General features: G+C 44.4%; 11 protein-coding genes, 2 long non-coding RNA genes and 1 pseudogene across 24 annotated transcripts in view; 3 read left to right on the forward strand and 11 right to left on the reverse strand.

Annotated features, from left to right (window-relative positions):
• Nucleotides 1-26,815: 26,815 nt before the first annotated feature.
• LOC146667242 (uncharacterized) lies at nucleotides 26,816-35,931 on the reverse strand (annotated as a pseudogene). The gene is made up of 2 exons (XR_014912031.1): nucleotides 35,033-35,931; nucleotides 26,816-29,191 (listed from the first exon to the last, which is right to left on the reverse strand). The product of XR_014912031.1 is annotated as an uncharacterized LOC146667242 (transcript).
• Nucleotides 35,932-48,353: 12,422 nt separating this feature from the next.
• LOC146667243 (uncharacterized) lies at nucleotides 48,354-48,924 on the reverse strand. The gene is made up of 3 exons (XR_014911941.1): nucleotides 48,788-48,924; nucleotides 48,544-48,714; nucleotides 48,354-48,464 (listed from the first exon to the last, which is right to left on the reverse strand). It is a non-coding gene; the product is annotated as an uncharacterized LOC146667243 (long non-coding RNA).
• A 4,296-nt stretch (nucleotides 48,925-53,220) lies between these two features.
• Nucleotides 53,221-87,892, forward strand: LOC146667244 (fibrocystin-L-like). The gene is made up of 4 exons (XM_085408429.1): nucleotides 53,221-53,275; nucleotides 53,376-53,453; nucleotides 53,732-53,876; nucleotides 87,519-87,892. The coding sequence occupies exons 1-4, from the start codon at nucleotides 53,221-53,223 to the stop codon at nucleotides 87,685-87,687; spliced, it is 447 nt and encodes a 148-aa protein (XP_085264555.1). The 3' UTR covers nucleotides 87,688-87,892.
• Nucleotides 71,069-72,555, reverse strand: LOC146667245 (uncharacterized). The gene is made up of 2 exons (XR_014912032.1): nucleotides 72,198-72,555; nucleotides 71,069-72,051 (listed from the first exon to the last, which is right to left on the reverse strand). It is a non-coding gene; the product is annotated as an uncharacterized LOC146667245 (long non-coding RNA).
• Nucleotides 85,411-114,171, reverse strand: LOC146667246 (CD48 antigen-like). The gene is made up of 4 exons (XM_085408430.1): nucleotides 113,993-114,171; nucleotides 92,544-92,873; nucleotides 85,803-86,096; nucleotides 85,411-85,686 (listed from the first exon to the last, which is right to left on the reverse strand). The coding sequence occupies exons 1-4, from the start codon at nucleotides 114,051-114,053 to the stop codon at nucleotides 85,577-85,579; spliced, it is 795 nt and encodes a 264-aa protein (XP_085264556.1). The 5' UTR covers nucleotides 114,054-114,171; the 3' UTR covers nucleotides 85,411-85,576.
• Nucleotides 114,172-115,052: 881 nt separating this feature from the next.
• On the forward strand, nucleotides 115,053-122,535 carry LOC146667247 (uncharacterized). 2 transcript variants are annotated; one of them, XM_085408899.1, is made up of 2 exons: nucleotides 115,053-115,266; nucleotides 119,985-122,535. In XM_085408899.1, exon 2 carries the CDS (start codon nucleotides 120,002-120,004, stop codon nucleotides 120,857-120,859), a length of 858 nt encoding a protein of 285 aa, XP_085265025.1. In that variant the 5' UTR covers nucleotides 115,053-115,266; nucleotides 119,985-120,001; the 3' UTR covers nucleotides 120,860-122,535. The 2 variants fall into 2 exon arrangements, with proteins under 2 accessions (XP_085265025.1, XP_085265024.1); XM_085408898.1 differs by lacking the exon at nucleotides 115,053-115,266 and adding an exon at nucleotides 117,334-117,450 and having other exon boundaries at nucleotides 119,985-122,533.
• A 1,323-nt stretch (nucleotides 122,536-123,858) lies between these two features.
• On the reverse strand, nucleotides 123,859-145,251 carry pex6 (peroxisomal biogenesis factor 6). 3 transcript variants are annotated; one of them, XM_085408901.1, is made up of 18 exons: nucleotides 144,689-145,250; nucleotides 143,542-144,147; nucleotides 142,288-142,457; nucleotides 142,116-142,199; nucleotides 140,306-140,411; nucleotides 138,495-138,616; nucleotides 138,235-138,337; nucleotides 137,890-138,092; nucleotides 137,424-137,610; nucleotides 137,068-137,144; nucleotides 136,257-136,374; nucleotides 135,603-135,808; nucleotides 135,441-135,502; nucleotides 134,947-135,055; nucleotides 133,610-133,726; nucleotides 127,538-127,615; nucleotides 127,112-127,251; nucleotides 123,859-124,159 (listed from the first exon to the last, which is right to left on the reverse strand). In XM_085408901.1, the coding sequence occupies exons 1-18, from the start codon at nucleotides 145,208-145,210 to the stop codon at nucleotides 124,023-124,025; spliced, it is 3,147 nt and encodes a 1,048-aa protein (XP_085265027.1). In that variant the 5' UTR covers nucleotides 145,211-145,250; the 3' UTR covers nucleotides 123,859-124,022. The 3 variants fall into 3 exon arrangements, 2 of the variants coding, with proteins under 2 accessions (XP_085265027.1, XP_085265026.1); XM_085408900.1 differs by having other exon boundaries at nucleotides 138,235-138,340; XR_014912033.1 differs by lacking the exons at nucleotides 123,859-124,159; nucleotides 127,112-127,251; nucleotides 127,538-127,615 and having other exon boundaries at nucleotides 134,947-135,135; nucleotides 138,235-138,340; nucleotides 144,689-145,251.
• A 2,362-nt stretch (nucleotides 145,252-147,613) lies between these two features.
• Nucleotides 147,614-164,182, reverse strand: galnt7 (UDP-N-acetyl-alpha-D-galactosamine: polypeptide N-acetylgalactosaminyltransferase 7). 2 transcript variants are annotated; one of them, XM_085408903.1, is made up of 15 exons: nucleotides 163,716-164,182; nucleotides 159,815-159,926; nucleotides 159,024-159,342; nucleotides 157,755-157,921; nucleotides 156,358-156,488; nucleotides 155,194-155,273; nucleotides 153,632-153,814; nucleotides 152,897-153,014; nucleotides 152,690-152,812; nucleotides 152,305-152,420; nucleotides 151,765-151,867; nucleotides 151,158-151,256; nucleotides 150,789-150,917; nucleotides 150,585-150,615; nucleotides 147,614-148,839 (listed from the first exon to the last, which is right to left on the reverse strand). In XM_085408903.1, exons 1-15 carry the CDS (start codon nucleotides 163,836-163,838, stop codon nucleotides 148,733-148,735), a joined length of 1,941 nt encoding a protein of 646 aa, XP_085265029.1. In that variant the 5' UTR covers nucleotides 163,839-164,182; the 3' UTR covers nucleotides 147,614-148,732. The 2 variants fall into 2 exon arrangements, with proteins under 2 accessions (XP_085265029.1, XP_085265028.1); XM_085408902.1 differs by lacking the exon at nucleotides 153,632-153,814 and adding an exon at nucleotides 153,991-154,173.
• A 448-nt stretch (nucleotides 164,183-164,630) lies between these two features.
• Nucleotides 164,631-172,897, reverse strand: LOC146667250 (ankyrin repeat and SOCS box protein 5-like). Of its 2 annotated transcripts, XM_085408905.1 has the most exons (8): nucleotides 172,621-172,759; nucleotides 169,960-170,054; nucleotides 167,900-167,979; nucleotides 167,703-167,810; nucleotides 167,472-167,625; nucleotides 167,265-167,399; nucleotides 165,658-165,849; nucleotides 164,631-165,557 (listed from the first exon to the last, which is right to left on the reverse strand). In XM_085408905.1, the coding sequence occupies exons 2-8, from the start codon at nucleotides 170,009-170,011 to the stop codon at nucleotides 165,418-165,420; spliced, it is 861 nt and encodes a 286-aa protein (XP_085265031.1). In that variant the 5' UTR covers nucleotides 170,012-170,054; nucleotides 172,621-172,759; the 3' UTR covers nucleotides 164,631-165,417. The 2 variants fall into 2 exon arrangements, with proteins under 2 accessions (XP_085265031.1, XP_085265030.1); XM_085408904.1 differs by lacking the exon at nucleotides 169,960-170,054 and having other exon boundaries at nucleotides 172,621-172,897.
• Nucleotides 172,898-209,174: 36,277 nt separating this feature from the next.
• Nucleotides 209,175-218,437, forward strand: spcs3 (signal peptidase complex subunit 3). The gene is made up of 5 exons (XM_085408914.1): nucleotides 209,175-209,403; nucleotides 209,803-209,876; nucleotides 210,336-210,412; nucleotides 213,026-213,141; nucleotides 218,212-218,437. Exons 1-5 carry the CDS (start codon nucleotides 209,261-209,263, stop codon nucleotides 218,342-218,344), a joined length of 543 nt encoding a protein of 180 aa, XP_085265040.1. The 5' UTR covers nucleotides 209,175-209,260; the 3' UTR covers nucleotides 218,345-218,437.
• A 4,048-nt stretch (nucleotides 218,438-222,485) lies between these two features.
• On the reverse strand, nucleotides 222,486-241,863 carry kdm2aa (lysine (K)-specific demethylase 2Aa). 3 transcript variants are annotated; one of them, XM_085408909.1, is made up of 26 exons: nucleotides 240,892-241,601; nucleotides 236,355-236,493; nucleotides 235,255-235,333; nucleotides 235,124-235,170; nucleotides 234,474-234,652; nucleotides 234,247-234,353; nucleotides 234,085-234,178; nucleotides 233,764-233,917; nucleotides 233,579-233,694; nucleotides 233,382-233,508; nucleotides 233,051-233,280; nucleotides 232,888-232,965; nucleotides 228,547-228,674; nucleotides 228,213-228,336; nucleotides 227,990-228,118; nucleotides 227,553-227,636; nucleotides 227,123-227,371; nucleotides 226,300-226,332; nucleotides 226,114-226,219; nucleotides 225,396-226,025; nucleotides 225,159-225,312; nucleotides 224,373-224,624; nucleotides 224,124-224,287; nucleotides 223,903-224,049; nucleotides 223,338-223,556; nucleotides 222,486-223,117 (listed from the first exon to the last, which is right to left on the reverse strand). In XM_085408909.1, exons 1-26 carry the CDS (start codon nucleotides 240,931-240,933, stop codon nucleotides 222,936-222,938), a joined length of 3,993 nt encoding a protein of 1,330 aa, XP_085265035.1. In that variant the 5' UTR covers nucleotides 240,934-241,601; the 3' UTR covers nucleotides 222,486-222,935. The 3 variants fall into 3 exon arrangements, with proteins under 3 accessions (XP_085265035.1, XP_085265034.1, XP_085265033.1); XM_085408908.1 differs by lacking the exons at nucleotides 227,123-227,371; nucleotides 240,892-241,601 and adding an exon at nucleotides 241,705-241,863 and having other exon boundaries at nucleotides 226,300-226,335; XM_085408907.1 differs by lacking the exon at nucleotides 227,123-227,371 and having other exon boundaries at nucleotides 226,300-226,335; nucleotides 240,892-241,590.
• A 165-nt stretch (nucleotides 241,864-242,028) lies between these two features.
• stx3a (syntaxin 3a) lies at nucleotides 242,029-249,890 on the reverse strand. 4 transcript variants are annotated; one of them, XM_085408910.1, is made up of 11 exons: nucleotides 249,620-249,890; nucleotides 248,065-248,204; nucleotides 247,485-247,559; nucleotides 247,260-247,359; nucleotides 247,105-247,179; nucleotides 246,880-246,950; nucleotides 246,479-246,587; nucleotides 245,730-245,803; nucleotides 244,760-244,894; nucleotides 244,186-244,296; nucleotides 242,029-243,638 (listed from the first exon to the last, which is right to left on the reverse strand). In XM_085408910.1, exons 1-11 carry the CDS (start codon nucleotides 249,888-249,890, stop codon nucleotides 243,561-243,563), a joined length of 1,239 nt encoding a protein of 412 aa, XP_085265036.1. In that variant the 3' UTR covers nucleotides 242,029-243,560. The 4 variants fall into 4 exon arrangements, with proteins under 4 accessions (XP_085265036.1, XP_085265038.1, XP_085265037.1 ...); XM_085408912.1 differs by having other exon boundaries at nucleotides 248,351-249,759; XM_085408911.1 differs by having other exon boundaries at nucleotides 248,065-248,242; nucleotides 248,351-249,759.
• A 4-nt stretch (nucleotides 249,891-249,894) lies between these two features.
• Nucleotides 249,895-252,010, reverse strand: tmem109 (transmembrane protein 109). The gene is made up of 3 exons (XM_085408915.1): nucleotides 251,747-252,010; nucleotides 251,413-251,515; nucleotides 249,895-250,457 (listed from the first exon to the last, which is right to left on the reverse strand). The coding sequence occupies exons 1-3, from the start codon at nucleotides 251,819-251,821 to the stop codon at nucleotides 250,084-250,086; spliced, it is 552 nt and encodes a 183-aa protein (XP_085265041.1). The 5' UTR covers nucleotides 251,822-252,010; the 3' UTR covers nucleotides 249,895-250,083.
• Nucleotides 252,011-256,188: 4,178 nt separating this feature from the next.
• Nucleotides 256,189-262,500, reverse strand: part of tmem176 (transmembrane protein 176) — a 19,554-nt gene continuing 13,242 nt past the window's right edge. Inside the window, exons 6-7 of the mRNA XM_085408916.1 lie at nucleotides 259,380-259,496; nucleotides 256,189-258,839 (exon numbers count right to left, since the gene is read on the reverse strand). Of these exons, the coding sequence (XP_085265042.1) occupies nucleotides 258,780-258,839; nucleotides 259,380-259,496 (177 nt within the window). The 3' untranslated portion in view covers nucleotides 256,189-258,779. The remainder of the gene's footprint in view (nucleotides 258,840-259,379; nucleotides 259,497-262,500) is intronic.

Below are 262,500 nucleotides of genomic sequence, written 5' to 3' on the forward strand. Positions count from 1 at the left end.
TCCATGCTGGATATGCGGTGGAGGGTAACTGCAGGAGAAGGAAAGCTAGTGGGGGATTAGAGCAGGGGAGGATGTGCGTCCCCGGGGCCTGCTGGAGGTCAAGGTCCATGCTGGATATGCGCTGGAGCGTAACTACAAGAAAGGTAAGCTAGTGGGGGACTAGAGCAGGGGAGGATGTGCGTCCCCGGGGCATGCTGGAGGTCAAGGGCCATGCTGGATATGCGGTGGAGGGTAACTGCAGGAGAAGGAAAGCTCATGGGGGATTAGAGCGGAGGAGTATGTGGGTCCTCGGGGCCTGCTGGAGGGCAAGGGCCATGCTGGATTTGTGGTGGAGGGTAACTGCGGGAGAAGGAAAGCTAGTGGGGGAGTAGAGCAGAGGAGTATGTTGGTCCCCGGGGCCTGCTGGAGGTCCAGGTCCATGCCCGATGTGAGTAGCAGCAGGGCCAGCGCGCCCAGGAGCACATCTTTTTCGACCGTAAAGGGAGACAGGAGGCCGACTCACTGCCTCGGCTAAATGGAGAGGGAATTTCAGAAGGGCCAGGGCAAAAGCATGGACCTTTTCAGCTGTAAGGGAGGCAAGAGCAAGGTGTGATGTAGGTCCCCGGGGCCTGCTGGAGGTCCAGGTCCATGCCCGATGTGAGTAGCAGCAGGGCCAGCGCGCCCAGGAGCACATCTTTTTCGACCGTAAAGGAGACAGGAGGCCGACTCACTGCCTCGGCTAAATGGAGAGGGAATTTCAGAAGGGCCAGGGCAAAAGCATGGACCTTTTTCAGCTGTAAGGGACGCAAGAGCAAGGTGTGATGTAGGTCCCCGGGGCCTGCTGGAGGTCCAGGTCCATGCCCGATGTGAGTAGCAGCAGGGCCAGCGCGCCCAGGAGCACATCTTTTTCGACCGTAAAGGGAGACAGGAGGCCGACTCACTGCCTCGGCTAAATGGAGAGGGAATTTCAGCAGGGCCAGGGCACAGGCATGGACCTTTTTCAGCTGCAAGGGAGGGAAGAGCAAGGTGTGATGTAGGTCCCCGGGGCCTGCTGGAGGTCCAGGTCCATGCCCGATGTGAGTAGCAGCAGGGCCAGCGCGCCCAGGAGCACATCTTTTTCGACCGTAAAGGAGACAGGAGGCCGACTCACTGCCTCGGCTAAATGGAGAGGGAATTTCAGAAGGGCCAGGGCAAAAGCATGGACCTTTTTCAGCTGTAAGGGAGGCAAGAGCAAGGTGTGATGTAGGTCCCCGGGGCCTGCTGGAGGTCCAGGTCCATGCCCGATGTGAGTAGCAGCAGGGCCAGCGCGCCCAGGAGCACATCTTTTTCGACCGTAAAGGGAGACAGGAGGCCGACTCACTGCCTCGGCTAAATGGAGAGGGAATTTCAGCAGGGCCAGGGCACAGGCATGGACCTTTTTCAGCTGCAAGGGAGGGAAGAGCAAGGTGTGATGTAGGTCCCCGGGGCCTGCTGGAGGTCCAGGTCCATGCCCGATGTGAGTAGCAGCAGGGCCAGCGCGCCCAGGAGCACATCTTTTTCGACCGTAAAGGAGACAGGAGGCCGACTCACTGCCTCGGCTAAATGGAGAGGGAATTTCAGAAGGGCCAGGGCAAAAGCATGGACCTTTTCAGCTGTAAGGGAGGCAAGAGCAAGGTGTGATGTAGGTCCCCGGGGCCTGCTGGAGGTCCAGGTCCATGCCCGATGTGAGTAGCAGCAGGGCCAGCGCGCCCAGGAGCACATCTTTTTCGACCGTAAAGGAGACAGGAGGCCGACTCACTGCCTCGGCTAAATGGAGAGGGAATTTCAGAAGGGCCAGGGCAAAAGCATGGACCTTTTCAGCTGTAAGGGAGGCAAGAGCAAGGTGTGATGTAGGTCCCCGGGGCCTGCTGGAGGTCCAGGTCCATGCCCGATGTGAGTAGCAGCAGGGCCAGCGCGCCCAGGAGCACATCTTTTTCGACCGTAAAGGGAGACAGGAGGCCGACTCACTGCCTCGGCTAAATGGAGAGGGAATTTCAGCAGGGCCAGGGCACAGGCATGGACCTTTTTCAGCTGCAAGGGAGGGAAGAGCAAGGTGTGATGTAGGTCCCCGGGGCCTGCTGGAGGTCCAGGTCCATGCCCGATGTGAGTAGCAGCAGGGCCAGCGCGCCCAGGAGCACATCTTTTTCGACCGTAAAGGGAGACAGGAGGCCGACTCTCTGCCTCGGCTAAATGGAGAGGGAATTTCAGCAGGGCCAGGGCACAAGCATGGACCTTTTTCAGCTGTAAGGGAGGGAAGAGCAAGGTGTGATGTAGGTCCCCGGGGCCTGCTGGAGGTCCAGGTCCATGCCCGATGTGAGTAGCAGCAGGGCCAGCGCGCCCAGGAGCACATCTTTTTCGACCGTAAAGGGAGACAGGAGGCCGACTCACTGCCTCGGCTAAATGGAGAGGGAATTTCAGAAGGGCCAGGGCAAAAGCATGGACCTTTTCAGCTGTAAGGGAGGCAAGAGCAAGGTGTGATGTAGGTCCCCGGGGCCTGCTGGAGGTCCAGGTCCATGCCCGATGTGAGTAGCAGCAGGGCCAGCGCGCCCAGGAGCACATCTTTTTCGACCGTAAAGGAGACAGGAGGCCGACTCACTGCCTCGGCTAAATGGAGAGGGAATTTCAGAAGGGCCAGGGCAAAAGCATGGACCTTTTCAGCTGTAAGGGAGGCAAGAGCAAGGTGTGATGTAGGTCCCCGGGGCCTGCTGGAGGTCCAGGTCCATGCCCGATGTGAGTAGCAGCAGGGCCAGCGCGCCCAGGAGCACATCTTTTTCGACCGTAAAGGGAGACAGGAGGCCGACTCACTGCCTCGGCTAAATGGAGAGGGAATTTCAGCAGGGCCAGGGCACAGGCATGGACCTTTTTCAGCTGCAAGGGAGGGAAGAGCAAGGTGTGATGTAGGTCCCCGGGGCCTGCTGGAGGTCCAGGTCCATGCCCGATGTGAGTAGCAGCAGGGCCAGCGCGCCCAGGAGCACATCTTTTTCGACCGTAAAGGAGACAGGAGGCCGAACGGGTCTCTGACCCTTCATCGGAGACAGGTGGCTGAATGGGCCCCTTGGGCCCTCCAGCGGAGACAGACACCTCAAACGGGTTCCTCTGACCCTTCAGCGGAGACAGACACCGAACCAGCATGTGTGGAGACCTCTGGCAGTGTGGACACTGGCTGGAGCTTAGCCGCACATTGGCTTGGCTCAGGCAGTGGGATGCAGTCCTCAGAGGGCTGAAAGTGTTCTCCAACACATCCAGCAGAGGACAGAGGACTCTACTAAGGAATCCGACTCTACTAACCTATCAGAAGCTGCTTAAGATCAGAATGGAATCATCTGCAGATTTCTTCTTAATTAACAATAAACTTAGTGTATATGTACTCCTAAATTTGATGAAAGTGATAAATAATAGAAAGCTCTCTCTCTCTCTTTATTCTGACATTTAACTAATTCAAAAGATATTTCAATATTTATTTATCTAAAACAAGACAAGTTCACTCTAAATTGATGTTTAACAAAAAAAAAATGTTTTTATGTTTTTTCCCTAAAGTGTATGTAAATATCTGGTTTCAGCTGTGAATATACTGCTGTGTATTGAAATTCCTCTTGTTTTGCATAGAAATATACTGAACAACATACAAAGCATAATATATAAAATAAAATCTACCTGAGTTTTTTCTTTGAAAGAAGCCACTTATGTCCATTGTTGTGTTCATCAGTACATAACTGAAACCGATTACAGTGCTTTGTTTAGCCGTGGAGGGAAACAACTGAAAATATGAAATAAACACACATGTAAGCTACGACTCTCTAAAAAATCATCATTGTTGTTGTTCGGCTTTTCATTTCCCCATTTGTTGATTCACTCCAAGAGCAAGTAACGTAATATGGGTCAAGTGATCAGTTTGATATCAATCTTTTGTGATACACCGTCATATTTACATTATTTGTACAGTATGAATGATTTGCTTTGGTACCTGCTCAAACTTAAGCTCTCCTTTGTCTGCCTGTCTATGCTTCTCCTGCAGTAGCTTCTCCCCCCTCGCTCACATGCGTAAGTGCTATGCTCAGTCACCCAGTGCCTGAGCTCAGATCTTACCAAAATTAGGGTGAATTTACGACTGTGCGCTATGTGCTTCGAATATTGTGTGTAGTTTTTTGTTTTATACAGTTGGCAGTCAGGCATCAGTAACAAAATCACCAGGCTCACAGCAGACAGATTCACAAGAAATTAATTTGGGCTTAGAAGGAATAAAACAAATAGAATCCTTAATTAAGCTTGTGTTAGATTGCAAAATGGTCCCAGATGAAACAGTCTTAACAACACGAAATGCACAGTTCTTTGAACCCAGAGGAAACAATTATTCTCAAAACAAACACTCCTTTGATTCTCATGGACAGGAGCTCTGGGGTTCATAATACTAGCTTTAGCAGTCTTGGTGAAAACATTCTGTGTATTCCCTGACACGAAAGGCGGAGGAACGAAGTCTTTCTCACTCATCCCAGCTGGGCGTCCACAAGGGAAGTTGGACTCCTGTTGGAGCCGGGGGCGCCGATCGCACTTACGTCGCGTCTCAGTGGAGGAGGGAGCGGAGGTGCTGGACCGCGACGGGGAAAAACTCTGACGTGGCTGCTCCAGCTGTGGTGTGGATACTCTGGGAGAGCCGGGTGGTAAGATGATAATCCCCAACATCCTGTAGAACGCCTGTGCAGGTGTGAGCTGGCTGCCCGTGGGCTCATAGTAATCATAGTAATGGGGCCGGCCGACTGCAGTCCCAGGAAAACCAGTCTCATTTACAGCAGTCATTCCCTCACTTGCTGCACAGAAAACAGAACCAGAAAAAATAGTCCTTGTGTCAGAGTCAGTGTTCTTTTCACTCACCACAGCCAGCAGTTCTAAAGTCCCAATATCCGGCTGTGGGGTGATGCACCGGCGGCACAAACGTCGCTTCCTTCTCGGAGACGGCTCTGACAGGCCGGGTAATTCCACATCTGGCAGTTCTCTAGAACACGTCCTCCGTTGAGGCGAGCAGGCAAGCGGTAGTGGCGAGGGGGTGAAGTTGGAGTATGAAATCTCGTACGAGCAGGTGCAGTGAGTCCAATAGCCAGGGGTGACCGGAAATAAGCTGCTGTAGCCTGCCTTCCAGAGTGCAGAGAAATCCCTCTCCCTCATGCTCCAGCCATAGGTTGACTAACCTGGAAGCAGAGTCAATTATAACCTCCTGAAGCTCCTTGGGAGGGGCGAATGCCACTGGATCCATAATCTGGCTGGTCCGTACTGTCACGGAGAGTGAGAAGAGCTGTGAGGAAAAATAAAGGAGGATCCAAGTGCAGGCACTCACTGAGATGATTGAAGATAAAGCACACAGTGAAAAATGGCAAAACCGAATAAAAGCTAAACTAAACTGGGACAAAACTAAAACTACAAAGCAGCAAACCAGAACATGAAGGTATGTAGACAAAAGGTACATGATAGTGTGACGGCCAGTGGGCTGGCCTTGTGTTTTTCTTTTTCTTTTACCTGTTTCTTGCAGGTGGGTGGAGCTGACCCAATTATTGATGCAGCACACCTGAGAGGCCAGTCCCAGTGTATATAAAGACACCTTGACTGAACCAGCAGGGCGCTGGCTTTGGGCTCTGGCTCTCTCTGTCTGGCACACATGTTCATTTGGAAGTTTCAGTTATGGCTGTTATGTCCTTTAAATTGTCTTTAAGTTGCTTTACTTTATTTTTATTAAATATGACTTACAGCCTTTAAAAGCCTGTGTGTGGTCTCCCACTTGATTGTCACTTCCTATGAGCCGGGTTGTGACAATAGTGACAGCAGGGAAAACACACAGTAGATTCACAGATGGACCAGCGACTACAACAAAAGAAGACACGACTTAAATACACACAGAAGAACACAGGGAGATAACACACAGGTGGGGAACACAGCTGGAAGTATTAAGGGCTAACAAGACGGGGGAGAAGTAAAACTGAACACGCTGACATCACACATGAACATGAACCTTCAAAGTAAAACAGGAAACAGGACACACTTTACTAAGACACGGACTAGACAGAGAGACAGACTAGACACTGAACTAAACCTACACTAAACATGAGAAACAACCCTAAGAACTAATCCCTCACCAGAATAACTAAAACATAGATTTATCATAATAATCAAAGCACCAGAGAAACCAAGAACAATTCATAATGCCAATATAAACCAAAACATAAGAACTCAAAATACTGGGTCAAAACTGACCCAGAACCGTGACAGCAAGTAGGGGTGGAGCTGGGAGCCGCTTCCTCTGCTTTGGCCTGCCTCGTATTCCAAGCCAGCTGCCTCCTCTGACTACTTGGCCAGGTGAATCCTCTGCCAATATCTCTTTATATCTCTGTTCATTGTGGCACTGTCATTATGACTGTGTGAACTTTAGCTCTGCATCTCCCTTCTCCAAGTCCCCCAGCAAATTTGTATCTCATGGAGATTTGTACTTTTTGTGATTTCCTTGTTCATTTCGGTTTTTGTTGCTGTGTATTTTGAACTTTCAGACATAAATGCTAAATGAGGTTGACTCCTGCCCCCCATAGTCCCAGACTTTCTTTAAAACTTCTCCACAACAAACATCAGAGCAAAGCCAACATTGCATCTGTAGAGCTCTTTCTCAGCATGAAGCCATACTATTGCTCACTGTTCATCACCATCCATCCATCCATCTTCATCCACTTTATCCGGGGCCGGGTCGTGGGGGCAGCAGCCTAAGCAAAGAGGCCCAGACCTCCCTCTCCCCAGCCACCTCCTCCAGCTTATCTGGGGGAACAACAAGGCATTCCCAGGCCAGCCGAGAGATATAATCTCTCCAGCGTGTCCTGGGTCTGCCCCGGGGCCTCCTCCCGGTTGGACATGCCTGGAACACCTCACCCAGGAGGCGCCCAGGGGGCATCCTTGTCAGATGCCCGAACCACCTCAGCTGGCTCCTTTCGATGTGGAGCAGCAGCTGCTCTACTCTGAGCCCCTCCCGGATGGCCGAACTTCTCACCCTATCTCTAAGGGAGAGGCCAGCCACCCTTCGGAGGAAGCTCATTTCTGCCGCTTGTATCCGTGATCTCGTTCTTTCGGTCACTACCCACAGCTCGTGGGCATAGGTGAGGGTAGGGACGTAGATCGACCGGTAAATTGAGAGCTTCACTTTTACACTCAGCTCCCTCTTCACCACGACGGACCGGTGCAGCGTCCGCATCACTGCAGCCGCTGCACCAATCCGTCTGTCGATCTCCGGCTCCCTTCTCCCATCACTCGCGAACAAGACCCCGAGATACTTGAACTCCTCCACTTGGGGCAGGAACTCATCCCCGACCCGGCACTCCACCCTTTTCCAGCTGAGAACCATGGCCTCAGATTTGGAGGTACTGATCCTCATTCCCGCTGCTTCACCACCTTTTGTCTTAACCTAGCTTCAACAACTTTCCCACATCTTCACTTATTAGTCCTTTATTTATCCAGGTAAAAATCTCATTTACATTAAAATCTCATTACCAAGAGAGACCTGGCATCAAGGCAGCAAAAGTCAAAAACACATGCATCACAATAACAATTAAAAAAATACAACATTCTGTACAAACATGAAACATATACAATAACAGATCAGGAAGGCTGGCTCTGTGGTCAGCATAAATCTAGACACTGATGACAATGGAAGAGAAGAGTGTCACGGTTTGCCGGGGCAAGCCGTGTGGAATTGTAGAAAGGACCAAAAAGGCGGCAGCTCTGGTGCAGGTGAGTGTTTATTTACAGGGGTGGGTAAGTACAAACAGCAATGGTGGCAAAACATGAAACTGGAAACCTAAACTGGGTAAACTAACAAGACAAACCAGAAAGGAGGATGCAGGGAGGTCCGGGGAAATACATACGGAGAGACGCAGGGAGACCGAGGGGAAACAACACAGACGAACCAGCAACTACCATGACAGAAGACACAACTTAAATACACTCAGAGAACACAGGGAGATTACACACAGGTGGGGAACACAGCTGGGAGTGATTACGTGACGAGACTAGGGAGGCAAACTGAAAACACTCACATAAGACGCAGACCTTCACAATAAAACAGGAAACACATACACGCAATGACATAACCCACCAACGTAACACAGACTGGGGGACACAGAACATAGGAACATGAACCATGAAACAGAGGAGTACAAACACTCAAGGCAACCAAAACCACAGAACACTAATAAACTAAACATAAACACGGAGTCGCAGACTCCAGACCATGACAAAGAGGACACTACAAAAACGGCTAGACATTATGGACAATGTTGGGTATCCTCTGCATATAGTCATAAACAACCAGAGGAGTCTCCTCAGCGAACGATTGCATCTCCCATAATCTTAGACCAACTGTCATGGTCCCGAGTCCGTGGACTCAGTGATTTTGTGTTTGGTGTATTTATTGTTGTTATTATTATTATCATTATTATTTTTATTATTATTATTTATTATTATTATTATTTGTGGGCTTTTTTGGGATGGTTTGTGTTTTGGGGTTTTGGATACTGGGTTTCTGAGTTTGTGCTCCCTCTATTGGTCCCTGGTGTTAGTGTTCCCCTGTCTCGTCAGGTTAATCAGGTCCAGCTGTGTCTCCCACCTGTGTGTGATTTCCCAGTGTCCCTCTGTGTATTTAAAGTGTGTGTCTGACTCTGTTCCTCGTTGCGTCGTCTGTATTCATCCTCTGTGTTCATTCCCTGTGTTTCTCTGCATTACTCCGTCATCTCCGTGAATCCACTGCGTGTTCTCCCTGCTGTCCTCCCTTTGTGTTCAGGTTTGTTGTTCTATGGTTTAGTTTCTCACAGTTTAGTTTATCCTTAGTTCTGTTTTGCCATCCCCACTGTATTCTGTTTTCATAATAAACTACGCTCACATCTCAGTAAGTGCTGCCTTCAAGTCCTCTTTTCCACACAACACACGGCTGCTGCCCCAGTCGTGACACCAACAGACTCCTTTGTCCCACTCTGCACTTATGTGTAATTGTCCTCAGCTGTGCTCATCGTGTGTTCCCACGTCCCTCATTGCCTTCTGTGTATTTATGTCATCCCTCATGCTGTTCCCTAGTGTACCTCTCTGTGAAGTTTATATTTTCCCAGTCTAGTTTAGTATCTCTCCTTTGAGTTAATAAATAAATCAATCCTTACGTTGGGTGAGTGCTGAGTGTTTGTATATGTGTGCATGAGGGTGGGAATGCATGTTTGTGTCTGTGTGTGCCTGTTTGTCTGTGTCTATATGTCAGGTCGGGTCTTAGACTCCACCTCTCTGGGAACTCCCAGGCCCTCCAAGGCCTATCTCCCCTCACCACACTCCCTGCCAGTGACTGATGCCCTCAGGGGTCGGTGCATTGGCGGTTCTTGGTGTCCGGGGCTGGGCGCTCAGGTATGTACCAGCTCACTCCTGGTGGCTACTTGGCGGGGCCTGGCGCCTGTTGCTCGGTCAGGCCTCCTCCGGGGTGCGGGGGGCCCTCAGGCTCGGTTCACTCTGGCACAGCTGGCTGCCAGCAGAGCCGCACCCCCCTCTAGCTTCTGCTCGGCGGCTACTGGGTGACGCCTCGTCTGGGTATCCTCAGCCCTTCCCATGAGGGTGGCACGGATGCCCCTCCGGTAGTCCTCCTTGGGCTCTCGCACTCTGAGTCCTCTGGAATGTCTGGGGCCTGGATCTCTTCCATGCCTGCTTCATGCCCTGGGGGACGGGGCTATGGCTCGCTACATCCTCTTGCAGACCATTACATGTGGAAACCATTTGAATACAAGCGCGCTGATCCACACAGGTATGCACACGGGTGTTCACTGTTCGTAGACTTAAATTACACCTTTCTTGGCTGCTACTTCAAAGCACATTGTGCGCTGTCTGTCCTGCGTGCTGCACAACAACATTGAATATTTAGTATTTACTGCTGTTTACACTTAGCTAGATTAATGCGATGGTGTTGTGTTTAGTACGTTGCTTTGGGTTTTTTTGCTTGTTTTCTATTCTTTCTCCCTCAACAGGTGATCCAGGAGATTTTATTGTATTTTATTTTATTTTATTTTTTAAATTTTATTTTTTATTTTTTTCCCCTTTCTCACTGTCCCTCTCCCCTTCTGTTTTTCTTTTCCTTCCTCTTTCTCTCTCCCTTTCCTATCCCTCACTCATGTCTGTCCCGTCTTTAACAACTGAAAATAAAATAAAATAAATAATAAAAACTGGTAATGTCAGGTAATGAGTTGGAATAAAGTTGAATAAAACCTTGAAACACAGAGATGGATGATATTTTATACTTATTGCTGTTAAGTCTAATTGTTGAATGTCGCCATTGTGTTTCTTAAATTTGTATAGTCTTAGTTTAAGCAGTAGGATCAAAGCCATTCCTTTGATCCTGACCACCTCTCCAGCCACTCTGTGCTGGGGGAGGTTTTATTGTAGATACATCCTAACTTGAAGATCTGTTTGATGTTTGGTAGAGCTTCCTACCCTTTGTATGGTTTCACTGTGTTATCTTTGGTAAACCATACATTGGGTGTGGGGGAAGACTACCCTCTTTATGACCAAGGATGTTGTTCCTGCTTTTAGGTTTTATGACCCTTTGACCAACACACACACACACACATTCTCACATAACACACACACATTCTCACACACACACACACACTCAGTGTATACATTTACATACAGTGCCTTGTCTTTGTAACCAAAGGGGGGTTGCAAGGGGAGGTGTTTTGTAAACTATTGTTTGAAGTTTGTCAATAAAAGGCGGCGAGAGGAGGCCACCAGTGTGGTCATTTCAACGTGCTGGTCACAGACGAGAGGCCTCCCTTGCGCAAGAAATCGATCGAACACTGTTGCCTTGCTTTTCTTTCATGGGAATAAGTCTTGGATACAGCGGGGTCTGAGTTTAGACCCAACATTTATTTGGTCCTTCGGAGCCGGAGCCTAACACATTGCATCCACCGAGGAGAGGGAGAGGACGCCACCGCAACGTCTGGGATGATTGACGTAAAGCCCTGGTGTTTTTGGCTTGCCACCAGGCCGGGAAGTTTGCGCCTGACCTCCCCTCGGGATGGATGACGATTGACGGGATCCAGAGACTCTTCCCATGAACGTAAACAAACAGTGAGTACAGAAGGCCTTAGAGAGCGTCTCTATAACCGCGTGAATGAATGTGGGATCCTAGAAACGCGTCACCGTGATTCTGCGTGAAACGTTTGAGTCCCGGGGAGCGCTGGTCACGAGAGCGCACGTGGACCCAAAACAATAGAGAGCGGCTACGGGCTGTGCGTTAAACGTGAGTCCGGGAGCGCGCTAGCCGCGTGAGAGAGACGCAGGCTTCTCCGCCGTTTGGGGCGTAGAGAGTTCTCCGCCATTTGGGGCGTGGAGAGAACCTAGGTTCAGAGTCCGGAATCTCCGCCATTTGGGGCGTTGGAGAGTGTCCGAAGGTTGAATTCTCCGCCATATGGGGCGTTTGAGAGTTTTCAACAGAGAGCGCAGGCTGTGCGTGCAGACGCAAGCGATAGGCCTATGTTGTGTGTGTGCGGGCCAGACGTGGTCTGCGTGAGTGTGGCTGATTGTTGTCTTGTAATGGAGAATAAAATGTGTAAGTCTGCCTTAGAAGGAGATGTAAAATTTATGCAGAAAGTTTTACCAGGCAGCACGCAGTATGTAGGTTGTTGGTATAAGAAATGTGGATTTGAAGGGACATTAGTGGAAGTTAAGTGTAAAATGCTGGTAGAAAGAATATCTGTAAGTGTAGCAGGTAAAACAGGTAAAGCGAAGCAGAGGAAGGAATTGCAGTTAGCAGTTGCTAAGTTGTGGCTGGAGCAGGCTCAGAGGAGGAGAGAAGCACAGAATGTTAAAAGAGCAATATTGCAAGCAGTAGTTGTGAAACCTGAGGATGAAACTACAGCTCAATCCACTGCAACTACTCTAGAACAACACCGTAGAAAAGCATTAGGAAGAGCAAGAATGTTAGCAGAAAGTAGAGTCAGAGAAGAGCGTGAGAGAGCAGAGGTAGAAGTGGAGGAGAGATTAGAGGCATATTAGGAGCAGCATTGAGTCCAAGACAGACTAGGCAAGAGAGGAGACAGAAAAGATGAAGAAAGTTTTTCTCCTGATCAATTCCGCGAGTGTGAGAGTGTCTGACGTCATGGTGTGTGTGAAAGGTATCCAGCTGGGGCAGACGTGATTCTGCAGGTCACCTGCCCAGTGGACAAAAAGAAATAAAATAGTTGTGTGGATGAATGATGGCACGAAGAGTGTTTGGTGTTTCTCAGTCTGAAACAGCTGTAATGCTATTTTCTGTTTTGGAGAAAAGTACAGTTAAAGAAAAAAAACAGAGAGAGATGTGTGTTGTTTTAAGCAGTGATGAGAATAATGGAAGTGTGGTGAGAGATGAACACAAAAACATACTGAAAATGCATTAACTATACTAACCCCACATGCATATACACATACAATGATACTCATGAGACCAGACAGCATCTTAAGCATGAGATTCTGTTTGTCATCTTGTCCAAGTCACTAGTAAGATGAAAGTGATACATAGACTAGTGGACTGAATATTATAGGAGGACAGATGGTTGCATCATAGAGGAGGAAACAGAATGCTGATGAGAGGTCTTAAATGAGTGAGTTGAGTGAGCTGATTGTGAGTTTCTGGTGTGTGAAGAAGTTTTACCATGGCACACATTTAGTTACATGAGAACTAAAACTTATTATGTGCTAAGACAACAGGGTTATGCTGTATGTTGTGTGTATGGCTGATTGGATGAATGTTTGAGATTAAACTGGCTGTTTGATTTGTCTTTATTACTAAAGTTGAACCTGCCAATTGGGTTGTTACGATTTATCCCCCTGGCATGAAGAACACGTGTCATGACTTAAACAAGGCCTTTCTTTCCATTATTTTCTTTGATTTCTTTTATTTTCTTTCTTTTATTTTGTTACTTTCATGGTGCACTGAAAGTTTTGTTTGATGATCTCTGTTGAGCAGATCTGCACGATTAGAATCGAAGCGTCGTCGAGAAAACTGTTGCAAAGTGAGCTTCTCCAAAATTAAAATGGGCTCTTATTTGGGACAATCAGGAAACAAGTTCCTGTCCAAAAGGATTCAACGAGGAAATCCAGTCTAAATTATTTTTCTTTTTGAAATGACGTTGTTTTGCTGAGCGTGGAAACGGATGCGACGATAATTTCCACAATTAGCTAAAGAAGGAATCACTGAGTGAATGAGTAAGAATTTTAAAATAAATGGGGAACTGACTGACTGACTTAACACCATTGTGTGAAGTCAACCCCCGCTTGACAAAGGTGTGGATGTATCTCTGTGTGTGTCTCTGTTACAGGAGCAGAAAGATGATAGCAACATCTGAGGTTGTGTGATGGTTTAACCTTTTAAATGCCATTTTTATGTTTGTGAATCTATCAGAGGTGTGTTATTCATGGGCTTGTGGTACTCACAGAAGTTACTGTGAGAAAGTGTGTACACACCTGCGCAGCGCTAACATTTGCATTTTTTCTTACAGCATTGCAGTTTTTCATGTGATTTGATGATGTGGTTTTTAGCAGAACAACTGGTGGATGTTTGTTTCTTTATTTCAGGTTTTGTTTTCTTTAAGAGTGCATGTAGCATTCAGCAGAAGTGGACAAGTGACATGAGTAAAACAAATAAGAGATTACGATATTTATGGAATAGTTTATTATGGGCTCATTTGCTGGCCACTTTTGGACCCATAATAATATATGAGTGGAGTGACTTTGCTTAAGGGAAGTCACCGATTACATTAATGTTAACTGAGCACATGGGATGATCCATGTTTGAGGCGAATTATGGTAACAATAGTGATTTAATGATTTGAGAAAACCTGCACATGACACTTGTCTTGCTGATGCTGAATGCTTGTTACCCTTGTGATATACTTGTTTATAAGTGTGAAGTTTGATTTTACTTCCAGATCTTGTTTTCCAGGCCATGATGGTGAGTATGCAGGCTCCTGGTGGAGCCAGTTTTTAAGGCAGGGATCCAGGTTTGGTGAGTTGACGCATGAGAGTGTCCATGCGTCAAGAGGTGGGGTCCAGAAGTAACATTAAACAATGTTTACTATTATTGTTGCAGTGATTTGTGTGATTAGCTGTTTATTTACAAGTATTAAACCTATGCAAGTGGTGCATCCATGTTCAGATGAGGCTTTGATGGCCTATAAGTGAAGTTCACTGATTACAATGTGGAATAACATTGAGATGTTAAATAATTTGGAATAAATTATGGGAAAACGTAGGAGTTTAATGAGTTTAGAATAAACCTGCAATGATACTTGTCTCTGTGATGCTGAATACTTTATTACTCTTATGATCTACAGTTGGTTGCGAATGTGAAGTTGTTTTAAATTTAAGACTTTGTCTTCTGTGATACAGGAGCTGGGAGCTAAACAAGCTGAACATTTAAGTGCTGATTAATGTTTTTACACAGGGTTACAGCTTGGAGTGAAGCTGCTCCAAGGGACAAACCCTGGAGATTGTTTTAGGGAGACTGTGCAACACTCTTGTACATGTCTCATTGGGGAGTTGACACATAGCGAAAGCCGTGTGGCGAGAGGAGTGTCATTTTTTCAATTTGTAGATGTCGTGAGATGCCATGATGAGAAGGAGTGACTGAGAGGATCGCCCACAAAATGGAACCTGAGGGAGCGTGCCAAGCTCCAAAAAGTGACAGCGCAGAGGAGGTCCAGCGATGGACTTGTGGTTCTGTGAACAGCACAAATGCAAGGTGACTGTAAAATAACTAACAGCACTTTTTCCACAAGTGAAGCCAGTAACTTACTATCCTAAAAGATTAGCTCTAGTTGCTCGTGCTTTACCTCCATGCGTGAGATCAGTATGTGCAGCAGCTTAAGCTGTACAATGTTTCAATAGTTTATTTCACCTTTTGCAATTGTTAGTTCCACACGAGGTAGATGTCTACTACTGCAGACTAAACTTACATTTCTGTCACCTACAAGACACTTGTCTTTAATGTTACTGTTACTCTCACAACCACACATATTACCATAAAGTGGTGCAGAATTCTGAATCTGTCCAACCCTTTTTGCCAACGGAGGAGGGCACTTCTCATGAGTGTAGAGAGCGCGAGGAGAAGACGTGTAAGCTGAGGAATGACTTAATAGATGTGCCACTCGTTGAGGGAAAGGTTTGGTTTGTTGATGATTTGAGTTTTACAACAGCAGAGGGACAGACTAGAACACGTTTTACTGTAGCAGACAGTGAGAGAGAGTTATCTATGTAGGACAACTAGCATGTTTCATATTTGCTTGAGCAGCAGAGATGCTAGCTTTAACGGAAGCGTGTAAAGCTGTAGAGAGACAATATACACTGATAGGCAGTATACATTTGCTACTGTACATTTCTTTGTAGTGCAGTGAGTGAGACGAGGTATGACAACCTCAACAGGGAAACCTGCAGAACACACCAAACTCTTGCAAAATCTGCTGGAGGCAGCGTTATTAACCAGTGGAATTGCCGTTTGTAAATGTGCAGCACACATGTGAGGGAAAGATCCGGTTGCATTAGGGAAAGTTTTTGCAGATAAGATCGCAAAAGAGGCAGCTTTAGTTAAACATGGTGTTAACCTTTTATCAGTACAGCATTAGCAGACATGCAGGCCCACTCACCTACTGCAGGACAATAGTTGTGACTTACAGAGGGAGCAAGCTTGCAGGATGATTTTTTATCTGTGTGATAAACCAGTACTGCCTAATAATTTGTATAAGACTGCTGCTATTTTGAGCCATTGGCTATACCATGTCTCAAACAGGAGGGAGATGAGCAGTCGTTATACTCACTCTAGGATTATTAAATACTTTTAAAAAAAAACTTTTTTGCAGAGAGAACTAATGGAACAGTAAAGTTAGGATTTAGGAAGACAGGCAGGACATGGTTAGACTGTATAGAATAAGTACACGAGGATTACTCCAACAGAGAATGGTCTGACTCTTTGAGATTACACATGTTAGAGGATTTAGAGTTAGAGTTAGAGTTCCAGTCTTCTGTAGTGATGATAGAAAAGCAGAAGAGAGAGCATATTAGCAGATTAGATGCTTGAAAATGTTTAAAAGTAAAGTAGTCATGAGAACAAATGATCTGCCAGATGATTTTGTTTCTTCGCAGGAGCAGAGCCTGAAGTCTGGAGATTGGATGATGATAAGGCCATGGAGAGGAAGTGCTGGTCCAGTCCATGGTGGGAAGGTCCATATCGGATGCTGCTGACGACGACCACAGCAGTGAAGATTGCCGGAAGGAACACTTGGATATATCAAGCGCACTGCAAGAAGGTGACACACATCCAGGCCAGCTCGGAGTAAGTGGCAGGAAGACCGGGAACAAAGGGGGGGGAAAGCCTCCAGGGCCCCTCGTCTCAATCCGGTGAAGAAACCAACTGAGCCACAGGTACTCATCAGAATGGCTGGGAATGTGCTGTGCATCTTCTTGTGCCTGTGGACCCTGAGTGGGATGACAGGAGCGCATTGGGACAGAGCAAATCACACCCAGTACCCGCATGGGTTTTCAACCAACTACTGGTGGCAGTTTAAGAACACAACCGGATAGCATCACTTGGAGCGAGACAGTTTGTTTGGTTGCTTTAGCAACACATCCAGGAACACTGCCAACTTTTCAACTGCTCTGAACCTGAATGGAAGGTTGATTCACCAGTAGCTGGGAAGGTGAACTGCTCTGGTGAGACAGACCTGCTCGTCTGACTCAAAGAATATGACTTGTTGCAGGACATTATACAGTTAAACGAACTGGAAACAGGCCAATTGCCTATGTGTACGAAGGACAATGGATTAGCCCAAGTTGGAGATTAACCATGGAACATGGCAACATCACTTATTCTTTTGTCTTTTGCAAGAAGGATGTAAACAGAGAAGCCTTTTGTCTACATTTACATCATGAACACTTGAGGTTTTGAGCCAAGAAGATCAAAACAGCTTGATCCAATTTCCTTTACAAAGCTTTTTCTGTGGTGACAACAGGACAGGAGAAGAGTTGTAAATGCAGATAATTCACCAGTTGACTCTAACCCCCACAGGATGCCTACAGTGAAAAGATTTGGGGGGTTGATAGGAGTCATAAAGAAGGGTGTTGACCAGGCTGCAGCTTTGAAGTTAGCTGAGAGCCATATGGACAAACAATAAAGTCAACTGATGCGTTTAAATACCTATGTCTGTATACAGTTGGATTGTAGAGACATATGATTTTTGAGAATGATGATTCTTCTTGTTTGACCTTTGACATTCAGTTGTGTACTTGAAGAAATACATAATGAATTGCACGACAGGAGTAGATCCGCCACAAGACTGGATAGCTTGGTTACCGTCTGGTCCTTGGTGGCATCTTCTTTTGAAAATATTAATTCCTGTTTTTGAACTGTTGATACTGATTTGCTTATGTATAGGATGTAGTTTACTGTGCATGAATGAAATCTACACTGACACTGTCAAACAAAGGGTGCATAAGTTGAAATTTAAGTATACAATGACAAAAAGGAGGGAAATGTTAAGTCTAATTGTTGAATGTCGCCATTGTGTTTCTTAAATTTGTATAGTCTTAGTTTAAGCAGTAGGATCAAAGCCATTCCTTTGATCCTGACCACCTCTCCAGCCACTCTGTGCTGGGGGAGGTTTTATTGTAGATACATCCTAACTTGAAGATCTGTTTGATGTTTGGTAGAGCTTCCTACCCTTTGTATGGTTTCACTGTGTTATCTTTGGTAAACCATACATTGGGTGTGGGGGAAGACTACCCTCTTTATGACCAAGGATGTTGTTCCTGCTTTTAGGTTTTATGACCCTTTGACCAACACACACACACACACATTCTCACATAACACACACACATTCTCACACACACACACACACTCAGTGTATACATTTACATACAGTGCCTTGTCTTTGTAACCAAAGGGGGGTTGCAAGGGGAGGTGTTTTGTAAACTATTGTTTGAAGTTTGTCAATAAAAGGCGGCGAGAGGAGGCCACCAGTGTGGTCATTTCAACGTGCTGGTCACAGACGAGAGGCCTCCCTTGCGCAAGAAATCGATCGAACACTGTTGCCTTGCTTTTCTTTCATGGGAATAAGTCTTGGATACAGCGGGGTCTGAGTTTAGACCCAACAATTGCTTTATAAACAGTCAAAGCAAACGGGGTCATTTTTGAGCCCAGAGGACAACAGATGTGATTATTTGCTGCCAGTAAAAAACTTGAAGTAGTTTAAAAACAGCTTTCTAAATTAACGTTGACATAAACCCGTCCGTGATCATCTGTTAAAGCAACCGACTCTGGTTGTGAAACAATAATCACAATAACTGATGATTTAATTTATTTTTTACCCAAAAACAAAGAAAAAAAATCATTTTTATGAGGTTTTTATCAGACTTAAGATTAAAAAAATGGTTTGATGTAAATAAATTATCTTTGAATCTGACAAAAACGAAATTCATGATATTTGGCAATCGTGTAAAGGAGGAAGAAGTCATTATGTCCATTAATGGAGAATTGATTGAAAGAGTTATTGAATCTCGCTTTTTTGGGTGTAATAGTAGATGAAAATTTGACGTGGAAATCACATATTGAGTATATTAGAAAGAAGATGGTTAAAAACATTTATATTTTGGGAAATGTAAGAGATTTATTAGACTACAAAGCAATGCGCATTTTATATTTTTCATTGTTTTTCTCATACTTAGTTACTGTGTCGAAGTTTGGGGGAATACATATGAGAATACTATAAAACCTCTAAACTTATTACAGAAGAAAGTGATACGAATGATTCTGTCATGGTCCTGGGTCGAGTGACCCAGTGTTTGAGTTTTATGTATCTTTTGTATTTATTTGTGCTTTAGCTTAGTAGGGGGAGACAACAAGACTAAACAGCAATCTAGAAATTAACTAGGTGAACTAAGCTAAGGCACAAATAAATACAAAAGATACATAAAACTCAAACACTGGGCCTTTTGTTGTGGGCAGTCTGAGGTACACCTGTGCACTACTCATGATGTCAGATCAGCATCCTGATGTGGCACACCTGTGAGGTGGGATGGATTATCTCAATATAGCAGATGTGCCCACTACCACACATTTGGACTGATTTGTGACCACTGTTTGGGAGGGATGGTTATATTGTGTATCTGGAATGAATTTTAGGTCTCTACGTCCATCCCATGGGGAATGGGAGCAAAAACAAAAGTGTTGCGTTTATATTTTTGTTCAGTGTAAATAAAAGTTGGAAATATTTGCAAACAATAGACACAATACACACATTCAAATACTGTACTTTAGTTTTAAATTTTAATGAAGTATTACTATTTTCTACTCCAAGGCATTACTTTTGAGATTATTATATATTTTTGAAAATATAGCATAATGATAATACTAGTTATTGTAAACTTTACAAACCACCCAGCAGTATGTAAAGTCAAATTATAAAATACAAGTAAATAACAATTGCAGAACAGAATGTCAGTGTAATGAACACACACTTCGTTTTGACAAAGCACACTGCTTAGGTAAATGATCTGAGTAGTTGTTCATCACTGAGCAATTTGTTAATATGTGTTTCGAGCCAAATAAATGACAGGGAGAGAGAGAGTGATGTCAGAACACATCATACTATAACCTCCCGGGAGCGGATGGAGGGGGTCAGTCGTTGAGATGCGCATGCGCAGACAGAGTGTGCGAGCGGCAGGCCTTGACCTTTTGGGGGAAAAAAACCTCACGGACGGTGACAGCGAAACGGATAACAGTCTTCAGTACCTGCTGGCAGGGCCGTGCAGAGAGGTTTAAAGGGGCGGGTGCTCAAAGTTAAAAAGGGGCACATTGAACCAGGCTGAATAACAACAACACACATTCATCAAGAATCTAATATGGGCAACAAGGCAAAGCAAACGTAGCCAATGTTTTACCTGATGGGTGCAATGTTGCTATTGAGGGTTTGCTGTGGATAGTGCTGGAGGGCAGGGCTGTGTTGATCTGAGACTGTAAACATTAAAAAGCCCATAGGAGAGATGGTAGCTGATTAAACAAGTATCATGAGATAATAACAAAATGCAAAGATTGGTGACAGCACTTGGAACCATAAGGCAACAAAAAACTGTGAGAAATAATTTAGGCTCCGCCTGTGAATCACTCTTTGCTTCTCTTCTTTCTTCCATCCCATCACTCTATATCACTCTCCACTTGCTGTCTATCTGAGAACAAGGCACAACTTGCTATTGCAATAAACTATAATTTAATTATCCACACCTAACAACTCTTGCACTTAATCTATAATAAAATGATGACAGAAAAATGATATAGCACTGCCTTTAGTAGCCTCACACAGCTTCTACTGTTTCCTCCTCATGTCCTTACCAGGCATGTCTGGACAATGTTATATCATGAGTAGGGATGGGCACCGGTTCTGACATAAACGGTAGTAACCAGACCGAAAAGCAGCGCACATTTCGGTGCTTTATTTCGGTGCTTTTTTTTCCTGAGCTGTGATACACTTCTAGCCAATCATTTTACGTTTCCGAGGATAGTAGGCAGGTCCAGGTACGTACGTTCTTTTAGAGCAGAGCTACAGATTAAAAATGCCCAAGCCGAAGCGGTCAAAAGTCTGGCTGTACTTCACAGCAAAATATGCAAACTCAGCAGCAACAAGTGCTTTAAGCTGATACTGTGATACTGTCAAAGGAGGTAACACCTCAAATCTGATGAAACACCTGGCGACGCATAGCGTTTTTTTAAAAGCCGAGAAATGCTCCGTATTTGATAGCTTGCTGCGAGACCTCACACCGAGCACATCTACTGTGGGTGTGGTGCCTGTTATCGGAGCAACATGTTAGCAACATCCCCCAAAAACCCGAAGAGGAGAGTCCTGGCCCCTAGCCCTGCCAGTGTAGCAGAAATGATGAGGATGATGATGCAGCAGTAGCCATTCTTCTCTGCGTGAGTAGCTTAATGTTGTTCGTGTGTAATTTACGTTGAGTAGGCTAACCACGTTATTACATTAATGCATGTAAGGTGAACTAGCAAACATCATCATAGCTACATGCGGCTGTCTTCTTGTTTGATGGCAGGTACTCCCTTCACCCTGGCCAAAAAGGCTAAAATGACCAAAGAAAAAGAGGGAAACAGCTAAACATGAGAGGTTTTTGGACAAAGTTTGTGTTTTTTCCATTGTTTAAGCACTGCTTCCAGCCAAGAGTGATACCATATATGCCCCATAGCTGCAGAAAAGGCTAACATTGTTATGTTTTTACAAAAACCAGCTGAACATGAGAGGTTTTTGGACCAATTTTGTGTTCTCCATTCTTTAAGCACCGGTTTGAGCACCGTTTGAGCACCGGCACCGTTTCAAAAGTACCGATTTGGCACCGGTATCGGATAAAACCTAAACGATACCCATCCCTAATCATGAGTAATATATATTTTTTTTAAATCCATCTAAATAAAACACACACATGCACGCACACACAGTGAGATTTTAGACCTTCTTCAGAATACTGTATATACTATGGGCATCACGGTGCTGATCCAGAATCCTTACATTATTATTTATTACTAGAGCTACAATAAAATAAAATACTATATACAATGTATATAGTATTTTATTTTAATTTTATTCTATTCTATTGTGTACAGTATCTCATAGATATATTATTCCAGTTCCAATTTCTCTAATTTCTCTATGCAACTTTGCACTGTCCACTGCTGTAATAAAACAAATTTCCCACACGTGGGACTAATAAAGGTTATCTTATCTTATTTTATCTTGTCTTATCTTATCACAAGAAGAAAGCTTAAAAAAAATCACTATTATTTGATTATTAAAATGTTACTGTGTGTCTTGCTTTGTTTTTTTTAAAAAAAAAAACAACAAAAACGTAATTTTCTATTTTTCTCCCTTTTAATCATTGTCTCTTATTTGTTTAGTTATACATACTCTTCCACTTTATTATAATTTTGCACTACAATTGTACAACGTCTCCTCCATGTATAATATTTGCTGTTATTGTTCCAGTTGAAATAAAGCTAGAGGGGGGAAAAAATAAACAAAAAACAAACAATCAGCCAATCACGAGTTTTGGAGCTCGGCGATTGGCTGATTTAATGCGTGATTGGAGCATGCATCTTATTGCTCCGAACTAACAGACGTTTCCAGCCACTCCGTTTCGCTGTTTTTCTCAAAGGCTTTGCATTTGAAGAGGAACAAACAGCAGCTAGGGTGGAACATTTTCACCTGACACATACCTGACAGCAACTTTTCTTACTGGCAGAGCTGTTAGCGGACACGCCTGTGCATCAAAGCTCCCGACCGGACAGAGAAGGGCGCTGGAGAAGCACGCGGGACTGCGGTCCACTAAACCCGGCGAGAAAGGGAAAGAAGTAGGAACCTTGTTATTTATAAATTTCTTATTGTCTGTGGGGGTTCTGGTAGTGTTAGCATAACCGCTCTCGCTGATATTTTTCACCTGTTAGGTAAGCTAACTTTTTTCTTTTTCGTCAGTCTGTGAGCAGAAACCAGATTTAACCAGTTTGAAGACACAAATTTCACCTCTTAATTTTATTGTCCGTTGTTCTTTCGACACATGGTGCTTGTTTAGATTTTCTCCTAATTAAACCGCTGGTAACATGGATAGGTTTATGCACGTAACAAAGTAATGTCATTGTAATATTACAGTCCTTAACTGTTAATGACGGAAAGCAGCGGTGAAAGCCCAGAGGCCTCTAGCTGAATTTGATCTCACATTTTGCTGCTAAATAAGATTATTAGGCCTTAATACTCTGAACAGCTCCCAAACCTGAGTTGGCCTGTATCTCACTGCTGTTAATGAAGACCAAAGGTCTTTCGCTCGCTAAATGTTGACTTCAAATTAGAGTCTGAGTTGTTGTTAATGTTTATCCTTCTGTTTTTAAACTGACATTTTAGTTTTAGTGTTATCAACAAAAAATGCATGTCCTGCTTCAGCAACAGTGAGTTAGAAGCTCTTCTCCTACTGGGTACTCCCGCTATTCTGTTTTCAGTTGTCAATGTTTTTTGTCCCTCCAGATTTTCCACTTATTTCTGTGTTCAAGGGTGTAGATTTGGTTTTGGCATTGGTGGGGACAGATGATTCAACCACCGAACCCTGCCCTGTTTCTTTGTTTTTCCTTTTTGTCTCAGCTTCTTGATAAATAAAAAAAAGGGAGAAATATACTTGCCTACATATGCTATTCTACATGCTTTTAAACCATTTAATTCATAGTTTAATATGTGAATTATAAAATGTTAAATTACTATTAAACAAATGTAGCCGCAGCGTCACGTCGCGTGACTTGTTACGTACAGCACAAGTGCCAAGCCGCACGTGTGTTTGTTTGGGAAGCGGCCAGCGGGTAATGGAGCCAGTGCGTAATGGAGGAAATGAGTGTGCTGACTAGAAAAATCAACCGAGCGTGACCGAAGAGAAAACAGATGATGGTTCCAATGCCGGAGAGATTGTCGAACGGAAGAGCCATAGAAGTTCCGTAGTGTGAAGGTATTTCGGCTATTTCAAGTCTGACAAAAAACAGAGTAGCGTGCACTGTAAATTGTGCCGAAAGCAAGTCTGGAAATACAATAAACTGGTGCATGCGTCACACTGTGCGCCACGTTATTGTTTCGGTGAAATGAATTTCTACAATACAGTTACTGTTAATTCTACTCTCTGCAGTGTTTAAATGCTTACATATACACACAGTTACTGTCCGTCCACACAGACGACTCGGTTCTGCTTCTATGCCCCAGCTTTGTTTACTTTTTCCCACCGAGGCTTCTAGACTTCTGATTGGCCAACATTTCTGCACGGTTAGGAATCTAGCGCCACCTGCTGCTTTGGCATGTTCATAGCAGCGTTTTCCTTCATTTCTGCCTTTATGTGTGGACGGGATTATTTTTTAAAACGAAAACGGAAAATCTCTGTTTTCAAAAATACCTGTGTACGTGTGGACGTAGCCTCAGTCTCTGACTGGAAGCGCTAATTCGTCATTCGGCTTTTGTCAGACTAAAGTAACTGTTAAAACTGTTTAAAAAGCTCAGCTATACAACAAGGAGAGATTGAGAATTTCCTTTTAGTTCTCAGTTTATTTGATATTGACAAAAGTTAGTCAGTTTTGTCTGTTCTTCTGTAAAACAAACTAAGATTTATTTTTAGAATTTATATTTTGTTTCTAAGTGGAATTGACAAATTAGGCTGTTTCGTTTGTTCTATTTTGAAACTTAAACGCTTTAGCGGCTGCCTTTTGTGTAGTTTGCAATATTTGCCTTTATTTATCTGAAAAAGTCTCATGTTCCTTAAGTACATCTACCCTGTTGAACTTATTATGGGAAATAAATATTTAAATAAAAACAAGCTGCTGATTATTTCACATTTTACTTGTGAGCAACGGCACATTTAAATCTTACAAATATAGTTATTTGGCTTATATCGTGATATATATCGTTATCGCCTGAAATGAAAAAAACATATCGTGATATGAAAAAATCTCATATCGCCCAGCTCTACTTCAGCCATATTCCATATAAATCAGGTATCATACAAAAATAAAAATAGCTTCAAATACAGTCACGACAATAAAAGAATATGACTTTAAGGACTTAACAACATTACTTCAGTTATAGTACACCAACATCTCTTATATACATTAGCACTAAGGGAACACTGAATGACCTGGTGGGTTTTGTCCATAAAACTACTCATAGCTATGTAAACTTTAAATATCTGCTCGTTTTTTTTAAGACATCACACAGTTGCAAAAGTGCTCTGACGTTTTCGGAGACCCACCAGCTCGATAGCTAGAGGTCTTTCGCTACTCAGGTTAAACATGATATATAAGTCACTCAGATCATTTAAAAATGTTATTGTTTGGCTTTTTTCAGTGTGTTAGTTGTTCCTCAGTAAATTGGTTTGGCTGAGATTAAAGTTAGAGTTTTTACACAGATGAATAAATGTCAAACAGAGAACTGATTAAACAGAAGTGTGAGATGGTAGAGAATTTACACCAGTATCCTGTTATATTTTACATAGAAAGAACAGATGGCAGAATTTATTAAACTCCACCGAGTCCACCAATCTGCAAATTTCATTGAAAGTTTAACAAATTCAAATTCAAATTTTATTTGTCACGTACACAGTCATACACAGTACGATATGTAGTGAAATGCTTGGACAACTGCTCGTGACCTAAAGAAAACAAAAAAGGAAAAGGCTATGAATAAGATAGGAAATAAATATGAAAAATTAAAAAGGGTAAATTTAACTAGGAAGGAATAAAATATAAATTAAGGTTAAAAATGAAATAACTGTACAACACAAATTAGAATGAAGGGTAAATTTAACTGGGAAGAATAAGATAAAGATAAATATATAAATTAAAGTTGAAAATAAAATAACTGTACAACAAAATACACAATACACAATATAGAACTATATAAGAATGTATGAAGAAATCTAAATATAAATAAATATATACACAATAACAGCAGCTGTACAAGTATTAACCGGAAATGAAGAATATAGTGACCAGTGTTGTGCAAAACCAAAGTCCAGAAAGTCCAGTGTGTGTGTAAGAACCATATGTGTGGGTCAGTACTGTGTGGTGGTGTGATTGAGAGACCGTATCGCCTGCGGGAAGAAGCTCCTCCTCAGTCTCTCTGTGTTGGTCTTCAGGGAGCGGAATCGCTTTCCTGACCTCAACAGAGAGAACAGTCTGTTGTTGGGATGGCTGAGGTCCTTCACGATCTTCCTGGCCTTGGTCCAGCACCGCCTGCTGTAGATTGAGTGCAGGTCAGGGAGCTCGGAGCGGATGGTGCACTCAGCTGACCGCACAACCCTCTGTAGAGCTCGTCTGTCCTGCATGGTGCTGTTCCCGAACCAGGTTAAGATGTTTCCCGCCAGGATGCTCTCTATGGTGCACGAGTAAAAGTTCCTGAGCACCTTGGAGGGCAGTTGGAAGTCTCTCAAGCGTCTGAGGTGGTAGAGACGCTGTCGGGCCTTTTTCACCACGGTGTTGATGTGACAGGACCATGACAGGTCCTGCGTGATGTGAACTCCGAGGTATTTGAAGCTGTCCACTCTCTCCACTGGGCACTCGTTGATGACGGGGGTCTGGTAGTTCCTCTCCTGCTTAGTGCTGAAGTCCACTATCAGCTCCTTTGTCTTACTGACGTTTAGAAGGAGGTTGTTCCTCTGGCACCAGTACTCCAGATTCCTAATCTCCTTCAGGTAGGCCGTCTCGTTGTTATCAGAGATCAGGCCCACCACGACGGTGTCGTCAGCAAACTTGATGATGGTGGTGGAGCTGGTAGTGGCCACACAGTCATATGTGTACAAAGAGTACAGCAGGGGGCTCAGAACACACCCCTGGGGGGCTCCAGTGCTGAGAGTGGTGGAGGCTGAGACATGTCCGCCCATCCTTACTGCCTGTGGTCTGCCAGTTAGGAAGTTGGAGATCCACTGACACATAGATGAGCTGAGTCCCAGATGCTCCAGCTTGGTGGTGAGTGTGGAGGGAATTATGGTGTTAAATGCAGAGCTGTAGTCTATGAAGAGCATTGATAGGTTTGTAACATAAACCTATTCGCTGGAACGTTAAGGACAATCTGCTACGCAGCAAAAGCAAGACTCAAGGCACCAAAGTTCTCTGGTTACTCATGCATGAGGGAGACCTGGCTGGAGCCAAGCGTCGTTCCACCACTTGACCACTGTCAGACTCTCAGCCAGGTTTCCCCACAGCACTCCTTTTATTGTGGTTACATGAATATGCATAGGGTCATTAACATATAACATCTTACATAGGTATACATGTGAACAAAGAATACTGTGTGTGTGTGTGTGTGTGTGTGTGTGTGTGTGTGTGTGTGTGTGTGTGTGTGTGTGTGTGTGTCAAAGGTCATATAACAACATGAAAGCACGAAGGCAATCATCCTTGGTCAGGAAGAGGGTAGACTAGACCCCCCCGGTAAGGAAGTCCAGCAGTTCATCTAAACAGAAAAGCACTTAGACTAAAACAAATGTAGCTACGTTAATCCTACCATAAAACAATAAAACAAGATGCGACCTCTTCCCATGCCCCCAAGATGCAGGTGTGCATTCCAGTGTGGAATACACACCAAGCCTCTGTAGCCTGTTAAAGATCACACAACTTATCACTACACAATTGATTATACACCTCTAAGCATATATGATTAAATGTTTCCTAATACAAATGACAATAATAAACTCTAAACCCAACATCACCACCCTGTATTGTCATTTTTTAAGGCTATACAGCGTATATATATCTTCAGCTCTACACCACTTGTCAACATTTTCAGTGCAGGCTTCATTTCATACACACATATTAGCCGTAGCATCCATGTCACTCTGCTGCAACAGTATGTAATTGGTAAAGGTGTTAGCAATCATTCTATTCACCATCGATCTTACACATGGCAAAATGCAACCTGTAAACAAGCAAAGCAATGCCAATAATGTAAGAATGGGAGTCAAAAACCGTAAGAACATATTCCACCATGGTCCAGATGTCAACCAGGCTATCCAGCCTTGTGACGCGTCTCCTCCTGATGTGTGGTCTGCCACATATTTCTGCAGAGCAGTTAAGTTCTGCAGTGCCTCATAGATGTCTCCTCCAGTCGTATATCCATCCGGAATAAACGTACAACACGTCTCTCCAATCAGCTTACACACTCCTCCTTGTGATGCTGTTATCAAGTCTAGGGTCAGCCTGTTTTGCAGTACCATCGTTCTGATGGCCTGTTGCTCCTCCGCTAAGGCTGTTCCCAGAGTCTTAGTGAGATTAATGTGTCGCAGTAGGGCATATCGGTTGATCTCCACATGATCCCGCACCTCTGCAACTCCGATGTTTGGGATCAAACTTTGGAAGAACTTAGCCCCTCCACTCCAAATGCGGAATTCTCACGGCACTCCAGTGTCTACTGTCACTCCAAACGAGTCAGGTGAGGCTAAATTCACCTCACGCTTCTGTCGGTTGCTAGGGTGATGTTCAACTCTGTCCATGAAGAAGACATGATCGGATAATTTCACCACGGCACACAATCCTCCCCATCCCTCAGGGAGTGATAGATAGGCTTTATGTCCACACAGGAAATACCAATCAGCCAAAACTCTTGTTCCTTTACTGCTCGGCACCGTCCTTGAACATCCTGTCCACTTCTGACTCTTTGCCTTTACTGGTATCCTGTAAGCCCGGTTGGACTTGCATTCAGTCCTCCTTAATGTCAAGTTCTCAGCGCACTTTGCATCGGTCAAGCATTTCATACACCTGCTCTCATCCTCTGGAGGGCAGTAGGTGTATATGTATCCACATAAGTGAAGCGGCAACTCCCCCACTGACAATGATCCATTGTTCATCACACACAACGGCAATTGGGCTGTATTCAGCTTGTTCAGCAATATTATGTCCGGCAGTGGGTCTGACACTTGAGGCCAGGCCAATAAGTCAGTTTGCTCAGAACAATTCATGTTTAGAAGTGGTGACTTACTCCAGGTGATGTTCAGAGGTGTACTGTAATTGGCCTGGGACCAGAGGACTCTGTTGCCAGGATGAGTTGCTAAGCCCAACAGACACCAACTCCTGTCCTTTGATATGCTGTACGGCCACAGTCCAGATGTATATGCGGATAACGGCATATGAGCACACACATAGCAGTCTGTCCTATTGTTCAAGTGAGCAGTTGTATTCATAAACTGCCACCAAAAGTTTGTAGAATAGCCATGAGGGTATTGGGTGTGGTTTCCTTGAACATACAGGGTCTCCACAGCTGACCATGATGACATCAAAGCCATTACACCCAGCAGGGTAGACAACACTTTACCAGCCATTCTGATGAGTACCTGTGGCTCAGTTGGTTTCTTCACCGGATTGAGACGAGGGGCCCTGGAGGCTTTCCCCCCCCTTTGTACCCGGTCTTCCTGCCACTTACTCCGAGCTGGCCTGGATGTGTGTCACCTTCTTGCAGTGGCTTTGGTGTACCCAGGTGGGTCGTTCTGCAATTTTCACAGCTGTCGGTGTTGTCAGCAGAGCCTGGTATGGTCCGTCCCACCGTGGCTTTGACCAGCACTTCCTCTTTATGACCTTTATCAGCACCCAGTCCCCTGGCTTCAGACGTTCTTCCTGTACAGAAACAGAATCATCTGGCAGATTATTTGCACTCATGACTTCTTTGCTTTTCAGCATTTTAATCATCCAGTCTGCTAGTGTGTTTTCTTCTTCTGCTTTATCATTATCATTACAGAACACTGGAACTCTAAATGGCCTGCCATATATTATTTCAAAAGGCGTTAGGCCATTATCAGTTGGCGTGATTCTCATATACATTTTCACTAGCTCAATGCAGTCTACCCATGTTCTGCCTGTTTCCTCCATTGTTTTCCTGAGTCTCAGCTTTACTGTGCCATTAGTCCTTTCAACCAGCCCTGCACTCTGGGGGTGATATGAGCAGTGCGTTTTCAGTGTTATCCCCAGATGTTGTGACATTTTCTCAATTACTTCATTCACAAAATGAGGACCATTGTCACTGTAAATAGTCTGGGGGATCCCATGCTCTGGGATCACATTTTTGCATATTACTTTAGCCACTGAAATAGCATCTGCTTTCTTAGTGGGGACAACTTCTACCCACTTTGAGAACGGGCACACAATCACCAGGCAGTACCTGTAGGTGTTACAGTTAGACAACTCAATGAAATCCATATGGATTACTTCAAATGGGTAGCTGGGTCTGGGAAACCTTCCTCGTTTTGGTCTAAGGTTCCCCTGAGCATTATGTTTACAACATATCAAACATGCTTTACAAAAATGTTTTGAATAAGCATTGAATCCCAGTGTGAAAAACTGCCGTTCAACTGCTGCTACCATTTGAGTTGTCGAGACGTGGCAGAGTCCATGACTCAAAATTGCAGCAGTCCTATATAGGTTCTTAGGCAATATAGGTTTATCACAAAGATAGTAGACATCACCTCTCAGGCTTGCTCCTTTAGTGAGCCACAGCTGTTTCTCAGCTGGAGGTGAGTGTGACTGCATGTCTGCCAGCACATCATGTGTGATGGGCATAGTTTGCTCCTGTGCCGCCAGAATATGAACCCCATGTGTTCCAAGGGCTGCTTCCTTTGCAATTTTGTCTGCAAAGGCGTTGCCCAGTACAATGGGGTCAGTGCCACGTGTGTGTGCTGCACATTTGCAAACTGCAACTTTACTAGGCAGTAAGACTGCTTTCAACAGGGCCTGCAACAATGTCGCATGCTCCACAGGTTTCCCTGTTGAAGTTGTCATGCCTCGTCTTGACCACTGAGCGGCAAAGAAATGAAGTGTAGCATATGCATACTGACTGTCTGTATATATAGTCACTGCCTGCCCTTCAGCTGCTTTACAGGCTTCCGTCAGAGCCACTATCTCAGCTGCTTGGGCAGACATGGAATGTGATAACTGCCCAGCACGGATGACCTGCACATCATCCACAACAGCAAAGCCTGTTTTAGTCTTTCCCTCCGCTGTTTTAAAACTGGAACCATCAACAAACCAAATCTTGCCCTCAGTGAGTGGTATGTCCGTTAAATCACTTCTAGGTTTACACTGTGTTTCCACATGCTCACTACACACATGTGGTGTACCCTCCTCCTCTGTGGGCAACAATGTAGAGGGATTCAAAGTAGTACACCGCTTAATAGTTATGTGTGGCTGGGAGAGCAACAGTGACATTAAAGACAAGTGTCTGGCAGGTGACAAGAATGTCATTTTAGTCTGCAGCAATAAAACATCAACCTCATGTGGGACCAGCAGGGTCAAAGGGTGAAACAAAACAATTTCACCAGAACACTTTACGGCTTCAGCGGCTGCACACACAGATCGCACACAGTGAGGTAAGGCACAAGCCACAGGATCCAGCCTCTTAGAATAATAAGCTACTGGCTTCATGCCACCTCCACATTTTTGTGCTAACATGGATGTCATAAAATGTCCTTTACAGTCAACAGTTTGAACAAAAGGCTTGTTATAATCTGGAAGCCCTAGAACCGATGCTCCTGTCAGCATCTGTTTCAGCGTGCACAAAGCTTGCTCCCCCTCAGGGGTCCAACTTAAACTTTCTGACATAGCCAAAGGCTTACTGTACATCATATCTAATAATGGCTGCGCAATTTCAGAGTAATGGGGCATCCACGATCGACAGAAATTTAGCAACCCTAGGAATTGCATCATGTGTTTCTTTGTCACTGGCCTAGGTGCTGCCAAGATAGCTGTTTTCCTCTCTGGGTGTATGCTTTTCCCTGCTGCACTAAGCAGATGTCCTAAAAATTTCACTTCTGTCTTTACCCACTGTAGCTTTGAAAGTGAGGCCTTATTACCTGTCTCAGCTAAGTGAGTCAGCAATGCCAATGATATGTCTTTGCAGTTCTTCTCTGAATTGGATGCAATTAAAATGTCATCGACATATACCAACATCTGTGAATGTGATGGAATCACAAAATCAGACAGACAATTTGTAATATTCTGTGTGAAAATTGTAGGACTATCACAAAAACCTTGCGGCAGTCTGGTGTATGTGTATTTTTTGCCTTGATACGTGAAACCAAACCAGCCTTGCGAATTCTCATGTACTGGTATGGAAAAGAAAGCATTACTTAAATCTACCACGGTGAAGTGTGTCATGTCTGGTTTAAGCTGATTTAATAAGGTGTGGGGGTCGGGGACGCATGGAGCTATACTCTCCACTGCTTGATTTACAGCTCTTAAATCTTGAATCATGCGCCACGACTGTGAATCAGCCTTTCTAACTGGGAAGATGGGTGTGTTACATGCTGCTTGTGGAGCTTCAACTAGTATCCCTGCCTTAATCATATCCTCTATTACTGGTTTAATGCCTTCTACTGCATCAGGCTTTAAGGGATATTGTTTCACTCTTGGCCTAAAAGACGTTTTGGGTTTTATAACTACTGGACTCGCTGTTGTTATTAACCCCACATCAGTCTTCCCAGTAGACCAGAGCTTCTCTGGGACCTGTTTAAGCTCCGGGTGATCTTTGACATCTACAACATATCATTCTGCTGTGTCATTCTCACTCCCCTTTAAATGTGTTTGTGGTGTAGTGTGTGTCACCCATCCCAGCTTTTTACGAAAGATGCTGTGCTGGATGTCTGTCTCCCAACCCCCTCCAGCTTGCTGCCACATTCTAACACTCTCCCCCTGTCTCACCAAAGATGCTAAGTCTGTCCACTCGGCTGTGACACTCTTTGTCAGTGAAATGTGTGGTGTTTGCCCTGTAAAGAGTTGTTGTGCAGCTTCAGAAAGGATCACACTACATCCAGCCATGGTTTCACCATCAGTATATATCGCTTTTATGGTGATTCTCTGTGGCCCTAATTTCAGCACTTTATCTGTGTAGGCCTCATCAGGCCCAGGCATGGTCTTAAATCTCAGTGTGACATGCAAATCATCTGGTGGCTGTATGTCATGGCTAGTTGTCAACATTTCCTCAGCTGCAGCTAACAGTTTACAGTTTATTTGATCAGGTCTGGAGGCCGACAGGTCAAGTGTCCAGTAATAATGCAAATCCCCACTGCCCTGATGAACCATTGTCTCAGCAGTTTCACCTTTTCCTGCAGCTATCATCCCAATGGATGTTGGAATTATTGAAATTCCAAGTTTCATCATCATATCTCTTCCCAAGAGGTTCACCGGACAAGTTGGGCACATTACAACTGAACTCTGAACTGCCTCTCCTGTGGTAGGATCTCTAATCCAGACTGGTTTAGAGATTCTATGCTGATTTAACTGACCATTTGCAGACTTCACATAAATTGTGCCATTTGAAGGGTCAACTCCTGACACATGATCTTTTAAAACAGTTTTATCTGCACCTGAATCACACAGAAATTGAACAGTTTTGCCTTGCACAGTTAACGTGCGAACTGGTTTTACTTCTTTCCCTGACAGATTTAACAATACTTCAGTCAAATCTAGAGTCTGAAACACAGGCTGTTGTAAATTCTGGCAAAGTAAGGGATCATTTGTACATGTATGTGTGTTAGCAGTGTCAACAGGTGCTAGTCATTTATTATAATAAGGGTTTCTTGGATCAGGGCGTTTATACTCTTCAGGCATGCGATCAGGACACTCCCTTGCGTGATGGCCCATTTCCCCACATGCATAGCACTTATCATCTCTTTTACCACGGTTATCCTGGGGTCGCCATGGGCCTCTACCTCTCCTATTCCTGCCTCTGTTTTGCCCTCTTCCAGCCTGTCCCTGAAACAAAATTTCATCTACTAAAAAGGCAGCGGCCTCAGTGTTTTGTGACTTCTTTTTTTTATTTTTAATAACTTCCTGTGCATGGCGGGCCCAGTTCATGCATTCAACGGACCCATCAGTGTTCTGATTGACATTTTGTTTCCTGATGAGAGCAGCAATGCGTGGATGGAAACCATTCATCAAAGCATGTTTTAACTGCTGCTGATATGGGCTGGCCTTCTCTGCACTCTCTTCAAGGCCACTATGTTCTTTGAAAACTTCCTCTATTCTTGCCCTGAACTCATGAACATCCTCTCCTTCCTTCTGAATGCATTGGGCAATTTTGTTGTAATCTACAGAAGCTTTAAAGGTATTTCTAAGACGCTCATAAACCCCGTCAACTTGGCCTCTTAAATTTGCATGGCCATAGGGTAGGACGGTATTACCATCCCTCCCTGTGTAGGTGCCTCGCACCCGAGCCCAGTTATATGTGAGACACTTCTTAAAGGTGGCTTCTGTTTCCTGACCGTTTAAACGATACGAGGAGCAGAGTTGCTTGTGTCGGGCGATAAATTCATCAACATTAGTCAACGGGTTTCCTAAATCTTTACATGCCTCTGCACATTCAGATTCAGTCCATGGCCTGTAAACACAAATAACACGGCTTCGGTCATCCTCAACACCAAAATGGGGATTCGCGACCTCCACCATGGGAAAGGTATCATGGAAAGGGGAGGCAGGCATAGCAGATGCACTCGCCTCATGGCTTTTAGATTTGGATCTAGTGTTATAAGGACTTAAATATTTTGCTGCGGCATCCCCAAACTCCAGCCGTACTCTGTCCTCCTCCTCTCTCTCTCTCTTCTCCTGCTCCTGCTTTTCTTCCTCCTCTCTGACCTCTCTCTCTCTCTCTAATGCTGCTCTACGCTGTTGGTCCTTTAACGTCAGCACCACTGAAGTAGACCACACCGTTTCATCTTCAGGTTTCACAGCTAATGCCTGCAAAGCTGCTCTCTTTGCATTCACTGCCTCCTGTCTTTTCTGCGCCTGCTCTAACCACAATTTAGCGGACGCCAGTTGTAACTCTCGCTCCTGTTTCAATTTCCCTGTCGCACAGGCTGCTTTCACTGTCAACTGGTCTACTAACATTTGACATTGTCCTACAACCAATTTACCTTCAAAATCATATTTCTTGCGCCAATGTCCTAAATACTTTGCGCTACCGGGAGCGAATTTCATCATAAACTTCTCGTCACCCTCTGGCACACTCTTGGTAGCTTGGGAACCCATAATAACAACAACAACAACAACAACAACAACAACAACAACAACAACAACTGCTGACATCACAGACCACGTGCTCTGCTCTGCACGCACTCATACAAACACACTCACACAACAACAAAAAATTAACACGAAATAGGCCTATCGTCCAGCACAAATGGACTCCGCGGAACTTCTCAACACCCCACTGAGCGGTGGAGGACTCACTACAGTACCCCACACAGCGGTCTGTATTTCGCCCCACTAAGACGGCGAACCAAAAAAAGTTCGAACTGCGCAACTCTGCGACTTAATGCTTCTGTACAAAAAAACCCCACTGAGCGGCTTTGTACATCGCCCCACTTAGACGGCGAATTTTAGCCCCACTAAGCGGCCACGGACAACACCCCACTGAGCGGTGAAGACGTAATTATAGCTATAAACTCTTTTTTTTTTTTTTTTTCTTACTTGGAGTTGCTTATTGCGTGTAGCGTCAGTCCCGAATCCCATCAATCGCCATCCATCGAGGAGAAAAAAACAGACGGCTAATCCACCGGCCCGATGACGAATTCTCACGCCTCAGGACTTTGTTGCAGGACCTCTATAAGTCCTGGCTGACGTCAGTCTTTCGGTGTGTCTCTTTTCCCCTCGGTGAACGTCGACTCCAGGGATCCGGCTCTCGAAGGACCAATTAATGATAGGTTTGTAACATAAACCTATTCGCTGGAACGTTAAGGACAATCTGCTACGCAGCAAAAGCAAGACTCAAGGCACCAAAGTTCTCTGGTTACTCATGCATGAGGGAGACCTGGCTGGAGCCAAGCGTCGTTCCACCACTTGACCACTGTCAGACTCTCAGCCAGGTTTCCCCACAGCACTCCTTTTATTGTGGTTACATGAATATGCATAGGGTCATTAACATATAACATCTTACATAGGTATACATGTGAACAAAGAATACTGTGTGTGTGTGTGTGTGTGTGTGTGTGTGTGTGTGTGTGTGTGTGTGTGTGTGTGTGTGTGTCAAAGGTCATATAACAACATGAAAGCACGAAGGCAATCATCCTTGGTCAGGAAGAGGGTAGACTAGACCCCCCCGGTAAGGAAGTCCAGCAGTTCATCTAAACAGAAAAGCACTTAGACTAAAACAAATGTAGCTACGTTAATCCTACCATAAAACAATAAAACAAGATGCGACCTCTTCCCATGCCCCCAAGATGCAGGTGTGCATTCCAGTGTGGAATACACACCAAGCCTCTGTAGCCTGTTAAAGATCACACAACTTATCACTACACAATTGATTATACACCTCTAAGCATATATGATTAAATGTTTCCTAATACAAATGACAATAATAAACTCTAAACCCAACAAGCATTTTAACATAATTCCCCCTTCTAGTGTCCAAGTGAGTGAGTGATGTGTGGAGGAGATGAGAGATGGCATCGTCTGTGGAACGATTTGGACGGTAAGCGAACTGTAGTGGGTCCAGTGTGTCTGGTAGTGAAGAAATGATGAAGTCTCTGACCAGGCGTTCAAAGCACTTCATCACTACTGAGGTGAGGGCTACAGGGCGATAGTCATTGAGAGAAGCAGGGTGGGGTTTCTTCGGGACAGGAACAATGATGGACTCTTTGAAGCATGTGGGGATCACCGACTGAGATAAAGAGATGTTGAATATCTCAGTGAACACAGGAGCTAGCTGGTATGCGCAGTCTCTTAGGATACGACCTGGGATGCCGTCTGGTCCTGCTGCTTTCCTGGTGTTCACTCTCTTGAAGGCTCTCCTTACTTCATGCTCGGAGATGACGAGCACGTTTCCAGTGCTGGCAGTATCTTCCTGTCTGCAGCCGTTAGCGCCGCTAACACTAGCATTGTTGGAGACCTTAGCTGCAGCCTCGAAGCGAGCATAGAAAGTGTTCAGCTCGTCTGCCAGAGTCACGGCCGCGTTCGTCATACCGGTTGTTGGTGCTTTATAGTCCGTTATTGTCCTTAGTCCCCGCCACAGGCTCCTAGAGTCACTCTGTTGGAGTTGTGACTCTAGTTTCCTCCCGTAGCGCTGCTTCGCCTCTTTCACCGCCCTCCGCACGTTATATGACGCGGCTTTGTACGGGTCCATGTCCCCCGTCATGAGTCCCGTGTTGTAGGCAGCGGTGCGGGATCTCAGAGCGTCGCGGATGGTTTTATCCACCCACGGCTTCTGGTTGGGAAACGTTGTGATAGTCTTTGTCTCCACGGTATCATCCGCTAGTTTCCCGATGAATCCCACAACCGCTTCCGTAAACACGTTGACGTCATAGTCGGAGCTGTTTCTGAACATGCCCCAGTCTGCGTCATCGAGTGCGTCCTGTAACGCGGCCACCGATTGATCCGTCCAGCGTGCGACCTTCCTCTGAACCGGAACTTCCTGTTTCAGCCTTTGTTTGTATTTTGGGATGAGGAAGATGGCGGCGTGATCAGATTTGCCAAACGGGGGGCGGGATTGTGCCTTGTAGCCGTCCTTGACCGTAGTGTAGCAGTGGTCCAGTGTCCTTTCACCCCTGGTGGGGCAGGTGATGTGTTGATAAAAGTTCGGCGCTGCGCGTTTGAGGTTGGCGCTATTAAAGTCCCCCGTCACAATAAGCGCAGCGTCCCGGTGTTGTGTCTGGTGCTGTGTGAGTGCCTCATGCAGCTCGCATAAGGCGGTGACCGTGTCCGCTTGTGGTGGAATATAAACGGCACTTACAATGACCGATGTAAATTCCCGAGGTAGATAAAAAGGACGACACATGATGGGCAGTAGTTCCAGATTTGGTGTGCAGGAGCGTGTGAGAGGAACAACGTTCGCACTGTTGCACCAGTTGTTGTTCACCATTAAACACACGCCGCCTCCCCTTGACTTCCCCGAGTCCCGTGTCCTGTCCATGCGGTGAACCGAGAAGAACTCGGCCGGCTGGATGGCGTGGTCCGGCACCGCTGGGTTCAGCCATGTCTCGGTGAAGCAGAGGAGATTGCAGTCCCGAATGTCTCTCTGGAACTTTATCCTGGCCCTGAGGTCGTCAAGCTTGTTCTCCAGTGACTGGACGTTGGCGAGCAGGATGCTAGGCAGAGGTGTGCGGTGTGCACGAGCTCTCAGCCTGTTCCTGACGCCGGCTCGCTTCCCTCTAGGCCGCCGCCGCTTCCCTTTGTTCTCCCTCGAGATCTCACTCGGCCAGCTCGGATCCGGAGTTAAAAACTTCGAATTGTGAGTACATTGTAAACCAATAGAAACAAGAGTGTCACTGTCATACCTAATGTACCCAATGGTGATGATTTTGCCGATTTAGAAACGCTGAAAACTAACTTAAAAAACAAAGACAAAGAAAAAGTGGTCGGAGCAGTCGTGACGGCAGCCGACCTCACCGGCGCCATCTTAAATTATCATCTCGTCTTTATTTTTAGTTAGCACATGCCTTAAACACTTCAAGCTGTAAGCTAATGATAGTTATTTAAGAGCAGATGCATGCTGGTGCAATAAGCTGTACGTTTTACGTCCAGCGGATGAATGATCTGATTAGTCAACTAATTGCAAAAATCATCAGTGACTAGTTGACTATCAAAATAATCTTTTTGTGGCAGCCCTAGTAGTCATGTTCTTAAACTTCTGGTCGATGTCTTCTTTGAATTTATTCAGTTCGTGTTTCATTTGACCGGTAATTTCTTCTTTGAATGTTATGAAGTCCGATTTCAGGTTGTTTTGGAGTAGGGCTGCTCGATTATGGCAAAAATGATAATCACGATTATTTTCACTGAAATTGAGATCACGATTATTTGACGATATTTATTTAACCCTTTAAGACCTACTATAGAACCAAGTCCACCAGAGCTTATATTATTTTTTTACATGCTGTAGTGCCATTTGTGGGAGCATTTCAAGTTGCTATACATCAATACAACTGTTATAGCCCATATTTTAACAATATGTATGCATTAAGTCCATAGTAATTACATAAATTGCAAAAAAGTGCAATAAACTACAAAAAAAATTGAAAATCGCTTTTGTTTTGTTTACATATATTTCTACTTGGAGAAATTTAAGAGGTTTATCCCTCGAAACTTTAAATACAATAAAGTTGCAAAAAATAGTTTCCCACCACAGGAAATTTATTTTGAGTGTCTTCATAGTTTTATTTTGGAGATACAGCAATTTTTATATACTGCAGGAAAAACAAAAAACAATCCTATGATGCAAATTTGCAAAGAAAACAGCATGTGCATCATTTCACTGTGGGAAGTGTTACGAACAGCTGATAGGATCGGCAAAGCGTGTTTCTGGAATATTATGTTTTTGTTCCTGCAAGCGCTTTTTATGCAATTTTTGCAAAGCTATATGTGGAACGAAACCGTGACCGAGGACAAGCTGATGGCATAAGATGTAAGTACAACTCCTCCGGTTTCATATGCAAAACAAATTATTGCGCTAGCTTACACGGTTCAGGTTCTACAGGGATTTAACAATAGTTACGCAAAACGGAGCATGCAGCTCTGACCGGCTTTAAAGGGTTAACAATGACTTTAAAAAAATAATATAAAATAGTGTGCAACACCACTGAAGTTTTTTTTTTTTAAACTCTCTTTTCAACCAACGGCAGTCACTCTCCAAATAACTTCTGCTTAGCTTTCCGAGCTTCCCTCGGGTCCTCTTAATCAGCGGTCTCCAACCTTTTTTGCGCCACGGACTGGTTTATGCCCGACAATATTTTCATGGACCGGCCTTTAAGGTGTCGCGGATAAATGAGGGAGGGGCTAATAATCGGCTCAGTCATTTTTAATGATCGTTGAAAGCCCAGATCGTAATTGTGATTAAAATTCGATTAATTGAGCAGCCCTATTTTGGAGGGATTGAATTTGTTTGCTAATACAGTCTAGCCCGTTTTGAAAGGTAGCCATATTAGCTTCGGGTGCTAGCTTGTCCTCGTTGTTCAGGTGTTTTATGTCTTTACCTTGGGTTTCTGGGGATTTTTTATTCTTTGCTTTTGTTGTCCCTCCCCTCATCTTCCAAAGTTGTTTTGCCTCAAGCTTTAATTCGTGTTTTAGCTGAGTTTATCTGGTTGGCTTTCGGGAGGTCTGTACTTATGTGACCATACTGCTCTACCGTCACACCGGTGTTCTGACAAACCATCCTACTTTGGCGAAATGTCCTACCTTAAGTAGTTTATGCACATTTCTGCTGTCACAGAATACTTCCAGGACAAATTTAAGTAGATATGACGGTTTACCACTTAACTTTGCCCATCAGAGTGTGTTTGTAGCTCTTATTTATAAAGCCAGGATGGTTTGCCACTTCATTTTACCCGTTCAAGTTTCTACCTCTCATTAACAAAGGTAGGACAATTTGCAACTTACTTTTAGCTGTTAAAGTATGCTTGTAGGTCACATTCACAAAGGTAGGAAGGTTCACAACTGAATTTTAGCTGTTAAAGTATGTTCTAGCTAGTGGTGCAACGGATCAAAAAACTCACGGATCAGATCAATTTTCAGATCAGCAAAAAAAGACAAGACAAATTTAACTGTCCGTTTATTTATTTAAGTATGTTTTTCCCTATAAAAAACATTCAACTGTAGAATCATTCCACACAATTATATAAAAACAAATTAAGGTGCATTATAGGGCATTATAATTATTTCCTTTAATGTGTATACAATCAAAAACAACTTAAAATGCAATTTAAGGTATCATTGCTTCTTACTTTGAACATTTGGAGAATGAAATAAAAACTAGTTTATGTCCACATCATCAAAAAAGAAGAAAGAAAGCAAAGCAGATGTGAGGTTATAACTTCAATTTTTTTTAAAAAAAAGATGAGGATGTCTACATTTTCTGGGGAGCGTGTAGACCTCTTTGCTGTAACGATGTCCCCTGCTGTTGAGAACACCCTCTCGCTAGGCACTGAAGTGGCAGGCACAGCCAGATAGCGTCTTGCCATTATGGCAAGGTGAGGGTGTTTACAGTCATTACTTTTCCACCACGTCAGTGGATCACCATCCACTGGAATGCCACTTGCTGCCTCATAGGATGCCACCTCCTCTTTGATGGTGTCAAAAGCCTTGCTGCCCATGTCCTTCTGTACAAAGGCGTCACCAAAAAGCTCTGCCATTGCCGGCTTCTTTTGAGGAGGACATGTGTCTGCTCCTGTTGGTGCTGCTTGACCCTACAGGGAAAGTTACTTTATTGATTAAAACAATTATTTTTAAATATTTCATTGACATTCAAATGTGGAAATAACTTTGAAGAAAAACATTATCATTAAAAATAAAAAATATATAATTTCTAAATATTTATTTTCTTTGCCTCTTCACAGTCTGCAGTTCCAAGACTGCTCACAGTCTCAGTAGTGAGATCACTGTATGTCCTCAGGCGTAGGGCCATGTCTAGGTGAGACAGGGACTTGAACCTTGGATCAAGTGCAGTAGCTCTGTGAAGGTCCTCCTGTAGGGCTGGTGGTGAAGTGTATCTGTGCTTCAGGTCCTCTCTAATGGCAGTCTTGACATCTCTTGTGATGGTGCTGTCTTCCTCACTTGGGACCATGGCTTGTAGGATCCTTGTTTTCAGAAGCAGGATCATGGACACAGATGGTGCAGCTTCACTGCTCAACAGAGTTGTGGTTTGAGTGGTTTGAGCAGCTGGAGGACCTTCTCTGCCACTCTAACATCATCATCAGACAAGGTGACGATGTCTCTGACATTTTTCTTCAGGGTTTTGTCTGTTAATGCAGAGTATATAGTAGGGCTGCTCGATTATGGCAAAAATGATAATCACGATTATCTTCACTGAAATTGAGATCACGATTATTTGACAATATTTATTTAACCCTTTAAGACCTACCATAGAACCAAGTCCGCCAGAGCTTATATTATTTTTTTACATGCTGTAGTGCCATTTGTGGGAGTATTTCAAGTTGCTATACATCAATATAACTGTTATAGCCCATATTTTAATAATATGTATGCATTAAGTCCATAGTAACTACATTAATTGCAAACAAAAGGAAAATGGCCTGCATTTGTATAGTGCTTTTCTAGTACATTCAGTCATTCACACACTGGCGATAGCAAGCTACATTGGAGCCACAGCTGCCCTGGGGCACACTGACAGAGGCGAGGCTGCCGGACACTGGCGCCACCGGGCCCTCTGACCACCACCAGTAGGCAAACATGGGGTTAGTATCTTGCCCAAGGATATTTGGCATGCAGCCAGGAGGCAGCCTGGGCTCGAACCACCGACCTTCTGATTAGTGGCTGACCTGCTCTGCCACCTGAGCCACAGCCACCCAGCACAGCAAACAAGTGCAATAAACTACAAAAAAAATTGAAAATCGTTTTTGTTTTGTTTTTTTACATATATTTCTACTTGGAGAAATTTAAGAGGTTTATCCCTCAAAACTTTAAATACAAAAAAGTTGTAAAAATAGTTTACAACAACAGGAAATTTATTTTGAGTGTCTTCATAGTTTTATTTTGGAGATACAGCAATTTTTATATACTGCAGGAAAAACAAAAAAACAATCCTATGATGCAAATTTGCAAAGAAAACAACATGTGCATCAAAATAAACTATTTCCAGCTGTGGAATTCGAGTTCTAAGCATCCCAGCAACTATTCAGAAAAGTCAAACATGACTTATAAAAACACTAGTATAGGCTTTTAAGGCCTACAAGTAAAAAACTACATTTTCTGCGAAAATGACGTCACTTCCGGTTTCGGGCAGGAAATGCGATAGTTCGCGTTGACGTCTTTTTCAAAGTGGGAAGTGTTAAGAACAGCTGATGGATCAGCAAAGCGTGTTTCTGGAATATTATGTTTTTGTTCCTGCAAGCGCTTTTTATGCAATTTTTGCAAAGCTTTATGTGGAAGGAAACCGTGACCGAGGACAAGCTGATGGCATAAGATGTACGTACAACTCCTCCGGTTTCATATGCAAAACATTATTGCGCTAGCTTACGCGGTTCAGGTTCTACAGGGATTTAACCCTTAGATGCACACGTGGGGTCAAAAATGACCCCATGGGTTGTTTTTCTTCAAAATCTTTAAAATAAAAAGTTGTAATATATTCATATTCCAGGTATTCCTCATAAAATATGTTTGTAACATGAGGCCATTTGCATTTTTATTAATTTTTTTCATTAATTAAAAAAAATGCCGTTATTGTATCACTACTCCACTCTTCCACAAGTGGGGTCAAAAATGACCCCAAGCAGTTCCTATGGAATCTTCTATGAAACTTTCATTCTTAGCAACTCTGACTGTCCCACTTACACATCTTATGGATCAAGAATTAATTTTTACACAGTAACATACATGATTTATAGTCAGGGCTGCACATAAGTGGTTCGCTGTCAAAATAAAAGTATTCCCGGAAATTAATAGAATACGCGCTTCTTTAGCGGTGGAGGAACGCCAAAGTAATTGCTTACGGAGCTTGCTTCTTCGACATCTTTAGAGTTCTGAACAAATGTCTGTCCTCCTCCAGAACGTCTAATGTACGCAAACGAGCGTTCCAACTTCTTATCTGGTGCACGTCTTTTATTTTGACAGCAAATGCGCACCTGAGGACCATTTTTGTACAGCCCTATTTATAGTTTCCTGTGCATTTCAAACATTGTCCTTTCTGATTTTTTTTTAAATATTTAAAGTAACATGGCTGCTATGAGAACAGCTAGGATCCCTGTGGACCTTGCCCTATAAATGATCCCGGACGGATGGGATGAAGAGCCCATCGGAGGCACTGACTCAGAATCTGACATCTCAGATATAGAGGACCCAGACTACTGTCCCCCCCACCCCACCCCACCCCCGCTGGACAAGGCCAGTCAGATACAGAGGAGTCCTCTGATGAGTCCTCTGAAGAGGAAATGAATATTGAGTCTAACAGAATGAGCCCCTCTTACTGCTCTAGCCACAATATTCTGAATTAGTTGGCCAGGGCTTGCACCTGGGTTTAGTACTGTCTCCCCAATAGATGCATGGAAGATGTTCATGTCTGATAATTTAATAGAAGAGGTGCTGACATGCACAAACATGGAGGCACAAAGAGTAGCCACAGACAGGGGAAAAGAGTGGAAAAATATAATCAAACATAAGCTCCTGGCCTTCATTTGATTGACCATTCTCGCAGGAAGTGAGAAGAACTGGGATGTACCAGTCAGTGTGTTTTTTGGGAGTCCTCTGCATAACCCATTGTACAAGGCCACTATGTCAATTCAAAGATTTAAAGATATTTGCCGTTTCTTGCACTTTGATGACAAGAGGACCAGAGCCTACCGACTGAAAACAAACCACATGGCAGCTTTCTGCTACATATGGGGCCTGTTCCTGGTCAACTGCAGGCAGAAATTCATCCTCAGTGATTGTGTTACAGTGGATGAACAACTTGTGCCTTTCAGAAGGAAGACCCAGCTTCTGCAGTATATGCAGAGCAAGCATACAAAAGTGATACAAGTGATACAAAAACTGCAATTTCTTAAAATTAATGAAAAAACTAATAAAAATGCAAAGGGCCTCATGTCACAAACATGTTTTATGAGGAATATCTCAAATATGAAAATATAACAACTCTTTGTTTTAAAGATTTTGAAGAATAACAACCGAGTTTATAGCAAAATGCATTGTTTCTATTTGGGGTCATTTTTGACCCCACTCGTGGAAGAGTGTAGGTATTGGTAGGTTGTGCATCCAAGGGTTAAAAATAGTTACACAAAACGGAGTGTGCTGCTCTGACCGGCTTTAAAGGGTTAACAATAACAATGTATCGAATAATGACACACTATAATATAAAATAGTGTGCAAATACTGATAACAGTGCAAATGTTTGCAATATAAGAAATAAATGAAAAATGTAAACATCTATGTTTAGTGAACTTTGCAGTGTTGCTCTGTGGTGCAGCTACTACATCGTAGCAAAGTTTACACATTGTCTACTTCATCCACGTCTAACTCCGCCAACCCATAATGTTTCCACACAACTGAAGTTTTTTTTTACCTCTCTTTTCAACCAACGGCAGTCACTCTCCTCTCCAAATAACTTCTGCTTAGCTTTCCGAGCTTCCCTCGGGTCCTCTTAATTGTCGTGATGCGTGTTCGAAATGGAGAGCGATGCGCTTGATTTACCACACGGAGCAGCGCGAGAGTAAAGTATGAGGGAGGGGCTAATAATCGGCTCAGTCATTTTTAATGATCGTTGAAAGCCCAGATCGTAATCGTGATTAAAATTCGATTAATTGAGCAGCCCTAGTATATAGCTGTCTGCTGCTCAAGATAACGCTCCAACATAACATAAGTGGAGTTCCACCTTGTTGGGACATCATGTATGAGCTTATGAGTAGGTAGCTGTAGCATATCTCGCTTGGTCTTAAGCACATGAGCAGCTGTTGAACTTCGGCGGAAGTAGGAAACCACCTTTCTTATCCTCCCAAGGAGGCGGTCCATCTTACTCACTTTAATTCCCTTTTGGGATGCTAAATTAACTGCATGTGCAAAGCACCCTATCTGTGGGCCCAGTCCTGCCTCGTTCACTGCATTTATTTGGTTTTTAGCATTGTGTGTTGTGACTGGGATATTGGTATTGGACCCAAATGCTGGACTCTTTAATGAAGGCAGTGCGTTTATTTACAGTGAAGTAAATAACAAGTACACAATAAATTCCCGTAGCTCCCTAGACTCCCGTGTCGTGTCTCACTCCAACGTCCGTGCTCGTGCTCGCCACTCCCGTGTTTCTGCACACCCCGTGCGTGTCCTTTTCTGCTCCACGCTCCTCCTTCACGGACACAACAAAGGCAGCCATCAAACACCAACTCACGTGGGCAAACACGACCGGCAATATGCAGACACACACTAACTTGGAGTGTAACTTAATGATCCCGCGTTGAGGAGCTCTCAGCTACACTCCTATGTAGCTCCCCGGATGAACCAGATCAGCTGCAGGTTTGTGAGGTCCTTAGGCGTGGCCAGCCACCTGGCAGGACACACCCAGCAGGCCTGAAGACTCCTGTAGACCAGTGCTCAGCACACATACACCCACACACACACACACACACACACACACAAACCCACAAACCAGGTAGCAGCACCAAAAATACACATGTCCAGAACTGCCCAGAGACCCTGGGTCGCTCACACCCAGGACCCTGACAGTTTGAATCCTTTGCTTGCACTATACGTCTGCACAAGTGGCACACCGCTTTGGTTACGTCCTTGGGTTTACTTCTTTCATCTGGTTTAAAGCCAAAGAAAATCCAAATTGTCGACTTTATATTTTTTGGGGGCAATTAATTTGTCCGTGTTTAGACTTCTTAAATCAGTCCGTGATTACATGATTACATTGCTCCACCCACCAAAAAGCATGCGTGAATATATCGCCCAATAATCCTAAATTGATTATTGGACTTAGGTTTGTCGAGCTGGTGCTGCTGTGGAACCAAAGAAAACCTGCAGCTGTTCAACGTCAGACAGTTGTTTATCACAGGTATGTTGTCATTAGCGTCGGTAGGCTCTGTTTGAGCCTCTGAGGAGGTCTTTGTTTTCTCATGATGAAATTTGGGGGATCTGATTCTCCATTAAGATCATAAAGAGTCCTGGCAGAAAACACTCAGTTCTTGTGCCTCTGTGGCTGCAGACTTTTGCTCCGTGTCAGCTGACATGTGTTTTGGTGCTGTCGTTGTGAACAGGGGCAGGAGTGGAACCAGACTCCTGAGGCCTGGCCATGACGCTGACTCAGTGTGATGTTAAAGATGAGTGAATACACTAGAGATGGACCGATCCGATATTACGTATCGGTATCGGTCCGATACTGACCTAAATTACTGGATCGGATATCGGAGAAAAATAAAAAATGTAATCCGATCCATTAAATATCACGAAAGCACCTCATAAAACTTGCAACACGCGTAACTCACCTCAGAACGTTAGCACGTCGGAGCAGTATGCATCACGTGATAGAGCGGCTGTGGCATTTGTGACCTGTCGGTGGTCTGGATAGCATGTGGAGCTTCGCTAGCAACCCGGCATTTCATCTCCGACAAAGTTATCCCCGAGAGAAGTAAAGCAAGTGTGTAAGTCCATCTCTGAATGTTTGTAAAACATTCCTGCGTAAAGCTTAACAAGCGACTGCCTCTTCTTGCTGCTACTTCAATCATGAAACTGCTTAATGATCAGCTGATCGGCTTTTCTGTCGCGACTCCGTCTCTCTGGTTTGTTTTTGGCCCACTTTGCACCAGAAAGAGGAAACCAGCGGCTGAACAACAGCAGCGCTTGATAAGCTGTTGTTAGAATTTATTTAATATTACTTTCTACTCGAGGATCTTTTGTAGCTGACGGCTGGTAACTGTGCAGGGGCGGATCTAGCAAAGTTTAGCCAGGGGGGCCGATAGGGCATTAACAGGGAAAAGAGGGCACAAAGACATACTTTTCTTTCTTATTCTCATTTAAAATGTCTAGCTTTTAATAAATAATTATCTGACACCCAAAGTTTTAATTTGATGTAAAATGAATAGAAGTCAATTACTGTATATAGTAACTATTAAGTCTAATATAGTACTTTTTCCTTTGGGAAGGTACCATCTGTGCAGTCTGCAATTTTGTTGAAGAAAGATGTTGAATCTATTTAATATTTCTTGAAAAATAATTGATTTCTGTGCATTTTTTTTTTCACACTGCATCAAATTAAGGTTGATTACGTCGATTAAGCATCATGAGGTGGAGCGTGAGGGGTGGTTCCCTATTTTTTATTTATTTATTTTTGTTGTTCCTGGGAGTTGGAACCCTATTAGTTAGGTTGCTTAATATTTACGCTAAGTACTCTTTAAAATACCAGAATAGGGAGGATGGTGTAGGTTTAAGTTTATTAGATTGATCAGTATTGCTGAACTATGAATTTTTTTTTTTTTTTTTGCATACAGGTATAACAGAATAGCTTTAGTGTAGTTGTTGTTTTAAACTTGAGTATGAACTTATACAAAATGCAGCAAGATATTTAAAAAAAAAAAACAGTTTTGTTGATTAAAAAACACTATATCGGATTCATATCGGTATCGGCAGATATCCAAATTTATGATATCGGAATCGGTATCGGACATAAAAAAGTGGTATCGTGCCATCTCTAGAATACACCCCAACCCAGCACCAGAGCCTGAACTGGTAACAAAGGCAGTGATGAACAGTTCATTCATAAATCTGTGATATAGTTTGTTTAATTTGCATCTGTATTTCACTTCCTTTGAATAACGTAATTTATCTAGTTTCACACTGAGGTTTGAATTTTAGCTCATTGGTTTCTTTCTTTATCCATAGGGTCTAATATGATGTCATCCTACCCTGTGCAGCTACAGGTTTGAGCTGGTAAGGTCAGACACCAGTGTTGGATGAGAAGCCCTGGCTTATAGTCTCTGCTCTAATTAATTTCAGAGGTGTTCTTTCAGGTGCAGGCCGTGTTATTACTGGTCCATTTTGACCAATAACAATTCCTGGTCTCTTCTACTCAGGGCAGGCCACTTGCTTGTAATACACCTCGTCTTGAGCTGCATACTTCACATCTGTGTGACGAGTCTGTGTCCGCAGTGCTCTCCATATTCTCTGCGAACTTTTTGCTTCTGTAAAAACTTTCTTGATGCATCTAAAGCACAAGTGTGACTTGCTGTCACGGCTCAACGGCACGAGGGAACAGGGATGGACACAGGCGCAGAAACCAACCCGGAAGCGAGGTGACAGAAAACAAATGATTTATTTCCGCCCACAGGTAAACAAAGGTGAAACACAAAGCGACGCCACCACACTAGTGGCGCGTAGGATTCGTCGGTGATAATGAGGGCGACCTAGACACCTCTAGGAGACGGCTGAACAGCGGGGACAGCGGGGAGGTAGAAACAGGACTAGGTAGGGGCCGGGGGCACTGGAACAAGAGGAAATCACGATCAGAGGGATCCAGCAGACAACCAATAATCCTCCGCAGTTGAATTGAATTGCCTTACTTGGTTTCAGATGGAGGGGACAGGTGGAGCGGAAAACCCGGAAGCGGTCGAGGCGTGGGGAGGCAGGCAGGTGAGCGGTGGGCCGGCAGGCCACGTTGTGTAAGCAGCTGGCGGCCCAGGTCCAGGAGGACGGGAGCGAGGGGAACAAGATCTCCACTCCGGGTGCTATCGCTGAGGACAAGAAAAGACAGGTCAGTCATCACACGGCGTTAAGACAAGGTTTAGGATGCTCCACTGAACTAACATGGGAATAGCAGATACTCAGGCGATGAGTGGTTGAGAGCGCAGGTCTGATATACCGCTGGCACGATTGCTCACAGGTGGTCAGCCAGGGAGGGGCAACCGGACTCCGCCTAAAGGAGGAGGAGCCGCTGTCTGAGACCTGCAGGTGCCCAACCAGACCATGACACTTGCTGCCTAGAAGGCACAGCAAGGAGTGTTGTATTGTAGCCAAAAATGTGTTCTTTGCCATAAGAGCCCAGTCCATTGCAGTGTTCCACTGGCAGCAGTTACTTGCCTTGACATTTTTATTTCTGGGAGTTCTTGATTGCGTTCCTCAAGCAGTCCATTACTCCATGGGCCGTATGCAGCTGTTGTCTTTACCTAATTTTCTGCCATGTCTCTCACGTCATTGTCATTAAACTCTCCCCCATTGTCACTAAGTTGTTTGAGAGGAGCCACGTGCACGCATCGCGTCATGAACAAAGTGTTTGACAATTTCAAAACATTTCTGTGAGTTTAGGATTCTGCCTGCACTAAACTGGTCAATAATGTGGGGATACCACTCATGGTTAAAGTTCACACAGTTCCACAGACACAGTCTCATTGTATTCAGATGTTGGTGTTGCTAGTGCGAGTTTTCTTGTGTCTTTGACATATCAATATTCACAAACAGTTTTCTGCAGGATTGTGTGGCATTCTGCATCGTTGTCCTAAGCTTTTTAAAGTCACATGTAATCGTGATTCCCGTTTAAATCTTACAGGAAAAAGTAGAATAAAGTTACTCTGTGATGTTTTTTCAACTTGTTTCAATTTTAACGATTCCGTTTTTTGAGCAGAAGGTGTCCTGCTTGCCGTGGTGCTGGGGACAGGAGCTCGGTGAGGGGGCGCTCCTGGCACAACCCCCCTTTGTGTGAAGATGCACCAGCACTGCTGCCCGGTCAAAGTCTTCAATATCATGAGCAACCTCAAACTGTCACCGTGTAAAAGTGGCTCGACACCAAGACACTCACCACTAAGCATGCGCAGCAGGTGCTGCGGTGGAGGGACTAGATTCAGGTGAAACGCTCAGCCGGCTTTTAAACCCGCAGCTCTGTCTTTACCTGATCATTTTTTCCAAATTTAGATTTCTTTGACTGCCAACATTAAGACCGCCAACACTACACGAAGGTGGTGGGAGGGGCACACAGCCTAACAGGACGCTGCTCAGGAGGACGCAGAGACAGCGTGATGGAGGCTGGACTGGGTTCTGCTGCGTACCCGAGGTCATCACAGGTATGTCATCATCGGTGCTGCCGGACTGCGTTTGAACCTCTGAGGAGGTCTTTCTTTTTCTCATGATGAGATGGTGACCATCTGATTATCCCATATGATCATGAAGCATCCTGAAAGAAAACATTCAGCTTTTCGAGCAGCTGTGGCTGCAGATGTTTGCTCTGTGTCAGCTGACCTGTGTTGTGGTGGTTTCTGTGTGAACAGGGGCGGAGGGCTTCTACCAGTAACGAGTCAGGCAGGAGCTGAAGTGGTGCGTCGATGTGGAGAGTAGGTCAGCAGAAGGAGAGCACATGTGGTACAGACATACACATAATCCTTAACATCCTGAACTAAAATGAACCACCAAAACAAACTGAAGGAGGGTATGTTGCGATTGTTCCCAGGATGGCTGGTGTGTGCAGAGTAGATACCTTGTGAAGGGACACTAGAGGGAACATACTGGCGATTGGGGGTTACGGCATCTCTCTTTGTGGGTTACAGGACGCATGTCTGGAAGCGATAGTGAAGTTAAATTGTGTGAAAAAAAGGAGACCATCTGGCTTGTCCAGCGTTGAGTTGGTTTGCCGTCTGTCGTTTGGGTTCGTTGACTATTTTACCCACCTGCACATCAAAGTAAATCATAAAGTCACGTGGCCGCTGAAAGACTACACCGTAAAAAAAAATCCTAAAAAAACAGTTATATTCCAGCAGCTGGGGCGCCAAAATAATACCGGAAAATAACGTTCTCATGAAAATACGGTTATTTTCAGTAATGACAATACAGTTTGTTGCCCTACTTTTACATGGGCTTTTGCCTTTTTCAATTGCTTTTAAACATTAAATTAGGAACATTTTAACGTGATTAAACAATGAAATTACCTATAATCAAGGTCATTGAATGCAGCAATATGAATAATAATACTTAAATGTACAGAAACATACAGTTAACTAATAATGGATTGCATTCATATAGCGCTTTATAATTCCCCTCTGGCCGTCACCAGTAGGGGAAGTGTCTTGCCCAAGGACACAACGACCCAAAGTGTCCGAGCCGGGGCTCGAACCGGCAACCTTCTGATTACAAGGCGAACTGCCAACTCTTGAGCCACGATCGCCCTAAATAGCAATAATAGTAATTATTATGTGATTTTAAAAAAGTTTATACGAATCATTTTATATATTTTTCCATAGCATTACATTTGTCATGGTGTCCGTGCCTGCCCGGACGGCCCCACAAGGCTACATTTGCTGTTTCGGTTCTCTCCCTCTCTGCCTGGGCGGAGCTCACTGTGGGCTCCCGCCCTTGGCCCACACACCTGACAACAATCACCTGTCATCACCGAGAGCACTATTTGAGGCTGGAACACAGAGCCTCTCGTCGCTGGATGATTGTACTACTGACGTTAGTGTTCTCACAGCGCCTGTGGATTTGTGCTTCGTGATTTGTGATTAGTTTGTGACTTCCCTTCTCTTCTGCTTCAGACCTTCCCCCCCGGACCTGCGACCTCCCTGCCGTGTGAACGTGTGTGAGTGTGGGCAAGAGGACGTGAGCGAGTGTGAGAGAGCTACCCTGTGATTCCCTGGAGTTTTGGATTCCCTTCACTGTATACAGTATATATTGTGCACTGGAACTGTAAATAACTGCATTTTGGAGACATCTAACCGCTCTGCGTTTGAGTCCCTATAACCAGATCGTGACAACATTTGAATTTAAATGTTCAATCTTTCAAATAACGGACAGATATTTGTGAAATCATGACACATTTCTGAATTATTGTCGGAGTGTTAAAGAACAGCTTTGAAATTCTCATGAGTTGTTCGCATAAAAGAAAAATCAACATCATAATGCGGCTATCCCTTCGGCGCCAGCTGTGGGCTGAAGGCTGGAGCCGAACAAAAACACCCTGATAACGACTGTGTTTAGACTCTTCTTCCCACTCCATGCAAGGCCACCTTGTTGGCTGGTAGACTTTACTTAGCCTGGTAGGGCAAAGGACACTGTCTCCGCTGAACTATGGACCAAGGTTTTAATAGTTTTGCAATTTTCATTAGTTTTTATTTTTATTTAGTTTTGACTTCAGATTTTCAATTCTATATCAGTTTTAATTAGTTTTTACCATTTGTTTGGTAGTTTAGTTGAGTTTTTATTTTTTGAAAATCCTTCGTTTCAGTTTAGTTTTTATTAGTTATAGTTATAGTTTTAGTCTTGTTTGCAAAATGAGCCACATACCAGGGGCAAGACTGGTTTTTTTTTCTTTCTTCATTATTATTATTATTATTATTATTATTATTATTATTATTATTATTATTTACTGTTTGCCAGTTTTAGAGCTGTTTTCTTTTTATGGTTCAAGGCACAAATTAGTTGAATAGGAAATCTACAATTAATATAAGGTTGCAAGCATCATAAGGAGTTTTATTTATCATTGTTATGATCACAGACAGTTTTGCAAACACTCAAAGACTGAAATGCGAAGCACTACTGTACGATATGTTTTATAAATGAAACGTGGAATAACATGACAATAACAGAATAACATGAAGACCACTTCAAGAGCACATTGTGCAAGTGGAGAATGATTGCACTTTAATGCAAATTTAATCCAACGGTCATGAAACGGTGTGAAAAAGTCAAAGGCTACACAAAGACCATATTTACTGAAGGACTGAACAAATGCAAAACGTGTATAACTTTGCATACTTTAGCTTTTTATAGCTCCACTTCTTCCTCCACATGTTCATCGCTAATTACGTCCCGTGTTCATGGAGCCATTATTTATCACGGTTTTTGACTCACTTTCGCTTTTGTTTTTAAATGCAGACATCTTGAAAATCTGATAAATGCAGCAAAAACTTCTTCCAGTCTCCTCCCAGTTTCAGGTGAGGGGCGGGACCCTGAGCACGTTATAAAAAGGTAGTGCGCGTCCCTGAACTGACAGTTTCCCAATCAACAGGTAAACAAAATTTTCTCACAGCAGGTGAGTTTTGTTCACTTAAATGTCACACTGGAAAATGGAAAATACAATTTTTTAAAATAATATTTGTTTTAATAATTGTACATTTTACCACATATATTTATTCTATGGCTGTCAATAAATTTCAATTATATTTTTGTTATAAATAGTACTTTTGTGTCACGTGATTCACAATCGGTCGAGAGAGGGGCGCAGGTGAGGCAGCAAAGTAACCTGGGAGCTCTTCAGGATGGAGGTCAAGTGGAAGGCCGCAGCTCTCCTCTTCGCTCTTTGGTGTTGCTGCGGTAAGTTAAGTCAACTTCTATTCTAAACTCAGTTGTTTTAGCTCGCTGTTCACACTCGAGGAAAAAAGATTTCTCATGCGGTTTTAATTCAATTTTGCAGATGCTCAGCGCATAACCTCCGTGTCCCCACGCATAGGAAGCGTCAATGGAGCCACACGACTCACCATTCAAGGAGATGGTAGGAGATCCGTAATGAGGTTTAGAAGTAAATTTAAAAAGTAGTGTGGGCATTATTTTACTTTGTAAAACAAGTTATGATGGATTCTTAGATATAAGTCAATTTTAAGCTATTCTGTAGCTAAAAGATGCAGCTGAAGAAGATTTGTTAATGCAGTTGTAACTGTCCTGAGAGTCCTTGTGCCTGCTGGCCTGGTGGGATGATGCTGAAAGATGTGACTCTAAGCCTCAAAAACAATTACCTTCTGAGATTTTGTTGCCCCCTTTTTTCCCTTCCAGGTTTTGCACAGGAGCGGCAGTTCCAGCTGAATCCAGTAGACGACATGTTTGGAAACCGTGTGACCCTGGTGTCAAACACCCTGTCAGTCCCCTGTGATGTGGAGAGAGACTCCACACATCGCAACCAGATTATGTGCTACACCAGGTACAGTCCAGGCATACTTTAGCAGCACGTCTGTATTTACTTATTTCACAAGTTACTTATTTATTTCACAGGCACTTTATATTGTCACTTAAAGACCCTACAATAATACAGAAAAAAACCCAACAATCGGACGAAAAGCTATGAGCAAATACTTGGCAACAGCAGGATAAAAAACTCCATTTTAACAGGAAGAAACCTACGGCAAAGCCAGGCTCAGGGGAGGCGCAGTCATCTGCTGCAAGTGGTTGGGGGTGAGGGAAGGGAGACAGGAAATAAAACACTTTGCCTAAAATAAATTCCCCTCTGAGCGCCCCTAGTCGTCCTTGTGAATAAAAGATTAATTAACTTTCTAGATAACTTAGCTATAATAGCTGTTGTTTAATACTGGTTAATTGATTAGTCCTTGCATATTGGCTCTTTTTTTTTTTTTTTTTTTTTTTTTTGTTAAAAAAAGACTGTTAAAAAAAATGGAAATAATTAAGTGTAACAAAATCCCAGTTTCATCATATCCATCCATCTTCTTCCACTTATCCTTGGATAGGTTGCTATTCCAGCTACCATACCCTGGTGCACCCTGGACAGGTCACCAGTCTGTCGCAGGGCTAACACATAGAGACAGACAACCCACATTCCCACCAGGCAACTATAAATGATATATGGCTTTAATATTTAGTAGACACATTTACAACAGCATCTGAAAAGCAGGTAGTGTAGATAAACAGAGCTTAGCCAACTCTAAAGTAACTTGGATGAAATTTAATTTAAACATTAGGAAGCCCAACATTCAATGCTGGCATTACAGCTGTGATAAAACACTGCAACTGACTAGCAATACAATAACACAACACAAAAGCCAAGCCATCATGAGTAAATTTTAAGTGTTTAGTTATACATTAGTAAAACATAAAAAAAGCAACAAAAAAAAAAAAGCACTGAACTGAACTGCAAGTGTTGATCTAAAGGAAAACTCGCTGCTCCAGAGATGTGGTTGTTCAGTTTCTCAGCCCAAATGACAGGAGTCCACACAGAAAAGATGCGTTCCACAAATGCTTGTGAAGCAGGGGCACTAACAAGATCTAAAGCTACTGGGGCAAGTTTTGGATAGACATCCTGTCTTGCTTTCCAGAAATGCAGCGATGCTGTATCTGGTGACTGAAGAATCAGTGAAACATTTGGATCCAGCAGGCAGGCTCCTGCTGGTGTAGCATCAAACTGTGTGGAATCAGGATTAAGAATACCAGCAAACCGTTCCCTTAATTAAAGACTTCAGAAGCACTTGAGCTAAAGGATTCCTAAAAGGACTCGTCAGCAGATGTGCCTCAAGGTTGAGCAGACATGGCACTACTTGTGAGAGTGACTGGCTGTCACTCTGAAGCTGGTCTGTATGAATGGCAAAGGGTTCAAACAGCTTGACAAGGTTCTCCAGCTTGGCCCAATCACTTGTGAGAAGTATCCATCTCCAGCTGCTCAAGCAGTTGGTTTAGTTCAGCTCTGGTTTCTAGCAGTTGTCTCAACATGTCAAAAGTACTGTTCCAACGAGTGGTACAATCCCGGATCAGAGTTTTGCCACACCTTTTGATCATTTCTTCATTTGCCACTGATGATTTTCTTACAGCATGTACCAGTTTTCTTGCTTTAGTTATGACTGAATCAGCAGTCGGGTGTTTCATGGCATCTTTGATTGTGAGCTGGAGAGTGTGTGCTAGGCACGGCATTCTGTGGAACTTGCTGCTCTCCCCATATTCTTGCAGCTCAAGGTCTTAAAAAAACAAAACAGACAATTATAAAACATGTAAACATTATAAACATAGAAGCAATAGTCTAAAAATGTTGTTATATTTCCACTTGAGGTATGTATTTGATTTAATAAAAACTATTTCGTAAACTATGGACATTAGCTCTGTGCTGCAGGTCTCTTAGGTAAGCAGACCTGTTTCAATACGTTTTACTTCTTAATAGTGTTATCCCCATAGCCATGAGTAGGATCACAGCAGATGCACCGATTAAAGCTTTTACTGGGGATTGTGGGCAGCCTTTTATGTGAATTGACTATGTGCACGTTAGCATATGCTACTTCCGGTGCGGAAACTCCTGTGGGGAGCTTTGTTTCCGGTGTCCTATTCGCGCCTGGTTTACGGTCCAAAACAAGTTAAGCAAATGAATGAATCAAGCCGCGATTTACATTTCTATAGATGTCTTGGGCATTTACCCAATATATCTGTAAATGATGTTCATCGACTTTTCATCGATATTTTTCCCCTGCGCCTCAGAGCAAAAGAGAAAATATTCAAATGTTATATTTCTCAGTATCTGTATACAGCGGTCCCTCGTTTATCGCGGGTGTTATGTTCTAAAAATAACCAGCGATAGGTGAAATCAAGTAGCCAATGTTATTTTTTGACGGTACAACACGTTTCGTGGACATCGTGGACATACAGCACTGCACTTCAGAGTCACACTGCTAGCATCGATGCAGCAATTCTGTACTGTACAGGAGAGACGTCACGGAGGAGATCGTCTGCAGCGATCAGGACGCAGGACACAATGTGATGTAAAAAATAAGCATGCAAACTTGCACTAAAAAATCTGTGAAACAGCGAGGTGAAAGGTGAACCGCGTTATAGCGAGGGACCGCTGTAATTTTGAAGGTAAGTTACAACATACCCTTCGTAAATACTAATGTATAGAAACCGTTACCAGCAATCATTCATTTTTGTGTGGCTTTTTTCACAGTTTGTTAACATGCTGTGTAGGTGTGTACTTGACTAGCTGATCTCGACATAACGGGGAAACATCTGGTTTGACTATTCTTCACCTGTAGTTTGAATGCTGAACATTTGCCTGTTTAAATCATGAGACCAGTCACTATACAGAGATGTGCTTCTGAATGTGGACGATGTGTCTTCTGCTGCAGTGATGCAGTTCTGCTTGTGTTGAGTGATGTAAACAACTGATCGATCTAAACTCTTTAAACGTCAAAATTGATCATTAGATTTTTTGTGACACAACAGTGGTGAGTGTTCCCACCTTCTGCTCTTTGTAACTTAACACCATCTTTCCGTTTTCGAGTTTTGGACATGATTGTGGAGGATATCTTCACAGTAGTGATTGACCACAAAGTAAAGCTACCGGAAATGTACAACCCCACATCCGGTCTCAAACCAGGAAGTTAGCATTTTCTCGTGCACAGGGTCAATAAAGCATAAACAGCATTGCAATTATTTAGTTTAAATAAAAAAAGTTGGGGAACTTTCGTTTACAAAAACAGTGATGTCACGATCCTGGGTCTTAGGACCCAGTGTTTTGAGTTCTAGTTCATTTTGATGTTTATAGTATGTTTAGCTCATTGGGCCTCCTATGTTCATTTGCTTATTAGTTCCCCCTTGTGTTTCAACCCATGTTAAGTCTCCCCTGCCCTTCATGTCTCTCTGTGCCCCCTCTGTTCTGTTTATTGTGTGTCTTTGCATGTTTGAGTTTCTTGTTTTCTGTCACCCTGCATTGTGCATTATGTTCTCATGGTTGGTCTTTTGTTACTCCCTCTAGTCTAGTCTCTTGTGTTCAAAGCTGAGTATTTCCCTCTGTGTATTTTGGTTCTTAGACCTCTGCCTTATGGTTTGTCTCTGTTTCTTAGTTGCTGTCTCCACTGTGTCTAGTTCGCGTCTCTGTGTGATACTTCCTGTTTTACTTTGAAGGTCCATGCCTCATGTGAGTGTTTCTAGTTTTGCGTCTCTGTCTCGTCCAGTCCTGATTTCTCCCAGCTGTGCCCTCCTTCTGTGTCTCATTCCCTCGTTATCCCTCTGTGTATTTAAGCCCTGTGTTTCTCTTTGTCAGTGTCGTAGTCTCCATCATAGCTGTGTGATTTTTCCCTGTGGCTCCTTGTGCTTTAGTTTTCCCAGTTTAGTTTATTTTGTATTGTTTTTCGTGTCCCACTCCACGCCAGCAATAAAGCTGTGTTTTTTGAGTTTACCTTTTGTCTCTGTGAGTTTGCGTTTGGGTCCTCTCCTGCCTGCCACACAGCCGAATCATGACAAGTGAACCTTTACCAGCTACAGCTAGTTTCCATTTCCAGCCTTTCTGCAACATATATGCTGTCTGCAATATAGCTACAGTAAAAGAGAGGAAGTATTCACATGCATCAGAAAATTTACTAGGAAACTAACATTATAGCTGCAAATGCTGTAACCCCGGAGAGCAGCCATTTGGCTTTTCTACCTTTAAAACCCGGAGAGTTGCCAAATGGCTTTTAGCTAGGCTTTAGCTTCAGCCAAGTGGAAGCTAAATTGGCTAGTCATTCATATGTAAATTGGGTTGTTACCTGGGAATTCTGGAGGGAGGGGAGTGGGGGTGTGTGATTGAGGGCGTGGGGGAGCTGCTAAAAGCTGTGAACTTCCTTTTGTGTTTCATCTTGATGCATTCTCAATCATCCAGGGAAATAAATCTCCAAAAGTCACCAACTTGGAGTGTTTCAGTTTGCCATCTTAGGGAGAAATCAACACACATGGGTGTATTTCCTTTGTTGCTGAGATTTATTGATAAAAACAGTACAAAAAACCAACCATTTGTACACATATTTACAAATAATAATAAAAAGTGAGTGAGTACATTTCAACATTATACCAGTGGTCTGATTGATGCCACAATGGAGCAAATCGAGCAAAGACTGATAAGTTCGCTGCAATTTCCAGTGTGTGGGGATCATTTGTCACCAACTGCATCACGTGCTACAACCCTGGTCTACATATCACCGTTGATGAACAGCTTTTCCCATCAAAGACTCGGTGTTGTTTCCTGCAGAATATTGCAAGTAAACCTGACAAGTTTGGGATCAAGTTGGATGGTTGGATGGTTCGGGAGTACACTGTCCGCAAAGGAACACGGCGCTGGCCAGTCGCCGTGTTTTATAACATGATTGACATGGCAGCACTGAATGCACATGTGCTGTATCAAGCATGCACCGGGACGAAGGAAAGACGGGTGGACTTCCTGGTGGCGCTTGCAACAGAGTTGGCTCACTCTCATGTAGCTGCGAAGAAGGCAAGAAGAGAACAGTTGCTTCGGACACAACCCTCCACACATAGCCCTGGAAAAAGAGCCACGTGTCAGGTCAAACACAACTGCAAGAACAATCATGCCACTGTGCGATGTGTTCACTGCAAAAGATACACATGTGGTAAATGCAGACTACAGAAACCATGGCAGTGCCAGGATTGTGAGTGATTGCTGAAAATGTTGAATTGTACTCACTCACTTTTTATTATTATTTGTAAATATTTGTACAAATGGTTGGTTTTTTGTACTGTTTTTATCAATAAATCTCAGCAACAAAGGACATACACCCATGTGTGTTGATTTCTCCCTAAGATGGCAAACTGAAACACTCCAAGTTGGTGACTTTTGGAGATTTATTTCCCTGGATGATTGAGAATGCATCAAGATGAAACACAAAAGGAAGTGCACAGCTTTTAGCAGCTCCCCCACGCCCTCAATCACACACCCCCACTCCCCTCCCTCCAGAATTCCCAGATAACGACCTAATATACATATGAATGACTAGCCAATTTAGCTTCCACTTGGCTGAAGCTAAAGCTTAGCTAAAAGCCTACCAGCCATTTGGCTGCTCTCGGGTTTTATAGGTAGAAAGGTAGAAGCCTGGGGATGCTAGTTAATGCAACGGTTTACATGAGTAAAAAGGAAAAAAAATTGACAATGTGTTTGCTCCTATAAAAACACTCACCAAAATCTCCACGTTCCTCACACTCTGTGTCTGACTCCTCCGACTCAGACTCCATCCACATTTCATCTTGGCCCTCTCCAGCAGCTCTTTGCTCATCCTGAGAACCATTGGTATCATCAGTTCGCCTGCGATTCTGAAGAAGCCGTACGGCCTTGACGATGTTGACCCCGTTATCGGTTACAACGAGCAGCACCTTCTCGTTCCCTACAGCCCACTCTTCTAATGTATGATCAATGCAGCGGGCGATGGCCTCCCCGGTATGTGGGTGCTCCAGTCGGTGCAGGTTAAGCAAAGCATGGTGGACCTGGCCTCCAGGTGGGTGGTAAAAACAAGCTGACACACCCATGAAAGATGCTGTTAATCCCCTTTTGCTCCAGCCATCTACACACAGTGTTAGCTTCCTCGCTTCTTTTTTTAGTTCTTTCAGTTTCTGCTTTGCTATATCCATCTTGGCCCCAATGAGACAATTAACTCTTGCAGCGCCTGATGTTCGGAATTTTGGTTCAAGTGAATTGCTAAACTTTTTGAAGGCAATTGACTCACACAGTTGTGTAGATATCCCAGTCTCAATAAACATATTCACCAACGCTTCCTCTCGCTTGTGATGTTCCTGCGAATTGACCAACCAGCAGCCATCCGGTCGCCGTTGGAAGTACTGCATTAATGTTTTTTGTGGGGTTTTCTCAGCGTGCATCACGCTGCCTTGCCTGGGGTTAGCTTCTGTTTCTGGGGATGAGGCTTGGGCGTGCTCCCTTACCTTCTCAAGGTAAGCTAGGTTAGCCTTCTTGTGCGAACTTTTCAAGTGCACTTTAAGGTTTGTGGGATTTTTCCCCTTTAAAAATGTCCCACATATTTTATCTCTTTCCACTACAAGACACTTGCTTTTATCTAAAACACAGTCATATTCGAAGTAATCCCAAATTGGACTCTGGCGCTTTCTCCCGACTTTTGCTGACATGAAGCTACGCGTGGACGGAGCGGCAACACAGATGACTCGACTGAGGTACTTGCCACCTGCTGGCATAATGAGGCACAGCAAGAACGTAACCTGGAAACTACACTTCATTCTCAGCCTAGACTAACGTATGGCACACACACATCAACAAAAACTAAACATGTTTTCTCTATAAATTCAGTTAATTTGACTGAAACTCTTCAAATAAACCATTCCTCTGCAGATGATCTGTTAGCTGTTTGACAACTACTCTTTCAAGGATGTTCGATATGAAAGGAAGGTTGGAGATTGGCCTATAATTAGCTAAGACTGCTGGGTCTAGAGATGCTTTTTGAGTAAAGGTTTAACTACAGCCAGCTTGAAGGCCTGTGGTACATAGCTGATTATTAGAGATAGGTTGATCATATTTAAGATCGAAGAATTAATTAATGGCAGGACTTCTTTGAGCAGTTTTGTAGGAACGGGGTCTAAAAGACACGTTGATGGTTTGGAGGAAGTAATTATTGAAGTTAACTCAGAAAGATCAATTAGAGAAAAAGAGTCTAACTTAACATCAATGGTACTAAGAGTAACTGTAGATAATATTACATCTGTGGGATGATTATTGGTAATTTTTTCTCTAATGATAAAAATGTTATTTGTGAAGAAGTTCATGAAGTCATTACTAGTTAATGTTAAAGGGATGGTTGGCTCAACAGAGCTCTGACTGTTTGTCAGCCTGGCTACAGAGCTGAAGAGAAACCTGGGGTTGTTCTTATTTTCTTCAATCAGTGATGAATAGTAAGATGTTCTGGAGGGCTTTCCTATAAAGCAACAAACTATTTCTCCAGCCTAACTGATCATCTTCTAAATTTGTAACATGCCATTTCCTCTCCAGCGTACGAGTCATCTGCTTTAGGCTACGTGATGGAGAATTATACCACGGAGTCAGGTACTTCTGATTTGAGGACTTAGTTTTCACCGGAGCTACAGTATCCAGAGTCGTACGTAGTGAGGAGGTAAAATTATTAACAAGATGATCGACCTCTGTTGGAGGGCGATCGTGGCTCAAGAGTTGGCAGTTCGTCTTGCAATCTGAAGGTTGCTGGTTCGAGCCCCGGCTTGGACAGTCTTGGTCGTTGTGTCCTTGGGCAAGACACTTCACCTACCGCCTGCTGGTAATGGCCAGAGGGGCTGATGGCGTGATATGGCAGCCTCGCTTCTGTCAGTCTGCCCCTGGGCAGCTGTGGCTACAACTGTAGCTGCCTCCACCAGTGTGTGAATGTGAGAGTGAATAAATAGAGGAATTGTAAAGCGCTTTGAGGGTCTTCAAAAGTGCTATATAAATGCAATCCAATATTGTTCAGATAGCTGCTCTGCTCTATGTTGGTACAGGGCATTGAAGATGATAACAGTGGGTGGATTATATTCTTAGCGCTTTCAGAAAGACATCTACTGTGATGAAGTCTACTCCCCACTGCAGTGTAATCAATTATTGTAAATGTAAATGTTATCAGGAAATGATTTCAAATTCAAATTCAAATTTTATTTGTCACACACACACACAACCATACACAGTATGACATGGGGGTGAAATGCTTGTAGCTGTACAATGCCCGACCATTAAATGACAGAAGAAAAGTTTTACAATATTTACAGTTTACTACAAAAATTTACAAATTAACTTAGGAAATTACAGTAAAGAATGTGCAAATAGCAGAAGAGATTATAAAGATAAGGATTATAAATTATAGGAATTATAGGATTATAGGAAATGTGTGGTGGTGCGTGTGGTGACGTGTGTGAGAGTCCAGTCTTATAGTGACGTGTTTGGGAGAGTCCAGTCCTACACCTGGTTCAGGCCCCGAATAGCCTGGGGGAAGAAGCTCCTCTTCATTCTCTCTGTTTTGGCCTTAAGGGAGCGGAAGCGCTTCCCAGACCTCAACAGTGAGAAGAGTCCATTGTTGGGATGGGAGAGGTCCATCATAATCTTCCTAGCTTTGGACTTGCACCGCTTGGTGTAGATGGACAGCAGGTCAGGGAGCTCTGATTGAATGATGCGTTCTGCCGAGCGCACCACCCTTTGCAGATCTCGTCTGTCCTGCTTGGTGCTGTTCCCAAACCAGGTGCAGATGTTTGCCATCAGGACGCTCTCGATGGTGCAGGAGTAGAAGTTCTTGAGCACCTTCAGTGGCAGATGGAAGTCTCTAAGTCTTCTGAGGAAGAAGATATGCTGACGGGCTTTCTTAACCAGGGTGTTGATGTGACAGGACCATGACAGGTCCTGAGTGATGTGGACACCCAGGTATTGGAAACTGTCCACTCTCTCCACTGGTGTGTTACTGATGACCAGGGGCTCATAATTCCTCGCCTGCTTTGTAGTGAAGTCCACGATCAGCTCCTTAGTCTTGCTGATGTTTAGGAGGAGGTTATTCTCCTGGCACCAGGTCTCCAGGTTCCTAATCTCCTCCAGGTAGGCCGTCTCGATGTTGTCGGAGATCAGGCCCACAACAGCAGTGTCGTCAGCAAACTTGACAATGGAGGTGGTGTCGGATGTGGCTACACAGTCATAAGTGTACAGTGAGTACAGCAGGGGGCTTAAAACACAGCCCTGAGGCACTCCAGTGCTGAGTGAGATGGAGGGGGAGACTTGTTTTCCTACCCTCACTGATTGGGGTCTGTCTGTGAGGAAGTTGAGGATCCACTGACACAGTGATGAGCTGAGTCCTAGATCCGTCAACTTGGTGAAAAGCTTAGAGGGAATTATTGTGTTGAATGCTGAACTGTAGTCCACGAACAGCATCCTAACATAATTCCCTCTGCCAGTGTCCAGGTGACTCAGGGATGTGTGGAGCAGGTGAGATATGGCATCGTCTGTGGAACGATTAGTCCGGTAAGCAAACTGAAGTGAATCGATGGTGGGAGGAAGTGAAGAAGTGATGTGATCTCTCATCAGTCTTTCAAAACACTTCATCACAATTGAAGTCAGTGCTACTGGACGGTAGTCATTGTGGCAAGCGGGCTGTTGTTTCTTTGGAACAGGGACAATAATGGACCGTTTGAAGCACGTGGGAACCACAGCTTGGGCCAGGGAGAGGTTGAAGATCTCCGTGAACACTGGTGCTAGTTGATCAGCGCAGGCTCTAAGGACCCGGCCAGGGATTGCATCTGGTCCTGCTGCCTTCCTGGTGTTCACCCTCCTGAAGGTGTTCCTCACGGCATGCTCTGTGATGACGAATGCATTTTCTTCACTGGTGCACTCTGAGCACGCGCAGCCGTTTGTTGTTTTAATTGCTGCGGCGTCGAAGCGAGCATAAAACGTGTTCAGCTCATCAGCCAGTGAAGCATCTGCATTCATCATTGAAGAAGCTGGTCGTTTATAGTCAGATCAGACAGGAGAGGGTTTTCAGGAAACACTGTTAAATGTTCAGTTTCTATGCCATATGTTAAAACAAGATCTAGAGTGTGATTAAAGTGGTGGGTGGGTCTGTCTTAGTCTTTGGTTGATTGATAGGCTGATGTGAAAAATCACTGCCACACCACCTCCTCGGCCTGTGCTTCAAGGTTTCTGATGGCTAGAATTAGAAATGGCACAATACCACTTTTTTATGTCCGATATCAAGATCATACATTGGGATATCTGCCGATACCAATATGAATCCGGTATAGTCTATTTTTTTAACTGTTTTTGTATAAGTTCATTTTTAAACACACGACATCCTTGTAATAACACATTTGTAACATTTTTTTCACGTTAACATTAGAGGTGGGTTCTTCAGAAATATCAACATTTCAACCTTCTCAGCTGTCAGCCTGCTTCTCCTTTCATTAATAATAATGGAGGCTGTATCAAAGAGTCTCTCGCGCTCCACAATTGTTGTAGGTGCACAGAGAAATTTAGCTGCAGAGTGGGAAAGCTAAGTTTGTTGACTTGCCAGTACAGCAGTGGATTGTCTGAGCGTTGAATGGCAAGTTTGCACTTCAATGCGTGCACTTGTCGTGGCTAACTGAGGAACAGGATCTAGAGTGTTTTCCTTCAGGATTTCATCAAAAACACTTTCAAGTCTGCTATGCCTGGAAGATTCCACCTGTGGAGTCTTCTTTGCTGGCTCCAAGACTACTGAACATGATGTCCCTTGTGCTGGCTCTGAGGTATCTAATATAGTTCTCCTCAAAAACAACTCCTTCTTTCCCACCTCTGCAATCAAAGCATCTTTTGCTAGTTTTCAGGTTTCTACACTTTTGAAGTACCTGAGCCTGGTTCTGCCGGAGGTTTCTTCCTGTTAAAAGGGAGTTTTTCCTTCCCACTGTTGCCAAAGTGCTTGCTCATAGAGGGTCATATGATATTTGGGTTTTTCCCTGTATCTATTATTATAGGATATACTGTACAATATAAAGCGCCTTAAGGCGACTTATGTTGTGATTTGGCGCTATATAAATAAAATTGAATTGAATTGAATATATATATATATATATATATATATATATATATACACACAGTGGGGCAAAAAAGTATTTAGTCAGCCACCGATTGTGCAAGTTCCCCCACCTAAAATGATGACAGAGGTCAGTAATTTGCACCAGAGGTACACTTCAACTGTGAGAGACAGAATGTGAAAAAAAAATCCATGAATCCACATGGTAGGATTTGTAAAGAATTTATTCATAAATCAGGGTGGAAAATAAGTGTTAGGGAAAATATTCTAAAACACTTCTTCAGTAAAGACTCAGAGAAGAGAAACACACAGAACTTCTTGCTAGCAAGGGCAGCCTCCAGACTGAGACTCGCACTAAGAAACTGCCCCAATCTTTATTTATACTTCAGTAGGTGTGTGTGTGTGTGTGTGTGTGTGTGTGTGTGTGTGTGTGTGTGTGTGTGTGTGTCCTGCTGATCAAAGGGTCATGAGAGCACAAAAGGTACATCCTTGGTCAGGAAAGGGGGTAGTCTCCCCCACCCTAGATAACATGGTGAGGAAGTCCAGCAGTTCATCTATATGTAAAGAAGCACTTAAACGTTAACGTTAATCCTGCCGTAAAACAATAAAACAAGGTATGAGCTCTCATGCTCCCAGACGTGGGGGTGCATTCCTGGGATGCACCCCAAGCCTGCAGCCTGTTAGAGATCACACACAATTAATTATATGCCTCTAAGTATACATGGTTGAATATTTCCTAATACAAATAACTACATGCAGTATTCTACCATATGCAAACTTATATCACTAAAAGATTATACTGACTACTAAATACAATTTTCCATTGACATTCCCTCCTGTTGTCAGAAAAACTTTAAGTGAGATACCAGTTTGTCATTAATCACACAAAGTCTTCATGTTCCAACAGGTCGGGGTCATTATCATCATCATCATCACTTGTCATGGCTATTTATGCAGCAACAGTAGAAAATATTACGCGGTTAATCATGAGTTTTATACATGGCAATATACACGTTACAAAGACACAAAATAAAAGTAAAAATATCCTAACTCCGATGAGTAGTCTTTTTAGCACCTGTAACCAGGAGCCAGTGTATAGCCAAGAAAACCAGTCACTTGTATCACTTACATAGTCCTGATTTTGGGCCTGCTGGATCTGTCTCCAAACATTCAGGGCGTCAGTCATATTTGATGAATGTGCGTCTTCTTTATGTAAATGCAGAATGTGTTGTTGAAGAGGACACAAAGTCCCCTTTCTCTGCTAGTATCATAGAGTAGTTCTTCCCTGGGAGTTGGTCCAGGAACACATATAGTGTGGGGTATGTTGCCGTGCTGGGTAGATGGGAACAGACATAATAGTCTGTATTTGCCGATTCTGCTTTTGTTCTGTCGTGGATATAACGGTACCAGGCATTATTCATCCACGGAGGGATGTGGTCTTGCGTCATATCCCTTAGGTGAGAGTTGTCGTGTGTCCATCTTCTCTGCCTTCCTCCTGGTTCAGCTGTTTCCGGCACCAGCTGGGGTCCTGTAAAAGTGAGCGTCGTAGTCAAGGTAACCAAGAGGGTCCACCTTCCCATGGTTGCACACAGGTCCGTCACGCCTCGCACTTGGTTGCCCTAGAGTTGATCAGAGGCTGGAGGTTGAAGTGCGAGCTTACCCTACGGGGGCTCAATCAGCACTCCCCCCTCACCACTGAAACAACCAAGTGTGAGATTTCTCTATTGTGCTGTCTTGAGGGTGCCGGGGTTTCCTGGGACCTCGACCTCTTTGCAGTGGCTCTGATAAATCCAGGAGGGTCTCTCCGCTATTTTGCAGGCAGTTGAAATGGTCAGAAACACTTGAATTGGCCTCTATCAACCCCCATCACCTCACTTCAGGCCTTCATCCTGCGGTAGGAATACTTATGACTCTTCTACTGTCCATCCTCTGCAGAAAAACCTCTTTGTAGAAAGGGTGCTGGGTCCAGTTATCTTACTGGCGTTATGATCCCAGCAGTCTTCAATGTGCCAGCGTATGCACAGTATAGTGACACAGCATTAGGTGATGTTCATAGGAAACTGCTGTCATCACCACCATGGCTTCTGGTTCCTGTGCTTTCACAGAATCATGATATCATCCTTAGATTCCTTCTGCGTTGTCGATGGAGCTTGGCACGCTCCCCTCATCCTTCAGGTGCCCATCTGCTGTCCACAATCTCCTCTGTTGGCCTCTGGAAAGCCCTTTTGGCACAGCTCTCATTCCAACGCAGTTTCATGGTCCTTGCTGTGGCTCCAAAATCTGATCTCATGATGGGCCCCAACCAGCTCGACCTTTGACCTCAACCACTGCCTGGGCTGTCAGTTATGCCTGGAATGGTTCTCGCTTCTCACTGGGCCTCTGAAGATTTCTCAGGAGATTACTGCTGCACCTGTATTTCCTTGCTAAGAGGAAAAACTTCTATTTGGAGAGCATGTCAACAATCATCAAACCACATTCTTTAGTTCAGTGAACTTCACTTATAGGCCATCAAAGCCTCATCTGAACATGGATGCATCACTTGCATAGGTTTAATACCTGTAAATAAACTGTTAATCACACAAATCGCTGCAAAAATTATATAAAAAAAAATTTAATGTTAATTCTAAAATTTAATGTTAATTCATTGTTTCATATTAATCCTGGATCCCCCATCTTGACACATGGACACTCCCATGAGTCAACTCATCAAAATCAGATTCCTGTCTTAAAGAAAAAGATTAGCTAGATCATATCCCAGGCAACATCAGGGCATCTCCTCCCCTGGAGCAGCACCACCCTGGACCTATAATCCTGCAATAAGAATGTTAGTGTGTTTTGCATAACAACTGGCTCTGCCAGGAGCCTGCATACACACCATCATGGCCTGGAAAACAAAATCTGGAAGTGAAATCAAACTTCACACCTATAAACAATTATATCATAAAAGTAATAAGCATTCAGCACCAGCAAGACAAGTGTCATGTGCAGGTTTTCTCAAATCAGTAAACTACAATTAATACCATAATTTGCCTCAGACATGGATCATCCCATGTACTCAGTCAACAGTAATGTAATCAGTGACTTCTCGTAAGCAAAGTCACTCCACTCATATATTATTTATGGGCTCAAGAGTGGCCAGCAAATGAGCCCATATTAACTATTCCATAACACCGCATCTCTTATTTGTTTGTCTCATGTCACTTGTCCGCTTCTGCTGAATCTTGTACATGCAGTCTCAAAAAACAAACATTAGCAACACACATTGATTATCCTGGTGGGCAGGCGTCGGCCATCCACATTCCAGAGGTGCCATAAAAACACCATAAAGTTAGCCAACCCTAGCTGTGGAAAGAATGTCATTCACATATAAACCCAGAAATCCTGTAGTAGGAAAACATTAACTAATCCTCTTATAAATCACATGATCAAACACATGAAAAACTGCAATGCTGTAGAAAAGAAATGCAAATGTTAGCGCTGCGCAGGCGTATACACTTTCTCACAGTAATGTCTGTGAGCAACACAAGTTAGTGAATGACACACACATAGTAAATTCACAGACAGAGAAAATGGCATTTAAAAGATTAAATCGTCATGCAACCTCGAATGTTGCTGTCATCTTTCTGCTCCTGTAACAAAAACAGATAAAATCATCCACCCTTTTGTCCTGTCTAGGTGGAGGTTAACCTTGAGTCGTGGTCAAGTCCTGTCAGCTTTTACCAGTCAGTCAGTTTGTTTTTTATTTCCATTCATTCATTCATTCATTCATTCTTTCTTTGCTGATAGTGGAACCTGTCGTCGCATTTAGTTTCCACTTCCAGCAAAATGACGTCATTTCAAAAAAAAAAAAAAGAACTTTAGATCGGATTACATCGCTGAATCCCTTTTAGGCCGGGACTTTCATTTAATATTGTCCCAAATAAGTAGCTTTCTCCAGAGCCCATTTTAATGTGGAGAAAACTCACTTGTAACGGCTTTCCCAACAGGTCGTATAGCACTTTCAATTCCCAACGTGCAGATCTGCTTAAAGAAAAGAAATAGACAAACAAAATCAGTGCCTGTTCAAAAGATAAAAACGAAAAATAACAGAGATTATCAAACCAAACTTTCAGTGCACTGTAAAAGTATCAAAATAAAAAGGCCTTGTTAAGTCATGACACAAACTCCTCATCAACTTCACAACAGGAGAAGAATCATCAGCTAAATTCACTCCAAACCAACCATCAGCTGCACAACACACAACATAACCCTAATGTCTTCTTTAACTTATGAGTTTAATCACCAGGTCTGTGCTCTTCACTCATTTAGGCCACAGATCTATTTTATTCAATTTTCCTTTTTTCCCTTCATCATAAAACATGTGACATGCTGTCATGCACTTCACAAAAGAAGTTTGTTCTGACGTATTCAGAGTTGTGTATCTAAATACAGGATTCACTCGCACATCAAAGCAGGAAACTCAGTGTTTTAGAGTCTCCACTCAACACACAACAAACATCCCATTCACTCGTGCTAGAATTCAGTCACCTTTCATTAATCTAAAACCGATCAACTAATTTGCATATCAGCTATTAACCCACTAAGTTGACAGGACGACAGAAAAGCATGTTCAAAATGTTATCACAAAAGACAATTTCCCTCATACAGTAAATTACATGTGCTGCCTCAATCAAGCAGGAAGCTTCTCCCAATTTACTATATTAACAACTAAATTTATTGTCTGATCACTGCTTGGTCAAACCAGGATCTTTTTTCCCACAAAAGTTAAACTGTTGTCCTGCAACCTGGAGAGTCAATTTGTTGCATTGGATAAATTCAGTATTTGATAACAAGTGTCTGCTAAATTGACACTATTTTAACACTGATGAAAGATAACAAGCTAATTTTCATTACATGTGTTTGTGTTATTAGGCAGGTCTAATGCATGTCTGTGGAGCTGCATATCCAGCAGAGCATGTTCTTAAAAGCTGCCTTTCTTACACACTTCTCTACTATTATTTGATCATTTCTTAACTAATGTGCTATGAGTCCACTGGTCTTTGCATCACACTAGGTGACTTGGACAAGATGATAAACAGACTGACATGCTTAAAATGTTGTCTAATCTTCATGAGCTCTCTTGTGTTTGGAAGTGTTAGTAGGGTTAATGCATGTTCTTCTTGTGTGTGTGATTTTGTATATGATGTATATGTTTTTTATATTTGCATATATCCAGACTCCTTCTCAATTTTCCAACTTAAGCAGTCAGTTTTCTTTTCCCCAGGTTTGCTAACCCAAATTTTGATTTCCCACATTAAATAACAGCATTCCTCTGTGTTCTCACCACTCCTCTCTGTCGTCTGTTGTCCTCTCACTCTTTTGTCCTCTCCCACTTCAACAGTCCCGGCAGTTCTCCTTCAGCTTTGTCCTGTGTCCCACTGTCCCTTCTTGCCATTTTACTCCACAGGTGGCAAATGTCAAACTCCAACTGTTCAGTTCTCCTCAAACGTTTTCTTCACATGCACAGTGAAGTTTCAGCTTGTTGTAGACACAGTGCCATTCATCCGATCAGTCAGGATGATGGGTTTGCTCTTCTTCTCTGATGCTGTTTGTCCACACTGCTGCTGCTTGCTGGGACTCTTTCCTCAGGACTTGCTGCTGTCTCTTTATCATGTTATTGCTTTGGAGCTGCATTCCTTGTCTTCAGGGAGAGATTAGTTTCCTTGGAGCTTGCTTGTGAGGTTGAGAGACACACGGTGTTGTAAATAAGTCAGCCAGAAACTTGGCCTGCATGTTTCCAATGATGTTAAACTATAACTTTCTTCCGACTGCTGCATGTGGAAAATTGATTCAGGTCTGCTTTTCACCTGAAAGTGACAAACTAAGACATGTTCATTATTATCATCACTGCTTAATCAACACACATCTCTCTCTCTCTCTCTCTCTGTTTTTGTGAACAGTCCTTTCTTAAAAGCAGAAAATGAAATTGTAGTTGTTTTTTTGGCTGATCAACACAAAACCTTCTCCCTATGATTATTTTTCATCTACAATATAAATTCTCTCTCTTTTTCACTCTTTTTTTTAATATATATATATATATATATATATATTTTAAAATAGCTGGTGACCTGCAGAATCACCGCTCTCACAATCAAAGGCAATCACTCTTACACAGCGCACAAAAACACTGTGACGTCAGACACATTCACACTCACTTTTTCATCTGCGTAAATAAATCACATGGCTGATGATATGTGCCATGGTGATCCATAAATATGATCACCAGTTTATTTAACTATTTTTCAACCCAACAAAACAAATAAACAAAAACATAATGCTGATGTTATGAACACTCTACACACAAGTCAAGATGCAGGAAAACTGCTCACGGAAACGCTGCACACTCCAGTTATCACAGTTATCATAGTTCTGTTTGTGTGAATTATCTGCTTTCATTATTAATACCAGTTTATAGGTTGTTATCCTTTTTATTATTAGTTTGAATGCATTAAAATTAAGTTGTAATTTAGCTTTTTGTTTATTTTACTTTAGATATAAATGCAAGAGGAATATTCAGTCGGGTCTGTTTCCAACCCTTTTTTAAACTACTTCAAACTACTGTGATCTCTAATTTTCACTGGGTGAGGGATTATTATGTTCTTCCTAGTCTGAACTGCTCTCTTCACCTGAGCTGCTATCCTATTTTGAGTTACTGTCTACTTTGTTTCTTCTACCTCTTGCTCTTCCACGATGCATTCCTCTCTCTTTCTTTTGGATTAATCGTGCTCCGGCTTGCTGTTTTTCTAGACATTTCTCATCAGGTGTTAATTTTACTTGTTTAATCACCCATTTTCAAAGATTTTGCTGGGCCGTCGCTGGCACGCTTGACTTCAGAGAGGTTTACTGATACGGCCTTCGACTTCACCCTAACGGAGAAGCGGTATCCGTTTTATGAGATGAAACTCAACCGTTCTCCTGTCACCAGCACGTGAGCCTCAGCAAAGAAAACAAAAATGGAAGTAGTTCAGCAGCGTATTGTGCTGTAAAATCAACTTACTTCCAGACACATACACACACATAAACATTTGCGCGCTAATTTGTCACGAGATAATTTCAGCTACCTCTAAAACTGGTCGAAACATAGTTCCTTTTGCCAAACTTAAACCTAATTTGTCACGAGATAATTTCGGCTACCTCTAAAACTGGTCAAAACACAGTTCCTTTTGGCGAACTTAAACCTAATTTGTCACGAGATAATTTCAGCTACCTCTAAAACTGGTCAAAACACAGGTCTTTTGGCGAACTTAAACCCCTTTTTTATTTTTTATCACATTTCTTTAAACTTTTGCGGCCGTCTTTATATACCAAATAGTGTTTCTCACCCCTGACGTCCCACTGGTGATTCAGATCATTGGACTGAATCCCACCGCCGTGGACCAGATTATAACACCGGCCCAGACCCGAATTTAACGTCCTGGGGCTCTCTCCTCGTCCAAGAGGGCTGTGCACAGGCTTCGGTGCTGGCTCCCCACGGCGTCAGGAATCAGTGCTGGATCTTGGAACAGAGTCACAGATAACAATTCTGATATTTTCTGATCCGGCTCAAAGGACCAAATAATGTTAGGGAAAATATTCTAAAACACTTCTTCAGTAAAGACTCAGAGAAGAGAAACACACAGAACTTCTTGCTAGCAAGGGCAGCCTCCAGACTGAGACTCGCACTAAGAAACTGCCCCAATCTTTATTTATACTTCAGTAGGTAGGGGTGTGTGTGTGTGTGTGTGTGTGTGTGTGTGTGTGTGTGTGTGTGTGTGTGTGTGTGTGTGTCCTGCTGATCAAAGGGTCATGAGAGCACAAAAGGTACATCCTTGGTCAGGAAAGGGGGTAAGGGGGTAGTCTCCCCCACCCTAGATAACATGGTGAGGAAGTCCAGCAGTTCATCTATATGTAAAGAAGCACTTAAACTAAAACAGACATAGCTACGTTAATCCTGCCGTAAAACAATAAAACAAGGTATGAGCTCTCATGCTCCCAGACGTGGGGGTGCATTCCTGGGATGCACCCCAAGCCTGCAGCCTGTTAGAGATCACACACAATTAATTATATGCCTCTAAGTATACATGGTTGAATATTTCCTAATACAAATAACTACATGCAGTATTCTACCATATGCAAACTTATATCACTAAAAGATTATACTGACTACTAAATACAATTTTCCATTGACAATAAGTATTTGGTCAATAACAAAAATACAACTCAATACTTTGTAACATAACCTTTGTTGGCAATAACAGAGGTCAAACGTTTACTATAGGTCTTTACCAGGTTTGCACACACAGTAGCTGGTATTTTGGCCCATTCCTCCATGCAGATCTTCTCGAGAGCAGTGATGTTTTGGGGCTGTCGCCGAGCAACACGGACTTTCAACTCCCGCCACAGATTTTCTATGGGGTTGAGGTCTGGAGACTGGCTAGGCCACTCCAGGACTTTCAAATGCTTCTTACGGAGCCACTCCTTTGTTGCCCGGGCGGTGTGTTTTGGATCATTGTCATGTTGGAAGACCCAGCCTCGTTTCATCTTCAAAGTTCTCACTGATGGAAGGAGGTTTTGGCTCAAAATCTCACGATACATGGCCCCATTCATTCTGTCCTTAACACGGATCAGTCGTCCTGTCCCCTTGGCAGAAAAACAGCCCCATAGCATGATGTTTCCACCCCCATGCTTCACAGTAGGTATGGTGTTCTTGGGATGCAACTCAGTATTCTTATTCCTCCAAACACGACGAGTTGAGTTTATACCAAAAAGTTCTACTTTGGTTTCATCTGACCACATGACATTCTCCCAATCCTCTGCTGTATCATCCATGTGCTCTCTGGCAAACTTCAGACGGGCCTGGACATGCACTGGCTTCAGCAGCGGAACACGTCTGGCACTGCGGGATTTGATTCCCTGCCGTTGTAGTGTGTTACTGATGGTGACCTTTGTTACTTTGGTCCCAGCTCTCTGCAGGTCATTCACCAGGTCCCCCCGTGTGGTTCTGGGATCTTTGCTCACCGTTCTCATGATCATTTTGACCCCACGGGATGAGATCTTGCGTGGAGCCCCAGATCGAGGGAGATTATCAGTGGTCTTGTATGTCTTCCATTTTCTGATGATTGCTCCCACAGTTGATTTTTTCACACCAAGCTGCTTGTCTATTGTAGATTCACTCTTCCCAGTCTGGTGCAGGTCTACAATACTTTTCCTGGTGTCCTTCGAAAGCTCTTTGGTCTTGGCCATGGCGGAGTTTGGAGTCTGACTGTTTGAGGCTGTGGACAGGTGTTTTTTATACAGATGATGAGTTCAAACAGGTGCCATTCATACAGGTAACGAGTGGGGGACAGAAAAGCTTCTTACAGAGGATGTCACAGGTCTGTGAGAGCCAGAGATTTTCCTTGTTTGAGGTGACCAAATACTTATTTTCCACCCTAATTTACAAATAAATTCTTTACAAATCCTACCATGTGGATTCATGGATTTTTTTTTTCACATTCTGTCTCTCACAGTTGAAGTGTACCTCTGGTGCAAATTACTGACCTCTGTCATCATTTTAAGTGGGGGAACTTGCACAATCGGTGGCTGACTAAATACTTTTTTGCCCCACTGTGTGTGTGTGTGTGTGTATATATATATATATATATATATATATATATATATATATATATATATATTAGGGGTGCAACGATATTCGTATCGATATTGAACCGTTCGATACAGTGCTTTCGGTTCGGTACGCATATGTATCGAACAATACAAAATTTTTAATTTATTTTATCAACTTTTCTTCTGACGATGCTGTCTGTGTTGAGCGCTCAGTGGATATGCGCTCAACAGTGCAGCCTAGGCGGAGTAGTCGAACGCAGATTCACTGAGCGCAGGGCAAGCTAGCGAGACAGAAGTTAAGCTCTCCTTGCAACATGGCAAATTGAACCTCCCCCACCCTCATTCAGATCTGGCGTTTGGAACTATTTTGGTTTTCATGTGACGTATGACCCTGAAGGTAAGCGCGTCATGAACTAAAGTAAAACAGTATGTTGGATGTGCCACGCAATGCTCAATTACATGGGTGGGAGCTAGTGTGTTAGCGTAGTTAGCTCGTTAACGTGTTGGCCATCCAGCCCCATGCACGGGGCGATCCGCGGTAGCTCGTTAACGGAGATTTGCCGTGTTGTGGCATTAAGGTCATTTCAACGAGATTAACGCTGACAGCACTAGTGGGAACACAACGAATATGACTGCACATTTACGCCGACATCATCCTAGTGCAAAGACAAGTGGAAGCAGACAAAAACAAGCACGCATGCTACAAACTTTACCCGAGTCATTTAGACAGCCGTTAGCACAGGATTCTCCTTATGGGGACCTGATATGTTTAATATGCTGCTGAGAATATAGCCCAGAAGAAGCGTATAGTATTGCTTTTATTTTGGAAAGAGCCATTTCTCTGTAATAAACTCTCTTTTCCAAAGATGAGTGATTTCTCAATCAGATACAGGGCTCGCAAAATCGCTAGCCCGACGTCCTGGGGCTAACGAATTTTCCAGTCGGGCTACCAAAATCTATCTCTGCCCTGCCCGTCGGGCTATCGTAGGAAGGAAAAATATATGTCAATGCTTTTGCATTCTTTCGGAAATGTAGCTGGGTAATTATGTCATTGGCATCGGTGAGCCACTGTCAATATGTGACATATTGAAATCGCGTTTGAATTTGCGCTTGTTTTTTGCTTTCACTTTGCAATCGCGCAAACTGTGTATAGAGAGCGACAGCACTGATTGGTGAGTGACGATAATTTGCGCACCAATTCCTCTGACATCGTCTTATCAATCGTTAGCTTACTATGCAAACATGACAAGTGAAATCTCCCGCAGCTTAAACATGTGAGAGGTTGATCATGCAGAGGATCGCTGAGCATTATGTGAGTGCGTGCGTAAAAGCAGCAGGATATATATTTCAGTTCTGTCAAATAAGACAGGTCAGGGTGAAGAAGTGACAGCCAAAGAAAAGCTTACCACAAAACGGAAAAGTTATGACAAATCAGACTATAAGGCAAAAAGAAAGTGCAGCTTTATGGTTTCATGGACAAAAGAATTTCTGTGGCTGCAAAATGACGAGCTAAATAACCAGGGCTGCACGTAAGTGGTCCGCGGGTGCGCATTCGCTGTCAAAATAAAAAAGATAAACAAGATAAGAAGTTGCAACGCGTGTTTGCGTACATAGGATTTTCAGGAGGACAGACATTTGTTAGAACTCTTAAAGATGTCGAAGAAGCTCCTTTAAGCAATTACGTTGGTGTTCCTCCACCTCCAAAGAAATGTCAGAAGGAGTCCGAACCACAAAAGAAGCACGTATTCTCGGAAAAGTATTTGCAGGAGGTGAGCTGGCTTCAAACAAATGATGAACGCACAGAGATGTGATGCAGAATGTGCCGTGAAAATTTAATAAATGACAAATTAAAAAGGCATGAACAGTTTTTTCTTATCGAAAAAATATCGAACCGTGACACCAAAGTATCGAACCGATACGAACCGTGAATTTTGTGTATTGTTGCACCCATTATATATATCTATATACACTATATAGATTACACGCTTTTGGAGCAGAGGATTGCAAGTTCTGCAAGCCTTCCGCAGACATGAGCGAGACAGATAAATATGAAGGCATGCCGGCTTGGACGTTGCCCGGAGCAACAAGGTCACGTCAGGTGTTGAGGAACCAGGGCACCCTGACAAGAAGTGGGCTACTGGAACAAGAAGGCATCGGTGGGCAAGAGACGAAAACAGGGCGTTTTTGGAATGCTACTACGCAAGTAACCCTGGCGGAAGGGGCTACATGAATAGGATGAGGGACCTATGGATTCTTCGATACCCAACATCCACAATGACGGCGAAACAACTAGTAGCTCAGTGTTCCAACATTCGAAAGAAGGGACTGCTCTCACAGCTAGAGATTGACGAGGTACAACACAAATGCTATGGCAAGGAGGAGTCAGGACGCCAGGTCAGGGGGGCGATATCATCACCCCCACCCGAGATTGGGTACATAGCCCCAAGTGCGATAGGAGAAGGATCGTTGAGTGCAAGAGGAACTGACCTGAAAACTAGGATCGTGGCCAAGCTTGAAACCTGGATCCCCCGTAGCCGGTTACCAAGATTACGTGAAGTACCCTCAGAAGGTCTGCTAGATGATGTTAATGCAGCACTACGGGCAATACCTACAACCACGATTACCGACACTAACAAGCTGATCTACAATACGGCAGCAGTGATCAGTGAGATGCTTGGCTACAAGTTGAACAGCGACAAGGGGCAGTACCCTCCATGGAGAAGGAGGCTAGAGGGCAAGATCAAAGTAGCACGGAGGGAGGTTAGCCAACTAACGGAGTTGCAGAAAGGTGCGACAAATAAGGTGCCTAAGAAATACAGCAAGCTGTCCATACCTGAGGCCTTGGAAACTGCCAAGCAAAGACTCACAGCCTTGGCCAGCCGCTTGAGGAGGTACACCAGAGAGATAGAAGGCAGGAGAATAAACCAGCTGTTCTCCACAGAACCAGCAAAGGTGTACTCTCAGTGGCAAGGGAACAATAAGAGAACAGCACCACCAAGGCTGGAGACGGAGCAATACTGGAAGAGCATATGGGAGAAGGATGCAACCCATAACGGCAATGCTCAGTGGCTAGAGGATCTGAGGGCAGACCACAGCGACCTCCCTGAACAGGGTCCAGTAACCATCACAGTGGCAGATATCCAAGAAAGGGTCTCCAGTATGAAGAGTTGGACAGCACCAGGGCCCGACATGGTTCACGCCTACTGGCTGAAGAAGCTGACTGCACTCCACGAGCGTCTGGCAGCACAAATGAACCAGCTGCTAGTTAACGAGAGACACCCGGAATGGCTAACTGAAGGCCGGACGGTCCTGATCCCCAAGGACCTCAAGAAGGGACCGGTCCCCTCCAACTACCGACCAATAACCTGCCTCAGTACTACATGGAAGCTCCTGTCAGGCATCATATCGGCTAAGATGAACAGGCACATGGGTCAATACATGAGCGGGACACAGAAAGGAATTGGCAAGAATACCAGAGGCGCAAAACACCAGCTACTGGTAGACAGAACAATCAGCCGAGACTGCAAGACCAGACTGACCAACCTGTGCACTGCCTGGATTGATTACAAGAAGGCCTATGACTCAATGCCCCACAGCTGGATACTGGAATGCCTAGATTTGTACAAGATCAATGGGACCCTAAGAGCCTTCATCAGGAACTCAATGGGGATGTGGCGTACAACACTAGAGGCCAACTCCAAGCCCATAGCACAAGTCACCATCAAGTGCGGGATCTACCAAGGAGATGCTCTGTCCCCACTGCTGTTCTGCATAGGCCTGAACCCCCTCAGTGAGATCATTAACAAGACTGGCTACGGATACCGACTACGGAACGGAGCAGTTGTCAGCCACCTCCTGTACATGGATGACATCAAGCTGTATGCCAAGAGTGAACGAGACATCGATTCACTGATCCACACTACCAGGCTATGCAGCAATGACATTGGAATGTCGTTCGGACTGGAGAAGTGTAGTCGGATGGTAACAAAGAGAGGGAAGGTAGTCAGAACTGAGGGGATTGAACTACCAGAAGGCAACATTGCAGACATAGAGGACAGTTACAAGTACTTGGGGATCCCGCAGGCGAATGGGAACCATGAAGAGGCCGCTAGAAAAGCTGCAACCACCAAGTACCTGCAGAGGGTCAGGCAAGTCCTGAGGAGTCAGCTGAATGGTAAGAACAAGATCCGGGCCATCAACACGTACGCCCTGCCCGTGATCAGGTACCCTGCTGGAGTAATAGGCTGGCCAAAGGAGGAGATAGAAGCCACTGACATAAAGACAAGAAAGCTCCTTACCATGCATGGAGGGTTTCACCCCAAGTCCAGCACCCTGAGGCTGTACGCTAAGCGGAAGGAAGGGGGCCGGGGACTGGTGAGTGTCAGCACCACAGTCCAGGATGAGACAACGAACATCCAAGAATACATTGGGAAGATGGCCCCAACTGACCGAGTGCTCAGTGAATACCTCAGGCAGCAGAAACCCAAGAAAGAGGAGGGAGACGAGGAACCATCATGGAAGGACAGGCCCCTGCACGGTATGTACCACCGGCAGATAGAGGAGGTGGCTGATATCCAGAAATCCTACCAGTGGCTGGACAAAGCTGGACTGAAAGACAGCACAGAGGCACTAATCATGGCAGCACAAGAACAAGCTCTGAGTACAAGATCCATAGAGGCTGGGGTCTATCACACCAGGCAAGACCCCAGGTGCAGGCTGTGTAAAGATGCCCCAGAGACAATCCAGCACATAACAGCAGGGTGCAAGATGCTAGCAGGCAAGGGATACATGGAACGCCATAACCAAGTGGCAGGAAGTGGCATAGTGTACAGGAACATCTGTGCCGAGTATAACCTGGAAGTCCCGCGGTCAAAATGGGAGATGCCCCCAAGGGTGGTGGAGAATGACCGAGCTAAGATCCTGTGGGACTTCCAGATACAGACGGACAAAATGGTGGTGGCTAACCAACCGGACATAGTGGTGGTAGACAAACAGAAGAAGACGGCCGTAGTGATCGATGTAGCGGTTCCGAATGACAGCAATATCAGGAAGAAGGAACACGAGAAGCTGGAGAAATACCAAGGGCTCAGAGAAGAGCTCGAGAGGATGTGGAGGGTGAAGGTAACGGTGGTCCCCGTGGTAATCGGAGCACTAGGTGCGGTGACTCCCAAGCTAGGCGAGTGGCTCCAGCAGATCCCGGGAACAACATCGGAGATCTCTGTCCAGAAGAGCGCAGTCCTGGGAACAGCTAAGATACTGCGCAGGACCCTCAAGCTCCCAGGCCTCTGGTAGAGGACCCGAGCTTGAAGGATAAACCGCCCGCAGGGGCGTGCTGGGTGTTTTTATATTTATATATGAATCCCAGGTAAATTACAGCAAGGAGTCTGCCCAGTATTTAAATGAGTGAGTGTGAAATGAGAGAGCTCTACTTGTGAAAGAACAAAATGTTTCTGAGGTGAACTAAATGTTAAGATAAGATAAGATAAGATAACCTTTATTAGTCCCACACGTGGGAAATTTGTTTTGTCACAGCAGGAAGTGGACAGTGCAAAAGTTATGAGGCAAAAATTAGAATACAATAAGAATAAATACAGTACACAACTGTACAGAATAGAATAAAATAAAATACTATATACAGTAGAATAAAATAAAATAAATATACAATAAGATAAAAATAGAATACAAATACAAATACTATATACAACTGAGTAAAAATACAACGATGACAGAAAGGATCATTACAGATCATAACTGGCAGATAGACATCTGTAGGCTGCCCATTTTACCATCAGAGAGGAGGAGGTAAACAGGTACACTGCTGTCATTAGGCTAGATGACATTTATGATAGACAAGATGTTTTATAAATATCACAATTGATTCTCCTAGTTATCTCCAAACTGTGGTAATTAACACCCTTGACAAACTGAAGAAAATAAGAAAAAAGGTCACTAACGTGATTCCAGACATATGAATCCCCCTCTGGAGTTGTGTCAAGAAGGACATCTGTTGTAAAACTCAAATGAAACAGGTACCTCTGAAGACTGAGCTACCTACTGTGGTTACCCCCTATGATAATGGAGTTTAAAAAAATGGAGCTTATAGGGGATTCTCTTGGGTTTATTATGGTTACTCAAAGTGCAATGAGTTAATGAGTATGAGTGATTACAGAAAACACTTATGAGATATACTTCAGCAGTAAAATGAGACTTCCTTCTGGAAAATATTAAGTCATTGGGTATGTAAGTGAAAGAGAAACTACTTTGAACAAACAACAGTAAAAATGGCCACATACTTTCCAGGCAATCATGGATGTTTCAACATATGTTTGTTGACACTGGAATAAATATTCAAGAACTTTCTAAATCATGTTTAATCTGCATCAGGAAGTCTACAGATTTTATGACTGAAAAGAATGTGGCTGTTAGACACATATGAGATATATGGATGATGTATGTTAAACATGACATGTGAAACAAATGCAAAGAGAATTTAACATTGCATTCACAGGAGAATAATGAATACAAAAAGCAAAAGAACTGGGATGTACTATGGATCTCTTAAAAAAACATATAGATGTTAATAACTGCGTGAACATGTGTGAAGATGCTCATGCAAAGTTTTGCTCAAACTGGCTATCCATTCAGGAGTGTGTGTGTGTGTGTGTGTGTGTGTGTGTGTGTGTGTGTGTGTGTGTGTGTGTGTGTGTGTGTGTGTGTGTAAGGGGCGGAGTCTATATAACGTCACCCCCTGGCAGGTGTTTTAGTTCCTTACCACCAGACTGAAAACAAAGACGCTGTAAGTTAACACCTATATATGATTACCGGCTAATGTAAATAGATATCTCCTCATCAATTGTAAAAAGTAATTGCGTTACTTTACTGATTCGTTTTTCGAAAGTAATTAGTTACCTATTTACTTTTTAAAAGCATGAAACATAACCTGAATACGTAATAAAGCAATAGATCTTTCAGCCCAATTCTACTTTTTCTGCAAAATCCATCATATCAGATATAATCAAATCAAAAAGTCTCTTTTTAAAACTTATTTTATTAGTTTTAATCTTTTAACTTTATGCACATTGCATCAAGCAAAAATTTTATTATATGCAAGAAGAAATGTGTTTAAGATTTAAACCAATGTTCTGCATATTCCAGCATATAAAATAAAATAATGTTCTTGTGTTTACACTCTTGTGTTTAAGGGTTTTTTTCACTGTAGAAAGAAGTTTTCTTCACACAAAGTGAACAGCAGACGCTAATATTTTTGTCACTTTTTAATGAATCAAACTCAAAATAATGTGAGTACTTCCAAAGTTTAAACACTACATGGTCGTACTCCCTCCTGCACTCCATGTTATCCATTGTTGATGTGCACACGTCTGTTGCTGCCACGGGCATCACACGCTCGTACGTTATTGTCGTGAGACACTCTCACAAACACCCAAGTAGCTACCACAACTAAAACAAGCTAGCTGCAGTAGGCTAACATTAGCTTTTAATAAAGAAATTACTTCCAGATGTTTCTTTAGGTTGGAGTTTTAGACGCTGAGAGCAACTTGGTTGCTGACAAACTTTCACTGAGCACTGAGCACACAGCACGAGACTGGCAAAGTAAAATAGGAAAGACGAGACAGGCACAGAGACACGGACTTGACACTAAGACCAGGAGAAGCATAGATGTGAAACATGAGTAGATCAGACATGAAACAAAGAACACGGAGGAAGCATAGAGACAGACATCCAGAGACTAGAAACTAACAATGCAATCAAAGACTATTAATAAAAACAAAACACCAGGACCATGACATTTGTATTATATGCACTTTGAGAAAAAATAAGAATGAACTACTCTTAATGTTCTTTTGTAAAGCATCCTTGGGTTTCTTTTAATGTGTTTGCAGCAGAATGGCCGCCCCTCCCCGAGCCCTGTTCTTCTGGAAGTTTCTTCCTGTTAAAAGGGAGATTTTCCATCCCAGTGTTGCAAAGTGATTGCTCACAGGGGGCCATTTGATTATTGGGGTTTCTGTGTATTATTCACCTTACCTTATGATATTTCTGGTTGAGATCCAAAATCAAATTTTAAAGGACTTTTGAAAAGAATTATGTCCCATGTCCTGTGTAGCTCTAAAGCTGACACCAGAGATGGGCGTTACTGTAATCCGATTACTTTTTCCAAGTAACGAGTAAAGTAAGGGATTACTATTGCAAAAACGGTAATTAGATTACCTTTACTTTCCCGTAGGAACGCTGCGTTACTGCGTTACTAAAACCGTGATTTTTTGCGAGAATGTCTCATGACAGTGACGTAAGCAAGTGCGACGTTCGTGACAACAGCTGTGTGCAGATCAACAGTGGATCATATATCGAGTGCAGGAGAGAGTATGAGCGTGCAGCGTTTAAAGCGTGGAAGTACTGACCTTACTTTGAGTTTGATTCCATAAAAAGTGACAAAAACATTAGCGTCCGTTGTGCGTGGGAAGAAAACTTCTTTTTACAGCGGAAAAAAAACCCCTAAACTTCAAAGCAAGCACCGAGTGCGACGTAATGGGAAACTCGCAGAGAAACTCGCGGATTCTTCCACTGACCGCAGCGGCACACCTGCACCAGGGTAAACCTCCGCCTACCCGACTCCTGCTTTACAGGTGAAAATAGAGCAAAAGGACCACTACACTGTTCCAAAAAATAGTAATGTCAAATTACTTTACTGTGTATTTTACGGTTGTGTACTGTTTTTATAGAATATCATTACATTTACATAAGTAGACTGTGATCTGACACGTCAAATGTAAAATAACAAAACATCACTGTAAATGTAATAAAACACAATTTACTTGTTTGTTAAATATATTTTGTTGTACATATGCATATTTAGATTGTAAAAATACATCCAGAAATGTCTCCCATCATGCCTTGGGACATGTGCTGCTGTTTGGATGTTCTTGTTTTATTGTTTATGGTTACGTTACTTTTAACTGTTATCTTGATTGTTGTGTTTACGCCGTGGTGCAGCGTCACTGACAGTTGTTATTTTGTAGAGAGAGTGCTGTACCATGAGTGACTTCTGTTGTGCTGTTGTTGAAGCTTGAGGCACATTGTAACACCAGCAAGTGTTTTAATAAAGAGCTCCCCCTATCAGCTTGGGGTTAAATAACAAGCTCAATCTCTCTCTGTGAGCTTCGTTGTTAAGATTTCTCTGCATGCCACAATGTAAAACATTGCACGGACACGCTGTGCTAATTATACATTTTGAAAAATAAATGTAGAGGTAGGAATTGCAATTAATATAAATAACATGACGCTAAGCATCGGCCAATGAATGTGAACTAACAACAAGGGCGCGGGTATGGCTGCGACCGTAGGAAAAAAACCCTAATATGAAGGTATTTTACTGCATTTCACAGTAATCTTCTGTTCTTCTAGAATATCATTAAAGTTATGTAAGTAGACTTTGACTTCACATTTTGAATGTAAATCAACGTTAAATCTGTAATGTAATAAAACATAATTGTCATGATTGTTAAATGTCTGTACATATGCATATTTAGATACAGATTCACAAAGGTATCATGATTTCACAAATATCTGTCCGTTATTTGAAAGATTGAACTGTTGAATTCAAATGTAATGCTATGGAAAAGTATATAACATGATCCCTATAAGCTTGTGTTACATCACATAAGTATTATTATCATTGCTAGCTAGGCCGTTCGTGGCTCAAGAGTTGGCAGTTCGCCTTGTGATCAGAAAATTGCTGGTTCGAGCCCCGGCTCGGACACTCTCCGTCGTTGTGTCCGTGGTCAAGACTCTTCACCTACCGCCTACTAGTGATGGCCAAAGGGGCCGATGGTGCGATATGGCAGCCTCGCCTCTGTCCCAGGGCATGCAATCAATTATTATTGAAACCAACTGTTAACTGTATATTTCTGTACATTTACGTAGTATGATTCATATTGCCACATTCAGTGACCTTGTTTATAGGTAATTTCATTGTTTGATCACGTAAAAATGTTCCTAATTTAATGGCCTGCATTTGTATAGTGCTTTTCTAGTCCCTAAGGACCCCAAAGCGCTTCACACTACATCCAGTCATCCACCCATTCACACACTGGTGATGGCAGCTACATTGTAGCCACAGCTGCCCTGGGGCGCAGTGACAGAGGCGAGGCTGCCGGACACTGGCGCCACCGGGCCCTCTGACCACCACCAGTAGGCCAACATGGGGTTAGTATCTTGCCCAAGGATATTTGGCATGCAGGCAGGGGGCAGCCTGGGATTGAACCACCGACCTTCTGATTAGTGGCTGACCTGCTCTGCCACCTGAGCTACAGCCAGCCTTAATGTCTAAAAGCACTTGGAAAAGGCAGAATCCCATGTGAACTTAGGGCAACAAACTCTATTTTCATCACTGAAAATAACCGTATTTTTATGGGACAGTTATTTTCTGTTATTTTACGGTCGTATTTTGGCACCCCAGCTGCCAGAATATCACCGTTTTTTTTAAGATGTTTTTTTTAACAGTGTAGTCTTTGACTTTATTTATTTTCTGCTGTGTTTTACTTGCATCTATTTGAAAGAGTGAGTGTAAACACACACAAAAAAATTATTTTATGTGCTGGAATGTGCAGAAAATAGGTTTAAATATTAAACTAATTTCTTCCAGTCAGAGAATGTTGCATATAATTACATTTTTGCTTGATGCATAAAGTTAAAAGATTAAAACTAATAAAACAAGTTTTAAAAAGGGACTTTTCCATTTGATTACATTTTGTATGATGGATTATGTAGAAAAAGTAGAATTGGGCTGAAAGATCTATCACTTTAGAAAATAAGTAATCAGTAAAGTAATGGGATTACTTTTTTGGGGAAGTAATCAGTAATTAGTTACTGATTACTTTTTTCAAGTAACTTGACCAACACTGGTTGACACACTGCATTTTGTGAAGCTTGAGAAAAACTTCGGTGCACATGTGGTTCATCTTCGGAGTCTGATGTGGTCCACAACAAGAATAATCAAGGCCATGCCAAAGACAGTAGAGATAACCAGTCTTACTGTAGATTCAGTCTGACACCAGCTCCTGGACTCTTGGGGGGGAGAGAAGAGCTTGGGGCTTAGATATTCTTTAATCATAAGACTGTGATAAACAAAAAAATAATAGTTCTAGTTTAATAAAGGTGAAAATGATTTATCACCATCTTACCTCCAGACCCCATCTTAATAGTTGTGTCTTCTCCTGATAGTTTGGTCACCTTTTTTTCAACAGGGTTTTCAGCTACACAGCTGTAACTGCTGCTGTCATGGGATTCTATTTCCAGAGTGAGATACAGATTGGAGGACAGATCAGGACTGCTAACATTTGTCAATCTTCCCTCCTGTCTGTACCAGGACAGGACCAGGTCTTGGCTGTTGTGCACTGAGCACTCCACTGTGACTGCGGAACAGCTTTTGTTAATGAAAGACGATCTGACTGTAATGGAGGGAGTACCAAGAGAACCTGATGAAGGAAAGAGAGTGAAAATATGATTGATGTGATTTGATAAGTGCTGACAGAGTTATCATACTGATGAAGTCTATGACTTTACTAACTGTAGCTGTGGGCTCATAGATACTCTGCAAACAGAGCAAAGGGATATAAACAAAACTGTTTAAATATAGAGTAGCTCTCCCAACTCTTTCTTGACACAAAATGTAATTGTGATTACTATGATTAATTGAAAATAGCTGTTTAATCGAGTAAACTAAAGCTCAAATGTATTTACAAAGCACATTTTAAAAAAAACATTTAAAAAACTCAGGTTGATCAAAGCGTCTAATAAAAGTCAGGAAATAAAAAAGGAGGGAACAGGGAAATAAGTAAATAGATCTAACCATGACTGAAAAAGACACAGGAAACACAATGAGCAATCAGACCCAAATGCCAGTGTGTAAAAATAAGTTTCAAGTTTTTAAAGACTGAATGGAGGGAGCAGATTTGACTGTGGGCAATCACAGAGAAGTCTCCTCTGAGTTTAAATCTGGAGCACATGACAGTTAGAAGCATATGATCAGCTGACTGGAGGGACCTGGAAGCTGAAGTCGGAAATGTAGGAATGAGCCAAACCATGAAGGACTTTGTAGAGAAACACGAGGACCTTGAAAATGATTCTGAACCTCGCTGGCTACTTCATGGAGCACATGAAGTAGCTATGCTCATGAAGAGCTATGCACATGAAGTAGCTATGCGCATGAAGTAGCTATGCTCATGAAGTAGCTATGCTCATGAAGAGCTATGCTCATGAAGAGCTATGCACATGAAGTAGCTATGCGCATGAAGTAGCTATGCTCATGAAGTAGCTATGCACATGAAGTAGCTATGCTCATGAAGTAGCTATGCTCATGAAGAGCTATGCACATGAAGTAGCTATGCGCATGAAGTAGCTATGCTCATGAAGTAGCTATGCACATGAAGTAGCTATGCACATGAAGGAGCTATGCTCACGAAGTAGCTATGCACATGAAGTAGCTATGCGCATGAAGTAGCTATGCTCACGAAGTAGCTATGCTCATGAAGAGCTATGCACATGAAGTAGCTATGCTCATGAAGTAGCTATGCTCATGAAGAGCTATGCACATGAAGGAGCTATGCTCATGTAACCCAGTGTTAATTTGGTTATCTGATATTGTGTGATATTCAGTATATATGTATATATCTATATTGGGTGTTATAAAATGTTCTTCAATGATTTTGAGTTTTTTTTTACTTGCTATTGGTTTGCGGCTGCTTTACGACAGTCGACTGTGGTAGTACATCCTAGCGGGAGGGGCTATGAGCTCACGTGGCTTGTAGCTGTGCCAGAGAGCAAGCTTGGGTGAGCTAGCGGGGAATATCTCCTTCTGCAGTAGCCTTAAAAAAGACTATTGTTCGTTCTCCTGCCAGACGCCTCGCTGCTGTGCTGCCTTACTGCTGTGCTGTCTCGCTGGTGCCATTAAAGGACAAGCGGCTGCCATCCATTCATCCATCCGGACTTCGATTATTTGGACCGAAGTACTCACACACACGCCCGCACTCAGTGCCATACACTCTCTTTATTTTGCTGGCCAGCTAACATCATTGTTTTTTTTTCTTTTTGCATTCACAAAGACTATCCAAAGACATTTTGGTTATTGTCAAATAGACACTCTCTGATTACGGACTGAGGAGGTTGTGGTGTTACAACCCCAGGACTGAGAAAAAGGACTCTTTACATAATATATTCACTTGTCTCCTGGTTAGGAGAAGTGACTATTGATGGAAATATTTTTCTTCTTCTTGTCTTTATTTACATTGTATCCCAAAGAAGTTTTAAGTTGTTCAGGTTGAAACATTTGCACTTAAAGTCTGTTAAGTTTCCTTTGATGTATCAGTGTCAAGCTGATGTTTAAGAGGGTATGTTAAGGACAGATGTGCTCCAGTCCATCCAATCCTTTAAAGTGCTGGACACCGATGGTAAATTGCCATCAGACCCTAAATAAATTGTCCTCTGCTGTTATCCATATTGCTTCACTCATTCTTTGGTGAGTAGACGTATTGGTTACAACTAAAAGTAGTAGGAAAAATTGGCGCCCGAACAGGGACTTGAGCGCATCACTAACTTTATCCTGAAGCACATGCACAGACATCTGTGAATTCATCGACTGCTTTGCAGAGAGAGACAATGGAGTTTTGTGACAGGTATGGTTTTGATCCAGAGTACACTGTTTTGTTAAAAGGGGCTAAAGCCAAGATTAAACTACAAGAGGTGCAAAGAGCATTTGCTTTGCTGGATCTCGTTGTCAAAATTCAACAAATAGATAGTCTCCCTGACACGATTTTGTGTCAGTTCATGGAGTGCATTACCCCAATGCTCTTAGATGGAGAACATTCAGCAGATGGGGAGTGTTGGGAGGTTATTCAGATAGATGAGTACTGTCCTCAGGGACCTGACAGTTTTCACCTGGTGCATGATGTGGTCCCCCTTGCTCGAGCAATTGATGATGTGACTGCTAGTTTCAGAGAACAAGTGAACGAACTGGCATTAGCATATAATGTGAGCCCCATGACTTTAAATCAGGCTGCAGTGAGCCACATGTGTGGGAAAAATGATACATATAAGGGGTTAGCTACCTCAACTCCTACCTTGGGAGTTAAAACTCAGTCCACACCCGGTCCCAGGTCAACTGCCGCCTGTGATGATGGCCATGTGCCCAAGGCTAAACAGGCACTTGATGCGGACTCCCTGCTTGTTGATCCTGTGCCAGCGGAGGTTCAGAGAGTTATCGTGGAGCACATTGTAAAACATGACTCGCCCATGCATACTCCCTCTGCTTTTGAGCTCCGCTCATTTTCAGGAAATTCTCCAAAACCCCCTAATGAGGTAGAGTACAGGGTATGGCGACTTAGAGCTAAACAGGTACTAAATGACTCTACCCTTTCCGAAGGGCAGCAGCGCCGTGTTTTCCTCGATAGCTTGGCTAGCCCTGCTTTGAATGTAGCCCTTTCTATTGGGTCTCAAGCACCACCAAAAGACTACCTCGATGAGCTCGACAAGGCTTATGGCAATGTCACTGGAGGTGAAGAGCTGTATATCCAGTACCTAGAGACTCATCAGAATAGTGGAGAAAAGGCATCTGATTACTTGCGCAGACTCCAGACGTTGCTGCAGGAGGTAGTTGACGGTAACAGCAGGCCTTCTGGCACCCTCCCACAGCACTGGATGCTTGTACCAGAGAGCAACTGGAGGAAAAGGGAAAAAAAAGAAGAGGAGTGGAGGAAGTATGTTCGCCCCCTTGTACATGCTTATAACTGTACAAAACATGACGCAACTGGAGAAGCGCCCTTCCTTCTGATGTTTGGTAGAGAGCCACGGCTGCCGATGACACTTGCATTGCTCAATAACTTTTTCCTGTCATTACAACAACAGATTGCTGGGTTAGTGCAATCTCTGTCGGGTGATAGTGACGGGGACGTCACACTTTAAGCAGGGGTGGATGTAACCCAGTGTTAATTTGGTTATCTGATATTGTGTGATATTCAGTATATATGTATATATCTATATTGGGTGTTATAAAATGTTCTTCAATGATTTTGAGTTTTTTTTTACTTGCTATTGGTTTGCGGCTGCTTTACGACAGTTGACTGTGGTAGTACATCCTAGCGGGAGGGGCTATGAGCTCACGTGGCTTGTAGCTGTGCCAGAGAGCAAGCTTGGGTGAGCTAGCGGGGAATATCTCCTTCTGCAGTAGCCTTAAAAAAGACTATTGTTCGTTCTCCTGCCAGACGCCTCGCTGCTGTGCTGCCTTACTGCTGTGCTGTCTCGCTGGTGCCATTAAAGGACAAGCGGCTGCCATCCATTCATCCATCCGGACTTCGATTATTTGGACCGAAGTACTCACACACACGCCCGCACTCAGTGCCATACACTCTCTTTATTTTGCTGGCCAGTTAACATCATTGTTTTTTTTTCTTTTTGCATTCACAAAGACTATCCAAAGACATTTTGGTTATTGTCAAATAGACACTCTCTGATTACGGACTGAGGAGGTTGTGGTGTTACAACCCCAGGACTGAGAAAAAGGACTCTTTACATAATATATTCACTTGTCTCCTGGTTAGGAGAAGTGACTATTGATGGAAATATTTTTCTTCTTCTTGTCTTTATTTACATTGTATCCCAAAGAAGTTTTAAGTTGTTCAGGTTGAAACATTTGCACTTAAAGTCTGTTAAGTTTCCTTTGATGTATCAGTGTCAAGCTGATGTTTAAGAGGGTATGTTAAGGACAGATGTGCTCCAGTCCTTCCAATCCTTTAAAGTGCTGGACACCGATGGTAAATTGCCATCAGACCCTAAATAAATTGTCCTCTGTTGTTATCCATATTGCTTCACTCATTCTTTGGTGAGTAGACGTATTGGTTACACTCACGAAGTAGCTATGCTCACGAAGAGCTATGCACATGAAGTAGCTATGCTCATGAAGTAGCTATGCTCATGAAGAGCTATGCACATGAAGTAGCTATGCACATGAAGTAGCTATGCTCATGAAGTAGCTATGCTCATGAAGTAGCTATGCTCATGAAGAGCTATGCACATGAAGTAGCTATGCTCATGAAGAGCTATGCTCATGAAGTAGCTATGCACATGAAGTAGCTATGCACATGAAGGAGCTATGCTCATGAAGAGCTATGCTCATGAAGTAGCTATGCACATGAAGTAGCTATGCACATGAAGGAGCTATGCTCATGAAGGAGCTATGCTCATGAAGAGCTATGCTCATGAAGTAGCTATGCACATGAAGGAGCTATGCTCATGAAGAGCTATGCACATGAAGTAGCTATGCACACGAAGTAGCTATGCACACGAGGTAGCTATGCTCACGAAGTAGCTATGCTCACGAAGTAGCTATGCTCACGAAGGAGCTATGCACACGAAGGAGCTATGCTCACGAAGGAGCTATGCTCATGAAGAGCTATGCTCACGAAGGAGCTATGCTCACGAAGGAGCTATGCTCCGGAGAGAGGAGGGGAAAGGGAAAAAAATTCAGTGGAAGCATGTGTGTGAATGAGAAGGACACAGTTGGAAAAGTGAAAGTTCGAGGAGTAGAGATAGCAAAGGTAGATGAGTTTAAGTAACAGGAATGTAAAGGAACTGTGAATGCACAAGAGAGGTGAAGAAGAGAGTGCAGGCATGGTGGAATGGGTGGAGGCAAGTCTCCGACTGATTTGTGAAAGAATGGTAACAGCAAGAGTGAAAGGGGAATGAGACCTGCTATGATGCATGGTTCGGAGACAGGCACTGTTAGATTTGTATTGTTGATTGTCATTTATGCTTAGAAACATTTACCCACATATGCTTAGAAGTGTATAACCATTTGTAGATTGAAAGAATGTCTCATCCTAGGAGGTCTGTAACAGCTCTGTGTAGCATGAAGGGGGAGTGCGTTCACTCCCTCTACAGAGTGTTCCGGCGTAGATCACACCTCCTAGGAGAGGTCGTATCTTTTCTTATTGATTTATGGTATAGCAAGCACACGTATATCTGTTTAAGTATAAGAGCCTTTTGTTCAGATGGACCGCTAGACTCCTGGCACCAGCTTTGGGGAGTCTTCACAGGGTCACATCTGGACACCACCCACACACACACACACACACACACACACACACACACACACAGTATTCTTTGTTCACATGTATACCTATGTAAGATGTCATATGTTAATGACCCTATGCATATTCATGTAACCACAATAAAAGGAGTGCTATGGGGAGCCTGGCTGAGAGTCTGACGGAGGTCAAGTGGTGGAACGACACTCGGCTCCAGCCAGCTTTCCCTCATGCATGAGTAAAACCAGCCTGCTTGTGTCTTGCTTTGCAGTGTAACTATATTGTCTTCAACGTTCCAGCGGATAGGTACAAGCTACAAACCTATCAGGCACTAACAAAAAGAGGATTTGAAGCTGTGTGGTATGAGGAAAAGAGGACGAGCACATGGCTGTGGCTCAGGTGGTAGAGCAGGTCAGCTACTAATTAGAAGGTTGGTGGTTCGATCCCTGGTTTCCCCAGTCTGCATATCCCTGGCAAGATACTAACCCCAAGTTGCCCTCCGATGTGTTCATTGGAGTATGAATGTGTGTGAAGGTAGTTTAGTTTGCACTTGTGTTTGGAAGTGCATGGGTGAATGAGGCATGTTGTATACAGGGAGAGTAGAAAAGCGCTGTATAAGAATCAGTCCATTTACCAGAAGGTTCATGAATGTAGTGAAGGAGGACATGCAGAGGGCCTTTGTAACAGAGGAGAATGCTAGAAGTGAGATGGAGGCTAATGTATCTAAACAGAGCAGCAGTAAGGAGTTGTTGTGCATCTTTTCATGAATCAGTGTGGGAAAAAAATGTTGCCTTTTTATTAAATTGTTTTCAAGGTCTAGTGACGCGAGTGAGCGGATGTACTTACAATAAACAGTCAGGTTAAACTGCTTCCATAAGATGGTGTCGCTGATGGCCTGCCACTTGTAGATGCCTGAGTCCTGGACGCTGAGCTGTGTGATGGTCAAAGCTCCAGTCTGACTGTCCAGCTGCAGTCTGTCTTTAAAACGCGCATCATAGTCACTCTTCACCACTCTCTTCTTTATGGTGGCAAGTCGCATGTTTGGATTTTCGGCTCCAAAAGTCCATATTATCTTGGCATTACTTGGACTTTCTCCTGTCTGTAGGGTGACATCTGCTCTCTCTTTTGCTTTCACAGCAGTCTTTCCTTCATTTCCACCAAAACAACACAGTATTCCTGAGAGAGAGAAGATGTGGCTCCATGAGAATTCCTTGTGAAAATGCTAAAATTACTTTTGCGTAAATGTCTTGAAGCATGTTTAATCATCCAGGTAAGCCAATCTGTTCATCTGGTTGTAACGTTTTCAGTTGAGAAATGTTTCTCCCACTGAAAATGCTATGTAAATGTTTTCTTATATGTTTCCAATATGACAGACAGAATTTCTCCTCTCACTAAGAGCTACTTTCTTTGTTCAATGATGCTGAAGAGGTCATACAGGTAAATCACCTTTCCTGTTGTTTTTACCACAGTAAAAAATCATCACTGATTAATAATAACAATAAATAAGTCAAAACACCATTAAATTTGTTTTAAAATGGGATGCAAGATTGTTTGTAATAACACTGACTGACTCTGGACTAAGAAGCAATTACTGCAGCTTCAGGCTTCAAAATCTCTCCTGTGTCATTCGACAACTGTGCACAAAGCTTGACCTTCAGTGGGTACTGCACTATTTTGAATTTGCAAGTAACTTACAGTTTTTCTCGATTGCTAAAACACTAAACCCTATTGCCTGAACCCACTTATTGAATCAGTCACTCTTTTGGCAAAACCATAAGCACTTTTCATCTGTTTAGACACATCTTGTCAACACATTGTCATTGTGATGCACCTGTGTTGCATAATGGTGAGCACAGGTGGAAAAAGTCAAACACTGTAGCTCAGGTGGCAGAGCAGGTCAGACACTAACCAGAAGGTTGGTGGTTCGATCCCAGTCTGCATGCCAAATATCCCTAGGCAAGATGCTAACACCATGTTGCTCTCCTTTGCCACATGGTGTTAGCATCTTGCCTAGGGATGCTAACTCCGATGCATCCATCGGAGTGTGAATGGTAGACTACTTAGCTCAGAAAAAAGTGCTTGTGTGTTTGGGTGAATGAATTAGTAGTATAAAGCGCTTTGAGTGCTCAGACAGAGTAGAAAAGCGCTATATAAGAACCAGTCCATTTACCAGTTGAACACAACAACTCAAAATTTATCACACTTGTGGCTAATGATGTGATATCAGATTACAGTTTTTTCTGATTGCTTAAGCACATTTTTTGTAACTATTGGCTAATTTTGCAAAACTCTTCACACAAATAAGAAAACCTGTCACCCAATAATTAAAACATTGTAGTTCTCTTGCAAAAGCAAACACAGCTAGATTAACTCTTCACACCTTCGTAAAAATGGTGTTTCCGTATCAAACAGTACACACAAGCCATCATCTACTAAGCACACAATGCGCCAACTGCACACTGATGGTATGAATACAAAACACATCTGGCTTTTGCTTTCTCTGTGCACAAGGTAGGCTATGTCAGTTTGAGCTCATACTTCTGTCATAGATCCGTAAGCATAGAGGGATCCAAACTTCAAGTACTGGTGTTTATTCAAACACATCAAAACAAACACAAGTGTTTATTTCCAAGTATAGGATTATTTGCAATCGCCATAATGACTCTATGGGTTACTTGGTCTGCAGTGAACATGCTTCCTCTGCCCCAGCATCTGGTCATCTAGCAATTCTGTAAAGTAACAATTTCAGTATTTTTACATCAATGGTATTGGTGTGTTTCTCATTGGCATATGGCAGTGCTACAAATCTTTGTGCGAAGTGACTGTACTAACCGATTCTCATTTCAAGATGTCCTTATGGTGCTTGCTACAGTGTAGCGGCTCGAGTTAGGCTGGACCCGTTGGCCAGCTTCCCTCAGGGTCATTCCACGGTTGATTACATGGTCCACTATTGTAGCTCTGATGTCATCAGCAATTCTATTTCTTACTCTTCCTACCCTTCCTCTCCCCCCTCCTCATCTTCCTCTCCCCCCTCCTCGTCTTCCTCTTGCTCCTCCTTGTCCTTGTCGTCCTCTTCATCCTACTTCTTCACCTCCACGTCCTCTTCCTCGGCCTCCTCTACTTCTCACTCTTCCTGCTCCCTCCATTGTACTCCGCACACACAGCTTACCTGTATTATAGTGCTTAGGCTGATTGCAAAGTGAACTAATCATCTAAAGAAGTTTTCACATGTGAAAGTGTGCCAGACAGTTGGCAAATTAGTGTTAATGATAGCCATACATGTGTATACTTTTGCTAGGAGTGTGTTGGAAATTTGGTAATTGAGTGTTGTGCAGTGAATTGTGCCTACAGTTTTGCAAAGTGTGTGTTACAAAATTGCAAACTGAGTGCAAAGCAGTTTTTGTGCTTTTAGTTTTGCAAACTCAGTGAGTGGTTTTGCTATAAGTCTGAATAGTTTTAGAGATTGTGCTACAGGAATCACAGTTAGGGTTTAAGCATTCAGAAAAAACTGTAAATCAGAGCTACTGTGATTGACCATGTTCTTGTCCATGGTATGACAATGAAGGAGGCCGGACTAAGGGTACAACCAAACATCAGTAGATTCACCGTGTCCACCATAATCCAAACATTTCACATCATAGTATGTAAATGTTGACAACAGTTACAAGATGGCGCCAGTGTGTGTGGCTCGCCATCTGCCTCTTCCCCTGTTGTGTTTGTTTGTGTTGTTTTTTTATTGCTAGAGTCAACTCTCTTTTAATGTACAATCGCCAAACTCTGCTGGACCTCCGACTAGTTGCCAGTGATCTTACCAATGCAACTTATACTGGACATAAGACGTTACCTCCATTCCTATCTGGGTTACCAGCTAACCTTTTTCGGATCCTGGCCTCACGGCGAAAGCGTTTCAGATGCCAGGGCAAATGCAGCGGTCTGCTCGTGAAACTTAAGGCGTACTTGGTGCGCTCTTCCCCGGCTTCTTGGAACGAACATGGATCTGTGCCTCACAATGTCTTTTCTCCGCGCTCTCTGGAGCCCATCGATGCCTGGCTGGTGCCCGTTGTTGGCTCGGATCAGATGTCCCAGCCGCGAAGGATTTTCCCTCATCTTTGTCGGCGTAGTGCGAACCTATAGAACCTGCGGTTGCTGTGTCGGGTCTCGCAGTCAGCCACGAACACGCTGACCTCCACCAGGTTTGGATTGGTGAACACTAGATCGCTGAGTAATAAAACTTTTATTGCAAGGGATTTATTTATGACCCAAGGACTGGATTTCCTCTGTATAACTGAGACATGGTTGAGGGCCGGTGAGTCCAGTGCTTTCACAGATCTTTTACCAGATGACTGCTGCTTTTTAAACTCTCCTCGAATATCAGGCAGAGGAGGAGGACTAGCGGTTGTTTTTAAGAAGCAGTATAAATGTAAACCACTGCCCTTATCAACATCACCTAGTAGCTTTGACCTGAGTATGTTTGAGCTAGGTCGCTCTCACACAGTGCTCTGTGCTGTGGTTTACAGACTCCACAAATACAATAAGGACGTCTTAAATGACTTTTCTGATCTGTTGGCTGAAATTATGCCAAAATACAATCATGTCCTTATTATTGGGGACTTCAATATTCATGTGTGCTGCCCTGACAAGCCAATGGCAAAGGACTTTTTAAATCTTATTGACTCTTTTGATCTTGTGCAACCTGTGTCTGTGCCTACACAAAAATATGGGCACACGTTGGATCTTGTTTTAACTCACAATTTACCTGTCTCTAACTTAGAGGTTTGTGACATTGTAGGGTCGGATCATAAGCCTGTCTTGTTTGAGGTTTCCCTTTCTTGTACCAAAGTTAATCCTCCTCCTGTTGTTGCTCGGTGCTGTCGTATTTTTAATCCTTCCTCTGCTGGTCAGTTCTCTATTGTTTTTAATCAGAACTGCAACCTTCCTGATTCCAGAAGAGCTGAGTACTCAGTCTGCCAAACTGTTTTAGATTCGGTGGCCCCCTTTAAGCTTAGGCAAGTAAAAGCCAAATCTGAACCCTGGCTGAATGAAGACACCCGGGCTGCCAGAAGAAAGTGTAGGAGAGCTGAACGTAAATGGAAGAAGGATCAACTGCAGGTGTCATACCAAATATTACAAAACTACTGGAATTCCTACCAGAAGACTGTAAAAGATGCTAAGAGGAAACATTTTGCTGCTATTATTCAAGACTATTGACATGGTCCTTCATGCTCCACAGACTGCTGGTGTCGAGTCTTCTCAGGAAACTTGAGAAAACTTCCTGCACTTCTTTATTGATAAAGTGCTATCTGTCAAAGCGCAGACTTCCCAGTCCGTTCTCGACCCTTCTACCCCTGTCCCTAGTTCTGCTGTCTTTGACAGGTTTGAGCCAGTTTCCTTGCTCTGCGTGCAGGAGTTGGTTGCTCACATGAAGCCCTCAGGTTCCCCTTATGATGCTCTCCCTCCTCGATTTTTCAAAGAGGTTTTTCTCACTATAGCATCAGCTGTACAATCCATTGTAAATAGTAGTCTGTCCTCTGGTGTTGTACCTGTCAATCTTAAACATGCAGTGAATCAGCCTCTACTCAAGAAACCTGCTCTTGATCCTGATATTATTGCAAATTACAGACCTATTTCCAAACTGCCTTTTATCTCAAAAATTATTGAAAAGATAGTTAAGTGTCTAAATCCAATCGAGAATCTGTGGCAAGAGCTGAAAACTGCTGTTCACAAATGCTGTCCATCTAATCTGACTGAGCTGGAGCTGTTTTGCAAAGAAGAATGGGCAAAGATTTCAGTCTCTAGATGTGCAAAGCTGGTAGAGACATACGTTAAAGGATTGGCAGCTGTAATTGCAGCAAAAGGTGGTTCTACAAAGTATTGACTCAGGGGGCTGATTAATTACGCACACCCCACTTTGCAGTTATTTATTTGTAAAAAATGTTTGGAATCATGTAGGGCTGCCACGATTAGTCGACTAGTCACGATTACGTCGGCTATCAAAATCGTCAACGACTAATTTAACAGTCGATGCGTCGTTTGAAGCTTTGTAAGATCACAAAAGACGCAGGAATAAGTAGCAGGATTTAAGAGTGTAATAACGGACTGAAACAGAAGATGGCAGCACTGCATGTACAAGGATGCCAGCTGCCGTTAAACCCCGAAGAAGAAGAAGCTGTGTCCCAGAATTCATAGCGCGGCCCTGCTCAGTTTCCAACAATGGCGGCAGCTGTTTTTTTTTTTCCATATATTTTTATTGAAATTTTTTATAGTACAATACAAACAAATGTTGAACACCCTCACATTCACACATCCATCCATACATCAAACCTGCCTACATCACATTCAAATGTAGAAATGAGCATAGTTCTCACAGCAATACAAAAATACAATGGGTTAGGATAGACAAGATTCTCCCCTCCTTTCCTTCTTCTTTTCCTTTTTGTTCATAAATGTCCTTCACCTCCACTCCCTAAAATAGTCATATATGGCTTCCACATATTCACAAAGTCCCATTGTTTGCCCTTGGCAATATATGTCAGTCTTTCCAGGCCTAGAGAGATTGCAATTTCCTTCTTCCAGAGTCCCATGGAGGGAGCATCCATACTCTTCCAACATAGCGCAATGGCTCTTCTGGCTTGAAGTAGTCCGTAGTCCAGTAATTTAGTTTTTTTCCCCGATTGCTTAAATTCCCTTGGATATATTCCAAGTACACAGAGTTTTCCTATTAAAGGGATTTTTACCTTAAACACTTCAGACAGATATTTGATAACATCTTTCCAAAAGTCCTGGATTTTAGGACACTCCCATAGACAATGAAGAAGAGTTCCTTTTTCAACTAGACATTTAGTACAGATGTCCGGAATATCATTGGACATATGATGAAGCTTGACAGGTGTTATATAGGTTCTCATGAGCCATTTATATTGCAGTAGTTTAAAGCGTGTGTTTATTGTTTGTTTTTGTGCTTTTAAGCAGGCCTGGTTCCAGTCATTTTCATCTATGTCCTCTTGGATCTCCCTTCTCCAAGCATCCAGTTTATCTGCTGCTGAGTCTTTGGAGGAAAGCACCAGTAAATTATAATATATAGAGAGAAAACCTTTCCCTTTTGTATTCTTAACACATACCTCCTCTATTTTTGTCAATGGTGGAAGTTCAGCAATCCTTTGCAGTTTTGATGACAAATAGTTTTTCAATTGTAAATATTTAAAAAAATGCTTTGGGGGTATTAAATATTTTTTACACAACTGATCAAATGTGAGCAGCATGCCATCTGCATATAGGTCTTTAATTTTTTGAATGCCTTTATTTTTCCATATTTTAAATCCCCCATCACTTTTACCAGGCGTGAACTTTTCATTTCCCCAAATAGGGGTAAATCGCGAAAGCGATGGAGGATCGCCCACATATTTATGAGCTGCATGCCAAATTATAATTGTATTTTTCAAGAAAGGGTTCCTTGTAGTTTTTTTTATATCTTAGTGTCTGAAGAATATAGAAAAGTGTGTAAGGGAAGATCTGGAACAGATTTTTGCTCGATGTCAACCCAGGCTGGAGGTGTTGTTGGGCAGAAATAATGGGTGGCTGATGTTAGTTGGGCAGCCATATAATACCATCTGAGGTTGGGGACTTGGAGACCTCCTCTTTCATAGGGCAAGTAAAGTAGTTGTAAGCGGAGCCTTGCCTTCTTATTATTCCAAATAAATTGGTTAAATAGTTTGTTTAAACTGTCAAAAAATGAAGTTGGTAGAGGCAACGGAAGTGTTTGGAAGTAATATAAAAATTTGGGTAAAATTGTCATTTTTAGGATATTTATCCGGCCTATCATAGATACAGGCAGGTTTGTCCAACGGTTTAGCATTTCCGTGACCTCTCCTACAAGGGGATCATAATTTATTGAGGTTATGTCCTTGAGGCTTGGAGTGATCCTAATGCCTAAATATTTAAAGCCTGTTGTAGTTGTCTTAAATGGGGTGGCCACCACAGGGCTTCTTCTTTCTTCCTCATTAAGAAACATTAATTCTGATTTAGAATTGTTAATTTTGTATCCTGAAAATTCTCCAAATGTTTTTATTAATGTTACTAAATTAGGGATACTATCTTTCAGATTAGTCAAAAAAAATATAATATAATCTGCAAATAAAGAAATTAGATGGTCTCTTCCTCCAATTCTTGTCCCTGATATTCCTGCATTTGCTCTCACAGCTATGGCCAGAGGTTCTATTGCTAACACAAAGAGAATTGGTGACAGAGGGCAGCCCTGCCTGGTTGATCGCTGTAAATTAAAGGGTTTTGATACGTTATTATTAGTTAAAACTTGTGCTGTTGGATGTGTATACAATAATCGGATCCATTTCAGGAATGTTTCACCTAGTCCATATCTGGGGAGCACTTGTAAGAGATAATTCCATTCTATTCTATCGAAGGCTTTGCACGCATCTAGTGATAGCAGCGCAGTGTCCTCCCTATTGTTTTTCTCATAAAGTACATTGAGGACACGTCTTATATTATGATAGCCTTGTCTCGTTTTAACAAAACCTTGTTGATCGTCTGTTACCAAATTAGGCACACATTTATCTAGTCTTCTAGAGAGTGCTTTACACAAAATCTTCGTATCACATCCCATAAGACTAATTCCCCTATAAGAGGAGCATTCAGTCGGAGGCTTATTTGGCTTCAATAAAAGGGTTATTGTAGCTAATCTCAGTGAGTCTGGGAGTATTCCGGACTTATATGACTCCTCATACATGTTAAGAAGTGGCAGTATTAATTTATTTTTAAATGTTTTATAGAATTCCATTGGAAGTCCATCAGGACCAGGCGTTTTACCGCTATTCAGGTCGTCTATGGCTTCTGACAGGTCTTTTATTGTTAAATGACTATCAAGGGCTGTTTTATCCTCTTCTGAGAGGGTTTGAAATTTTAACTGATCAAGAAATGCATCTTGTGTTTCTCTGTTTCCCATATATTCAGATTGGTATAAAGATTGATAAAACTCTCTGAAATTTTCATTTATTTTTAAAGGGTCTGTTGTTATAATACCCGATTTGGACTTTATGTGGGTGATGGCCTTTTCTGCTTGCATCTTTTTTATCCTCCAGGCCAATAATTTTCCTGCCTTCTCTCCTTGGTCATAAAATAATTGTTTGGTCCACATTAAACTTTTTGCCACTTTCTCTGCTGTTAATTTATCATACCTGGCTCTTAGAATAGTCAGATTGTTTAGTTTAGTGGGATCATTGCTCTGGTAAAATTCTGTTTCATTAGATTTAATTTGCCTTTCTAATGATTTTAATTCTTGGTTATATTGCTTACTCTTGTTGCTACTGTAGCTTATAATTTCCCCTCTTATGTAAGCTTTAAATGCTTCCCACCTAATACTAGCTGTGGTTTCATCTTTATTTATTTGAAAATATTGATCAATGCAAGTTTCTATAAATTTGACAAATGATGGGTCCTTTAACAAAAATGTTTGCATCCTCCATCGCTTTACACCTTGATCAACTTCGCCCAATCTAACTGATAGACATACTGCTGCGTGATCACTAATCACAATACTGTTATACCAACAGTTCTCAACACAAGGTAATAACTCTGTAGAGATAAGAAAGTAGTCTATCCGCGAATGACTTTGATACGAACTAGAATAACATGAAAATTCCCTGTTATTTGGATTCCTTGTTCTCCAGACCTCATTTAATCTCAAATCTTTCATATAGTTAAAAAGTATTTTTCTAGTCTGGGTATGAGTAGTGTCAGTTTGAGACGACCTATCCAGGTTAGGGTCCAGGGCGCAATTGAAGTCCCCTCCTATGATATAAAGGCCCTCCAAGGTTGATATTGTGAGAAATAGATTTTCATAGAAGGATGGGTTATCCTCGTTGGGGCCATAGATATTTATCAGGTTTATTTCTAACATGGAGATACGGCCCTGCACAATTACATATCTCCCGTTTGGATCTGTAATCACCCTCGTAGTTTGAAATGGGATTGACTTATGTATAAGAGTAATGACTCCTCTGGCATGTCTAGTAAAAGAAGAGAAATATACCTGACCCTGCCATCTTTTGGTTAATAAATGTATCTCTGATGCAGTAAAATGAGATTCCTGTAGGAAAATAATCCTAGAGTTAAAATGTTTTAGTCAGTTTAATACTTGTTTCAGTTTAGCTAACTTCCGTATCCCCCTAACGTTCCAGGTCGTAATGTTAACCTTCAAAATGTTCTCTTTAGTTGTCCTCTCCATAAAATATTGTCAGACTGTTCACTTAAATAAACAAAGTAAAGGAAAAATTGAAGAAGCAGGTTTGCACATACATTCACACACTCACACATACCAGATAAAGAACTTGTAAACAATTTCTGATTGAACATTTGCATTTCCTTGTTGGAAATGTCTCCCCCCTCCCTTGAACAAATTATTTGGAGGGCGTTAATCCACATCACTGAGGAGTAACTAGTCAACGCGACCTCTCCAAAACCCCATAAATCAGACAGTGTACACTAACCATATAATGATACTGATTCTTCCCCCACAATAAAGCAAAGTTTACCCTTGGTAGGACAAAACAAAACAAAAAAAAGACTTAGGTGAGGTTCAGCTGTTAATATACAACCCAAAAACGATTGCAATCAAACTTAGAACGAATATGCGCTTAAAAACGCCCAGTTATGGTAACATAAGTCCCACATAAATTCGAGCTCAAAATTTTATCTGTCTCTTATCAGTGACTCAATTACTGGTCGGTTATGTTGAAGCAGAGGCAGTCTTATGGAGTGTCTTAATGGTTAACCTGTTGTTTAACCAACTCACTGGTGATGAGCATCCTCTGCTGTTTCCTTCGGCAGATTCTTGTAGAATTTTTCGGCTTCTTGAGGTGTTGAGAAGAGGTGGATCTTCCCACCGTACAGGATTCTGAGTCTGCATGGGTTGTGCTGGAATCCACGGAAGGCATTGATATCAATAAACAGTTTGACAACCGGGTGAAATCCCCGTCGGATCCGAACCGTCTCCGCAGACAGATCCTGTGCAAATGTGATCTTGGCCCCATCATGTGTAATTTGTTGTTTTCTTGCTTCCCGATATACCAGTTCCTTCTCTCGGAATTTTAAGAAACGAATAAGCACCGCTCTGCTCTGGTTTGGTTTCCCGGAGGCAAGCGTGCGATGCACTCGCTCCAGTGTGAATGACTTGTCGGGCGCTAGCCCCAGCCACTTAGGTAGCATGATGTTAATAAAGTCGAAGAGTGATTGTTGCCCTTCTGCTCCCTCTTTTATGCCGAAGATGCGCAGGTTCTTTCGTCGTCCGCGGTTTTCCAAATCATCTGTTTTGGCTTCAAGAAGTGCGATTCGTTTGATAGCCGAGTTCAGTGACGTTTCTGTTTTCTCAAGTGTGCTTTCAACTTCGGCAATGCGGGCTTCGGCCTCTTCGATATGAGCCCCCTGGTTCAATATGTCTTGCTTTACCTCCGAGACTTTACCCTCCAGTGCAGTCACTGCGCTCGCCATCCCAGTCAGTCTTATATCGATGCTGTCCAACTTGGCTCCAAAATCTGACCGGAGTGATTTGAGTTCATCCAAAACCTCGGCTATGCTAGCCATGTTAGCATCTGTGTCGGACGTTGATGGTATAGCGCCTGTCTTGCGTCTTCGGGTAAAGATGTCACACTGTTTCACAGATGAAGCTTTTGACATGTCAGTGCCGTATATTCCAGACCACACTAACAGCATATGCAAGGGTTTTTTATAGAAAGTTTGTACACTGTCCTGAGAGCGACCCCGCTAAGCTGCCATCTTAATGCTTGGCCACGTGACCCCCCCCCCCCCCCATGGCGGCAGCTGTTAGTTTTAATATTACTCTTATTATTCTTTCTGGGTCACAAAATAAACATTTAACATATTTTCAGGCGAGAATGTAGCTGTGTAAACCTCAAATATCTGCTCAGTTTGTCAGGACACCACATATTTTCAAAAGCGCTCCGACGTTTTTGGAGACGTCTGTTACCCACTAGCTCGATAGTTAGCCGGGGGCGAGGCTCACTAGAGCCGTGAGAGCACCGGACTCCCGGCAAATCGTTTTCAAACCCACCGCCGTCTTTCGCTACTCAGGTTAAACATGATATATAAGTCACTTAGATAACTTTTTTCAGTATTTTATTTGTTCCTGAGTAAATCGGTTTGGCTGAGATTAAAGTTATAGTTTTTACACAGCTGAATAAATGTCAAGCAGACAGCTGATTATCAGAAGTGTCAGATGCTCGAGAATATACTCCGGTGTCCTGTTATATTTGAGATAGCAAGGAGCAGACGGCTGAGTTTATTAAATCAATCAATCAATCTTTATTTATAAAGCACTTTTCATACAAAAAAAAATGTAGCACAAAGTGCTTTACATAGTTAAAAGCAGCCCACCCCACCCTCCAACTCACTCCCCGCACTCTCATTAACATAACATAAACTACTTTCTATGTAGTGTTTAGTGACTACTCAGTAGAGAATATAATTTAGATTGACTTGAGGCATGATTTGACGGCATAGTTCAGTTTTGAGCACAAATTCAACTGTTTTAGGGTGAAAGTTTGGTTTTGCAAGAAGAGTCAGAGGTTTTGTGAATGTAGCTTGAAAATTGGGTTTTGTGTTCACAGTTTGGGGAAAAGGAGAGCAGCTTTCCAGGAATGTGTCTTAGTAATCGTGAAAAACTGTAACAAACAGTTACCCAAATCATTCAAAGAATAATAATTACAAACTTTAAGTATCTTTTGGTTTCTCTTGTATATTCTTCCACATTTCTATAATATGTGCATCAGCATCAATGTAATCAAAGAGAAATGCAGAAAAAATACTTGCAAAGACCTAGTACAGCTAAAAACTCAGGACTAGTCCTGTTTGTGTGTCTAATGGCCAATGTTGGTCTTGTTTTTTAAATGCAGAAGAAGACCCTCTGATGTCTTCTTCTCTGTTGCAGTTTGTATGCAGTCTTGAAGGACAGATAATTTGGCTATGTTCTAGTGTTTGAAACACAAACACAGCTGAACATCATCTGTGTAAAAAAGATATGAGACTTCTTAGTTATTCAGGGTGTGTCAAACTCGGAGGATGTACAGAGCAAACACGATAGCAGTGCAGAACCTAGCAGCTCAACACAAGATGGAGTCGCAGAGGAGGACACAAAATTAGCAACAGGAACTGAAAAGCTTTAGTGAGAGTGACAGAGGAAGAAGCCAGCCAGAGCTGCGACCCTGAGATATAAGTCTCTCAGTCAGGTACTTTGAAAGGCAGCTGAGACTTCCAAGGGTACACAGCAAATTCAAAAGTGTTAAATGTTTTGGTGTTAATAGTCTTCTTGCAAAAGTAGAGTTAATTTTACTCTAAGCAGAGTCACATTCTTTTAATGTGTAAAATGAGGTGTAAAATGATAGTAGTTAAAATCGAGTATTAAAAATGAGTGTTTCTCTGTCAAATCTGGAGGTGTTACAATGGAAACATTAACTCTTGACCTCTTAACTCTGAACTCCTAGAGGGGCTATGACACCAACAGAGTAAATTCACAGACTCCGCCCCCAGCACGGCTCCAATCGAAGCTGAAGTGAAGCCGTTTCAGAACATTTTGCTCTACATATTTGAGTTGTTTGCCATGCTTGGTAAGTCATTTTTTCAAAGATTGTTTCAATTATTATTATGAGCTTTTACTTCTGTGGCTCTTTGGAGTTGAGACAAAGCTGTGTGAAAGGCATTAGCCATGTTGCTCGCTGATAGCATAATATTCTGTTTTAGCTAGCTGAAAGGTATTGTTTGCGGGCAAATACCACAGCCTTGAAAAAAGCTTGCATGTGAATTTTCAGTCAAACGTTTGGTCAAATACACCTAAAACAATGTGTAGAATGTGAAATGTTGGTATAATGGTGCTACTTGAAGCCTGAAAACGATCGCCCATAAAAAAAAAACAAAAAAACGAGCAAACAGCAGTAGCTGACGTCCTGACTGGGTTCTACGTTAGCATAGATCCCTCCAGAGTTTTGTGCACACGGTTTAGGTAAAAATGAAAAAGGTTGAGGTTTTACATTTAGTTCAGTATTACCTGTTGCCTGTGTCTTTGTCTTTTGGGAAAATACTTTACACAAGTAATGGCTCAAAGAGGATTCCTTTTTTTTTTTTTTTCTATGCTGCAATTGTTTACTGGATTATTTGTGCCATTAATTAGTGTCAACTAATTTTTATTCAATCTCCACACAGGATATGCTTGTGAAGATGGAATATGGGGGAGAGCAGAAGTGCGTTGAAGTTCCACAAAGTGATGAATGAAGGACATGCATATTGTATTGAAGAAATAAGTGATGAGATGCTGTTATTTGCATTTACCATGTCAGACCTTTTGATAAACAAAATTCTAATGAAAGTGAGAACATGTATACTGTTACATCTTTCAGAAAATGTTTTGAAATTGTGGTGCACAGTTCAGAATAAATGTTTTTCAAAAACCATTGCATCTTTTTAGTAAATGTTTATTTCCAAAAGAAATTTCTAGAAGTTCAGAACAGTAAAATTCCCGCTTTTTAGAATGAATTAGAAGATAACTCTTACGTAGTTAAACTAAAATACTCTTTGAGAGTTAATATATAAACTCTTAACACCAAGTGTTAAATTATCAACTCCAGACAGATTTGGTGTTTAACACTAAATCAGAGTTAACGTACCAACTCTCCAAAAAAGGTTAAATTAACACTCTCTGGTGTGGACCCATATAGACACTTTAATAGTGTTGAAATCAAATCCGACAGTGTTAATTTGGACATGCTGGATTTGCTGTGTACAAGGGTTGAATATTCACCTGTATCTCTATGCATTAAAATATAATGTGAAATATCATGTTGAAATTTAGACTGAAATGTATCTCAAATGTTGTGAGCAGTTTAAACCTCTGAAAGCTGGCTGGCCACCACTTTTTCTAATATTTTGGAGATAAATTCTGAAGGTGGGAGGGGTCAGTGCTAAATAACAGCTTGTTTAGGTAAACAACCAGAAATTAAAGGCCTGATGTTGTTGAGTGTTCAGAGATATTGATACAAAGATCTTTGAGATTGTCAGCCAGTTAAGGCATGTGGTCAGAGAGCAAGGAGGAGGGCTAATAACGTCTCTGATATCATGAATGCTATTAACAAAAAATACTCTTCATTTCAGTAAACAGTTAGAGAAGAGCTTAAAGGTGTAATGATGTCTCTGATTGTGTTGAAGTTTAAAGATAAATTCAATTTTAAAAATATGTAGCCCTCACATCTTTGACCATATTAAAAGAATATAAGATGACAAAGATGAACCTGGAGTTTGGAAATCCACAAATGTTCCACATTCTGACAACTACGCTTGAAACAGCACGTGCTGTATTTCACACAGGGTAAAGATGTTTCTGTTTGCTGTCTAAAACGGGTGAACAGTGGTCATTGAAAGGATGCACCTGTCATGGTTCTGGGCCATTTGAGCCAGTGTTTTGTGTTCTTGTACTTCATGTCATTTTGTATCACGTTAAGTCTACTTTTGTTATTATTTAGTGCCTGGGTTGTTCTGTTAGTTCAGTTATTAGATTTCTCCCTGTGTTGTTGCCCTCTGTGTGTCTGTGTTTGTATCGTGGTGTGAGTTCTTGTGCCTCGTTGCCCCTCATTTCGTCATGTTTATCTACGTCCCCCAGTTCCTCCATGTCCTCTCTCTCCTTCCAGTGTACTTCCTGTTTAACTTTGATAGTCTCCCATCAGTGTGCATCGTGTTGTGTTTGCTCTTCTCCTGTTTTGTTATCTTTATTTGTGTCAGGTGTGCTCCACGTCTGATCCTTCTGTGCATTTATGTCTGCGTCTCCCTCAGTTCCGTGTCTTATCCTCCCTCATGGCTGTGTCACTCTCCCGGTGTTTCCTCGTGAGTTAGAATTTCCCAGTTTAGTTTTGTATCGCCTTTTCCCAGCAAAGAAAGCTGGGATTTTGGAGTTCACGTCACACCTTGGTGAAGTCTGCTTTTGGATCCTTTCCTGCCTGCACAGCGGTTTCATGACAGAACCATGATCTCTACATCTTTGTTCAGGAAAAAAGCATCACCAATGTTTAAAATAGCAGCAAAGAAAGATGATTAAAAATATTAGAGGTGATAAAATGATGACCCCTATTTAGGGCTGCTCAATTAATCGAATTTTAATCACGATTACGATCTGGGCTTTCAACAATCATTAAAAATGACTGAGCCGATTATTAGCCCCTCCCTCGTGCTTTACTCTCACGCTGCTCCGTGTGGCAAATCGAGCGCACCTCTCTGCATTTCGAACACGTGTCACAACAATTAAGAGGACCCGAGGGAAGCTCGGAAAGCTAAGCAGAAGTTATTTGGAGAGGAGAGTGACTGCCGTTGGTTGAAAAGAGGGGTAAAAAAACTTCAGTGGTGTGGAAACATTATGGGTTCGCGGAGTCAGACGTGGATCAAGTAGACATAGTGTGTAAACTTTGCTACAGTGTCGTAGCTGCACCACAGAGCAACACTGCAAAGTTCACTAAACATAGATGTTTACATTTTTCATTTATTTTTATATTGCAAACATTTGCACTCTCACTGGCACAGACGGAGGGTCTGTGCCAGTGAGAGGTCACCGAGTAGCTCCACTGGCGCTGGCTGTGAGGACATACTGAGACCACTGAGGGTGAGATTCATCATGCACGGAAAACTGATTTCTCATAGCAGCTTGGATGTATAATAGAGTTTGAAGATCATGCACCCAGCGAGAAGAAAGACAATGACACATTAGCAGGAAAGCAAAAAACAAAACAAAAACAACAGGTAGAAGCACCTAAACTGAACACAGGCACCATGTGATGGCCAAACCCATGGCCACACTAAAGTCGGTAACTCTTGTGTATTTTCATTTCTTCATTTGAACACAATAACACACTTTAGTTTCCAATAAATTTATTGACTGGTTTGGATAAATTTGTTCTATTTGTAAGCACGCACATTTAGTTTACTTACATATTCACACCAGTTCGTTAATTTGACTTTTGACTAACCTTTGTTTCTTTACGTCTTACCCTTAAATACAATAGGATAATTGGACTGCACCACCACCTCCTGAAAGAAAAAGTATTAGCATTTAATTGGATATTGAGTTTAGAATTCAATACTTTTGATTTTCTTATTTGATCTTTAGTTTAATAACAAACCAGACTGTGCTGCATTCTTTGTTTAGGATATTTATCCGGCCTATCATAGATACAGGCAGGTTTGTCCAACGGTTTAGCATTTCCGTGACCTCTCCTACAAGGGGATCATAATTTATTGAGGTTATGTCCTTGAGGCTTGGAGTGATCCTAATGCCTAATGCCTAATGTGTTTTGTTTAGTATCCCCATTGTGTGTCAAAGTGGTCTGATCAGCCATTATATGCAATGGGGGGGCGGTTTCACACCAGCCTATTAATCAACCAAAGACCCAGACAGACTTTTAATTCATTTGAAAGCCTGATGCTTAGCCTCATCCACCCCAGCTGTGAAACTCAGAAACCAGTCTTACTTGTTATCATCTATCGTCCACCTTAGCCTTACACAGAGTTTCTGTCTGATTTCTCAGACTTTTTATCTGATTTAGTTCTGAGCTCAGATAAAATAATTATTGTGGGTGATTTTAACATCCATGTAGATGCTAAAATGACAGCCTCAACATGGCATTTAATCTGTTATTAGACTCAATTGGCTTCTGTCAAAATGTAAAAGAACCCACCCACCACTTTAATCACACTCTAGATCTTGTTTTAACATATGGCATAGAAACTGAACATTTAACAGTGTTTCCTGAAAACCCTCTCCTGTCTGATCATTTCCTGATAACATTTACATTTACAATAATTGATTACACAGCAGTGGAGAGTAGACTTTATCAAAGTAGATGTCTTTCTGAAAGCGCTGTAACTAAGTTTAAGAATATAATCCACCCACTGTTATCATCTTCAATGCCCTGTACCAACATAGAGCAGAGCAGCTATCTGAACGCCACCCCAACAGAGGTCGATTATCTTGTTAATAATTTCACTTCCTCACTACGTACGACTCTGGATACTGTAGCTCCTGTGAAAACTAAGGCCTCTAATCAGAAGTACCTGACTCTGTGGTATAATTCTCAAACACGTAGCCTAAAGCAGATGACTCGTAAATTGGAGAGTTACAAATTTAGAGGATCATCATTTAGCCTGGAGAAATAGTTTGCTGCTTTATAAGAAAGCCCTCCGCAAAGCCAGAACATCTTACTATTCATCACTGATTGAAGAAAATAAGAACAACCCCAGGTTTCTCTTCAGCTCTGTAGCCAGGCTGACAAACAGTCAGAGCTCTGTTGAGCCAACCATCCCTTTAACGTTAACTAGTAATGACTTCATGAACTTCTTCACAAATAACATTTTTATCATTAGAGAAAAAATTACCAATAATCATCCCACAGATGTAATATTATCTACAGCTACTCTTAGTACCATTGATGTTAAGTTAGACTCTTTTTCTCCAATTGATCTTTCTGAGTTAACTTCAATAATTACTTCCTCCAAACCATCAACGTGTCTTTTAGACCCCGTTCCTACAAAACTGCTCAAAGAAGTCCTGCCATTAATTAATTCTTCGATCTTAAATATGATCAACCTATCTCTAATAATCAGCTATGTACCACAGGCCTTCAGGCTGGCTGTAGTTAAACCTTTACTCAAAAAGCATCTCTAGACCCAGCAGTCTTAGCTAGTTATAGGCCAATCTTCAACCTTCCTTTCATATCGAACATCCTTGAAAGAGTAGTTGTCAAACAGCTAACAGATCATCTGCAGAGGAATGGTTTATTTGAAGAGTTTCAGTCAGGTTTCAGAGCTCATCACAGCACAGAAACAGCTTTAGTGAAGGTTACAAATGATCTTCTAATGGCCTCTGACAGTGGACTCATCTCTGTGCTTGACCTGCTAGACCTCAGTGCAGCGTTCGATACTGTCGACCATAATATCCTATTAGAGCGATTAGAACATGCTGTAGGTATTACAGGTACTGCACTGCAGTGGTTTGTATAATATCTATCTAATAGACTCCAGTTTGTGCATGTAAATGGAGAGTCCTCTTCACACACTGAGGTTAATTATGGAGTTCCACAGGGTTCAGTGCTAGGACCAATTCTGTTTACATTATACATGCTTCCCTTAGGCAGCATCATTAGAAGACATAGCATACATTTTCACTGCTATGCTGATGACACCCAGCTCTATCTGTCCATGAAGCCAGATAACACACACCAATGAGTTAAACTGCAGGAATGTCTTAAAGACATAAAGACCTGGATGGCCGCTAACTTTCTGCTTCTTAATTCAGATCAAACTGAGGTTATTGTACTCGGCCCTGAAAATCTTAGAAATATGGTATCTAAGCAGATTCTTACTCTGGATGGCATTACCTTGGCCTCCAGTAACACTGTGAGGAACCTTGGAGTCATTTTTGACCAGGACATGTCCTTCAACGCACATATTAAACAAATATGTAAGACTGCTTTCTTCCATTTGTGCAACATCTCTAAAGTTAGAAATATCCTGTCTCAGAGTGACGCTGAAAAACTAGTTCATGCATTTATTACTTCCAGGCTGGACGACTGTAATTCATTATTATCAGGAAGTTCTGAAAACTCACTGAAAAGCCTTCAGCTAATCCAAAATGCTGCAGCAAGAGTCCTGACAGGGACTAGAAAGAGAGAGCATATTTCTCCTGTTTTGGCTTCCCTTCATTGGCTTCCTGTTAAATCCAGAATTCAAAATCCTGCTCCTCACATACAAGGTCTTAAATAATCAGGCCCCATCTTATCTTAATGACCTTGTAGTACCATATCACCCTATTAGAGCACTTCGCTCTCGCTCTGCAGGCCTACTTGTTGTTCCTAGAGTATTTAAAAGTAGAATGGGAGGCAGAGCCTTCAGTTTTCAGGCCCCTCTTCTGTGGAACCAGCTTCCAGTTTGGATTCAGGAGACAGACACTATCTCTACTTTTAAGATCAGGCTTAAAACGTTCCTTTTTGCTAAAGCATATAGTTAGGGCTGGACCAGGTGACCCTGAATCCTCCCTTAGTTATGCTGCAATAGACGTAGGCTGCCGGGGATTCCCATGATGCATTGAGTTTTTCCTTTCCAGTCACCTTTCTCACTCACTATGTGTTAACAGACCTCTCTGCATTGAATCATATCTGTTATTAACCTCTGTCTCTCTTCCACAGCATGTCTTTATCCTGTCTTCCTTCTCTCACCCCAACCAGTCGCAGCAGATGGCCCCGCCCCTCCCTGAGCCTGGTTCTGTTGGAGGTTTCTTCCTGTTAAAAGGGAGTTTTTCCTTCCCACTGTCGCCAAAGTGCTGCTCATAGGGGGTCATATGATTGTTGGGTTTTTCTCTGTATCTGTGAAGCGCCTTGAGGCGACTTTTGTTGTGATTTGGTGCTATATAAATAAAATTGAATTGAATTGAGAGCACCGCTTTCCCCTACTGAGACGCTTGACAGTTTGCCAGAATCTCTTCGAGGCAGTCTGAAAGTCTTTTTCTATGGCCTCTCCGAACTCCTGCCACACCCGAGTTTTTGCTTCAGCCACTACCCGAGCCGCATTCCGCTTGGCCTGTCGGTACCTATCAGCTGCAGGTCTGGTGATACGATTACAAAATGTAGAAAGTAAAGCCAATAAACCTTCAGGTCACAGTAACAGTCTTCATCAATGATCAAGCTGAGTTCGAACGTCCAGAGAGAATTGGTTTAGATATCTAGTAGTTTCTTAGCAAGTTGGAGGGTAATTTTCTACACACAGATACTGAGGATCATGAAATACTTTTTCTTTTTTCTTTTTTAAGCACACTCTGCATAGCGGTAACAAAAACCCCACCGAATTTTCACAAGTTTATGTAGTTCTGAACAGTCCTCCAATCATTTGCAGGATTTCAGGATTCATAAACAACCCTCCTCTAAGCTTTCAGAACTTTAAATAGCAACATAGAACAAAAACATTCTTTGTAACATGCAGTAGACTAAAGACAAATACTACATTTGGAAAAAGAAAAGAAAAAAAAGGTGCTAACCACAATGTTTGGGGGGTTGTGAGCCATCTATTCACAGAGTGCTATGTTTCTATGAGATGGAAAGTTTTATGGTAGCCTGCACTAAATGTACACATGCAAATAGCAGCCATTATCTCTGTACTAAACATCAAAGTTAGAAACAAGACTTGAAATCAATTCTTAAACTCCAATTTGTTAAAACACTTGATTTTCTATAAATTTGTTCAATGCCGATTTCATAGATACTACTGTGGGATGCTTGTCTTTATGACTTGTTGATCTAAACCTAAAACTGCCTATAGATTTTTCATCATGGCAGCACAACAACAAGCTCTGAGCACAAGATCCATAGAGGCTGGGGTCTATCACACCAGGCAAGACCCCAGGTGCAGGCTGTATATATACTGGACATAGTGGTGGTAGACGAACAGAAGAAGACGGCCGTAATGATAGATGTAGTGATACTGAATGACAGCAACATGGTTAAGGAAGGAAGAAGGAACACGAGAAGCTGGTGAAGTACCAAGGGCTCAGAGACGAGCTCAAGAAAATGTAGAGGGTAAAGGTAACAGTGGTCCCAATGGTAATCGGAGCACTCGGTGCAGTGACTCCAACAGATCCCAGGAATAACATCCAAGATCTCTGTCCAGAAGAGTGCAGTCGTGGGAATGGTAAATGGACTGATTCTCAAAGCGCTTTACATAACATGCCACATTCACCCAAACACAGTCATTCACACTTTCTTCTATGGTTTTAAGTGCTCACTAACTAACATTCACGCACATTCATACTGTGATGGATGCATCAGAGAGCAACTTGAGGTTTGTATCTTAGATACTAAGGATACTTGGCATGCAGACAGAGACCTCCTGAGCTACAGCCACCCCAGCTAAGATACTGCTCAGGACCCTCAAGCCCTTGAAACTGTCATCACCAACAACAAGGCTTTTACACAGAGTATGCATGTCAATACTTCCTGAGTCATTTCTCATTATTACACATAATTTATGGACATATATGGTTTGATTTCTTTGCATGTGTCGATTGGATGGATTATTGTCGACATCTGGTAAGAATTTCATATCAACAGCACTTTTAGAAATGTATTTACTTGGAAAAGTGGCGTTCAATAGTTATTTTAGCTGCTGTACTGTGTATATATCAAGATAATATGGTTCCTAGAACCATTTTACCAAAAAGATTGGCTGATGAGAAAAACAAGCAAGCTTACCTGCTGTGAAACAAACAAAGAAAAAATATGTTTTTTCCATGCCGCATGCATTTACATGCATCCTCTGACAGTGTGGGGTCACGAGAGATGAGAGTGTGGTGTCACTGCCACAAATTTGCTTCTGGTTCAGCCTTTGCAGCTGCACTTTTCCTGTTGCTGATGTGGGCAGTGATACTGCAGCCGAAACCTTCAACCTGTCATAAAAACAAGAAGACATACATGAATGTATATTTTAGTACAAATAATATAATTGATCTCCAAAAGTTGATTGTGTTCATCTGGACGTTTTCAGTGGGAGAAACGTTTCGTCACTCATCCAACTGACTTCTTCAGTCTCAGCTGACTGCAGGTTTCCAACCTTATAAACAATATATTTGCAGAATGACTGAAACTAGCCCACTGAAGGAACAAAGGCCTGGAAGGACAGTTGGGAGGACAGTTCCTTCATCATTGTTCCTTCAGTGGGTGGTTTCAGTCATTATGCAAATATATCGTTTATAAGGTTGGGGAAACCTGCAGTCAGCTGAGACTGAAGAAGTCAGTTGGATGAGTGACGAAACGTTTCTCCCACTGAAAACACTACGTCCAGATGAACACAATCAACTTTTGGAGATTTACTTACCTGGATGATGGAGAATGCATCTAGACAATACAATTGATCAAAGAGCTCGTGCATAGTGGTGGATGACGCATTACAGAAACCTAAAATAAAATATCTAATCAGTGTGCAGCATCGAGGAAGCTAAAATAGTGAAATGTGTTTTTTACTCATTTCTTTTGTGAGTTGGATTCATTATATCATTACAATAACTTCTTTAATTTAGTGACTTGAAATGATGTAAATTTGGAGCCATGTTGGTGTATCCGCTCCATTTACGCTCTGACACTGCTTAAGCTGAGAGACGCACATGCAGAGAATGTGTGGGTCTCATACATGGGGATAGCAAACGCCTCCATAGTGCCACAAGATGTCATTGCAGTAGCCTCAGCTCACATGCAGAGAAAAGTCTTGCTCCACCTCTTGAAACTCTCTTGTGCATTTATGACAGTAGCAGGAGTACAGAGCACTAATGGTGTGGTTTGGGAGAAATCGTCTGCTACATAAGACTTTCAGAGATGGTGAAAGAAGAGGGCAGAACAGGATTTAAGTCGTATGTTTGGGTGTTTAGACTGACAACAAGCTTACAAAGGCTGGTTACAAGAAGGGATGGGCATTATATTTCCTATGCAAGCTGAGATATTTCAAAGGTAGCAGCAACATGCTTTGTTTTGTGGTGAGTGCACTGTATTTTGTTGTGGTCTGTTAAGGGAGCACCAAGAACAGCAATTTCAACAATGTTTATGCTAAATTTTCACAATGAGCACGAGGGTTAAAATGTTCTCGTTTCACTATTTCAGGCCTTCTCCTAGGACAGGGGTCGGCAACATGCGGCTCTTTAGTCTTTATACTGCGGCTTCACGTGGTTTGGAAAAAAATGATGTTTGCACGAACATGCTTTTTTTCTTTATCCGGTTGTTCAGTCTGACGTCATTAGCCGTGTCTGGGCCTAAACTCCGCTGCAGGTCCATATGTCAAACGATCACTATGGCATTACTGAGAGTTGAAAAACTGTCTAAAGTCTTTCATCTTTAATAAAATGATCAGCGTTCTGCTCTACCAGGTGTAACAATTGAGTTTAACATCCAGGCATCCATGAAAACGGAATTTATGACATTTAACGGAGTTAGAAGTTAGCAGGGAGTTAGCTCGCTAGCTTCTATCTAAATACAATATAGCATGTCCTGACTGCGGGGTTTTGGAAACAAATTCAAACGTACAGCTCTGTTATCACTTCCAGCATAAATGAAGACAGAAAACTAAACAGCAGTAACGTTTGTAGGGTTACTGAAGTTGGGCTAGCTGGTATATAATGATGTGCTACGTGACCGCTAGCGACACAGCTATGTTAGCATAATATAAACAAGCTAACTTTTTTTTCCACTTGATAAAAGTTAACGTGAGTGTTCTCGGTGGTCAGGAACAAATGTAATCGCATGGCAGGATGCTGTAAAAGGACCAAACTTCAGCCAGGAGAACAACTGAGATAATCCATCCACAATACGAGGTTAGTCATTCATATACTGCTGCATGGGCTGGGCTGTAGTTACATCCTAAGGTTTTAAAAACTGAGCTTAAATAAATGATTAGTGGTAATAAAAGCCGAGGGAGGTCAACAGGGATCACTGACTGTTTTAGGAGCTTTTTGAGATTAAATAGAAGAAAATACAAAACATTAAACATGTTAACAACACAAAAGCCATATTAAACGCAGACTACTTTAGGCCCGGAAGTAGGATTCGTCGCATCATCACTGAACAACCGGATTGACCACTTTACACACATGGTTGCTGTAGCCACACAGCCAGCTGTAGCTGTCCAGCTCACAGCCCACACACACCAACACAACAGCAGAGAGAGCACAGACTGACAGGATGCCGCTCAGGTGCCTCCCCTGCAGCGGCACTGCAGACCACAGTACGACACACACATTAGCCATGTAAAATAAATATTTATCCAGATATTTTGCAAATATTTATTTTTCAGTTGATTTTTTTCAATTATTTTTAAAATTCAGGTCAAAGCTCCGCTACAGGCCGCAAAATCCCAAAGGTGATATAAGGATGACGGCTCACTACAGTTTTTGTTTGCTATATGAATAATTTAAGTTCAGCTTTTTAATTCATTTAAAAGAGACCTTCACCTGGGTGTATCTCCTTTTTGTTATATTTTTTTAAGAGTTCAAAATGTGTTCATTACATAAATAAAATTTAATTTTCTCTGTAGCACTTCATGGATTTCATAAGCAACACAATTTAGTTGTTTATACAAAGCGTAAAGGTAAAAAACAATAACAGTGTTATCTTCATTTTAGATGTCAAAAACTATTTGCTGCTCCCAGTGTTTTCTTTTCTGTGGAAACTGGGTCCAAACGGCTCTTTGGGTGTTAAAGGTTGCTGACCCCTGTGTTAGGACATTAACATGACCTGTAGGGCTGTTTTATTCTAGGACATCACATTGTATTTCACAGTTGTACATCATGTAATCTGTCCTAAACTTCACATGCTTTATAGAAACGACTGCGTGCGTATAATCACCAACAGCTCGCCCAAGCTGTAGCACAGGTCATCTGCCCTCTGTGTTTGCAGCTTTAATTTCTGTCTTTAGCATTTTATATCTGCTGCATTTGAATGCTAGAAAAGGAAAGTTAGACAAATGACTGCATGAGACCTGTGAGATGAGAGCATGTGGCAAGCTATTTTCTGAAGCCTTCATCTTTGTTGTTCCCCCACCCACCCTCAGTGTCTGCTTTCTTTCCCTTCTCTAAGTCTTCTCACATACGTAGCTATAACTTTGCCTCCTTCACATCCTGTCTTTCTTGGGAGCTTGGCATTACTTCACTGAATTGTTCATTTACTGAGTAAGTAAATACTTGCAGTTTTTAGTTTGGTTTGTTACTTTTTAATATTGTATCTTTCTGGTATTATAAAGTTTCCCATTTATTTTAACTCATTTCTTTATTGGACATATTTATTCACCTCCTTGTCTTCTGCCTACCTGTTGTAAATGTTCTTCATTCTCAAAGAACAAACGTTTCCTGTGTTTCAGTATGAGAGAAATCTATCTGAATTGAAGGTAATAAAATATGTAACATGCGGCTAGAATCAGCTTCAGTCCTGGGATGATTTAACTAAACTGAAACTGAGTTTCCTTTTACAGAGATTCATAAGAGTTCAGCAGCTGTCATTATTCATGAGGAACTCTAATGTGGTCACTGCAATGAAAGCTTCATTACAGTGACCACACTATAAATATTTAACATGGTGGGCCACGTGCAGATCTCAGTGATCTGAAGTGGACTGAAGCAGTGAAACTCACTTTGTTGTCAGTGAAAAGAACAATTAGTCCTGTGTATAGAACAGTCAGAATTCACAGGTGCCAGTTAGAAAACCCCCCGATTACTGCAGTTGCTGTTGCAAAGTTGCAGATAGGTGCAAAATCGATTTCCTGTTTTTTCAGTGAAACACAGATGCAGAGTGCACAGAACTAACCACATCCTGAGCCTGAACGAGTGTGAGTCAGTGAACAGGGCAAATATAACCTTTTTACTTTAACATTTGGCATTCTCGTTATTAGTGGAGTGTTCTGTGCAAACGGTTTTCATGGCTTCACAAAAACTGTAGACTCAGTTTCCTGTTCTTTGCTAACAGGAGTGGAAGCCAGTGTGGTTTTCTGTTGTCCAAAAAGCTTCATGTGTTAGCATTCCAAGGTGCTCTTTTTGAAATGCACAACGAAGAGTACACAACACAAATAGAGAAAGGTTATTACAGTTGTCTTCCTGTCTGCTCAAAACAGCCTGGCCATTCTGACCTCTGGCATCAACAAGGCGTTCTCACACAGGAAGCTGCTGCTGCTCTATTTCTGACCAGTTTCTTTGTAGACTGTAGACATGGTTATATGGGGAAATCCCAGTAGATCAGCAGTTACTGAAATACTCAGTACAACCAGATTCACTTAAATCACCTTTCTTCGCCGTCCTGATGTCATCTCGACCATGACTGCATTCCTACATGCATTTAGTTGCTGCCATGTGATTTGCTGATTTGCATTAACAAGCAGCTGACCAGGTGTACCTCGTGAAGTTTTCAGCGAGTGTCCGTGTGCTTTTCATCAGTCAGTCTTGTATTTTTAATTATCCTAAAAGCAACTAAAACTCTTATGACAGCATACTTCCTGTAACTAATACAAGCATGACTGATTGTCACTTCACACAGGTGTGTGTCTCATAATCATAGCTGAACATTTTTTTCAGATATCAGTTTATAAAATATGATGTTAATAATGTCAATAGTTCAATTCTAAATAAAATGCAAGTGAAAAACCTGTTTGCCTGGCTTCTAGCTAAATCACAGCTGCTGTAACTGTACAGCGTGTTTATCATTTATGATGTTAAATATAGCAGATTTCTTGCTTCTTCTTCACCTTTGTACCTCTGCTAAAGTAGTTTCATCTCCAATCTGTCAGACTCTATGCATCTGTTGTATACAGTGTAATGCAAAGTTCCCCTCTTAGCAAGCACTCAGTAACGTGGGAAAGAAAAACCTCTGAAAAACCAGAGCAAACTGGTGACGCTGTAACCACGAGACAGACACATGTTCAGAATGGTAATGCAATATGCAGGAGAAGAGATAAGTAGCAGGAAAAAAGACCAGCTGCACAGTGAGGAGACACTAATGTCATATCATGGAAGAATGAAAATAAACATTATAAATCATTTTTTTAAATATTCAGGCAAATGTCTTGAGTCTATTGAGTTATTGAAGTTCTTTAAAACATTTAAAATATGTGCATTAACAATATGTAACTATTTACCTGCTGGATGGAGCTATAGAGTACAGGTACTGCTGTATCTACTGTATACAGTTCCAAATAGAGAGGAAAGTTGCTGGCAAACAATCACATCTGCACATTTACAGAAATTGTTTATTGCAAACAATGTGGGGTTTATGTTTTTACACACACGTCTTCCTGTGTGTGCCTTTGTAGTGTCTACCTGTTGTTGCCGCTGCTTCTTTTTCCAGCTCTCCACCACGGCATGCTTCTTTAGTAGGGGAGGCACCCACTGTTGACCATCTCCCTCCCCACAGCCCCTACTGGTCACCTGGTTCTGCCAGATGTTTCTGATTGTTCAAAGGGAGTTTTTCATTCCCAAAGTGTCATTGTTGGGCTTTCTCTGTATTATTGTAGGGTCTTTACCTTACAATACTAAGCGCCTTGAGGCAACTGTTGTTGTGGTTTGGTGCTATATAAACAAAACTGAATAATCATTTAGTGTTTAAAGAAACATTACCTGACAAATCTGTTCACAGGTTGTTCATTGAGTTTAGAGCTACTGAGGTCATTTCTTGCGATTCACATCATTTTAACTGCAGTTTCTGCTTTTTGTCTTTTTAGTGATCTACAGAGTCACCATGAGGACCAAAGCCATCCTTCTTATGTCAGTGTTTATACTGATACTCTTGATTCCCGTATCTTTTGCTACCGGCACTCAAAACTATACTCTAGAGAACAATACGACATCTACTCAAACTTTAGGCTATTCACACTCTCCCTCTGGAGCTACAAACAGCACAACAACATCCTCCCCAACATCCAATTCAGTTACAACCGTTGTTCCATCAGGTACAACAAATACAGCTCTATCTCGCACAACTTCCTCACCCTCCACAACCGAAAAGGCAGTGAAGATTTGGCTTATTGTCATTCTGTTGGTCATCATGGTTTTGATGGTGCTTGTGGCATATCTCCATCACGTGTGCCAGCAGTCCGGCCATAGCGGCTCTGTGCCCAGGTTCCTATTAGATGTGAGGGAGAGGCTGAGAACCTGGATCAGGAACCTGGAGGACCACCAGGGTGTTCAGCTTTGGCCAGGGGACAAGAGACCAGCAGAGGATGCCATGGAGGAGGATGCCATGGAGGACACAGAAGGAGGACAGGCAGATGAGGGAGAGGTGTGGAGGGGTGGAGAAGGAGCTAATAATGAACTAAGCAACGAGGAAAAAGGAGAACACAAGGAGGAAGACAGCGACACTTCGGATGGCTGCTCAAGTTTGGAGGGGGATGATCTGAGGGAGAGGGCACTAAACAGACAGAATGAAGAGGAGGGGAACCAGAGCAAGGACAAGGATGAGGATGAAACGAATACCTCAAGTGATGAAGGTCAAAGTCATTCAGAAGGAATGAGTGGTGGAAATAAAGATGAAGATTCTGAAGAGACTGCACTTGTAATCTCCCCTCAGCAGGATTTATGTGATGTGACTGTTTTATAGTGAAACGATGCATGAGTGAAGGAGAAGATTCTGACTGTTTTTAATGTTACAGAGTTTAGATAGTTACTTTATCGACACCAAATCAATAAATCAATCAATACATTTGCCTTTTTCATAGTTGTCTCTGTGCTCTACCACTGAAACTCCGATGTAAAAAAAAAAAAAAAAACACTGTCAGTGTGTGATGATCTTCAAATAAACCTTTAAAAAAATCCTCCTCTGTCTGGAATTAACATGAAATTCAGATGGCACAAAGACAGCTTTTTTACTGATGAGTACATAAGTGAGGGGACTACACCTTACAAAGTTATATTCAAAATACCTTTCTTCAAAAGCACTCCAGTATAATGAGCAGACACTGTCCATGGGCTTTTTCTCCAAAGGCCCATGGACAGGTGATAAGAAGCATCAACACCAACTAATTTAAAGACCTATTTGCCAGATATCAAATATTAAAATAGATTTCTATTTCTCATCAGCCCTACTGTTGCAGATTTATGTGAAAATGTCTATTTATTGCCTTTTCTCACTTCCAGATCTCTTATAGGAAAAAGCTCCAGATTCTGAGGTCGTCTTGAGTTTTTTGGTTACCTGGTTGATGTTGAAGGGGTAAACTATGACAACCCCCTTTTTATAACTAAAATATGGAATTATATTTATTTCCAAAGCCATGTGCTAGAAAGAACATAATCATGTGCAACTAACTTCTTTCACAGGCACAGGTATTCAATGACACTCACACATCTAAATTCAGCAACCTGCTTTGCAGGTGTGTTCAGTTCATGATGGTTTCGATCTTGAAACCTCTTCTTTCTAAGGAAGCTGAGAAAATTTCGATTAACCTCCAAACTTCTTAGCAGCCTTTACAGATGCACAGCAAAGAGTGTCCTGACAAACTCCATCACAGTGAGGTAATTCCAACAGCAGTTTGCCTGTGGAGTACCCCTCCCACCACTACAGGAGATTTACATCACCCAGGTCGGAAAAGGGGCACACAACATCATTAAGGACCGCACCCACCCACGGCACACAGATCACACTCCTGCCACCTGGCAGATGCCTGCGCCCATTCCTCTGGTGAGCCAGCCGTTTCCCTCGTTTTCTGAAGGCTCACTTCAACCACCACTACTTCTGTCCCCTGCCTGGGAACTCGCAAAGCAAGAATTTCATTGCTCAGAGTAACCATTTGTGTTTTGCAGTGTACATGACAATAAACTTTAATCTATTACTGAAGACAGCAATGCCATCTGCATACTGGGCTTTTTTGACTTGGGCTTCAATCAAAGAGACCACCACTGCAGTGCAAGGGCTCTTTTATACTGTAGTTTAAGTTGATTTAACTGTAAAAGCAGAGCTGCATAAAACCATTTACCTAATTTTGTGAACAATCCTGATGTGACTCCTATTTAAAGTTGTTTGTCTAGAAAGCTGAGTTTTGTGGAATATTTAATATTGCATTAGCTGTAAATTGGCAGATTTTGTTTTGAAATAGATGCTTCTGCAAATCTCATTCCAGATGTTGGCATTAGTAGTGATGGAGTGATAGTAGTGATAGGTCTGATTCCCATGTTTCTTTTTTTTTGTAATTGGATGTTGAAGTTGCCTGTGGAAAGATAACATTTATAGTATTAAGCTCAGTATTAAGTGAGTGGACAACTGATTTAAGTTGTAGGTATTGCAGATAAATGTCCGTATCCTGTACGTCTGCATCAAGTGAGAAAATAAGACCAGGATATTACTTTAAAAATGTGCTGCAGGTGTGTGAAGCCTTTTCTAACTCGTATGCACAAGTACAGTGGTTTCATGTTAATTGTAAAGTCAGAATTGTTCGAAATAGCACCATCTAAATAAACTTCTAAGGACACATTTGTTGAAACACTTCCACCAGGCTGTCAGACGGGCTGCTATTGTTAATGATTTCAAACAAAGACACCCCAGAGATCCCTGATAAATTTAAAGTATGCAATTAAATTGTTGCAGGATCACATCATGGCTTCTATTCTTTGGACATGTAATACCAACAATAAAAAACCCGGAGTGGATAAATTACATCTATTATAAACAGCCCCAAAAAATGAATTCTGTTCATCTGGATGTTTTCAGTGGGAGAAATGTTTTGTCACTCATCCAACTGCCTTCTTCAGTCTCAGCTGACTGCAGGTTTCCAACCTTGTAAACATCTGCATAATGACTGAAACCAGCAGCACTGACGGAACAGTGGGCTGGGAGGTCAGTTTATGATCATTAATATGCAAATTCTCATGACCACTGAACAACGCTCACTGATCAACGGCCATGAGTCTCATTCACAGAGAGCTGAATGGCTGCAATCACAGCATGTAAGATGGTGACAGATGGACCCTTAGGCCATCTCTGAATGGAGGATGGGGCCTTTCTCTTTTCACGTAAATGGCCTCCCTTGACTCCGCCCTCAAACCAGCGTTCCTCCCTGTCCAGAAAAGGAAAAAGGATAAAGTTTAAAGTAAAAGTGTAATGTTGCACTTGGGGAACTATGAGTATCACTAACATGGCTGACAAAAAGGTCCAACAGATTGTGTCTGCTGCTGATTCTTCTTTTGTGGGAGTTTATGGTATCAGCAGCTTTGTTCATGGTAGTTACGTGTAGAAAAACACTGGCTGTAACTTTGACCTATGCATGCTTACATGCATGACAGACACGAGAAGGAAAGCAGGCTGTGTGGCGAGCGTTGCAGGTGGAACCATGGCTCCAGCACAGAAATAGAAAGATCTTCCTTAACAGCATTAAGCTGCCGCTCAGATTTACTGAAGGTGCTGAAACACGACTCCAGATCGTTCTGACGCCCCGCTTATGTGCCAATTACAAATGATGATGGCAGCTCCACCAAACACAGTGAAATTCTACACCAGTTTTCATCCAGCCAGTCCAGGGTCACAGTGAGCCTACAGGCTGCGAGAGGCCGGGTACACCCGGGACAGACTGACGGTCCAGGGTCACACGGCTAACACAGAGACAGACAAACCACTTTTCATTAGTGTCTTTATTAATTAAATATATTACCAACTTCTGTTTAAATGATTTACATTGCCGTGCAGTATTGTACAGCAGTGATGTTTCTGAGGTGATTTAAATGAAACTGTTGAACATCTGTCAGCCCCATGACGAACAGATGTCTGTGTGTTTCTACTTTGCAGCGAGTTTTTGTTGAATGTCTTTGTATCGCAGGAGCTCCTCATCAGAAACTGATGACTTGAAGTTTTCTAAAGCAGTGGAGAAATCCTCAGTAGAGAGGAGGACAGGAGAGTCTTCAGAGTCTAGACCTGACAGGGAGAGAGGAAGGGATGCAGAGGGTAAAAGGTTTGAAGGGAGAAGAGCAGACAAGTCGCGCCGATCTCACCGCCTGTTCAAAAGTTTAAAGATGTGGAACAGGGATCTTTTTGCATCATTTTTGTCAGACCAGCAGAATCAGCTGTTAACGGGCACAACTTTCAGCTGGCAGACTGCAGCTGCACTCAGACTTTTCTATACATATAGTCCATCAGTGTTTACTACAAATAACAACAAGCACAGAAAGAGGAACAGGAAGTGTATCTTTTGTGATCACATTTTTGTTGTTTTTACACAAATCAAATTGTTAAATGTTGTCATTGTGTTACTTAAATTTGTAAGTCTTAGTTCAAGCAGCATGATCAAAGACATTCTTTTGTTTCTGTTGACCTCCCCAGCCTGTGGGTGGGGGAGGCTGTAGTGTTTCATTACAGGGACACATCCTATGTGAGGGTTCTGTTTCTTATTTAGTGAGGATGTTTTACTTCCTGCCTTTATGACCTCACCTGTGTTCGTGTTTTGTGAGACTGTTAGAGGGGTTAAGCCATACACGGGGGGGAGATTAGCCTTTGGTGAGCAGGAAGTCACACAAACGCACCCCCAAAACACGCACCCCCAAAACACACACACACCCCCCCACACACACACACACACACACCCCCACACACACACACACACACACACACCCCCACACACACACCCCCCCCCACACACACACACACACACACACACCCAAAACACACACACACACAATTTTAACCTTTTGTGACCATAGGGGGATTTTACAATGGGTGCTGCTTGTGTGCACTGTAACTGTTTTCAATAAAAGGCGGCAAGAGGAGGTCGGGGTTGAAGTCGTCTGTGGTTGGATTCAGAGACACCGACCGGGGCTTCCCAAAGAGCTCATCGCACAGTTAGGTGGTGTTTCGATGAGGTGTAGTGTACGGAGCAGTCCCTGCTTCACAGTCAGGGAGAGTAAAGCCTACGTGATTCACCTCAGATTTCGTGGAACAAACAACTAGACACAAAACTGAAGTCAATTCTTGAGTTGGATTTATGTCTTAATGATAGGTGGGTAAACACTAGGATTTAACAGGCAGCAGCAATCTACTATTGCTATTGTTGTTTGACCACGCTTGCAAAGACTCTGTTAATAATCTATACAGTGTATGATCCATCAGAGCACATATAACAAGTTTAAAGCCTGAGAGGCCCAGCAGTACTAGCTGACCACAAATCAGTTTGAGTTTTTGCACAGCTATTCTACCACCGTTGTCAGCCCAACAATTTGAACTGTAGATTACAATGGAAAATCTCACAACCCCATTACACTTATCAGCAGCAGAAGAATGAACAGTTGACTGGAAAACCCTGTTAGAAGGACAAGACCTGCAAAAACAATAGAAATGTCAACATATTACAGAGAGCAGACGGGGAGAGCCCTGTGTATAACTCTTCTGGAGCAAAGAGAAAAACCAGCTTCAGACAAATCTGCTAATGCAACTGTGCTAAAAGGGACTTCCTTCCCTCGAGATCCGGTTAAAAAGTGACAGAGAAGGTCTGAGTAAACAAATCAACAGTAGTAACGATAAAATCTGCATTATTTATTACTTTCCCAAAAATGAAAGTTAAGTTCATGGGTAAAGGCAACAACAGGTTAGAAGATATAATTAAAATAAAAATGAAATCAGAAAGAAAAGACCGTTATCACAGTGACAGACCAAACCAATAGTTCCACAATCTTGGGAATAAACTTCCCCAAGAAAGTAATTGGGTCACTTCCCTCGACTGACTCCATGAGATTTGGGATCCTGACATTGTGTTGTCTTCATCAGCCCTCCAAATATATCACCAACCATTTGTTCAACCCTCTTGGTTCTCACTCGGGATAAACCTTTTTGATGATCTATTCAACGCCCAAGGCCTTCGTTCATTTCAGGACTTAAGGACACGTTTTTCTTCTTACTTCGTGTATCTGCAGCTCAGATCAGCTTTAAAAGCATATGGTGTCCCCTGGGACTCTCCTCTTCCCTCTCATCCCATGCTGGAATGGATCTTGCCTAACTCTGGCAGACCTTCTGTTTCCAAATTCTACAACAAATTAGCTGAACAGGGTATAAAGCCCCTGCCCATTGAATCTATTTGGGTCAGGGAACTGGGAGGACTACAGGTTAATGTAGACTGGGATACAGTGTGGTCTAATCTGAGTTTGACTTCTAAGAACCTGGCGCATCAATTGAAAACCATACACAGAACATACATTACACCCTGTAGGAGGTTCCAGATGAAACTACAGGCTACGTATCACTGTCACATCTGCAATGATTCGTCACCAGGCTCGTTCTTGCACGTTTTGGGACTGTCCTGTTGTATCCAATTTTTGGGTCTTTGTGAACTCTGTGTTATCTGAGGTGCTGGAAGTTTTTTTATATTCCCAATCCTGGTCTTTGTCTCCTTATGATACCTCTGAAATCTCCTTAAAACAAATAAAATGCAAAATGTTGTTCGCTGGATTCACATCCTCTTCCTCCTGGAACAGGCAATAACTGGTTTTGACTTTGTGTTTGTTCTTTGCTGTCCCTATGCCTTGTGACCAATGTTTGCTTTGCTACTGCAGTTTACAGTTGTGCTGTATATGTCTGTACCCCCCCTCCCCGTTTTAAATCAATAAAATGTTGATCACAAAAAAAAAATGTTAATAATTTAAATATAATACTCTAGATCAGATTTCTAATCCCTACACCTAACCAAGGAAGCTAAGAGTAAAATATTTGTGACAAAAGGCCGAAACACCCTGTGAAGTTGAGGCACACAGCTGACAATGTGTCCCCCTGAAAAAGCTTCGGGCTGCCTTTCCTCATAGTAGTCATCGCTTAAGCAATGCATCATCAGGGATTGTAACATCTAGTCCTTTCAATGAATCAGAATGAATCAGGTTTCCTCACCGTCACTGATGAGAGAGATCTTCCTCTTGATGGCTGCCATCGTGGCATCTGAACAAAGAGCGTATAGGTCAGCACCGGTCATGTGAGCAGGGCAGCAGTCCACCACCTCTTGGAGATTCACAGCAGGGTCTAACTGAAATCTGGAACCAAGAAAAAGCTCATTTTAAAAGATGAAGTTAAAGTATAGTACTTACCATTTAAATGGACTGATGCTACGTAAACACAAATTTCTCATGCTCATAATTTCATAATTTTACTTTAATCCGATGACAGGTTCTCTGTACTGAAGCTGTGAAGACCAAAGTATTTAATGAAACATATCAGAATGAAAAATGTCGGAGAAAAAAAGCTCGATGGCTGTTTTTTGTGCCTAGCTTTTTGCAGCTTGTGTAAAGGCCCGGCCTTCGCAGGAAGTGCTGTTCTTACTTTCTGAGGATGGCCTGAAAAACCTGCAGCTGGGAAACACGATCCTCATTGATTCCCATGTAGACCAGCTTATCAAACCTAAGAAGACAAAGTCCAGGAGAGGTTCAGACACACACTGAAATCAGAGAAATCTGTCTAATTGATTCCAAATGAAACATAATGTTATATCTATAACTGCTGTTCCCCGAAGGAGAGGAACGAGGTACAACATGGGGCTGTTCGATGTAACGATATATATCGGATGACGATATAAAAACGTCTGTCGTTTCATTTTACGCTATCGTTTGTTTCGTGGTGTCGCACGTGACACGCTAGTGACACGATCCTGTTTAGACTTTTCAAAATAAACTGAATCACGTGAAAGATGCAGAGAGTTTATGAATGAGAAGCAAAAAGAGCCGTCAGGTGCTAAAAAATAAACCTTAGACTCAAACGTTAGAACAGGCTTTTCCCCGCAGCACGCCGTGTAATAAATACTCAAAGAAAACGGCGCCGTTACAACTTATGACTAAAAATGTATCGTTTCATGCATCGTTAAAGCACTCGCCTCCAGCTACAGGACGCGCAGCTGGAAACACTTCACACAAGTCGAGCTGCCCGAGGTTCACAGGATTTACAGAAAATGTTACATGTTTGTGATTTATATCGTTATTGGGACGATAGACGTCTTAATATCAGGATATGAGATTTTGGTCATATCGCACAGCCCTAGTACAACACATAAGTATTTGATATTACGCTCCCACGTGCCCTGGCTGAAGAAACCTTTATTCACACCTTTAAAGCGGATGGCCCGCGATGACATGCGCACGGCCCCGCCTACATATATACCCCGTGTCATCACAGTCATCCATCAGTTCGATAGTCGCTCTTCACCGAGCCAAGCTGTGCGGCAGGGCAATGTTGTGTTGTACCTCGTTCTTCTCCTTCAGGGAACAGAAGTTGCCCTAGGATGATATCTAAAACTGCAGGACACCGGCCCTCAAGGCCTGATGTTGCCCACCCCTGGTTTAGACCAGAGGTGTGGACTCGAGTCACATGACTTGGACTCGAGTCAGACTCGAGTCATTAATTTTATGACTTTAGACTTGAAAAAATGTTCTAAGACTTGTGACTTGACTTGGACTTTTACACTAATGACCTGGGACTTGAATTGGACTTCAAATTCAAATTCAAATTTTATTTGTCACGTACACAGTCATACACAGTATGATATGTAGTGAAATGCTTGGACAACTGCTCGTGACCTAAAGAAAACAAAAAAGGAAAAGGCTATGAATAAGATAGGAAATAAATATGAAAAATTAAAAAGGGTAAATTTAACTAGGAAGGAATAAAATATAAATTAAGGTTAAAAATGAAATAACTGTACAACACAAATTAGAATGAAGGGTAAATTTAACTGGGAAGAATAAGATAAAGATAAATATATAAATTAAAGTTGAAAATAAAATAACTGTACAACAAAATACACAATATAGAACTATATAAGAATGTATGAAGAAATCTAAATATAAATAAATATATACACAATAACAGCAGCTGTACAAGTATTAACCGGAAATGAAGAATATAGTGACCAGTGTTGTGCAAAACCAAAGTCCAGAAAGTCCAGTGTGTGTGTAAGAACCATATGTGTGGGTCAGTACTGTGTGGTGGTGTGATTGAGAGACCGTATCGCCTGCGGGAAGAAGCTCCTCCTCAGTCTCTTGAAAAGACTTGATATTTTACCCCAAATATAAAATCTAACATGCATATTATATAGAGATTGAAAATGTGACGTCATTCACGGGTAGAACCGCAAAGGATTCTGGGAACTCGTGGCAAGAGGTACTAGCGCACGCAGGCTTTCAATTAAAATCAGTCACACAGCGATAAAAAGAAACACAAAAATGTCAAGAAGCCGTTGTATTATTAACTGCAATAGCCGGTCGCATGACAGCCACGGGAAGCCGACGGGTAAAGAGATCGGTTGTTATCGGATTACGTCGTTGAAGAGAAATTGTTCGAGCCATGTTTCCGAAGTAACAAAGAGGCGACGGATGGCCTGGATTGCAGCCATTCAAAGACCAAATATAACGTCCCAGAACACTCCAGCTCACAGGTTAGTCTGCTCCAAGCATTTACACGAAGGTCAGTGTTTTTTAGTAGTTAATACGTCATTTTCATAACATAAGTGGTGATATAGGTTACAAGCAAGTCTGGCGCTGAACAGAAATTGTCGCGCTATGCTCCTTTATTTATTGTGCATAAATAGTGAATTGTCCTGACACAATATTGCGTTTCGCTTCTGTTATTATGGTACATTGACAAAAACATATACTTTTATTCACAGGATAAAACAGTTGTTTTGTATCACTAATTGCCCAGTGCGATTACAGCATACAATATTATTGTCACTGCTACATTTCTGTGATGCTACCAGAAATTATTTCCACTGCTAATTAATTACCATTGAGCTCAAAGGTTATATTAATAAACGGTTAACGAATGTGTATTTATGAAGACGATTTGTGAGACTGATAAACTTATGATACGTACGATGGTCTTTCGTTCTACACGGTTTCAAGGTCCTGTACCCATCCGGCGGTAAACTGTACCTGGGCTTGTTGCAGTGACGTTGAGCATGTGTTGAGAAAAACACAGATTTTAAAATTACATGGTCTAATATTTACATTTAGCATAACTGCAACATTATTTTTTCGTTTTTTTTTTAAAGACTCGAAAGGACTTGAAATTCAAAGTTTCAGACTTGTGACTTTACTTGGACTTTTACACCAGTGACTTGAGACTCGACTCTGACTTGCCTGACATTACTTGAGACTTGACTTGAGACTTGAGGATAAAGACTTGAGACTTACTTGAGACTTGCAAAACAATGACTTGGTCCCACCTCTGGTTTAGACAGAGCCCCCCTTAGCGAAGCAGACAAACACTGGTCACATTAACGCATGTTTTGAGTGGACCAAATGTAGGTACATAGCACACGCACCGGACAAAAAGAAAGCATCCTTCTCTGCTCCTCAGACGCAAGAGGAGGGGAGCAAAAGCTCAGCCACTCAATGTCCATAGAGCTAGAAGCTGCAGGAATGACCGTGGGAAAATGGGCAGCATTCGGGCACAATCAGGAGAGAACTGTGTGCAGGAGGGATGCACAGGCAGACGATGAAGGTCACCCACTCGCTTTGCCAAAGCGAGAAGCATATTATATAATATTTCATATCCAAGACCTAATGGGTTCAAAAAAGGGGGCGGTCCAGCACCAAAGACAAGTCCCCTGCAGGGACACTGTACTTAAACTTTATTGTCATGACACATGTACAAATACAGGGTATCGAAATAAATTCTGCATCTAATCAGAAGTGCAAGAGCAGTAGGTGCAATAAGAGCAGATTAACCTAACCACAGGTCTCAGCCGGCAAACCCCTTTTAAAGAACGTATGGCGAGGGCATGTGCACCTGGTGTCACCCTGTCAAAGTCAATATGACAAGCAGATATAGCTACTAAATAAACCTTAACTGTAGAAAATGAAAGGGCCTCATCCAGCAGCTCCTGCAGGAATGTCAACACATCCACAACAGAGCACTGGAATTGGAGAGTGTGGCAGTCTCAGCAACATCGCTCCAAGGCCTGCTATTTGTGAGGGTACCAGCCTCTAGTGGACGCTGCGGTAGCAATCAAGATTGACCAGGTAAGCATGAAGGCACCACAGATCCGGGTGTGGGTGAATCACAGGTGAGAGGAGGTCCCTGTGGAGAGGAAGCTGCCAAGGACTCACTGCCAGCAGACCAATTATCTCTGCATACCATGACCTTGTGGGCCACCAAGGGGCCACTAGAATCAGAGAAAGACACTGGTGAGGCTCTCTCTAGAACTGGAGATATCGAGAGGAATGCATACAGGAGCACGTCTGGCCATTGGTGCGCTTGCACGTCCATGCCCAAGGGTGCAATGTGGTCAATTATGGAGAAGAACAGGGGGCAGTGAGTGTTTACCCTGGAGGCAAAATGATTGGTGCAATTTGCGCCTTGCCAAACAGATCCCAAATCTGGGCCACTATCAAAAGGGTGGAACCTCCATTCCCTCACCAGAGGACCCCCTGTGGAGAGAAGGTCTGGCCCCAGGTTCAAATGGCCCATAACATAAGTGGCTCTCAGAGACATAAAACGAACACTGCACCATAACAGTAGAGAGTAAGACAGATTCAACAGGGGAAGGGAGCGTCTTCCTCCCTCCCTGTTTATGTAAGAGACCTCTGTTGATTTGTTTGCACTGACTAGGACATGCTGGCCCCTCAGAACTGGACAGAAATGAGTTCCCATTTATGCATATCATCACCGGCCATCTGCCGGTCGCAGCAGATGGCCCCGCCCCTCCCTGAGCCTGGTTCTGCTGGAGGTTTCTTCCTGTTAAAAGGGAGTTTTTCCTTCCCACTGTCACCAAAGTGCTGCTCATAGGGGGTCATATGATTGTTGGGTTTTTCTCTGTATGTATTATTGTAGGGTCTACCTTACAATATAAAGCGCCTTGAGGAGACTGTTGTTGTGATTTGGCGCTGTGTAAATAAAATTGAATTGAATTAAAATGCTTGAGAGCCAAGAACACTGCTAGCAGCTCTTAGTGGTTGATGCACAGATCACACTGGGCTGTGGTCCAGATCCCTCTCACTGATGTGCCCTCACACAGTGCTCCCCACCCCCTTAGGGAAGCATCTGTGGACACCACCTTGTGAAACAACACCCTGATGCAGCACCCCGGCTCCCTACAGGACCAAGAGCTAGCATGCAAGATGCAGCACTGAAACGCTCTCATCTTTAACAATTCAAGTGGCACTACAGTGATCATAGAGTAAATCAGCAATGAAATGCAGCTGACAAACGTGCACAGCTGGAAAGCAAGCATATTTCCAAACCGAGGAAAGAAATGTGCTGACTCTGAACTAGCAAGCTCTTTGAAAGTTCACAGAGAAACCCAGTGCCTGAATATTTGACAGAACCAGAGGCAGCTGTGTCGCCACCTACTCTCTGGAGCAAGCTACAAGAGCCCAGTCATCTACATAAGCTAAGATGCAAATGCCTCCCTCTCTGAGGAATGCCAATGCTGCCTCGGCACATTTTGTGAAAGTGCGAGGAGCGAGAGACAACCGGAATGGCAGCGCCAGGTATTCATAGCCTACGCCCTCGAATCCAACCTCAGAAACTGCCTGTGGTTCGGGTGTATAGCCACATGAAAATAAGCATCTATTAGATCAGTTGGTTTGAAACAATCTTCCAGGCCGACTGCATTCAAAAGCTGATTGTTAGCATCTTCAACTTGTACCTTTGTAAATATTTGTTCAAGACTCGCAGGGTGAGGTCCCAGCGGGCTGTCATCAGGAACCAGCAATCTGAGCTCCTGGTACATCCGGAACATAGTGACGGAGCTCATGACTCGGATGAAGCCGGGGCCCCAGACTCAGATTGGAGAGGGTCATGGAGTGCGACAACCGTATGTCCCAGCACTTTCCCCACAAACACCACCTGTCTTTCCAGCCTCGAGCGCCGGAGCTAGTGACAAAATAACAGGCTTCGGCTCCATCAATGCTCTCATAGCGTGGACAATCTCAAGGCAGACGGGGCACGCATCGTGCTGGTCCCTGTCGTGCAAAGAGAAACCGCACCCCTGAGGACAGGGGCAAACAGAAGATTTCTGCCTTGCTTGCTTTGATTTGGTGTCCATTCCAAAACGCTAAGGAAAACTCGAACTTATCGCTCCACGGGCATCCTATGCACCAACTGTGCATTGGAGGCCAACACCAACAGGGGCAGTTAAGCTAACTTCAAGGCGGCAGACAACAGAGCTAAATAGAAGGGGGAGGATGCTTATGTGTTGTGCCGAGTGAAACCACTGAAAGGGAACCAGAATTGCTTTATTGAAGAAGTCTTGAATCTAGGAATTGCAAACAAAAACTCATCAACTAAGCAGCAAGGTAATTCTGTGGTTCATTAAGAACTGATTTGTTTTTGGAGCCAGCACAACACCCTGTGAAGTGATGTAAACATAACTGTGTGTGAGTGAGTGAGAGCGCTGACCTGCCAGGTCTGAGCAGTGACTGGTCCAGCAGGTCTGGACGATTTGTGGCTCCGATTACAAAAACCCCACCAGATGAGTGCAGCGCATCAAGCTCAGCCAACAGCTGAGACACAACTCTGTACAAGAAGGCAAGTAAAATTTATCGATGGTACAAGAGCTGAGCACAGTAAATTATGTCTCTCAGTAGGGCTGCCACAAACGATTGTTTTGATAGTCACCGATTATTTTTGCGATTAGTCAACTAATCAGATCATCATCATCCATTGGACGTAAAACGTACAGCTTATTGCACCAGCAGCATCTGCTCTTATATAACTATCATTAGCTTACAGCTTTAAGTGTTTATGGTATGTGCTAACTAAAAATAAAGACAAGATGATAGTTTATTAAATTTTGATGAAGTTTGCAGATTGTTTCGGTGAAGTTTAATAAACTCCTTGCTATCTAAAATATAACAGGACACCGGAGTAAACTCTGGAGCATCTCACACTTCTGATAATCAGCTGTCTGCTTGACGTTTATTCAGCTGTGTAAAAACTATAACTTTAATCTCAGCCAAACTGATTTACTCAGGAACAAATAAAATACTAAAAAAAAGCCAAACAATAACATGTTTAAGTTATCTAAGTGACTCATATATCATGTTTAACCTGAGTAGCGAAAGACGGCGGTGGGTTTGAAAACAGCCGGTGTCACTAGAGCCGGTGCTCTCACGGCTCTAGTGAGCCTAGCCCCCGGCTAGCTATCAAGCTAGTGGGTAACAGACGTCTCTGAAAACGTCGGAGCGCTTTTGAAAATATGTGGTGTCCTGATAAACTGAGCAGATATTTGAGGTTTACACAGCAACATTCTCGCCTGAAAATATGTTAAACGTTTATTTTGTGACCCAGAAAGAATAATAAGAGTAATATTAAAACTAACTAGCTGCCGCCATTGTTGGAAACTGAGCTGGGCCGCGCTATGAATTCTGGGACACAGTTTCTTCTTCTTTGGTGTTTAACGGCAGCTGGCATCCTTGTACATGCAGTGCTGCCATCTTCTGTTTCAGTCCGTTATTACACTCTTAAATCCTACTACTCATTCCTGCTTTTGTGATCTTACAAAGCTTCAAACGACGCGTCGACTATTAAATCAGTCGTCGACGATTTTGATAGCCGACGTAATCGTGACTAGTCGACCAATCGTGGCAGCCCTATCTCTCAGTCAAGGTGCCATAGTGCTTCCCAATAATGAAAAAGATTCATTTCTTTTGAACAAAAAAAAAAGAAAGAAAAAGAAAAATCAGAAACAACAAATATTATAAATAATCAAAATAAAAATGAAGGCGTGCACACACCTGTCCATCACCCCTCCAGAGTCTCCACTGCGCCCTCTGCTGGGAGCCAGAGAGTCTAGCTCGTCAAAGAAGATGACGCAGGGAGCTGCTGAGCGTGCTCTGTGGAAAACTGATGGCAATCCACATCACGTACAAAAATATAACATTTACTTAAAAATGTGTTCCAATTTAACTCTGGGTGATACGTTTCTGGGAACAAGAATATTATTCACTGTAAATGCAGCAAAACAAAAAAGAACAAACAGGAAGAGACGACAGTTTGTTTGTTTTTTAAAGTGAGCCATTTTAAAAAATAAACTTCAATTTTTTCGGTAATGGCTTAAAGAAGGAGCGGCACTGTCCAGGCACTCTGCCATGTTAAAATGAAACAATGTTCCAAGACAAACAATAATGTGGCTTTATAGTAACTCAGTGAGTTTTCAGTCTCAGACGTTAGCTTGAAACTAACAACATTACCAAAACAAATATGGTTGAATGTAAAGACTAAGAAACACCTTCTCTGATGTTTTCTTCACTCTGACCCACGTACATGTTGATGAGCTCTGGACCTTTGACACTAAAAGACAGAAGTAACAGTGTCAGTGAACAAATGCTGATTCTTTCCAGCGTGACGCCTTTCTGCCTGTTTCGTTCCTATGAAGTGGAACGAAATCTACCTGAGGAAAGTCATGGAGCACTCAGTAGCCACAGCTTTGGCCAACAGAGTCTTTCCTGTCCCTGGTGGTCCACACAGCAGGATTCCAGTCCGGTTCAGATCCAGAGACAAGAGCTGAGGACACTGCAAAGGAAGCTGAACCGTGTCTAGGATCTCCTTCTTCACATGCTGGAGACCGCCGACATCCTCCCAGCGCACATTAGGTATCTACTCACAACACGGACACAAAGGACAACAACGTGGTGAAACAAGAAACAGCTGCTTCTTTCCAATTTATTAAGCTGCACCTGTGACACACACACACAGTATCTATACAACAGGAGTGACTTAAACACAACTCTCCACTCTCACTGTAAACAAACAACCCGATGACACACAGAAGTCTTTACTGTTATATTCACTTTTTTGTAAATAATGAATATTATGTTTACACAAACAAAGATCACTGCCTGTTGTGTCAGTTCATTTTTCCAAACATGGACTTGAATTTCTAAAAACGGAGTAAAGGTTATTCCGCCGCTTTGGTCGGCTCCACCACAGTCTGCCACAGACAACCATTCATGCACAACAACTTGTGTGTGTGTGGCCTTATTAGGGGCACTAACAACAACGACAGCAAAAATGGAAATATAACGGTCTTTTAGTCTTTGGTCACCTTCGGGGCCCCGATGGCCTTGGACAGGATGTCCTGCAGGATCTCCAGAGCAGAGGTGAAGTCCTGGTTCAGGATGGTCACTCCGCTGGAGCACAGATCCTCCTGCTGCCGAGCACCACTGCACAAACAACAATAAAGACGGAACTACAGGCTGTTCAGTGAGACGATCAAGTATTCACACAACAACAGTGGGCGGTAACCTACAGCATAGAACAGCCGTATTTAAGACACAGACAACAGGATACGTAAGAGGCAAAAATTTACAAAGCAGCACTGTACCAACTGTTGTCTCCACAGTTCTTTAAGCACGAGGTATGCAGGGGTGAGGGAGATATGGTGCTGTGGAGAAGAAGCTCTCTGAGGGTTCTACACCAGGGGTGGGGAACTCCAGGCCTCGAGAGCCGGTGTCCTCAGCATGTCCTCAAGTTCTCCAGAGGCCTGGCAATGAACTAATCATGTGATTCAGGTGTGTTGACCCAGGGTGAGATCTAAAACCTGCGGCCCTCGACGCCTGGAGTCCCCCACCCCGGTCTACACCTTTTTCCAGGAGGCAGAAGGATGTTCAGTCGAGACCTGAGAGGGGAGCATTCAAGCTTTCCATACTGAATTAGAGCTTCAGACACAAAAACCAAGAAGCTGAGAGCACCGAGCTTCAGCGTTTAAAAACCCCACCACCTCGCTGTTTCCAGGACCACAACCTTCAAAACCAACATGTTTCAGAGACTCGGTTATAGACTACAGGTGATGAAGTATGACACATTTGATCTGGACTAGAAGGTAATCTTGTCCTGTAAGACATAGTTATTCTCACCAGCTGTGGATCAACCTCCTGTAGGCAGCTCTACCAGCCTCAACCAGCAAAGCACTGAGGTCCCCCAACACGAAACCCTGTGGAGCAGAGGAAGAACATGTGGACTGAAACAGGAACCACACTCGGGAAGGGCAACCAGCATCCAAATCCAGCCAGCTGTGGCAACTCCTGAACACGGGAGCAGCTAGAAGAAGCTTTTTGGCTTCATGGTTAGAAACAACCTGAAGCCTCCCCCAGAGTAGCTTTACAGATTTGGACCAACACAGCTGCCTAACATGTTGTCACCTGAACGCCTGAGCTTTAACAGTTCATTCTGCCCCAGTGGTGGTGTGAGTAGAGTCGATGTCATTACTCACTGTGGTGAGTCTGGAGAGGTTCTCCAAGTTGACGTCCTTCCCTAAGTGCAGGTCTCTGCTCAGGCTGGACAGCATGGCACGCCGCTGCTCTTCAGTTGGACTCTCTATTGCTACCTGATGGACAAACGCTGCCATGATGCCTGCAGGCAAATCTCGAACTTTGCAGACAGTTGCCACCATCACCACACTGAAAGATAACCAGAGACATTTGATTATATTCTGAGCCGTGGCTCACACAGGAGACTTCCAGTTTGACTAAAAACACTTCAAGTCTCTGCTGCTCGGAAGCAGAGCCGAGTGAAAGTGCAGCTGTTGGTGTGGCACCGAGTCATACTCTGCGCTCCTGTAGTGGTGCGTGGTTTACAGGTAGGGGAGATAATAAAAGGAAAGCTCATTTCATCAACATGATCACCTACTCGATGAGCTAGACCAGTGTATTGAATGAGGGTTAGAGGCAGTCACTGACCTGGTGGGGGCGCAGCTGAGCAGCTGGCAGAGCTTTGCCTGGACCCTGCAGTCGCTCTCGGCAGCCCCTCGTGATCTGAGGACGAGCTGCAGGTTCCTGAGCAGCAGAACGCAGGGCTGCAGGGCCTCGGCCCTCTGAAACACTGACGCCAGCTTTACCTCAGAGGCTGCAGGACTGTCAGCGCACAGGCTCACACAGTCTACCTGCAAACGAGGAACAACAGCAGCCAAACAATACGTTGCCTTTTATTTAAAGACAAAATATTCTCCTGCAGAGAGGAATCATGAAGAATGTGCTGGTGTCTAATTATCTTATCACTCTAAACCTTGAGCACAGCTGTTGTACCTTCAGCAGGTGGAGGTTTAGTCTGCCACTTGCTGCCCTCACTGCTGCCATCTTTCCACTTCCTGCAGCACCGTGAAGGAGGACCGTGCAACCAGACAGAGAGCTGCTGCGAGCAGACATGCAGCCAACATCAGCAGTGTGCCATCATGCATCCCTCTGTTACTGAACTAGGTTTGTTTATGTGAACTTCAAGCTCAGGTCCTATTGAGTTGTATTTTTCACTGCCTGATGTTGTAAATCGGAGCAGACAGGTCGGTTACCTGTGCTGCAGGTGAGGCAGGATGGTGTCGATGAGGAGCTCCACAGTCTTGTTAAGGCCTGGAGGAGACAGAGCTGCTCCCTCCACGAGAGAACATGGGACGGGGCTGTTTATAGATGTTCCCTGAGGAGATGGGGGAAGCTGTCAGAGCAACAACGCTGACTAACAACAGCTTAGATTTAGAAAAGACTGCACTGTGAGCAGGATCCCTGCAAACAAACAGTCTCATTTACTCGCTGTGATAAATCAACAGTGCCTGCAACCCTGTTACCCCCGAGATAAGGCAGTGCAGGCACAGAGGACGTGAAAGACACACACACGAACGAGGGGCAAAAATAATAACAAAATGAGAAGGAAAGAAAAACTACAAAGACAGGAAACATGCCAACAAAACACTGAAGATGGAAATGAGATCAAATAAAGAAAAAGTGCATCTATTGTGAGTCAGGGCTCCCCTGAGCTAGCGCCCTCAGACACAGCCTTCATTGGACAGACAGGAAGGCAGGGACACAGGGAGGGAAGCGGGTCGGACTCCAACCCAGTGAGCTAAAAATGGGTTTATTCAACGGTTTAAGTAAAGCATTGAGATCAGCTGGCTGACATGGTCACTAAACCATATCAGAAGAAAGCTTTTACAGGATGTGTTACACTGAGGTATTCACCAGCTTCACAGCATTCAGCTGCATCTGAGCAGACAGTCCAACCCTGTGCACTTCAAAATGAATGGTACACAGACGGATTCTTATAGAGCGCTTTTCTACTCTCCCGGAGTCCTCAAATACAACACGCCGCATTCACACAATCACACCCATTCACTCTAAACTGAGTGCTTTCTAACTACATCCACACACATCCACACTCCAATCATCGGGGAGCAACTTGGGGTTAGTATCTTGCCCGAGGATACTTTGTGGAGCCAGGGATTGAACCACCAACTTTCCGATCAGTAGGCGACCTGCCCTACACCTCCTGAGCTACAGCCACCCATGAATGCTACTTGAACCAGTAGTCACACAATCATTCATGAACACCAGTAACCCAGTTTCACTGGCAGCGTATCCAAAATAAGTGTTGAACACATCACCAACTAAACGGATGTGTAGAAGTGCTGCTGCATGAAATTTTCAACAAATGTCGACAACTACTAATTAAATCCACACATGCAAAGAAATCAAACCATAGATGTCCATAAATGCCACAGGGACACAGTACTGAACACATGAAGAAAGGGAGCTGCAAACAGGCGCCAGCTGAACCCGATCAGTAATCAGAAAGCAACACTCAGTGCACATATCAGCGGGTTCAGTCCCAACTGATAGCCTATAAAAAGGTGTGTCATTACCAAAGTGTCACACAAGAAACGATCATACTTCACAGCCTTATTGTTGCAAACATACTGATGGCATCGCTTACAGAAGAATTTCTAAACTGCTGGAGACCAGAACATCAGCTCCCCGTGAACTGGCCTCGACCAGCTGCTGCCCTCAGGATTTCAGACAGAGTGAAAAGAATTACTGAGAGTTGTCCGAGGGGCCGACATGTGCAGAGCTACAGAAAGGCTTAGGACCAGCAGGTGCATCAGTGCACTCAACCACCCTGACCTGCATGTGCGCTTACCACACAGGACTCCATAGCTGCAGACAAAGCGTGTTTTAAGTTTGCTGAAGAACATTTAGACGAGCCTGTGAAACACTGGTCTGGTCAGATGAGGCCAAAATCAAAGTCTCTGGATCCAACAACATACCGCATGTTTGGAGCGCACAGAGGAAATGAAATAAAGAAGAATGACTGAGGTTAGCGGTCACTGTTCACCATATAGAGCGAGGTACGCTGTCTGCTGGCCAAGTAAGCTCCTCCTCCTTCTTCTCTTCCTGCAGATGAGCATACCTTCTGCACCCTGAAGAACAGCACCGGACACCTGAAGACGTTCAGAGGACACATTTTTCACTGAACAGTCAGACAGTGATGCAGTGCATTAGCTACGGCAGTAAACAGTTTCTAACTGCAGCGTCTCTGGAGCCCTCCAAAGAACACACAGCATCCTCCACTGCACCAAAGAATAAAACAGTTAAATGTGGATTTTTAAACATTAGTTTTCTCTCTTCTGAGCTTTGTTGATTTACTCTTACAGCAATCTGATGATTATGATGGCCTAAACGAATCCACACATTAACAGTCTGGGTCTTTGGTTGCTTAATAAGCTGTAGTAGGAGATTGCAGCCACTCCTGCTCCTCAGCCTGTGTGTCGACGAGAATTCAGAATTCAATTGAATTTATCTGATTTCTCAGGATTTTTCGGCCTATTGTTTAGAGCTCAGCTCAGACAAAATGATTATTGTGGATGATTCCAACATTAATTTAGAAACTTACAGCCTGAGAGTGGTTTTTGAGTGTAGAGTACGCTTGGGGAGTGTGATCGTGTGTACAGCGTCTCTTTATGTCTGTCTCCACGTTGGTTGAGTGTGGAGTGAGTGCACATGAGAGCATGAGGGTGGGAATGGATGTTTGTGTCTGTGTGTGCCTGTATGTCTGTGTCTATATGTCAGGTTGGGTATCAGACGCCACCTCTCTGGGGACACCTCAGGCCCTCCAAGGTTTGGAGGCCTATCTCCACCCACCACCACTTCCCCTGCCGGTGGCGGACTCCCTCAGGTGTCGGTGCGTTGGTGGTTCTTTGTGTCTGGGGGTGGGCGTCCAGGTACACACCGGCTCACTCCTTGGCGGCCGCTTATCGGGGCTTGGAGCCTGGAGGACGGGGCTGTGGCCCCCCCCACACTCCCTAGCAGATCGTTACATGGAGAAACCTTTGGAATACAAGCACGCTGATCCACACAGGTATGCACACAGGTGTACACACGGGTATTCACTGCTCGTAGACTTAAATTACACCCTTCTTGGCTGCTACTTCGAAGCACATCTGTCCTGCGTGCTGCACAACAACATTGAATATTTAGTATTTACTGCTGTTTACACTTAGCTAGATTAATGCGATGGTGTTGTGTTTAGTATGTTGCTCTGTTTTTTTTTGCTTGTCTTCTATTCCTCTCTCAACAGGTGATCCAGGAGATTTTTATTTTTTTTCTCCCCCCCTTTCTCACTGTCCCTCTCCCCTTCTGTTTTTCCTTTCCTTCCTCTTTCTTTCTCCCTTTCCTATCTCTCACTCATGTCTGTCCCGTCTGTAACATCTGAAAATAAAATATAATAAATAATAAAAACAAAGATCGACCAAATGGACCAATACGGCAATGCCACGAAGATCCATTTGGCAAAGTAAATCCATTGGGTATCCTTGTTGGTCTTCAGACAACAATTCTGATGGCTAAAGAACCAAATGGGACAGGCAAAAGAAAAAAAAAAAAAAAAAAAAAAAAAAAAAAAGAGTGGTTTTTGATCTATTAGGCTCAATTTGCTTCTCTATAAATGTAAATGAACCCAACCACCAATGTTCTGACATTTAACAGTATTCTCTGAGAAACCTCGTCTGATATTTCATTTATTAAAATGTTTGAATTATTTTTTCAAAAGTTTTTATCTTGAACAAAACAAGTGCTCCTAAGAAACACTGATCTGATTTAGGTAATGAGCATAAAGACTTGTCTTATTAACCAGTAATAAGCGGCACCTGTGGATCCCTTCAGGGGGGGTCTCGAGCAGGTCTGGATGGTTTCCAGCTGGAACGGTCAGAACGTCTCCTGGTGACACCAGCCTGAAACGAGCCCAGACAAACTGCTGGAGTAAAACAGTGCTGCTTTCTTTCTACATGTTAAGGACACTGTTTGGATGCATCAGTCAACCTGGGCGTGCAGAAATGTTGAGCCAGCAGGTTGTCATAGCAGCCCAGGTTGTTGTAGGATGGAGAGGTGACCAGCTGGATGTGGAGCTCGCTGGCATACGGTGGAGAAGCCGAGCGGCAGAACGTGTCAGAGCGACAACCGCTGGGTTGTGGAGGAGGGGGGTCCCACCTCTGAGACCAGACGAGAGACAGAAACAAAAAAACCAAACACTGAAGGTTTGCTGATGGGATGAAACCTTTTTTTTTTGCTTCACAGCGAGAAGGTCCTGGGTTCAAATTCAGGATATTTATGGTGTGAAGTGCACAACACTGGATAACTTTAAGAAGAAGGATCAAAATCGTTTAACTGATCAAATATGAGTCTTCAACAAATATACAATGCCTGCTGGCGACAGTTTTTTCCTGTTGCACTGACACTTTATTTGAATGAATTTGGAATCCTGGAATAGAAGAAACTCTTCCAGATTAATGGATCATCAATCAGACCTGTACAAAAAGAGCAACTGGTGAACATTGGCACTAATGCAGTCCGTCAGACAGCTGATTCCTCTGTGAGCACCCGCTGAGCGTTAAAAATGTAAAGTCATTTAAAAACCTGATATTCGAATGTATGTGAAGAAACAGACTTGCTCACAGCTGTGCAGTAGTTTATTTATCCGACTCTGCTGGATCCAGCTGGTGGCTGTGCTTATAGTTTTCCAAACACGTTTCCAAGTCGAACATACTGTTTGTGGCCCATGTCTGGTAAGGGTGAGCAAAAGGTTAAAGACAGGAAGCAAACCCTGATTGGTTCATACTCTTACCTACTTTTTTCTAAAGTGCGGACCAATTCGAGAACAACGGGCCCGTGGGCACAGACGTGTGACGACGGGGCAACCAAGAATAAAACTGATTTACTGGGAGTTACCGTGCACTTACTCTGAAAGTCAGCCTGGCTCTCTCAGTCTTGGATTAGTGTATGGGCTTACTGTTTAGGTGTTGTGTTCCTGACATGATTTAACTACCTCCTCACAGCAATGCACTCCTTGGCTGCAGCTGGTGACATTTCTTCTGCTCTGAAGACTCGCTGTGAGCTGGTGAGCTTCTCTACATTCAACTAGTTTGCTCATCGAGGCTACAGAGCAGAGCAAGGACGACTGCCACCAGGTGCAGTCCACCCACAGCACAAAACGCCCACTGTGCTGATGGCTAGCTAATCTGTTATCTGGTTACAGTTGCTCGTTTACTGAAATGTTTGCAGAGTGTGTTGAAGCACCTTCATCCTGAGCATAAAGCTGTTTACAGGGATCACTTCTCCTCCAGTCATGTTGAACCACAGAGGAGGTGATATGAGGCCCAGGTCGTCATGGCTCTGTAGTTCTGGACTTGGTGGCAGATCCATCACCACCACAGAGACCAGCCTCTCTCTGCAGATGCCCCCCGTGACATCGCCCTCTCCTGTGGGTCCTCTGGATTCGCCGAGCTTCGACAGCCGTACCCACTCCTGGTTGAAAAGCCCCAGTCTGAGAAGCAGCTGTTTGGTCACAAACACACAGCTGTGCAGGTCCACGGCTACCCCATATTGTTCTTTGAGCTCGAGCCATCGCTGGGTGTCCATTACCCGAACTTCCACTCTGCATAGCAGTGGACACGGGACACCTGGGAACCCAGAATCCAGCACGCTCCTGTTATCAAGCAGACATGGGCCAGCACAAAGGCCGTCAGCGTAATGAGCAAAGTCTGACACACAGAGTCTGAGTGGCCTGCAGGGTGGGGGGGTGACTGAATCCCAGCAATCTGTCAGAACCAGAGAGGTATCAGCTGTGATCCTGCCCTGTTTTACAGGACTGCACTCCAGCACCAGCAGCTCCAACAGCTGATGCTGCACCATGAACAGAAAACAGAAGCAAATCAGTCTGTATTCTCATACCTCCATCATATATTTATTTCAGAGCTGTAACAAGAAGCTGCTCAGTGGAAAATGATTCACTGCGATTATTAGAATCAGTGAATCGCTGAATTTAGAGCTTTGAACAAAACAAATAACATGCGTCTTTGTCTTCAGCTGCCACATAAACATCAGACTATCAAAGATCCAGATGAGCGCATTGTGTTTAAAATATTAAAGGGCGGGCGAGAGGGCCTCAAAATGATTTCACCATAATTCTAACATTTACAAGTGTAAGTAAATAAAGGGCCTTTTCCATCCTCTTCTTACTAACATGACGTGTGAATCTAAAGCAACAAGCATCACAACACGAGTCAAACATAAAGCACGTTAGGCTAACATGCACTGTGGAAGTAACATAAACACGGGCACGTTTGTTGCTAGCTAAAACAAACATTATCAGTTGAAAACAGAAATGATGTTTACAGCTTTTCTTCACGGTGGGATTCTAAATCGATCTGACTCTGAACATCACCTGTCCTGGGTCTTCTCCCAGGATTGTATGTCGGGGGAGCAGCAGCGGGTCTCCTTGCCGAGCCAGCAGCCAATGTCCCGGGCGGCAGAGTTCCAGCAACCTGTCGGTGAACTGCTCCGATCCAGCCAGGCGGAGGCTCTGCCTGCTGCGGGCTCCAACTACGACTCTGTCCAGGCTGACGGGCTCCACAGCTCGGACGGTTCCGGTACCTCTGAACTGCTGGAGCCCGTGGTGCCGCAGGAAGAGCCGGCTGGCAAAGAGCCGAACCCGTGGCGCTGACTCCGTGTTGGCTGTAGGACAGGTCACTCCGTCGGCCGTCTCTTCTTCGGTAGTTTGCTGAACACGCAGTAAAATGCCCGTCCTGCCGGAGCTCTGAGGCCCCTGAGGAGTGAAGAGGACGGTCGGCGGATCCGTGTCATTTAGGAAGACACGGTCCAAGTGTGGTTTTAACATCAAAACATCCAGAGGACTGAGGTGAGACGGGAAAGTCTCCAAATAACTCAGCTCAACCTGAACCGCCATAACTAATCTTCTTCGGTCCCTCTGCTTCTTCTTCGTTCCTTCTTAATACTGCGACCCAGCGGACGAGTAGAGGAACTACAAGAGAACCTGAGGACGAGCTCGATGCTCGGGTTTTCGTTTCTTTTCATTACATCTAACGATGTACTGCCCAGTGTTGGGCAAGTTACTTTGAAAAAGTAATTAATTATAGTTACTTCTTCAAAAAAGTAACTGAGTTAGTAACTGAATTTACAGTTATGTTTTCATTTTGACATACTGTATTAACACAATTGATCTAAAATCAGACAAAAAACAAAAAAAATGAGTAGAAAAAGTTATATTTGTTACTGTAACAACCACAAACATGTTTTTCATAACTTTAAATGCAAATATAAATTGTCAGTTTTAAAATCATACGCACAAGTTTTGCAAACAACAAAGTGATTTGCAGCCATTTACCTTTTTTAACCATGTCAAACTATTTACAGAACCATCAGCTGTTCTGCATTAAATAAGACGCCACACAAATTATTTGTGCCACTCCAAATATTTCTGCCTGTGTCACTGCTGTTTCTACCTGGAGACAGCAGTCGCCTCATTGTTCTGACACACAACACAAAACTATCCACAACACTACACACTAACTACACAAGACAACACATTAACTACACACTCCAAACATCTCTCACATCTCAAAACTCGCTCTCTCTCTCGCCGTCACTCCTAAATCTTCCTAAACAACCAAATGTCATGTTGCCATATCAACATGGTGCATTTTTGCACCAACATGAACGGGCTGATTTTGGTTTGATTTTTCTTTTTTGCTCATTAGCAGAGAGGTCTCGCTGCGCTGTCCTCAGACAGTAAACACACGTATATATTGTTTATCATGACTCTGGTTTTACGTGGCCTATCAGCACAATTTAAAAACTGGCACCTTGTTGCTTTGTCATCTTGAAGTGGTCATGTGATCGGCTTACCACGACTACTTTATTCTTCCTCAGTCAAACAGCAGCACTCATGCCATTGTTTTGCCCCCTGAGCTCCAGGTGTTGTGCCAAAAAGTGATCGTCGGGCAGAAAGTGATCGCTGTCCGCGGGAGCGCAGCTGCTTAAAGCTGCAGCGCCCAGATTACTTACAGCTACTTCTGTGCAGCTGATATAAGATGCTGTAAACTACAGACAGCTTCAACCATCTGTTTGCTGTAAAATAGTAACGCGACCGCGCCGCAGTTTCTTGTTAGTAACGGTAACGGCGTTGTAACGATAGGAATAGTAATTAGATTACTCGTTACTAGACTTGTAGTCAAGACCGCCTAAACCGAGACCAAGACATCACCAAGACCGGAGGGTATCGAGACCAAGACAAAAAAGTCTTTAAACTGCAGCCAGATGCTGCTTTGTTTACGGGTGTCAGGCATATTTGTGTTTTTGCTTTCGCACAGCTGTCTACTGTCTCTCACTGAGAGGACAGACGCACGCTCCACTTGACTGTCGCGTCTCTCACTCTCTGTTTTTCACATAATGATATTATCCTATATCCTCGCATGTGATTGGCCAAAATATGGAGGGACTCGTTACTGAAAAAAGTAACGCCGTTACTTGTAACGCTGTTATTGCCATCACTGATATTGCCTACCACGAATTTACATTACACTGAAAAAATAATTGATTTCCTTTTTATGATTTTGATGATTATTTGTAAATTATGTGAAAATGTAAATACGTGTCAAACTGTAAGAAATTCTTGTGGGTAAATGTATATGAATGTTATCAGCACGATGTTCATGGAGGGGTACTGCAGAACACACCGTGACTGACTCACAATACAGCGCTGTGTGTGCGTCTCAAGGTTTTAAATACTTCATATAAAGATCGTTTCTCTCAGTGGTGTCACCAGACAAATCTGGCAAAATGGAGAAAACCCCAGCAGCCAACAATGGGAAGGACAAACTCCCTTTTATCAGGAAGAAACTGTGCAGCTAACTCAGCCAACTTAATATTGTTCAAAGTTTATCATCACGGTTTAATCTTAATGACCTTACACAGGAGCATCTACAATTGTCTGTTAGTGTATTTTGTTTGGAATTTTAGGTTTCTTTCTCTCAATCCTTTTTCTGTTTATAACTTTTTCACAAAAAGAAACGATTCTCATTCTTTAAACAGAAAGAAGAGCACAGAACAAAGTGAAGCCCACTGTGCAGCCTGTAACACCGGACACATCCACCTGCAGCTCCACCCCTCCGTCCTGACACCTCTCGCCTTTTCTGCTCGACCTGCTTTAGACTGCAGGCTGTCTCGCCGCTCGCGTCCATAACTCTGCACATCTTCGGCCTGTGGGAGGGGTCGTATCCATAGCAACTTTGTTGCTGTGAGGCGAGATTCTCGCACAGGCTGATGAAGTAGTTCCACTTCAGTCACACAGTTATAGTTGTAAAAATCAGGTCATTTATTTCCTCAGCCCACATTATGAAATCTCTGCTATAAGTTAGCTATTTACAAGATCATTCAAGCCCTCCACAAAATCCATCACGATCATCTTTAGAAATGATTATTTACACAGTACAAAACATCCAAACACCAAAGCCCCTCCCTGCTGCACACAAAACAAAAACATCTTCTTTTTTTAACCACAATAATTGTGCATTTTTTACATGTTAATAATCCTGCCTCCAACCCCACCCCGATTACTAATGAGTCACAGTACTGGTCAGCTACTAAACTCTATATTTCTCATCCAGACTGTCGGTAAGACGGCGACCCACACATCCTTTAGAGTATCCCAGTGTATGTCAGAGAGTAAATGAAGCCTGTGAGGAGCAAAGCGCTAAAGTTCAGGAGTTCATGCTGGTTTGAAAGCTCAGCACAGAGGAAGGAAACGCCGCCACAGCTTAGGGACGCGAATGGGAGGAAATCCTTTTTTTTTTTTTGCCTTTTCAACATTTTGGTAAATGAAAATAAAATCACCAATGAGCCAAACTGAGCCTGTGCAATCAAAATCACACTTAGGCCAGACGAGGGGTTTGTTTGTGAAGATCCAATAAAACCAAATCAAAGCAAACAGCAGCAGCGAGTCACCACGTCCAAATATTCTTCAAAATGTGCTGCTTGTCGCTCTTTTCCTCCGTTAAACTGAGGACCTTCTTCATCCTGGTCTTTTTCCAGCGGCAGACTAAAAACCACACCCATGATGATGATGATGATGTGACTGAAGTCTAAACTCTTTGGTAAGTCAGCTCATCAGTTTGGCCGAGGACTAAACAGACCTAATAATCTTAAGACTTGATGGGATTCATTTCACAAATGCAATGAGAAAATTAGAAAAGACCTGAGAGCCTGAAAGGACAGAGACAGTGTAAACAACCACCAGGGACAGTTCGTGTTCATCCAGCAGCTCTGGATCAAACTCTTCTGGAGTGTCAGAGCAACCTTCACATTTGGGCCGATGTCAACAGTTAAACCATTTGGGCTTCATTTTGTTGGAGGTACACCAACACCTAGGTGTCAGGTATTCTTCCTCTAAACAGATCTCTCCCAGATGTCTTCACACAGCCACGATGTTATTCATCTCCCATTTCTGAGTGGTTTTACTGGTGTCACAGTCTGATACGAACACTTTGTGAAGCAGATCGGAGCGGTCCAGACATTTTCCTATATGGAGAATACAGCAGCGGGATTACTGACGGACGCTCACAGGCCACCTACAAAACACACACCAGGGTGGGGACCTCCAGGCCTCAAGGTCCTGCAGGTTTTAGACATGTCTTGAAGTTCTCCAGAGGTCTAGTAATGAACTAATCATGTGATTCATGGTGAGATCTGACACACACAGGCCCTCAAGGCCTGGAGGTCCCCACCCCTGGTCTACACACTAGTGCTGTCCACATGCACTGAGGGACAACTGTGGGAAGGCTGCCCTTTAACAATGTGGTGTGGACACGATTATTACTGCTGTGAGCGTGCAGGGTGTCACACTGCAGGGTAATGAAAAACAAACCAGAACCTTCTGTGCTGGTCTGGTCTACATTCTGCCCAACACTCACTGCAGGATGTAGACCAGACCAGAGCACGGGCAAACCATGAATGGTGTGTGTGTTCCTGTCTAGCTATCTTTGTGAGGACCCAAAGCTGCATTCACTATACTTGTGAGAACCAACAGTCACTTGTGAGGACACACTCACCGGTCCTCACAAGTTTGAAGGCCTTTTTGAGGCTGTGGTTTTAGTGTCAGGGTTACAATTAGGTTATGGTCAGGTTTAGGATGAGCGTTTGGGCCCCTCCTCCAATTGGAGGCGGGCGGTGCACGGGCCATCCCTCGGTAGGGTGTCTGGGTCCTGGATTGTCCACGGCGTCTGCCATGGTGCACCAGGGTCCAGTCAGAAGTCCATCCAACCATGATGAGTTTTTTAATTGTTGTTTTTGTTTCACCAAATGAAAAGAAATTTTTAACTTTTTAAAAAGTTTTTAAAGAAAGAAAATGAATTGGTTTTGAAAAGAACCTTTTAGTATTTTACAGAAAAAAGAAATCAAATTATAACAAATGAATGTGTGTGCCTATGTGGCGGCGATTCCACCCGTGAAGGTCTTCAGGTCTAGTTACGCACAGTGGAAAGAGGAAACCAGGCTTGCTCTCAGCGACCTGCTCTGTCCGATGGAGAGGAGTGAGCAGAGAGTGCTTCTATTTACACCCTCCCACTTGTACACTTGTACACGTCTGTTTTTCAGTTCGAATTTCGTTTTAGAAAGTTCTTAGTTTTTTGGGTAGAATTTCTCCAAATGTATTTTTTGATCACTCCTCACTATCAACAACATGTTTTTAGAAAGATTGTCATTTTTTAACCATGTAAATCATTTTTAATCATGTCTACAGTATTTTTTTAACCGTGTACTTAGTATGTTTAACCACAACTGTATATTTAATTTATGTTTTATTATTCTTAAATGTAATTAATCAATTGAGTTTGTAACTGTAATACTGTACCAATTAGGATTAAAGCCAAATGGAAATTGTAATTAATTGTTATGCAATGATTGGGTTTAGGGCCAAATTATTGGTCCAATTAATTAGGTTTAAGACCAGAATGGTTATGGTTTATCATGTGGGTTGGGGCTTAGTTAAAGAATAGTGTTAGGGCCAGATTAGGGTTAGGGTAAGGGGCTAGGGAAACCATTATGTCAATGACGGTCCTCACTAAGATAGCTGAACGGGCTTTTGTGTGTGTGTGTGTGTGTGTGTGTGTGTGTGTGTGTGTGTGTGTGTGTCTCTGTCTGGCACCAAAAGCACTTCTGAGGCTGAAGTAAATGATGCGAACAGCAGCTGACTCCATGTGTGATAAAGCCAAAAGTGCCTTTGATGATGAGAAAAGATGAGTTAAAATGCCAGTGCAGTCCTTTACCTGTTGGCACATGAGTGAATCGATGCAGATCCTGCAGACACAGACGGGAAAGGAGAGAAAAAAAGGCAGTAAATTCAGCTTGTGTCAGAGATTTTCTGCCTCCTACATGTTGGTGTGATCTCAGTGCTTCCAGCCTCCACACGCTGCTGAGCAAACATCTAAAGACCAACACTACATCCATCTTATGATCTGTGTGTGTCTCACCTTGAAGTACTTCCACTCCATGTGCTGGTTGGTTTCACAGTGTGTGATGATGATAGCAGACTTGTCGCCTCCTATGGTCAGGCACTGATCATACTGCATCAGCTGGTTGGCTTCATTGATGCGGAACAGCTACACAGAGTTCAGGGTGAAAAACCAGAGTCAGGATCTGGACACCTAACGTAAAGCCTGCCTCCATCCTTTCTGTGACACGAGGCAGGAGAGCACACTCATGGAGCGATAAGGAGCCCAAGCTTTCATCTACAGAAGCAGCCAGCTGTCCCTTTAACCCACTGATCACAGTAACACTGGCTCATGTCGTCACACCAGAGGAAACAAAGAGCCACGTCACGTGTGACAGTGTTTAATTACCTGGTTTCCACCCATCCTGTGGCACGGGCCCAGCTCTACATTCCCTCCGTTAGTGTGTCCCATGCTGTCGATGCAGTAACTGGTGTCGAAGCCCCGGATCTGCAATCACAGGGACAGTGAAGCATGCTGTGTGTGAAACATGTTTATGCATCTTTGTGAGGACCAAATACTGGCAGGCTTGTGGGGACCAACAGCCCTTATGGCAGTGGTGTCCAAACTCCAGGCCTCAGGCCGGTGTCCTGCAGGTTTTAGATGTGTCCTTAATCCAACACAGCTGATTTAAAGGCTAAATGACGTCCTCAACGTGTCCTGAAGTTCTCCAGAGGCTGGTAATGGACTAATCCTGTGATTCAGGCGTGTTGACTGAGGGTGAGATCTAAAACCAGCAGGACACCGGCCCCCTCGGCCTGGAGTTGGCCAAGCCTGCCTTATGGGGACTAAACGCCCGTCCACACGAGTGGGAAGACAGTTTTGAAACTCAAAATGTGGTTTTAGGGCCACAGACAGGGTTATGCATTCATCTTTAATGGTTAGGGTGTGCGGCTAGGGAAAGCATTATGTCCTCACTATGATATCAAAACGAGAGTGTGTGTGTGAGCACGCCTACCTCCCCCCACTCTACATTTTTAGGAGGAAGTGGGTAGTGCTGTGGAATGTCGTATGCTATTTCCTCCATGAACCACTTGAAACTTTTGCATCGATGCTCCTCCCTGCAACAAGCAAACATGAGATCAGCTGTGTGCTTAGCAGCTAAAGATGAATTCAGACAGAAAAACGCTTCATCCTCAGGTCACATAGTCCTGCATGTTATTTACTGCACACCTGTAACACACCACTTTAAAACATTTACGCTACAGCATGATAGAGGGTGCATGCGTAGCCACATCTTTCTGAGCACAGTTGGAGGTCAGTGTTTAACGTTTCCACAGCGATGGAGTGAATTTGTGTCAAAAGCACAACAAACCTTTATATGATCGTACCCACATTAAACAGTTTTCCCTAAATGAAGACCAACTCGTCGACTGCAAATCATACAATCACACTGCACAGCTGAAGGAATACATCCTGGGGAAAGTCAGTCAGTGCTACACTATGTTCTGAGTGGGCGTTCACTCAGTAAAAAGGTAGAAGAGTGGTTTTTGTGCACCTGAATCGTTTAAGGTCACTGATGTCTCCGTAGGCCAGAGTCAGAGTTTCAGGGCGGCTGGCGTAGAAGTAGTCCTTATAGTCGTCCCACCAAACCTCCACCACACGAACATAGTTCTGCAAACACAAATACAACACATGTAGATGAAGTACCATCCCTTTCATGACAGAGTGATTGCATAGGTGTAGCGGTGACTGTGGGCAGAAGGGCAAAAGCATGCATCTGCTATTGGACCTGGCTCCATGCATGCAGGTGGAGGGCCAGATGGCAGCAACACCTCCTTTGTGTAGACAGAAACTTGGAAATGCAGGACTCTGTGGAAACTTGAAACAGAAGATGTGCACTATACAAGTTTCCATCCATTCACACGTTTGTCTGCTTTCACCTTGAGAGTAGGCGAGGATCCAACATGTGCTGGCGGAGGGTTGCCTTGCCATCCCTGAAGTCTGTAGATGTGGCCGACGCGAGAACAGGGCACAAAGAGCAGCTGGCCACCACACTGCCAGATCTGGACCAGCATACAGAGTCACAGTAACCATGATGTCTTTACAATGTGCAGGGATGAACATAAACTGGACAATTCAAAGTCTACCTTGTAAGATATTTCAAAATTCTCCCCTCCCCATATCTGCAGTCCAGGGTCGTACAGTCCCAGCTCAAAGAAAAAGTCTCTTTCTATAGCAAAGAGACCTCCTGCCATGGCTGGAGACCTGCAGGTATAAAGAAACAGTCCTCAGCCCGAAACAAGCTTCCATCTCTTTGTAATCATGTGACTCTACGCGGTCAGTCCCTCTGCTGACGTGATAATGAACAAGTGACACTGACAGAGACATGAGTGAAAGACAGCAGGAGGACGAATGAAAATGTGAAGACAGAAAGGAGTGATGGTGCCTCAGTCCGAGCCCAGTTCACACCAGAAGCTCACCCACAGACCCCACAAATATCCCAAAGTCCCACGGCCTTCAGCTCGGGACTCAACCCACCTTAGGCAACGCAGCCGCCAAGACCACTTAAAGGAAAGAAGGAGGCCTTTCAGACAGACTCAGGGTAAGAGACACCTGAGAGGAAGCTGTGCTACACTGAACAAAGAAGAGTCAACAACAAGCTCCTCCCCTCCAGTGGGTGGAAGATAGATGTGTGCAGCGATTCCCCAAAAGCAGACACCTAAACAATGACTCATACTCATGACGTTACCTCTACACAGGCACGGCTGACATGACCTTAAGATTAGCATTTTCTGTTAAGGTGAGGCTGCTCTACTCCTACTGTGAGCCCTGTGAGAAATGACCGGGACACGTCCACACGAGTTAGGAATGACTGTGTGTACCTATAAGGCTCAGTCTGAGTTTTTCTCAGCTTATGCTCCCTGGCTCCCAGAGGGATTCTCTTCCACAGCATGCTCCAATCCCAGGCGCCTCTAGCAAAACCGTTGCTGTCTCCTCCACCCTGGGGCTCAAAGGTGAACGTCTCGCCGTGGACGGAGTCGATCAGAGGCACCGTACACACCGTTCTGACACAGAGGGCCACGCATGCAGCATACGTGGAGAGGAGGGGTGTACATGAAGGGGATGACAGCAGTGCCAGGAAAAACACACAGACAGACACAGGGAAAGGTGCCACGCGGGGTGGGGGTGGAGACACAAACAGAACAGAGGTCAGTTTAACAAGCTGGTGCGTTGTGTGTACCGGTAAGGCTGGGTGGTGTGCGCTCTCTTGGCCTTCTCTCTCTGGCTAAGCGGCACTCTCTTCCAGAGCAGGCTCCAGTCCCACGCTCCTCTAGCCAGGCCGTCCTCGTCTCCGCCTTGCTGGGGCTCCATACTGTACTCATTACCATCTATATAGTCTATCAGCGGCACTGTGCATACTGTCCTACATACACATAAACACACACAAGCCTTTGGATGTGCCGCTTTTCAACAACAGCGCTGTAAAACCAGAGTAAAGGAGTGTGTGGCTCAGAGCGTAGAAGTGATGCAGCACAGCAGACGATCTAGAGGCGCGCAGACTGAGCAGCCACGGTGGGACGACGACGCGTCCTCGGAGCGCCGTCAGACCTTTCTGATACAGAAAACTGATTAAAAAGCATAAAATGTCAAAGGACTGGTGGAGGGGAGGCCCTAACTCACCGAGGCTCCATCAATACAGCTCCAGGCACTCAGCCACTGATCAGCCATAAGATTAAAACCATCTGTGCCACATTGTTGAGCCATTTTTAACATTCAACAGTTGGATCCATATTATTCTGGTGATGTGTTGGTTTTCAATCAGAGCCATCTCATATCCAGATTATATTATGTGTAGAACTGAAAAAGCAACAGGACACCGACTCAGACGGCTTCGCGGTTAGCGAGGCCGGTTCGCTCATCTGTCCAAGACACACTACAGAGCTGCAGGTCATCACATTTCATATCTTTTTCTTAATTTAAAAATAAAATCTTAAATTTGACTTTATGATAGTTCAGTCCGTGACTTTTCAGCCTCTAAAATGCGTCTGTTTTGCATCTTTGTGCGAATCTGCTGCTGCGATAACAAACTCACACAAACACAATTTGTGCAATTTCCCTTTGGGGGTCAATAAAGACAGCCGACTAAATTATTCAGCAGGTTGACTCAAAGCCCTCGAATTACAGCTGAAAGTCTGCACGTCGTGATTTGATTTCACATCGATCACACGGGAGCAACATTAAAAATAATGTCGTAATAATAACGTCTGTATGTCTGAGTTCACGTCATTGAACAGGACGTGCAAACAGAAAAACTGAAACTGTCACAGCAGTGCTGAAAAACAACAAGCTGCAGGTTAACAGACAGCACAGCTTCACAACCACGACAGCTGTGATAACATGAGGCTACACTGTGTGTGTGTGTGTGTGTGTGCGCGCGCACTACCTGTCCTTTGAAATGGGAGCGATCAGTGGAGCGTACCAGTTGATCCCGACCTCACAGTGAGCATCCAGGTAGACCAGCACCTTTAAAAAGGAAACCCTTTGAAATGTGATGCTGCAAAGCTGAGCCTCTGTCTAAATGTTGCTCCACGCGTCCACTGACATCCTGAAATATGACAGCAGCTCCGACTCCTGGGTCACGAAATCTGCCGACTCGTGAGAATTCTTCCTTCTCTTGCTCAGAAACATAAGGACCAGTTCATTGTGGCTTGATGTCAGCAGCAAAAACACACAACGCCTTCAGAGCAGGTTTGCATCTGCAAATCTGGCGTCACATGACACAAACGAGGGTTTAACTGCAGGCATGTTTAAGGACAGATGAAGCGCCGTGTCTGTTGGTAAAATTGTCACAAACACGGTGTCCACTCTTGCTGGCTGTGACCTCCAGTCACACTGTGACAAACCTCAAAGTGTTTTTTCTCCAGCATGTTTAAACTTCACGTTACAAAGACGAGGCCTGCCTCCTGTTCTCTGCAGTTTGAAAATGAGAAACTAAAAGTTCTCACTCTGCTGATAGATTAGTCGTGTGTGGTTTCATCCCTGTTAGAGCCAGAACGACTGGCCCTCTGCAGCTGTTTGTGGACGCTCCTCTGCACTGTGTTCGTGTCCTCTCTACATGCTTTTCTCCCGCCTGTCAGCTGATCTCCCATCAGTTGTCTGAGTTCTTTTATTCGGCTTGTCGGACTGTCGGTGATGCAGAGGATCACTGACAGGACTGCTGGTGCCATTCGGCACTTTTACAAATCAGTTATTGACACTTATTTAAAGATGGGAGCCCAGTTTACTTTCTTACTATATGAAATTGTTTCTGCAGTAATAAAGTGTACATACAAAACAAAACAGTTACATCACATGGAACCAAAATCTCTGCGGAAAACTGCAGCAGTGCCAGAACGTAAGAACTGAGCTGGAACGGTTTCCTGTCTGCAGCGGCCGCACGTTGGGATCTCTTCAGAGGCGATGTTGTACATTTAACACAGAGTACTCTTACACACTACACACAGTACGTCACTGTGTTTATTTTAAATTCTGATCAGTTCGCTAATTAAAAGTCTAAGAGACATCGTCAGCATTAGAGAGGAAAAGCAACAGTGGCGTCACATGGTACCTGTCCTTTGGTGGCCTTCTTGGCTCCAATGCTCCTGGCCTGTATTAATCCTTCCCTCTTCTCATTCCTGAAGAGTTTGACGAGGCCGTTCCACTGCTTGATGTACTCCTCCAGGCGCTCCTTCAGATGGACTGCAAGTGCATTGGTTAGCCAGCATTAGTACACGCGTTTGGACCAATGAGCATTTGAGAAAACAGTTTTGGTTTGCTGACAGACGAATGCTGGAGTAAAGACACGAGCTGGTGATTGTTAGATTTGTATTGTTGATTGTCATTTATGCTTAGAAATATCTACTCATATATGCTTAGAGTTGTATAATCAATGTCATGTTGGTAGATTCTTAGGAGTCTGCAAAGGCATCGTGTGCACTGCAGAGTCCTCTGGCATCCACACCCTGGCAGCTGGGGAGAGGTCTACCTCGTTTTATTGCTTCATGGCAGGATAAACGTAGCTGTGTCAGTTTTAGTCTGAGTGCCTTTAGTTTAGATGGACCGCTGGACTTCCAGACCAGCAGGTTTAGGGAAGTCTTTATGGGGTCACACTCTGACCACACACTCACGCACACACACACACACACACACACAACTCTTTGTGTGTATGAATACGTCGTATGTTAATGAACCTATGTATATTCATGTGACCTCGATAAAAGAGCAGTGTTACGGGGGAGCGGACGAGAGCGACTGAGGTCAAGCGAAGGAACGGCGCTTGTCGTGGTTCTCTCCCTCATGCATGAGTAACACGAAGAACTTTGCCTACTTGTGTGTTGCTTTTGCTGTGTAGTTGAATTGTCTTGGACGTTCCAGCGAATGGGTTTAAGCTACACACCTATCAGTGATGTGTTCCCACATGCGTGCTGCACACAGCACCAGCTGATTGATATGTTCATGGCTGTTAGCAGCTGATCACACAGACGTTTCTATCATAGGTAGGTTTCCTTACATTCCACTAAGTTAGAGTTTAGCACTCCAGCCTAGTCAGACAGCATTAGCTAACTTAGCTAGCATGAGTCAGCTGTGCAGCTTGTCTGGTCCTCCTCTCACTTTCATGTCCCTCTCTGATGCTCCACAGCTGAGTGCAGCGTGCTGTAGCGAATACACTGACATGTGTCCGTGCTTTGTTTCTCTACAGTCAGGTTGTTAGCCTCTGTCTTCTCTGTGCTGCGTTCTGGCTCCACTGGGGGATTACAGCCGCCCACGTGGACGTCTGAGGAGCGTGCACAGACATGATGGTAACACCATGTGACACCTTGCCTCTGACCACAGACTGCAGCAGACAGCACCACGTGAACCAACAGGACGGCCTTTGCAGGTGATCATTAACAGCATGATGGAAAAAGGAGGCTGTTCACAGTGGAACCAACACGCATCTAAAATGATGTTTTTAAACAGACCCACCTTTGTTACTGAAGTCATCTATCAGGACAATCTCAGCCAGGTACCTGCGAGGAGTCCTCTTGATGACACTGTGGACAGTCCTCATCAGCGTTGACCAGCCTTCGTTATGGAAGACTATCACCACGCTGGATGTGAGCAGTCTGTCGTCGTAGTGCCAGTACTTACACCTGCACAGAGGACACGGTGTGCCATGAGAAACCTAGTTGCTGCACAGCGTAGTACAGTCTCGCTGCACCAACGCAACTCCTACACGGTAAAACTTGTTGAAACTGTGCATCGACACTGTGACACAGGCGCCGTCTAACAGTCCGACGCTTCAGCTCTGCATCCATCAGAGCGCGAGTGTGTGAGCGCCAGGTTAAAGTTCGAAGGCACAGAGAAAGCATGTGCACAATGTGTGTGAGAATGAGGCTAACGGTGCATTTCAGTCCACGGCAGCAGGACCCATAGCCTGAGTCTTGTGTTAATGTTCCTTTCACACTAGGGCTGCTCAATTAATCGAATTTTAATCTCGATTACGATCTGGGCTTTCAACGATCATTAAAAATGACCGAGCCGATTATTAGCCCCTCCCTCGTGCTTTACTCTCGCGCTGCTCCGTGTGGCAAATCGAGCGCACCTCTCTGCGTTTCGAACACGTGTCACAACAATTAAGAGCAGCGGTCTCAACACATTGTTATTGTTAAATAAATATCGTCAAATAATCGAGATCTCAATTTCAGTGAAAACAATCATGATTATCATTTTTGCCACAATCGAGCAGCCCTAGTTCACACCGACTCGTACATGCAGAAACAAACACAAGAACATCATTCACCGAATTAGTTTGCAGCCTGTACGAGGATCTGAGTGGAAGCATTTATGTTCTCACTTCAACTGAGCGATAAAGTCAGCAGCGCCAATTGAAAAGGCTGTGAGGCAGCACCTGTGTCACGCTACACTCTGCCAAAGGTGTCGTGTTAGAAATCGGCCACAGTGATTTGGTCATCACGCCCATTTCTGCACTCAGAACACAGGATACGGCGTACTTAATGATGTGTCGCTTTTCTGTTTACGAGAAACACATTGTGAACACGTGTCTGCACACGCGGCATGATTCAGTATCATTTCCTGATTGATCCCTGAGTGAGGTTACAGGAGGACGATCGGTGTTAGGCTTACTGCCCGTTTCCTGTGGCTATTGAAGTTTATCTCCTGTAACATTAATCAGGTTGATGTGACTGCAGGACAAAAGATGGCAGACATGCATTCAGTGGAAGCAGTACTTACTCTTCGTGGCGTATGTCATTGATTGTTCTGTCCAGTGAAATCATGTCACTGGCAACCATGTTGAAGCCAAACTCTTTGATGGAGGCCTGAACCGAGTCTTTGTACTCTGGACCCAGGACAAACGGCTTAGCGCCCTCTCCGGGTCCACCGGGGACCCCTGGAGGTTCAGGCTCCTTAGGCTCAAAATTTCCCAGGATACCTTTCTTCAGGACGGGGCTAGTGTAGGCGTGTGTGTGAGGTCCGAATGTCACATACTGCTGTTGAATCACCTGCTTCTGGTTGGATTGCTCCTTTGAATCCTTGGGAAGGTCGGCCCCTCCTGAACACAAACCAAGAGATGACACAGGACCACAGCATACAAGTGCTAAGAAAGTTAGACTTTAAGTCTTTGGCAGGAGAAAACACCAAAACCACTGTCAGGGCTGATGTTCATTAGCAGTGATTACAGACCAACAAACAATCACTAATGAGGATCATCTTCTGTCAGCTGCTCCACAGCAGACTATCTCCCTATCCCAGCATCCCCCTGCATCTCCTCCTTCACTACATCCATGAACTTCCTCTGAGGTCTTCCTCTTGCCCTCCTGCTCCGTCTTCATCACCCTGTGTCCAGAACATCCACCCTCCCTCCTCTGCACATGTACAAATCCTCCTAGCCTCTCTGATTGACTCATGTCTAATACAGGAGGTATACACCAGTATTGGTGATTTAAATACAGTAATACCGTGGGCTGTCACTTTGATAGTCACCCGCTTTGGCCACAGTCAGGAAAAAACAAGCCAGTCCTCACCGTGTTTCAGTCTGATGGAGTCGAGGTCGACCTCCACCCCCTCCACATGAGGCCAGGGCATCACAGGCTTAAACTGCTCTGCAAGGTCACCTTTGGGCAACAAGCTGTCATCCTGCATGATGAAACACAACAGACATGGATATTAAACACGTGTGTCCTACACTGAAATACAATGCAGCTCATTTTAAACATTCACAGAGTTAATGCAGCCAAGACACAGCGAGTCTGTCTGCGCGCCACGCTGGTCACAAACACGAGCGAATCAAAACCAAACACACCACAAACAAACAAACTCGAAAGGTTCTGCAGAGAAAAGCACATCAATATCATTACTGTCCTGTTCTAGATGTTAAATTCTGATAATCAAACGTGATTCAAACATATGGTTAGTGCACAAGATCCTAAATAAAGTTGCTCCACTGCAGTTACCAGGTCCACCACAAGGGGGGGCTGTGCTTCCAAGTGTGCGGAGACTTCAGCTCTTCTGTCATGATGTGAACTAATGGATTGTCGGCATTAATCATTAATCATTTTGTTTTGTGCTTTATGGGATTGTATTTATATGTTTAATATTCTGATATCTGGTAGTGTGTGTCTGTTAGTGTGTGTGTGTGTCTGTCTGTTAGTGTGTGTGTCTGTTAGTGTGTGTGTGTGTGTGTGTGTGTGTGTCTGTTAGTGTGTGTGTGTGTTAGTGTGTCTGTTAGTGTGTGTGTGTGCGTGTGTGTGTGTTAGTGTGTCTGTTAGTGTGTCTGTTAGTGTGTGTGTGTGTGTGTGTGTGTGTGTGTCTCTGTTAGTGTGTGTGTGTGTGTGTTAGTGTGTCTGTTAGTGTGTCTGTTAGTGTGTGTGTGTGTGTGTGTGTGTGTGTGTGTGTGTCTCTGTTAGTGTGTGTGTGTGTGTGTCTGTTAGTGTGTGTGTGTGTGTTAGTGTGTCTGTTAGTGTGTGTGTGTGTCTCTGTTAGTGTGTGTGTGTGTGTCTGTTAGTGTGTGTGTGTGTCTCTGTTAGTGTGTGTGTGTGTGTTAGTGTGTCTGTTAGTGTGTGTGTGTGTGTGTCTGTTAGTGTGTGTGTGTGTGTTAGTGTGTCTGTTAGTGTGTGTGTGTGTCTCTGTTAGTGTGTGTGTGTGTGTCTGTTAGTGTGTGTGTGTGTCTCTGTTAGTGTGTGTGTGTGTGTTAGTGTGTCTGTTAGTGTGTGTGTGTGTTAGTGTGTCTGTTAGTGTGTGTGTGTGTGTGTTAGTGTGTCTGTTAGTGTGTGTGTGTGTGTGTGTGTGTGTGTGTGTCTCTGTTAGTGTGTGTGTGTGTGTTAGTGTGTGTGTGTGTGTGTGTGTGTGGTGATTTAAACTGTAGCTTTTCCTTTTGTGTACAGTCCCTGAAACCAAATCCAAAGAAAAGAAACACAAACACAGACATCTATACAAACAATGAGGTGTGTGCGTTGACTGTGTGACAGCAGGGTCAGGCTCCAGCATCCCCGGGCCGACCTGGGTGACTGGATTACATACAGCTGCTCGCAGGCTCGGTGACCCACCTGCTTCAGCAGGGAACAAAGCTGCTCGTGTAGCACGTTAACCTAAGATGATGAGAGCCTGTTCCTACTTCTTCATGGACTCGCTCAGCCAGATCTGCAGCTCCGCACGTGTAAAACCGACTGAGTGTGAGCAGCTCTCAAACCTCAGCACGCCAACAAAGAAATAAACAAGTTGGTCATTAAAGTGTAAGAGCATGTGTTGGTCAGCTTGCTTCAGTCTTCCCTCATTCACAGAAGTCAGCGATGGATTTTTGCAGCGTCTGTCTAAATTGACAACGCAGAATAAACCCCGCCTCCCCCTTGTTTGATGATCTGGTCTGGTCCAGGTTCAGCCCTTCCGAGCTGATGTTAAACAGCCAAGCAGACGGCGAGGTGTGTTTCAGAAGAAGACACACCGGTGGAAACTAAACTCCTAGTGAAGGAAGCTGCTGGACTTCCTCAGCGTTAGCCAGTTTACCTTATTTCTATTAGAAAAATAATGTTTTTGTGTTTAGCCAACACTTAGTGGGTGCAGGCACACTCTTTGTGCATGTGTGTACTAAATCATGTATCTGCCTCACTGCTGCCAGGACACACAAATCAAACCTCAGACTGTCCCACACTCACTCCCGACACTGAAGGAGCCCCACTGATATCTGAAGGAGCACAGGAGCTCATTGTTCGTCTATGCACTGTTTATTTAGTAATAATAAGACCTTATGGTTATAGCCCACATAAACAGTTTTGCACGCTGCCTGTGACTGCTGCCTTCAGCAAGCTAAATCAGATGAAACCCTGCTAGAGTTGGCCATGAAGGTGAACCGCTCTGAGGGGTCACGGTTCATGGAGACAGAGGTTCTCTCACCCTCAGTACAAACCACCAGGTGGCGCATTACCCAGTGTTGAAGGTTGGTGGCAGGCCCAGACGGAGACGACACACCACAGCAGGTACATGACTACAGGTGGGTTTCATAAGCAGCCCGTGTTAAAAATTAAATATCACCAGTAGCTGCAAACAGCTGTGATCGCTCCGTTGATCCTTCACTAGCAAACTGTGACACAAGCTGGCAGAGAGGCAGCAGTCCTGCCTGAAGCTCACAGCACAGCCTCAGCGCAGCATACCGAAGACCATAGCAGGGAGTCTGTGATGGGTGCTGCCCGTTAGCTGTCTAACATCACACTGTTCAAGAGACTCGGTGTGATGTTGACACCAACAAGAAATGAGCAGAGTTGAATCCATGTTCAGAGAGAGGCACAGCACCCACACAGCCTCTCTGCACCAGGCTGGTGTCGGTCAGCCGTGGCAGGATTCATTTACTGCCCTAAAATTGCTAATACACTAATACTCCACTAGGCCAGCATTCAACAACACCCTACAGTAACTGTAAGTATGGATGAATTATCAGCAAAGTATCAAAAATAACTCCTTTTTAGTACTTTGAGCATTTGTGGGGAAAATTCCTGGAAATGGTCCAACCCCCCATCCATCCACCACCACAGCAACTGTCATCATGTGTATCAATATACACTCATGTGGCAAAAACAACTGGGATACGTCTTTTGTCCATATAGCCCAGCCCTGTAGAGGTGACACCATTTCTGTGGCAGCCGCCTTACACCAGATCCAATAACGGTGTGAAACCCTGCACCAGTCCCCTCTACCTACACCTGCCTCCAGCCAAAGAGGCAGACAATGTCCTGAAGACATGACAACAGATGGTGCAGCCTGTCTGTCTCCTGTGTTTGACAGCGCTGTAAGACTGGTCAGGGCTTCAGGACACCTGTTCTGGCACAAATAAAGAGGACGTACTGGACATTTGTCCTCTGACAACACCAGCGTGACTGTGCAGAGCCTACACCATTAAACAGCTGCAGACACGGGACACGACACGTAAAGGTGTCCCACTGTGGGCTGCGGCGTGCACACAGATCTGCCTCTGAGGTGTGACTGAGGCACCGGGAGCTGCTGAAGCCTCCATCAAAGCGCCAGAACACGTCCCCGGGACCGGGTCCACGCAATCTCCACACGGGTGCCCTTTCTTACATAACCCAAAAAGGATCTGCGTTTCCGGCTGGAATTGAACCAACAACCTCCCGCCGGCCATGACCGTGTGGCTCAGTGGCACACTGGTCTTATGTCTACATGCAATCATTTGAATACCTTGCAGAAAAACCGCAATACCGGAACAACTTTTACAACCCACTTCCGCCTTTGACTCCAACATGGTGACATATGCGGATATGAATGCTGGGAGCCACGGTGCTGTCAGCAGCAGCGACTGTACAGCTAGAGTCCAGACCACAGCGTCCGCTGACTGCCCAACACACACACAGTGCAACAGCGTGTCATAACTGCTCACACGCTAACACTGATGTGGCTCAGAGCCTGTTGTGTACTCACCCTTTTCTCAAACGGGCTGTCTCTGTTGGCTTTGGGGGTCAGGGTGGACCAGAGCACCAACAGGCCCAGAAACGTGCCGATGACCAGCAGGCTCCGCAGAATGAATCCCACTTTGAGCCTCATGTTAGCAGCAGCCGCTACGCTGCGTTAGCTTCAAGTTAGCACGGGAGCTAAGCAGCTAACAGGTCGCTAGCTTGTGCTGAATGTTGAACAGGCTCCTGCTGACGCAGCGACCTCCGCCTCCACTACACCGACACGCCGTGCCTCTCCATGCTAGGAACAGTTTCTTCTTCTTCGGTTGTTTCTCGGTCGTGTCCGGCTCTCTGAGGCGCCGTGTAGATGTAGACGCAGTACCACCACCTGTGGGGCTGTGCTGCTGCACGGACGACAATGCTGGTAGGCTGTGGTCTCCACTGCTGACAGGCTCACGCACGGGCTTAAAAGCAGGTATTACTGGGTGTGGAGACAAACAAGAGGTCGGTCCTGTCTGGTTTGTTCGTCATTAGGAGGGATGTGGCTCATTGTCCACGTCATATACAATTGTAAAAAGTGCATCCAAGGGAACAGTAGGCATTGGTAGCATTCACACGGAGTTAATATGAAAGCATTCAGAATAAAGGTACGGGGTGATAATAAGTCCAAATCATTAGAAGCAATGATTCGGTCTCACCTGGTACCAAGAGGATGCAGAGAGCTGAATCACAGGTGTGTACAGGTAACTGTACAACACCTCAGATGTGTCTGGCCTGATTTAAGCCACATAAAGACGTGGACATGCCAACACACTGAAAGGCACTCAACCAATTAAACACCTGCATGTTTTGTACAACCACACACCTCGCTGAGGTATTTCCACACCCGACCTTCAAATAAATAACTTTACCAAGGAAATAAGAAATTGAAGAGGATTAGATATGACACACTTTATTCATCCCAAACGTTGGGAAATGATCACATTACAGCAGTCACAACATGAAAACAGCCTCACTCAATAAAATAAATATGACATCACAAAACGAGCAGCTCAGAAAGATTAAAAAATACACACGAAGCTGAAGTGAAATGAATAAATACAAGTGAAATCGCAAAGTAAGTCATGAAGGGTTATCCAGTGTTGTTCTGATCAGTGTTGGACTGAACTCAGACGGTAACAGCAATGATGGAGGACGGGTACCATCACACTGGGGTCCAGGACATTTCCATGAAATATATTCATCCAGTCACCAGGATGAGCCTGATGTCGGTCACCCTGGAGCCTTCACGTCATCAGATCTTTGTCTTCTCCGTGACCCTTGGAAGCAGGTGAAGTTGAACAATGAAACTACAATGATGGCTGAAACAGGCGCTCAGCTCAATCACGGTGAAGACTGTCCATCGCCAAGCTAAGGCGAGACCTACAGACTGAGACCTGATAAGACCAGCAGAGCAAACAGCAGTCGTTTCAGCACCTAAAGTTCATGAGGAGTCATTAGGCTAAACAAAAGGAATAAAAACAATCAAATTCTGTTTAGGACACAAAGACAAATTGTCCCCATTGTAACTAAAGTTCTAGTGAAAGAAACAGGTCGTCAGTTATGGCGATGAAAGTAATCTGCTGTGCAACAGAGCGAGTACAGCATGCAGCAGGTCTGCGTGTTCTCGTGTGAAATGTCGGCGGACTCGGTGTAACCACAGAGCGGTGATATCAGCGTGCACGGTGGCGTCACTGCTCGTTGCTTCTGTAGTCCAGGTAGTGAGTGAGCAGGCCGGGCAGAGGAAGCACAGGGAGCAAGTTCAGTCTGGATCGCCCAATCAGATTTCTGATCTGAAGACGACACAACTGGCAGAGACTCCTTGGAGAAGCTAGAAGGAGACAGAGACAGAGCTGCTGTGACTCAGACCGACTTCGTTTCATCTGGTTCTACACAATAACAGAGTCACCACAGCAGCACATGACCAGTACCTTCAAAGGCCAGCAGCAGCTGGTGTGTTTTCCCACCAGGGGGCGCCAGCTCCACCGGCCGCTGATTGTTGCCGTCTCGGAAGTTAGTATTCGCCCCGTAGTCGAGCAGCAGTGACACCTGATCTGCGCTGTCCTGTCTGACAGCCGCATGCAGAGGGCTGTCGCAGCCTCTGCCCACACTTACATCTGCTCCTAGATCAGACACACCCACAGAGCCATGAAACGTGACCATGGACGGTCGACACAGAGACATTTACCTGCTCTTGTCTGACAGACCACTCCAGCTGCTCCAGACCACAAGCACATTTGTTCACACATCATCCTACAACACTTTTTCCTGCAGCCTGAAGCACTTTCCAGAGCTTTTACTCACACACAAGGCCAATCCGGATTAATCAAAGAAACCCTTCATACATGTATTTGGACTGTGGGTGTGGAGACTCTCCACACACAAAGACCAGCCGACCAGAACAATCAAACCCAGATCCTTCCTGCTGTGAGAGCGCAGTGCTCACCACCATGCGGACTGTCCTCTATTATTTTTTTAGGACGTGGCCTGTTAAACAAATTTCCCAGGTGTGGGACTAACAAAGGTTTATTTTTCCTTATCTTTCCATACCTTATCTTATCTTATCTAACACGCCCGGGAGGAAGCCGCACTCTTGTGTGTTAACACTGACATGACCGTGACTCTGGTCTCTAACCCTGACCTAACACTCTCCTCTTTGCAGTGCATCTCCCCATAGTCTGTCCTCGGGGTTAATCATAATAATAATACGTTTTATTTGAGGGCGCCTTACAAAAAGAAAAAACATATCAATAAAAAATTGATTCAAATACATTTAAATAGAAAAACAACAAACAAGATTTGACAACAAGTAAGATCTGTATTAAAGTGAGTAAGCCAGTTTAAACAGGCTTTGAGCTGTGACTTAAATACGGGAATCTATATTTCCTATGAGTAGGGATGGGTATCAAACCCGGTTCTTGTTGAGAACCGGTTCCCACAGTTTCAGTTCCTTGGAGTTGTTTGCCATTTTTGCAAACGATTCCCTTATCGATTCCAGTCGCCCCGAATGACGTCACCACGTTGTGGAGCGTCATTTACCCGGCAGGAAACACGCTCAAGTTTGGTTATGCTTTACGAGAACGGATGACAACAGCTCTGCTCCCCACAGTGAGGAGACGAGCACAAGGAACAACAAGATGAGTGGCAGATCTGAGAGAGCGGGAAACAGTGGAGATATGAAGCAGATCACAGAGATGAGGAGGGCCAAGGTTATGGATGCACTTAAACGTGAGAACCAAGATTTTTACGTTTATCTTGGCTTCTGTGGGCAACCAGCTGTTGAAGAACTGGTAATATAGTCTCTTAAAGGAGTTATGACCCCAGCTGCTGGTTATGAGACGTTAGTGACTTCATATTTTCACTTTTTCCACCTTCAGATGTATTTCCACGGTTACGGGAGCTTTCATTTTAGCACGAGCGTCAGAGCTGTCAGGTGATTGTTCAGAGGACTCCAAAGCTTGAAACATCAGTCACAGCCCTGCAGACATGAGCCGCATCAGGTGAAGCTACTCAGCTTTGTAGTGAATGAGACTCACACCTCTGTGCAGCAGGACCTTTGAGCAGGCTGTGTGTCGGTGCAGACAGCTCACATACAGAGGAGAGCCCAGGTGGGAAACTTCATAATCTGGATCTGCTCCATGAGACAGCAGGGCCTCCACACAGTGGCTGTTACCTGCACGTGTACACACATAGTTGCAGTTAACACGTGTTACCCATAGTCAAACAGTGCGCTGGCTATATTTACCTCTCTTGCAGGCTTCGTGCAAAGCTGAGGGAAAGTGTGTGTGATGCGCACGCGTGTGTGCGCCGCTCTGCAGGAGCAGTTCCACACAGCCGACGCTCCCCGACGTACAGCAGTTGTACAGAGGAGTGACACCATCAATGGTAGCAGCGTTCACCTGGACACACACAAACAGATGCTGGACACAAACACACGGTGCGTCCATGCAGATGTACAGATGGTGCTGATACTCACATTAGCTCCAGCATTTAGTAAAGCTCTGACACAGGCGACGTGTCCTGATAGACAGGCTTCGTGAAGAGGAGTCACATGATCGATGGTGACAATGTTGGCGTGATAGCCCTGAAAAACAGATGTAAATAACGGGACGTGTGTCGGCTTTATTCAAACTGATAAGCGATTACCGGAGCCTCACATCGATGTCCAGTTACCTGGGCCAGCAGAGTGCGCAGGGCAAGCAGCCGACCCTGAGAAGCTGCTTCATGGAGAGGAGAACGATCTGCCCAGGACCCTGAAAACACACAGAAAAAATGCAGACATGTAGTAGAAAGTGGAATACAAAGCACCAGCCTGAGCTCATTAATGACTGATGTGCTTTCAAACTCTGTCTCAGGCTTAGTTTGAAGATCAGGAATTTCACGATGAAACAGTAACATGTTTGTCCATGTGAGGACTTCTATGATGACACCCTGCCGTTGTGTTGCTGAACACTAAGCAGTAGAGCATCTCCCTTCTCTGCGACCCATGGACACACATCACACGTGCGGCCTGACACGTTCTCTAAACCACAACAGGAACGCTTTGAATCCCACACACTGGAGGCATGTGGCTCCATGCTCCACTGTATCTTACTGTGGAGCTGAAGGGCTCCGCAGTAAGATATAGCGTAAGGATCTTCTTGTGGCAGGGCTGCCACAAACTATTATTCTGATAGTCGACTAGTCACAGATTATTTTTGCCATTAGTCGACTAATCAGATCATCATCCATTGGACGTAAAACTGCGCACTTATTTAACTATCATTAGCTTACAGCTTGAGGTGTTTAAGGTATGTGCTAACTAAAAATAAAGACAAGATGATAGTTTATTAAACTTTTAACAAACTCAGCCGTCTGCTCCTTGCTATCTAAAATATAACAGGACACTGGAGTAAACTCTCGACCATCTCAGACTTCTGTCAGCTGTCTGTTTGACGTTTATTCAGCTGTGTCAAAACTAACTTTAATCTCAGCCAAACCGATTTACTCAGGGACAAATAAAACACAAAAAAAAGCCAAACAATAACAGTTTTAAGTTATCTAAGTGACTCATATATCATGTTTAACCCAAATAGCGAAAGTCCACGGTGGGTTTGAAAACGATTTGCCGGGAGTCTGCAATTCTCGTCGGCTCGAGTGACCATTGAACCCCCCGGCTCGCTATCGAGCTGGTGGGTAACAGACGTCTCCGAAAACGTCAGAGCGCTTTTGCAAATATGTGGTGTCTTGATAAACCGAGCAGATATTTGAAGTTTACAGCTACATTCTTGCCTGAAAATATGTTAGAAGTTTGTTTTGCGACCCAGAATGATTAAGAAGAGTAATATTAAAACTCAGTAGCTGCCGCCATTGTTGGAAACTGGAATTGGCTGAGCCGTGCTAAATCTGGGGAAAAGTAGGACGCATTTGTCGGCTGCATTTGGGAAGCCTTTGTCACATCGCTGTAACGTAATCGGCCTTCAAATGCGGCCTCCAAAGGATGCGGCCTGAATTTGGACATATCGACGATACCGGAGTTGCTTCTTCTTCTTCGGGGTTTAACGGCAGCTGGCATCCTTGTGCATGCAGTGCTGCCATCTTCTGTTTCAGTCCATTATTCCACTCTTAAATCCTACTACTTATTCCTGCGTCTTTCAGGACAAATTTAATAGTCAACACTTCGTTTAAAGCCAGGCTTTAAACGAAGTGTTGACTATTAAATTTGTCGTTGGCGACTTTGATAGTCGACTAATCGTGGCTTATTTCGCTCTTATAGAACATTTCACTCGCTGGGCGCACGTCCTCATTTTATGTTTGACAGCATTTTAGTAGGTAAAGGTGAAGCTTGGACATGAGTTGAGCTGTGGTTTGGGGAAGGCGTCGAAGGGGATCGGCGACAGCTCCCGGGCCTGACAGATCCCCATGTACTTAATAGAAGAGAAGAAGCTAAAGCAGGGAGGGCGGGTGGGGCACGTAAACGAGAATGAACAGCTTGCAGAACTGGGGGAACCTATATAGATGAGAACCGGAAGGAGCGTGTTTGGAGGCGTGGCCCTGCTCCTGAAATTGCTGCTTAATCTGCAATTAAGGTAGAAAACAGGACGAATCACAAAGAATTGCACTTAATGAGAAACGTGATTTTTACTTGTTTTGTAGCAGGGCGTCAGCACCTGCATTTGGAGCTCGTCAGCACGTCCTCAGCTGTCACTGCAGCACACACCACAGACCCACACACAGTCTCACGTCCAACATACCCATATCTCCGTCTCCCCACGGCACATCCAGCCACTGGTAGATATAGGACATTTTGACTTAAGCAGAATCCCTCCACTCCTCCTGTTTGTCCTTCCTGTATGCGGGACACATCAGACTAAGAATCACCTCGCCATCGAAACACCAACAAAACACTGAGAATGATCAGATGAGACTATAATGAGCTGGATCACTGACAGGCTCCTCCTGTGGCAGAGCACTGAGCAGTGTCTCCAGATCATAACAACGAACCTCTCTGATCAAAAAGCTGAGCCCACTCTGTCAGTGAGTCACTAATTCAATGAATCTGCCTTCAGCCGCAAAGAAATGTGTAATGTTTCTGTTAAGAGTGCACAGTTAATGCTCAGTCATCCAGGTAAGGAAATCCCAAAAGGTTGGTTCTGTTCATCTGGATGTTTCAGTGGGAGAAACGTTTGGTCATCATCCAGGTGACAGTACACAGTTAAGTAGGAACGCAGCCTTGCTCCAGTGAGCTGCTGCTGGCGTCCTGTGGATGGTACGACACAGCTGCCGCGGGGTTTAACTGGGCTACATTTAAATAAGCTTTCTGCAGGTTTTACAGATGTGTCATTAAATCATTCTGTATCAAAAACATGTTCACAGGGCTGACTTTAGGTTAATGTTATCATAGTTTTCTATTTTCTAATTTGTTTTATTTCATCTGGACTTTTTGCTTTTGATTCGGTTTAGTTTGAGTCATTTTCCAGAATGAGCTTCCGTGTTCAGTTTAGTCGTTATTGTTTGAAAATGTTTAGTTTCATGTTATGAACTAAAAAGTCTTTTAGTTGTAGTTAACTGTAATAACCCTAACCCTGCATGGCCCACATTAACACTAACTAACCAAAACCAATTTAGAAGCATTCATTAACCAAAGGTTGAAACCTGAACCTTCAAACTGCACGTGTGTGACGTGTTCACAGCATTAACCACCTCCAGCCTCAGAAACTCCTGAAAACAGACGCGTGCTGCTGCACTGGGAGTCTTCCTCACTCTTACAATGAAGCGCTGCAGGAATCTTTCAGAACATAACAGGATACAATCACAAGTCCCTAAAATGTTTTACTTGAAACAGCCCACTTTCCCTCACCCTCCACCTTATGTAGGAACATTTCATTCACACATCTTTTGAAAATAACTTTTAGTAACATCTGCCAGCGTAGCTCTGTGCTAGCTGGGTCAGCTGGTTGGTAACGTTTGTCAGTGGTGCCAGACTTGGGTATCCTGACTATTTGAAACTGGCTTTCTAAAACAGGACACTGGAGGGTGTAGTAAGCAAGTCTGATATGGCCAGGCTATCTTTAGTTAGCGGGTTTGAAAAAAAAAGCGCAGTCAAGTCCGAGACAGAGACAGAGATCACGACAGACGTCTGTCAAAAATAGAAGAAAAATGAATGCAAAGCTCGTTTGCAAGCACAAAGAAACTTCCTATGAAGGTCGTAAACAGCTGGAGCCGCTCTCAGCTAGCTGGCTGCGAGGCAGGGTGCCTGCACAGTGCTGACACAGAGGGCAGTCCCACTCACATTCACGCCTGTGGCCAGTGTAGTGTGTCTGTGGACTGTCATAGACCTTAGTGCTGCCTCCATTAGATCAGTATTTACTGACTGAACATGTAACAAACAGCTCACAAATACACTGAGCAGCTTTCTGTGTTTGGCTAATTATGACCCAGCATTAAAGCACATGTATGCATTTCTGTATCAATAACTGAATGCATGATGAATTCCGCTAACACAGAATTTTTACTTAACTTTGTTTACCGACATTATTCAAACATAGCATGTGCAGTATATGTACTGTACAGCTGAAAATGGAGGTGTATGCTGAGGTCTGTGAACCTCCATTGTTTCTAACAGCCAGCAGGGATGACATGTCCACTGATGATTAAAAAAAATCAGATTTCAAAGAAACCTAAGGGAAAAGACCCTTGAGCTGCCTTCATGACATTCTTTTCTCCCTAAACCTCCAACGCCCGAGGATAAATGGCCCTCCCTGAGCCTGGTTCTGTTGGAGGTCTCTTCCTGTTAAAGGGGAGTTCTTCCTCCATTCTCTTACCAGGTGCGTGGAGAACACAGGCGATGGGCACATTGTTGGGTTTTCTGTATAATGTGGTAAGATCTGTACTTCACGACACAAAGTGCCTGTTGTAAACACAGAAGCGAGTGCTCTGTGCTTGTGTAATAAAGAGATTATTGTGTTCTTCTCATTTAAATGTAGGCCTTACTGCAGTTTCACGTGATAAAGTTCAAACACAGTTATTTTGGACAGGTATACTGATGCTGTGCCATTAATCGGGAGTTTTGCGTGGGTATTTTCACAAGTAGTGCTGCTGATTTAGCTTAAGGATCTTCAATCCAGCTGCTTCACAGAGCAGCAGCTCTTCAGTGCAAACCCCGTTTAAATGTACCACCTTAGTATAAAAGCACCCGGCCGGCAGTGTTTCCATACGTCTGCTCAGCTCCAGTCAAACTGCTGGAGGCCCCGCTTGGCCCTGGAGCAGGGCTGTTCCAAACACGCTCAAATTCCACCTGACAGCCACACACTTGTAGAAAGTGTGTTATTTACACTGACACTCTGATAGGGACTATTTACAGAAATCCCCCCGCCACCAATGTGCTTCCACCCAAAACACATCAATGCGCCCACCTTGGCTGGTAAGAATTCCCCAGCAGGCCCGCTTCCTCTCCGAGACGTGCCTCGGCAGCAGGCCCGGCTCAGCACCTCTTTTCCGGGACACTTCGGTAGCTCCACACGGCCCCGGCAGCATGTTCCGACTACTCCGAACTCCGCTGCAATACTGCAGGCAGCAGCAGCTCGGAAAGGAGGAGGGCGAGCTGGGAGTCTTATGATTGGCTGAAGAGGTTTGTTTGCGTTCGGGGCACATGGCCATCTCACATGTGCGCCCACGTGTGGAGCATAGATACAGAGCGCTCCCCAGTCGGACCCACTCCAGACTAGTGATGGGATTTCCGGCTCTTTTTAGAGAACCGACTCTTTCGGCTCGACTCACTAAAAAGATTCGACCCTTTCGGATTCGAGCCGACTCTTCAGGTTGTTTTGTTGCTTTAATTAATTTATTATTAACAATAATATAAAATAATGCACAAAATGAATTACTAATGTAAAAAAAAGTGTTTTTATTTATATATGTTTATATATAAATATATGCGGTGGCCCCTAGAGACAAAACGCGTACAAACTCCAAAACACATTTCTAGCGTTAACTGAACGTCCAAAACAGAGCTACCTAGATCATTTAAATTACACAATTGAAAGCATATGTGTATTGTTTGTGTATTTATACACAAGCTGTATTTATACACAAGCACTCATATATATTCAAATAATTTAAAAACAAATGTTCATTTATTTGTTACTACCACACACCAAATCCGGTCGTTGGTACTTGCTGGCTTGTGTAGCCACTAAGTAACAAAAGCTCAACACTGCGCCCAGCATCCTGGAGCACTTCTGTTGTCTTTTGTACGTGTTTTTACGTGCTTCGGAGTTTGTACGTGCTTCAGAGTTCGTAACTGTTTTGAAGTTTGTACATGCTTTGTCTCTAGGTGCCACCGCAAATATGCTTTTATTTATTCACTCCACATAAAATGTAATAAATAAATCATATAATACAAAAACAAACTATTCACATTTCAACTTTTAACTATTTAAATTTTCAGCTTTTTCATTTTAAACAAATTTAAAGTGAAACAACACAAAACACTGCAAACCACAACACAAATAAATATAAATTAAAATATGAAAACAAAAAGAAGATGCACATTCTCTGTCATATGGGCCTGCATGAATAAACTTTCTGAATCCTTTATCACCTGCAACTGAAAATAGTTGTGGATGATTACTATACCTTTTTAATGTGACGTTGTTGTCCCTGGCTCTCTTTCTCTCTCTCTTCCGCTATGTTCCTGAGCTACTGCGAGTGTAACTATCGCCCCTCCCCCCTCTGCCCAGCGTAAAGCACAAGGCTCGCGTGCGGAGTGAAGCGGGGAAAAGTGCAAGAGAGAGAGAGAGCAAGAGAGTGAGAGAAAAAGAAAAAAAAAACCGGCTCCCAATAAGTAGCCGGCTCGCGTCGTTCACGTCAAAGACCCGGCTCTAAGAGCCGTTTCGTTCGCGACCGACACATCACTACTCCAGACTGATCTGACTGAAAGGCCATAAGCTCCAGCCTTGGTGTCGTTTGTTTCTCTCTAATTCCACTTTCACAGTGTGCGCATTTTTTCACCCACTGTGTCATTACTCCTTGGTCACAGTCACAATACTGTATTAATCCCTAAAGAAATGATGTGGTAACAGTGGCTCCGAGACAATAAGAACAGTAACAGACTGAACTAAAGTAAACAATACAATATATTACAGTGTTACAACAAGTGTTGGGAAGGTTACTTTTAGAATGTATTCCACTACAGATTACAGAATACATGCCCCAAAATGTATTTTGTAACGTATCCGGTTGTTCAGTCTGACGTCACTAGCCGTGTCTGGGTCTAAACTCCGCTGCAGGTCCATATATCAAACGATCACTATGGCATTACTGAGAGTTGAAAAACTGTCTAAAGTCTTTCATCTTTAATAAAATGATCAGCGTTCTGCTCTACCAGGTGTAACAATTGAGTTTAACATCCAGGCATCCATGAAAACGGAATTTATGACATTTAAAGGAGTTAGAAGTTAGCAGGGAGTTAGCTCGCTAGCTTCTATCTAAATACAAAATAGCATGTCCTGACTGCGGGGTTTTGGAAACAAATTAAAACGTACAGCTCTGTTATCACTTCCAGCATAAATGAAGACAGAAAACTAAACAGCAGTAACGTTTGTAGGGTTACTGAAGTTGGGCTAGCTGGTATATAATGATGTGCTGCGTGACCGCTAGCGACACAGCTACGTTAGCATAACATAAACAAGCTAACTTTTTTTCCACTCGATAAAAGTTACCGTGAGTGTTCTCGGTGGTCAGGAACAAATGTAATCGCATGGCAGGATGCTGTAAAAGGACCAAACTTCAGCCAGGAGAACAACTGAGATAATCCATCCACAATACGAGGTTAGTCATTCATATACTGCTGCATGGGCTGGGCTGTAGTTACATCCTAAGGTTTTAAAAACTGAGCTTAAATAAATGATTAGCGGTAATAAAAGCCGAGGGAGGTCAACAGTGATCACTGACTGTTTTAGGAGCTTTTTGAGATCAAATAGAAGAAAATACATAACATTAAACATGTTAACAACACAAAAGCCATATTAAACGCAGACTACTTTAGACCCGGAAGTAGGATTCGTCGCGTCATCACTGAACAACCGGATTCCGTTACGTTACTCAATGAGAGTAACGTATTCTGAATACTTTGGATTACTTAATATATTGTCATGCTTTTTACAACTTCATGAATGTACTATTGCTGTGTGATTTATTAGTATTACTGAAGGTCCGCGGCTCCGAACCATAGTAAAGGGACCTCTGGCTAATACGTCGGGTTCCGCGTCGGGTTCCGCGTCGGGCTCGTGGCCAAAAAATAGCTTTACTTTGTTGTCTGGGTCAACTTTGCTTGCGAGAGACAGAGAGAGGTGAAAGACAGAGAGAGGCGTTGAAAGGCTGCTCCAACGGAACTTATTGTTTCGGAGGAAAACACAAACACGGTGTACAGTCGAGTCTTAATAGCTTACTTACAACTGGGCTCCTCAATCACTCTTCTTGGCTGCAGTAATTATTATTATATTTCCATGCTTCCATCTCCTGTTTCTCGGTGACAGCTCGTACTTTTCCACTCTCATTTTTCTCCCTCCTCGCACTCACAGACAAATAACTGGTATGGCAGTCCCTGCAGCACGGACTACACTGCCCATGAGGCTACATTTTTTAGGGTAGCGTTCTGCCTATTGCCTTCATATTAAATCATTTTTAAAAATATTTCTTCACGTCATTATGAGACGCGAGGTTGAGACACAGGCATTAGGGCCTCTTAATGCGTGTTTTTTGGGGGTTTCCACTGGCGTGGAATTACCAAAAATAGAGAGGGTATAGCCCAACACATGAAACAGGAAAATACCGCCGTGTATTATACATATCGTGGCTAGCTCAGACAAGGAGACAGAGGTGTCGTTTAGTCTTGCTTCCCCGAGTTGCCAGTGAGCACAGCCATTCATTTTCCAACAGAAACGCACCACTGGTAACCCAACTGCTCGGCATAGCTTAGCACAACAACAACAACAACAAAAAGGCGGTCTCTCACCCAGGAAACACACAGTCGCAGAGAGAGCGTTATCCTGTAACCATGGCAACCGTAACGCTGCCGCCTGGAACAACAGAACATAGCTGTCAAACAAAACCCAAACAGTCCTGACCCGCGACAATATGAAACAGGAAAATACCGACGTGTAATCCATTTATTTCAACAAAGTAACTGTATTCTGAATACCACCTTTTTTTTTGTTGTTGTTGTCCCGTTTGGATCTTTAGCCGTCAGAATTGTTGTCTTAAGGCCAAGAAAGATGCCAAGCGGATTTATTTTACCAAGTGGATCATCATGGCCTTGCCATATTGGTCCATTTGATTGACCTTTATTATAATTATGTATTTATTTTATTTTCGGTTGCTACAAACGCGACAGACATGACTGGGGGATAGGACAGGGAGAAAGAATGAAAGAAAGAGAGAGAGAGAACGAAAACCAGAGGGGAGAAGAGATGGTGAGAAAGGGGGGAAGAAAGAAAGAAAAACAAACAAAACACCTGGATCACCTGTATGGAGAGAAAAAAACAGAAGAGAAAGCAAACAAAAAAAGAGCAACATAATAAATACAGCACCATCACAATAAACTAGCTAGCAGTAGATAACAGTAGATACTAAATATTAAACGCTATTGTGCAGCACACAAGATACACAGCGCACAATGTGCTTTGAGGCAGCAGCCAAGAAAGGTGTAGTCCGCGTCTGTGAACACCCGTGTGTACACCTGTGTGCACACCTGTGTGTACACCTGTGTGGATCAGCATGCTTGCATTCCAAAGGTTTCTCCATTTAACGATCTGCTAGGGAGTGTGGGGAGTCATAGCCCCGTCTCCCAGGGCATGAAGCAGGTATGGAGGAGATCCAGGCCCCAGATATCCAGAGGACCCGAGGAGGACAACCAAAAAGGGGGGGAACCGTGCCACCCTCCTGGGAAGAGCTGAGTAGAGCCCCAAACGAGAGGTCACCCTGCAGCTACGGAGCAGAGGCCAGAGGGGGTTGCAGTGGCGTGCCCGCGGGCTCTGCGGGCAGCCAGCTGTGCCAGAGAGGACCGAGCTTCAGGCCCAGAGGCCAGAGGCCTGAGGGCACCCCACCCCCCGGAAGGGGCCCAGCCGGGCCACAGGCGCCAGGCCCCGCTAATCGGCCACCAGGAGTGAGCCGGTACATACATGAGCGCCCAGCCCCAGACGACAAGAACCACCAACACACCAACGTCTGAGGGCATCAGCCACCGGCAGGGAGTGTGGTGAGGGGAGATAGGCCTCCGTACTTTGGAAGGCCTGAGATGTACCCAGAGAGGTTGAGTCTAAGACCCAACCTGACATATAGACACAGACGAACAGGCACACGCGGACACAAACGTGCATTCCCACCCCATATGCACAACCAAATACTCAGCACTTACCCGACGTGTAGACAGACACAAATAGACACTGCACAGACAGTCACACTCCCCAAACATACTCTATATCCCAGGTCCAGGTACCCCCACCCCCAGAGGGGCAAGCTGCACCTAGACCCAGGAGATGTAACCCTTCTCTCTGGGGTGGAGGCAAGCGGACCACCTCCTTATCTGCAGTAGCAGGGAGGCCCCGCATCCCAGATCCCAATCTGACGGCCAGCACCTCCCCCCAGCCCCCCGCCCTGACGGCTAACAGAACCGGGGTGAGTGAAGACCCCAAACCTCCCTACGCCCGCTCATATGTAGTGTTGCTGTGTGCTGTTCTAAAGTGCATTTAAAACTCAGGAGAGCATGGTACTAGCTTCCTCTCAGAGAGCAGCATGGCTCTTCCCGAAAACCCTCAGTGTCTAAATGCATTTAAAATTGAGGGTAGGGCACCAGCGCCAGAGGTGGGTTGGAATACACCGACCATCCTCTGGATGCTGTAAAACGTGCCCACCCCCAAGGCCCTATATGTATGTGTTATGTGAGAGTGTGAGTAATGTGGATGTCTAGGTTGCAGAATAAAATTGAGGCACAGGCGGCCAGAAGGGGACAGAGGGGGCGTGCACCCTGGTGACATACCTGCACCCCAAGCCTTGCATGTGTGGGTGGGTGTGGTAGAGCGGGAATAGGGAGGCAGCTGAGGATGGGGAGGGAAGAAAGGGAGGGGCAAGCGGCCCCTCCCTGGGGCCAGCTCCCCCGCTGACCCCAGTAGACCCCCTGCACCCACCCGCCCACAGCTCCGGCGACACAACAGCCAGGACCCAAGCCCCCAAGGCCCGGCCAGCACCCCAGACCGGGGGCGGAGCACCCCCAGACCCCCAAGCCTCCGCGCCCGTCCCGGACCCACCCAGGGGCAGCCAGGCTACCAGGCCAGTAACCAACGTCCGCCAGCACAGACCCTCCCCCATCTCTGCTGTACGCAGCCACAAGGAAAACACCATCTAAGAGCCCCCAGAGCCCCTAACCAGGTCATGGCCACATCCCCCTCCAGGGAAAACATCCCTAGGGACTCCCCAGACGCCCTAAAGCCGTCCCTACCCCCATATCAACCACAATAGCGAGGGCAGGACCAAACCATGACCCCCCACCCCCACTAGGTGATGACGCCGATCAAAGGAGCCCAAAGGGATTGATCAAATGTGATGGCAGAGGTTGTATCAAGACTAATGTGATCGATTAGATGGTTTTTATATTGGTTAGAATTAAGATTATTTTTATTTTTCCAGTTAATGAGGACCATTTTCTTGGCAATGCATAGGGCCGTAAAAACAACGTGAGCTGTGTTTATTTCTGCAGTGACCTCATCCAAGTTGCCCAGCATGCACACTAAAGGGGAGGCTGGAATGTTACATTTCAGACACTTTGATAAGTCTTCACATATCTCATGCCAAAACTTCTGATCTGGTGGACAGAACCAAAGAGCGTGGATGTAATTGTCCGGTGTATTTGCTGTGCAGTGTGAGCAGTTGTTGGAAGGCGTATAGCCCATCTTGAACATCCTATGACCAGTATAGTGCACTCTGTGTAATATTTTGTATTGGATTAATTGCAAACTGGGATTTCTGATCCATTGAAAGGTTTTTAAGCATATCTGAGACCAAAGGATTTGGTCTAAGCTGATCGATAAATCTGCTTCCCATTTTGCAATAGGAAGGGATATTGATTCATCTATTTTAGAAAGTGTTCTGTATATTTTAGACAGTAATTTGGGGGGTTTTAGACTAAAAAATTGTACCACACTTGGTGGTGTTCGTAATTCAGCTTCACTGCGATTAAATTTCTTTTTTACTATGGATTTAATTTGTTGATATTCCAAAAATCATTTCTTGTTGATCCCATTCTGTTCATCTGGACGTAGCATTTTGTGGGAGAAACGTTTCGTCACTCATCCGAGTGACGTCTTCAGTCTCAGCTGACTGCAGGTTTCCCCAATCTTATAAACAGTACATTTGCATAATGACTGAAACCAGCCCACTGAAGGAACAATGGGCTGGGAGGTCAGTTCCTTAATCTTAATTATGCAAATTCTCATGACCATTGATCAACAACCACTGATCAAAGACCACTGATCAATGACCATGAGTACCATTCACAGAGTTGGGGAATGGCTGCAATCACAGCATTGTAAGATGGAGACAGATGTACCCTTAGGCCCCTCCTCCATTCAGAGATGGTCTTTCCCTTTTCCCGTAAATGGCCTCCTTGACTCCGCCCTCAAACCAGCGTTCCTCCCTGTCCAGGATGTTACATCCTCATCATTGAAAGAGTGTCGACTGGCCTGTAGGTGTAAATAGACTGCAGAGTCCTGGCCTGACGAGGTAGCTCTTCTGTGTTGTGCCATCCGCTTCGCCAGAGGTTGTTTGGTTTCCCCGATGTATAAATCCTGGCAATCCTCCTGCACTTAACAGCGTACACTATGTTACTCTGTTTGTGTCGGGGGACCCGATCCTTGGGGTGGACCAGTTTTTGGCGCAGCGTGTTTTGGGGTTTAAAAGCCACAGAGACCCGGTGTTTAGAAAAAATGCGTCTCAACTGCTCTGTCATGATCGGAGGCAATAAGACGCAGGGTTCTGTCACGAACCGCTTTTATTGAATTGTAGCAGCAGTGTACGTGGCTACATCAATTTCAGAAGAACACATATACACACCAGTATTATAGCGACCTCTAGTGGCTGCCCCCATGGTAGCCTTACTAGGACAACATAAACAGATTTCACAACATGCTCCGATACTCCTGACACATATGGGATCACTACAGGTTTTCGCTTGGGCAGCGGTTGTCCTTCTCCCCTGGATCAGCTGGAGCTTTCTTTAGGAGCCTTTCCAGCTTTGACAAAAGTCCAGCTGGGATAACCACATTTACTCAGGGCCTTCTTGATGTTCTTCTGCCTCCCTGGCTGCTGTGTCTGTGGGGATGGTGTTTGCTCTGTGTTGTAGCGTCCTGATGACGCCCAGTTTGTGCTCCAGTGGATGATGAGAGTCAAACCTTAAATACTGATCCGTATGTGAAGGTTTACAGTACACGTCAGCTTTTAGATGTCCCCCATTACTGTTTATAAGATTGAAACCTGCAGTCAGCTGAGACTGAAGATGAACAGAATCAACTTTTGGAGAGGTACAGAGATATTGATTTCCTGTCAATCAGTGGTGCATTATGGGAAATCTCAGTCTCTCACTGAGCGTGTCCTGTGGCCAGGACCTCATGGAGTGGGTGGGAGGTGTTGTCTAACATTGTCCTTATCTTGGACAACATCCCCACAACATTACTGGACTTGCAGATCACTTTACTGAGTCTGTTGGCGTCTGCGACCCTTAACCTGCTGCCCCAGAATGCAACAGCATAGAGGACCTTTTTAAAGATATGCAGCACTAAAATATTGTCTCAGTCCAAAATTCCTCAAGACAATACACTATATTACCAAAAGTATTTATTTAGCCAGCCACATCATTGAATTCAGGTGTTGCATCACTTCCATGACCACAGGTGTATAAAATCAGGCACCTATGCATGCAGACTGCTTCTACAAACATTTGTGAAAGAATGAGTCACTCTCAGGAGCTCAGTGAAGTTCCAGCGTGGTGCTGTGAGAGGACAAAGTGGACGTGAACGACAGCAACTCAGCCACAGAGTGGTAGGCATTGTAAAAAGGTAGATATCTTCAGCATCCTCGATCGACAGTCCCGCCAGGCACACGACCCTCCATTCCTGCCACCCGTCCATCGTGTATCCGGCAGGGAAAGTCCCTCCACGGCTTTCCCGAGCCCAGACTTCTCGTTGAGAAAAGGGTGTCAATAGCATTCAGAGACCAGTTGATCAAATCCATAATTCTCTTTAGGTTTTAGAAGCAGACTGTGAGAGAGTGTTCCAGGGAAAGTAATACAAAAAAACATGAGACTAGACAAGGACATAAGCAGGGAAGATAAGGGAGAGGAGAAAAAGTGCGTCCGCCTCCTCCGAGAGCCAAAAGTAGAAAACTGATATTGATACTGATAAGCACTCACTGACGCATCACCCTCCCTACCCCGGATCCAACGCAACCTCCAATGCTTACCTCCCCTCTGATGTGGACATCGGGTCAGCTGGAGGCGCAGTCGAAAGATTGCAGCGGTCCCAGATCAGATGTACACACTGGGACTCTTTCCCATGTTGCTGTCTGTGTTTATTGTGTTATGGTGTGTTGATATCTGTGCATTCCTGTATTATCCTTCTGTGTTACACATTTCGATGTTTTTTCCTCGCTACCTAGCCTGACCTGTTGTCACGGCTGGCGGCGAGAGCCGTGTGGTGTAGGAGGAAAAGGACCCAAAATGCAGGCAGTTGACTGGTGATGAGAATGAAGTTTTATTTGCAGAAGTGGAGCGACTGAACAGGTAGTGAGACAAGACGAATGACTGAAAAAACCTAGACTGGGAAAACTAAATAACAAACCTAAGCATGAAACGGGGAGCGGAGACTGCAGAGAGACATAGTTACACCGAGAAACACAGACGATCCGACGATGAACAGAAGCCAACACACACTATAAATACACACTAGGTAATGAGGAGATGACATGCAGGGGTGGACACAGCTGACACTAATGGACATGATGAGAGGCAGACCTACAAAGTAAAACCGGAAACACCCAGACTGTTTTGCAACAAAAACACAGGGACCTGAACGGAGCACAGAGGGGAGACACAGGTAGGGATAATAAACACGACAACCAACCCAAAGAATTAATACAGAATCAGAATAAACACCAAACACAAGATGAACCCAAAAAGAAACACAAAACGCTGGGTCAACGACCCAGGATCACGACACCTGTCTCTCCAATGTGATGTTTGGCTTCTCAGTAGACCCGCTGCTCAGATGCCTTGATGATATAAGGGCCTGGATGGCTTTGAACTTTTTACATTTTAATGAACAGAAAACAGAAGTGATGGTTTTTGGTGGCGCTTCTGAGGCCACTATTATAGATCTTGGTTCACTGGCACAGTATGTTAAACCAGTCATCACTAATCTGGGAGTTAAAATAGAGGCAAATCTTAAACTTGAAAGCCAGGTCAGAGCTGCTGTAAGATCTAGCTTTTTTCATTTGAGGGAATTAGCCAAAATAAAGCCTATCTTATCGAAACAGCATTTTGAGACAGTAATCCATGCCTTTGTTACTTCTAGGCTAGATTATTGTAACGCACTTTATTTTGGGGTTAGTGATGCGTCCATTAGGCGCCTGCAGGTTGTGCAAAATGCTGCAGCACGTCTTTTAACTGGAACAAAAAAGTTTGAGCACATTACCCCAATTTTAATTTCACTCCACTGGCTACCTGTACATTTTAGGATTGTTTTTAAAATTCTCTTATTTGCTTTTAAATCTCTTAATGGCCTGCCCCCCCCCCCCTACCTCTCGGAGCTACTACAACCATATACACCTCCCCGTTCCCTTAGGTCCGCCAATCAGCAGCTCCTTAAGGTACCGAAAACTAAGTATAAATCTAAAGGTGATCGTGCTTTTGCTGTAGTTGCTCCAAAGTTGTGGAATGATCTACCCTTGCATGTTAGGCAGGCCTCTTCTCTCTCTGAATTTAAAAGTCTTCTTAAAACATATTTATTCGCTGAAGCCTTTGGCATTGATTAGAGGGGTTGACTCAATTTGTTTTGACATGTTTCAATTTATTTTAGTTTTTTAGTTATTTATTTTATCTTATCTCATTTTAATTTTCTTTACTTATGCTTTTAGCATGTACAGCACTTTGTGAACTCTGGTTTTATGTTAAAGTGCTTTATAAATAAAGGTGGTATGGTATGGTATGTTTGTGTATTGTATGTACGGTCGGCAAGGTCTGTCATCTCGGTTGTGGGCAAAAGACCTGCAACTGACAAATAAAGGCTATCTCATCATCTCATCATCAAAATCACAGTGGAGTCAGTGGATGCTGAGGCGCACATTGTGCAAAGTTCATCAACTTTGTGCAGAGTCAATCACTACAGATCTCCACACCTCATCTTCAGATTACCTTAGGAACAGTGCACAGAGAGCTTCATGGAAACAGATTCCATGAAGCTGATCCAAGCCATGCATCACCAAGTAAAATCAAAATATCAGAGGCAGTGGTGTAAGCAACGCAGCTGCAGGCTGTGCAAAAGTGCCTTGGAGACTATCTAATACATAGCAGCAGGATGTAAGAGGCATGCTAGGACAGTGTACACTCAGAAGTGGCTGGGACAGTGTGCAGGAACATCTGTGCTCATGTGGACTTGAAGTCCCAGTGGGAGACACCTCAGAAGGAAGCATCTTTGACTCTTCTCTTGCTTACTCACTGAGCAGTGTACATTACTAGGAGCTGAGGGTGTGAAAGGCAAAAACAATATTTATTTGAGATTTTCCTTCATTGCACACAGATTTATTCTTGCATTGTAGGACTGGACTGTCTGATGGGGTAGATGGGAAAGACCAGACCTTACTATTGCCAAAAAGTTCACATTTTGATGTTGTAAATCAAAAACAAGTATAAATGAACCTTCTTATAGATCATAGGTCTGCAAAAAATGTCTGCCTTCTTTCACATGCAAAAACCTGTGAATTTAACCACATCAGAAATGAGAATGATCGATGTCAGTGATTATAAACATCCACATCAATCAATCATTTCAATCATGGTTTAAGAATCAGAATCAGAATCAGAAAGGGTTTTATTGCCAAATGTTGAGCAGGTTTACAACATTAGGAAATTGCTGCGGTGCTTCAGTGCAAACATACTGTCATAAATTACGCTTAAATAGACATGAAAAATAAATAAATAAATAAAAAAAATAAGAATAAGAATTAAAAGTGCTAAGTAGATAGATAGATATATACATGATATATACATGAGTGCAGGTGGTGATCAGTGCCAAACATGGAATGATGCAGTGAACTCAGCGTAGGGTCATGTGTTAGTGGTGGGAACAGTCATACGGTTATTGTTCATGTGTCCAACAGCAGAGGGGAAGAAACTGTTCTTATGGCGAGAGGTTCTGGTGCGAATGGACCGGAGCCTCCTGCCTGAGGGGAGCAGGTCAAACAGACTGTGTCCAGGGTGAGAAGGGTCAGCTGAGATCCGAGCTGCACGCCCCAGTGTCCTGGAGGTGTACAGGTCCTGCAGAGATGGGAGTCTGCAGCCAATCACCTTCTCAGCAGAGCGCACAACACGCTGCAGTCTCTGTTTGTCCCTGATAGTGGCTCCAGCGTACCACACGGTGATGGAGGAGGTGAGGATGGACTCGAGGATGGACTCGATGATTGCAGTGTAGAATTGCATCATCGTCCGTGTTGGCAGGCTGAATTTCTTCAGCTGCCTCAGGAAGTGCATCCTCTGCTGGGCTTTCTTAATGACGGAGGTGATGGTGGGCTCCCACTTCAGGTCCTGAGTGATGGTGGTACCCAGGAAGCGGAATGAGTCCACAGAGGTGATGGGGGTGTCAGACAGGATGATGGGGGGGAGTGGGGCTGTGTGCTTCCTGAAGTCCACAATAATCTCCACTGTCTTCTGGGCATTCAGCACCAGGTTGTTGTGGCTGCACCAGGACACCAGACGTTCAACCTCCCTCCTGTAGGCAGACTCATCCCCGTCCGAGATGAGTCCAATAACGGTGGTGTCATCTGCAAACTTGATTAGCTTGACAGACTGGTGGGTGGAGGTGCAGCAGTTAGTATACAGGGAGAAGAGCAGAGGAGAAAGAACACAGCCCTGAGGGGAGCCGGTGCTGATGGTCCGGGAGTCCGAGACATTCTTTCCCAGCCTCACGTGCTGCTTCCTGTCCGTCAGGAAGTCAGTGATCCACCGGCAGATGGGATCAGGCACATTCATCTGGGAAAGCTTGCCTCGGAGATGGTCTGGAAGGATGGTGTTGAAGGCAGAGCTGAAGTCCACAAACAGGATCCTGGCGTAGGTTCCTGGGGAGTCCAGATGCTGCAGGATGAAGTGTAGGGCCATGTTGATGGCGTCATCTACAGACCTGTTGGCTCTGTATGCAAACTGCAGGGGGTCCAGGAGGGGGGGCGTGAGGGTCTTGAGATAGGAGAGAACCAGGCGCTCAAAAGACTTCATGACCACAGATGTCAGAGCCACGGGTCTGTAGTCATTTAGTCCAGTGATCCTAGGTTTCTTGGGGACAGGGATTATGGTAGAGGACTTGAAGCAGGCAGGCACATGACATGCCTGCAGTGAGGAGTTGAAAATGCCAGAAAACACTGGGGCCAGCTCGTTTGCACAGTGTCTGTGTCACGGTTCTGGGTCCGTTGGTCCCAGTATTTTGAGTTCATTATGTTTTGGTACTTTTGCATCATGGATTTTCCTTTATGTTTCTCTGGTACTTGGTGTTTCAGTTATCTTGGTGTTTTTCTATATTATGATTTATGATCTGATACTGTTGTGATTATGATTATCATTTAGTAGCCTTTGGTCAGTGTCAAGTCTGTCTCTGTCTAGTCTGTGTCTTAGTAAAGTGTGTTTTGTTTCCTGTTTTACTTTGAAGGTTCTTGTTCCTGTCTGATGTTAGTATGTGCAGCTTTGTTCCCCCTGTCTCGTTAGCCCTGATCTCTCCCAGCTGTGTCTCCCTCCTGTTGCCGATTCCCCCGTTACTACCCTGTGTATATAAGCCCTGTGTGTTTTCCTGCCTGCTGCCGGTTCGTCTGTGTTCCTCTGTGTCAGTCTGTGTTACTCGGTGTCCTGCTCGTCTCTCTGCCTCTCATCCCTTTTTGTATCATCTCAGGTTTGTCATTTAGCTTTCCCAGTTCAGGTCTTTAGTTTTGTCTTCCCTCTTGCCTGTTTGCCTTCTCACTCCTGTATAAATAAACTCACCGGCATCTTATCCACTGCCTGCATCTTGGGTCCTCCTTCTAAATCCACACGGCTCGCCTCGGCAGCCGTGACAGTCTGAGGGTGGCAGGAGACACACCGTCTGGGCCGGGAGCTTTCCGAGCATTCAGACTCTTAAACTGCTTCCTCACATCTGCTTCATGAATATGAAGAGTTGTGGTGGGAGGAGGTGGTGTGAAATCCTCTTTTGTGTGGGGTGAGGAGGGGGGTGTTGTAGGTGAAGTGTTTGAAGGTGGTGATGGCTCTATGGAGGGGGGAGAGGTGGGGGAATTAGTGTCCAAAGTGCCTCTATTGTTGGGGTCGTTGGAGGTGTGAAGGCTGCCTGATGGCTCGTCTAAACGGCAGTAAAAGTCGTTGAGGGTGTTGGCTAAGAGCAAGTCATCAGTGGAGTGGGGGGTTTTAGGCTTGTAGTTGGTGATATTCCTAAAACCTTTCCACACAGAGGCCGAGTCATTCTCTGAGATCTGCTGCTGCATCTTCTCAGAGTGCTGATGTTTAGCAACGTCCACTTCTTTAGTGAACCTGTACTTGGCCTCTCTGTAGCAGTCCCTGTCTCCACTTCTGAACGCCTTTCTCTTTTCCAGCCACAGCTTTTTGAGTTTAGGAGTAAACCAGGGTTTGTCATTGTTATAACTCACCCTGGTGCGTGATGGCACAATGCTGTCCTCACAGAAGTGGATGTAGGAGGTGACAGTGTCCGTAAACTCGTCCAAGCTGTTAGAAGCAGCCTTCAATGTGTCCCAGTCTGTGGTCTCCAAACACGTGCGAAGCTCCTCCTCAGCCTCGTTGCTCCACAGTTTTTTAGTCCTCACGACAGGTTTGGAGAGCTTCAGCCTCTGTCTGTACGCGGGGATTAGGTGGATCATGAGTCTTCATAAGAGAATGGAAAAGAGGAAAAAAGTTATTTTCTTTGTTGAAAGTCTGTCTTTGTATTGTATGCGGTGTGTGTGTACATGTTTAGACATCTGTGTGAGGGGACAGAAAAAATTGGCATGCTACTATACTTGTGCGGACCAACAGCCCTTAAGGGGACAAAATGTCCATCCCCACGAGCCTGAAGACAGTTTTGAGGCTCAAAATGTGGTTTCATTATCAGGGTTAATGGAGCCCGGGCAAGATGGCGGACTGAGCAGTCGCATCCGTCTGAACTCCTCACTGAAGTCCCGATGTTTTAATCTTGAAGTTATAAAATCCACTCCTTTGAACTATATTGACGACGTTTCAGCTTGAACATGAAGAAAAACAACAACACGAAACCTCCGGCAGTGAAAAACCTCCCTTTTACAACCCAGAGAAACAGCGAGCATGACTACTCAGCTCCGATGGAAACGGCTAATTCCAGCAGCAACAAGAGGGACAGACTGTTAACAACCCCTGATAATACTCCTGAGAAACCACATATGGAGAAAAAAGCAAAAGGTACGGCTAGTGATAATGACTCCAACACATCCACTGACACTATACTGAAAGCTATTGAGAGCCTTGGAAAACATGTTGATGACCGCATGGACGAAGTTAGCAAACAAATTCAACAACATAGCACCATGCTGGCTTCCATCGCTAAATCGGTGCAGTTTAATTCAGAGGAGCTGCAAGAATGCAAAAAGAAAATAAAACACCTGGAAAAAGAGATGGAATCAATCAAAAAAGATAATGACGATATTAAAGATCGTGTATTGAGCCAGGAAAGATACAAAAGAAGATGGTGTCTCCGTATCAAAGGGAAAAAGGAGAAAACAAATGAAAATATCAGAGAAGAAGTGGTGGAACTTCTAGGAAGGACTGCTCCGGACCTAAAGATGAAGATGGAAGAAGCAGTTGATGTTGTCCACAGAGTGGGAAGAGCAGTGGAGAATAAGCATCGACAAATCATTATTCTGTTTGTGAGACGTGCCGTGAGAGATGACATCTGGAGGCGAACAAAGGCTTCTCCCGTGTGCAAAGAAGAAGGCATCCGCTTTGCTGAAGACCTGACCCCAGAGGACTGGAGATCCAGACAAGCATTGTGGCCAAAAATCGACCAGGCTCGGAAGGATGGCAAGGCTGCAGGCTTCAGCGGCCCTTTTGGTTTCATAGAAGGCAAACGCATCAGGATAGAGACTCCAGGTATGGGCTGACATCTGACTACGAAAGGAATATACAGTGGAACATTTCAGATGATGGGACTTTTACCTCAAGATTTTCCTACTCAACCTCCTAAACTTCCTCTTTAAAGCTGTTCATGTGTGTCACAATACGGCTGTGTGCAGGCAAAAGTAGGACCCAAACGCAAACTCACAGAGACAAAAGGTAAACTCAAAAAACACAGCTTTATTGCTGGCGTGGGACACGAAAAACAATACAAAATAAACTAAACTGGGAAAACTAAAGCACAAGGAGCCACAGGGAAAAATCACACAGCTATGAGGGTAATTAAGCAGGACGAGGCAAGGGAAGCAAAACTAGAAACATTAACATAGAACAGACTGTGAAAGTAAAACAGGAAACACACTGACGGAACTCAAGACATGTGAACTTAACAGACTGGGGGAGACAGAACATAGGGATCTGAAACATGGAACAGAAAGGCACAGTAGATCAACATGAACATAACAACGCCACAGGAGAAGAGTACCAAAACCAGAGCAAAAGTCCCACAAAAAGGGCGGAAAAAAGCCCATGAAAGGCACTAAAGCTCCGGAGACAGTTCTCAAAACTTTCTGGGGGCCGACCTGGAGGGTGACAGCACAAAAGTCCACAGTTAATTAGTTCAGGGGGCCGTCCTGGAGGTCGATAACATAACAGTTCATAGTTCAAAGGTTCAGGGGGCCGGCCATGAGGAAGGAGGCAGTGGCGAAGCAGGTATGGCTGGCCACACTTGGGCGGCTTGGCTGGCGGCCGGCGGCGACGTGGACAAGACCTGTCGGGTGGCTTGGCTGGCGGTCAACGGTAGTGTGGATGTGGACGTGACCCCTCGGGTGGTTTGGTGGGTGTCCGTGAACAGGCTGTTTTGACAGGCCCTGGAAACAGCCATGCTGGACGTGGCTTGGCAGGCGAGACGAGCAGAGGCGTGGCGTCGACTTCTGGCTGGGTCTTGGCAGGCGAGACGAGCAGAGGCGTGGCGTCGACCTCTGGCTGGGCCGTGGCAGGACCAGGCGAGGCAGGACCACGCCTCTGTTCGTCTCACTTGCCACGACCCAGCCGGAGGACGACGCCTCGCCTGTGCCTGCCACGCCTCAGCCTGGTCTCCTTCCACCTGCCAAGCCACGTCCAGGTCCAGCACGGCTGTTTCCGGAGCCTGTCAGGACAGCCTGTCGACGGAAACCAACCAAACCATCCAAGGATTATCGTCCACGCCGTCGACCACCAGCCAATTCTTGTTCACGCCGTCGACCACCTGCCAAGCCGCCCGACGGTGTTCGTACCCGCCCACGTCGCCGCCGGCCACCCGCCAAGCCGCCCGACAGGTCTCGTCCACGTCACCGCCGGCCACGAGCCAAGCCACCCGACAGGTCTCGTCCATGTTGCCGCCGGCCACGAGCCAAGCCACCCGAGTGTGGCCAGCCATGCTTGCTTCGCCACTGCCACCTTCCACATGGCCGGCCCCCTGAACCCTTGAACTATGGACTACTGTGCCATCGGCCTCCAGGTCGGCCACCTGAACTACTCCGCCATGAACTCCTTTTCTGCCGAGATCATGGTCGCCCTCCTGAGACAGGGTCTCGGACTCTTAAGCCCTTGTGTTTGGACTGAGTGCTTCAGATTCTTTGTTTTGTTTCTGGCCCTCCGTCCTGGACCGACCCCCACCGCCCGCCCTGGTGGGTTGTGTTGGTTTTGTTTCATGTTTGTTTTCTTGTTGCTTCTTTTCTTTGTTCATGGTTTTGGGCGTCTGGAATCCGCCCTTGAAGGGGGGGGCTCTGTCATGATCCTGGGTCTTTTGACCCAGCGTTTTAAGTTTGAGTTTATTTTGTTCATTAGGTTATCTAAGTTCATTTGGTTATTAGACTCCTTGTGTTTTCTTCCCCTGTATTTAAGTTTCCCCTCAACCTTCGTGTTTCATGCTGCGTGTCTTATGTTATCAAGTTTGTATTATCATGTCTGTCTCATGTTTCCTGTTTTATTTTGAAGGAGTCGTGTGTTCTTTGTTCATTGTATTTAGTTTCACTTCCCTTGTCCTGTCATTAGGCTCATGTCAGTCAGCTGTTACTCCATATGTTCCCACTTCCCCTAATCACCGGCTGTGTATTTAAGTCCTCTGTTTTCAGTGTGTGATTGTCAGGTCGGCTGTTGTCCACGCCATGTTTCCTATGCCATGCCATGCTTCCAAGTTTCTTGTCTAGGTTTTTCTTATTGTTTGTTTAGATTCCCCAGTTTAGGTTTGTGTTAATTTTGCTTCAGTTTGCCTTGCCCTTTGTTTGTACCTTTTCTACCAGCCATATTAAACGGCTCGCCTTTTGTTAACATTTCAAGTTCTGTTCCCTGTTCCTTGGAGTCTGCGTTTTGGGTCCTTTTCTCAATTCATACAGTCTGCCCTCGCCAGACTGTGACAATGTGTTCTGTGTTCCAATTAAAAACTAATATTTCTTTTTTTCCCTTTAACACAAGGAGACTTAAAGACTCAATTAAGCGCAAAGCTGTTTTTCTGTTCTGCAAGGGGCAACAGGCAAATTGTTTTTTTCTCCAGGAAACTCATTCTGAGGAATCTGATGTGAAATTTTGGTCACAACAATGGGGAGATAAATTTTTTAGTCATGGTACAAACAGGTTGGCTGGGGTTGCTATTTGTTTCAACAGATGTCCTGGTAGGCTTTTGTGCAACATGGCAGACAAAGATGGACATTGGGTTGCCTGTGTGTTAAATATTGATAATACTCTGATTATTTTGGTTAATGTTTATGGATAAGACCCTTATGAAAAGGACACCGAGGGAACAGTTTACCCTGCCCGGGATAGGGTTACCGGGGCCCCGCCCTGGAGCCAGGCCCGGGGAGGGTGCCCGAGGGCGAGCGTCTGGTGGCCGGGCCTTAGTCCATGGGGTCCGGCCGGGCACAGCCCGAAGAGGAGACATGGGCCCATCCTCCCGCAGGCCCACCACCCGCAGGAGGCGCCATAGGGGTCGGGTGCATTGTGTGCCGGGTGGCGCCCAGGAGCGGAGGCCCTGGCGGACTGACCCCCGGCTGCCAAGACTGGCAATAGGGACATGGAATGTCACCTCTCTGGTGGGGAAGGAGCCTGAGTTAGTGCGTGAGGTTGAGAGGTACCGGCTAGATATAGTCTGGCTCACCTCTACACATGGCTTGGGCTCTGGAACCAGTCTCCTGGAGAGGGGCTGGACTCTGTCTCAGTCTGGAGTTGCCCCTGGTGAGAGGCGGCGGGCTGGGGTGGGTATCCTAATATCCCCTCGGCTTGCTGCCGGTACGTTGGGGTTTTTCCCGGTGGACGAGAGGGTTTGTTCCCTGCGCCTTAGGGTCGGGGAACGGGTCCTGACTGGCATCTGCGCTTATGCGCCGAGTGGCAGTTCAGAGTACCCAGCCTTCTTAGAGTCCCTGGGGGGGGGGGGGGGGGGTGCTGGAGGGTGCTCCACCTGGAGACTCTGTTGTCCTGCTGGGAGACTTCAATGCTCACGTGGGTAACGACAGCGAGACCTGGAGGGGCGTGATTGGGAGGAACGGCCTCCCTGATCTGAACCCGAGCGGTGCTCTGTTATTGGACTTCTGTGCTAACCACAGTTTGGCCATAACGAACACCCTGTTCGAACATAAGAGTGTCCATAAGTGCACGTGGCACCAGGACGCTCTAGGCCGTAGGTCGATGATCGATTTTGTAATCGTATCAGCAGACCTGCGACCATATGTTCTGGACACTCGGGTAAAGAGAGGGGCTGAGCTGTCAACTGATCACCACCTGGTGGTGAGTTGGATCAGGTGGCGGGGGAGGACGCTGGACAGACCTGGTGCACCTAAACGCGTAGTGAGGGTGTGCTGGGAACGTCTAGCAGAGGCCCCAGTCCGCGAGATCTTCAACGCACACCTCCGGCAGAGCTTCGACAGCATTCCGAGGGAGACTGGGGACATTGAGTCCGAATGGACCATGTTCAGAGTCTCCATTGCCGGAGCTGCTGCATTGAGCTGCGGCCGCAAGGTGGTGGGTGCCTGCCGTGGTGGTAATCCCCGAACCAAATGGTGGACACCAGAGGTGAAGGGAGCCACCAGGCTGAAGAAGGAGTCCTATCGGGCTTGGTTAGCCTGTGGGACTCCGGAAGCAGCCGACAGGTATCGACAGGCCAAGCGGAATGCGGCTCGGGCAGTGGCTGAAGCAAAAACTCGGGTGTGGGAGGAGTTCGGAGAGGCCATGGAAAAAGACTTTCGGACTGCCTCGAAGAGATTCTGGCAAACCGTCAGACGTCTCAGGAGGGGAAAGCGGTGCTCTACCTGCACTGTGTATAGTGCTGGCGGAGCGCTGCTGACGTCGACTGAGAAAATTGTCAGGCGGTGGAAGGAATACTTCGAGGACCTCCTTAATCCCACTGACACGTCTTCCGAGGAGGAAGCAGAGTCTGGGGATGAGGGGAATGACCCGCCAATTTCCGGGGGCGAGGTCACTGAGGCAGTTAAACAACTCCTTGGTGGCAGAGCCCCTGGTGTTGATGAGGTCCGCCCCGAGTTCCTGAAGGCTCTGGACGTTGTAGGGCTGTCCTGGTTGACACGCCTCTGCAATGTTGCGTGGAGATCAGGGGCAGTACCTGTGGACTGGCAGACCGGGGTGGTGGTCCCCATCTTTAAGAAAGGGGACCGGAGGGTGTGTTCCAACTACAGGGGGATCACACTCCTCAGCCTCCCTGGGAAAGTCTATGCCAGGGTGCTGGAAAGGAGAGTTCGTCCGTTAGTCGAACCTCGGATACAGGAGGAACAATGCGGTTTTCATCCTGGTCGCGGAACACTGGACCAGCTCTTTATCCTCTCCAGGATACTTGAGGGTGCATGGGAGTTTGCCCAACCAGTCTACATGTGTTTTGTGGACTTGGAGAAGGCATTCGACCGTGTCCCTCGGGGTGTCCTGTGGGAGGTGTTGCGGGAATATGGGGTGTCTGGCCCATTGCTACGGGCCATTCGATCCCTATACAACCGTTGCAAGAGCTTGGTTCGCATTGCCGGCAATAAGTCGGACTCGTTCCCGGTGGGTGATGGGCTTCGCCAGGGCTGCCCTTTGTCTCCGGTTCTGTTCATAATTTTTATGGACAGGATTTCTAGGCGCAGCCAAGTGGCGGAGGGCTTTCGCTTTGGTGGCCTCAGAATCTCATCTCTGATTTTTGCAGATGATGTGGTTCTGTTGGCTTCATCGGGTGAGGGCCTCCAGCTCGCACTGGAACGGTTCGCAGCCGAGTGTGAAGCAGCGGGAATGAGGATCAGCACCTCCAAATCTGAGGCCATGGTTCTCAGCCGGAAAAGGGTGGAGTGCCCACTCCGGGTCGGGGATGAGTTCCTGCCACAAGTGGAGGAGTTCAAGTATCTCGGGGTCTTGTTCGCGAGTGATGGGAGAAGGGAGCCGGAGATCGACAGACGGATTGGGGCTGCAGCTGCAGTAATGCGGACGCTGCACCGGTCCGTCGTGGTGAAGAGGGAGCTGAGTGTAAAAGCGAAGCTCTCAATTTACCGGTCGATCTACGTCCCTACCCTCACCTATGGCCACGAGCTGTGGGTAGTGACCGAAAGAACGAGATCACGGATACAAGCGGCAGAAATGAGCTTCCTCCGAAGGGTGGCTGGCCTCTCACCTTAGAGATAGGGTGAGAAGTTCGGCCATCCGGGAGGGGCTCAGAGTAGAGCAGCTGCTGCTCCACATCGAAAGGAGCCAGCTGAGGTGGTTCGGGCATCTGACAAGGATGCCCCCTGGGCGCCTCCTGGGTGGGGTGTTCCAGGCATGTCCCACCGGGAGGAGGCCCCGGGGCAGACCCAGGACACGCTGGAGAGATTATATCTCTCGGCTGGCCTGGGAACGCCTTGGTATTCCCCCGGACAAGCTGGAGGAGGTGGCTGGGGAGAGGGAGGTCTGGGCCTCTTTGCTTAGGCTGCTGCCCCCGCGACCCGGCCCCGGACAAAGCGGATGAAGATGGATGGATGGATGGATGGTTTATGGATACAACAACGATCAAGAGAATAAGAACCTGCTGCATCAAATTTCTACAGTTATAAAGGAACTTTACACCAAATTCCCTACTGATTATATAGTAGTTGGAGGTGATTTCAATGTGACTCCTGATGAATGGTTGGATAGATGGCCTTCAAAATTTTCAAGAGAACATAAAAACCCAATATTTGAAAATTTCGCTAATGATACTAAATTAATAGATGTGTGGAGATTGTTAAACAAAGATGTAAAACAATTCACCTGGCACAAACCTAATGGTCAAAGCAGGTCACGTATTGATTATTGGTTGGTATCCAACTCAATTTTAATTTTAATATGTTAAGGAAACAGTCATCTCTAACAGTCCCTTAAGTGACCATTGCGCCATTATTCTGAGACTACAAAGCAAAGACCAAAACAACACATTTAGGGATTATTGGAAATTTAATTGTCAGATGCTGAGAAATGAGGAGTATTGTAATTCTATTAAAAAATTAATTTTAGATATCCAGAATGATGAAGCCATCAATACACCGATACTCAAATGGGAATATCTTAAATTTAGAATCAGAAAAACCTCAATTGCATTCGGTAAAAAGTTAAACAGACAAAGGAAAGAAGAGGAATCAAATGTAGTAAAAGAACTTATGAATCTTTATGGCAAATTGAATTGGACTGAGGAAGAAAAAGGAAAAATTAATAACTTACAATCTAAATTGGACGAAATGTACCTTTATAGAGCCAAGGCTGCTTATTTGCGATCCAAAGCCAAGTGGATAGAAGAGGGTGAAAAGAGCACTGCCTATTTTTGCAATCTAGAAAAACGTAGACAAGAATATAATTCAATATGTAACCTAATAATCAACGGAGAGGAATGTACAGACACTAAACAGTAACCTTTATAAGTCTTCATACTCAGAACAAAATGTCACCTCCTGCTTTGACAAAATCAGTAATTGGATTCCAGTAATTGATGATAATTTTAGAGAAATTTGTGATGAAGACCTGACTATAGAAGAATTTGATTTTGCTATTAAGAGCATGGCATTTGATCGCTCACCAGATGGTATAACAACTAATTTCTATAAGCACTTTTGGGAAGACCTAAAATTACTATTATTCAGTGCAATAAATGAATGTATAAATCAAAAGAAGCTTATGACAACAATGAAACAGGGAGTTATAAAATTAATTCCAAAACCAGGGAAAGATAAGAAAAAAGTAATCGAAGCCCTAAAACACTTTGAAATACAGACTACAAATTTTTACAAAAGTTTTAGCAACAAGACTAAAAACAGGTATTTCTGAAATAATTAGCCCAACACAATCAGGATTTCTCAAAGGACGGTTGATCCAAAATAATATCCGCTTGGTTTTGGACCTCATCGATTACAATTACCTAATTACGGATGATGGTTTTATGTTAAGATAAGATAAGATAAGATAAGATAAGATAAGATAAGATAAGATAACCTTTATTAGTCCCACACTTGGGAAATTTGTTTTGTCACAGCAGGAAGTGGACAGTGCAAAAGTTATGACGCAAAAATTAGAATACAATAAGAATAAATACAGTACACAACTGTACAGAATAGAATAAAATAAAATACTACATACAGTAGAATAAAATAAAATAAATATACAATAAGATAAAAATAGAATACAAATACTATATACAACTGAGTAAAAATACAACGATGACAGAAAGGATTATTGCACTTAGTATTATTGCATATGTATGGATGTGTGTGCTTGATCAGTTAAAGTCTTTATTATGGAGTCTGACAGCAGTGGGGAGGAAAGACCTGCGAAATCTCTCCGTCCCACACCGTGGGTGCCGCAGTCTCCCACTGAAGGAGCTGCTCAGTGCTGTCACAGTCTGCTGCATGGGGTGGGAGATGTTGTCCATCAGGGATGACAGCTTAGCCGCCGTTCTCCTGTCAGTCACCACCTCCACTGGGTCCAGAGGGCATCCTAGAACAGAGCTGGCCCTTCGGATCACCCTGTTCAGTCTCTTCCTGTCCCCAGCAGAGATGCTGCCGCCCCAGCAGACCATGCCATAAAAGATAGCAGAAGCCACAACAGAGTCATAGAATTTCTTCAGGAGTGGGCCCTCCACTCCAAACGACCTGAGTCTCCGCAGCAGGTACAGCCTGCTCTGCCCTTTCCTGTAGAGGGCGTCTGAGTTATGAGTCCAGTCCAGTCTATTGTTCAGATGAACACCAAGGTACCTGTAGCTGTCCACAGCCTCAATGTCCATACCTTGGATGTTCAGTGGTTGCAGTGGAGAATGCTTGTGCCTGCGGAAGTCTACCACCAGCTCCTTGGTTTTACTGGCGTTGATCTGGAGGTAGTTCAGCTGGCACCAGTCCACAAAGTCTTGGGTCAGACCTCTGTACTCCTTGTCGTCCCCATCAGTGATGAGGCCGACTATTGCAGAGTCATCAGAGAACTTCTGCAGGAAGCACTGGGTGGAATTGTGGGAGAAGTCTGCAGTGTAGATGGTGAAGAGGAACGGAGCCAGAACCGTTCCCTGTGGGGCCCCCGTACTGCAGACGACCCTGTCCGACACACAGCCCTGAGTCCTCACATACTGTGGTCGGTCGGTGAGGTAGTCCAGGATCCAGGTAGTGAGGTGATGGTCCACTCCAGAGTTCACCAGCTTGTCCTTTAGAACCGAGGGAAGAATGGTGTTGAAGGCACTGGAGAAATCAAAGAACATGATTCTCACAGTGCTTCCAGCGGTCTCCAGGTGAGCGAGGGAACGATGTAGGAGGTGAATGACGGCATCATCCGCTCCAATGCCAGGCTGGTAGGCAAACTGAAGTGGGTCCAGTGATGAGCTTATTAGGCGCCGAAGCTGAGCCAGGACCAACCGCTCCAGGGTCTTCATCAGGTGGGATGTCAGAGTTGTTCTTGTTGTTCTTGGACTTCCATAAAGCATTTGATTCTATCGAACACACTTTTATTATTAAGACATTTAAACATTTTGGGTTTGGAGATGCATTTCTGGATATGATCACTATGTTATACACTGATATTAATAGTTGTGTTTCTCTTTCAGAAGGCACGTGTCCCAGGTTCAGGGTGGAGAGAGGTATCAGGCAGGGCTGCAGCATCTCACCTCTTTTATTCATTGTAGCCACTGAATTACTTGCTATTACTGTCATGAATTCAAACATCAAAGGATTAGACATAAATAATCACAAATTAATAATAAGTCAGCCTGCCGATGATACAACAATCTTTCTAAAATATAAAGAACAAATTCCATTGGCCTTAGATACAATAAAGATCTTTTCTGATGCTTCTGGACTACGGCTGAACCTGGACAAATGTGAACTCATGAGTATCCACAATTGTTCTCACCCTTCTTTGTACAATATACCTGTCAAAAATGAAATCAGATATCTTGGAATCTGGATAACTAAATGCATGGCTGATAGTGAAGAAAAGAATATTCAGAATACAACTGACAAATGCAAAAAAACTCTGAACCCTTGGCTACAGAGAGATTTAACGTTGTTCGGCAGGATAATGTTGACCAAGGTTGAATCTTTGTCCAGATGAATCTGTCCAGCTTGTTCCCTAGCCATCCCACCAAGAATTATAAAAGACATCAATAAGGTGAATTTTAATTTCATATGGAAAAATAAACATCATTATGTTAGTAACAGGGACTTGATAAAAGACTATGAAGAGGGGGGTTTAAAAGCAATCGATTTTGAAATAATGAATGGCATTTTAAAGATTAATTGGCTCCGATCTTTCTTAAAAAATGATAATGAGATCTGGTTCTTGATACCATCTCTTATTTTCAACAAAGTTGGGGGGATCCGATTCCTTTTAGTGTGTGATTTTGACATTTCTAAACTGCCCATAAAACTTTCCAAATTTCATCAAAGAGTTTTGTTAAATTAGAAATTAATGTTTAAACATAACTTTAGTCCCCACAACGTTCCACTGTGGAACAATAGGGTGATATTGAATCGGGGGAAATCTATGTTTGTGGAAGAATGGATGACAAAACAAATTTGGTCTGTGACACATATAATGGATGAAAATGGAGATATACTTGAATTAAACAGGCTTAATGAGAAATATGACATGAGTTGCTCGTCTGAGCTCTATAAAAAGGTTTTACAGAATATCCCAACAGTCCTTGTAAATACGATAAAGAACAGTTTTTCAAATATACTGACTCCAAATTTACATAAAATGAAATTAGATGGTCTTGACTTGGTTAATGGAAAATGCAATAATCAATTTTTGAGGAGGTATTTGGTTAACACCTTATATCCAGGTAGGACAAAACATTCACTCGTCTTTAAAGATTATAACAAATCTGAGATCTCGTTGATCAGAACCAAATATTTAACATTTCCAATTCCCCCCAAATTTAAAGAAGTCCATTTTAGAACTACAAAAAATATTTACCCCTCCAATGAATTTATGAGAGACAGATATAAATTTGTGTTAGACAACTGTTATATTTGTAAAACAACTTTGGAAACAACAGAGCACATGTTCTATGGATGTGTGACAATCCAGAACTTATGGAAATCTCTCCATGTCCTAATATTGTCCCAGTATGGAAATATTGATTTTTGGTCTTTTCAAAATATTCAAATTGGAGTAATCCTTAAGGACAAAAATAGTGAGTTTTTAGTTAACAATCTCATATAATATAATAAACAAAGTATTACACACATAAATGCCGATATGCTAAATCCCCCCCTTCATGGCCTGCTCTTAAAAACGAACTCTCCCTGTTCCGTAAATCTCTTAAGCTAATAAATAAGCCCCAAGCAATCAAATTGCATAGATTTTTAGAAGAGTTAGATTTTTCTTAGCCCCTTATTTAAGTTATGTGTCTTGTTTATGGAACCTCACTTTTAGAGATTTTATGATCCCCCTTGTCTCCTTTATTTCTGTTCCTTGTTTTTCATTCTTTTTAAATTGTTATTTATTTATTTTTGTATTGGTTATTCATCTTTTTATATTATTATTATGTAGATGTGTGTGTGTGTGTATATATATATATATATATATATATATATATATATATATATATATATATATAACACCCAGCACGCCCCTGCGGGCGGTTTATCCTTCAAGCTCGGGTCCTCTACCAGAGGCCTGGGAGCTTGAGGGTCCTGCGCAGTATCTTAGCTGTTCCCAGGATTGCGCTCTTCTGGACAGAGATCTCCGATGTTGTTCCCGGGATCTGCTGTTGCCACTCGCCTAGCTTGGGAGTCACCGCACCTAGTGCTCCGATTACCACGGGGACCACCGTTACCTTCACCCTCCACATCCTCTCGAGCTCTTCTCTGAGCCCTTGGTATTTCTCCAGCTTCTCGTGTTCCTTCTTCCTGATATTGCTGTCATTCGGAACCGCTACATCGATCACTACGGCCGTCTTCTTCTGTTTGTCTACCACCACTATGTCCGGTTGGTTAGCCACCACCATTTTGTCCATCTGTATCTGGAAGTCCCACAGGATCTTAGCTCGGTCATTCTCCACCACCCTTGGGGGCATCTCCCATTTTGACCTCGGGACTTCCAGGTTATACTCGGCACAGATGTTCCTGTACACTATGCCGGCCACTTGGTTATGGCGTTCCATGTATGCCTTGCCTGCTAGCATCTTGCACCCTGCTGTTATGTGCTGGATTGTCTCTGGGGCATCTTTACACAGCCTGCACCTGGGGTCTTGCCTGGTGTGATAGACCCCAGCCTCTATGGATCTTGTGCTCAGAGCTTGTTCTTGTGCTGCCATGATTAGTGCCTCTGTGCTGTCTTTCAGTCCAGCTTTGTCCAGCCACTGGTAGGATTTCTGGATATCAGCCACCTCCTCTATCTGCCGGTGGTACATACCGTGCAGGGGCCTGTCCTTCCATGATGGTTCCTCGTCTCCCTCCTCTTTCTTGGGTTTCTGCTGCCTGAGGTATTCACTGAGCACTCGGTCAGTTGGGGCCATCTTCCCAATGTATTCTTGGATGTTCGTTGTCTCATCCTGGACTGTGGTGCTGACACTCACCAGTCCCCGGCCCCCTTCCTTCCGCTTAGCGTACAGCCTCAGGGTGCTGGACTTGGGGTGAAACCCTCCATGCATGGTAAGGAGCTTTCTTGTCTTTATGTCAGTGGCTTCTATCTCCTCCTTTGGCCAGCCTATTACTCCAGCAGGGTACCTGATCACGGGCAGGGCGTACGTGTTGATGGCCCGGATCTTGTTCTTACCATTCAGCTGACTCCTCAGGACTTGCCTGACCCTCTGCAGGTACTTGGTGGTTGCAGCTTTTCTAGCGGCCTCTTCATGGTTCCCATTCGCCTGCGGGATCCCCAAGTAGTTCTGACTACCTTCCCTCTCTTTGTTACCATCCGACTACACTTCTCCAGTCCGAACGACATTCCAATGTCATTGCTGTATAGCCTGGTAGTGTGGATCAGTGAATCGATGTCTCGTTCACTCTTGGCATACAGCTTGATGTCATCCATGTACAGGAGGTGGCTGACAACTGCTCCGTTCCGTAGTCGGTATCCGTAGCCAGTCTTGTTAATGATCTCACTGAGGGGGTTCAGGCCTATGCAGAACAGCAGTGGGGACAGAGCATCTCTCCTTGGTAGATCCCGCACTTGATGGTGACTTGTGCTATGGGCTTGGAGTTGGCCTCTAGTGTTGTACGCCACATCCCCATTGAGTTCCTGATGAAAGCTCTTAGGGTCCCATTGATCTTGTACAATTCTAGGCATTCCAGTATCCAGCTGTGGGGCATTGAGTCATAGGCCTTCTTGTAATCAATCCAGGCAGTGCACAGGTTGGTCAGTCTGGTCTTGCAGTCTCGGCTGATTGTTCTGTCTACCAGTAGCTGGTGTTTTGCGCCTCTGGTATTCTTGCCAATTCCTTTCTGTGTCCCGCTCATGTATTGACCCATGTGCCTGTTCATCTTAGCCGATATGATGCCTGACAGGAGCTTCCATGTAGTACTGAGGCAGGTTATTGGTCGGTAGTTGGAGGGGACCGGTCCCTTCTTGGGGTCCTTGGGGATCAGGACCGTCCGGCCTTCAGTTAGCCATTCCGGGTGTCTCTCGTTAACTAGCAGCTGGTTCATTTGTGCTGCCAGACGCTCGTGGAGTGCAGTCAGCTTCTTCAGCCAGTAGGCGTGAACCATGTCGGGCCCTGGTGCTGTCCAACTCTTCATACTGGAGACCCTTTCTTGGATATCTGCCACTGTGATGGTTACTGGACCCTGTTCAGGGAGGTCGCTGTGGTCTGCCCTCAGATCCTCTAGCCACTGAGCATTGCCGTTATGGGTTGCATCCTTCTCCCATATGCTCTTCCAGTATTGCTCCGTCTCCAGCCTTGGTGGTGCTGTTCTCTTATTGTTCCCTTGCCACTGAGAGTACACCTTTGCTCTCTGGTGTACCTCCTCAAGCGGCTGGCCAAGGCTGTGAGTCTTTGCTTGGCAGTTTCCAAGGCCTCAGGTATGGACAGCTTGCTGTATTTCTTAGGCACCTTATTTGTCGCACCTTTCTGCAACTCCGTTAGTTGGCTACCTCAACACCTGACGCGGACCTTGTTGATCCGGGCGACGTCCGAGCCGGCATGCCTTCATATTTATCTGTCTCGCTCATGTCTGCGGTAGGCTTGCTTAGCATAGGGGGTCTAGCCTTAGGACCCTTACTGGATACAGACGCCCCAGGCAGGAATCGAACTTGCGATCCTCTGTTCCTCTGTTCCAAAGGCGTGTAGTCTAACCACTACGCTATCCAGCTGCTCTATGTGCACTTATGTGCAGCCCTGGTTATTTAGCTCGTCATATTGCAGCCACAGAAATTCTTTTGTCCATGAAACCATAAAGCTGCACTTTCTTTTTGCCTTATAGTCTGATTTGTCATAACTTCTCCGTTTTGTGGTAAGCTTTTCTTTGGCTGTCACTTCTTCACCCTGACCTGTCTTATTTGGCTCAGCAGAACTAAAATATATATCCTGCTGCTTTTACACACGCACTCACATAAGCTCAGCGATTCTCTGCGCGATCAACCTCTCACATGTTTAAGCTGCGGGAGATTTCACTTGTCATGTTTGCATAGTAAGCTAACGATTAATAAGACGATGTCAGAGGAATTGGTGCACAAATTATCATCACTCACCAATCAGTGCTGTCGCTCTCTATACACAGTTCGCGCGATTGCAAAGTGAAAGCAAAAAGAAGCGCAAATTCAAACTCGATTTCAATATGTCACATATTGACAGTGGCTCACCGATGCCAATGACATAATTACCCAGCTACATTTCCGAAAGAATGCAAAAGCATTGACATATATTTTTCCTTCCTACAATAGCCCGACGGGCAGGGCAGAGATAGATTTTGGTAGCCCGACTGGAAAAATCGTTAGCCCCGGGGCCTCGGGCTAGCGATTTTGCGAGCCCTGTATCTGATTGAGAAATCACTCATCTTTGGAAAAGAGAGTTTATTACAGAGAAATGTCTCTTTCCAAAATAAAAGCTATACTATACGCTTCTTCTGGGCTATATTGTCAGCAGCATATTAAACATATCAGGTCCCCATAAGGAGAATCCTGTGCTAACGGCTGTCTAAATGACTCGGGTAAAGTTTGTAGCATGCGTGCTTGTTGTTTTTGTCTTCTTCCACTTGTCTTTGCACTAGGATGATGTCGGCGTAAATGTGCAGTCATATTCGTTGTGTTCCCACTAGTGCTGTCAGCGTTAATCTCGTTGAAATGACATTAACACCACAACACGGCAAATCTCCATTAACGAGCTACCCCTGATCGCCCCGTGCATGGGGCTGGATGGCCAACACGTTAACGAGCTAACTGCGCTAACACACTAGCTCCCACCCATGTAATTGAGCATTGCGTGGCACATCCAACATACTGTTTTACTTTAGTCCATGACGCGCTTACCTTCAGGGTCATACGTCACATGAAAACCAAAATAATTCCAAACGCCAGATCTGAATGAGGGTGGGGGAGGTTCAATTTGCCATGTTGCAAGGAGAGCTTAACTTCTGTCTTGCTAGCTTGCCCTGCGCTCTTCCTTCTGACGATGCTGTCTGTGTGGAGCGCTCAGTGGATCTGCGCTCGACAGTGCAGCCTAGGCGGAGTAGTCGAACGCAGATTCACTGAGCGCTCAACACAGACAGCATCGTCAGAAGGAAAGTTGATAAAATAAATTACAAATTTTGTATTGTTCGATACATATGCGTACCGAACCGAAAGCACTGTATCGAACGGTTCAATATCGATACGAATATCGTTGCACCCCTAATATATATGTATATATATATATATACATATGTGTGTGTGTGTGTGTGTGTATAGGTCCCTCATCCTATTCATGTAGCCCCTTCCGCCGGGGTTACTTGCGTAGTAGCATTCCAACAATGCCCTGTTTTCGTCTCTTGCCCACCGATGCCTTCTTGTTCCAGTAGCCCACTTTTCGTCAGGGTGCCCTGGTTCCTCAACACCTGACGCGGACCTTGTTGATCCGGGTGACGTCCGAGCCGGCATGCCTTCATATTTATCTGTCTCGCTCATGTCTGCGGTAGGCTTGCTTAGCATAGGGGGTCTAGCCTTAGGACCCTTACTGGATACAGACACCCCAGGCAGGAATTGAACTTGCGATCTTCTGTTCCAAAGGCGCATAGTCTAACCACTACGCTATCCAGCTGCTACATAGTGGTGGTAGACAAACAGAAGAAGACGGCCGTAGTGATCGATGTAGCGGTTCCGAATGACAGCAATATCAGGAAGAAGGAACAAGAGAAGCTGGAGAAATACCAAGGGCTCAGAGAAGAGCTCGAGAGGATGTGGAGGGTGAAGGTGACGGAGGTAATCGGAGCACTAGGTGCGGTGACTCCCAAGTTAGGCGAGTGGCTCCAGCAGATCCCGGGAACAACATCGGAGATCTCTGTCCAGAAGAGCGCAGTCCTGGGAACAGCTAAGATACTGCAGTCAAAGGAGCTTGCAAAGAAAAGCGTCTGGACTTCTTTAAGTTGCTTGAAGACGTTTCACCTCTCATCCGAGAAGCTTCTTCAGTTCTAAGGTCAAATGGTAGAGAGTCCCAGATATAAACCTAGTGGGAGTGACCCCTCACAGAGGGACAAAAGGACCCCCTGATGATCCTCTAATCGCCTGAGCTGATTGGGACCCACACCCAGTTTCACACCTTGGCTCAGGCGATTAGAGGATCATCAGGGGGTCCTTTTGTCCCTCTGTGAGGGGTCACTCCCACTAGGTTTATATCTGGGACTCTCTACCATTTGACCTTAGAACTGAAGAAGCTTCTCGGATGAGAGGTGAAACGTCTTCAAGCAACTTAAAGAAGTCCAGACGCTTTTCTTTGCAAGCTCCTTTGACTACGATGACCTGGATGACTGAGAACCTTCACAGACCTAAGATACTGCAGGACCCTCAAGCTCCCAGGCCTCTGGTAGAGGACCTGAGCTTGAAGGATAAACCGCCCGCAGGGGCGTGCTGGGTGTTTTTTCTTTTTTGTATGTATGTGTATATATATGTGTGTGTATGTATATATATGTGTGTATATATACATACACAGCACTTGTTGTGCGCATGCGCCAACCAGCGTGCAGCCTGTTACAGTCGCTCCTGCTTTTCTCTTAGTTTAGCTCTTTTTTCTTACGTATTCTTTTTTTTCCTGACTTGTATTTTCATCCGTTTTCTATCTCTTACTCAATCATGTGGATTGAGAGAGTTTTTGTTCTTCAGGTGGCCGTGGAACTGTTACTTTTATCAAGGAACGGGACCGCGGCACATCTCCTACACTCACAGACTGTTTACTCCAGAGATCAGCTGATCGCCCTGATGCCGGCCGGCTCGCTGGCCAGGCCCGCAGAAGTACCAGCTGAAATTTGGAGGAAAACACATCGGGGATGCAGAGGTCAAGGACAGAAAAGAAGAAAAAAGGTGACGGTGAGACAGCAGAGGCTCGAAGCAAGGAGGAGGTTTAAACCGTGTCTGCCGTCTATCGTGATGGGAAATGTGCGATCGTTGGCAATTAAAATCGACGAGCTCTCAGCACTGGTACGGAGTCAGAGGGAATACCGAGAGTGTAGCCTGATGTGTTTCACCGAATCATGGCTGCACCAGGTCATTCCCGATGAGAATGCTTCCGTGGAAGGCTTCCACACTGTTCGGGCGGACAGGGACAGCATCGCTAGCGGTAAGCGGAAAGGAGGTGGGCTTGCTGTTTTAGTTAACAAGCGGTGGTGTAACCCTGCCAACATAACAATCAAAGAAAGGATTTGTTGCCCGGACACTGAACTGTGTGCTGTTGGACTCAGGCCGTATTATTTACCCAGGGAATTCTCTCACGTCATCTTGGTGGCTGTTTATGTACCCCCCTCTGCTAACCCCACAGCTGCATGTGACACTATCCACTCTGCCATAGCTCGGCTACAGACTCAGCACCCGAGTGCCTTTATTGTGATCTCGGGTGACTTCAACCATGTATCACTGGACAATACACTACCAACATTCAAACAATATGTGGACTGTCCCACCAGGGGAGAGAAAACTTTAGACTTACTGTATGCTAACGTCAAGAATGCATACAGCTCCTCCTCCCTCCCCCCACTTGGTAGGTCAGATCATAACCTGATTCACCTCACCCCCCGCTATGTGCCAATTGTGAGGAGGGAACCTGTGACCACCAGGACTGTCAGGAGGTGGTCAGAGGAGGCCTTAGCAGAACTACAGGGCTGTTTCGAGGTGACCGACTGGGAAACACTCTGTGAGCCTCACGCCGAGGACATCAATGGGCTTACTGAGTGTATCACAGACTACATAACTTTCTGCACCGACTCCATTGTTCCAGCTCAGACTGTTCATTGTTACCCAAATAACAAGCCGTGGGTGACTAAGGACATCAAAGCCCTCCTCAACAACAAGAAGAGGGCTTTCAGAGGGGGCAACAAAGAGGAGGTGAGGAAGATCCAGGTGTTACTAAAGGACAAGATCAGAGAGGCTAAGGACAATTACAGGAGGAAGCTGGAGTGGAAACTCCAGCAGAACAGCATGAGAGAGGTGTGGAGGGGCATGAAGACCATCACTGGATTCAGGCCAACCAACAGCAGGGGAACTGAGGGAGGTGAGAATAGAGCCGACGAGTTGAATCTGTTTTTCAATAGATTCGACACCACAGTGTCTGCTCCCACCCCCACAACCTCACCTGTAGTCAGCCTGGAACCCAGAGCCACACCACTGTGCCAGCCTCTCTCTTCACATGTTGCCTCCTGTGAGATTCCTGACACCCCTCCCCCACCCATCACCTTCACTCAATACCAGGTTGAGATGCAAATGAGGAGACTTCACTCAGGCAAGTCTGCTGGACCAGACGGAGTGAGTCCCCTCGTCCTCAAGACCTGTGCCCCCCAGCTGTGTGGAGTCTTTCATAAACTGTTTATGCTGAGTCTGAGTCTGCAGAGGGTCCCGGTGATGTGGAAGACATCATGCCTCGTCCCTGTACCAAAGACGCCACGTCCCAGTGGCCCCCAGGATTACAGGCCAGTGGCACTGACCTCCCACATCATGAAGACCCTGGAAAGGCTCATCCTGGACCAGCTGCGACCCATAGTAAGACCACATCTGGATCCCCTTCAGTTCGCTTATCAGCCTCGTCTCGGAACTGAGGACGCCATCATCTACCTGCTCAATCGTGTCTACACCCATCTGGACCAGCCGGCGAGCACTGTGAGGGTCATGTTTTTTGACTTTTCCAGTGCTTTCAACACCATCAGGCCGACCCTCCTGGGTGATAAGTTAGCAGCGATGCAGGTGGATGCTTCTCTGGTGTCCTGGATTGTTGATTACCTGACAGGAAGACCACAATATGTACGTCTCCCACAGTGTGTGTCTGACAAGGTGATCAGCAACACAGGGGCACCACAGGGGACTGTCCTCTCCCCCTTCCTCTTCACCCTCTACACCACAGACTTCAGCCACTGCACAGAGACCTCCATCTTCAGAAGTTTTCTGATGACTCTGCGGTGGTTGGATGCATCAGCAGGGATGATGAGACAGAGTACCGGGCTGTGGTCGACTCCTTTGTCACGTGGTGTGAGCAGAATCATCTGCAGCTCAACGTGGCAAAGACCAAGGAACTGATCGTGGACTTCAGGAAGACCAGGAAACACTTGACCCCTGTTTCAATCCAGGGGGTCAGTGTGGACATTGTGGAGGACTATAAATACCTTGGAGTTCACATTGACAATAAACTGGACTGGGCTAAAAACACCACAGCACTTTACAGGAAGGGCCAGAGTCGTCTCTATTTTTTGAGGCGACTGAGGTCCTTCAACATCTGCCAGAAAATGCTGAGGATTTTCTATGAGTCTGTTGTGGCCAGTGCGATCCTCTATGCTGTTGCATGCTGGGGGAGCAGGCTGAGGGTCGCAGATGCCAACAGACTTAATAAACTGATCCGTAAGGCCAGCAATGTTATGGGGATGGAGCTGGACTCCCTTACGGTGGTGTCGGAGAGGCGGATGCTGTCCAAGATAAAGACAATGTTGGATAACACCTCCCACCCACTCCATGACATGCTGGTCAGTCACAGGAGCTCGTTCAGTGAGAGACTGAGATTACCGAAAAGCACCACTGAACGACACAGGAAATCATTCCTGCCTGTGGCCATCTCCCTGTACAACGCATCCACTTAACACACTGTTTGCTGCTACAACTACACGTTTCTTTTCCAACTATTTATTTATGAGTGACTTATGTATGTATGTATGTATATATATGTATATATTGTACTATTCTTAGTTAGTGTATTGTCTGTCTTGTCTTAATGTTGGTTTATAATGGAGCACTGTAACAAAAAATAATTTCCCCCAGGGATCAATAAAGTATTCTGATTCTGATATATATATGTGTGTGTGTATGTTTACTTTCAGTTATTGTCGATTTCATTGTGGCGTGCCAACTGCACTGTGGCAGTGATGTGTATTCCTCTGATTGGGAGAAAAGAAAAAGGAGGTGTGATTCTGTTCTGAATGATTCAATATGTCCCTTGTCTCTTTGAGATTGTCATTGTTATTGTTCTAAATAAAGTTCATTTAAAAGAATTATCAGGGTTAATAGTTATGGTTTAGGCTGATGGTTAAGGTTAGGCATTGTCAATGAAATGTCCCCACTGAGATATGAAAACGAATGTGTGTGTGTTACAGAGGTTACAGTTCATTTGCCTCATTTTAAACCGACGGAACGTTTTGAATAAGGAAGTGAGAGCTTCCGCTTACTCATCGTTCCAAAGCTCTTTCCGGTTCCTGCCGCCGCGCGAGGCGAGCGAACACACATGTGCACATGTTTAAACCCGGCCGAGAGTCACAAACACTGATTCATGTTTAATGTGAGTCAGAGCCATGTTGGACTACACACCTATGCTGCTTCACCTAGACTGTGATTCTTTTAAAACTGTCTTCTGGCCGAAAACGCTTCAAATTCGCTTTATTTTGAAAGGCCTTAACCGGAAGTATGTGTTTATTCCAGGTAACTTCACGTTTCCGGTTTGCGCTAACGCTACATCCGCTGCAGGGCTTGGAACAAGTCTGTCGTTTGAATTAGTGTCCGTGTGGTACTTGCTGAATCCCAATATGAACACGGTCCTGTCGAGAGCTAACTCGCTGTTTGCCTTCTCCCTGAGCGTCATGGCGGCTCTGACTTTCGGCTGCTTCATCACCACAGCGTTTAAAGACAGAAGGGTTCCTGTGGACATCCACGTCTCTAAAGTCATGCTGTAAGTCTCTGCTTTCAACAGCTGTTAGCATCACACCAGGTTCTATCGTGTCTTTGTTCCGTGTAGCAGAGGCTGCAGGCTGGTTTACATGCTAGCTGTTTGGCGGGAGCCGCTCTGTGGCCTGCGGTCCTGAGCCTGGACAGCATCCTCAGTCTCGGGATACTCACTGTGCCTGGAAGGGGTGCAGAGCGGTAGTTCAGAGCAGTACTGTACCACAGCTGTGTACCATAGTACAGATATGTACAGATATGTACTGTACCACAGCTGTACAGTACATCTCTGTAGTACAGAAGCATTTAGGGTCATGTGAGGAACAGCAGTCGTTTCTTTCACCTTTGCATGCATCCGTCCCAACTTCTACATGTCGAGTGACGTTTGTAACTTCTCTCTCTCTCACAGGAAGAACGTTGATGACTTCACTGGACCCCGAGAACGAAGTGACCTGGGTTTCATCACCTTTGACCTTTCAGCTGATATCCTTCCTATTAAAGCATTGATGTGTTTGATCTTTTCTTCTTGCGATGTGTTGCAGCTGCTTCAGAGAATCTTTGCAATAAGAGTGCACTGTGTGGCTGCTCATGATTGTGCATTTATTCAGCTCTTTGTAGACTTGTCGTCTTTTTTAAAAACTCCATCCTGAGACAAAAGAACAGTTTGAAGCAGCTGTGTGTGTTGGGCGTTACTAAATGAATGCCAGTAGGTCTGACAGAGATTCCAGCCAAAGGCTTGTAATTATACAGTCATTACATTGACCCTGCACGCTCACTGCTGAATCATTCACATTTGAGTTCAAGTCGCGTTAACACCAGATTATCCCTGGTTACCATGGCGATGTACACCATTGTTTTAGGCACTGACAATGCAGTGAAGATGCTCGGATTCATTTTTGTTTTCCTCTCTCGGTTCTGTTGATGGTCCTTAACTTTTCCCACATTTGCAGCCAATTTTTGATTGGAATGTGAAGCAGTTGTTTCTCTATCTGTCTGCTGAGTATGCCACAAAGAGCAATGTAAGTCCTAATGCACACACACCTCGACCTTTTAGTAAGAAGCAGGCATGAAGCACGCTACATATGGCTTATCAAAGCATCACATTGTGTCTGACGGTTAGTGTACAGGTCAAACTACAAGTCTGATGTGTGAATGCACGCCAGCACTCTGATCACTTTAAGCATTCAGTCACTCGTCTCACCTCATCTTCATCGTCACGTTGTTATGAGAATGCTGAACATGAGGCTTTTTGCATAAGTCAGTGACAGCGGTCCATACAGATCACCGACGGCAAACAATACACAGCTGGGTGGTTTTTAGCTGTCAGAGGAGTGGTTTCAGGGCTCGCAAAATTTCAAAACCCCTGGTAGCCCTTCAGGCAGGGACTCGTCAGTTTTAGCCCAAAATAAATGTAAGTAGCCCGAATAAAAAAGAGAGCAATTTTTTGATTGATGTTTTGTTTCTGTTACAATATTATACATTAAAGTATAATATTGTAACGGAAACAAAACATTAATCAAAAATAGTTGAAACAAAAATTACAACATTGTATAAAAATTACAATCATCAACTCAAACACTTGGTTCTAATTGAACAGAAGTTTCTATGAACTTGTAAGAACTGTGTAGGACTTGAATCAGTCTGTGTCAGATCCTGAATCTGACATTTCCACTGAAGTCACGGTAAGAGACAAGTGGAACCAAGATCGAGGCCGTTTGCTTTTTGAAGTTTGCACAGACTGCTGCATTGTGCCAGTGGTCGTTCACTCTGTTTGTCAATGGCAACATAGTAGCTGTTCTAAACAGATTTTCAGGTTTATTTTTAGTTTGTTATTTGCAATTGGTGTTTGTTCTGGGAAAGATATTGCAGACTGAGCAATAATGCATTTCTTGCATTTCTCATGGGTTCTAATGGGGGCCTTTCTTAAAATGACTGGTCCCAGTAACAAAGGCGCTTGTCAGTTCAGAAATCGAGAGAAAACCAACAACACACCCGGCAGAACATTATGTTATTTACACGGGTGCACATAAGTGGTCCGCATGTGCGCATTCGCTGTCAAAATAAAAGACGCACCAGATAAGAAGTTGCAGCGCGCGTTTGCGTCCATATAAAAAGCTGTTTTTGTCTGCTAGAGTGGGATTTTCACGGCACATTCTGCACCACATCTCTGTGCGTTCATCATTTGTTTGAAGCCAGCTCACCTTCTGCAACCACTTTTCCGAGAATACGTGCTTCTTTTGTGGTTCGGACTCCTTCTGACATTTCTTTGGAGGTGGAGGAACATCACAGTAATTGCTTAAAGGAGCTTCTTGACATCTTTAAGAGTTCTAAACAAATGTCTGTCCTCCTCCAGAAAATCTTATGTACGCAAACACGCGTTGCAACTTCTTATCTTTTTTATTTTGACAGCGAATGCACACCTGCGGACCACTTATGTGCAGCCCTGGTTATTTAGCTCATCATATTGCAGCCACAGAAATTATTTTGTCCATGAAACCATAAAGCTGCACTTTCTTTTTGCCTTATAGTCTGATTTGTCATAACTTCTCCGTTGTGTGGTAAGCTTTTCTTTGGCTGTCACTTCTTCACCCTGACCTGTCTTATTTGGCTCAGCAGAACTGAAATGCTTTTACACACTCACTCACATAAGCTCAGCGATTCTCTGCGCGATCAACCTCTCACATGTTTAAGCTGCAGGAGATTTCACTTGTCATGTTTGCATAGTAAGCTAACGATTAATAAGACGATGTCAGAGGAATTGGTGCACAAATTATCATCACTCACAGATCAGTGCTGTCGCTCTCTATACACAGTTCACGCGATTGCAAAGTGAAAGCAAAAAAACGAGCGCAAATTCAAACGCGATTTCAATATGTCACATATTGGCAGTGGCTCACCGATGCCAATGACATAATTACCCAGCTACATTTCCGAAAGAATGCAAAAGCATTGACATATATTTTTCCTTCCTACAATAGCCTGACGGGCAGGGCAGATATAGATTTTGGTAGCCCGACTGGAAGAATCGCTAGCCCCGGGACGTCGGGCTAGCGATTTTGCGAGCCCTGGGTTTGATACGTAACAGTGAGCAAGAGAGTACGTGAAAGGTGTTTGCAGAGTGTGTGTGTAACAACAACAAAACTCAGTAGTTCATCTAATCAGAGTTTGACAGGATTAGGATGAGCCCAAGTCTCCCAGCTGTTTCCAGAAGTTCCCTGAAGGTGTGTAACTGCAAACAGCTGCAGGATCTGTGTGTAAGCGTCTGTGTGGAGCTCAGACAGTTGCGCAACAACTTTAGTAGGATCAGCTGGTGTGTCTGTAACAGTGTAACCACAACATTGTCATGTGTCAGTGTTTTGGAAATTTGTGACTGTATCAATCAATCAATCTTTATTTATAAAGCACTTTTCATACAAAGATGTAGCACAAAGTGCTTTACATGGTTAGCTGTAGCTGTGAGGAACACGGCTGTAAAGATAACACAACTATATTCACACAAAGACATTTTAGCCCGGAGGAGGCAGGGATCTAACCACCAGCCTTCTGATTGGTAGATGAACCGCTGCCTGACCATGGATGGAGGTCCTGCAGTATAATTAATCTGTGTGTGTGTGTGTGTGTGTGTGTGTCAGTCTCTGAACCAGGTCGTCCTGTGGGATAAGATCGTTCTTCGAGGTGAGAACACCAAGCTGAACCTCAGAGACATGAAGTCCAAGTACTTCTTCTTTGACGATGGAAACGGACTGAGGTGAGATACCAGATGTGTATCAACACATGTTCTGGACTACTAAAATCAATAACATCCACCAGCAACTCAGTTCACATGTTGTGTCTACCCCCTCTCCAGAACCTTTTCTCCTTTTTGAGCTGTTTTCCACTCTTCATCTTCCTGATTTATCTGATATTTCTAAGTTTGTGTAGATCAAAGCCTGCCACGTGTCATCTTGACCCTATGCCTGCAGGGTTTGTGAAATCCTGCCTCTCTTCCTTACTCCCACTCATCTCTGCTATATTCACTCTTCACTCACCACCAGTATCGTTCCCTCCATATTCAAGATTGCTCTAGTCACTCCTATACTGAAAATACCTTCTTTAGATCCTAACAACTTTAACAACCTCTGTCTGTTTTCTAATCTACCCTTCATTTCTAAAATACTCGAAAAAGTGGTTGCAGCTCAACTTCATTCACACCTGGTTAATAATAACATCTACGAGAGATTTCAGTCTGGTTTTCGTTCATGTCACAGTGCAGAAGCTGCTCTACTTAAAGTCACTAACGATCTTCTAATCGCAGCTGACTCTGGTCTTTCACCATTCTCGTCCTTTTGGATCTGAGCTCAGCCTTTAGTGATGTTTCAGTCGCGAACGAAATGGTTCTTAGAGCCGGCTCTTTGACGTGAACGACGCGAGCCGGCTCCTTATTGCGAGCCGTGGGTTTTTGTTTTTTTTTTCCTTTCTCTCACCCTCTCTCTCGCACTTTTTCCCGCTTCACTCCGCACGCGAGCCTTGTGCTTTGCGCTGGGCAGAGGGGGGGGGGGGCGGTAGTTACACTGGCAGTAGCTCAGGAACAGAGCGGGAGGGAGAGAGAGAGCAGGGACAACAACGTCCCATTAGAAAGGTATAGTAATCATCCACAACTATTTTCAGTTGCAGATGATAAAGGATTCAGAAAGTTTATTCATGCAGGTCCATATGACAGAGAATGTGCATCTTCTTTTTGTTTTCATATTATAATTTATATTTAATTGTGTTGTGTTTGCAGTGTTTTGTGTTGTTTCACTTTAAATTTGTTTAAAAGGAAAAAGCTGAAAATTTAAATAGTCTTTTTAGTGAGCCGAGCCGAAAGAGCCGGTTCTCTAAAAAGAGCCGGAAATCCCATCACTATCAGCCTTCGACACATCTGTCACTCTGTCCTTCTAAGCAGACTCTCCTCTCTCTGCATCTCTGACACACCCCTCGCCTGGTTTCAATCATATCTCTTTGACGCTCCCAATTTATTCAACTAAGATCATTCCGCTCTCATCTATTCCCCGTCACCTCTGGTGTACCCCAAGGCTCAGTCTTAGGCCCGCTTCTCTTTATAATATACATCCTCCCTCCACATCCTCCTTGCTGATGACACCCGTGTATCTCTCTTGCAGACCTGATTCCTCCCTCCCACCTTCTTCCTTTACAGAATGTCTATCCGAGTTAAAATCCTGGTTTTCTAATTTTTTAAAGCTCAATGAGGATAAAACTGAGATCCTCCTTATTGGCACCAAATCCAACCTTTTGAAGGCAAACCATTTCTCTCTCACTATCGTTAACTCCACAGTTTCCCCTTCTCCTCAGGTTAAGAGCCTTGGTGTCATCCTAGACAGTTCGCTTTCCTATAAATCTCACATCAATAACCTCACCCGTTCTGCCTACTTCCATCTACGTAACATTAACAGATTGCTTCCTTCTCTTTCCACCCAGTCTACGTCCATTCTTGTCCACAGTCTTGTTACCTCCCATATTGACTACTGCAATTCTCTTCTGCATGGTCTCCCCCAAAAATCCCTCCATAAGCTTCCAACTGGTTCAAAGCTCTGCTGCTCGCACTATCACCAGAACCCCTCCTACCAGCACATCACCTGTTCTTCAGGAACTTCACCTGCTCACAGTGAAATTCCGAATAATATACAAACTTCTTCTGCTCACCTTCAAGGCCATTCATAACCTCGCTCCTCCTTACCTTTCTGACCTGTTAAGCACCACTTGTTCTGCCCGTTCACTTCGTTCTTCTTCTTCTATCCAGCTTTCTGTGCCTTCTTCCCGCCTCAGCACCGTGGGAAGCAGAGCTTTCAGCTGCTCTGCTCCCAGGCTGTGGAGCTCTCTGCCCCCAGATATAACAAACACTGGTTCTCTCCCCCAGTTTAAATCTCAACTCAAAACCCATCTGTTAAAATCTGCATACTCACTGTGAATCCACTGTTTGTTCGTTTTATCTTGTGCTTTTGTTTTATTGTTCTTCATTGTGTCATTGTTCTATCATGTGTTTTTTATCTATTGTGCAGTGTCCTCGGGTGTCTTGAAAGGTGCTTTATAAATAAAATGTGTTATTATTATTAACTGTTCATTACACTGGCCTCTATTTTTCTCTCTGAGCATAATTGTAACCAGTGTTTCCTAATGCTAAACATGTTACCTGATAGGCTCTTCTGATCAAGCTCACATCATCATATTACTTAGTCTTCTTTGGTAGTAGGTGGGCCTCATTAAATACCAACAGGGGTTAGGGGGCCAAGTCTGCTTGGTTCTTGGCTCCACACGGTCACAAAGAACAGGCAGGCATGAACCTCCGATGACATGTTCATCACTCAGACCTAAGTGGACTCATGGAGGCAGACTCTGTCCTCGTTAGCGGCAGCGATACCATCTATCAGAGGAGATCCTTAGCATTAAACCATCAGCATTGAGCTCTGAATGCACTCAAGACATGATCATTAACGGGCTTAGATCTTAGGACCTGTTCCTCATCTTTCTCCTGAATGTTCTAGTTGGGAATGTGACTTCAGCCCATACTTAATGTACAGGCTTTAACTTGGACTTTCATTCATTTTTTTCCTGCCACCTTCAGCTGACACACAAACACAGTCCCTCCCTCACACATGTTCTTTTATGATAAAGCAGGGCTGGATATGGCGACCCTCAGTCCTCCCTTACTTACTAATAGGCCTCAGCTGCCGGGGGATTCCCATGATGCACTGCTTCTTCTTCACTCACTATGTGTTAATACTAGAGATGGCACGATACCACTTTTTTATGTCCGATACCGATACCGATATCATAAATTTGGATATCTGCCGATACCGATATGAATCCGATATAGTGTTTTTTAATCAACAAAACTGTTTTTTAAATATCTTGCTGCATTTTGTATAAGTTCATACTCAAGTTTAAAACAACAACTACACTAAAGCTATTCTGTTATACCTGTATGCAAAAAAAAATATTTCATAGTTCAGCAATACTGATCAATCTAATAAACTTAAACCTACACCATCCTCCCTATTCTGGTATTTTAAAGAGTACTTAGCATAAATATTAAGCAGCCTAACTAATAGGGTTCCAACTCCCAGCAACAACAAAAATAAATAAATAAAAAATAGGGAACCACCCCTCACGCTCCACCTCATGATGCTTAATCGACGTAATCAACCTTAATTTGATGCAGTGTGAAAAAAAAATGCACAGAAATCAATTATTTTTCAAGAAATATTAAATAGATTCAACATCTTTCTTCAACAAAATTGCAGACTGCACAGATGGTACCTTCCCAAAGGAAAAAGTACTATAGCTTACTAGGGTATATTAGACTTAACAGTTACTATATACAGTAATGGACTTCTATTTATTTTGCATCAAATTAAAACTTTGGGTGTCAGATAATTATTTATTAAAAGCTCGACATTTTAAATGAGAATAAGAAAGAAAAGTATGTCTTTGTGCCCCCTTTTCCCTGTTAATGCCCTATCAGCCCCCCTGGCTAAACTTTGCTAGATCCGCCCCTGCACAGTTACCAGCGTCAGCTACGTAGAAAAAGATCCTGGTGTAGAAAGTAATATTAAATAAATTCTAACAACAGCTGATCAAGCTTAAACGTGCTGCTGTTGTTCAGCCGCTGGTTTCCTCTTTCTGGTGCAAAGTGGGCCAAAAGCAAACTAGAGACACGGACTCGCGACAGAAAATCCGATCAGCTGATCGTTAAGCAGTTTCATGATTGAAGTAGCAGCAAGAAGAGGCAGTCGCTCCATATATCGTTTGTTAAGCTTAATGCAGGAATGCTTTACAAACATTCAGCGATGGACTTACACACTTGCTTTACTTCTCTCGGGATAACTTTGTCGGAGATGAAATGCCGGGTTGCTAGCGAAGCTCCACATGCTATCCAGACCACCGACAGGTCCCGCATGCCACAGCCGCTCTATCACGTGATGCATACTGCTCCGTTCTGAGGCGAGTTACGGCGTGTTGCAAGTTTTGTGAGGTGCTTTTGTGATATTTAATGGATCGGATTACATTTTTTATTTTTCTCCGATATCCGATCCAGTAATTTAGGTCAGTATCGGACCGATACGTAATATCGGATCGGTCCATCTCTAGTTAATACATCTCTCTGCATTTAATCCTTAGTTATTATTAATCTCTGGCTCTCGTCCACAGCGTGTCTTTGTTCTGGCTTCCTTCTCTCACTCACAGCAGATGGCCCCGCCCCTCCCTGAGCCTAGTTCTGCTGGAGGTTTCTTCCTGTTAAAAGGGAGTTTTTCCTTCCCACTGTCACCAAAGTGCTGCTCATAGGGGGTCACATGATTGTTGTTTTTTTTCTGTATTATTGTAGGGTCTTTAACTTGTAATATAAAGCACGTTGAGGCGACAGCTGTGATGTTGTTTGGCACTAAATAAATAAAACTGAACTGAATCAAAGGTAGCGTTTAGCAGCAATGGCTCATAATAAAGCTGTAATGTTGGAGCTTGACTTTAAGAAAAAACATTTGAACCCAAATGTTTGATGTTACAGACGGTAGGACTGATCATGTTTAAAGTCCCCGACTGATATAGAGACAGGTCTACCAGCAGCTTGATGGAAATGGTAACAGTCTCAGAGTCGAGTCCCAGTCTTGAGTTTAAAAAAATGATACGCATGAAATTTGAAACATCCTGAGTATTCTGACAAGGAGATTTGTTTCCCATAATGCAGTTCATTTTTTCCCGGAGCCTTTGTCGTCTCTTATTTCACATGCTTTTCACACACGTTGAACATGATTGGCTGATTGTCATTATTTCTCGTCGTCAGGGCCAATAAGAACATCACCTTGACATTGTCCTGGAATGTAGTTCCCAACGCTGGAATCCTGCCCCTGGTGGCTGGAAGTGGACACGTCAGCATACCTTTCCCAGAGACCTACGAGACCACCAAGAGCTATTAGAGATGCACACATCCAGCATTGACTGTGCTCTGACCGCTGAAACGAGATGTAACTGAGTTTTTGGTTTGTAATAAAAGTTGAAATTGGAACGTCTGTGTTTGTGAAGAGCTCTTCTGTGTTCTGACGAGCAAACAGTGATGCTGTCAGCATCGGTGTGTTCATGTACCTCCGTCTGGTCTGAGGGAGCAGCTCTGGCTAATACAGTGGATGTGTGTATTCATTGTAAAGCTGCTAGCTCGTAACCAACTCGCTAGCAGCATGGCCTCTTCACCTGTCCCTCCTGCACTTTCTTGCTCATTGTGTCAGATGTTTAGTTACTCCTCGGCCTCCTTTAGCAGTAATGATATCTGTAACAAATGTAGCATATTTGCAGCTCTGGAGGCCAGGATTACTGAATTGGAGACTCTGCTTCGCACCCTTCATTCACCCATAGCTAGCCAGGCCCCTGTAGCTGGTGCAGCCGAAGATAGCGTAGGCCCCTCTAGCTGTTTCTCAGCAGATCCCGAGCAGCTGGGGAAAGAGGGCGGCTGGGTCACGGTGAGGAGGAAGCATAGTCCTAAACAGAAGCCCCAGGTACACAACCAACCCGTTCATGTGTCTAACCGTTTTTCCCCACTCGGCGACACACCCGCCGGGGGTCAAACTCTGGTAATTGGTGATTCTGTTCTCAGACGTGAAGCTAGAGACACCGGCAACTAGGGGTGGGTTTTGATTATCATTTTACCGTTTAAAATCGATTCTAGCTTGGATAACGTGATATCGATTCATTAAAATCCTCAATAGATTTTTTTAATATAAATTTATTTTGCCCGAAACTCCGCCGATGGATCGAATCAGCGGAAAAAGGACGTAAACACAAAGCTCGACCCGCCGACGGATCAGGATCAGTGAGATGTCGCCTTTCTCACCTGACGGCACGGACACGGTCGGGGCTGAAAGCCGACAGCTCGCTGAGTCTGATGTGTCGGCGGGTCGAGCTTTGTGTTCACGCCCTTTTTGCGCCGATTCTGAAGCTGTTAGTTTTATCGCTCTCCAAACAATATTGACCGAACCAGCAGCAAAAGAAGATTCAAACTGCGCTTCACATAAACATCGTCATGAATTCACTCTGACTTTTGCTGTTTTGCTTCCACCACGATGCACAGCTCTCTCTCTCTCTCTCTCTCCAACAACAGTTTCCCGTCTAAAAATCTGTTTTCTGCATTATTCGCTTGCTTGTTACGCACAAGTCTACCGTTGTTTACAGCCTGTCGGACGCTGTTTTTTTCCTTTTACTTACTTCCGAAAAGAAAACCTAATTTCTGCCGTTCAATACTGAACAAATTTAAACTTTTTAAAATTATGTAAAATGCAAAACGCTGTGTCTCTAAAACCTCTGTAACTTTGCTCTGTTTCACTTCAGCAGCATCAGGTAATGTTCATGTGTTGATTCATGGTCTTCTTTCATTTTTGATCTACTGCAGAATATTATTATAAAATCCAGGCCAGGAAAATCTCCTTCATGCTTTTCTGTGTTTTATCCTCAGTTACTTTGACACAAAGGCCTCTGCTGTGATGCTCACACCTTTGATAAAGTCTCACAAGTGTCAGCTTTCTTTTTATAGATATAAAAATATGGAAATGTACTGATGCATGATCTGACTTATATTTCTGAAAACCCTTTCCTGTCTGATCATTTCCTGATAACATTTACATTTACAATAATTGATTACACAGCAGTGGAGAGTAGACTTCATCACAGATGTCTCTCTGAAAGTGCTGTAACTAAAGCTGTGTCCAAATTCATGGGCTGCATCCTCCTGAGGCCGCATTTGTAGACCGATTACATCACAGCGACACGCCGAAGCCTGTCCAAATTCGTAGACTCCTCCGAATGCAGCCGACAAATGCGTCCTCCTTTTCCCCGAATTTGAAGGATGGGTCGGGTGTGTCCTTCGTGGCCCACCATATCCCAGAATTCATAGCACGGCCCAGCCAAACTCCAGTTTCTGGCAATGGCGGCCGCTACTAAGTTTTAAAATTACTCATACTAATCTTTCTGGGTCCCAAAATAAATTTTAAACATATTTTCAGGCGATGTGGGTGTGTAAACTTCTAATATCTGCTCAGTTTATCAAGACATTTGCAAAAGTGCTTTGACGTTTTCGGAGACGTCTGTTACCCACCAGCTCGATAGCTAGCTGAGAGCTCGAGCATCACTAGAGCCGCAGAGAACGGCACAACTCCCGGCACATCATGTTCAGATTACCGCGGACTTTCCCTGCTCGGGTTAAACGTAATATATAAGTCACTTAGACAACCTAAAAATGTTATTGTTTGTCTTTTTTCAGTGTTTTATTTGTTCGCGAGTAAATCGGTTTGGCTGAGATTAAAGTTATTAGATTAGACAAAATAAAACTTTATTGATCCCCGGGTGGGTTCCTCCTTGGTTTTCACACAGCTGACTAAACGTCAAACAGAAAACTGATTAAACAGAAGTATGAGACGGTCGAGAATTTATGCCAGTGTCCTGTAATATTTTAGATAGCAAGGAGCAGACGGCTGAGTTTATTAAACTCCACCGAGACAGCGGTGACGCTAATCAGAAGGCGAGACCATCCAATTTCACGGCCGTTTACTTTCCGGCCTACCCCGCGAAGGCCGGGTCCTCAGGAGGATGCAGCCCATGAATTTGGACACAGCTATTGTTTAAGAATATAATCCACCCACTGTTATCATCTTCAATGCCCTGTACCAACACAGAGCAGCTATCTGAACGCTGCTCCAACAGAGGTCGATCATCTTATTAATAATTTTACCTCCTCACTACGTACGACTCTGGATACTGTAGCTCCTGTGAAAACTAAGTCCTCAAATTCCCATAATACACTGGGTGTTTCCTTTTCCAGTCACCTTTCTCACTCACTATGTGTTAACAGACCTCTCTGCATTGAATCATATCTGTTATTAACCTCTGTCTCTCTTCCACAGCATGTCTTTATCCTGTCTTCCTTCTCTCACCCCAACCGGTCGCAGCAGATGGCCCCGCCCCTCCCTGAGCCTGGTTCTGCCGGAGGTTTCTTCCTGTTAAAAGGGAGTTTTTCCTTCCCACTGTCGCCAAAGTGCCTGCTCATAGGGGGGGTCAAAATATTGTTGGGTTTTCTCTGAATCTATTATTCTACAATCTACTGTACAATATAAAGCGCCTTGAGGCGACTGTTTTTGTGATTTGGCGCTGTGTAAATAAAATTGAATTGTAAAGCTACTTTACATTAGTTTTATGTGAAAAGTGTCACTTTTCATAATCTCTTTGTACCTTTCCTTCATGGTGTCAATAAAGTGCTGACAACTCAAAGAGCTTTACAGGTAACCAAACATTCATTTAGCACTCTTTGTTATCAAGGTAGTCTGGCAGACTGTCCGCTGATTCAGGAGGGGATAGCGTGCAGGGGAGTGGGTGTTGCAGATTTGAGATGTGATGGCTAATGGCAGGTACTAATCAGAAGGTTGGTGGTTCAATCACCAGCTGCTCTTGTTTGATAGAAAGCAAGTGAAGGTAGTAAAGGTGCACGTGTGTTGCATGAAGCAGAGTAGAAAACCACTATATAAGAGAAGACATTGAGTAAGTTGGTGCTGACAGGAGTGTGTGGGCCCTGGATGGGCTGACACCCCAGTGCAACATTGCATGGATCTCTCTGGATTAGCAGACTGGGACGGTTCCCATCTTTAATCCTCTAAAGCCTAACCTGTTGCCGGGCGTGTCCTACTCGGGGAGGCCCTGTGGTAGACCGAGAACATGCTGGAGAGTTCTCAGCTGGCCTGGGAACTCATTGATGTTCACCCGGATAAGACGGAGGTCTGGACTTCTAGTGCTGGATAGGAGGATGAAGACTGACGGATAGTTCTTGGAAAGTCTGTTATCAGAACACCTCACCCTTTGAACCTGCAGTAGTCTTGACACACTGCAAACTCAGAAAACAGCCCAACTAATCAGATATGAAGCAGTGTCAGTGCATATGTGGGTGCCTGCTGGAGGCGCTGAGCTGGTGGCCACGCTGCAGCTCCCTGATACAATGTTTCCATGTGGGGCACAATTCATCAGATACACCGGCTGTTTCGGCACATCTGTAAACACAGTGCTTAACAAATGGGCACAGAAACGTGGACTCTTAAAGTTTTATATGCTACACTGTCATATATGAAACAAACAACATATGTACACAGGCAATCAGTGTTAAGACGCAGAAGAGCAAAACACTGACCACCAAGACTTTAACTTCCCAAGTCCCCTGAACAAAAACGGGGGTTCTACGTTAGGTGAACATTTTAGACATGAAGGAAACGCAAACGTAACAGAGCTTCGTATTCAGGCAGTAACTCGAGATTCAGGGAACAATCTGATCTCCTGGTGATAGTTTGGCAGCATTTGCAGATAACACGTTTCAAGCGTACAAGTGTTTCTTGTAGACCAGACTAACAGAAATGCTTGAACAATGACATCAGACGACACGGGGACTTGAAGGCAGCCTTTTTGGCAGCTTTAATGCTTCAGTCCAACGTCGGCAGCTTGTGTGATCATAAATAAAATGTTTGTGTTTAGTGTGTGCTCATGTTAATCCAGGCGCTGGATGAGTTTCTCCTCCATCATGCAGTAGACAGCTACGTGGAACAGGTCGGAGATGAAGGCGTCGCAGGCTCGTCTGCTGACGCCTTTACAGCCTCTGAGGTCGAGCAGGGTCAGAGAGGAGAGGCGCTTCAGATAGGACAGGCAGCCATCGGTCAGCTCATTGCAGCCTTCAAACACACACAGACACACATTTAATGTCTTCATATGATTTTCAGGCTTTGGATCAAGAAAGAAGAGCAGCTATGAACGACCACGTGTCATCATTAGTGGCCAACAGAAGTTGTTTCCTGCAGGAATCAAAGGGATGAGGGTCTGCCAATGGAACAGCAGCCTTCCTATACTCGGGTGTGTGAAAAAGCCAACAGTGATCAGTGTGTTTGTTCAAACCTGCCAGCGTGAGCTCGGTGAGGTTATTGCGTGTGTGAGTCCCAGCTGCTGCCAACAGGGCGACCGAGGAGTCTGTTAAATCCTTGCAGTGAGCCAGGTCCAGCCTCTCCAGCTGCGGCATGTGGCGCTGCAGGAGCCTCAGAGTGGACTCAGTGATGTCCAGACCGGACAGGCGGAGCGTCACCATGTTCCTCAGTCTGCTGCGGGATGACTCCAAACCTGCGCGCACACACACACACAGCAGACTCTGGCTTGTATTCTGATCACACAGTATCCCACGAGCTGTACAGGTGTACTACTACTACTTTTGATTTGGTCACATGTGTCTGGAGGAAGGTTTCTGTGCTTCTTTAGATCTCTGCTGGTTACACCTGGAAACATTTTGTGCTTGATGAAACAAACCCAATCACAAGCTTTCAGCTGATCACAATCACACTAAAGAACATGTCCCAAGCTGCTCGGCAGTGCGGCCACTGAACTACAAGCAGTGGCGGTGCAGCCCCTCCCAGTGCTTGGAGGAGGAGTGGGGTGAAACACAGCTCACTGAGCCCACCGTGCCACTGACCAGGCAGCGTGACGATCTCTTTAATCTGGGCGTCTGTGACGCCGTCGCACCAGCGCAGGTCTAGCAGCCGTAGATGGGGCAGAGTGGGAGAAACCATTGCCGACAGACAGGACCAGGGCAGACCAGTCACACTCAGCTCTCTCAGACCTGAACACAAACAAAGGTTTAGTAAGACTCTCCAGGACAGGAGACATTCGCTTTGGGATGCCGCGCGTTCGTACCTGGGAGTCTCGTTAGCAGGCAGTTCAGCTGTCTCTTGGCCATGGGCGTCCAGGAAAGGTCCAGAGAGGTGGGCTGTCGTTTGACAATGCCTGCGAGGGCCTGATTGCTGAGCGGGCTGCACCGACTCACATCCAAGTGGCTCCACAGACGTTTGTCACAGCTCCTGCATAGGGGAGGAAGCGGTGGTCGTTTCATAAGCAGCGCGGAGCTTTGCATGTACAGAACAAGGTGACGCGAGGGTAACGTACCACTTGTACCAGGCCTTACAGACAGTCATGCAGGCCAGCAGCTCAGCTCTGTTCAAGTATCTGAACACAGACACCCAGACCTCCTTCTCCCCGCCTCTCTCATTGCCCACATCCTTAAAGGAGAGCAGAGACGGCAACGATGGAGAAGACAGGGTGGAGGACGCAGGGTGAGCAGCAGCTTCCTCTTCCTCTGAAGAAGACGCGGAGCGAGTTCGAGCGCCTCTCTCACCACGGCTACCACGCAGGCGAGGCCTATGACGACACAGCACAGCGTAGTTCTTATGTGCGATACAATCACGCACATTTGACACGGGCAGGAAAAAGCTGAGTCACTCCGTTATGGACCGAGTCTGGTCATCTAATGTTCACCATACATCCAAACAGCCTCATCCCCAATAAGATCTCCACTCTGGCCTCTTTTCTGTGCTTTTATCCAGTGACTGTCGTTTAATATTTTAAACAGTGGACTGTGCAGAGCTGGCCAGCAGCAGACAGCCCAATCATGGTGAATGGACCGGTTCTTATACAGCGCTTTATACACCCATTCACACAAGCACTCATTCTAACTGCCTAACATTCACACACGTTCACACTCTGATGGATGCATCAGAGAGCAACATGGGGTTAGTATCCTGCCCAAGGTTATTTGGTGGAACCGCCAGCCTGCTCTGCCACATGAGCACAGCAGCTGACTGTCCCAGGACTGCTCAGAGGTATCGGACATCATTGAATCATGGATGGAACACCAACACGTGACACGAAAGCTCAATATGTGCTAAAGTCTACCTGCCGGGTCCTCGTGGGGTTATGCTGTCAGCCGCGGGGTCTGTGCACCTGAGCCGTGCAGGTTTGGACAGAGCGCCCTTTCTCTGAATAAAGCCCTGCTGCCCTGCAGCAGTCCTCGGGCCCATGGCTGCTTCCAGCTTTGGAACTATGGAGCCTGAGGCATGAAAAGAGCCTTCTGTTACTCATGCTGCGCCTGCAGATGTGAGCCAATCCTAAGCTGCTGTGCTGGTTTCTTACCACACTGTCTCTTGGCCTTGTTGGGGCGCTGTAGAGTCACCGTCAGGTAGGAGCCACTCAGCAGGTCATCGCTCAGATCAGACACCAGCAGGACCGGAGGTTCTGGGTCCGAATCCCAGCGGCCTTCCTCCTCCACCTCTTCCTCCTCATCATCCTCCAGAGTGTCCATCTCCTCCTCTTCAGGGTCAAACTGCCCCTCGCTGTCTACGTCTTCATCCTCATCATCATCGGTCCTGCGCCGTCTCCTGTGTCGACGATGCTGTTCTTTATCTCCGTCCTCGCTGTCCTCCTCTTCCTCATCCTCTTCATCATCATCGTCCTCGTCGTCCTCGTCGTCATCATCCTCGTCGTCATCGTCGTCCTCGTCAGATTCGTCAGACTCATCTCCTCTTCGCTGCATTCTGGAACCTCCGCGCAACCTGACCCCTCGTCCTCGGCGTCCAGCGTCCCTCATGCCAACCCCTCGCTTGAGCTTGAGGACAGAAGATGATCCCGGACTCACGAGCCCGGCTCTGCTGCCTCTGTGGGCCGAGCCTCCTCTCAGCAGGCCTCTCCTGTTAGCGCCAAAGGCCCTCTTGGAAGAGTGAGTCCCACCCCGAGCGTGAAGTGCCATCTTTCTTCTCTGAGAGGCTGCACGTGGAAGAACAAAGAATCAACTCTGTTTTCTTGATGCTGTCGCTAACTGAATCGATGAAAACAGATTTTAACAGCCACAAACCTTCATCGTCATCGTCACTGACGGAGTCTTCTCCATCGCGGCTGTGGCGCTGGCGTCTGTAGATCTTAGCCATACGAGCGTCAAGCAGAGAGGAGGACTTCCTTTTCTGGACAGCGTGGGAGGAATAATCAAAGTGATGGGAGACATAACAAATGATCTTAGAGGAGGGATCTGAGGAACACTCACCAGTGGAAGGCTGTCACCTCGGTCACCTTTAGGCTGCTGCAAAGACAAAATGGATTCTTTCAGAGTAGAAACGACCAACAGCTCAACTCAAAATCTCGATCAAACACTGGAACAACACAAACATGGTTTTTTTAATCCCTTACAAACCCGTCCACACATCAGCATGCTTTTACATGGACCAATCAGTGCTCACGGTGTGCACACCATCAGACATGTACATGAAATCCTGTCACAGTCGGCATTTATCGAGCTGAGAGCGACCTCCACCACAACCACAGAATTAGCGCTGACGATCAGACACTCATTTTTGACTCAGTACCTATCTAGCTTCAGAGAAAGGCCATTTGTCACTGAACACAAGCGCAATGAGACGATGCAGAGGGTACTCGTGTTTGTTTACTGCTCTCCGATGCTGGGAGCAGCAGAATGATTAGCACGCTCGCAGGAAATGGTTCAAAATATCCATTTCCTGTTCACAGAACGTCAGTCAGTGCTGATTCAGCAGGTCCACAGAACACCAACAACCACGTTTGTATTTATATAAAACACCTCAGTGTGTCATAGGCTAATTATACAGACCCTCAGTATAACATATGTGTGCAGCCATAAACGGATATTTGCTGCTTTACAGCTGGAGTCAGGATGAGACCCTCACTGCGTCCCAGCACGGACACTAAGCCCGGGGCACTGACTCGCTGACATCCTTTAGACCAAGCTTTGTGTCTCTTCTCTTAAGAAAGAAAAAAAAAAAGATGGCAAAGAAAAATGAGTGATGTAAGCGACAGACGGGTGGATTTATGCACAAACAGGCGGCACCTCTCACCAGTCTCGAGCTGATTGGCTGAGAAGGCAGAGGGGCCGCCACCAAGAGAAGTGACGCTGAGGAGGAAGAGCAGGAAGGAAGAGAAGGAGCAGGGAAGAAACCACAGCGGACAACCTCCCCGTCCTGATGGGGGCCCACAGGACCCCCTACGCTAGGAGAGGGCCCCGGACCCAGCCTGAGGACCAGGGGGCCGTGGGGACGGATACGCTGTTGGTGGCCAGCAGCCAGCGATTCATCACTGCCTGATGACTGTGACGGAATTAAATCAAAGTCAAAAATAAATAATAATAATGAAAAACAAACAGGAGACATAAGCCCATTAGATGTGTCACACTGTGTGTGTGTGTGTGTGTGTGTGTGTGCGTGCGTGCGTGCGTGCGTGTGCGCGCGCGCGCAGGCTGTAACAGTGGCTAATTAATGCATTGTGTACCTCTGGATCAGTGATGCCCTGCACACACTTCGGGCACTCCCAGCAGCTCGGGAGGTCTTTATTCACCACGCCTTCCCCCTGAACCTGCAGACAAACATGCAGACAGTTACTCATGCTAGCACACAGGACTGATGAGAAGAAAGACACAGTTGAGTCACAATCTAAGGCTACGTCCACACGTACACGGGTATTTTTGAAAACGGAAAATCTCCGTTTTCAAAAATACCCGTGTACGTGTGGACGTAGCCTCAATACAACCTGGAACCTTCATGTTTGTGCCTTCAGACATGCTGTCATAGTTACTAAGTTACGAAGTTACGGTCATAGTTACTAAGGATCCAGCTTCTATTTAAGATGTAGCGAGGCTACGAGCGCTGAACTGTCAACAACAAGACGAGCACATCCCACTGAGTTGCTATATGCTCCGTGTGTCGTACTGTGAGGCAGGCAGGGTGGACGATCTGGGCACAGTTGGAGCATTCCATCAGAGTGAGGGAGGGGTCTCCGGTCTCCTCCTGATTGGGCTCTTTGCAGATCTCACACACCGCAGACAGAGGCAGGCCCGGCTGGAAGAGACGGGTCGTCAAGTATCTCACACACGCATACATGTTGCTAATTACAAAGACAATGACTAATAAAAACAAGGACCGAGTTACTAACAGAGAGACACTGTCGTAGGACACAGGTCTGCTTTAACTTCCCTGGGCCTCCAAACTTCTTCATGTCTCTGCAGAAGTTGCAGTCTCCACACTCAGGTCTCATACAGGCTTCACAGCGTTTACACCTGTGCGCACACACACAAGGACAGAACAGGATGGCTTAAAACGAAGCACGGGGCTGTGGCACATAATGAAATCCAAACATGAAAATCATTTCACTGCACTGTAAATAGTTAAAACATTTGGTATGTTGTCTTAAATATGAAGAAAAACTGCATCGTGTTTTTATATGAACTGAAGTAACAAAAGGTTTGACACAGGTACGACTTCCTTACCTGACCCTGCGTCGTCTCAACACGGACATGGAAGACGCTGGTTTTTGAGGTCGTGGAGTGATGGGAGTGGAGGACAGTTTAGGGCGAGGTGGTGGTGGGGGAGGGGGAGGAGGTTGGTACCATGATGGCTGGAAGCATAAGAGAAAAACACTTTAATGTGTTGTCCTTGGGACATTTGTCTTCTAAAGAAATCTTTTGCTATCAAAAATGTGTTTTTCATTCATCAAATGGTCTGAAAATAACAGAAGTCATTCATTACTGTGCTATGCATGACTGGAATAAGTTTTAAGTAATTTCATTTATTTATGGGGTTTTTATAACACCTGTGGTCCTCGAGGACAAAAGTCCCCAAAGTACAAGGTGTTGCAAACAACCTACTGCTTTCAAACACCTTTGATCTTGGATCACTGATGTGTGGGCTCAAGCAAAGGTCACAACAACCACAACAACATTCAATTAAGTTTTATTTACACAGCGCCAAATCACAACAACAGTCACATCAAGGTGCTTCATATTGTAAGGTCGACCCTACAATAATACATACACACAAAGTAGCTCACAGGCCTCCACTGCTCTGGAGGCTTGTGAGCTACTTTTTTTTACCATGTTGTGCAAAGCAATGACCAGTAGGACAAAGCACATATTGTCCTCTAGTATAATGAGGAGGGAGAATCAATGTTCAGGAAGATCCAGGGTTAGAAGATATAGAAAATATTGTCAATATTTAGAGCACATGCTACCCTTTCTCTGAAAAAGCACATCAGCCACCTGCAGAAGTGGAAGAAGGCTATGAAGTGAAGAAAAGTGATGAAGAATCTGAACTATGTTCAAGTAGGTTCTCAGGCATCCAGGACATGGTAGTCTGAGGAGCTTGGAGAGAAAGTGACTGGGCTTCTTGAAGTTTCAGAATGTGAAACTGAAATAGAAGATGTGTCAGAGGACTACACATCATCCATTTCAATTATGATGAAGACAAAGAATCAAGCAGGAAAGAGGAATCAGCTGAGACAGAGGAATATTTGCAGTAACGTGAGGAAACACTGATCTGGTCTTCTAACCTTCCCAGTGACAGACGATGCATGACTCTCTCATGTGCCTCAGAGAAAGATGATCTACCACAGTCCAAGCACATGTGCCAGGTCCCATACTCCTTCAGTGGCTTTTCTACTCGAGTACTGAAAGCATTATACACAGTGTATTCTGCTTGTATTCTGCTTTTTAACGTTCACATGCCAATGGATGCATCAGAGACCAAGTTGGGGTTCAGTAACTTGCCCAAGGACACCTTGGTAAGAACTCCAGACTAGAGCACACAGAGATTGAACCAACAACCATCCAATTAGCAGATGACCTGCTCTACAGCCAACTCAATGATGAACAAGGAGGGACAACGAGAGAGGAAGAAAAATGGACCGAATGCAGCTGTAGGCATATGTGGGTGTGTTGATTCTTACTGCCGTGCATCCAGTAGAGTCGCTACGGCCAGTTTATGACATCCTGAGTCTGGTAGAGAAGTTTTCATGCTGACACAAGATTAATCATAGAAGCACAAAAAGGACATAATTTCTTGATAAAGACACAATAGATGATCGTCGTTCATGACACAAACGTGCTCCCATTTGAGGTGTATGATGTGTGTTGGTGTTGACTTGACTTGAAACACAAGTGGGTGTTCCTCCTGCTGTGATGTAAGATCCTGGTACTGATGTGACTGTATGAGCACCAAGTCCCCTTCAGAGGACTCTGTCCCCTCCAACAGAACATCCAAGTAAACCAGGGAACTTTGAGACAAAAACATGGGCAGCATGTGATGCAGGTCCAGCTGTACATGGAACATGCTCGTGTGCGATGGCAAACCGTCTGTCCTGCAGTCAGGACACGAGTTGTCCCTAACATTGCAGGTTTCCAAAAGAAAACAATCACCTGTAACAGCTTGTTTACTGTATATGCCCCTTGGCCTGCAACTGCAGAAAGAATGCTGTCCATGATGGGACCAGTGCAGAGGAATAAACCTGAGCTTCCTCCTGCACTTGGGTCAAATATGGACACGCCTTTGTCCTCATGAAAGTTTGCCTTCACTCAGACTCATGCCCTCCTACCATGCCAAAATATAGAAAACTGTCAGGCAATGAGTTGGAATAAAGTTGAATAAAACCTTGAAACACAGAGATGGATGATATTTTATACTTGTTGCTTGATAAACAGTCAAAGCAAACAGGGTCATTTTTGAGCCCAGAGGACAACAGATGTGATTATGTGCTGCCAGTAAAAAACTTGTAGTTTAAAAACAGCTTTCTAAATTAACTTTGACATAAACCCGTCTGTGATCATCTGTTAAAGCAGCCGACTCTGGTTGTGAAACGATCCTCACGATTTCTGATGATTTAATTTATTTTTTTACCCGAAAACAGAAAAAATTCATTTTTATGAGGTTTTTATCAGACTTACATTTGAAATGGAATAAAAGGAATTGTGTTTGAATTAAGTTTTAATTAAAAGTGTGGGAAAAACAAACTTCATATTAATTATGCATCAGTCAAACCAGATGGGGACATTGTTGTCCCCTGAGGACCACAGCTGTGTGGAAATCAGGAGGACATTATGAGGGACAGACGAGCTCTACAGAGGGTTGTGCGGTCAGCTGAGCGCACCATCCGCTCCGAGCTCCCTGACCTGCACTCAATCTACAGCAGGCGGTGCTGGACCAAGGCCAGGAAGATCGTGAAGGACCTCAGCCATCCCAACAACAGACTGTTCTCTCTGTTGAGGTCAGGAAAGCGATTCCGCTCCCTGAAGACCAACACAGAGAGACTGAGGAGGAGCTTCTTCCCGCAGGCGATACGGTCTCTCAATCACACCACCACACAGTACTGACCCACACATATGGTTCTTACACACACACTGGACTTTCTGGACTTTGGTTTTGCACAACACTGGTCACTATATTCTTCATTTCCGGTTAATACTTGTACAGCTGCTGTTATTGTGTATATATTTATTTATATTTAGATTTCTTCATACATTCTTATATAGTTCTATATTGTGTATTTTGTTGTACAGTTATTTTATTTTCAACTTTAATTTATATATTTTATCTTATTCTTCCCAGTTAAATTTACCCTTCATTCTAATTTGTGTTGTACAGTTATTTCATTTTTAACCTTAATTTATATTTTATTCCTTCCTAGTTAAATTTACCCTTTTTAATTTTTCATATTTATTTCCTATCTTATTCATAGCCTTTTCCTTTTTTGTTTTCTTTAGGTCACGAGCAGTTGTCCAAGCATTTCACTACATATCGTACTGTGTATGACTGTGTACGTGACAAATAAAATTTGAATGAGGGTTAATTATTTACACTAGAAAATGACTTTGATCACTTGGACTTGATGGATTGTTCAAAGTCAGTTACCAGCAGTCCAGCACACTGGGACGGACATTAGCAGTGGAAGCTGGTACGATGACACAGGAAGTATACATGCTGCCTTCAGAAGCCGCCACAGCGGACCATCAGCCCCCATCTCACCCTGTCCCAGCACCCCCTGCATGTCCTCCTTCACTACATCCATGAACCTCCTCTGAGGCCTTCCCGTTTCCCTCCTCCCTGCTGCTTCTCTTCTTATCAGAGCTTATGCACCATCAATCGCTAAAGGTCAGGACAGAACAAGTGTGCGAACGACTAAACATCTGGTAGTCATCCTACCCAGTCCCAGTTTGGCTGTATAAGGAAACACATTTACCTCCGGGTGACCCGGGTGACCCGGGTGACCCCCCCCCCGTGAAGCATAAGAAAACAGATGGGGGAAAGAAAAAAAAAAAAAAAGAAAAAAGAGCTGAATATTGGCTTTATGTGCATGTTATCGTTATATAAATAATTTGTTGTTGTTGTGGTCCGTTTGCACGGCTGGTCACAGGGACTTTTACGACTGCTCGTAATGTCCGAACAAACATCTGGACGCTCGATTGACACACATCTTTGTGCGCACGCACGGTTAGCTCTGCTGGACAGACGAGACCAGAGTGGACGTGTTAGCACGTGTCCAAACTTGGTGCTGTGTATTATGACCACAGTCGGCACAAACAGCTCAGAGTGCAGAGCTGAGGATCTGCAATCAGTGTCTGTAACGCAGAGTTAAATGAACAGCACACACAGAAACTGTTATGTGTGTTAAAGGTTTAAAAACTACCGAGTCACGAGGCGTACTTCACAGGACTGTGGACAGGATCATAAACCTCCTTCATGTGACTCAGTCTCTCTCTGCACAGACGGAGTGCTCCACGGACCAGAGGCAGGGTTACCATGACAAGTGTGCAGTCTGTTGGTGAATAAAGACCGCTTACCCTCTTCGGCCACCTGACGATGGGCCGTCCTGTGTACGACATGCTGGGATTGTCATTAGCGTGCTCCTTCAGTAGTGCCTGCAGGACAGCAGAGACATGAGCGTGACAGAAAGAACCGCGAGGCTCACATGGAGCTCCACGACGACATACAGAGGAGCGATACCTTGATGTGTGTGATGAGCGCCGGGGCGTTGTGTATCCCTGCTGGGACACACTTCTTGTTAGAGGGCAGAGCTTCCAGTTTACCCAGCAGGTTCCAGAGTCCCTCCAGTTCAAGGGGGGTCAGGTGGACCTTAAGTGGAAGCTTCTCAGAGTCTTCCTCACTGCCAACACCCTCCCCCTCAGTCTTCAGCTGCTCACTGACTGGATCTGAGCCACACAGATTCTTCAGACCTTCATGAAGGAAATAAGAAAGACTCAGAACTGACCAGTATGGCCCACACAACACGCATGTGTGTCCCCCAGTGGGCAGTGACTGCGGGCTGTGTACATACCAATGCCCAGGGAGTGTTTCTGAAACTCTGGGGTGAGGTAGGAGGTCTTCGTCAGGCTGAAGACGTAGCGTTCCAGCACGTACCAGCACATCTCATAGTAGAAGGGGTAACGAAACTTCGCTGGAACCTGCAGGAGGTAAAAAGATTAAAGTCTATTCACGTTCATTCAGCAGCTCATGCAGAGCCTGCTCACCTACCCGCGTTCTGTCCTCTATGCTACAGATGTTGAGCTGCATGGGGATGTTAAAGCTGTGCAAGAAGTTTCCTCCAAAGACCATCGAGTCCACCGGGGTGTAAACGGCATGAATCCAACCTGTAGCACACAGTGATTATAATACCACAGGACTGCTTCTGCAGGTAGTGAGTGCACGTCAGTGTGTACCTGAGGGTATGATGAAGGTGCAGCCCCGCTTCAGTTCAATCCTCTGGCAGTCAGACGCTCTGTCTCCCAAGAACACATCTCCTTGTTTCCCTGACAGTACCCAGTTCTCATAGAGCTCCAGGTTCTGAGGAGTCGGAGGAATCAGCCAAAACACCTGCAAACAAAAGTGTAATTCACTGTGCTCTGCTGTGGGACAAAACAGACACTTTCAGGAGGCCCCTCCCCTTCTAGCCTGTTCTTTATACTTGACAGGACTTATGCGTTGACCCGAAGCTGTAACGGGAAAGAGATCGTCTCTTAGCCGGCCCCTCGTGGCCTCACCTTGCTCCCTCTCAGTATGTGGTACCATACTGAAGTCCCACCGAAGTCGATGTGGAAGTCTGTGTAGCAGCCCTCAACACTCATCAGACAGTACCTGTGGAGACATCATCGTCATCACGGCTCACATCCTGCCGCCACACTTGCCTACAGCAGGACACTTACTTCTGTACTTTGGGGTACTGCATGTCATTGATAGAGTTAGTCGAGTCTCTCTGTCTCTCTTTCAGATGCCGAGGCCACATGTTGTCCACCCAGTCGATCAGATCGACCTACACGTGCAAACGTGAGACAAAATACAAACAGTGAGAAAAAACAAACAGATTAAAATCACTTTAAAGGTTTTTATTTCCTGTCAGCAGTTCCAGTCAAACAGGCCTGCAGGTACATACTGTGGCAGGCCTCTTGACCCAGTTCTCCAGTTTGGTGTGGCTGAACTCCAGGCTGATAACATTATAGAGCTTCTCTCTCTGACACGGGGGGGTCTCATAGTAACGTGTCCACTGGGCCATGGACATCTCGGTCCCCTTCTGAGTGCTCACATCCATCACATCTATCATGCGTCTGCTACCTGAGAGGGGAGCCTTCTGTTAGACACAGCGTGACACAAGAGGCTGCTCACAACAGCTGGGCGGATGTCGAGCTTCTCCAGAAACCTCACTGAGTGAGGAGCATCAAGACAACGTTCAAAGTAATGACTTTATTTATCATTTTGTCCTTAAGTTGATCAGCAGTGAGTGTTTCACATACAGGCTCATTGGCTGAAATGGCTCTATATGAATAAAATTCAGTTTGTGCTAATCTGAAGCTACCTGTACACCTATGGACATGATTCAGTTAGAAATCACCTCTAATTAGTATCACTGACAGTTATTTTCAACAATTAGGTTCAATTTCTTCTTTGTTTTTAATAGAAAACCCCGTATTTTAAATAAGTGTGTAATTACAGCATTTATTACCTAAATCACTGCGTTTGTACAGCGAGGCAAAGCCAGGACTGAAGCTGATGCTTAGTAGCAGTGTGTAACTGAACGAGCCTTACCGACAAACATCTTGATGTCATTGACGCTGAAGTCAGGATCTGGCATCCTGCAGAACCAGAGGACACAACATCATTACATCAGCTCAGTTTATAGACGTATTTAATAACACTGAAGTTACACAGGGGCCTACTTGATTCCCAGTCCATCAGGCTTCTCAAAAACGACGGGGTCCCTCAGACCACCTCTCTGAATGAATGCGTATGTAAAGTCTGCAGAGAAATATACAAGCGTCATTCAACACAGGACTATAATCCATAGGACAAGAAGTACTGTCCTATGGATAATTAGGACAGTACTGTTGTTTCTTATATTAGGCCAGCTTCCATCCTTCCACCAGATAAAACCTCCACAAACGCCAGATTGACACGAGTTTATTTCTACGCTCTGTGACTGGTGTGTTAGGTTTCTTGGGATTTGCAGATTTCACGGGGAGGTGATGTCAGAGTGCATGCAGCTGACCTTTTACAGTCACATGTATGAGCACAGCTCATGACATCACAGTGAACACCGTGTGCACTGTCCAGGGTCCTGAAAGCACATCTTTGTGTGGCATCCTAATAAACTGGCATATCTCACTCTTCAAGCACGATCTCTCAAATTTCTGTGACACCACCTCAGTGCAGCAACGACTGCTGCTTTATAAGACATGTTTCTTCATTTAAATATTCCCTCGCTATAAGATTCTAAGAAGCAAAGAAAAAAGCGTCAGGCTCTGAAAAATAAAGCTCAGACGCAAAGACTCAAAGCTTAAACCCATATAAGAAACACAAAGACACTATACCTACGAATACAGTGTGTTTGTACACGTCCAGCCATCTCTCTCACACACACAACAATAAAAGTCATTTGGTTTGATTTGACAAGGGGAGTGGCCTAGTTTATATTGCGAGGATCGAACCAATCTGCAACAACAGGTATGTGGACGAGCCGAACAACGCACCTGGTAAGAGCTTAACAGTGCACAGACTCTGCAGACGGGATCGTTTCTGCCCAACTGCAGGGTCCCCTAGTGTGAGCTGCTACGGGCAAAAATTATGGGTAGTGTCATCTGTAGCGCTTTTACCATGTGATACGACCTTGACCCAGTTAAATCAGCTGATGTCTACTGTCACACAAACGCTGAACGTAATATGTTGATGTGGGTGTGGCTGTTGGACTGCTGGACGGACAGAACCCAGGACACACTCCCTCCCTTTGGGAGAGAACGATGGAGACAGTGTTCACACCAACCTTTTCCATCCATGCGAAGCACTCGGTCAGAGCTGAACCTCTCACTGTTAACCTTCTCCTCCAGGTCAAACATCCTCCTCCCATCAATCTCCTCATCTGAGATGCCATCATCATGGTAACGCTGCTGGTTACGAGCACGCTAGAGAGGAGAACAGAGTAAGAGGGATGGTAAAAGACAGAGGACTGAAGTGCTTTGGATGGACATTAACCCAAACTGGACAGTCCTTCTTATCAAACCAACCGCAAAAGAAAAAGTCCAAAGTGGCGCTTCACAGAGTGGCAGCTAAAAGGATAATAGGTAACCATTTCTACAGCCTCGTGCCAAATATCTGAAAACTAATTATGGTTCATGAGCATTAGGTTCTGTAGGGGAAGCTTCCCAGCACTGCCAAGTGTTCACTCACAGGGATCACCTCTGTCGTATCCTAGGCCTGACAGCAGCTACTGAGTACTGAATGGGTATAAATGAAATGGGCTTGAATGACAGTCCACGTTAGGGCCCACCTCAATTCTTTTTGACCAAGAAGATGAAAACGGCTTCATCGTGAAGCATCAGGAACTATAAAATCAGCACTTTAATAGATTCATTGTCCTCAAAACGATCCAACTTTGGGCCCGAGGCTGCAGCCTCCCACAGGAGACACCGAGAGGACACCAGCGCACCACGGGGCCGACACACGGAGACAAGTACACACAGAACTTAATCGGATTCACGTGCACAGGTGTGAACTCCAGCAAAGGGAGGAAGAGGCATGTGTGATCATCATCATCATCATGTTAGTCCAGGATCGAGACTGCAACTGATCATCACATTGTTGTGATTAGGGCTGTGCCATATCGTACCGTTCACGGGAATACCGGTGTAATGTTGGGCAATAATAAGAAAATGAAATATGGCGATAGAATATGGGTAAAACGCGCATGCGCAGTGCCTTTGTTTACATACGCACATGGAGGAACAATCATGGCAGCGACGGAGAACGACAAGAGCGAAAGTGGATCGTTGAATGAAACGAACCAGAACTGGTTTGTAAAAATGCTGCAGCTTCAGTGGTGTGGAACTGGTTTAGCTTTCGTCCGTCAGATACACAACAAAGCACTGTTTTTGGTAGCGCATGCTAGCGGGCCGTCGTTATTACCGAACACGGCGCTCAAGAATCTATCAAAGTACGACTTTGCTGAACTATGAAGCCGCACCACTGGATGGATTGTCTTGCTGACAGATTGGTTAAACTGTCAGCAACGAATTTGCACTGTTACATTTTTATACAACTTTAATGTGCATACAAACAAACAAACAGCTGCTTGTTTAAGTGAAAATACATTGATTTTTTTTGCACTAATAAAGTTGAGATGTAAAGTATTTTGTCTCGTGTCAATTATATCGTCAGTTATTTTGTTATCGCAAATGTTTAAATATATATGGTGATAAGTATTTTGGCCATATTGCCCTGCCCCAGTTGTGATGTATAGTTGTTTATAGCAGAGTCTTCTGGAGCAAACCACGAGCTCTAAGTGTTAATAAACAAGTTATCAACATAAATTAACAGCCAACTTATTTCACTCATGCTGGTTTGCTAGTGTTACTCTTTTTAAGCACCTGCTGACTTCTTTTATAATGCTAACTGAAAGCTCAGGCGACGTCATTGGCTGGCTGCAACATTTATCCTGGCCCTGCATCATTATTTTGAGGATGTCAAACAGATACTTGGGGTACAGACTGATAACACACGTACACTGAACCCGCGTGTGAAACGTGCGTCCATCACAGTCTTCATGTTCCTCAGGACTCTTACCTTATTAGGTCCTTTTTAAAGAAAATAAACCTGGAGTTGAAAATGATGGGGAAAGGCGCTGGGTGCCATCTTATCCTAACCCCTCATACTAACATACACACACTTCATTAACTGATGCCTCAGGCACAGATTCATTAGTACTTTTGGCTGTTGGTCATTATAAGTCATTCAGCATTTTCCTTTGTATAATGTACAAGTACTAAAAGGTTAACTATAGAGTTTCCCTCAATTACCTCCTTATTAGCTGCATTTTCACAGTAAATAACAAAGTTCTGTATATGAATTTGCCTACGATTTCAAAACACTTCTAAGGAACATGAACAGTAAGTCTGCAGGTACACAAAACTGCAAGCAGCAGGCGTGTCTGTTTACTCACAAACAGACACATTTGAGAAAAAAATTTGGACATGAAAGCAAAGTGCTGGTTATCACCACTCCACACCTGCCCGGTAGCAACTGCCATGTGTTGGCCAGAGAGAGGACCACTGTGTTTATTTGGTAGATCAATGAAAGGACTCAGTTACTTGAGAGGGAGTTGCCCACAGCTCTCTTCAGTTTGACACCCTGCTCTACAGCATATCTTCCAACAATACCACCCGCTGTGCTTCACCCTCACGGACCCAGCGCATACTGTGATGCAGCTTTGTCAGATATGGTACTGCACAAGACGCACGTGAACCTGAAGCTCAGAGATAAAGTTGCAGTGATTTGACCGAAGGCAGACACTGAGCGTTGAGACTGCTCTGCGTCCCTGCATCCTGCAGTGGTCTCCCGCTGTAACAGAAAACATATGGCGTTATTTTTGTGCCACTATTCTGAGCGCACGTAAAAAAAATTTGCAGGTGCAAGTGTTGAATTTTGAGGAGAAATTTATTTTGAGCGAAGAAAAGCTGAATTTGAGTGAACAAAATTCATTGCTGCGTGCAAAAAATGTATTTCAGTGTTTGCTATTATCCACACACACAATAGCAGCCCCTCTCGCTCAGTTTTTGCACTTGCGCTCGCTCGCAATGTGTCGCTCGCGCTCTCAACATTTCAGCCCGTGCGCGCTCAACTCGTTCTGTACACCGTTATATTTGTGCCACAAAACCAGCCAATCACAGACTTGGATGCAAAACAAATCTGATTGGCTGTTTTCGTCTCCAACCAGCTCGAAATGACGAAATGCAATATCCCAGAATCCATTTCGTCCAAAACTCAAACGAGGCAGTGGCGGAGGAACACAGAGTGGCGGAGTTTGAAATATTACTCTTTGTGGGTCACAAAATAAACTTTTAAGATATTTTCATGCGAGAATGGTGCTGTGTAAACTTCTAATATCTGCTCGATTTATCAAGACATCACATATTTGCATAAGTGCTCTAACGTTTTTGGAGATGCCTGTTACCCACCAGCTGACCGAATACCTGGACTGGCCATTGGGCATTTACCCGGCATTTGCCCGGTGGGCCAATGGTGATTTTTCATTTTTATGTTAGTTTGTTTGTTTTTGTAATGGTATAAACAATGAAAGGTGGTGGATTAGCCAACTGGTAATAATCAACTCTGGGCTGGACCAATTACAATACATCCGTATTGAGGGGAAAAGACTTCAGCGAGAATAAAAAAGACACAAAGCTGGAGTTATTCTGTGTCTTAGCTGCCTCTTCTCTCCTCATTCTCCCTCCCTCTCCTGTTGCTACTTCAATCATGAAACTGATCAATGATCAGCTGATCGTCTCTCTTGTTTGTTTATCTCCCACTTTGCGCCAGAAACAGGAAACCAGCGGATGTTGCGCTAAACAACAACAACAGCAGCACGTTCAAAATTGATCAGCTGTTGTTAGAATTTATTTAAAATTAATTTCTAGTATCAGCTGATGATTGCTGGAGCCACAGCTGTAAAGCTGGAAACATGAAGGTGATACAAATCATACATATATACCAACAAAACAGTGTACATCACTGTCACAACAGCGTTTGTTTTCGTTCAAAGGCTTTATGGTTTTTCCAATAATACCTGGTGGTGTAGTCGGTGATTTTTTTGTCAGTTCAGCCTTATATATTATGTTTAACCCGAGTTCCCACCCGGTCAGCTGGTGGGTAACAGGCATCTCCGAAAACGTTGGAGCACTTATGCAAATATGTGATGTCTTGATAAATCGAGCAGATATTTGAAGTTCACACAGCTACATTCTAACATGAAAATATCTTAAAAGTTTATTTTGTGTCCCAGAAAGAGTAATATTTCAAACTCCGCCACTCTGTGTTCCTCCGCCACTGCCTCGTTTGAGCTTTGGACGAAATGGATTCTGGGATATTGCATTTCGTCCTTTCGAGCTGATTGGAGACAAAAACAGCCAATCAGATTTTTTTGCATCCAAGTCTGTGATTGGCTGGTTTTGTGGCACAAATATAACGGTGTACAGAAAGAGTTGAGCGTGCACGGGCAGAAATGTTGAGAGCGTGAGCGACACATTGCGAGCGCAAATACAAAAACTGAGCGAGAGGGGCTGCTATTGTGCGTGTGTATATGGATAATAGCAAACACGGATATACATTTTTTGCATGCAGCAATGAATTTTGTTCACTCAAATTGAGCTTTTCTTCGCTCAAAATAAATTTCTCCTCAAAATGCAACACTTGCACCTGCAAACCTTTTTTTACGTGCGCTCAGAATAGTGGCACAAAAATAACGCCATAAAAACAGGGCTCAGGCTGAGGTAGCAGAACCAGCGTGTTGGAATCTGCCCGACACTTACCAGTCTTTTGCTGCAGCGCGGTTTGGAATCATCCATTTTCATTCATGGAACCAAAGGCGGGTCCGGAGTGCCACTACAGACACCAGTGGGCAGCGATGGTCCCACAGGAGCCGTCACTGTGCTGTCCTGGCAGGGCTCGCTGCCTACCTCTAATTCACCGACTTCTTACAATTTAGTCGCATACAGAGCCGGACTCGCTGGCGTTTAGAAAATCCGACAGGACGGTTTAATGTTCGAGCTTCTTTATCTGGTTTTTAACAGCCACACTCCTCTCTAGCTTACGTAGCTGCCCTGTCACTACCCTACAGAGACAAAACGACATGACTCCGGAACGGCTATCAACATTTAAAAAAAACAACAAGAAGCTGGCACTATTACTTGCTTTAGTCCTAGCATGGTAATAAAGTTAGTTCCTTCTCCGAACAGCCGCCATTTTCACTATACCCCGCCCACAAACGGACACTGGACCATTCACACTCATGCCCACGACCCTTTCATTGGACTACAGCTGTGCCACTCACGCGAAAGAGCTGTAATTTCTGATTGGATATGGCCAGCCAATCAACATATAAAGAAATTGGGAAGCAACCAATAACAGCACACTTCCAAAACAAACTCACATCTAATTGGTTGATATAGTCAAAACAGGTCGACTAGTGGACAAACGCGTAATCAGTCATAAGAACTAGCCAATCGCGCTAACAGTTATCGTGCTAACAGTTATCACAATAACCACCGTCTATCACTCAATACAACTAGTCATTACTTTCAAATAACACGATTACACAAAAATAATGCGTTTTAAATGCCTACCCCCATCGCAGCGGAGATCCGTCCACTTACAAACACCCGCCGTAATCGGAGACGTATTACGCCCTCTGTGGCCTGTTTTCTTCTCTCAGAGGCACACGGCGGACGGACACGTTTTGTAGCCTTCAACCCAACAAGGAAGTGCCCGCCGCCCCATAAATGGAAGTGCACTTTGAACAGCTTACTGTTGATTGGCTGGAGAATGTTGCGTAGCGCTCGTGATTGGTGGCAGGGACTGTTTGTCAAACGCGTACAGCTTGAGTACGGCGAGCGAGAGGAAAACGTCGGCAAACGCTATGGTGAAATAAAATGGAAGTGGAAGTGTAGTAACTGACAGATTGACTTTTATTCAAAAAGTGAAGAAAACTACAAACGATGCACTTTTACAAATAGTTCGCCGTGCTCAGAGCCACGGCCTTCAGTCAGCAGCAGACACAAACACACAGCGTGTACAAAGAAGCTAACGATGAAGCGCTGGAAGCATCGGCAGACCAGACCTTACAGCGTGTCCCTGTGAATGCACACCTCAATCCCCGGAATTTGATATTTAGCGGTCCTAGGATCAAATTTGAATATGAATAAAATCTGTGATAGTTCATTGTCACACAACAGCTGCCTGTCGATAATCGATGACCTCTCCCGGCAGGACAAATCTTCCAGGTTATTTTTCTGAACACACTGCGCAACTAAATAGTCTGCCATCAGTTTGTTCAGACGCCTCAGAAAACTTCCAATTGGAATTTTATTGGAATACACATTTTCAAAAATATTGATATAGGAGAGCAGGCTCTCAGTTCACGAGTGGGCTGTACTGCATCCAACACCACAGTGTGGGTCAGAGCAAGTGCCAGAATAACAAGCATAAAAACAGACACACAAGCACATTATACAAACATGAGAGTTCAGTCATAATAAACACAAATAACAACGATCTAAACCAAATACCTGAATCATCAAATGATTTGTATTTCTAATCTTACACATTTAAAATGAACATCAATTCCTGAGTCACACTATCTAAGATGAGCCATTTTTAATCACTTCAAGGTTAAAAGCTCACTACGTGGATTTTTACTGTGAATCCTAAAGGCCTCTCGACGGGCCTGCTGTGGACACGGGGCAGGATGCAGTCTACAGCACAGGTGTGTCAGGTACCAGCACCTGCTGTAATCACTCTAATATTAATGGACACCCTCTGCTGTTTATTCCTTACACAGCAACACAACAGCTAATCTTCCTAATAAAAGCTTTTCATGGCTGCATTATTCAAAAGTTGTTTACAAATCAGGTGCACTTTCCTGAATATGGATATGATAAGTGGACAAATCAGTGAATGAAAATGAAATGGAGCATGCTAGCAGTCACACTCAGTAATTCACAGGCTTGGCCCTGATTGTTGGTGACCTTTCATGCTGCACATTTTCAAATTCCAAGTTTGGTTCTGAAAAATCGCTCCACAGCAGATCAACTGCAGCAGGGTTAGGGTAAGACGTATCACACACATTTGCACTGAGCACAGCTAAGTAATGATGAGCTGATGCTAACACATTAAACATGCATGTAGCCCTATGATGTGGACATTCTTGGTGGGATTATTGACGTGTCGGTCGCTGCACTGAAAGGTCTCCAGCTTTTCTTTTCTGTTTTGTGCACACAGTCATATTCAGTTTGTTATTGGACAGGTTAGGGACACAGACTGGAGCGAGGCCATGAAGAAGAAAGCTATCGTCATGTTTTTCTGATTGAACTGATCATAAATGTGGCGCTTTGTTCCTGATATGTAATGAAATTAGAGCAAACTGAGTGTCCTGCGGCCTCCCGTGGCCTCAGATGGTGGGAGACTTTCTTCATTAGGGTCTCTATTTGATGAAGCTGTAGACAAATGAACCCAGGACGACAGCCAAAATCACGCAGCAGCAGAAGATCATCATTTGTTTCTGGAGAGACAAGTTGGTTCGGGGGGGGAGGGGTCAGAGACAGAAGGTGGTGTTAAACAAGATGACTCCCGGTCAGGCCGAGCAAGACTAAAGCACACCCTACATCTACAGCCCAGGCCCCCAGGGTCTGAACAGGCCCCTAAAGTGCCCAAAACACAACAGTCTCAAAGTGACCGGAGCACACAAGCCAGTGAGGTTTAACCCGTTTGCTTCACAAAAAGACATTTTTCCCCAGAAGGATCTGAACGTGGCTGCACCACGCTGTAACACGCTGTAGCACGCTGTAACACGCTGTAACACGCTGTAGCACGCTGTGACATGCTGTAGCAGGAACATGGCTCAGATGGTAAGCTACTCAGAGACGCACTGCAGCAGGAACAGCAGCAGGTGTTTCTTACTCACGGGTACAGTCAGCGTGTGCAACTTCAGCATCTAACCTTCACTAGTGGTTTGTCTGCTCGAGGATAGGCCGATGCCATCGTTACAGGAAACACTGACCCAGAGCACTAACGCATTGCCACAGTCCCTCTCTCCTCTCTGCACTCACCCTGCGGGCCTCCTGCTGGTATTTGGCAGCCTTCTTGGTGTCGGCCACGGCTCTCTCGACAAAGCCCACCGACTGGTCCATGTTGCTTTCGATTCTGTCAATCATCCCACCCTAGCAGGGCACACAACACGAGAGACAACACAAAGTTAATGAAAGTAAGATTTGTGCCTGTCTGCTGTTTACACAGGAAGTGGGAGCGTACCCCACTGTGTCAGAAACACATGACTTTTCTTATCGGCTGCACACTGAAGCTTCAGTCATGAAAGGACTTAGTCACAGTTAAACAAGCTCTGTGCAAGATGGGCTTTTTGGGGAAACAGGGCGAGTTACTGTTGAAAAGCTTTAAAAGAATAACTTGTGCTGTGCACGACTCTATGTACAGTAGAACTAAACAGGGCTACTATTCAGTTTCACAAACCATGCAAGTCAGCAGAAAGTGGAAGAAGGAGAAGCAAGCCTTCATGTTTTATAACACGGCTAAAATGGAAGAAGTGCAGCTCAGAGGGTGAGAATAGTTTGTTAATCGAGAACTGTGAATGCTTGAGAATACTTTGGGCTGCAGGATCTCACAAACCTGGTTCTCAACCAGCATGGCAATATCAACAAACATGTCGTGGAGTTCTTTAATGCTGCTCTCCAGCCTCATGATGTCTTTGTGACGAGCCTCGATCTCATTCAGGGCCTGCTGGTTGATCTTAGAGTCCATGATCTGTGGGGGAGGGAGTGTGAGGTGACCAGAGACACACAACTTAAAAGAATACACCACAAACAAGTGGATGTTCACAAACAGAGGGTCTGCTAGTGCCAAACTACAGGTTAAAACAAATCACATCTGCCTGTAAGTCCAGCTAACATCTCCCAGTTTGCTGTAACGACACTAAATAGTAAGAAACGTGCCTACATAACAAACACACACCGAGACAAGCAGAGAATCACTGCATTTGAAAAGCCGAGAATTTAATGGAGACATGTTGATGAGGAATGACTGCACTGCCTATCAAATACATAACAATTTGTTTTCTGTTGATTAGCTGACTTAATTATTTCTCCTTATAATTAAAAATAGTTGTGAAATGAAAGTTGTGCTGACCCGTGTGCTAGAACAGTCTACAGCTCCAAATCACAACAACGGTCACCTCAAGGTGCTTTAAAGTAGATCCCTACAGACAGAAAACTGCCACAGTCATGTGACCCCTATGAGCAGCACTTTGGCGACAGTGGGAAGGAAAAACTCCCTTTTAACAGGAAGAAACCTCCAGCAGAACCAGGCTCAGGGGGTGAGGGGACATTTCCCTGACAAGTTTTCATGTAACACACAGAGAGAATTCATATGGAGATGTCATTAAATGACAGTGGAGCGGAGATCACAGTGACACCATCAAACACAAACCAGCAGGACAATAGTTCCTGGTTTATAACAGCCTCTGCGCTCCACAACCCACTAAGAGTTCGTGCCTCTGGCCAAAGACGCTGGTTTGCTGCAGGTGTTTGTGTGCGCATGCATGCACATGCATGCACGTGCATGTGCATGCATGCAGGCTTACCCCTGCTGTGAAGACTGCAGAGTTTCCTCCCTCCAGCATCTCATCCAACTCTTCATCAGTCGTTGTTTTTCCAGCTGAACAGATCACAGAGACAAGAACTTGTTCATGCACCAGCCAGTAGAAACATGACTGTACACACAACAGCATGTGATTACACTGACAATACTACGAGGTGCCTGTTGTATTAATACTTTGATTGATGTAAAAGGTGGTTGTTAACCTTTAGGGCTGATGTGACACAGTAAAACCATAAAAACACCACGTTGGCTATTTTTATGGTAAATGGTAAATGGCCTGTATTTATATAGCGCTTTACTAGTCCCTAAGGACCCCAAAGCGCTTTACATATCCAGTCATCCACCCATTCACACACACGGCTCTTTCTGTCAGATATTTGTCATTTTATTTAAAAACTAAAACATGTATCTGAGCACAGTACACAACAATAAGTTGGCACATAAATATGTTTAAAGCGTAGCAGCTGTCAGTGCTTAAAGAAAGTCGAATTCTCTTTAGTCTGACGGCCTGAACCTGATAAAACCTACGATAGAGGACAGGAGACGGCAGCGTTAGCACTGTGACTAGGGTCCAGGGGAACGACTGTGAGGTTTTAAGGAGCATTTAGATCATTTATGCTGTGAATCTCTTCACATATTGTAAAAAAAAAGGGAAATATAAAGGATCCCGAAGCTGTGGTTTCCTCCACATCAAGCTTAAACGTAACCATATCATCAGCAGCTGGCACTCACTGATCTCCAGCTGGCGGGCGATCCGTCCCTTGCTCTTGTCTCTGAAGTCCACCTGAGCCTCGTTGTACTTTGTCATCACCTCTACAAACTTTTTGGCCAGAATGGCGTGCTGGGGGAGACAAGAACACAGACACTCCAATGACAGGCTCTCACACACACGGTGGGCGAGCTTCACAGTCGAGCCTGAGGACAGAGGACTGCACCGACACTGAATGTAAAAGGATGTGTGTGTGTGTGTGTGTGTGTGTGTGTGTGTGTGTGTGTGTGTGGAGCCTGCTACACTCGGTGGATCTGAACGTGACGTGTGGATGTTTAAGGCATCACAAGAGAAACAGCAGCGTGCTCCGCTCTGTCTGTGTGGTCGGGTCGGGTGAATCAGAGCTACTGTACGACTGCCTGACCTGTGACTTGCGTATCCTGAGGTCGGCCGAGGCCCTCTCGTCGGCGTTTGACTCCAGCTGGCGCTCGATACCTGACGCACACACGGACAATGTTCACCACTGCTTTTACTCACACATGTAAACAACACATTAGGCGTGCCACAGAGACACATTCTGATCACACGTATGTTTGTACAAACGGGAACCAGACAGTGTGCCGGAGAAGGAAACCAAACCAATACCGACTCTTCAGTTTGTTTCTTGCATTGTTGGCCGACTTTTTAATCTCATTGGTGAGAGCCTCGACATCATCCTGTGTTTCTGCAAGAGGTGGAAATGGAGCGTCACGCACACACACTGAGAATCACAGGCAGCACATTTGAACACGTTATCTGCATTACTCTGGTCGGAGGTCGGGGCAGACAGGATGGTGGAGTAGAGTTTTTTGATTTCTGTAACACTCTCGTCAATCTTGTCAATACTGCTGCGGATGTCTTCAATCTGACAGACGCACACACGCACGCACACACACACACACACACACACACACACGGAGGCATCAAAGAGTAGAAATGCATTTTGTGTTATGATGCATGTAAAGTGGAGCAGACAGACACACTGCATACCTGAGCAAAGAAATCATCCATGAAAGCCTCACTCTCCACAGGAACCTCAATATCATCACCACCTGCATCGCTCTTCTGTTACACACACACACACACACACACACACACACACACACACACACACACACACACACACACACACACACTATTAACTGACGTTTTCTGTCTCTGTGATAAGACAAGAACATTTGTACTGAGCCTGAAACGACTTCCTGTGTGTGAGTCACATGACACCAGCTGCACTTTGAATCGGTGCCTGACACGTCTAAAATAAACGATGATTAATTGTCGTTTGTGTGATTAGCAGCTCCTCACATTAAGGAAAGATTGATGAGGACTTACTGATTTCACTATAAATTCAGTCAGAATATAAAAGAATGAGAAGAAAGCAGTTCCTGTATCTTTTGGAAACATGACTTTGAGTTTCACGTCTGCGGCTAACATCTCTGACATTCAGTTGAGCTCCACAGTGGGGCAGTCGCCTCGCACCATGACATCTATAGTACAGACTAGTCAGGCCCCGTGCGAACAACGCAGGCGCCATCGACGAGAAGGCAAACAGCGGCACAGTCCTGCTTACCTCCTTCAGCTGAGCCAGGCGGTCTTTCATCTTCAGAAGTCTTGGTTGAATTAAAGAAACACAAAGAAAGAAACAGCTAGTGTGTAGCTGGAGTGTGGCAGGTGTGCTCTCTGAGGTCCACAGAGCTGCTGCCTCTACACCTGCCCACAGAAACGTTTGCTTCAATGAATCCGCAGAACTAAGAAGAGAACAGACTTCTGAGGGTGAAATAACTCATGCGTGCAAACCAATGAATGCCTTGCTCGTGTGGATGGTTGTGTCTGAGACAAGTTGTGATCAACCTAACCTGAGGTCCCACTAAGCCTCTATCCCCTAAGAGCGGATTAGGACGACAGTGTTGACCACGATAAACCTCTTCCTGGTCCCTCCTCCCACACGGCAGCCTGTGGATTTTCTCTTTGGAAAGGAGAGCAGAAGTTGGCCTTTGTCTTAGGATGTGTTACTACTGTGTCTTATTATTTGTATAGATAAGAAAGCACCATGAATAAGGATGACGTCTGCGGCGGGGGGGCTGAGTGATAAGAGCAGGCAGCAGTCTCCTGTGACCTGCTGTCCCTCGGATGCACGAACGAGCCAGTCCCAGCAGCAGAGCTGTCCCAGCCCTGACCCACCTCACAGCACCGTGAAGCACGTGTTCAGCGGTGGAGGAAGGGGCACGCTCCCCACCCAGCACTCCATCACAGGCCAGGCTGCCCAGCCTGCTCCACCAGGTCCCTGCTTCGTCACTGCCAGGACAACCCCACCCTCATGGAGGATGACTGTCCCCGACTCTGAAGCAGGGACTGCTTGGACCCAAAATGCTCATTTAAGCCATTTGTTCCACGTCTGTAACAAATGAGTTTATTCCCATGTCACAGATGGCAGTACGACTCTTTCACCACACCGATCCTGCAGCGCATTTATCGTTATTTGGTGCTTTGATTACAACATTTCCACGTTTGTGTTGAAGCTACAAAACAACCATAACTAGAGCTGTTTACTTATTATTTACCCATCACAAGAACAATAGAACATTTGTGACGTGGAGGAAAAACTCTCAGTACGTGAATGTTGTCTGTGAAACAGTCAACAGGTGCAGGTCCCATCTGTTCCTGTGCAAATGATTCAAAGGAGCCTACGCTGATTAAAAAATGAACACAAATGACAGGCTGGGACTGCAGCAGATCAGACATCCTGAAAGTGTCCACGCTACCTGCACCTTTTCCTCCACAGCTGGATTTGAGCCTGGGAGACTCAGGAGCAGACCTTACATTTACATCAGTCCAGCACCATTCATCATCTTCATCTGTTTCTTTGTTAACGCTGCAGGTAGCTCAGACGATGCAGGCTCAACATCCCCATTTTTAAATATAGTTAAAGTACAAGTAGACATGCACCAGTCCAACCAGAACCAAGGCCCTACTTCCAGCACGACTCTGAGCGAGAGACTGTGTGACGCGACGTCATGCTCAAACTTGTTTTTTTACTTGGTGAAAAGAAAAAGGAGCGCATGTTTTTGAAAAGTTATTTATTAGTGGAATGACTGAAAACAGGCCTGAGATTAGGAGTCCATCACCTGATCGATGTGTCAGCTTGTCCTGCACCTCCTCCTGATTCACTGCAGCTGAAGTGCAACTACATTCAGTGAGAAGAAAACGCCTCTGTGATCTGACAGGACCACACGTAGAGGAGCCAGAGCCAGTCGATGCAGCTGCTGGTGTAACGAGCGCCTCCACCAGCTGCTGCTCGCAGGGCAAATCTAACAGAAGTTGGGGTGAGGCATTGGGCTCTGGGAGAGCACTGTGTTTAGGGAGAGGAACGGTGGAAGAGGAGAAAGTGTTTTTCATTAAACTTCATCCAAATATGTGGGCGTATCTGGGAGGGAGCTGCATCCAATCAACTCGTCTACGAGCTCGATCTGCTCCCGCTCAGCAGTCTGTTGGGAATGTGCCGTGCTTTCTGTGAATTTGAAGAACGATCCTAAATGCAGAGATCCTCGGGCGACTGTCGTTTGACTTGGCTGTCAGAAGATTCTCTCCGTCACTCTTCTGTCCTCGTCCACCTCTCCATCTCCCTCAGCCGTCTCTCCAGGATCTTCACCTGCTTCTCGAGGCGAGCAGTTTGATTAGCCGCACTGGAACTTCCCCGAGTCCCGACGTTCAGCAGGACGCAGACACACAGCAGGACAGCCAGTCGGATGGCCATTGCCTCCGTGCCCACGTTGTAGTCGCTCAGGATGAGCACAAAACAGGTTAAAGCGACTCCGACTTTCAGAAACCACAGGGCGCACATCAGAGTGGAGGCAACCAATCGGAAGGCAAGAGAAATCAGCCAGTAGCAGATGAGAGCTGCGAGGACCCACTGAATGACGAAGATCAGGCCCTCTGGGGTCACTTTGTTGGTAGGAAGGCTAACTGTGGAAAAAAGCACCAGAAATTACATTTCATACAAAGCTGCTCATTTCCACTGACACTCTTACTGCGACGCTACAGATGGGAGCTATCACCGGGTTCTCATTGGCTCTGCTGTGAGAGGCTCCACCATCTCTGACTGCATACCAAAGACATTACATCATGCAGATGAACTACACGCTGTCTGGTCAAATGTTTGTGCACGCTGAAAGTGTTTCCTCTCCTTGTTGGAGTTATTACTCTACAAAGTTACGTGTTACACTAATTTCACATTACTCCTTTCCTGAAACTCACGGTCTCATTTAACAACATAAACCCAGCTGCTGGTTTGCAGGACGCACACGTGTGATCTGTGTCGGAGTATTCAGGTCTGAGCACAGAGCAAACATGTTAGCATGCTGTCTGTGCAGCTGATGCTGTTAGCAGCAGAATGCAGCTGCATGTGTCCAGTTTACTTTACCATCACGCTCTTGTCCTTGTGCAGTAATAATAAAAGTAACATCCATGCTCACGCTGCAGACTGAGCCATTATTTTCCTCCTCCTGCACACCAACTGAAATCAGCTGATTGGAGAACCAATAACCAGGATCAATAGGCAGGCAGAATAACAGTGCCAGCGAGTTAAACTACTGGCATGAACCAGCTCTTGTACAGAGTCGCTCATATTGAGATTCTCGCCTCTATGTGAAGCGCAGCAAGCTTCAGTTCGATTCTAATAAAGTCATTCAGCTGATCCATCCAACAGATACAGGTCCAAGGCTCCATGGATCTCTGATTAAAAGGTTTATGCTCAGCAGGTTAAGCACCTACCAAACATTTTTATCCAAAAGGGGAGTCAAGGCTGGAAAAACAACTTTGCCCACAGTCTCTGGCTTTGATGGCACCACAAGGTGGCAGCACCCACTTCTGCTATATTTGAACTGGTCTTGAGTGCAGCCCAGAAACAAACGATGCTCACCTTGGATCCCAGAGGCCTGCAGTAACTGGGAGACGTAGTGCAGCAGGACATTGAGAGCACCGGCCACGCTGCCTGCAACCACAGCTAGGACCTGAGAGAAAGCCTGCAGAGGCAGGTTTGTTTCAGACAACAGTGAGGGTAAGAACACAGAGAAACGGCCAAAGTTCACTGATGTGACTGTCAGCGAGAGCAAACAGTCCCCTCTCTGAATGTCGAATTATTATGGTTTCTAATCAGGGCTAGTGTGGTGATAAAACCTGATCGTGTACACACAAGTTCAAAACTGGATGCCGAGAATCCGCTCCACGGAGACCGGACTACTTCCGCTTCTTACCTTCGGCACCAGCCTGCCCAGGTAGGTCGTGCCCTGCTCGGCCAAGTCAGCCAGGGTGTCCCGGACTTGCTGCATGGTCTCTGGTAGAGTCTCAAACTCCGTCTCCCCCTAAACTGAGAGCACAAAGCCCGCCAAAAACGCTTCCGTGAGCACTGCTTCTTAATCACACTGTCTACTCCGAAGAACTACAAAGGAAACTACATCCAGCTACAAGTACACAACTTTACCGCGGTCAAGTTTTTCCAGCAGGATGTGGAAAAAGTCCGTATGAATAAAGGACGTCTGCCCCCTGCTGGGACGAGTGTGCAGCTGCATGCAACATGAAACAGTCTTATGTACCCGACAGTACAACACAGTACTCTACAGTACAACACTACTCTATTACACATCACAGTACTCTACAACAGTACGCTACGGTACGCTGCACTGCACTGCACACGGACTGAGCTGTGGTTGTTTGTTGCCGTTGTTTATCTGTGCAGGTGAGAAGTCTGTTCTCTCTCATGTTGGTAATGTTAGGGTGCAGTTAGAGAATATTTAAATTCAATGCTCAAACAGGATGGTGCAGCAGACCTCACAGGAACACTGGTAAAAACCTCTGGCAGCTGACACAGTCTAATAAAACAGTTTAAAGAAACAGGAACGAGGAAAGGGAAGTATGTGCCACTGTTGGTTCTTGTGTTTCGTTCTCATGCTCTCCTTTTCTCTCTTCTCTTTCTGCTCAGCCACAAACTGGTTGTGGCCCCAATAGGCCAGTTTAGACCTTTTTGGAGGGGTGCCCAGACACCCCTAGATTTCATCACAGCAGTAATTATCTGCAATTATAATAGCAAATAATTCGATGTGATTCTCTAGTTCAAACAATTAGTGTGTGATTGTCAGTGCAAAGAAGGAGTAAGGAGGATGGAGAGAGAGACAACAGAGAGTCTGTTTAAGAGCAGGAAGAACCAGGTGAGTTGTCCACTGACCTGGTTCTTCCAGGTGAGTTGTTTGGTGTTTTTCGAAAAACGATTTTTCTCAAAATAACCTGACATGCATCTCATGGGTGCATTTCAGTAGCTTATGATACGAATGGTAGCATTTAAGAGATGGCAGCATTAATGTTACTTGTTTGAAAAGGTAACAAGCTTTAACACGTAACACACGTTTTGCCATATGGCAGTAAAAATAACACAGAAACGTATTCAGTGATATTTGTAAGTAAGTAAGTAAAATTTTATTTATATAGCACATTTCTAGATAAAAGATCACAAAGTGCTTCACAAGGTATAAAACAAAAACAGTCAAAAGTTAACAAAATGCAATTTTAAAAAGATGTTTTTAGCTGTTTTTTAAAAGTAATCACTGAGTCTGCAGATCTTAAGTTCTGAGGAAGAGAGTCCACAGTCTGGCGGCCACAGTGGCAAAAGCTCTGTCACCCTTGGTTTTCAGTCTTGTATACTGAATAACAAGTAGGCCCTGATCACAAGACCTCAGGGACCTGCTAGGGGCATAGGGCTGTAAAAGTTCAATGGTGTAGGCTGGTGCTTGTTCTTGAAGAGCCTTAAAGGTCAGAACCAGAATCTTAAGATGGACTCTGAATTCAACGGGGAGCCAGTGCAGCTGTATAAGCAACGGTGTTACATGAGAGTATTTAGATGTTTTGTCAGAAGCCTTGCTGCAGCATTTTGGACAATCTGCAGACGCTCCAGGGAGTTTTTGTTTAGACATGTAAACAGTGAATTACAGTAGTCCAATCGTGATGAAATGAATGCATGAATAACAATCTCCAGTTCAGTATGAGACACTGTAGGGCTCAATTTAGAAATGCTTCTTAAATGATAGAAGCAGGACCGAACCAGAGATTTGACGTGGACATCCAGGGTAGGAGCAGAATCAAAGGTTACCCCGAGGTTCCTGATAGACGGTTTCACAAATGTTGAAAGAGGACCAAGAGCATTCATTATGTCAGGTACATGTCTGTCTGGAGCACATACAAGGACTTCAGTCTTTTCTTCATTAGGTTGGAGGAAGTTGTCGGCCATCCAACCTTTGATGGTTTCTAAGCACACATTTAGAATCTGCAGCTTAGAAACATCTTCAGGTTTAAAAGACACGTACAGCTGGATGTCGTCTGCTGCTGCAGGACATCCAAAATCCTTCAGTGGGAACACACTGGTTCTAATACAGCACTTATCTATTGTACCGGAGCACTTTGATCACTTCATGCAACATCACTCACTCACTCATACGAGTGTGGCCGGATGGCTAAACTCCAGCTTCCGCGGCTGGCTAGGGCGATCCTCAGCTCCATATTGTGCTGGTATTGCAAAACTGGTACTGCCTCTCCTGGTTGCTCCCAGTTTGTGGAGAGTCATTGTGGTTTTATCTTATTTTATATTAATAAATGAAACTGTTAATGTTTGAGCCGGCCTCAGTGTGCATCCCTGAACCTGTGCAAACGTTGTTGGGTATTTTATTCCCAAACGATTTTATTTCCTGGGGTGAAATTCCCCTAGGTGGTGTCATTGTATTACACTTTTTTAATAGCCCCGCCGACCACTTGGTCACACAAGCACTTGTGTTGTATGAATGAAAGTGCTTTCCATGTGACCTTCACACTGCAGTGAACACATCTGAGAACAACGTGGATTCAGTGTCTTGCCCAGAAATACTTTGGCTTGCAGAGTGGAGCAGCCAGGGATTACACCACCTCTACAGCCGGTGTGGATGGTTGTGGACTGCTCCGCTTGACTACACAGCCAGCTGGATTAGTAGAGTCTTGGTCTGTCAACCTTCTGAAGTGCTCGGCCTCCCAGAGACTGCTGACTGTTATACTGAGTACTTTTTGTAATGCTGAGCATCAGATTAGTTTTTTCCTTTGCTGTGGAGGTATGATCAATGTATGATACGTCTTTAAGACTTCAGCATACATACTGGCACCCAAAGTAAACTACAAATTAAGCTCACGGACAGTCAGGCCTCCTTTCTTTAGCTTTGACAAATATTGATGGGTCTGTCTAGCACAAACCCCTCGCTGGAACGCGACAACTCTACTAAAGCAAGACGCAAGCCACCAAAGTTCTGTGTTACTCGTGCACGAGGGAGAGAACTGACGAGCGTTCTGTCGCTCACCCCATCGCTCACCCCATCACTCTCATCTGCTCCCTCGTAGCACTGCTCTTTATTGAGGTTACATGAATATGCATAGCTTCATTAACATATCGTGTGTGGTCAAGATGTGACCCTGTGAACAACTCCCCTAAATCTGCTGGCCTGGACGTCCAGCAGTTCAGCTAAACAAAAGGTGCTTATACCAAAGCAGACATGGATGAGTTTACCATAAAACAAGGTACGAACTCTCTCATGACCCTAGGATGTGTACGTATATCAGAGGGAGGCACACCGGCTTTGCAGACTGCTAAGGATCAGACATATCAATATGCAATGATTATACACCTCTAAAATATATGGTTATATATTTCTAAGCATAAATGACAATCCACAATATAAACCTAACAAATAGGAAGTCATTTTTCTATCTTGTAATAAATCTGTAGAGTTTGGTTCTAGTCTTTCACTGACTACTACTGTTACGAACCCAGTAAAGAAAGGAAAACTATCCAAACAACTCCAGGCAATAAAAACCAAACAAAAATATAAATACAGCAAATTTTATTCCAACATGCTCTAAAATGCTTCAGCGTTTTGTCCTGAAGATGGCAGCAGGAGGCCTGTAAGTGCCCTCATAATGTTTTAAATGTCTTTTTTGTCATCTTATAAACTTTAATTCTCACCGTAGAAAGAGCTGGTTATTCTTTATTTACGAAGAAGGCCTGCAGGTTGGTCATTTTTAATGGAACAGGAAATGCCAGCACTGCAGATTTGCAGTGTATACAGCAAGATAAAATGGTTAACAACAGAGTAGCTGTCCTTCACAAACCACCGTGTAAGTTTGAAAACATCTCTGTGTTGGCCCTGCGTCAGTCTAACCCAGGCGACACTCTGGAGCCTCCAAAGCCTCTTCAACCAAGCTGTACCAACAAACCTGACCAAACTAACAAATACTGAAACAATGATACTGTAAAGTGTCTCCACAGAGATGCTAAGGTGAATAAGAAAAGTGAGAAAAAAGCTCCAAGTGAAACTGAGAGAACTCAAAAGGACTGTGACAGAAACTCACAACAGGAATCACAATGTGGCCCATTCCCCTGTGTAGCACTGCTGAACTGGAAGTTTGGGTCCTCCCACTATTCAAATTCCACTTTAATCTCTGGGCAAGTTGTTAAATTTACTTTAGTATAGAACACTTTCTGGTCTTTTTGACCACTCAGAGCACTTTACATACATACCTGTGAGCTATAAAATTAGTCTCAAGTGAGGACGCTAACACCTGATGACAGAGGTGCTTCATTTGTTGCACAGTCCAGTGTTGACAGTGTGCTTTTGTCTCACGCAGTGGGTTTGATGTGTTTATTCATTTATGACGTTTTCAAATTTTACACAAAATACTGTCAAAGATGGCACGAACAATTCTCTTAACACCAATCTTATCACAATAACATTTTTATTTGAAACATGGTCTCAACACTGCACACAATGTTGTATCCTATGTGCCACACCTACGTTTAAACCTGAAAGAGGAAAAAAACCTGGACTGGACTGTGAAGAAGAAGTCCCAGGGTTTGTTTCTGACTGGGTGCCTTCTTCATGCAGGTACGTTTCTTCCACATTTAGTGAAGTTTCTTGTTTATGTCATTTGAAAATTGCAGAACCTTTTCTCTTGATTACAAAATCAGGATCTTTCAGCTATGAAATTCTTCAGATACAAAAACCATGATCCATTTTTTCTTTCAAGGCAGTGCATTTCTATATGGTCCCTGTATGCTATCAGAAGACTTTATTTATCCCCAAGGGGCCATTAACAAACAATTGCCCCTTGGGGATAAATTGTTTGTTAATGGCCCCTTGGGCAACTACTCAGCAGTTGTGACTGGACATAGCCAAACGCTCCACATTCATATGTGACATCATCTGCCACACATAACAAGTACGGTTGTCTTAGAGGAGAATACCAGAATAAAAAGTCTTTAGTCTTGGATAAAAATGCGTCCCTGCACACATGGCTGCACTTAGACTGTGATGTGCCGTCCATGAACCATTAATCCAGTGTTGAACAGTTATTACTAGGGGTGCAACGATATTCGTATCGATATTGAACCGTTCGATACAGTGCTTTCGGTTCGGTACGCATATGTATCGAACAATACAACATTTGTAATTTATTTTATCAACTTTCCTTCTGACGATGCTGTCTGTGTTGAGCGCTCAGTGAATCTGCGTTCGACTACTCCGCCTAGGCTGCACTGTCGAGCGCAGATCCACTGAGCGCTCAACACAGACAGCATAGTCAGGAGGAAGAGCGCAGGGCAAGCTAGCAAGACACATGGACCTCCCCCACCCTCATTCAGATCTGGCGTTTGGAATTATTTTGGTTTTCATGTGACGTATGACCCTGAAGGTAAGCGCGTCATGGACTAAAGTAAAACAGTATGTTGGATGTGCCATGCAATGCTCAATTACATGGGTGGGAACTAGTGTGTTAGCGCAGTTAGCTCGTTAACGTGTTGGCTGTCTAGCCCCATGCACGGGGCGATCGGCGGTAGCTCGTTAACGGAGATTTTCCGTGTTGTGGCGTTAAGGTAATTTCAACGAGATTAACCTGAAAGCACTAGTGGGAACACGACGAATATGACTGCACATTTACGCCGACATCATCCTAGTGCAAAGACAAAAACAACAAGCATGCTACTAACTTTAGCCGAGTCATTTAGACAGCTGTTAGCACGTGATTCTCCTTATGCTGCTGAGAATATAGCCCAGAAGAAGCGGATAGTATAGCTTTTATTTTGGAAAGAGACATTTCTCTGTATAATAAACTCTCTTTTCCAAAGATGAGTGATTCCTCAATCAGATACAGGGCTCGCAATATCGCTAGCCTGACGTCCTGGGGCTAGCGATTTTTTTCAGTCGGGCTACCAAAATCTATCTCTGCCCTGCCCGTCGGGCTATTGTAGGAAAAATATATGTCAATGCTTTTGCATTCTTTCAGAAATGTAGCTGGGTAATTATGTCATTGGCATCGGTGAGCCACTGTCAATATGTGACATATTGAAATCGCGTTTGAATTTGCGCTTGTTTTTTTGCTTTCACTTTGCAATCGTGCGAACTGTGTATAGAGAGCGACAGCACTGATCTGTGAGTGATGATCATTTGTGCACCAATTCCTCTGACATCGTCTTATTAATCGTTAGCTTACTATGCAAACATGACAAGTGAAATCTCCCGCAGCTTAAACATGTGAGAGGTTGATCGCGCAGAGAATCGCTGAGCTTATGTGAGTGCCTGTGTAAAAGCAGCAGGATTTATATTTGACTACGATGACCTGGATGACTGAGAACCTTCACAGACAGATATATATTTTAGTTCTGCTGAGCCAAATAAGACAGGTCAGGGTGAAGAAGTGAGAGCCAAAGAAAAGCTTACCGCAAAACGGAGAAGTTATGACAAATCAGACTATAAGGCAAAAAGAAAGTGCAGCTTTATGGTTTCATGGACAAAAGAATTTCTGTGGCTGCAATATGACGAGCTAAATAACCAGGGCTGCACATAAGTGGTCCGCAGGTGCGCATTCGCTGTCAAAATAAAAAACACGCACAAGGGTTAGGGTTAAATTTAAAAACTGTACTTTTGAGTTAAAATATATATTTATAATTTTAATAAATGACAAATTAAAAAGGCATGAACATTTTTTTTTGTATCGAAAAAATATCGAACCGTGACACCAAAGTATCGAACCGAACCGAACCGTGAATTTTGTGTATCGTTGCACCCCTAGTTATTACGTCTGTGTGAAAGGCCCTTGACAGAACTGGCACACTTGTGTAAACATGGCAGGTAGCAGAGTAAATAAGTGGTAGATGTAAGGGGTTAGATAAATTCAAGACTTTCAATCATCAGGACACAGATGATCAATCAGTCAAAGGATAACTGATCAGTTCAGGTCGGGCGATGTAAGCAGTGTTGAAGTGGGTGGAGCTGCTTCACCGAGAGGCTGCAAAAGAAATAAAGAGAGTCGGTGTTTCAGACATCTTTCCAAATCACAACCGAGTTGGCAAAAGTACAGACATTCTGTACTTAAGTAGAAGTCCAGATACTACTGTTAAAAAATACTCCAGTAAAGGTTGAAGTACTGATTCAACTCATTCACTCGAGTAAAAGTAAATATTACAGACTCCAACATGTACTCAAAGTAAGACAGCAAATAGTAGTTCTTTGCAGCGCATTTCTATTTTTGTGCAAAGCATGAAGTTGATGTGAAGGTGGAATTCAGGATCTCAGCATCATCAGCTAAAATTCATATGAATCTCTGACCATGAACCCACAGCCACTGTGCACCAGTCACACACTGGCCTTTACTTTAAACCCATCACAGTGAAGCAAACCAGCCTGTTTATCCTGCTCTAACCTGCAGAGGATTGTCATGCAGCAAACAAAATGTTGAGATGGGTATTGTAGCTGACATTGTTGCAGATTTGATCCAGATGCACTTTGAGTATGAAGACTATGAAGAGTTTGAGAGCTGGATACTTACAGTGTATGATACGAAGCTACGCCTCTGCCTGAAGAGAAGGACACAGAGAATGGCAGCGATGACTGTCTGGGCCAGAGTGAAGACGAGGAGGGACGACTTCACTCCCCTGCTCAGCCTCTGTTGTGAAAAGTACATACATTTCACACAAGATGCATTAATTATTGCACAATTTATCCATGCTCAGTGCCATTACTTGTGCTTTTGCTGTATACAAGCAAAGTAATCCATCCATCGATCTACTTAAACTAATGAATAAATGTCTGGATGGATCATTAACATGAATGATGAATTATTTCAAGTCTATATTCTATATTTTATTGAAAAGAGTATGAAGGCAAGTGGGAGATTCTTATTTTGAAATTCTTTATCATATTTCTTGTTTCATAATGGTCCAAATGTTTTCTGTGTGTTGTCTCCAGACAGGCCAGTTTCGTGCTCATTGACTATTAAGCTGTGTCTTGGATATGTGCAGAATGGGTTTTGGTAAATAAGCATCATCTGTAAAAACCCCCAAACAAACATCTGCATGACAGCATTTGTTGCTCCACAACCCAGATGTATGTTCAGAATGAGTTGGTCCTTCACAGATGTAAAACCTAAACATAGATGCACTGTTGCACTCCTACACCATCAGAAACGCTGTCTATAGTCTGTGTCCTCCAACAAGATAACTGCCCATTGAAAAACTGTTTCATAAGTGTCATAAGACAGTTTTCCAATTCTTATCAGTCCATCTTAAATCAGCTCATGTCCAGGGAAGTTGGAGACGTGTCTCGACTGTGTTTACATCTGTTTTTTCTTTGCATGGAACAATTTTAACTTGCATTTGTGGCTACAGTGGACTGTATTAACTGCCAGCTGCTGCATGAAGCCCACACAGTGATTTCCAACACAGGCTTGTATCTGTTTTTAATATCACCACTATTTATAGTAGTCAGCACTGTCCTTGGCCTAACAGATGTTTCGTCAATCAGTAAAACACTCCACAGAGCTGGCCCTCCAGTCAAACCCATTGACACTGAAGAACAGCTTTGGTTAGGACATGGTTAGGACCCTAAGGTCACTCTAACACAGCCCCTTACAGAAATGCTTGTGCTCTAGCTGCGGACATAGCCTCACCATTCCAGGGCTTGGTTTTTTAGCATAGACACATACTAGATACTGGGTGGGAATCGAACGTACGACTCCCGCTCCAAAGGTGTGTAGTCTTACCACTAGACTATCCAGCTACTTTTCTTGAGTGGGCCAGACACACACATCATAAACCATTCACTCGTACTTTGTACAGTGTAGTATTGTACAAATCATGGTGTCGTACAAGAGAAGTCCAATAGGATCGATTTTAAAGTTCTTTTATTGGTTTTTAAATGTCTTAATGGTCTTGGGCCTTCTTATCTCTCAGATCTGCTTTTACCATACGAACCCTCGCGGACCCTGAGGTCCTCTGGTACTGGCCTTTTGATTGTCCCTAAAGTCAGGACACATGCTCACGGAGAGGCAGCTTTTCAGTGGTATGGTCCTCGTCTGTGGAACAGCCTGCCGGAGGAGCTCAGGGCCGCAGAGAACGTACATGTTTTTAAGAACAGGCTCAAGACCCACCTTTTTAATTTAGCTTTTACTTAGCGTTTATTTATTTTATGCTTATTTATTCTATCCTGTTATTCTATTATTAATTTAGACTTTACCTAATATTTAAGATAAGATAAGATAAGATAAGATAACCTTTATTAGTCCCACACGTGGGAAATTTGTTTTGTCACAGCAGGAAGTGGACAGTGCAAAAGTTATGAGGCAAAAATTAGAATACAATAAGAATAAATACAGTACACAACTGTACAGAATAGAATAAAATAAAATACTATATACAGTAGAATAAAATAAAATAAATATACAATAAGATAAAAATAGAATACAAATACAAATACTATATACAACTGAGTAAAAATACAACGATGACAGAAAGGATTATTGCACTTAGTATTATTGCATATGTATGGATGTGTGTGCTTGATCAGTTAAAGTCTTTATTATGGAGTCTGACAGCAGTGGGGAGGAAAGACCTGCGAAATCTCTCCGTCCCACACCGTGGGTGCCGCAGTCTCCCACTGAAGGAGCTGCTCAGTGCTGTCACAGTCTGCTGCATGGGGTGGGAGATGTTGTCCATCGGGGATGACAGCTTAGCCGCCGTTCTCCTGTCACTCACCACCTCCACTGGGTCCAGAGGGCATCCTAGAACAGAGCTGGCCCTTCGGATCACCCTGTTCAGTCTCTTCCTGTCCCCAGCAGAGATGCTGCCGCCCCAGCAGACCACACCATAAAAGATAGCAGAAGCCACAACAGAGTCATAGAAGGTCTTCAGGAGTGGGCCCTCCACTCCAAACGACCTGAGTCTCCGCAGCAGGTACAGCCTGCTCTGCCCTTTCCTGTAGAGGGCGTCTGAGTTATGAGTCCAGTCCAGTCTATTGTTCAGATGAACACCAAGGTACCTGTAGCTGTCCACAGCCTCAATGTCCATACCTTGGATGTTCAGTGGTTGCAGTGGAGAATGCTTGTGCCTGCGGAAGTCTACCACCAGCTCCTTGGTTTTACTGGCGTTGATCTGGAGGTAGTTCAGCTGGCACCAGTCCACAAAGTCTTGGGTCAGACCTCTGTACTCCTTGTCGTCCCCATCAGTGATGAGGCCGACTATTGCAGAGTCATCAGAGAACTTCTGCAGGAAGCACTGGGTGGAATTGTGGGAGAAGTCTGCAGTGTAGATGGTGAAGAGGAACGGAGCCAGAACCGTTCCCTGTGGGGCCCCCGTACTGCAGACGACCCTGTCCGACACACAGCCCTGAGTCCTCACATACTGTGGTCGGTCGGTGAGGTAGTCCAAAATCCAGGTAGTGAGGTGATGGTCCACTCCAGAGTTCACCAGCTTGTCCTTTAGAACCGAGGGAAGAATGGTGTTGAAGGCACTGGAGAAATCAAAGAACATGATTCTCACAGTGCTTCCAGCGGTCTCCAGGTGAGCGAGGGAACGATGTAGGAGGTGAATGACGGCATCATCCGCTCCAATGCCAGGCTGGTAGGCAAACTGAAGTGGGTCCAGTGATGAGCTTATTAGGCGCCGAAGCTGAGC

The sequence above is a fragment of the Rhamphochromis longiceps genome, linkage group LG6, assembly GCF_057381845.1.
Source record: "Rhamphochromis longiceps isolate RC_006_pf linkage group LG6, R_longiceps_female_GT1.1, whole genome shotgun sequence".
Taxonomy (NCBI): Eukaryota; Metazoa; Chordata; class Actinopteri; order Cichliformes; family Cichlidae; genus Rhamphochromis; species Rhamphochromis longiceps.

Coding starts and splice junctions, on each gene's coding strand:
- LOC146667246 (XM_085408430.1), bottom strand. CDS start 114,053: ATGCATGTAAATGCATGCGGCATGGAAAAAACATATTTTTTCTTTGTT. Junction 86,097..92,543: donor GTTTAACCTGACTGTTTATT/GTAAGTACATCC, acceptor TTCCTTCATCAG/GTTCTCTTGGTACTCCCTCC. Junction 85,687..85,802: donor TATTAAGATGGGGTCTGGAG/GTAAGATGGTGA, acceptor CTCCCCCCCAAG/AGTCCAGGAGCTGGTGTCAG.
- tmem109 (XM_085408915.1), bottom strand. CDS start 251,821: ATGCAGCAAGTCCGGGACACCCTGGCTGACTTGGCCGAGCAGGGCACG. Junction 251,516..251,746: donor TGGGCAGGCTGGTGCCGAAG/GTAAGAAGCGGA, acceptor CTGCCTCTGCAG/GCTTTCTCTCAGGTCCTAGC. Junction 250,458..251,412: donor GCAGGCCTCTGGGATCCAAG/GTGAGCATCGTT, acceptor TTTTTTCCACAG/TTAGCCTTCCTACCAACAAA.
- kdm2aa (XM_085408909.1), bottom strand. CDS start 240,933: ATGAAAATGGATGATTCCAAACCGCGCTGCAGCAAAAGACTG. Junction 223,557..223,902: donor AGAGATCGTCACGCTGCCTG/GTCAGTGGCACG, acceptor GTGTGCGCGCAG/GTTTGGAGTCATCCCGCAGC. Junction 223,118..223,337: donor CACCGAGCTCACGCTGGCAG/GTTTGAACAAAC, acceptor GTGTGTTTGAAG/GCTGCAATGAGCTGACCGAT.
- pex6 (XM_085408900.1), bottom strand. CDS start 145,210: ATGGCGGTTCAGGTTGAGCTGAGTTATTTGGAGACTTTCCCGTCTCAC. Junction 144,148..144,688: donor TGGGAGAAGACCCAGGACAG/GTGATGTTCAGA, acceptor TTCATGGTGCAG/CATCAGCTGTTGGAGCTGCT. Junction 138,617..140,305: donor AGCGTACCTCGCTCTATATG/GTGAACAGTGAC, acceptor CCATCTCCTCAG/GGAACATCTATAAACAGCCC.
- galnt7 (XM_085408903.1), bottom strand. CDS start 163,838: ATGAGGCTCAAAGTGGGATTCATTCTGCGGAGCCTGCTGGTCATCGGC. Junction 157,922..159,023: donor AATGACATACGCCACGAAGA/GTAAGTACTGCT, acceptor TCCTCTGTGCAG/GTGTAAGTACTGGCACTACG. Junction 156,489..157,754: donor AGATGACTTCAGTAACAAAG/GTGGGTCTGTTT, acceptor ATGCACTTGCAG/TCCATCTGAAGGAGCGCCTG.
- LOC146667250 (XM_085408904.1), bottom strand. CDS start 172,864: ATGGCCATGTGCCCCGAACGCAAACAAACCTCTTCAGCCAATCATAAG. Junction 167,400..167,471: donor GCACGAAGCCTGCAAGAGAG/GTAAATATAGCC, acceptor GTACACGTGCAG/GTAACAGCCACTGTGTGGAG. Junction 165,558..165,657: donor GCTGCTGCTGGCCTTTGAAG/GTACTGGTCATG, acceptor GTCTCCTTCTAG/CTTCTCCAAGGAGTCTCTGC.
- LOC146667244 (XM_085408429.1), top strand. CDS start 53,221: ATGGAGGTCAAGTGGAAGGCCGCAGCTCTCCTCTTCGCTCTTTGGTGT. Junction 53,276..53,375: donor CGCTCTTTGGTGTTGCTGCG/GTAAGTTAAGTC, acceptor TCAATTTTGCAG/ATGCTCAGCGCATAACCTCC. Junction 53,454..53,731: donor ACTCACCATTCAAGGAGATG/GTAGGAGATCCG, acceptor TTTCCCTTCCAG/GTTTTGCACAGGAGCGGCAG.
- stx3a (XM_085408910.1), bottom strand. CDS start 249,890: ATGAAAAACACTTTCTCCTCTTCCACCGTTCCTCTCCCTAAACACAGT. Junction 247,180..247,259: donor TGCCCCGACCTCCGACCAGA/GTAATGCAGATA, acceptor CACCTCTTGCAG/AAACACAGGATGATGTCGAG. Junction 246,588..246,879: donor TCAGGATACGCAAGTCACAG/GTCAGGCAGTCG, acceptor TGTCTCCCCCAG/CACGCCATTCTGGCCAAAAA.
- spcs3 (XM_085408914.1), top strand. CDS start 209,261: ATGAACACGGTCCTGTCGAGAGCTAACTCGCTGTTTGCCTTCTCCCTG. Junction 209,404..209,802: donor CACGTCTCTAAAGTCATGCT/GTAAGTCTCTGC, acceptor TCTCTCTCACAG/GAAGAACGTTGATGACTTCA. Junction 209,877..210,335: donor CACCTTTGACCTTTCAGCTG/ATATCCTTCCTA, acceptor AACTTTTCCCAC/ATTTGCAGCCAATTTTTGAT.